This window comes from Bufo bufo, chromosome 1 (assembly GCF_905171765.1).
Source record: "Bufo bufo chromosome 1, aBufBuf1.1, whole genome shotgun sequence".
Taxonomy (NCBI): domain Eukaryota; kingdom Metazoa; phylum Chordata; class Amphibia; order Anura; family Bufonidae; genus Bufo; species Bufo bufo.
This window is the reverse complement of record NC_053389.1, coordinates 582397941-582607703: the sequence shown is the minus strand read 5'-3', so window position 1 is coordinate 582607703 and position 209763 is coordinate 582397941. Positions and strand designations below refer to the sequence as shown.

At 45.1% G+C, this 209763-nt stretch overlaps 3 protein-coding genes and 1 long non-coding RNA gene across 5 annotated transcripts; 2 read left to right on the top strand and 2 right to left on the bottom strand.

Annotated features, from left to right (window-relative positions):
- Positions 1–19070: 19070 nt before the first annotated feature.
- GDI2 (GDP dissociation inhibitor 2) lies at positions 19071–51422 on the bottom strand. The gene is made up of 11 exons (XM_040413376.1): positions 51264–51422; positions 30998–31105; positions 30757–30856; positions 30508–30642; positions 27913–28111; positions 27226–27357; positions 25804–25903; positions 23597–23768; positions 23349–23493; positions 22021–22075; positions 19071–19978 (listed from the first exon to the last, which is right to left on the bottom strand). Exons 1-11 carry the CDS (start codon positions 51306–51308, stop codon positions 19829–19831), a joined length of 1341 nt encoding a protein of 446 aa, XP_040269310.1. The 5' UTR covers positions 51309–51422; the 3' UTR covers positions 19071–19828.
- A 9565-nt stretch (positions 51423–60987) lies between these two features.
- LOC120984447 lies at positions 60988–62217 on the top strand. Its single transcript, XR_005775266.1, has 2 exons — positions 60988–61371; positions 62015–62217. It is a non-coding gene; the product is annotated as an uncharacterized LOC120984447 (long non-coding RNA).
- An 87-nt stretch (positions 62218–62304) lies between these two features.
- Positions 62305–92047, bottom strand: ANKRD16 (ankyrin repeat domain 16). Its single transcript, XM_040413363.1, has 7 exons — positions 91571–92047; positions 89394–89614; positions 82833–82875; positions 79316–79424; positions 78264–78425; positions 70445–70523; positions 62305–62821 (listed from the first exon to the last, which is right to left on the bottom strand). Exons 1-7 carry the CDS (start codon positions 91906–91908, stop codon positions 62649–62651), a joined length of 1125 nt encoding a protein of 374 aa, XP_040269297.1. The 5' UTR covers positions 91909–92047; the 3' UTR covers positions 62305–62648.
- A 180-nt stretch (positions 92048–92227) lies between these two features.
- Positions 92228–164400, top strand: FBH1 (F-box DNA helicase 1). Of its 2 annotated transcripts, XM_040413351.1 has the most exons (21): positions 92233–92436; positions 95860–96018; positions 100468–100964; positions 103918–104048; positions 104704–104836; positions 106908–107098; positions 107938–108021; positions 116226–116320; positions 122516–122684; positions 123842–124064; positions 126521–126608; positions 128640–128726; positions 131151–131287; positions 131677–131776; positions 139771–139892; positions 140011–140086; positions 143389–143583; positions 143877–143999; positions 147018–147124; positions 148260–148391; positions 163862–164400. In XM_040413351.1, coding segments are annotated over exons 1-21 (3021 nt in total). In that variant the 5' UTR covers positions 92233–92435; the 3' UTR covers positions 164033–164400. The 2 variants fall into 2 exon arrangements, with proteins under 2 accessions (XP_040269290.1, XP_040269285.1); XM_040413356.1 differs by lacking the exon at positions 95860–96018 and having other exon boundaries at positions 92228–92436.
- The last annotated feature ends 45363 nt before the right edge of the window (positions 164401–209763 follow it).

The window sequence follows — 209763 nt, the reverse complement described above, 5'->3', positions numbered from 1 at the left end:
CCTTTCATTAGTTATAATGTTTTTTTTTTTTGTCTAGGGAGCAATCATAAGGAGAACTAAAATGGCCACCGTCCTATTAGTACACACAAAACCTGTCCTAATCACACAGCAGGACAAGTTACTTCAGAACACTGAGCCAAAGAGCTGCCTCATCCTCCTCTCCTAATCCTAAATGTCAGGGATTATGATCCTGAATATTACTTATAAGATTTTCAGCTGAATCTCTGTGGGAATGGATTTCATGAGGATAAATGAAGTACAGAGAGGAGGTGGGGATGTGATTAATGAGCAGCAGCTCTTGTATGCAGTCTCCATAACCACATAACCACAGCCCCACATTACCACAGTCTGTCCTGTCCATCCTCTCTGTACTTCATGTCTCCTCATCAACTCCATTCCTACAGAGATTCAACCGAAGTTCTTAACAACTGTATTCAGGAGCATAATCCCTGACAAGTAAGAGAGGAGGCTAAGGCAGCTCTTTACCTCAGTGTTGTGAAGTAACCTGTCCTGCTGTGGGATTAGGACAAGTTTTTTATGTACTAATAGGACAGCGGCCATTTTATTTCTCCTGATTGCTCCCTAGACAAAACGAGCCATTATAACTAATGTAAGGTAATTGGGAATATATTTATAATAAAGCAATATTTAGGTATAACCCCTTCAATAAAGAAGTAAGCTCATTTAACATATGTTGAGGATAAAATTTGACATCTGAAAAAAAAAAAATAGACTGCTTGAAATAGATTAAAAAGACAGCACAAAATGTAGAAGCAGCAGGTTCCAGGCTAGGACAAAATAATGAGAAGGGAGTAATAATCGGTGTAAAGAGTAAATTACATAATGCTGCAGACTAATAGAACGCAGGACATATTACAGAGCATATTATCAAGTGTTCGACTCCTCCTGTGCAGCCAGTACAGATAAGCTGTAGCAGGTTACCATGTCTCTTTAATATGTTGTGCCCCAGGTACCTAATGCTTATCACTATGGCACTTCTTTCTGAAGTCCGCATTTACAAGCTCTTTTATCTGCAGTTAATAATGTTTATTGGTATTACATCACATAAAGTTCATGATCCAGTTATGTCATAGGATATTTAAGGTGATCACATTCAATAGATATAGTGACCGGACGTTTCGGCCCATGAAGGCCTTCTTCAGCAGTCTATTATCTGAGAAAAACAATAATACACATTCCATGAGTGACTGGATACATAAACGCAAGATATGGATGAACATCGGAAAGTATATATGATCAGTATAAAAAATAGTTGCAAGAACAAAATAAAATATATGCATTTTCAAAGAAAGGGGGGAATGTATAACACCCAATGTCCTGACTATGTCTAAATTAAGGTAACACTGTGAAATTGTTTATTATGGAACCAGGCCATAGTAAATCACCTGGTGTCTATAATGCAGGATGGTGTTAACTTTAGAATACCGGATGCCAATGGGTAATGTCCCTAGTCCTATATGGGCAGATATGCGCCCAAAGGGAGTGATTCACAGAGTGTTGAAATAAAATACACTGCTCAAAAAAATAAAGGGAACACTTAAACAACACAATGTAACTCCAAGTCAATCACACTTCTGTGAAATCAAACTGTCCACTTAGGAAGCAACACTGAGTGACAATCAATTTCACATGCTGTTGTGCAAATGGGATAGACAACAGGTGGAAATTATAGGCAATTAGCAAGGCACCCCCAATAAAGGAGTGGTTCTGCAGGTGGTGACCACAGACCTCTTCTCAGTTCCTATGCTTCCTGGCTGATGTTTTGGTCACTTTTGAATTCTGGCGGTGCTTTCACTCTAGTGGTAGCATGAGACGGAGTCTACAACCCACACAAGTGGCTCAGGTAGTGCAGCTTATCCAGGATGGCACATCAATGCGAGCTGTGGCAAGAAGGTTTGCTGTGTCTGTCAGCGTAGTGTCCAGAGCATGGAGGCGCTACCAGGAGACAGGCCAGTACATCAGGAGACGTGGAGAAGGCCGTAGGAGGGCAACAACCCAGCAGCAGGACTGCTACCTCCGCCTTTGTGCAAGGAGGAACAGGAGGAGCACTGCCAGAGCCCTGCAAAATGACCTCCAGCAGGCCACAAATGTGCATGTTTCTGCTCAAACGGTCAGAAACAAGACTCCATGAGGGTGATATGAGGGCCTGACGTCCACAGGTGGGGGTTGTGCTTACAGCCCAACACCGTGCAGGACGTTTGGCATTGGCCAGAGAACACCAAGATTGGCAAATTCGCCACTGGCGCCCTGTGCTCTTCACAGATGAAAGCAGGTTCACACTGAGCACATGTGACAGAGTCTTGAGATGCCGTGGAGAACGTTCTGCTGCCTGCAACATCCTCCAGCATGACCGGTTTGGCATTGGGTCAGTAATGGTGTGGGGTGGCATTTCTTTGGAGGGCCACACAGCCCTCCATGTGCTCGCCAGAGGTAGCCTGACTGCCATTAGGTACCGAGATGAGATCCTCAGACCCCTTGTGAGACCATATGCTGGTGCGGTTGGCCCTGGGTTCCTCCTAATGCAAGACAATGCTAGACCTCATGTGGCTGGAGTGTGTCAGCAGTTCCTGCAAGACGAAGGCATTGATGCTATGGACTGGCCCGCCCGTTCCCCAGACCTGAATCCAATTGAGCACATCTGGGACATCATGTCTCGCTCTATCCACCAACGTCACGTTGCACCACAGACTGTCCAGGAGTTGTCAGATGCTTTAGTCCAGGTCTGGGAGGAGATCCCTCAGGAGACCGTCCGCCACCTCATCAGGAGCATGCACAGGCGTTGTAGGGAGGTCATACAGGCACGTGGAGGCCACACACACTACTGAGCCTCATTTTGACTTGTTTTAAGAACATTACATCAAAGTTGGATCAGCCTGTAGTGTGTTTTTCCACTTTAATTTTGAGTGTGACTCCAAATCCAGACCTCCATGGGTTGAAAAATTTGATTTCCATTTTTTTTTTTTTGTGTGATTTTGTTGTCAGCACATTCAACTATGTAAAGAACAAAGTATTTCAGAAGAATATTTAATTAATTCAGATCTAGGATGTGTTATTTTTGTGTTCCCTTTATTTTTTTGAGCAGTGTATTTACCATGATGTGGCTGCCTGTCAGGAATGGCGCTGGATCACATACTGTGTGTCCTCTGCACGCTGCTTTATAACTGTATGGGCTCCAGGTAGCGCCGGTCATGTGCCCTGGAAGTCACGCGGTGCCACCTGCGCCGCGTGACTTCCGGATCACGTGATCGGCGTACTCCGGAGGTCATATGACCAAAAGTCTCCCCTCCCACATAACCCCAAGAGTGCCGAACACTGGGGCAGGAACTATGTGACGCGCGGGTGGAACGCACGTCTGCGCCGCCTGACTTCTGGAGCACATGACCGGTGCTTCCTGGAGCCCATACAGTTATAAAGCAGCGCGCAGAGGACACACAGTATGTGATCCAGCGCCATTCCTGACAGGCAGCCACATCATGGTATATATTTTCTTTCAACACTCTGTGAATCACTCCCTTTGGGCGCTCATATGCCCAAATAGGACTAGGGACATTACCCTTTGGCATACGGTATTCCAAAGTTGACACCATCCTGCATTATAGACACCAGGTGATTTACTATGGCCTGGTTCCATATTAAACTATTTCACAGTGTTACCTTAATTTAGACATAGTCAGGACATTGGGTGTTATACATTCCCCCCTTTCTTTGAAAATGCATATATTTTATTTTGTTCTTGCAACTATTTTTTATACTTTTATTCCGATGTTCATCCATATCTAGCATTTATGTATCCAGTCACTCATGGAATGTGTATTACTGTTTTTCTCAGATAATAGACCGCTGAAGAAGGCCGCTATATCTATTGAATGTGATCACTTTAAATATCCTATGACATAACTGGATCATGAACTTTATGTGATGTAATACCAATAAACATTATTAACTGCAGATAGTAGAGAATTGCGGCACACAGTCTCTTTTATTTGGCTACGACTTACAAGTCTTTTCTGGCACCAGCGACAACGGTGTGCAGTGCTCCACCTCTACAACATTAACACGCATTTACAAGCTGTGAACACTACGAGATGTTATTTTCATAATCGTTAGGTACTCGCCTCCAAATGTGATCCTGCAAAGATGCTACACCTTAATTTTAGGGAACAACCTGCCTAACATTTGAGCTAGTTTCCATCCCCTTTTCTTAAAGGGAACCTGTCACCATGAAAGTTCAATGTAAGCTGCAGGCAGCATGTTATAGAGCAGGAGGAGCTGAGCAGATTGATATATAGTTTTATGGGAAAAGATTCTGGGCTTTGAAGTCTAGGGGGCGGTCCGATCAGTGATTGACAGCTGTCTCTGTATACACAGAATTTAAATGAATTAAAAAAAAAAAGGAAATGCTGCTTTTCCCATGAAACTATATATCAATCTGCTCAGCTCCCCCTGCTTACATCTGTATGCAGTAAGATTACATATGGATAGAGAGCTGCCCAAAGTGACATCACATTCAAAGGAGTGTATCATTAGATGGTAACATATTTAAAAATTGCCAGAGAGCAGGAGACTGCCTTAAATAAAGAAAAAACCCTCATTCACCTTCTAAATGTTTTGCCTCTCCTGTCCCCTTGCATGCAGTCCTGCTGAGACCACCAATTAGCTGCAGTAGTCACTTGAATGATGAACTGCAAATCACTGCTGCATTCTGCTCTATGGCAACTTTTACAAATTTTTGGAAAACCCCTTTAAGGTCAAGTTCCTATCGCTGTTTAGCTTTCTGTTCTTCTGATCCATCAGAAGAAAAGAAAAAAACTAAACGGGTGTTATTTTGAGCACCAGCCTGTGTCAGTTATTTTTGACGGGAAAATGTAAGTACTACTTGAATGACTTTTTTTTTCTCCCGTCAAAATTAACTGATGCAAACACATGCTCAAAATTATAGATCCGTTCTTTTTTTCTTTTGAGGGATCAGGCGCCTAAGACCTTATTCAAACGTCTGTGATGAAATCCGTGACAAGGTGGTCAGTGATTCATCCACAAAGATTTCCGTGAAAAACTTGTGTTTGGTCTGTGTGTCCGTTTTTTTTGGTCTCCATGTGTTATCCTTGTTCGACGGACACTGCACAGCTGAAAATGAATTTTCAGTGCACCTCTTATAAATGGTCTGTGAGACAGACGGCATCTTTGTTGGGTCCGTGTTTTTCACTGACCCTTAGGCCTCGTTCACATTTCCTTGTCAGTTTCTCATCTGTGAAAAAAAGCGTCTGTGTTTCATCCGTGAAGAATGCATGTTTGGTCCGTGTGTCCGTTTTTGCCCTCCGTGTGTCATCCATAAACGCGAATTCATTTCCAAAGCATCTCCTGTCAGTCTTTAGTAAAAAAAAAACGGATGCCATCCATGTTGTGTTCGTGATTTTCACTGACCCATAGACACTTCAATGGGTGTTTGGTCTGCATCATGGGTCAAAGTAGTGCATGTCTCTGTGATTTTTAATATTTTTTTTACAGTAAAAAAAATACTCTTATGTGCACAGATACATTAAAATAAATGGGTATGTGTGCTCTCTGTGGAAAATAAGAAACAGAAATGTGAATGAGGCTTTAGACTATAATGGTTGTGATGGAGCCAAAAACTTGGACAAAAATAAGGCATGCTTCTGTGCGACAGCCTGCGCTAAAACATGGATGTGGAATGCACACATGAAAATGGGTAGGTGTGCTGTTCGTAGAGAACATAGATGGCACACGTCCGTGAATCACTGATGTATGAATTTGGCCTGTCATCAGCAATTTTTGCTGGTGTTTTATTTTTAATTAGGATGTCACTAGCGTTGAGCAATGTGAGCTTCGGCTGCTTCATGCAAAGTCGTTTCGTTCAAGACTTCGGAATAATACTGTACGGAGATTCGTCTCCGTACAGTATTAGAATGTGTGGGCGCTTGGTTTTCCACTTTAAAAATCAACTTCCAAAGTTATTCAATGAAGTCACACGCGACTTTCTGAATAACTAACCGGCTCATCAGAGCCCATACATTCTAATACTGTACGGAGACTAATCCAACAGTATTAGGGTCCATTCACATGTCCGCATCCGTTCCGCAATTTTGTGGAACGGGTGCGGACCTATTCATTTTCTATGGGGACGGAATGGATGCGGACAGCACACAGTGTGCAATCCGCATTTGCGGAGTGCGGCCCCGATCTTCGGGTCCGCAGCTCCGCAAAAGATAGAACATGTCCTATTCTTGTCCGCAGCTTGCGGACAAGAATAGGCATTTCTATAGGGGTGCCGGGCGGGTGTGTTGCGGGTCCGCAACACACCACGGACGTGTGAATGGAGCCTTACTCTGAAGTTTTGAACGAAGAGACTTCGAATGAAGCATTACATTACATGTCACTATGGATATGTGGGGAAAACATCTGAAGATTTGGCAGTGCAAGAAGTTTAATGGGGCTAAAATGAGCTTATCAAAGATTAAATGTGTTCATACAACTGACAGCAAAGGAGTATAACTACCAGTGCAGTAGATTTGTCCAAGGACTAAGTACTTAGAAGTGAAGATATGGGAGAGAGATTTATGGTAAGTCCAGCCAGCTCTGACCAGTTATTGGATTGAAATATGCAAAAGTTATACCTCGGCCCGATATCAAATGCAGTTGTAGTTAAGACTGATATAAAAATCTGTAGTGTGGGTTTCCATACCACTGCAGGTAAAACTGAACACGTTTCTTGTATTAGGATGGGGGGAAAAACGCATCATTTTCCACTTTGTAATAACTGGTAGGTGCTCTCATTCCCTGGTGTGACTTTATCTTGAATATGCAGTCCAGTTTGGTTATTAAAAAAAAAAATATGTTATGAACAAAACGTGACCTAGTGAAGGATGTATTGTGGATATAAAATATGGTACCCATATCCCACTGTAGATCTATAAGGTGTCATTAGTTTGAGAGAAAACAGCCACTCCATATGCCACAATCCAGGCTCCATGCACAAGGTCAGGTTCTGATCATTTGTATGAAAAACACAGCAAAAGACTTAATACTTCCTAATGAATAACTTTTACAAATGATGTACTAGTTAGACCAGCAGGGGCAGCCTGGGAACTTAGTGGCTCAAAGTGTTACCCCAGCAGAACCAAATACCACAGTGCAGCACAAAACTACGGCACTATTCAACTGCATCACCGTCCTGAAGACTTGAATCCATTATGCCACCTGCAAGTACCTGATGCTCTTAGCGTTCATTAAGGGTCCATTCACACGTCCGTAGTCTATTGCGGATCTGCAATACACCCGTCCGGCACCCCCTATAGAACTGCCTATTCTTGTCCGCAATTGTGGACAGGAATAGGACATGTTCTATTTTTTTTTGCGGCGCCGCAGCCTGGAAGTTCAGGGCCGCACTCCGGAAATCATATAGTGTGCTCTCCGTATCTCTTCCGGCCCCATAGAGAATGAATGGGTCCGCACCCATTCCCGATATTGTGGAACGGATGCGGACGTGTGAATGGACCCTTATGCTGATAGCATCAGATTGTTATATACCTGGCTGGCTGGTGTACGGAGGGCTTGGGCGGCCCACCAGGAAGTTTTCCTGTAGGGTCTATGGCCAATCTGCCCCTGTAAACAAGTGCCCAGTGAGTGATGCAGCAAATGTTCATGTGTCACCTATTGTCTGAGTGAAGATGAACACTTGCACTGAGAGGACTCTCTGCTTAATGGAAACAGGACGGATCCGTTTTACAGCCCATAGACTTCTATTATGACAGAATGCCTCTTAAGGCATTCCGTTACAGAATTGCGTTATGGTCTGTGGTAACGGAATCCATAACACAATTCACCTTTTACCACCAAACAAAGCGTAAACGAATTTCAAAATATGAAATTCGCTCATCTCTAGTGCTAAGCTTTTAGTTCTGTATGAGACCTTTCTACACACAGGTTGAGTCAAATTTTTCCAGCATGTATAAAGTGTTAGGCTAAGTTCACACGAACATGTGTGATCCGTGGCCGTATTGCGGGCCGCAATACACGGCCACAGTTCCGTGTGCATTCCGCATCACGGATGCGGACCCATTAACTTCAATGAGTCCGCAAATCCGGAATCATGGGACGGGACCCCTCGGAAGCACTACGGAGTGCTTCCGTGGGGTTACGTCCCGTACTTCCGTTTCGCAAAAAGATAGAACATGTCCTATCTTTTAGCGGAACGGGCGGATCGCGGACCCATTAAAGTGAATGGGCCGGCGATCGTGCATTGCGGCCCGCTATTTGCGGGGGCCGCAGCACGGGCACGGGTCACACACAAGGCCGAGTTCACACGAATGTAAGGAGTATTTTTAGACTAGGAGAAATATGTAAGGCTACTTTCACACTATCCGGAAGTATACATATTAGGTATCGCTGGGTCCGTAACAACCAGCTCTATAAATATATCACAGGACTTAACCCCTCAGGTGAACACAGTAAAAAAAAAAAAAAAGCTATGTTTTGTCACCTTACATCACAAAAATTGCAACACCAAACGATCAAAAAGGCATATGCCCCCCAAAATAGTACTAATCAAACAGTCACCTCGTCCCTCGAAAATTGAGACCCTACCTAAGACAATCGCCCAAAAAATAAAAAAAACGGACTTTTTTTTTGCTTTAAAAATGCTATTATTGTGTTAAAGTAAAAAAAGAAGAAGTTGATAGGTTAGATATCACCGTGTCAGTAACAACCTGCTCTATAAAAAGATTACATGACTAAACTCTTCAGATGAACACCGTAAAAAAAAAAAGTGCCAAAAAAAGCAATTTTTTGTCACCCAACATCATTTAAAGTGCAACACCAAGAGATCAAAATAAGTCATCTCATCCCGCAAAAAATGAGCCCCTATCTAAGACAATGTCAAAAAATAAAAAAACAACTGACTATGGAGACACTAAAACATCTTTTTTTTTTTGTTTAAAAAATGCTATAAAGTTTACATTTTGAGTATTGCCATGTCCGTAACTACCTGCTCTATAAAAATATCACGTGACCCAACCCCTCATGAACGCTGTAAAAAATAAATAAATAAAAACTGCCAAAACAACCAATTTTTTGGGTCACCTTGCCTTATAAAGTGTAATAATGAATGATCAAAAAAATCATATGTACCCAAAAATGGTACCAATAAAAAGTCAACTCTTTCTGCAAAAAATGAGCCCCTGATTAGATGATTGGCAAAAAATGTAATAAAAATGGTGTTCAGAAAATGGAGACACAAAAACATTTTTTTTTTTCAAAAATGTGTTATGTAAAACTGAAACAAAGAAAGTAGACATAATTGATATCATAGTGTCTGTAACAACCTACTCTATAAAAATAGCACATGATCTAACCTGTCATATGAACGTTGTAAAAAAACTGTGCCAAAACAGATTTTTTTTTTGTTACCTTGCCTCACAAAAAATGTGATAGTGATTAAAATCATATGTACCCCTAAATAGTACCAATAAAACTGGCACCTTATCCCCTAGTTTCCAAAATGGGGTCACTTATGGGCGTTTCTACTGTAGGGTTGCATCAGGGGGGGACATGGTGTCTAAAAACCAGTCCAGCAAAATCTGCCTTCCAAAAAGCATGCGGCCTTTCCTTCTGCGCCGTGCCGTGCGCCCTTACATCAGTTTACGACCACATGTGGGGTGTTTCTGTAAACCTCAGAATCAGGGTAATAAATGTTGAGTTTTGTTTGGCTGTTAACCCTTGATGTGTTACAGAAAAAATTTATTGAAATGGAAAATCTGCCAAAAAGTGAAATTTGGAAATTTCATCTCCATTTTCTTTTAATTCTTGTGGAACACCTAAAGGGTTAAAAAAGTTTGTAAAAACAGTTTTGAGTCACTTGATGGGTGTAGTTTCTACAATGGGGTCATTTATGGGGGGGGGGGGGGGGGGGGGGGGTTCTATTATCTAAGCCCCACAAAGTGACTTCAGACCTGAACTGGTCCTTAAAAAGTGGATTTTGGAAATTTTCTTAAACATTTTAGCCTTCTAACGTCCTAAAAAATAAAATTACATTTACAAAATGATGCAAACATAAAGTGGACATATGAGGAATGTTAAGTAATAAATATTTTGAGGTATCACTTTCTTTTTTTAAAGCAGAGAAATTTTAAAAATTGCTAATTTTTTAGTACATTTTGAATTTTTTCATAAAAGGTGAAATATAGTGACTCAAATTTATGACCGTCATGAAGTATAATGTGTCATGAGAAAACAATCTCAGAATGGCTTGGATTAATAAAAGCGTTCCAAAATTATTACAACATAAAGTGACATGTCAGATTTGCAAAAATTGGCCCGGGGTAGAAGGGGTTAACATACCAAAGACTGATCAGTTTTCGATTGTGTCAGAGAAAACAGAGCTGTCCCCATTGACTTGCATTGGGGGTCATGCCGGATCCGTCTTGCTCCACATCCCAGAACGGAACGCAAACTTCAACATGTTGCTGTTTGCGCTTTGGTATGGGAACACATTTTGGAGAGTTCCGTTTTTTTCCCCATTGACAGGTGACAAAACTGATGTGTTTTTCTCCAGTACTGAGCTCCTATGATGGAACTCAATACCGGAAAACTAAAATGCTAGTGTGAAAGTGCTCATCACTGCACATTGTCTACATTGAAGAAAAAAATGCTTCAGATTGAGGCCTGCTGCAGTGTTTAGGGTTTCTATGGAGAGATATACTGTATATTTACAGGTCATTCATTTTAACAATCTAATGACCTAAACTATGGCTTAGAAATGCAGCCAGACTTGTATTGAGCTGGGACTTGCTGCTGCCATCTCAGTTTACACCAGGAGGCTTCCTTAGCTGCCAGTGCAGGGCTGCTGAGCATCTTCTATCCACATCTAGGTGCGTAGTGCAGCTTACCAGCTTAGGCTACCTGCACATGCGTAATACAGTACCAGCAAAGGCAAATCCTATATACACTTTGCTTATTTCTTCCATGCAGATACTGACCTACTGTGTGGATTTAGGGCTGCAGCATTTACATTTTTGGTGCCAATTTCACTCTTTTCAATGGAAAGATGAGATCTGTGTCAAAACCCCATCAAATCTGCAAATGACACATCCGGAAATGCAAAGACATCTGCACGGATCTTGTACGTTTACCTGCACCCTTAGGCCTTTTGCACACAAACGATACAGATTAGGTCTGGATGCGTTCAGGAAAACTCACACTATTTCGCAAGCAAGTTCAGTTTTGTCTACGATTACGTTCATAATTTTTTTTTCCACGCGGGTGCAATGAGTCTTCATGCGTTTTTCACACGCGTGATTAAAAAAACCTGAAGGTTTAGAAACATCTCTTGGCAACCATCAGTGAAAAACGTATTGCATCCAGACTTGCTTGCAGAAGCTATGCGTTTTTCACGCAGCCCTGGCCCTATAGAAAATGCAGAATATAGAACATGCTTCGATTTTCACAGAACTCACAAGTGCTGCGTGAAAAACAACACTCATGTACACACACCCATTGAAATGAATGGGTCCGAATTCTGTGCAGGGACAATGCGTTCACAGGGATGTACAGCAACTTTGTCACTGAAAAGTCGGGCAACCTTTTTTTTTTTTTTAAATGGGAGTCACTGGTAACATGCTGAGTACAACTGTCCCGCTGCTGTGCGACCCCATTATCATTGCAACACATGTTGCTGTTTAGCCCGAGACTTAAATGGGTATTCCTGTTATGGAATGTAATCCCTGAGAACAGGCCGCCCCCCCCCATAGAGCCACCGGTCAGAAAAGTGCACCGCGGGACTATTAATTTCTCAGCTATCTCTGGCGCTCCCATAGAAATGATTGTAGAACCCCCACCGATCTGATAGTTCTCCCCAATTCTGAGGATAGGGGATAACATTCTATAACTGGAATACCCCCTTTAACCACCTCCGGACCGCTGTACGCAGATTCGCGTTCCGGAGGTGGCAGCGCTGCACACAGTCACGCATATACGCGTCATCTCGCGAGACGCGAGATTTTGCTCCAAGCCGGCCCGCGCATGCGCATGCGCATCGCGGGCCGGCAAAAGTTAAAGAACAAGTTCGTCACCAGCCTGCCAGCAATGATCATTGGCTGGCAGGCTGGCGATTTTTAAAAAATCCAATGACAAGCCATATAACAGATCATATTAGTAAATATGATCTGTTATATGGCTTCTCTGCTCCTGTGCTGGTCCTTTTCGTCGGTTGGATCCAGCAGAGAAGCAGACTGAACTGTAAGTACACCAAACACTTCACTGTAGCCCCTGATCACCCCCCTGCACCCCAATTAACCCTTTGATCACCCCTTTGATCGCCCCTGTCAATCACCAGTGAAAGGAAAAAAAGTGATCAGTGTAAACTGTCACTTTTTTTTTTTCACTAGTATTGGCTGTTAGGTTTTAGGGATAGTTTAGGCCCCTTGGTTAGGTAGTTAGCGTCAGTTAGCGCCCACCCCATCGCACCGCAGTCACTTTTATTCGCTGAATAGCGTATCGCTAATCAGCATTTGTACTTTTATAGTATCTGTAAGTGATCAAAACTGATCACGGTCAGATCTATAATAGTATTAGTGTCACTTTAGTTCGCCCTCCACCCAAAACGCAGTGTTTGCCCGATCAGGCCTGATCGGTCGCCCACACGTGCGTTCACCCACGACCGCCCCACCGCAGTGACAAAAAATATATATTTTTTGATCACTGCACATTCATTTTACACGCACTGCGGCGATAAAAAAATCAGTTTTGATATTTTTTATCAACCGCAGCGGCCTCCGGTACTTCGCTAGCCTCCCCTTTGTAAGACAGGCTTGCTTTTTTTCTTGGGTAGTCTCAGGGAATACCCCTAAATTTAGTAGTCCAAAATGTCAAACAGGGGGTATTCTTCTGAAGAGGCCTACAGGATTCTGACCCAGTCGGATGAGGAGTGGGAACCCTCATCTGATGAATCTAGCGGGTCAGAATATGAACCTGTGGAAAGCAGTGGCTCTCTGACCCAAAGTTCGGACGAGGAGGTGGAGGTCCCTGGCAGCACCAGGCGTACCCGGCCCCGTGTCGCTAGACCACAGGTTATGCAGGATCCGCTTCAAGAGCAGCAGAGTGGGGCTGTCGCTGCCGGATCACGTGGTGAGGCATACACCAGCAGCGCAGCCCTCCCTGGACCTAGTACCAGCACTGCCGTACAACATGGTGACGTGGCGAGCACCAGAAGGGCAGTTGAAGCTGGTACGGTGGCACGTGCAGTAGTTACCCCGTCGCAGCCACCGCACAGACAGGCCCGTAGAGCCCCTAGAATCCCTGAGGTGCTGGCAAACCCTGATTGGCAGTCACCAACTTCAGCCGCACCTGTAGTTCCCCCTTTCACCGCCCAGTCTGGAGTTCGGGTTGAGACGGCTCAAATCGGTTCGGCCCTGGGATTTTTTGAGCTGTTCTTGACTGCGGAGCTCTTGGACTTAGTCGTGGCAGAGACCAACCAGTATGCCACACAATTTATATCCGCCAACCCGGGAAGCTTTTATGCTCAGCCTTTCCGGTGGAAACCAGTCCAAGTTTCCGAAATTAAAATTTTTTTGGGCCTTCTCCTCAACATGGGCCTGACAAAAAAAAAAAGCATGAATTGCGGTCATATTGGTCAACGCACCCGATTCATCACATGCCCATGTTCTCTGCTGCTATGTCCAGGGCACGATTTGAGGCCATCCTCCGTTTCCTGCATTTTAGCGACAACACCACCTCCCGTCCCAGAGGCCACCCAGCTTTTGACCGGCTCCACAAAATTCGGCCCCTCATAGACCATTTCAACCAGAAATTTGCAGATTTGTATACCCCCGAGCAAAACATCTGCGTAGACGAGTCCCTAATACATTTTACCGGGCGCCTTGGCTTCAAACAGTACATCCCAAGCAAGCGTGCCCGGTATGGGGTCAAATTGTATAAGCTCTGTGAAAGGGCCACAGGCTATACCCACAAATTTCGGATCTATGAGGGAAAAGATCAGACCCTGGAGGCAGTCGGTTGCCCTGACTACCTGGGGAGCAGTGGGAAGACAGTCTGGGACTTGGTGTCACCCTTATTCAGCAAGGGGTACCATCTTTATGTGGACAATTTTTACACAAGTGTGGCCCTCTTTAGGCATTTGTTTCTAGAACGGATTTGCGCCTGTGGCACCGCGCGAACTAGTCGCGTGGGCTTCCCCCAACGGCTTGTAACCACCCGTCTTGCAAGGGGGGAGAGGGCTGCCTTGTGTAACGAAGAACTGCTCGCGGTGAAATGGAGAGATAAGCGTGACATTTACATGCTCTCCTCCATTCACGCAGACACGACAATCCAAATTGAGCAAGCAACCCGTGTCATTGAAAAGCCCCTCTGTGTCCACGACTATAATGCGCTCATGGGAGGGGTGGACTTCAATGACCAAATGTTGTCTCCGTATTTAGTTTCCCGCAGAACCAGATGCTGGTATAAGAAGGTGTCTGTATATTTAATTCAATTGGCGCTCTACAATAGTTTTGTTCTCTACAGTAAGGCTGGGAGAACACGATCTTTCCTCAAATGCCAGGAAGAGATCATCGAGAACCTCCTTTACCCAGGAGGTTCCGTGGCCCCATCCCCCAGTGTAGTTAGCCGTCTACACGAGCGACATTTCCCCAGTGTCGTTCCTGGTACCTCAACCCAACCGTCACCCCGAAAAAGATGTCGTGTCTGTAGCAGGAGTGGAATAAGGCGTGACACCCGCTATTTCTGTCCTGACTGTCCAGACCACCCTGCCCTATGCTATGGAGAGTGTTTCCAGAAGTACCACACACAGGTACACCTAGCATAGGGATTGCATCTCACAGGACAGGCACACAGGGCTATTAGGGCCCTTTTACTCTCAGCTGCTGCAAACCTCTCCTTTCACCTGGGATAAAGTGCATAACGTACTTCGCCACATCTTTGGGCGATTTGCGCTTTGCACATTGTCCCATGGGGAAGGAGAGGTTTGTTCTATAAAGGTAAAAAAACTAAACAAAAAAAAAAAAATACCGCTAAGTAAAAAAGTTTAAAAAAGTTAATATGTTCTGTTCTAAAGTTAATAAAGTTATTGCTTTGCGGCCTGGTTTTTTCTTTTTTGTTTTGTTTTTTTTACCTTCCAGGTGGACCAACCGATCGACTAGCTGCAGCACTGATGTGCATTCGGACAGAAGCATTGCGCTGCTGTCAGATTACACGCAAGTCGGTGTATGCGGCGCTGCAAGACGAGATTTCTCCTCTGCAGTAAAAGATATGTTTGCCGAGGCATATGAGCTGAGGAGGTGGCGGTGTTCATATACTTTGGCAAACACTTTGTATATATAAAAAAAAAAAATCCCGGCAATGATTTATTCATCCACATCGATTGATGTGAATGGAGAAATCGGGTTTGCCAGGGCATACGAGCTGAAGTGGGTATGGATGTTGGGCGGAGCTCCTATGTCCTGGCAGACGCCTTTCCCCTCCTTTTTCTTTTTTTGGCAGAGATTTTTTCATCCACATTGATCGATGCGAATGAAGAAATCTGTGCTGTTCATTTTTTTCTTTCAGCCCAGAGGCTGAACGGAAAAAAAAAATCTCATTACCCGTATGCTCAATATAAGGAGAATAGCAGAAACTCCTAATGCTGGGCATACATGTAATGATTGCGGAGACCCTCAAATGCCAGGGCAGTACAAACACCCCACAAATAACACCATTTTGGAAAGAAGACACCCCAAGGTATTCGCTGAGGGGCATATTGAGTCCATGAAAGATTGAAATTTTTGTCCCAAGTTAGCGGAAAGGGAGACTTTGTGAGAACAAAATCCCAAAAATCAATTTCCGCTAACTTGTGCCAAAATTTTTTTTTTTCAATGAACTCGCCATGCCCCTCATTGAATACCTTGGGGTGTCTTCTTTCCAAAATGGGGTCACATGTGGGGTATTTATACTGCCCTGGCATTTTAGGGGCCCCAAAGCGTGAGAAGAAGTCTGGTATCCAAATGTCTAAAAATGCCCTCCTAAAAGGAATTTGGGCACCTTTGCCCACCTAGGCTGCAAAAAAGTGTCACACATGTGGTATCTCCGTATTCAGCAGAAGTTGGGGAATATGTTTTGGGGTGTCATTTTACATATACCCATGCTGGGTGAGATAAATATCTTGGTCAAATGCCAACTTTGTATAAAAAAAATGGGAAAAGTTGTCTTTTGCCAAGATATTTCTCTCACCCAGCATGGGTATATGTAAAATGACACCCCAAAACACATTCCCCACCTTCTCCTGAGTACGGCGATACCACATGTGTGACACTTTTTTGCAGCCTAGGTGGGCAAAGGGGCCCACATTCCAAAGAGCACCTTTCGGATTTCACAGGTCATTTACCTACTTACCACACATTAGGGCCCCTGGAAAATGCCAGGGCAGTATAACTACCCCACAAGTGACCCCATTTTGGAAAGAAGACACCCCAAGGTATTCCGTGAGGGGCATGGCAAGTTCCTAGAATTTTTTATTTTTTTGTCACAAGTTAGTGGAAAATGATTTTTTTTTTTTTTTTTTTTCATACAAAGTCTCCTATTCCACTAACTTGTGACAAAAATTTTTTTTTTCCCATGAACTCACTATGCCCATCAGCGAATACCTTGGGGTCTCTTCTTTCCAAAATGGGGTCACTTGTGGGGTAGTTATACTGCCCTGGCATTCTAGGGGCCCAAATGTGTGGTAAGGAGTTTGAAATCAAATTCTGTAAAAAATGACCTGTGAAATCCGAAAGGTGCTCTTTGGAATATGGGCCCCTTTGCCCACCTAGGCTGCAAAAAAGTGTCACACATCTGGTATCTCCGTACTCAGGAGAAGGTGGGGAATGTGTTTTGGGGTGTCATTTTATATATACCCATGCTGGGTGAGAGAAATATCTTGGCAAAAGACAACTTTTCCCATTTTTTTATACAAAGTTGTCATTTGACCAAGATATTTATCTCACCCAGCATGGGTATATGTAAAAAGACACCCCAAAACACATTCCTCAACTTCTCCTGAGTACGGGGATACCAGATGTGTGACACTTTTTTGCAGCCTAGGTGGGCAAAGGGGCCCATATTCCAAAGAGCACCTTTCGGATTTCACAGGTCATTTTTTACAGAATTTGATTTCAAACTCCTTACCACACATTTGGGCCCCTAGAATGCCAGGGCAGTATAACTACCCCACAAGTGACCCCATTTTGGAAAGAAGAGACCCCAAGGTATTCGCTGATGGGCATAGTGAGTTCATAGAACTTTTTATTTTTTGTCACAAGTTAGTGGAATATGAGACTTTGTAAGAAAAAAAAAAAAAAAAAAAAAAAAAAAAATCATCATTTTCCGCTAACTTGTGACAAAAAATAAAAAGTTCTATGAACTCACTATGCCCATCAGTGAATACCTTAGGGTGTCTACTTTCAGAAATGGGGTGATTTGTGGGGTGTTTGTACTGTCAGGGCATTGTAGAACCTCAGGAAACATGACAGGTGCTCAGAAAGTCAGAGCTGCTTCAAAAAGCGGAAATTCACATTTTTGTACCATAGTTTGTAAACGCTATAACTTTTACCCAAACCATTTTTTTTTTACCCAAACATTTTTTTTTATCAAAGACATGTAGAACTATAAATTTAGAGCAAAATTTCTATATGGATCTCGTTTTTTTTTGCAAAATTTTACAACTGAAAGTGAAAAATGTCATTTTTTTGCAAAAAAATCGTTAAATTTCGATTAATAACAAAAAAAGTAAAAATGTCAGCAGCAATGAAATACCACCAAATGAAAGCTCTATTAGTGAGAAGAAAAGGAGGTAAAATTCATTTGGGTGGTAAGTTGCATGACCGAGCAATAAACGGTGAAAGTAGTGTAGGTCAGAAGTGTAAAAAGTGGCCTGGTCTTTCAGGGTGTTTAAGCACTGGGGGCTGAAGTGGTTAATGTGAGCATGGCCGATGTTATTTGGAGCCTTGGCCTGTACAGAAGAGGTTGTTCTGAGAACCTCTTCTTATGCACATACTGAGATGCCTGCATGACCAGTTTGAAGCTTAGACTCATTCATAGAAATATGCATGAGCCTGAAATCAATCCAAGCAGAACTTTACTTTACAGCGAAATTAATGTTGCATTTCCAGCAGGTCACCAGGTATAGCTTTACATCTATTAAGGCTCATACACAAGCCTCTGTGCCCAGTGACTGTACTGCAAACAGGTACGTAATAGCACTCCCTCAGTGCGCCTGCGCCGATGACATCTTCTCTTTCGGTGAAGTCATCGGTGCAGGCGCACTGAGGGAGTGCTGAGGAGGCGAGCATCCTTCTCTCAGAGAATGAAGACAGGAACGGGATTTGAAATGCTGACAGAGCCAGCCAGAGGAGAGCGCTCGCTGGCCCTGTCAATCAACAGGAGGGGGCGGCTACCAGCAAGTAGACGTCCTACTTGCTGGTAGTGAAGTCATTTGCATATTTTAAAAGATCGATTTTTTAATGAAACAAAGCCACAGACCAAGGTAAGAGCCCTATATAGGGAATAGTCGTTCAATAAGGATTTTAACAAGCCCAAAAATGAAAAATGTGTTTTGGGGGTGACAGAAGCCCTTTAAGTGCTGGGATATTTTCAGAACTCCCAAAGGGGGGAATGGAGAACACGCCCGTACATGTGCAGTGCACTGCCCTTCACTTTGCCAACCCCTTTAATAGCATATGCAAGGAAACCACAGAGGAAGACACCACATTACAGAAACTCATACATGCACCACAGGTACACTACAGTAGTCTATGGTCTGTAGATTACTCCAAAATCTGGAAATGTTCATGTAGTGCAGTTTATTATACAGTATGTCATTTTACAGCACCAAAGTATAATGTAACATTCATATAACACCAGTGTTGAGCACAGAGATGAAATACTGTACTTCACATTACACTAGTGTAAATGAAAACCTGATCTCAAAAGGGACACAGTCATTCTACACCTGCCGTCTTCTCAAATCGCATCACGACACACAAGCATGGATGCAATAAAACACCAAACAGGTTTCCACAATTTGGCTTTACTTTGCAGTACAGACATCAATTTAATCTCTATTCAAGAAACATTTGAGGGTAGGACTCAATCAAATCAATACTGCTTTTCCGTTTTATCACAAGAGATGAGAAATGCAAGCCTTGCCTGCATAATACTATTGACATGGTTTAATAATTTGCAGATAAAACAGGAGTCTACAGCCAAACTTTTCCGAGCTGGAGACAGGAGGTTAAAAACTTTGCAAGAACACCACACCGGGAGCTCCATGTTGTAGAACAGCCCTGAACAGAAAGCGATACAGTGATGGGATAGCAGTAAGTTAGGCGCTGCTCAAAATACTTTCAAGCTTCTTACAGCAAATCAGATTAAACGGATGATCGGTTAAGTATTTCATTTAATCCTGATATATATAAAAAAGCATTATTTAGTAAGCCAGAGCAGAATCTAAATTAAAATAAAGATAAAATGTGAGAACTGAAGGCATAGAACTTCATTGCATCAATGACTCCTACAGTCAAACTGAAAAAGGGCAGTTCTCTCCCATAGCAAGCTAGAAATGGCAGAACAGATTGGGACTGGACAGCAGCCTCGTCGGGAAATAAACCAGGGGCAGGGCACAGAGCAGTTACCAGTGCAGTATTCTTGGCTTTCAGTTTTTACAAAAAGCAGGTCTTGCAATATTGAGTTTCATACAGTGTTCCTAATTTCCAAAATGTGTGTTTTGTAGTTGATTCAGCAATTCTCTGACATGGTGCGTGTCTCTCTATTGGTTATCCCCATAGATATCTTGCTTCTTGCGCTTCATTTCCTCAAAATCAAATTCTGATCCGGTCATTCTCTTGTAGATGTCTTTGATGTCATTGCAGGTGGTTTCAAAGTGAGTTGTTGGATCGTATGTGCGTGAAATAAAGATCTGCAGAGAGATTAACATTATGGATGACCGGTAAATTACAAATCCACATTGTTTCTTCAGATCTTAAAGGGGCTCTACAGTTTGTTTTAACTGATGACAGTCGGAGCGGGCCATATGTCCTGGAGCGGCATTGATCGTGCACACAGCATCATAGATTACTATTATACTGTGCGCATCAGGCCACCCGCGGACAATAGCCCCGTGGGCGGCCCGATGCGCACAGTATAGTAACCTATGATGCGGTGCGCTCCCGTGCACACCATGTATGCCACTCTGGGACATATGGCCCACTCACGGACCGTATGTCTCGGAGGGCATACGGTCGTGTGCATGAGCCCTAAAGGACATCTCTGCTTGTAGCAGTGCAAATAATTGGGAAAAAAAAACGTCAATCATCCTGTGTGTGCAGAGTAATCAGGAGTCTGACTGTCTCTCCTAGGAGCCCACTAACAATCTACTCTGCTCCAAGATCGATAGATAATCAGAGGCCAGCTTCTATCTCTCTCATTCTGTTCCCAGTTGGGCACATTCTGACACTGGAAGCCCTGAATGGATAATGTCAATGTGTAGATACCCCCCCAATCTGGACCCATACTGCTAGCAATTCATTCTTAACTTCTAGCAGAAACAATAAACAGTCATAAGAGGACGTGTCAGAGGAGTTACAGGTCTAAACTTTTTTTGGCCATTTCTACTGATGTCTGAGATTCAATGCTCCTATACAAAGATAAGCCTTAAAGTTTCTTTAGGAAAATCTGACAAAATGAATTTTTAAAGCCCTGTTACATAAGGCAAGGATCTGGCAATTACTGGCTATGAACATTTATATGTTAAGGTGCCACTGCTGACCCGATGTACAAGCAAGCGCTCATCAGACAAGCACTTATCCGCATCAAGTGGTGCATAAAGTAATAGTTTACTGCCAGGACATCTCCCTGTATAAACAATAAATGGGGATGTGCTGTCACAGTAGAGATTGTTCATCCCCTATACAGAAGAGATGATTGCTGCATGTATTGAAACAGTTTTGTTTTCAGTCCCTGCCCATGTAAAATGGGCCTTATAGGAGAATAAATCAATGGGTTTGTGCAGTGGCTTTAAGGGTTATCTGACTACAGTAGTTGTAACTGATGACCTATCTTCTGGATACACCATTCAATTGAATGGGGCTGAGCTGCGCCTAGGCCACGTGACTGATGGTCATGAAGCACTGGCCTAGGGTAAGCAGTGAGAAGTCCGCAGCGCTCACAGGAGCACCTAGCTTTCTCAAACAGCTGATCGTGGGAGTCCCAGGTGTCAGACCCTCACCAATCAGATGCTGATGACCTATCCAGAGGATAGGTCATCGGTTAAAAATAATCAGATAACCTATCCTCAGGATAAGTCATCAATATCAGAACTGTTGTTTGAAGGGGTAACGGCACTGCTTCCTCTTCAAAATGAACTGTAGGTCCTCTCCATTGCAGAGGGGAGGGGGGCGTGGCCTAGCAGTTCATAGAGCAGGACGTGTGAGTGCGGAGCACCACCACCAAACCAGAGGCCTCGAGCCCACAGCACTGCTCCCCACATGGGCAAGAAACAGCCCAAGCAGCCCCCGCAAGGGGCCAAACCTCCTCCGGACTCCCTGCATTGCAGCACACTGCGGGGCTTAGCCCTGCACTTAAGACAGAGTGCGCCGCCATCTTCTCTGCCCGACCTGGCAGCTCCGACAGACGCTGCAACGAGAGACGGGAGCAGGCCCTTACAGGTTCCCCTCAGCCAGCCTTGATCAGTGTGGCCACAGAAGCCATTCAGCCTCCAGCCTCTCCACCACTGCCCCTGACGTGGGTCCAGCAGGAGGACCCAGCATCCAAGCTGGCGCACCAGCTACTGAGGTGCCCCCACAGGTCAGTGTCCAGAAGAATCACTCATTCCCTTTCTCTGACCAGATAGCAACTAAGAATACAGTCAGAGAATATAGTAGACTAGTTAGGCATTAGACTTTACCGTCAGTATTTTCATTCTTGTGCCATAACTACAAGTAGGCATTTCTAGAAACTTACCTGACTCTCTGTTCCCAAATCAGTTGGGCCATACTGGTCACTAACACTTACAAACCTAAATGGGGTGGAAAATAAAGCTAAATTAAAGAACAAAACAGCATAGGGACGGCATTACCAATGCGGCTTACAATAAAAGAGTATATATATATATATATATATATATATATATATATACACACACAGTAAAACACCAATTTTCTATATTTGTTCTATCAAAAAGTGAAGCGTAAGGGCTCTTTCACACGAACAGGTCCCTTGCGGGAATTCGGCTCTGTGTGAGAGGGATTGTGTGTTATGGGCTTAGGAAGCGCACAGCATTATGATTGATAAGGCTTTGTGCCTCTGTGTGACCTTTCTGTAACGGAATCATACCGACATGGAGCGCGATTGCCGCAAGGGACATGCTTGTGTGAAAGGGCCCTTAAAGGGGTTGTCTCACTTCAGCAAACAGCATTTATTATGTAGACTTTGGTCATTGATTTTTAAAGTGGAAAACCATTTTAAAACCGATCTCCGCTTCCGTTCCAACTAGTACCTCGGAACCGAAGCAGGGTGGTTTACCACTTTAAAAAGGAATTACTGAAGTTATTCAAAGCGCGACTTACTTTGTCTCATCAGAGCCCATACATTCTAATACTGTACGGGGACAAATCTCCGTATAGTATTATTTTTCCGAAGTTTTGAATGAAGCATCCGACGCTCGCTTTGCTCAACACTAACGGCCACCACTGATAGATCGCAGGGTGGTCATAACCATGGAAACTAGCAGTGTATAACATGATGGAAAAATTAATCCAGCCAGCAATGGAAGCAATCACAATACATTCGTAAGGGGCATGTATTAACTTCCTCTACATGACACTTGCCGAAGTTACACAACCTCTTTAAGGGTCTATAGATAAAAGCAAAACTTCATCATGTGGACAAGGATCCACTCCTGTTTTCAGTTTAAAATAGGCAAACAATAAAACAAATCTGCACTGTGTGAACAAAGCTTCACTTGGATCAAGCTGGACAGGAAAAGATATGGGATCTGTGGAACTGCCTTACAATCTACAATGACATGTGGAAATAGCTGCAGGTTTCACCTATTTCAGTGAGTGAAATACATGGTGAAAAATCTGTGGCATTTCTCTGCTCAAATGTGTGATCTGAATGAAAGTGCAGAGAAAAGTGCCTGTCAGAATCATGTATAACATAAGTGTGTAAAATACTGATTTGTCCACAGAAACCCAAAGCAAACCAGCGTGGTTTTTCATGATGTAAAAAATAAATAATAAATCTATAGTATATAGGAATTTTTCATTAAGAAAAGCAAATCAACTTACTTCTGCTCGATGGGTTCCAGGAGTTCAAGAGCAGGCCTGATCTCCCTCTCAGGATCATTTGTTTCTACAGTAGTGCTGGCTATGGCAATGTACTTTCCTTGTGCAGCCACATTGTGTGCAGAGGAAATCATACACACGTAGATATCTTAACGATAGGGGAAAGGGGAAAAAAACATTCATGAGGGGGAAAAAAAAAAAAAGGTGAAGAAACTATGACTATCAATATGACAGCATATTTCTAATCTTACCAGATTTCCTGTTGACTTGGTTTTGAGGAATGATGATTTGACAGGAATTGGCATCATTTGTGTTTTTAATTGGGTGACTCAAGATACAAATTACACGAATGACCTGCCCCACTTTAGTAACGCGATCAGGAACATAACTTGGGTCACAAATCAACTGCTTGCATCGGGCAATCTATAAGAAGGAACAAGATATTACTGATGAAGAAAAGCAGTAGAACATTTGTTTTTGTAAGGGTACTTTCACACTAGAGTTTTGCTTTTCCGGCACAGAGTTCCGTCAAAAGGGCTCAATGCCAGAAAAGAAATGATCAGTTTTATCCCCATGCATTCTGAATGGAGAGTAAGGGCTCTTTCACACTTGCGTTGTCCGGATCCGTCGTGCACTCCATTTGCCGGAGGTGCCCGCCGGATCCGTAACAACGCAAGTGAACTGAAAACATTTGAAGACGGATCCGTCTTCAAAATGCGTTCAGTGTTACTGAGGCAGCCAGGACGCTATTAAAGGCCTGGCTGCCATAGTAGTAGTGGGGAGCAGTATACTTACAGTCCGTGCGGCTCCTGGGCGCTCCAGAATGACGTCAGAGCGCCCCATGCGCATGGATGACGTGATCCATGTGATCACGTCACCCATGCGCGTGGGGCGCCCTGACGTCACTCTGAAGCGCCCTGGGAGCCGCACGGACGGTAATAAGTATACTGCTCCCCCGCTCCCCACTACACTTTACCATGGCAAACAGGACTTTAGTGTCCTGGGAGCCATGGTAACCATTCAGAAAAAGCTAAACGTCGGATCTGGTAATGCGCCGAAACGACGTTTAGCTTAAGACCGGATCCGGATTAATGCCTTTCAATGGGCATTAATTCCGGATCCGGCCTTGCGGCAAGTGTTCAGGATTTTTGACCGGAGCAAAAAGCGCAGCATGCTGCGGTATTTTCTCCGGCCAAAAAACGTTCCGTTCCGGAACTGAAGACATCCTGATGCATCCTGAACGGATTTCTCTCCATTCAGAATGCATTGGGATAATCCTGATCAGGATTCTTCCGGCATAGAGCCCCGACGACGGAACTCTATGCCGGAACACAACAACGCAAGTGTGAAAGAGCTCTAATCTGTTCAGGATGCATCAGAATTGTCTTCCGTTCAGACATTTTGACTGATCAGGCAAAAGATAATACCGCAGCATGCTACGGTTTTATCTCCAGCCCAAAAAACTGAAGACTTGCCTGAATGCTGGATCTGGCATTTTTTTCCATAGTGCATTCAAAATACCGGAATGCCAACTCCGTCCTTCCGGTCTGCGTGCGCAGACCGGAAAAAAAAAAGGTGAAAAAAATAAATGACGGATCCGTTTTGCTAGATGACACCAGAATGACGGATCTGGCATTTCAATGCATTTTTCTTACTGATCAGTATGAAAAATGCCTGATCAGTCTTACAAATGCCATCAGTTGGCATACGTTTCCGGCGACTGAACTGCTTGCCGGATCACTCTGCCGCAAGTGTGAAAGTACCCTAAGAAAGTGTGTAGAAGCCTGGACAGAGGTGCGGCTGTGTATGTAGCGTTTTTAGAGTCTGCAAATGCATTTCACACTCAAATGCAGTGTCTGAATGATGGGGGTCCAACTGCTGGAGTCCCCAGCAATCAAGAGAATGGGGGTTCATGTTCACCCATTTGAACGAAGCGGCAAGTCACGCATGTGGGCTGCTGCTCCATTTAGTTATATGGGGCTGCCAGAGGTAGCTGAGCGTTGGTACTCCAATATCTCCAGCAGTCCCCAGAGTTTAATGGAAGGGCAGACTTGCTCCATTGAAACAGGCCCTGTAACAGGCAGAGGCCCAGCGGTCAGACCCCACCGATCAGCTGTTTGAGAAGGCAGTGTCTCTCCTAGTGGCGCCGCAGCCATCTCCAGCTTTTCCTAGGCCAATGATGTTGTGTTCATCGGTCGCAGTTCAGTTCAGCCCCACTGAAATGAATGGAGCAAAGTTGCGATACCAAGCACAGCCACTATACAATGTATTGCGCTGTGCTTGGTGAGCAAACAGAAGGCTGCAGCGCTATTGCAAGCACCATTGTCTACTCAAACAACTGATCGACAGGGTCTGAAACTGATGACCTATCCAGAGGATGGAAAACCCCCTTAAGGAGCTGAATAATGCGTTTTCTGTGACAAGGAGACAGAGACAAGTATTTAGAAATTATGCTTACTTCTCCTTCAGATTTTACACCAACAATTCTTCCATTCTCTATCACCAACTCCTCTATTGGCTTATTCAACATATATGTTCCTCCATAAATGGCACTTAATCTATGGTGAAAAGCAAAAAAAACTCAATGGATATATTAAATATCTGGCAAAGTAGCAGGTTCAGAATTCACTTCTATTATTTTCTAAGTGGTTTGATATAAAATTGCCAAAAAATCAAAAGTTCATCAACTCTCTATAAGTAAGCCTTTCCCACCATTTTCAAAACATCCACTTGATAGCAGGGATTGGAAGATTTCTTATTTGCACCCAGAGACAAAAAAGCTGTCCTGATTATGTCTGCCAACAGGCAGTTGGAAATGATTAGGGTATGCTGTCAGCCACTGAATAGAAATGAGAATGTTTCTATTCATTGACTGCAAGCAGAGATCTTGAAAACTGAAAATGAAAAAATGTTTACCGGAAATTATTTTTTATTAAATTGCAAATAAGGCTACTTTCACACTGGTGTTTCTGGGTCTGCTTGCGAGATAAGTTTCAGGGCTCTCACAAGCAGCTCAAAACGGATCAGTTCAGCCCCAATGCATTCTGAATGGATAAGGATCTGTTCAGAATGCATCAGTTTGGCTGCGTTTGGTCTCCGTTGTGTTTTTTTAGACTGTTACTAAAACACAGCTTGCAGCATTTTGGCGACAGTCTGACTATGCGGAGCCAAACGGATCAGTCTTTACTTACAATGTAAGTCAATGGGGACGGATCCGTTTTTCACTGACAATATGGTGCAATTGAAAACGGATCCGTTCCCCTTTGACTTTCAATGTAAGTCAGGACGGATCCGTTTTGACTTAGATTTTTTTTTTTTTTTTTTATAATGCAAACTGATCCCTTATGAACGGATACAAGCGTTAGCATTATTGGTGCGGATCCGTCTGTGCAGATACAAGACGGATCTGCACCAAATGAGAGAGTGTGAAAGTAGCCTAAGCTTGTAATGTGAGAGTGAGACTGTGGATTTGTTAATCTAGTATCTGTAATCAAAAGATTAAACTACACAAGCACTGAACACAAACCCACATCAATATGCAGGTCCATCAATGTACTAATAGCGTTCATGTTTTCTTATTTTAAGCGCACAGGCGTTTCCTGGGACTGATACTGTTAGCACACCCACGATCAGCTGAGGGGGGGCCACGGGCTTTGGCAAACATCAGGTCCCTTCATTATTTATGGGGCATAGCTCAGTACATTTTGTAATGGCGGTGCATGATATTGAGGCCCTTGCTATACAGTTCCATGTAAGTGACTAGGACTGACACTAGTAAAAGTACAGATCTGTGACTGGTAGACAATGAAGGAAATCACAGAATTGTATTCCAATATAGCAGGATTACTGTGATCCTATATAGAACACGCAGGTGTCTTACCTTGCAAACCCCTGTGGCAGCTCACCAAGGCCATAGAGTGGATAAAGGTAAGGGCTTTTCCCATAACGTGCTAAAGATTCACTGTAAAGCTTAATCCTGTTTATGGTCTCCAGACAAGGCTGCTGCAGATAGCTAATGGTGAGAAAGAATATAAAGAAAAGAAAACACTTAAGACGCTGATGCACAATAACAAATGCAAGCAGAAGTCATCATACAGAAGTCTATGTAATTTGCAAAGCTGAACCAAGGACTTTCAACTTTCTATCCCATTGGATTCTCAACCACAACACCAGCGCTCTGTGCCAAAATACTACTAGATTCACTGGTCTTCTGGACCCAGTAGAACATTAAAATAAGTACTGAATGAGAACACTTGAGATCTCAGAGCAGCCAAGCAAGTGAGCATGCTGATCCCTTATCTACAAGGAACTCTCACATGACCCATAAGGGTCAAGAGGGCTCATTCACATATAATGGTCTCCTGTAGAAGAACAGCTTACAGAGAGGGTGACAAACACCCACCATTGAACATAACCAAACATCCTAACAAGCAATCCCCCTCATCACGTCCTCTTTGTTCACATATATCAAGTGTAAAATTAGAAATGCAGAGATGATTAACACAGAGCCTATACAAAAATGGCATGCTTCTCTCAAAATCCCCCCCCAAAAGGATGTAACACTCACTCATCAGTCCTGTACAGAGCCAGAGCGTGGCCTGTGAAATCAACGACGTCCTGCCCCAAATCGAATTTCTTGTAAACTTCTACCATGGTCGTCTTCTTAGGGTCAACTCCTTCCAGTGTCTTAGGATCATTTTCGTCAAAGTTTGCAACAAAGCTTAAGAACTTTTTAAACCTTCGCTTTTCAAACAAACCCATCAAACCTTTAAAGGAAAGGATAATTTAGTAGGAACATTGTGAGCAGCCAGCAAGAACAAAGGATTACCTTCAAGGGAACGATTCACTGCACATTGGTAGACAATAAAATGGCAGGGCCACCAATCACATTGCCAAAACTTATCTACATTAAAATCGCTTTGTACAATCAAAAATCAATAAAAGGTTCATGCTAATCTGAAAGCTTAGCAATATCAAAAGTGATAATTTTATCACATCATTCTGCATCTATAAGCCCGCTAAAGGACTGAGGCTACGTACACATACCTACATTAAAAATGGCCATTTTTACAACCAATTGAAGTCTATGGAGCCATTCACTTGGCTGTTTTTGTAACGACCAGGGAGCAGTGGGCGTCAAAATAGGACAGGTCTTATTTCAGTCCGTTTACATGGCCAGATATGGACACCACTGAAATCAATGGGACAGTTTATAACAACTATTTAGATAGGAGAGTACACTAGGGGAAAATGGCCTTTCAGGTGTTAAAATATTTTAAAAATAATAAAAATATTTTTATTTTTAATAATACACACCTCAACCACTTACATGCGCAAAAGGGCCATAAAAACAGATGGACAGAACATGGATACCCACTGATCCAAAACAGCCATGAAAAACTGACAGTATCCGATTTTCATGGCGTTTTTATTTCACTTTCATGTGAATGTAGCCTGAGGCCGGGTGCGAGCGCACCATCACAATACAGCTGCTGCTTGCACTGGACATCTCTTGGGGCAGCTGGTAAACAAAATCTAGATAGACAGAATATTCAGAACAGTTCAAACTATGGTAGCATCAGGTATCGAAATTTCGATACCCAATCGATACTTTTATGCCTGTATCAATTCGGTACCGGGAATTGCGTTATTGCAATAATAGGCTGAGCTGATGCACAGCCTAGTATCTCCTCTTATAAGAGAACATGGCGTGTGCCGCGCGCTATGTTCTCTCCGGCCAGACAGTGGAGAATGAGGGAGGGAGTCCCTTCCTCTTATGACGCGGCCGCCACTGAAACCAATAAAAAGAGCGGACTCTGAAGCTGCGCGCACCACTGCCACCAATGAATGTGTGGCTAATTAAAGCAGGAGGCGGGAGGGAATTAACTGCTGCGCCATCTGAGCTAGTGAGCTCGGCGAACAGCGCTAGCCTCCTCCTCCTGAGTGTCCTGTCCTCCTCAGCATCAGCCCAGGCCCCAGAGTCAGTGTGCATTGAGCAGCCAGCAGGTACCCCACCCCCACACTGTGCAAGAGTGATTAGCCTGCCTCAAATATTAGGCAGCCAGTAAGATTGGGGTTAATGTGGCTCATTAACCCTAATCTTGCCACTGCCACGTTTTAAACATGATGGGGGTCACTTATTTTTAATGTCAGGCTGGGCACGTGATTTTGGACTGGACCCCATGTGCCTCACAATAATAGTAAGTGACTCCCAAAGTCACATCACACATAATGGGCAACATGGGGTTAATTTGAGTTACAGAATACAGGCCACTTATTAATATGAGGCACATGGATTGGAAGTCAAAATTCATAAGACTCTGACAATAACTGACTGTTCATGTAGCTCATGCAGTAACCCCATGTTGCCCATTATTAAAGGATATGGATACTTAATAGGGTTATTATGAGGCACATGGGGGTTTTATCACTAGGAACGGTTAGGCCGGTGCCTCACATTAACCTCATCATGTATCACTTTGGCAGCTTCCGATTGGAGCCATGGCATCCAGGACGGTTACCATGGCAGCTTGGACGCTACTAAAGCCATTCATGGCTGTCATGGTAAGCTCCCTGCTGCTGTGTGCACAAAGCACAGGGCAGCAGGAAATCATATTCACCCTAATAGAGCTCTATTAGGGCGAATAGGACAAGGATCAAAAGATCCCAGGTTCTAGCCCCTAAGGGGGCTAATTGTTATTAAAAAGTAAAAACTTAGAACACCAAAATATTAAAAGAAATCATCCTCTTTCCCAATTTTACATATAAAATATATAAATAAAAAAATGGAACATTGCCACGCCTGAAAAAGTTCAAACTTAAAATATTAAAAAATATCTCCTATGCGGTAAAAGAAAAGAAAAATGAAAAACTGCGCAATTTTAGTCACCTTGCCCACCCAAAAAATAAGTTAGGACTGTTCTATTATGGGCCAGATGTTCCATAAAATGCGGAATGCACACTGCTTTTTTGGCGTTTTATTTTTTTCCGCGTGGTATCGAATGGTATAGAGTATTGCAATGGTATCTAAATCGAATCAAAATTTTGGTATTGTGACAACCGTAGATTCATACACTGCCATAATCAGAAGACACGACTGTCCTAAGGCATGTCTGAAGGTTTAGTTAGCTTTATTATTCAATGGTGGGGAGGAGTTACTCACTGGAAGCAAGAGCTTCTGCTTCTGTAGAGGGAACCTTGTAGATTTTTCCTCCTTTGCACACATAACTTCCTTCTATTACTTTGAAGTCCATATAACGGGTAACTTCAGTAAAAAGCAGCATTTTAACCAACTGGCCTGAAAAACAGAACAAGACGACATTAAGTAAGACCCTACAGAAAAATCTCCAGAGGTTGGAGCTCTCATGGTCTTATGGCTCATCCATTTCTCACCGAGCTGTAATAATCTTACCATTAGCCATGAGAAGCTTGGGGATTAGATCCACATTCCAGTCTCGTCCACGTCCCATGGACTCTGGGGGGCTTCCAGGGAGGTTAAACCTTTTGTATAGCTAAGTGGCAACAAAAATACAATGATAAAAAATCCAGACGTTCTGAAGACAATAAGCCTTAGAAGCAATCATTTGAAGACACACAAAATCTAAATAAGTACAGAGATAGAGGAGGCATAAGTAATAAACAGCCAATCTTACATCTTCCAAAGGGGTAATGGAAGCACTCTCTCCCCCATAGTACGAGTTGCGATCCATGTGCAACACCTTCTTTCCATTGACTGACATTATTCCTGACAGGATACATTCCTACAAATAGAAAAAAATAATCCGGTTGGTTACCAATAGAAAAGCTAGACGTTTCTCTAAAGAGGGCTAGAAAAGGGCTATACAGATTTAAGGAGTATTTAAGGGGCCCATTAATGTCCAATAAGGTGTGGGTTCAACCTCTGGGACTCACTCCTTTCTCAAGAACAGGGCCTTGGTGTGAATGGTGAGCACGCAGTGCATGCGTGCCACCCCTACATTCACCGCTATAGGACTTCTGAAAAAAGCCAAGCGCTGCCTCAGCTATTCCTATAGCAGTAAAAGGAGAGGATGCAGCGCATGTGCTGTGCGCTTGCTGTTCCCAGCGGGGGCCTGCTCTTCAGATGAGAGCAGGTCCCAGAGGCGAGACCCACATCTACTGGATACTGGACATTTATAACAAATCTCATTAATATACCATACATGTTCCAGATGGGACCAGCCCTTTAGGTTAAACCGAGTGTCAGCAGTTTTGACCATGCTAAACTGCTTGACAGTACTAGGCAGGACTGGTGAGACCAGTACAAACGTAGTATAGGTATGAGCGAATTTCATATTTTGTTCTCGTTTCATGTAGTGGTATTTACTGAATTGCGTTATCGATTCCGTTACCACGGACCATAACGCAATTCTATGACTATGCATAACGGAATACCTTTACAGGCATTCCGTCATAATAGAAGTCTATGGGCTGCAAAACGGATCCATCCGGTTTCCGTTATGCTGGAGTCCTCTCCTGCATAACGGAAACCGGACAGATTCGTTATGCAGCCCATAGACTTCTGTTCTGACGGGGAATGCCTCTAAATGTATTCCGTTATGCATTCAGCCATGGAATTGCGTCATGGTCCATGGTAACGGAATCAATAACGCAATTCAGTAAATACCACAACACAAACCGAAAACAAATTTCAAAATATGAAATTCACTCATCCCTAGAGTAATATCAGGAAAAGTGTGAATATGAACTTTTATTCTGCCAGGTTCTGCTTCTGCAAGTGCCCTGGAGCCGGAGCTTTACTGTAAAGTGCTGTCTGCACTGAGCTGCTTCACCGGCCCTTTCTCTGCTATAGCGGTCTCCTGGTTGGGTGCTACAGCCATTACTCAGAGCAGAGGGGTGAGCCTGTGAAGCAGCTCAGTGCAGAGAGCACTTTACAGTAAAGCTCTGTCTCCAGGGCACTTGCAGAAGCAGAACCTGGCAGAATAAAGGTTCATATTCACACTATTCCTGATACTACTCCATACAATGCATATTTGTACTAGTGTCCCTACCTAGTACTGTCAGCAGTTTAGCATGGTCAAAGCTGCCGACAGGCTTCCTTTAAAGGGGTTGTCTGCTTTTTTCTATTGATGACCTAACCTTAGGGGATAAACTTTATTAATCCGTGAGAGGGAAATTCTGTTGTCACGTTAGCAGCTCAGCAAACAGTGTGTGCAATACAATACGTCAATACTATTGACCTTGTGATACGCTAAGACAGGGCTCGACAAATCCCAGGCGCCAGGTCGCCAAGGCGACCAGGAATTTGGTCCTGGCGCTTGGGTATTTGTCAGCCCGTTTTCAAAGATGCGCTCTCTGCGCGCACCATGGTTTCCTGAGCCGCCACAGTGGAGAAGGAGAGGAGTCCCTCCCTCCCCACTGTGCGCAGCTGCCGCTGACCACCAATCAGAACAGAGTAAGAGGAGGAGGGGAGGGACTGTGGCCACTGCGCCACCAATGAATGCCTAAATACCAATGTGCCAGCCATATCCCTGCCCCTATGACTGCACGCTGTGATCCGCGCAATTAACCCCTCAGTTGAGGGGTTAATCGCGCGGATCACAGCGTCCTGTCAGAGGTCGGGTGCCGGGAATGTTTGTCTGCATTGATGGCAGTGGGCAGTTCCGATCGGAGTCCCAGCAGTGTAATGCTGGGGCTCCGATCGGTTACCATGGCAGCCAAGAGTCACGCTACTGAAGTCCTGGCTGCGATGGTATATTAGTCAGCAGCATCATACTCACGTGCGCCGTGGCCGCTCCTTCTGTCTGTGCGGCTCATTGCTAATGCTTATAGCATTAGCAATGCACCGCACAGACCTATGAGAAGAAGGAGCTCCCGGCGATCACCGCGCACGTGAGTATAATGCTGCTCACTAACATACCATCGCAGCCAGAACTTCAGTAGCGTCCTGGCTGCCATGGTAACCGATCGGAGCCCCAGCATTACACTGCTGGGACTCCGATCGGAACTGCCCACTGCCACCAATGATGGGGGATGGGGAGGGGGACCCTATGGCCACTGCCACCAATGATTAATACTGGGGAGGGAGGGGGGGTGGGTTTGTTACCAGAGGGGGCTGATCAGAGGCTGGCTGCCATGGTCAACTCCCTGCTGTTGTGTGCACAAAGCACAGGGCAGCAGGGAGAGTATAAAGTACTATTCACCCTAATAGAGCTCTATTAGGGTGAATATGACAAGGGTTCTAGCCCTTAAAGAGGACCTTTCACTACTGTACAAACTAAAAACGAACTATCAGTGGGCAGAGCGGCGCCCAGGGGTCCCCCTGCACTTACTAGTATGTCTGGGCGCCGCTCCGTTCGCCTGGTATAGGCTCCGGTGTCTGCGCTCCCTCTGACTGATTTTTTTGTATGAGGCGTGTCCCTTGCTGCAGCGCTGGCCAATCGCAGCGCACAGCTATAGCCTGGCTATGAGCTGTGCGCTGCGATTCGCCAGAGCTGCAGCAAGGGACACGCCTCATACAAAAAAATCTGTCAGAGGGAGCGCAGACACCGGAGCCTATACTGGGCGAACGGAGCGGCGCCCAGACATACTAGTAAGTGCAGGGGGACCCCTGGGCGCCGCTCTGCCCACTGATATAGTTAGTTTTTAGTTTGTACAGTAGTGAAAGGTCCTCTTTAAGGAGGCTAATAGTTATTAAATAAAAAGTAAAAAAAAAAAAAAACAAGTTTAAACAAGTTTAAAAAAAGTTTAATTTTTTTAGCTGGCTCCTAGATTCCAAGGAAATTTGTCAAGCCCTGCGCCAAGATGACTCGGCTCCTGGTCTATCCCGACACGGGTCCGTCTCTGACCTATACCGGCTTGTTATATAAAGTGATAGCAACTGGTATGAATGACTTCCTAAGCCTCTCTATTTCGCACTTTTGCACTAGTGAGTGTAGTGGGTGGCAAGACCTTTCCGTTTTTCTTGATCTTATTCCCATCTGCTACCCCAATACTGCAAAGAACATTACACTCTCCATAACAGAGTAATAAAACATTTCCAGTATCTGAAACATTCAAGGACCTCAGCCTTCTCAGTCTGCTTGTTCCCTTTTTGCGGACATTACCGTTCCTCTGCCAGTCTAGTTTACTGTACTGGTAAGCCCCCGGGTATTTACAGCTGCTGACATTAGTAATAGGCCGGATAGGTTCCTTCTTTTTACCACACCTATCACCTCCATGTTGAGCACTTTTCACACAGCAATCACCCAAGTTATGTACCAGTTCTCTGTGTAGTCCGTCCTCTCCATTTTTTGATACAGTCACAGATGTCTTACAATTATTAAGTGTAGAACAGTGTTTTCCAGTTATTAAATACATAGTGCATTACATATTTACTTACAGGAATTTAGAAATAAATATGTTCTAAGAAGCCGGATTACCTCCATGATGGTAAGAAAAAGCCGGATGTCACCATTTTACTACAGGACATTTGTTGTTACTAAGTGATTGGCCATTAACATAGGAGTCGGAGTCAGAACGTTTACTTACCGACTCCACAGCCCCGTCACAAACACTGGTGGAGTCCCATTATTAGGAGCTACTTCCGACGTTGGCAGCGCATAGCTCATGAAGGAAGGCCCGTGTGGTGAGCTGGCTTGGTGGGTATATAAGGTGTGAGACAGACTGTCAGCGCACACATCCCTCATTGCTCTCATGGGTAAAAGAGGCGATTTATCAAAGTTGCAAAAAGGGACGATTGTTGGCTTTCAGGCCCAGGGTGGCAGTAATTCTGAAACTGCGTTTGTGAACGGTTCTCTTGCTGCTGTGGTGAAAGTGTATTGTGAGTGGACAAATGGCACCACTGCGAAAAAGTGACGAGGAAACTACAGAGCACCACATGGCATTGATGTAAGGGGTTAATGTCGAAGGTGCACAAGGGTGAAATGACATGCTACATGAAGCCGAAATGAACCAGGGGGCTACCAGATGTGTGTCTAAACCCTGTGGTCACTGCACCTCTTAAGGCTCTTTAACACGAGCGGATGTCGTGCGTGGAATCAGCTGCGTGAAAGAGCACCAAGCCCCGCTCCGGACAGCAGAGACACGGAGCAGTAACATGACTGATAATGCTCCGTGCCTCTCTGATCTTTTTACTACAAAATCACGGCGACAACTTTATATCACTGTGATTTTGTAGCAAAAAGATCAGAGAGGCACAGAGCATTATCAATGTTAATAGGGTTGTTGCGACACAAAAATTTTGATTTGATTTCGATACCATAAAAAAGTATTGCGATACTCAATACCACGCAGAAAAAAAAAAAAAAACCCGAAAAAACAGCATGTATTCCACATTTTATGGAACGTTCGGCTCATAATCAAGAGTCTGATCCTATCTTTGGAGAGGCCAAGCGACAAAAAAAAAAAGGCGAATCGCTTTTTTTTTTTACCAGACCAAACGCCAGTGTGAAAGTAGCCTTAGGCATGAGCGAACTTGTGTTTTAAAAGGGACCTGTCATCAACATTATGCTGACCTCACTGAGGGCAGTATAAAGTAGTGACAGAAATGCTGATGTCAGCGGTGTGTCACTCATCAGCTAAAAGTAAGTGATTCCCAAGAACTAGCATCATAATCATTGCAGCCCAGGCCTTGAAGAGTCAAATCTACCTGAGAAGAGTCCTGATTATTCCTAATCTCCTGCTCTCTCCCCCATCTGCTGATGATTGGCAGTTCTCTTCTAGAGAGAAAGGGAGAAAACTAGGTAGAAGCCTGTTTTATGCGAATCGACTTAGGATGTTTCACCCGAAGGCGATTCGCTCATCCCTAGTCATAATAAAGTGTAGTGTAGTACACTGCTGTGTGCAGTATAAAACAGGGCTAATAACTCGTACCCATTGAGATCTTGGTCAGCAATTCTATAAGGCAGCTCCATAAACTTGTCTGCATGCACGGAAATCACTAAAGACATCTGTGGCTATTAACGAGTGGAATGCTAGTTAGCGATGATCTGACAGTCTGATACTGCCGCCGATCGCCCGATGAACAATCCAGATTTTTAAGCTTGCCGGCAAACTGGACAGCAAGGGGACAAGCGATGGCATTAGCGTTCACTGCTCCCCATGCTGTGGAGGAGATCGCTGCATGTACACGTAGCGGTCTCTTCTGCTAGCGAGCAGGCTGATCTGGCTGTCTAATACAGCATTTACAGTAGACAAATGAATACAAATCACGATGGCATGCGATAGCAAAAACGCACACAGAACCTGTCTGGACCCAAGACGCATTTGTAGGACAATGGATATTCTGATAAAACAGTCTGCTTCATGTACATCCCACGTTCTCCCTGATAACACTGCCCTTCCCTAACTGGACTACAAGATCCAGTCTCTCTCATGCTTAGTATTATCAGGACATGTGATGACCCGAAGTGGGAATTCATTTTCATTTAATGGAAGTAACAAAGTTCAATTACAAGTGGCAGGATTTACCATCCCCCCTTACTGCGGGATTTCTACTCTACCAATTGTGTACACAGAAACTCTGCGTGAAGACTGCCATATACATTCAATGGCTGGCGGCTGAACGATTCCCCCATACAAATACAGGTTTGGTTTGATCAAACATGTACTTCATGGGGACAGGGGAAATACGCTGCAAAACACCGCCTGTTCACTTTGCCGGATCCTTCTCTGTCCCCCGACATTATTGGGAACTCCCTTAAAGGGGTTGTCTGCAATGACCTATCCTAGGCGGGCCGACGCCTGGCATCCCCGTTGATCAGTACAAGTGCTGCCTGCTTTCATTGTTTACCTGCTCGCCATTACAACTGCTGTGGTGAGCAGGTGTAATTACAACTATGGTGTCTCGTTCACTTCAATAGGCCATACGTGTAAGTACATGTGTTCAGCGCTGCAGTTGATCAGCGGGGGTTGGCCCACCAATCTTATGCTGATGACACTCCAGAGGATAGGTCATCAATAGTAAAAAGCAGACAACCGCTTTAAGACTACATTCCCACTGCGCCTGTAGTGCTATTTGTGCATTTAGGAGAATTCCCTGCTCTAAACCCATTTCTGATGTAAGGTGGTCGGGGTCTGAGCATACACTACTTCTATCTGCGTAGGCTGGAACAGCATACAATAAAGGAGTATACCGCTTCCTGAGACTCCCTGCTCCAACAAAAAGCTCTTATTTCAGCTGAAGTTTCCAGTGAAGGCAACGTCAGCTCCAGATGAAAACACCCTGTTATACAGCCAAACACATAGCAGATGGTAAGATGCCAGCTTCCCAGTCTCCACCTTACAGGCCACAACTGGTTATTAAACTTCCAACCAGAGGTCACACTACATTTTTTCAAGAAGAGTAGAAATGCTCCTCCGACCATTTTTGAGGAGTATTTTTACCCGAGGAGGAGTATGAAAGTTGCAGTAATACAAATACATAATATATCTGAGTTGGGGGCTGCGTTTGGAGCCTCTGTTGCAGAGTCTGTCTAAAGACTGGACAAAAAGCCTTGTATGCAGCACTTTTTGGTCTGGTAAAAAGACGTTTGCCCACATGTTTTTTTTTGCTGGACTTTGCAGGATGGAAAAACATGGTACATTACCCTTTCCATCCTGCAGAGTCCTCAAAAAAAAAAAAAAAAAAAAAAGACCTTTTTTTACTATGGAACTCCATGGTGATGGATGTCACAGTACAGCATCTGTTGTGTATGTTGATCTTATGACCAAAACCCAGCCTTACGTGCCCGATCCAGCACTTCCGTTATTTTCTTTGTTCTGCTCCATTAGATGAGCAGAACAAGAGAAATTAATAGTGGGTGTGAATGGAGACTAAGAGGTCAGGAAAGTTATAATTGGGCAGTGCTGATGACACTGGAGAGGTGGTTATGTGGGATACTAATCTCCAAGCTCCGTGATTATGACTAAGCCATGTTCCTTACACCAGGGATAGAAGCCTACACGTCAGCATGTATACGTGTAGCATCCTGACTGGTAATGGGAGACTATAGGAGACAAGGACGGCAGTGCCTCCCCAGAGGGGACACTGTAGACATCCCTGCCCGGGGGCACATGTGGACACAGATGCACTGGACGTGAATCGGTGACTATCCTGCATGACTGGTACTACAGCTTGGCTCCATGGGGCAGAGCTGAAATACCGCACACAAGCTGTGGACAGGGGTTGTGCCGTTTTGAGAAGAAAGCAGGCAAATGTATCTAATCCTGGAAATTCCCTTTAATGTCCCCACAAAGCACCTGTGTAGTTACGAATACGTGAACTGTACAGGAGTAGGGAGGAGCGAACTTGTGTTTTCAAGCTCAGCAAACAAGGTTCGGGTTATATAAGAACTCCATTATGGATTCCTCTACCACAGACCACAAGTTATGATCCGTGGTAGCGGAATCCATAACTAAATTTGTAGGTAACCCGAACCTGTACGCCGGACTTAAAGGGCTTCTGTCACCCCACTAAACTCTTTTTTTGTGTACTTATAATCCCTATCCTGCCATATTGCCATACATTATGTTATTAATAATTTTCGTTCAGTAGATTTAGCAAAAAAACGTACTTTTATGATATGCTAATTACCTTTCTACCAGCAAGTAGGGCGTCTACTTGCTGGTAGCAGCCGCAGAAAACCGCCCCCTCCTTCTGTTGATTGACAGGGCCAGCCGCGATCTCCTCCTCCGACTGGCCCTGTCAGCATTTCAAAAATCGAGCGCCTGTGTTGATTCGGCGCAGGCGCTCTGAGATAAGGAGGCTCGCCTCCTCAACACTCCCTCAGTGCGCCGATGACGTCACCGAAAGAGAAGTCATCGGCGCAGGCGCACTGAGGGAGTGCTGAGGAGGCAAGCCTCCTTATCTCAGAGCGCCTGCGCCGAGTCAACACAGGCGCACGATTTTTGAAATGCTGACAGGGCTGCATTTCCAAACGCGCACCAAGTAGCCTAAACAGGAGGATATCTTAAAAAGCCAAGATGTGCAGTAGAGGGTCCACATACACAGCTGTAAATAGGGTCTGCAAAAGCTCCTGAAGACCAGCGGTGATGCCACATAGTGCAGTTCTGCCATGCATTCAGGAGGCAGTTTAGCAGCCTCGTTAACCCCTGGTGTTCTGCATTCATTTCAGCCAGCTACAATAAAAAAAACTGCATGTCAGAAGTGCACTGTGTGCCAGAACCCTGAGGAGATTGCCATGATCTAGGCTCCAAGGTAAGTGAACCCACCTACATCCCCAACAACTCTTCTATCTGGCTTTATGTTAAGAGCAGCCATTTCAGGTCAGAGTAGAACCTTCCGTGGTATCGCACACAATGTCTGAGCCAAGGCCAGGAGTGGGTAGGAAGGGAATGAGGAACATCGTCTACTTCTTCCTGCACGAACCACTCAATATATAGATATAAAAAACACACAGTGCTGGGCAACTCCAGGTTGTTACGATTTAGGAAATACTGAATATACAATAAAAAAACTAAAATAATTTATTTTCATGTGGCCATATTCTGTGAGCCGCAACTACTGGCAGAGATTCATGATGACACGTCATTTTGCTGGACGAGTGGCACAATTTTCGTGGACATTGGACTTAATGACTTCTATTTCTTAGGAAAGGAAAATGATTCAAGGCGTTATCCACAATATTATTTTTTGTTTCTTAATGTCTTCCCCTCCCCCATTCATATATTTTTTTTTTATATTCCTCCCGGGCCAGCGCTGCATTCCCGGCTGTAATGACATCGGATCACGTGCCGTACACTCAGAGGTCGCGCTACATTTTTTCTGGAAGAGTAAAAATACTCCTCTTACCATTTTTGAGGAGTATTTTTAGCCGATGAGGAGTATGAAAGTTACAGTAATTCAAAGTTAATACGAAGGCCTACGTAACATTAAGGGTTTGCTATTTATGCAGGGAACCCATTACTAGTATTCTAGAACTGTCGTCCATGCATAAATAGCTAATTTAGACAATTTAAAATTTAGCTGACATCATATACTAAACATAAGACAACTGCCACCTAAACAGTGCCACCAGTTTTTGCTGGTATAGACGCGAACAGTAGACTCCTTATTACAGTCATTCCTCCAACGTCTAAAGCTGGGGACACTGTTACATGAGAGCTTCCCCCTCTGCAGTGGTCTCAGATTGTAGTTAACTGCTTTTTGATAGAAAATTTATGTACTGCTATTGAAAACTATTAACTGCCAGAGGGCTCTTTCACACTTGCGTTGTTGTGTTCCGGCATAGAGTTCCGTCGTCGGGGCTCTATGCCGGAAGAATCCTGATCAGGATTATCCCCATGCATTCTGAATGGAGAGAAATCCGTTCAGGATGCATCAGGATGTCTTCGGTTACGGACCGGAATGTTTTTTGGCTGGAGAAAATACCGCAGCATGCTGCGCTTTTTGCTCCGGTCAAACATCCTGAACACTTGCCGCAAGGCCGGATCCAGAATTAATACCCATTGAAAGGCATTAATCCGGATCCGGCCTTAAGCTAAACGCCATTTCGGTGCATTACCGGATCCGACGTTTAGCTTTTTCTAAAGTCCTGGTTGCCATGGTAAAGTGTAGTGGGGAGCGGTATACTTACTGCCCGTGCGGCTCCCGGGGTGCTTCAGAGTGACGTCAGGGCGCCCCTACGCGCATGGATGACGTGATCGCATGGATCACGTCATCCATGCGCATGGGGCGCTCTGACGTCATTCTGGAGCGCCCCGGGAGCCGCACGGACGGTAAGTATACTGCTCCCCCGCTCCCCACTACTACTACGGCAACCAGGACTTTAATAGCATCCCCCCTGCCATAGTAACACTGAACGCATTTTGAAGACGGATCAGTCTTCAAATGCTTTCAGTTCACTTGCGGTGTTACGGATCCGGCGGGCACCTCCGGCAAATGGAGTACACGACGGATCCGGACAACGCAAGTGTGAAAGAGGCCTTAAGGTACGTTAAAAATAACTTTGTGTTCTTTTATAAAAAATAAAAAAAATCGGTTCTCCACCAAATCTGGCGATCAGGCTAGTAGTATGAACTGGTGTATAAAGGATATTTATAAATACTTCACTCTGGTGTGAGTTGAGGAGGAAGTATTTATAAATATCCTTTATACACCAGTTCACACTACTAGCCTGATGGCCAGATTTGGTGGAGAACAGATTTTTTTTTATAAAAGAACTCAGTTATTTTTAACGTACTTTATTCAGGCAGTTAATAGTGGTCTCAGATTGGATGCTAATGCTACGTAGTCTTAGGGTGGCACAGAGAGCTCTGCAGGGACAGGTTGGCAATGTATGAGGCTATGTATGCTTAGGGTAGCACAGGGCTCTGCAGTGTCAGGGTGGTAGGCTTAGGGTAGCACAGTGTGATAATGTACTGCATGTAGTGCACATAGTGTGATTGTGTACTGTTATACTATTATAGTGTATGTACATAGTGTGATAGTGTACTGTATATACTGTTATAGTGTACCTAGTGTGATAATGTACTGTATATACTGTTAGTGTACATAGTGTGATAATGTACTGTATATACTGTTATAGTGTGATAATGTACTGTATATACTGTTATAGTGTACATAGTGTGATAATGTACTGTATATACTGTTATAGTGTACATAGTGTGATAATGTACTGTATATACTGTTATAGTGTACATAGTGTGATAATGTACTGTATATACTGTTATAGTGTACATAGTGTGATAATGTACTGTATATACTGTTATAGTGTACATAGTGTGATAATGTACTGTATATACTGTTATAGTGTACATAGTGTGATAATGTACTGTATATACTGTTATAGTGTACATAGTGTGATAATGTACTGTATATACTGTTATAGTGTACATAGTGTGATAATGTACTGTATATACTGTTATAGTGTACATAGTGTGATAATGTACTGTACATACTGTTATAGTGTACATAGTGTGATAATGTACTGTACATACTGTTATAGTGTACATAGTGTGATAATGTACTGTATATACTGTTATAGTGTACATAGTGTGATAATGTACTGTATATACTGTTATAGTGTACATAGTGTGATAATGTACTGTATATACTGTTATAGTGTACATAGTGTGATAATGTACTGTATATACTGTTAGTGTGATAATGTACTGTATATACTGTTATAGTGTACATAGTGTGATAATGTACTGTATATACTGTTATAGTGTACATAGTGTGATAATGTACTGTATATACTGTTATAGTGTACATAGTGTGATAATGTACTGTATATACTGTTATAGTGTACATAGTAGAGTTGTTGCGATACCAAATTTTTGATTCGGTTTCGATACCATGAAAAAGTATTGCGATACTCGATACCATGCGAAAAAAATAAACAAAAAAAGCCACGTGCATTCCTCATTTTTAAAAATGGCGAATCGCGCAGTTTTTATTTTATTTTTTCTGTTCCGGCATTCACCACCTAGATTTTTTTTTTATATTTTAATAGTTTGGACTTTTCTGACGTGGCGATGTAATATGTTTATTTATATATTTTATATGTGAAATTGGGAAAAGGGGGGTGATTTATACTTCATATTTTAGTGTTTGTTTTTTTTCACTTTTTATTTAATAACTATTTCCCCCCTTAGGGGCGAGAACCTGGGATCTTTCATCCCTTTTCCTATTCACCCTGATAGATCTCTATCAGGGTGAATAGGACTCCACACTGTCCCTGCTGCTCTGTGCTTTGTGCACACAGCATCAGGGATGTTACCATGGCAACCAGGGCTTCTGTAGCGTCCTGGCTGCCATGGTAACCGATCGGAGCCCCAGGCTTACACAGCTGGGGCTCCGATCAGAAGCTGCCACTGCACCACCAATGAGGGGGAGTGGAGAGGTCCCTGTGGCCACTGCCACCAATGATTTTAATACTAGAGGGTTGAGAGGGGCCGGCGCACTGTGCCACCAATGATTTTAATGGGATGGGGGGATTGAGGGGGGGGGGGGGGCACACTGCACCACCAATGATTTTGGACCACCGCTGATCGCAGCTCCCTGTCAGGGGCAGGGTGCCGGCAATGCGATTCTGCTGCCGGCACCCGCCTCCTGTATGTGTTAAAGACTGACTACTGTATATGAGTCCAGACTTTCACTATTAGGCCACACAGAGCGGCGCCCAGCGATGTCTCAGCACTCACCATTTAGTCCTGGGCGCCGCTCCGTTCGCCCGCAGTGCCTAGGGTTGCCACCTTTTCTTCAAGCCAAACCCGAACAGAAGGGAGGGAGGGCCCTTTCCAGGCCCCACCCATGTCCCACCTCCAGCCACGCCCATGCCCCGCCTCCAACCACGCCCATGTCCCACCTCCACCCCTGATTGCTGTCGCACCGCAATCGTTACGCCCCTGATCCCACGCCTGCGCCGTACTGTTTAGTATTCGACGCAGACGCAGGATTTACGGGACGAAGAGGAGAACTCGGACGTCAATCAACTAAACATGGGCGTGCCACTGCCAAAGGTGAATGGACGGAGCCTCTAGGTGCTGCAGCAACGCCCTCATAGCACCTAGAGGCTCATTAGCATATCATGTCTTTATTTTAAAGGGCTTCTGTCACCCCACTAAAGTGATTTTTTTTTTTGGGGCTAGTTAAATTAGTTATATTGCGATATATGAAAATATAATGGTGTTACTTACTTTGATCCAGCAGTTTATTAAAAAAATGAAGTTTTATAATATGTAAATTCGGTCTCTACCAGCAAGTAGGGCGGCTACTTGCTGGTAGCTGCTGCAGAAATCTGCCCCCTCGTCGTGTTGATTGACAGGGCCAGCCGGCATTTCAAAAATCGCGCGCCTGTGTGGATTCGGCGCAGGCGCTCTGAGATGAGGAGGCTCGTCTCCTCAGAACTCCCTCAGTGCGCCTGCGCCGATGACGTCTTCTATTTTGGTGATGTCATCGGCGCAAGCGCACTGAGGGAGTTCTGAGGAGACGAGCCTCCTCATCTCAGAGCGCCTGCGCCGAATCAACACAGGCGCGCGATTTTTGAAATGCCGACAGGGCCAGCCGGAGGAGGAGATCCCGGCTGGCCCTGTCAATCAACACGACGAGGGGGCGGTTTTCTGCAGCAGCTACCAGCAAGTAGCCGCCCTACTTGCTGGTAGAGACCGAATTTACATATGATAAAACTTCATTTTTTGAATAAACTGCTGGATCAAAGTAAGTAACACCATTATATTTTCATATATCGCAATATAACTAATTTAACTGGCCCCAAAAAAAAACAACACTTTAGTGGGGTGACAGAAGCCCTTTAAGAGAACGGCAGCAGGCAGGGAGTTATAAAACACACTGTTATGCACTGCTGACATCAGCCCATCGCTAATGTCAATCAGCTACATAACATAAATGTTTTTTCTGATTGACAGATTCAGAAACCTGAGGCTGTTTAAACACTGTTACAAACATGCTTCAAATGTTTTATATTTATACCTTTTTAGAAGTAAAGTAAGTGATTACCTAGTGTCACAGTCAGACTCAGTCTTGGTCATGTTGAAAAACTAGCAGGGCACAGCGGGCACAGTCTGGGCTGGGCACTAGTTGGGCAGGCTGCTGGAGCCTGGAGCTGCTGGAAGAATGATTTCAAATCTCCCTCCCTGCCTCTCTCTCTGATGTCACTTCCTGTGGACTTGACTTAGTTCCTTATCAGAGAGAAGGAGGGAGGGACTGAGAGGCAGAGGAGGAGCGAGGAGACTGGAGACTACTAAACAGTGAGTGAGCTGCTGCGGCTGCGCTGCCTGCCTGGCAGCCGCATCACTGTAGTGATTGTAGACTGGAGGAGGAGGGGGACTGGGGGAGGGAGCGCTCCGCTCAGCTGATCATCAGTGACAGTGCAGTGCACTCAGACAGCAGCAGCTTAAATATGCGATCGGACGGACTCCACACTGACTGTCTGCAGTTTCAATGAATAGAATAGAATAATCCTGTGTCCGGGTCTAAGAAAGGCTTGTACCCGGGCACAGGATTGCAAACCCGGACTGTCCGGGTCAATCCCGGACGGGTGGCAACCCTAGCAGTGCCCCATTACTGTCTCCTCTCCTGCTCCACATGCTGCTGATTACTATCGGAGCGATGGGAGGAGACATCAGCTTCACTAGTGGGCGTTCCTTCTCCCTGGCTGTAGCGCTGTCCAATCGCAGCGCAGGGAAAAGGAACGCCCACTAGTGAAGCTGATGTCTCCTCCCATCGCTCCGATAGTAATCCTATCATTGGTGGCACAGTGCGCCCGCCCCTCCTCCGCCCCTCTCTTCTCATTGCCGCCCCTCCTCCACCCCCTCTCTTCTCATTGCCGCCCCTCCTCCGCCCCTCTCTTCTCATTGCCGCCCCTCCTCCGCCCCTCCTCCGCCCCTCTCTTCTCATTGGTGGCAGCGGCAGCAGCACAGGGGGAGGGAGGACAGCTTCCTTCTCCCCGTGCTGCTGAGAGAGAACATGAGCGCGCCGATAGCAGCGCGCTCATGTTCAGAGATACTAGACTGCGCAGCAGCGCAGCCCAGTATCGAAAAAACGGAAATCCCGGTATCGATACGATACCGGGACAAAAGTATCGATTGGGTATCGAAATTTCGATACCCGCAACAACCCTAGTACATAGTGTGATAATGTACTGTATATACTGTTATAGTGTACATAGTGTGATAATGTACTGTATATACTGTTATAGTGTACATAGTGTGATAATGTACTGTATATACTGTTATAGTGTACCTAGTGATAATGTACTGTATATACTGTTATAGTGTATGTACATAGTGTGATAATGTACTGTATATACTGTTAGTGTACATAGTGATAATGTACTGTATATACTGTTAGTGTACCTAGTGATAATGTACTGTATATACTGTTATAGTGTACCTAGTGATAATGTGATAATGTACTGTATATACTGTTAGTGTACCTAGTGTGATAATGTATTGTATATACTGTTATAGTGTACATAGTGTGATAATGTACTGTATATACTGTTATAGTGTACATAGTGTGATAATGTACTGTATATACTGTTAGTGTACATAGTGTGATAATGTACTGTATATACTGTTAGTGTACATAGTGTGATAATGTACTGTATATACTGTTAGTGTACATAGTGTGATAATGTACTGTATATACTGTTATAGTGTACATAGTGTGATAATGTACTGTATATACTGTTATAGTGTACATAGTGTGATAATGTACTGTATATACTGTTATAGTGTACATAGTGTGATAATGTACTGTATATACTGTTATAGTGTACATAGTGTGATAATGTACTGTATATACTGTTATAGTGTATGTACATAGTGTGATAATGTACTGTATATACTGTTAGTGTACATAGTGATAATGTACTGTATATACTGTTAGTGTACATAGTGATAATGTACTGTATATACTGTTAGTGTACATAGTGATAATGTACTGTATATACTGTTATAGTGTACCTAGTGATAATGTGATAATGTACTGTATATACTGTTAGTGTACCTAGTGATAATGTACTGCATATACTGTTAGTGTACCTAGTGTGATAATGTATTGTATATACTGTTATAGTGTACCTAGTGTGATAAGGTACTGTATATACTGTTATAGTGTACATAGTGTGATAATGTACTGTATATACTGTTAGTGTACATAGTGTGATAATGTACTGTATATACTGTTATAGTGTACATAGTGTGATAATGTACTGTATATACTGTTAGTGTACATAGTGTGATAATGTACTGTATATACTGTTATAGTGTACCTAGTGATAATGTGATAATGTACTGTATATACTGTTAGTGTACCTAGTGATAATGTACTGCATATACTGTTAGTGTACCTAGTGTGATAATGTATTGTATATACTGTTATAGTGTACATAGTGTGATAATGTACTGTATATACTGTTAGTGTACATAGTGTGATAATGTACTGTATATACTGTTATAGTGTACATAGTGTGATAATGTACTGTATATACTGTTATAGTGTACATAGTGTGATAATGTACTGTATATACTGTTATAGTGTACATAGTGTGATAATGTACTGTATATACTGTTATAGTGTACATAGTGTGATAATGTACTGTATATACTGTTATAGTGTACATAGTGTGATAATGTACTGTATATACTGTTATAGTGTACCTAGTGATAATGTACTGTATATACTGTTATAGTGTACATAGTGTGATAATGTACTGTATATACTGTTATAGTGTACCTAGTGATAATGTACTGTATATACTGTTATAGTGTACCTAGTGATAATGTACTGTATATACTGTTATAGTGTATGTACATAGTGTGATAATGTACTGTATATACTGTTAGTGTACATAGTGATAATGTACTGTATATACTGTTAGTGTACATAGTGATAATGTACTGTATATACTGTTAGTGTACATAGTGATAATGTACTGTATATACTGTTATAGTGTACCTAGTGATAATGTGATAATGTACTGTATATACTGTTAGTGTACCTAGTGATAATGTACTGCATATACTGTTAGTGTACCTAGTGTGATAAGGTACTGTATATACTGTTATAGTGTACATAGTGTGATAATGTACTGTATATACTGTTAGTGTACATAGTGTGATAATGTACTGTATATACTGTTAGTGTACATAGTGATACAGTATACGGTATAGTGTGATAAACTATAGTGCACATTGTTTAATAGTGTACGGTATATAGTGGGACAGTGATGCTTTTCCTTGGCCACTACTGTCTGTGTGTGAACCCGACCCTAACGCTCATGCAGCCTCCTGTTCCATGGTGCTTGCAGCCTCCTCTCTTCTCCCCTGTTATCTCCAGGACTTGCATTGGCAATGAGAGTAGGGGTATCTGTAGGTCAGTCATGCTGTGACATCTGTGTATCAGCCAGGGGGCTCGTGCTGGGCCCCGCACCGGGTACACAGGCACATCACAGTCTGCTGCACCTCCTTGATTTTTATGGCTATGGGACAATAGAATGACCTGCCCTGAGGGCCTCCCTCCCGTGTCCTCGCTGTCTTGCAGCTGGCAGTCAGACCCAAGTCTGAGGTTGGTGTTGCTTGCTGCTGGTCTCTTGTTGGCGTGACCAGCGCTGGGACCTCGCTAACTTCTATAAGCAGGAGTCTGAAGCGCTCAGCCCCTTTTCCTCACTGCTGAGCGCGGAAGTGAAGACGGTCCCTTAGACCTTCTATTGAGGCTGTCTTCAGTACCGCACTCAGCAGGGAGGAGAGACGGCGCTCGGCTGAGCGCTGCAGACTCATCACTATAGGGAAAAACAAGGCACTCAGATCCGGCACCCCCACTAAATTTCACTACACAGCAAGGCCACTTACCCCGCCAGCAAGGATCGTGCGCCTGCCTCCTTACTTCAGAGCGGTGTGGCATAAGCTCCGGCAGCCCGCTCAAACTGACCAATCACTAAGTTATGGCACCAAGTGAGAATGGCGGGTAGAAATATAAATATACAGTATATCATACATTTATCCGCCAGAATCCACCATATTCTCTCTGAAGAAATTATTACATGGACGGCTCGCAGATTTAAAGGGGTTCTGCAGTTTTTTTTTAACTGATGATCTATCTTCTGGATAGATCATCAGCATCTGATTAGCGGGGGTCCGACACCCGCCGGGACTCCTGCCGATCAGCTGTTTGAGAAGGCAGCGGTGCTGGCAGTAGCGCCGCGGCCTTCTCACTGTTTACCGCCGGCCCAGTGACATCACGACTAGTATCACTGGCCTTAGCGCGGCTAAGCTCCTTTGAAGTGAACAGAGCTTAGCCGCGCCCAGGCCATTGATACTAGTCGTGACGTCACTGGGCCTGCGATAAACAGTGAGAAGGCCGCGGCGCTACTGCCAGCACCGCTGCCTTCTCAAACAGCTGATCAGCGGGGGTCCTGGGTGTCGGACCCCCGCCGATCAGATGCTGCTGATCTATCCAGATGATAGATCACTTTAAAAAAACTGCTGAACCCCTTTAAGTGCTTTGGAACAAGTTAGAAAAGCATTGAGAGTTTTGCTACAAAAACAGAGCACAAGTGAATGGGGCCGAGCTGCAGTACCACATGTCACCTGCGGAGAGGCGTGGCACTGTTTTCTAACCGGTTTACATGGACCATTGACCACACTTCCTGACCAGATGCATTTTTTTTGCATGCGTCTTAAAAAGCCATAACTTTTCCCCATTTGGGTATTTAAATAATCTTTTATCACTTTTTAACACTTTGTACTCCCCCATAAGGCCATACAAGACTTACGTTGTTGATTTCTCATGTAACTGGGCTTCACATTACAAGTTACAAGGGAAATAAAGCCTCGCTGTAGAGTGACCGGGGCAGAGGTTGCAGCTATCCGGACCCCGCACGTGCTTTTTAGGAACGGAGCAGGAACTGGCGGCGTTCCCGCTGTCCGATCTATATACATAGCACTCACTGAGCACGGTGTATACATCGGGGAATAAAAATGCCCAGCCATCATTGACAGCCCGGCCACCCGCTCCTGCAGGATCTCTGTGCAGCCGCTAAACGTCCATAGACAAGGGGCGGCATAGTGTTCTCTAACCGTGTCCAACCCCTTCTAATGTTTCATTTCCCATTCAGATAAGGCTATGTTCACATCTTCGGTGCCTGTCGGCGTTCAGGGGATCCAGCACTGCCGAATTCAACAGATCACTGACGGATCCTTATTGACTATAATGGGATCTGGCAGTGATCCTCCCGCTTTCCAGTGCAAATGGCAAGTTTCGGACAGACAAAAACCGATGAATGCAGTGTTCGTTTGGCTAGCCGATAGCGGGCATTTATGCCGGAGATGTGACCCCAGCCTAAGACATGGAATTGCTTCCCATACCTTGGCATCACACATGTAGTTCTTGACACCGTTTTATCAGCTGAGGCAAAAAGTAGGTCCAAAAAAAGAATGGTAAAAAAATAACTTATGCGTCTCCCCCCCCTCTTTATCTATGGGAGAGGTCTCGTCTCAAACCCACAGCAGCCAGTAATGTCCTCTGCAGGAATCAGTCTATGTAATGCAGCGAGGGTCGTACCCGGGCAGGGGCTCATGCCACCTTATGTCCAGAGCCAACAAACCAAACTGATCCGAATACGTCTTTAGTTACAGCGCATGCAGAGTATCACATTTTAAGCATAAAGCCCCCCGATGCCAGCCATGTAGACCACCCACGTCCTCAGCAGATGCATCTCCTGTGACTGACACCCGGCAGCCTGGTCCGGTATAAATACTGGCGCACGCAGTGATATCGGTCTGCCGGATCCCATTATTGTCCTGCAGTATCAGACTATGCCTGGTAGCTTGTTCCTCTACCGGATTTCGGAAAGCACATGACTAATAAGCCTGATGGATCGAGCCCATTGTTCTTGGATCTCATGGCCCCAAAGGGAGACAACTTCTCCCCTATTGACAGGATAGAGGATAAGTGTGTGATCGGCATGTGGCCCCACCAATAAGAGAATGGGGGCCCCCGCTTGGCGTGGGAGAATGCATGAGAGACCACCACTCCAAACAGGGGAATACAGCCCCCATTCCTGTGATCTGACACTTACCTCCTATCTTGGGGATGGGCTGTTGTGATGGAAGACCCCCTAATAATCTGACGGGGAGGCAGGGTGCATGCCCCACCACTCAAACCCCTACTGGCCGTGTATGGGGAGCAGAGACCCCCCCCCCCCCCCCCCCCCCCTAGTGGTCAGCCCCTACTAATGACCCGTGTATCACCTATGCTTCCGGCTGGAGCAGCCTTTCATGTACAAGCTGCCCATCAGCGCCATAGCAATGCCAGGGGGTGAGGCCCGGGAGGTGAAGTCCGCCATACAATGCTGCTCTGTGCACCGGCCGAGCCTCGCCCTCACTCCCCAGGCCTTCTGAGGGAAGTCTCCCCGGGAAGCCGGAGGCCACCAGGCGGGGGTGTGGCACAGGAACTGAACGCATCCTCACCGTCAGGCCGGTCCCCAGCACGATAACGTCGTACTCCTCATTCATGGTGCTCGGCGGCGGGTGACTGGGCCTCTGTCAGCGGAGAAAAGTCGGGGGCGCGCTCACAGATCGCGCTTATGGCGGATGCGGAAGCGCAGGAAGTGGGGGAGGCGGGAGCGCGCACGGATGGACACGCCCTACGTCTTCTAGAACGTCACTAGTTAGCCAATCAGAGCGTAGAAAAGAGGGGAGTCCTGGGGACAGCCTCATAGCCTCGCCCTAGAGACAAGTCACTTCCGGAAACGGCGCCGAGCGGATGAGCGGATTGGTCAGGGGGTGAATTAGGGCTGCCAGTACTGGAACTGTGTCCTGTGCCCTTCCCCCTCCGGAGGCTACACAGTCTTGTGTCCGAGGACCTGAATATGAGGCTGCTGCGTCAGCACAGGGAAATAAACCATTACGTGTACTTTCTGCATCTGGGAAAGATGGGTTAGAACTCAGTGGGGTCGGGGAACATTTATCTAAATTGGTGTAAAAGCAACCAATCAGACTCCACTTTTTAAACAACCCCTTAGGGTCCATTCACACGTCCACAAGTGTTTTGCGGTCTGCAAATTGCGTATCAGCAAAACACGGACATCGGCCATTTGCATTTTGCAGACCGCACATGGCCAGCGCTATAATAGAAATGCCTATTCTTATCCGTGGCTGCAGACAAGAACAGGACACGCTCTATCTTTTTTGCGGGGACGGAAGTGCGGATGCGGACAGAACACAGAGTGCTTGAAATTAATGGTTCCAACCACAATCCGCAAAATTGTGGAACGGATGCGGATGGATATTCTGTTGTAGAAGTTTTCAAAACGTCTGCCATCATAAAGGCTTGTGTAGTGGTAACACCGGGTGACCTATCCTCAGGAAAGGTCATCAACATCAGATTGGTGGGGATCTGATTCCCAGCACCTCACTTACCAGCTGTTTGATGGGGTCGCGGCTAGGCTTAAGCGAATCGTGCTTCGGATCGTAGATCTGAAATTGATTCATTCAAAAGGGGTATTTCCATCACAGACAATGGGGGCATATCACTAGGATATGCCCCCATTGTCTGATAGATGCTGGTCCCACCTCTGGGATCCGCACCTACACTGAGAACGGAGCCCTGCCAGTGCTCGGCTATTTTCACCGGCCCCATAGAAATGAATGGAGGGCGGCTGTGCATGCGCAGTGTGCCCCCCCCCACCACCACTTTCCCCGGTCCGTTCTCGGTGTAGCGATATGCCTCCATTGTCTGTGATGGGAATACCTCTTTAATGCTGTTTCCGTACAGCATTTAAAATGTATTGGCTCAGTGTAGGCAAACTGAATCGCTTGAAGTTGCACGAGACTTCGGTATTCCTATCTACATATTTAAAAACATTTTAAAATAGGAATCCGAAGTCAGCTTTGGTAACAGCTGGCACTTCGATACCAAAACCCACTTTAGATTCCTTTTTTAAAATGTTTTTGAATACACCAATATAAATACAGTAGTAACATAGTATATAAGGCCGAAAAAAGACATCTGTCCATCCAGTTCGGCCTGTTATCCTGCAAGTTGATCCAGAGGAAGGCAAAAATAAAACTGAGGTAGAAGCCAATTTTGCCCACTTAAGGCCTCATGCACACGACCGTAGTTCTGGTCCGCATCCGAGCCGCAGTTTTTGCGGCTCGGGTGCGGACCCATTCACTTCAATGGGCCGCAAAAGATGCGGACAGCACTCCGTGTGCTGTCCGCATCCGTTGCTCTGTTCCGAGGCCCTGCAAAAAAAAATATAGCATGTCCTATTCTTGTCCGTTTTGCGGACAAGAATAGGCATGTCTACAATGGGCCGCCCGTTCCGCAAATTGCGGAAGGTACACGGGCGGCTTCCGTTTTTTTCAGATCTGCGCTATGCGGACCGCAAAAAACGGCACGGTCGTGTGCATGAGGCTTAAGGGGGGAAAAAATTCCTTCCCGACTCCAATCAGAAGAACTCCCTGGATCAACGACCCCTCTCTAGTAACTATAACCTGTAATATTATTACACCAGAAATACATCCAGGCCCCTCTTGAATTCCTTTATTGTACTCACCATCACCACCTCCTCAGGCAGAGAGTTCCATAGTCTCACTGCTCTTACCGTAAAGAACCCTTTTCTATGTTTGTGTACAAACCTTCTTTCCTCCAGACGCAGAGGATGTCCCCTCATCACAGTCACAGTCCTGGGGATAAATAGATGATGGGATAGATCTCTGTACTGACCCCTGATATACACTCACCTAAAGAATTATTAGGAACACCTGTTCTATTTCTCATTAATGCAATTATCTAGTCAACCAATCACATGGCAGTTGCTTCAATGCATTTAGGGTTGTGGTCCTGGTCAAGACAATCTCCTGAACTCCAAACTGAATGTCAGAATGGGAAAGAAAGGTGATTTAAGCAATTTTGAGCGTGGCATGGTTGTTGGTGCCAGACGGGCCGGTCTGAGTATTTCACAATCTGCTCAGTTACTGGGATTTTCACGCACAACCATTTCTAGGGTTTACAAAGAATGGTGTGAAAAGGGAAAAACATCCAGTATGCGGCAGTCCTGTGGGCAAAAATGCCTTGTGGATGATAGAGGTCAGAGGAGAATGGGCCGACTGATTCAAGCTGATAGAAGAGCAACGTTGACTGAAATAACCACTCGTTACAACCGAGGTATGCAGCAAAGCATTTGTGAAGCCACAACACGCACAACCTTGAGGCGGATGGGCTACAACAGCAGAAGACCCCACCGGGTACCACTCATCTCCACTACAAATAGGAAATAGAGGCTACAATTTGCACGAGCTCACCAAAATTGGACTGTTGAAGACTGGAAAAATGTTGCCTGGTCTGATGAGTCTCGATTTCTGTTGAGACATTCAAATGGTAGAGTCCGAATTTGGTGTAAACAGAATGAGAACATGTATCCATCCTCTGATGGCTACTTCCAGCAGGATAATGCACCATGTCACAAAACTCGAATCATTTCAAATTGGTTTCTTGAACATGACAATGAGTTCACTGTACTAAAATGGCCCCCACAGTCACCAAATCTCAACCCAATAGAGCATCTTTGGGATGTGGTGGAACGGGAGCTTCGTGCCCTGGATGTGCATCCCTCAAATCTCCATCAACTGCAAGATGCTATCCTATCAATATGGGCCAACATTTCTAAAGAATGCTATCAGCACCTTGTTGAATCAATGCCACGTAGAATTAAGGCAGTTCTGAAGGCAAAAGGGGGTCCAACACCGTATTAGTATGGTGTTCCTAATAATTCTTTAGGTGAGTGTATTTATACATAGTAATTAGATCTCCCCTCAGTCGTCTTTTTTCTAAAGTGAATAACCCTAATTTTGATAATCTTTCAAGGTACTGTAGTTGCCCCATTCCAGTTATTACTTTAGTTGCCCTCCTCTGGACCCTCTCCAGCTCTGCTATCTCTGCCTTGTTCACAGGAGCCCAGAACTGTACACAGTACTCCATGTGTGGTCTGACTAATAATTTGTAAAGTGGTAGTACTATGTTCTCATCACGGGCATCTATGCCCCTTTTGATGCAACCCATTATCTTATTGGCCTTGGCAGCAGCTGCCTGACACTGGTTTTTACAGCTTAGTTTGCTGTTTATTAAAATTCCTAGGTCCTTTTCCATGTCAGTGTTACCCAGTGTTTTACCATTTAGTATGTACGGGTGACTTGCATTATTCCTTTCCATGTGCATAACCTTACATTTGTCTCAAATGCTTTGGAGAAGTCCATATATACGACAATTCTTGGAAGTCTCGCGCAACTTCAGGCAATACGAAGTTTGCCTACATGGAGCCAATCTATGATCCGAAGCTCGATTCGCTCAAGCCTAATCACTGCATTTGTATGAGCACTGCTTCCTCACTAAAGTTTACCCCCACGTTATCTCTATTGCAGTGTAATTATAGATTCCTTCTCCTATTTAAGTGAATAGGATGCAGCAGTTGTAATTACACTGCACCGGCACTATAAGGGAGACAGCGCTTGTACTAGGGGCATTGCCTTCTCAAATAGCTGATATGATGTTGAGGACCTGTCCTGAGGGAAAGGTAATCAATGTAACTCCACTGTACAACCCCTTCAATACCCCTTAAAGGACCACTAAATCCAAACACAAAAAAAGAACAAGCAACAAAACCTAGCATAATCTCCTTATGTGTCTTTGTTATTTGCTCTTTTTTAATCAGATATCACAATTGCAGACCATGAAAAATACACTATAAAAGCAGAGCATTGTTCTCTCAGGCATCAGCCATGTCTTCTCCCCCTCACTCTGGTGCACATAAGCCAGGAAGTTTAGGAGGAGAGGACTGGCTTTAGGCTACTTTCACACTAGCGTTGTTTAAATCTGGCGTTCAATTCCAACACCGGAACTGCCCGCCGGATCCGGAAAAACGTGTGAAAACGGATTACATTTGAATCCTGATCAGGATTTTGATTACAATGAAAAAATGCATTGGAAAAAACGGATCCGCCATTTATGGACTTTAACTTTTTTTTCACATTTTTCGGGTTTAACATGCAAAAAACGGATCCGGTTTGACTGAACACACAGCGCCAATTCCGGCGTTAATGCAAGTCAATGGGAAAAAGACCGGATCCGGCGTTCAGTCAAAGTGTTCAGGCTTTTTGGCCGGAGGTAAAAATACAACATGCTACGGTTTTCTGAAAAGCCTGATCAGTCAAAAAGACTGAACTGAAGACATCCTGATGCATCCTGAATGGATTACTCTCCATTCAGAATGCATTAGGATAAAACTGATCAGTTCTTTTCCGGATTTGAGCCCCTAGGACGGAACTCCGCGCCGGAAAAGAAAAACGCTAGTGTGAAAGTACCCTTAGTCTGGATAATTTTTGTCCAGACAGTGAGCGTGGCAACTTTGTTGGAAGAAATCTCTTACTACAAAATAGGCTTGATAATGGTGCCAGCCATGGTGCCAGTAGTACCAACTGTGGTATATACATACCACCAGTTACTGTATATACAGCTGAATAGCTAATCTAAAAATACCTATAAAAAAAACTAGGGCAGTGAATCAATATAATATCCACATATAAATAACAATAACGTGCATAGTGCCAAAATTATCAAACATGTAAAAATAAAATCCATTACCCATTATGTGCTTCCTCTGGGATGGTGCCAAAGCAAGGTTCGCCGAAACGCACGTCGCGGCTGGCGCCATCCCAGAGGAAGCACATAATGGGTAATGGATTTTATTTTTACATGTTTGATAATTTTGGCACTATGCACGTTATTGTTATTTATATGTGGATATTATATTGATTCACTGCCCTTGTGTCTTCCTCCTGTGGATGTCGCCTTTCCCTGAACTTTTTCTCTATGTATGGATTGTCCCTTATATATTGTATTAATAAAATTACCTCTATCTTATGCGGTCTGGTAGTTTTTTTGATAGATATTTGTAGTGCGCTAGACCATAGGCATATGTGTAAATTTCCTTACATGGTGTTTACATATGTGAGCATTGGCTCACACTTTATGTTTTTTATTGGCTTACGATTTTTTGGTGGTATTTGAATAGCTAATCTGCCCAGCAACTTGGTGATGATTTCTCCCTTCACTGCATAATTGTGCAGATCTGCCTTTCAGCAGCTTTGGAAAGCTGGGGAGCACGTGGAGGTATGGAGATCAAACTACATATATAGTTGTTGTGATGTTATATTTATGAATATAGAGTACACAGAACGTATGGATCAAGTGTGACCTCCATTAGATCTCTACAGGGGTTGTTACCCAGCTTCCACATTACCTAGTTTCGAAGTGGTAAACCCCTTTATGTAGCTAGATCTACTTGCCATTCAGGGTCCTGAAAAAGCTGGGGGACAACATTGTAGAGCTGCATTGGTGAGAACAGATTCATAGATTCACACAATATATCAGGGCGGCATTGTGTGTATTTTATATAACCAATATGCCCCCATCATTGCCCCGCAAAGGTTTTTAGCCAGCTTTCCCAGACTGCAGAATGCCAGTTCATCAATTGGTATATCCCTAGTATTGTAGGATACTTAGCTGGATTTGCTAACCAAGAGCCTGGAAAAGCGGAGTATGAACTGTAGTTTAGTTACACAGATTTGTCATTCAGGATCCTGGAAAGCTGGGTCACCTGGGGCTCAATGTTTATGGTGTTTTTCTACAACACAGAAGGTCCTGGGTTCAAGACCCAGCATTGACAGTTGAAAAGAGAAGGAATAAAAGTTAAAGGGATTGTCCAAGTTCAGAGCTGAACCCAGACATCCCCCATTTTCATGCTCTCCCTTGCCCTGCGCTGGAGGGCAAGGGCTGTTTATATTTTTTACACTGCTAGTTGGAGGCTTTCTCCTAGCAGTGTTGCCGTTAAAGTCACTGGCTCTGATGGGAGGATTTTACAGTCTAGGGCAGCGCTAAAGCCCGTCCATTAGTGCCGGTGACGTCGCCGGGCTCACTGCTGGGTGGAAGCCTCTACCTAGCTTTACCCATGGAGAGCCTGGTACATTACGGTTCTCCTAAAGAAGCCTGAAATGCTCCGATGCTCATATCAGAGAAGGCTGTCTTGGTGAAAATGGGGGTATCTCCGGGTTCAGATCTGATCTTGGACAAACCCTTTAAATATACAGGGGGTATCCACAAGTGTTGAACCAGCTACCTGATCCTTATTTCTCCTGACATCCGGTTTGCCGGTCTTGGTTTAGGGTATGGCTACGTGGCGCAGCTGTGGTGATATACATATACAACCAAATCTTCAGGAACACCTGAGGTCTGTCTGCTAGATATAGCTTCTCTCGTGCTCCTGAACACTCGGTTGCATATTAATAGCAACCTAAGAAACGCGTCGAGCCATGAATTAGTAGAAGCAGTATTCAGTTTGTAGCCAGTATAGGGGAGCGCAATACTACTTTTAGTTAGTCTGGTAGACGTCTGTATCGAGGCAATATACTGTTGGAGGGGAATTACTAGAGAGGGTGCACAGAGTGTTTCATACCCTCTGCCCCTTCAGTCTCTGCCCTTTGTGACTCCCCTGTCATGTAGGCAGTCCTAAATCGGGATCTGAGTGATTGACAATAGACTCATACCCGGTGGAAATTCTACTGAGGATTAGCCATTTGTATGTATATTTGATTTGGAAATACCCTATTTTATGTGTTGAATAAAAGTTATATTTTAGCGACAACTTCCCACAGTGATACGTACATGTCCTCCTATACCTCACGCCTGACGCACATGAACAGGATATCGTATGGTCTCACTGTTAATGTGGCCAAGCACAGTATTCTGTGAACCAGGCTACGCACTGGTTAAGGAAATCATCCTGAGGGCAGCACAAACTGGTGACGAAGACCCTGACTGAAACCTGGGCCCTTTACCTTTTTTTTTATTTTTGAACCAGTATTTTTCTTAAAATCCCTGGTGTAAATATGGCACATCCCGAAAGTAAATCACCACAAAGTGTATACATTTCCGCTTACTGACCACCAATACGCACTTTTTACAGCAGCCACTAAGGGGCTAGGCAAGGCACCACTTCTTACGGCGGCCTAGTCTAAGCGCTGCATGGATCTCCAGTGCAGGGAAGAGCAGGAGCATAGCTGCCTTATGACAGCCAAGCCCCTATTTTAACGGCCCAGATAGGCATAATCGCCAGTCCTGGCTTAATCCCTTAGATGTGGTCAACAGCGACTGCGGCATCTAAGTGGTTTCAGAGGGAGAGGGCTTCCTTCCATCACTTCAAATGAGATCACAGGGTGCCGATGTCTGTACACCACAGCAGAGGGTCCAACGGATCAACCTAGTTCTGCCCTATCTGTATTCCTAATATCACAACCTAATGGACTGCCCGACAGGATAATACACTGCACCATTACATAGCAGGGTGCATTGTATGAGTAATCAAACCATCGCATGTATTAAAATAAAATCTCCAATCCAAAAAAACAACAGTTTTTTCTATTGAAAATCATTTCTTCAATGGAAAACAGTGTGTTTAAAAAATAAATAAAAATCCACATATATGGTATAGCTCCACCTGTAATAACTCAAACTATAGTCATGTATTTTATTCCACATAGTGAACAATGCAATGAAAAAAAAAATAAAACATTTGAATTGCTTTTTACTTATTCACCACAAAAAAAAAAATTATGGGTTATGGGTCTTGAGATGAACAAAGCAATTTTTTTAAAAAGGGTTTTTGTCATGCAAAAATAGTAAAACTGGAGGGTGTATAAGACACTCCGATCAAGCAGATGATTGTGATGAAGGAAGCATTCCCTCCCGGCAATTGCCTGCTAACTAGCGGAGGAGACCGCTGCTATTACTTGCAGTGTTGTCGTCCACAGCATGGGGAGGAGCGATCGCTATGCCATCACTCGTCCCCATACAGTGGTTTGCCAGCAGCAGGTTGTTATTAGGCAGCACGATATGCTGCCAGCAAATCCTGATCTTTCAGCATGCTTAACGATCTGGATTACCCGATAAACGAGCAATCGGCAGCAGTATAAGGCCTCTTTCACACAACCTTTTTTATTTATTTTTCTTCGTTTGCGGGCCGTATTTTTGCGTTCCGTATACGGAACCATTGATTTCAGTGGTTCCAAAAAAAAAAAACGGAATGTACTCCGTAAGCATTCCGTTCCGTCGAAAGATAGAACATGTCCTATAATTGCCCGCAAATCACGTTCCGTGGCTCCATTCAAGTCTATGGGTCTGCAAAAAAAACGGAACACATACGGAATGTACTCCGTAAATCTTCCGTATCCGTTCAGTTTTTGCGGAACCATCCATTGAAAATTTTACGCCCAGCCCAATTTTTTCTATGTAATTACTGTATATGCCATACGGAAAAAACGGAAACACAACAGAAACAAAAAACAGACCGCAAAATACTGAAAAAGCCATACGGTCGTGTGAAAGAGGCCTTACACTGCAAGATGATCACTAATGAGCGTTCATACAAATGCTCGTTAGTGATCACTGGGTAGAAAATCTGCCTGTCTAATACACCCTTTAGAAGAAACTGTATATGATTGGTATCGCTGTGATCGTACTGATCCAGAGATTAATGTTATCATATAATTTATGATGTCATTATATAGTTAACCCTTCAGTTTTTGCGTTTTCATTTTTCTTCCCTATCTTCCTGTAGCCATAACTTTTTTATTTTTCCCTTCACATATCCATACGAGGGCTTAATTTTTGCGGGAGAAGTTCTACTTTCTAATGCCTCAATTTAATATGGCATACAATGCAGTGGGAAAGAAAATTCCAAATGGGGTGGAATTGGAAAAAACACACAATTCCTGCACTGTTTTACGTGTTTTGTTACCACAGTGTTCCCTAAAATTTTTTGGGGTAAGAGAAGTGATGAAAATATGGTGAATCAGCCATTTTGACCCTTTTTTCCGTTACGCCATTCGCAGTATTGAAAAAATATTTTTATATTTTAATAGTATGGACGTTTTCAGACGTGGTGATGCCCAGGATGTTTACATTTTTTTTTAATTTTATTCTATGGAATGTGGGTGATTTAAACTTTTATACTTTTTTATATATTTAACATTTTTTTCCACACTTTTTTATGGTTTTGTAGCTTGTGTTTGAGGCTATAAAACTGTGTATTTTTTTTTTTCTTATTCTGTACCATTATGTTTATTATATATTCATATTGGTACTAGAATTGCTCATTTCTTATGTTGGCCTGCCACGTGCTGGCCAAAATAAGAATTGCAGCTTTAATACCCTGGGTCTCTTCAGAGAGACCCAGCATATTAAAACCAATTACTGGCACCCTCATTGGCTGCAGAGGGTGGTGGTAAGAAGCCCGGAAGCACGAGCTTCCAAGTTTTTCGCCCTTTAGATGCCGTGATCACACTTGATCACAGCATCTAAAAGGCTTTAATAACCGCGGTCAGCATTATTGCTGGTCGTGGTCATTAGCCGCGGGTCTCTGCTGTTAGAAACAGAGAAGACCCGCCGGCCATTGTGCCCGTTGTGAGTGTGAGCGGGCGGCATGTTTATCCATCGCTCCAGCGCCATAGCAAAGGGGTTAAAGTGATTCTGCCACCTTGTTTTCGGTTATAGAACTGCGGACATGCACGGCTAGATCGCCGCTAGCATGTCTGCAATATACCGGTCCTGTAGGGCTGTGTCCTTTTATTTTGTTTAAAAAATGATTTTAGAGATATGTAAATGAGCCTTGTAAGGTGCCCAAGGGGCTGTACTAACCTTCCTGGTGCCCAGCCACGCCCCCCTGTGAAGGAGCCCAGCACCGCCTGCATCCTCCGAATCTCCTCCTTTCTTCACAGTTAGATTGCCGTAATCTCGCGATGCGCGAGCTTGCGCATGCGCAGTGCTGGTATAGTGTTCCTTCCCTGTGCTGACATCAGGGAAGGAACTGCGAATGCGCAAGCTCGCGAATCACGAGATTACGGCAATCTAACTGTGAAGAAAGGAGGAGATTTGGAGGATGCAGGCGGTGCTGGGCTCCTTCACAGGCGGGCGTGGCTGGGCTCCAGGAAGGTTAGTGCAGCCCCTTGGGCACCTTACAAGACTCATTTACATATCTCTAAAATCTTTAATAAAAAAAAAGGACACAGCCCTGTGGGACCAGTATATTGCGGACATGCTAGCGGCGATCTAGCCGTGCATGTCCGCAGATCTATAACCGAAAACAAGGTGACAGAATCCTTTTAAGTGAATGTCGCAAAACTTAAAATGTAAAAAGACAAATTCCATTATTGCTGTTTTTTTTTCATTCCCCCTCCCAAAAAAAAAAAAGATTTAAAAGTTAATCAATGAGTCGTGTGTACCCCAAAATAGTGCATTAAAACGACAACTCGTCTCATGAAAATACAAGCCCTCTTACAGCTACATCGATGGAAAAGTAAAAAAGTTATGGGGGAAGATTTATCAGACTGGTGCAAAGGAAAACGGGCTCTGTTGCCTCTAGAAACCAATCAGATTCTATCTTCCAAAGGCGTTCTGAAAAATGAAAGGTGGAATCAGCTATGGGCAACTAAGCCAGTTTTCCTTTATACCAGCTTTGATAAATCTCCCCTATAGCTCTGGGAATGTGACTTGCTTGTTACTAAGGTGCAAAACAAGCTGTTCACTAAGGGGTTAAGTGGGCAAGGATTGCTGGGAGATTTCAGCTCTGAAGTCTGCAGAATTATGAAGTGTTTTAAATGCTATAACAAAGGATCAATAGAAAATAAGTAATGCAACGTGCTTACAGTGTTACCCAGCGTTTTATACAGGTTCATTCCATATGTAAACTACAGAGTTCATAGGTTGATGCAGTCTTTAAGTACATCTGTTTACAGTCCAGGTTAATTAGCATTTTTATCTTGTTCTTGAAAAAGTGAAAATATTTTCTTGACGTCGTCTTTTTTGGCTAGCTGTTCAGCAAATGTCCCATTGCAATCGGCAGTGTCTTTGAGTCCAGATTTCATGAGAAACTCAACACATCCTGCGTGCTGACCAGTACATGCCATGTGAAGAGCTGCAGGGAAAGAACACCGCAAAACTGTGACAATCCAAATGATACCAAAACAATGAGAATCATGCACGAAAACGAGTGCAAAAACAGACGCTAACACCACTGTTTTTACCTAGTCTTTTAAAAATACCCCAAAGTGTTTGGCCCAAAAAACAGCTCAGTTGATCCATATTTAAAGGCTATGTACACCTTTGGAGGCAATTTTTTTTTATCATTGTATTTAACTTATTTTTGGCTACAAATCATGTTTTCAATTGGCCTTTATTAAAAATATTGAGCCATTATTTCACAAAGGGTTAAGTGTTTTTCTAACTGTGTGACTGGTACTTTCACTTTCACTAATAACTCTTATTTCACTTTCACTAATAACTATTATTTCACTTTCACTAATAACTCTTATTTCTAAATTAAGGTTGCACCGGGTATCAAATTATCGATACCCAATTGATACTTTTGTATCCGGATCGTTTTGATACCGAGATTTGCCTTTTAGCGATACTAGGCTGCGTTACTGCGCAGCCTAGTATCAGAGAACATGGCGCACGCTATGTTCTCCTCAGCAGCACAGGGGATATAGAGTCTCTGCCTCCCCGCTGTGCCGCTGCGGCCACCAATGAGAAGAGAGGGGAGGAGGGGGCTGTGGCCACTGCGCCACCAATGAAGATAACTAACGTTTAATACAAATACAGGAGGCGGGTGCCGGCGGCAGAATCACATACCCGACCTCTATGACAGGGCGCTGTGATCCAAGGCAGTTAACCCCTGAGGTGCCACCTGTATTTGTATTAATAGGTTAGTTATCTTCATTGGTGGCGCAGTGCGCCCCACCAACCCCCCCAGTATTATAATAATTGGTGGCAGTAGCCACAGGGTCCTCTCCGCCCTCTTCATTGGTGGTGCAGCGGCAGTTCCGATCAGAGCCCCAGCAGTGTAATCAAAAGAAGTATAATGCAATAATAAATAAAAAAAATTGTCCCCAAAAGGTGTACATAGCCTTTAAAGAAGCACTCCCAAAACCATTTTTTATTGTAAGGCTTATGAGAAAGGTAGTGAAGGTAATATTTTTACCGGTGGCCAAAGCTGTAAGTTTTTCTCTCCCTTCTGATCCTCAGATGTGTCATGTGACCAACACACTGACTCACCAACTCACACAGTGTCTTATGTGTGGACAGGAAGTCAGTCCTATAATACTCACTGTCCAGTGGCTCAGTGGTTAGCACTGGTGCCTTGTGGTGATGTGGTTCTCAGTTTGAATCTGCCCAAGGACAACAACTGGAGTTAAAGAGGACCTTTCATGGGTCCAGACATTATGAAATAACTAGCAGGTTAGGGCATAGTCCATGGATGTAAGATCGCTTACTAGTTTGTCTGGGCGCCTCTCCGTTCGCCCGCTATGCCCTTGTTCTCTTCTCCCGCCTGATATGCTAATGAATAGCATCGGTACAGGGTGGAGGAGACTGCCCTGTTTCTCAATGGGCATCTCCTTCTCCCTGGCTGTGCCACGATACAATCACAGCGGAGAGCGTCACAGCCAGGGAGGAAAAATAAGCTTACCTTCTCCCTGTGACGCTCTCCGCTGTGATTGTATCGCGGCACAGCCAGGGAGAAGGAGACGCCCATTGAGAAACCCTGGCATCTCCTCCTCCCTGAACCGATGATCAGTATTAACATACTAGGCGGGAGAGGTGAACAGGGGCACAGCGGGCGAACGGTGCGGCGCCCAGAAAAAATAGTAAGCGATCTTACATCCATGGACTATGCCCTACATAACCTGCTACTTATTTCATAATGTCTGGACCCATGAAAGGTCCTCTTTAATTTGTTCTCCCTGTGTTTGCTCGAGTTTTGTCCCACATCCCAAAAGACATACTGATAGGGAATTTAGATTGTGAGCTCCACTGGGGACAGCAAGTGATGATGATGCCTGCAAGGTTCTGCAGAAGATGTCAGCACTATATAAGCAAGTCAAATCTCATAGGAATTAGTATAGAAAATGACTTCCTGTCCACATAAGACCCTGTGTCAGTTGGATAATCAGAGTGTCGATCACATGAAACAGGTGAGGACCAGACGGTCACAAATGTCCATAGGCAAAATGACAGTTATATGCGGTCCATGTTCTACACAGATCCACTGAATACAATGGGGATATCCAGACATACGCCATACAGTTGGTCCATGGAGGAAACGCTGGTTCGTGCCGATTCAAGTCTACTTTCTATTTGTACCATTTTATTTGTGACCAGACTTAACTTGTGCTCATAGTCTTCTCAAAATTGACCATTATACATGTAATGCACTTTATGTTGGCCAATTGTTGCACTTGCACCTTATTATATGCCCATAAACCATGCACTACCAGCCCTGTTCATTTTTAATCATGTTTTTTATGTATTGTGCTATGTCAATCATGTGAACAATACATCTGTTAATAATTAATTATTTGATTATTGATTACAATTCGTGGTTACTTTATTGTTTGACACATAGTGGATCCATATATTTCTGTTGGTTGTGTGTTTTATAACATATATGGGTTGAGTACCGCTTCATGGGAAATATTTTTTTTTGCTGCTTTGTCACAGATACTTAGTCCTGGTCGCTGCTAAAAGTTTTCTACAATAAAGTAAACTCCAGCATCTTTATAAAATAGAGTAATGAGCGAGCACTCATACACTTGGCAACCAGATTGACATATGCAGAAAATATTTATTATATCCCCATAAAATACAAGTAATAAAATTTATAAGAACAATGTAGCAATAATATACAACATTACAGTCACATATTGTGGTAGATATGATCAACACTATATTCATATGACTCAATAGTGTCGATAAATTCAATAATATATATCACACCAAGAAACTTCAAGTATATGCTGTTATTTGGGAAAGAGGGGGTATTATCTTCTAGCGCTCTATCCCAATTTGGGAAACTGAATGTCACTGAAAATGTTGTAGGTGTATTCACTGGGAGCGCAATATGTTCATAAAGTGTCCACAGGAATCCTGATAATGTGAAAAGTCTCTTATAGCATATCCTTTTAAGCTCGATATGAGCTTTGGATTGGAGAAAACTTTAAATCGATGTTTGGCTTACCGTCTAGCGTCTGCTGTCTCCCTATTGCTTCAATGGAGCTTTAAATATTTGCCGGCTTATTCAGTCGCTCCATACAGCAAGCTGGTTTAAATTTCGCGGGAGTTCCAAAGATCGCAGGAGTTGCCACTCTGTTCCGCAATTTCCTTTGGTGCAGCTTTCGACGATAAGAATAGTTAATCCTTTACTGTAGAGATTTTCTTCTGTATGGCCATACAGTAGAAAATCTCTACAGTAAAGGATTAACTATTCTTATCGTCGAAAGCTGCACCAAAGGAAATTGCGGAACAGAGTGGCAACTCCTGCGATCTTTGGAACTCCCGCGAAATTTAAACCAGCTTGCTGTATGGAGCGACTGAATAAGCCGGCAAATATTTAAAGCTCCATTGAAGCAATAGGGAGACAGCAGACGCTAGACGGTAAGCCAAACATCGATTTAAAGTTTTCTCCAATCCAAAGCTCATATCGAGCTTAAAAGGATATGCTATAAGAGACTTTTCACATTATCAGGATTCCTGTGGACACTTTATGAACATATTGCGCTCCCAGTGAATACACCTACAGTAGGTGAACCCGATTTTGTGTCAATCTCGCTGTATTTCTCGGCGAGATTGAGCACATACGAGCCCCATCGCGGGAGCCAGCGCCGAGCTGGCTTGCCGCGATGGAGACAGAGCCGTCATAGAAGCGACGGGAGATCCGACTTGGATTCCCGCCAATTCTACACGTGTGCGGCGTTTGTTATGAATCCTGAGGGGGAAGTCCCCGCCGGATTTTAAATAAAAATCCGGCCTGGGTCCCGCCCTCAGGAGCATACCGGGCCCTTAGGTCTGTTATGGGTTGTAAGGAGAGCCCCCCCTACGCCGAAAAAAACTGCGTAGGGGGTCCCCCTACAATCCATACCAGACCCGTATCCAAAGCACGCTACCCGGCCAGCCAGGAAGGAAGGGAGTGGGGACGAGCGAGCGCCCCCCCCCCCCCCCCCTCCTGAGCCGTACCAGGCTGCAGGCCCTCAACATGGGGGGTTGGGTGCTCTGGGGCCGGGGGCGCACTGCGGCCCCCCCCCCTCAGAGCACCCTGTCCCCATGGTGATGAGGACAGGGCCCCTTCCCGACAACCCTGGCCGTTGGTTGTCGGGGTATGCGGGCGGGAGGCTTATCGGAATCTGGGAGCCCCCTTTAATAAGGGGGCCCCCAGATACCGGCCCCCCACCCTAAGTGAATGAGTATGGGGTACATCGTACCCCTACCCATTCACCTGCAAGAAAAGTGGTAAAAACACAAATAAACCACACAGTGTATTAAAATATTTTATTTTTCTGCTCCGGAGGCCGCCCCCTGTCTTCTTTATTAGCTCTTTTACCAGGGAGGGGCTCTTCTTCTTCCGATATCCCGACGGGTCTTCTCCGCTATCCGGGGGGTCTTCTCAACTCTCCGGGGTTCTCCTTCTGTCTTCTCCGCTATCCGGGGGGTCTTCTCAACTCTCCGGGGTTCTCCTTCTGTCTTCTCCGCTATCCGGGGGGGTCTTCTCAACTCTCCGGGGTTCTCCTTCTGTCTTCTCCTTCTGTCTTGTTGTCTCCTTCTGTCTTCTGTCTCCGGGGTTCTCCTTCTGTCTTCTCCGCTATCCGGGGGGGTCTTCTCAACTCTCCGGGGTTCTCCTTCTGTCTTCTCCTTCTGTCTTGTTGTCTCCTTCTGTCTTCTGTCTCCGGGGTTCTCCTTCTGTTTTCGCCTCTCTCTGTTGTTGACTCGGCGCACCCCGGTTCTTCGTCTCGCGAGACTCGGCGCACCCCGATTCTTCGTCTCGCGAGACGTCTCGCGAGACGAAGAATCGGGGTGCGCCGAGTCTCGCGAGACGAAGAACCGGGGTGCGCCGAGTCAACAACAGAGAGAGGCGAAAACAGAAGGAGAACCCCGGAGACAGAAGACAGAAGGAGACAACAAGACAGAAGGAGAAGACAGAAGGAGAACCCCGGAGAGTTGAGAAGACCCCCCCGGATAGCGGAGAAGACAGAAGGAGAACCCCGGAGACAGAAGACAGAAGGAGACAACAAGACAGAAGGAGAAGACAGAAGGAGAACCCCGGAGAGTTGAGAAGACCCCCCCGGATAGCGGAGAAGACAGAAGGAGAACCCCGGAGACAGAAGACAGAAGGAGACAACAAGACAGAAGGAGAAGACAGAAGGAGAACCCCGGAGAGTTGAGAAGACCCCCCGGATAGCGGAGAAGACCCGTCGGGATATCGGAAGAAGAAGAGCCCCCCCCTGGTAAAAGAGCTAATAAAGAAGACAGGGGGCGGCCTCCGGAGCAGAAAAATAAAATATTTTAATACACTGTGTGGTTTATTTGTGTTTTTACCACTTTTCTTGCAGGTGAATGGGTAGGGGTACGATGTACCCCATACTCATTCACTTAGGGTGGGGGGCCGGTATCTGGGGGCCCCCTTATTAAAGGGGGCTCCCAGATTCCGATAAGCCTCCCGCCCGCATACCCCGACAACCAACGGCCAGGGTTGTCGGGAAGGGGCCCTGTCCTCATCAACATGGGGACAGGGTGCTCTGAGGTGGGGGGGCCGCAGTGCGCCCCCTGCCCCAGAGCACCCAACCCCCCATGTTGAGGGCATGCAGCCTGGTACGGCTCAGGAGGGGGGGGGGGGGCGCGCGCTCGTCCCCACTCCCTTCCTGGCTGGCCGGGTAGCGTGCTTTGGATACGGGTCTGGTATGGATTGTAGGGGGACCCCCTACGCCGTTTTTTTCGGCGTAGGGGGGGGCTCTCCTTACAACCCATAACAGACCTAAGGGCCCGGTATGCTCCTGAGGGCGGGACCCAGGCCGGATTTTTATTTAAAATCCGGCGGGGACTTCCCCCTCAGGATTCATAACAAACGCCGCACACGTGTAGAATTGGCGGGAATCCAAGTCGGATCTCCCGTCGCTTCTATGACGCGCTTGCTGGGATGTGCTGTCACTATCCCAGTGAGTGCGAGATCTCGGCACCATGTCGCCGAGTATCAGCGCGACGCTGTAGTGCTAAAAACACAATGTCAGAAACACCTACTGTACAACATTTTCAGTGACATTCAGTTTCCCAAATTGGGATAGAGCGCTAGAAGATAATACCCCCTCTTTCCCAAATAACAGCATATACTTGAAGTTTCTTGGTGTGATATATATTATTGAATTTATCGACACTATTGAGTTATATGAATATAGTGTTGATCATATCTACCACAATATATGTCATTGTAATGTTGTATATTATTGCTACATTGTTCTTATAAATTTTATTACTTGTATTTTATGGGGATATAATAAATATTTTCTGCATATGTCAATCTGGTTGCCAAGTGTATGAGTGCTCGTTCATTACTCTATTACTACATTTGCCTTTAAGAGAGGGTGGGGTGATTCCCTCTATATGAGCTTGCAGCACCATACCTTAACTACTTGCTAGTGAGCCACCACAACCTACCACTATCTTTATAAAATAGCTACCATTAAGTACACACCTGTGTTCGAAACGCGTCAACTGAAGCTTTGCTGGAGGATTATGTCTTTGTAAGTTATTTGATACTAATTCAAATAAAGCGCAGTCAGATTTTATAAAGGTGCTGGAATTTACTTTATTATCGTTTCTTGGATTTCGCCTGATTCCTTCTGTGCACCGAATCTAAGGTGAGCTGGAGTATTTTTGTAAAAGTTTTCTAGAATTGTATGGAGTCTACATAATGCTGGAGCTGAACTGTTTGGGCCTTGGGCCGATACCTTTTTCGTGACACTCATATGCTGCAGACAACCATTAGGACGGGAGGAAGACTTGTGCTCAGTCTGACGTAACATTGCAATATACAGTGATTAAAGGGACTTTGTAAATGGAAACTGAGCCAGCGATCAGCTGAAATCCACAGGTCTGGTTTCTGTAACCCTCCGTGATCGGACATTGCAGCCTTTCAGTTCTAGCTCTTATAGGGGACATCCTAACGCCAACAGACTCCCTTCAATAGATCTGAGAAGCAATACCAGACAACTCATGGACAGGTGTGGTGCCGTTTCTGGAAGAACGCAGCCATGGACAACCCCTTTAATGACTGCCAAAGAAGATTATTGAATACGGACGGACTGATGACTGAATTACTGTTTCAATGTGCACAACATGCTAGATTGGCACAAGAGAAAAGTCATTCAATTGTTAGTGGTAGGTTGTGGTGGCTCACTAGCAAGTAGTTAAGGTATGGTGCTGCAAGCTCATATAGAGGGAATCACCCCACCCTCTCTTAAAGGCAAATGTAGTAATAGAGTAATGAGCGAGCACTCATACACTTGGCAACCAAATTGACATGTGCAGAAAATATTTATTATATCCCCATAAAATACAAGTAATAAAATTTATAAGAACAATGTAGCAATAATATACAACATTACAGTCACATATTGTGGTAGATATGATCAACACTATATTCATATGACTCAATAGTGTCGATAAATATATGAAGTGTTGATATATATTATTGAATTTATCATTCAATTGTTACCTGATCTTCCTTTTGAGTCTTGGCTCTTTAGATCAGCACCAAGGGATAACAGGGTTGACAGAGAATGAACATGTCCTTCCTGCGATAACAGAACATGAACAATAGGTTGAGATGATTGAAAAAGATAATTGCTAAAGACATTCATTATGTCTACTGTACTAGATCAATCAGTTCCAGACTGAAGAGAAATGATATCTGCAACAATGTACATGACTGAGAACGTTAAAATACAATGGTTGGAATAACTACTTTACCAATCTGCACCACAACAGTAAAAAGATTGGAACCCGATCAGATCAAATCTTTCCATCTATAAGCAGCTTAATTCAGGGGAAAAAAAAACTATTGAACTACTGTAAAGTTCAAGGGGTTGTCCCATGTGGATATCCACAGGATATGCGATAAAAGTGAGAACACACCTATCTCTAGAACGGGGCCCTGTCTTGTGCTGTCGGAGGAGGTGGCCGTGCATCTCTATCCATTCACTTCCACTGAATATCCAAAAATAAGTGAGTAAGTGTTTTGGCTATATTCTGAAGTCCCACAGAAGTGAATGGAAAGAATGACGCACACAGAGCCATCTCTCCGACAGCAAGAGACAGGGACTTGTTCTAGAGGTAGAAGCAGGTGCCAGAAGTGGCATCCACACCTCTAGATATGACAAAAATATCCAGATGAATCAACCCTTTTTCAAAGGTTTTCTGAGATTTTTTAACTGATGACCTATCCTCTGGATAGGTCATCAGTATCTGATAGGTAGGTATCCGACACCCGGTACCCCCGCTGATCAGCTGTTTAAGAAGGCACCGGACACATTTGAAGCCATTTTTTTATTCTTTATTTGGACCTCTCCTGAACGATCTTCTAACTTGATTTACAGCCACATCAAAATGAAATGCTGATGTAATCATAATTCAGCTTAGGCTACTTTCACACCAGCGTCTTTGCTGGATCCATCATGGATCAGCAAAAAGGAGACTTTTGTATTACTTACCAGTAAAGTCTCTTTCTCGCTCTTCCTTGGGGGACACAGGAAACCATGGGTATAGCTCTGCTCCCTAGGAGGCGTGACACTAAGTGAAAGCTGTAAGCCCCTCCTCCATCAGCTATACCCTTCAGCCTGGAGAAGAGACTGCCAGTTGCGTGTCCAAGTAGTGAAAGATAACCACCAACCGGAAAAAGAACTGTCGAGCCCCAACGGGGGCAACCAAGCCGGAACCACAACTGTAACCCAAATGAAGGGCGGGTGCTGTGTCCCCCAAGGAAGAGCGAGAAAGAGACTTTACTAGGAAGTAATACAAAAGTCTCCTTTTCTCGCCCATATTCCTTGGGGGACACAGGAAACCATGGGACGTTCCAGAGCAGTCCCAGAAGGGAGGGACCAGAACAAACTAGACCAACACCAGAGGCATCAATCAACTGCCGCCTGCAACACCAGACGGCCTAAAGCAGCGTCAGCCGACGCATGAGTATGCACCCTGTAGAACTTGGTGAAGGTGTGCAAGGAGGACCAAGTGGCCGCCTTGCAAATCTGCTCCGTAGAAGCCCGATTCCTCTGAGCCCAGGAAGCCCCGACCGCTCTAGTGGAGTGAGCGGTAACACCAAGGGGCGGAACCTTGCCCTTGGCGAGATAAGCCTCAGTAACAGCCATCTTGACAAAACGGGCGATAGCAACTTTGGATGCCGCCATCCCTCTGCGCGACCCCTCCGGAACCACAAAGAGCGAGTCAGTATGCCTGAAAGAGCTGGTTACCTCCAGGTAAACCTTGAGCGCCCTGACAACGTCCAGGCGATGAAGCTTCCTCTCCCGCGGGTGGGAAGGGGAAGGACACAAAGAGGGGAGAACGATGTCCTCGTTCAGATGAAAGGCGGAGACCACCTTAGGAAGGAAGGAAGGGACCGGACGAAGAACCACCTTGTCCTGGTGGAACACTAGGAAAGGTTCCAGACAGGAGAGTGCAGCCAATTCGGACACCCTCCGAAGAGAGGTGACGGCTACAAGGAAAATAACCTTGCAGGACAGAAGTCGCAAGGAAACCGTCCGCAGAGGCTCGAAAGGAGAAGCCTGGAGCGCTGAGAGAACCAGGTTCAGGTCCCAGGGCGGTACCGGAGGGCGGTACGGGGGAACCGCGTGAGCCACGCCCTGAAGGAAGGTCTTGACAGGACCAAGGGGGGCCAGTGGGCGCTGAAACAAAATGGACAGCGCAGACACCTGACCCTTCAAAGAACTAAGGCCCAGACCTTGGGCAAGTCCGCTCTGCAGGAAGGACAAAACGGTGGGGAGAGAAAAGCGGAGCGGAGGAATCCCCAGATCGGCACAGAACCCCAAAAAGGTCCTCCAGCTCCTATAATTGATCCTAGAAGAGGACGGCTTACGGGCGCGGATCATGGTGCGGACGACGTCCGCAGAAAAACCCCTACGTGTCAGGACGGTGGTCTCAACAACCACGCCGTCAAACGTAGGGACCTTAAACGCGGGTGGAAGATCGGTCCCTGAGAGAGAAGATCTTCCCTGGCGGGCAGCGGCCAGGGCGCGTCTGCCAGGAGCAGCATGAGGTCGGCATACCAAGACCGGCGGGGCCAGTCCGGAGCGACCAGAATCACCGAGACGCCTTCCGCCGCGATCTTCCGAAGGACCTTGGGCAGGAGTGGGATGAAAGGGAATATGTATGGGCGCGCGAAGCCTCGCCAAGGAAGAACGAGGGCGTCGGCTCCGCAAGCTCCCGGATCCCTGGCCCTGGACAGATAGGCGGGGACCTTGTGATTGAATTTGGAGGCCATGAGGTCCACGTCCGGTATGCCCCAACGAAGGCAAATGGCCTCGAACACCTCCGGGTGAAGAGACCACTCGCCGGGGTCGACGGTGGTGCGACTGAGGAAGTCCGCCGCCCAATTGTCCACCCCTGGAATAAAAATTGCAGATAGGGCCGGGACGTGGGCTTCCGCCCAACGGAGAATGCTGGTGACCTCTCGCATTGCTGCAGCGCTGCGAGTGCCCCCCTGGTGGTTTATGTACGCCACGGCCGTGGCGTTGTCCGATTGCACACGAACTGGATGACCCTTCAGCAGATGAGTCCAGTGTCGTAGAGACAGAAGGGCCGCTCTCAGCTCCAGGACATTGATCGAGAGTTTGGACTCCGATGGAGACCAAATGCCCTGGACGGATCGGGGAGGAAACACGCCTCCCCAGCCCAAGAGACTGGCATCGGTTGTAACCACCAACCAGTTGAGTGGCAGAAAGGACCTGCCCAGAAGAGGGGACTGTAACCACCAGCGGAGAGATGACCGCACCGGAGGCGATAGATGGAAGGGATGATCCAGAGACTCCGGCGATTTGTCCCAGGAGGAGAGGATCGCCCGTTGGAGAGGGCGGGAGTGAAACTGCGCAAATGGGATCGCCTCGAAGCAGGCAACCATCTGCCCCAAGACCCGCATGCAGAAGCGGAAGGACGGTCGACGGTGGAGAAGGAGACCCCGAACCGCCCGACGGAGGATCAGTCGTTTTTCCGAGGGAAGACGTACCTCCGCCGCTCCCGTGTCTAAAAGCATTCCCAGGAAGACCAGTTGTCTGGAGGGGGGAAGGGAGGACTTGGGGAAGTTGATGACCCAACCGAACCTCGCCAGAGTCTCTAGAGTGAGATCCACACTGGCAACCGCTTGAGAAAGGGACGGAGCCTTGATGAGGATATCGTCCAAGTACGGTAGCAGAAAAACACCCCTGGAACGGAGTAAGGCCAGAACCGGGGCCAGGACCTTGGTGAACACCCGGGGGGCTGTTGCCAGCCCAAAGGGAAGGGCGACAAATTGGAAGTGGAGGTCCCCCACGGCGAATCGGAGGAAGCGATGGTGACACCGGGCTACCGGAACATGGAGGTAGGCATCCTGTATATCGATGGAAGACATGAAATCTCCCTGCTCCAGGGAAGCCACCGCGGAACGGAGGGACTCCATCCGAAACCGTCGAAGGAGGAGAAAACGGTTGAGCTTTTTGAGGTCCAAAATGGGCCGCACCGAACCTCCCTTCTTGGGAACTACAAAGAGGTTCGAGTAGAACCCTTGGAACCTTTCCTCTAGAGGAACGGGGGTAATCACCCCCCTGTCCAGTAAGGCTTGAACAGCCGCGGAGAACGCAGCCGCGCTTTTCGGGTCCCGCGGCGGGCGGGAGCGAAAGAACCGATCTGGAGGGAAGGACGCAAATTCGATTTTGTATCCGGAGGACACAATTTCGAGAGCCCAGGCGTCGGAGACGTGAGCCATCCAGACGTCCCTGAAAAGGAGGAGCCGGCCCCCCACCCGGGTGGGTGGGGGCGCGCCTTCAGGCAGAGGACTGCTTTGCTGCGGGTGTGCGGGCAGCCTGCGGCCTGCGCCAGGAGGGCTGCGCCCGAAAAAAACGGCTTCCTACGCTTATCCTGGGGAGGAGCCGAAGCGGCAGCTGTGGGGGGAGCCCCAGAGGTCCTGCGGGAGGACCGAAAACGAGACGCACCAGGGCGTCCGCGGGGGGCGCCCCTGGCTTGGGGTTGAGGAAGATGGGTGCTTTTACCACCCGTGGCCTCCGAAATAAGCTCGTCTAGGCGGACCCCGAAAAGGCGGGAACCCGCAAACGGTAGCCCCGCCAAGGAACGTTTGGAGGCAGCGTCCGCTTTCCAAACCTTCAGCCAGAGCTCCCTCCTGACGGAAACTGCCAGGGCGGAGGAGCGTGCAATAAGGGCTCCCGCATCAAGGGAGGCCTCACAAACAAAATTCCCGGCCCGAATAATAAGCTGGGCCAAGGAACGTAGGTCCTGGATGGGGACGTCCGAGTCCAACTCCTGTTCCAGCTGCGCACCCCAAGCAGAGATTGCTTTACCTGCCCAAGCAGAGGCAAAAACCGGTCTGAGAGCAGAACCGGAGGCAGCAAAAATGCCCTTGGAAAGGGTCTCCATGCGACGGTCCTCCGCTGACTGAAGAGAGGACCCGTCGGGAACAGGGATGGCCGTGTTCTTTGACAGACGGGCCAAAGGGGGGTCCACCTTGGGTGGGGACGACCAGGTGGCCACGACATCGGCTGGAAAAGGATAGCAAATGTCCAGCTTCTTGGGGTTGACAAAACGGGCGTCCGGGCGAGCCCAAGCCTTAGACACCACGGAGGAGAAATCAGAGTGGATTGGAAAGACTTTTGAGGCCTGCCTGGGTCTGATAAAGGAGACGCTAGCTGCGTCAGAGCTAGGGGGGTCATCTTGCACCTTAAAGGTGTCACGAATATCAGAGATGAGTTGACCCATCGCTAAGGCTAGTTTGGACGGCAGGGCCGAGTCCATTTCCAAATCTGAAACCGCCAATTCACCTTCAGAGAGCGAATCCTTTGTAGAGGAGAGGCCCGTCTGAGTGCGCACGCGTGGCGGGGAGAGGGAGGCATCTGAGGAGGAGGCTCGCTCTACTCTAAGACGCTTCTGAGAGTGCCTAGCTCGGGAGGGGTCACTAAGAGAGAGTGAACCCGCTGCAGCGGCAGAAGCAGTGGACCCGGAGGGCGCGACAGTAAGAGTGGCGTCTTGCGGGGTAGGCGGCCTGTCTATTAGGCGGCCCACGACATGAGTGAGGCTTTCCACGGCCTGGGACAGGGATCTAGCCCAATCAGGCGGGTCAGAGGAAGCAGGGAGCGACACAGCGGGCGACTGAGGCTGCGGTGGAGCTCGGCATGCAGTACAGTGCGGATCAGACTGCCCCCGGGGAAAGGGTTCCCTACAAGCAGTACAGGCATGGTACCAAGGCTTGGCGGCTGCAGAAGGGTCTGACATGGTGGAAAAAAGATGTTGCACTTAAAGTGGGAGACCCCAGAGAAAAAACGGAACGGGGATTACACCCAAGCAACAGTACTGGCACGGAGGGGGTTAACAGTCCTACCAGACCCGGATGATGCAAGCGGCAGCAGCAAGGGGAACAGACTGAAGGAGGCTGTGGAGGAGAAGCAGCAGCACGGAGATGAATGGCTTCAGAATCGGACGGCAGAGAGGATTCCACGCAGCACTATGAGATGTGGAGCCCGACGAAACCGGAAGTAGCGGAGCGCATGTAGAAAGCTCCGCCCCCCTCTGCCGCGCTGAAGGAGAAGCAGAGCCGCGCGCGCGCGGCAAAATGATTTTAGCCCCCAAGGTGGATGAAGTGCCGGCCAAGATGAAATGGCGCCGTTCGCGCCAAGTAAGCGGCCCCCGCCGCGCCTGGATGTGGCAGACGGCCTCCTTGCCTACAGCCGTCCCCTGAAGGCAGCGTCCGTGTCAAGGACTTGCCCAAGACAAAGTCCCCCCCAAATGATGTCCGGTAAAGTTACCGGTCCCGATATGCCCATGGGGGGATATGTTAGCAGTGGCCATGGGGGATGTAGCAGCGGTGGGAGGGAGGAAGGGGAGGCTGGAGCAGCCACTCTCACCATACGCTGTCTTCGCCCTCAATCCATCCAGCGGGGTCGCCCCTTCAGCTCCTGGCACCGCAGTGGCAGGAAGCCGGGGGAGGGACTTGGCGTGCGGGCGACCCTGAGCTGGCGGGACGCAGGGGAGCGAGGCTGCCCTGGTCCACCTTGTCTTCTGTGGGGGAGGCGGCAGTGCGGAATTACCGGCACTGGCGCAACTCAACCCCGGGAGAAACAGAGGGGTCTAATGCGCCTCTGTTGTCCCTGTAAGTAGAAAAAAATCGAATTAAAACAACAAATAACGCAAAAAATAAAAAATTATAGGAAAACAACCTTGCATAAGCAGGGGGTGTCTTGCCTCCTTGGACACTGAGCAAAAACTGGCAGTCTCTTCTCCAGGCTGAAGGGTATAGCTGATGGAGGAGGGGCTTACAGCTTTCACTTAGTGTCACGCCTCCTAGGGAGCAGAGCTATACCCATGGTTTCCTGTGTCCCCCAAGGAATATGGGCGAGAAAATGCTTCTGTCATTATAATACAACCAGCTGCATCCGTTTTGAACAGATCCGGTTGTATTATCTTTAACATAGTCATGACGGATCCTTCATGAACACCACTGAAAGTCAATGGGGGACGGATCCGTTTTCTATTGTGTCAGAGAAAACGGATCTGTTCCCATTGACTTACATTGTGTGTCATGGCAGATCCGTCTTGCTCCGGACCACATCGCGGACAGAAAAACGCTGATTGCAGTGTTATTCTGTCCGCGATGGGGAGAAAACCAAAAGGAATGGAATGCATTCTGGTGCATTCCGTTTCTTTCAGTTTTGTCCCCATTGACAATGAATGGGGACAAAAAGCGTTTTCCCCCCGCTATTGAGATCCTATGACAGATCTCAAAAGCGGAAAGAGAAAGCTCAGATGTGAAAGTAGCCTTAGAAAACTGTTTAGGAAAGAGGCGCCTGGAGAACAAGCTGTCTGACAGATTTCACTGTGAACCGCATTGGTTCTGTAAAACATAGACGCTGCAGAAGCCAAACAAAGTTTTATATTTAATAAAAACCTATTACAAAAACACTTTTTTCGCCCAAAATACATAAATAAATTTAAAAAAATGGCTCAAAAAGGTATCCAAAGCATGTAAATCTCTTCTCTGTATAATGGAGTTGTACTGTCTGGACAATCAATTTTTAAAAACAGCCTACCATCAGGCCAGGCTGAAGAAACCCCAGAGATCAACTCTCATCACAACGGGAAGCTGAAGGCTTCCCCACATGCGTCGTAGTAATGCATATGCTGTCCTTCTGAATTGGTAAGATGCATCACATCGTCAAGAGTCTACCAGCCGCTCTCCACTAGGGCTAATAGAGAGACGGTGGTTGACCAGATAGGACATCCCTTCTCATGCTGCAGACGGTACATTGGTTTGGACGCCTGACCTTGGCAGCATAGTGCAGTGGGCTCAGCTTCATAGAAGTTGCTGTTTCATTCACATTCAGACCAAGGTGAGATACCAGGTACTGGAGGGATTTGTCTTGTCCTGTAACTGCAGCCCGATGCAGTGCCCCGGCTCCCATTTTATCCACAGCTGTATAGCAGACCTAGTCGACGGATGGAAATGAAGACAAATGTAGTGCATATTCATCTGTATTAGGTCTGGGCTGCACGGCAAGGTTTATTCGCAATGTACCAATACTGATCGTGAAAGTGGTCGTGCTGGAACCCACCGAAGTCTAAACCTGTTGGATTCAGTATCGTAAGACAGGGTTCCCCAACTCCAGTCCTCAGGGCGCACTTGCCGGTCAGGATTTAGGAGTATCCCACAGAATGCATACCTGTGGTAAATCCTGATGGATGGACACTAATTATATCAGCTGCCCAATACTAAGGAAATCCTGGTAGGTGAGCCCTGAGGACTGGAGTTGAGGACCACTGTCGTAAGATGCAACAGCATAAAAATGGTGCCTAATCTGAGGACCAGGTTTAATAGCTCTAGACACTGAGTGTAGGGGTGTAAGTGTTGAATGATTTTAGTCTTTCCTGTGTTAGAATGCAGTTTCATTCATCTGGTGTTTTACAATGGCGAGTAGAAGTCTGACGTATAATGAGATGCATGGATTGCGCCATTTCCCTCCATCAGCTCTATGGGGAGAACTCATAGGCAGTGAGAACGTGGCGTCAGCAATGCACCTCATCAACACATCGGACTCCTGACGCTCAATTAACGAAACCGAGTTCCGACACAGTAAGGGCTAAAATTATTCCAAAGCTTGCATCCCATGTAGAAAGGGGCTCTACAGGAGGAAAAAAAAAAAAAGGCTGAAAAGCCTGCCGTTCCAGCGCCACAACTCCTATCCGTGACTGAACGAAAAGTGGTGAGGTCACATGACCGCTCCAGCCAATCACTGGCCTCAGCAATCAAAAAAGGCACCTGTGACTGCCGGGCTCAATGATCTGATATGGTATTTATTTCATGTGCTCAGCTACATACCTTTTTCTTCTCCATCAGTAGCTCAGCAATCTGGAGGTGTCCATTCTGCACTGCATCCATGAATGGAGTCACCCCACAGCTGTCCTTACAATCTGGATCATAGTTGCACCTAAGAAAAAAAATTTTTTGGGGGGGGTTTAAACTACATTATTACAGAAATGAAGTAGAATTCATGTAGCGCTCTATTGTCATTTCTTTGATACAGTGATTGTTGGCAATGACCAGACTCTCAGATCCAGCAGACTAATGCCATAGCTGTTCTTGGAGTCCACCATATGTCTAGGACAGTGGACATGTACCTATACTGAAACTTATTCTGAACAGCTGTGTAAGGGATCCATTTTTATGGGACAATCTGTAGTTTTAATTGATACCATTTTGGAGTGTTTATGATTTTTTTGATCACTTTTTATTTTTTGGGGAATTGAAATGATGAAAAAATGTCTCGCGGTTTTAGGGCTCCCAGATGCCATGGTCACATTTGACCACGGCATCTGATGGGTTAAATGTCTGCACTCTGCATTTATATAAATTTTCTGTGTTTTTGCACAAAAATCCACATATTACTTGCAAACTTTGTTGTGGATTTTTATCCTGAAAAAGATAATGATAACCTATCATCAGTATAGGTCATCATTATCACATCAGCGGGGGTCTAAGTCCTGGCACCCCCGCGGGCATCCAGCACCGTACATCATATAGTGGCATGCTTGGTATTGCAGCTCAGCCCCATTGACTTGAATGGGGCTGAGCTGCAACTAGGCCATTTGACTGATGTACAGTGATGTCATTGACCTAGGAAGAGGCTGGAACGCTCAAGGACTCTCCTAACAGCTGATCGGTGGGGGTAGAAAATTATCTAAATCTGCGCCAGCAAGGGAGCTGGGATAGATTTAAGGCTACATGCACACAACCGTATGTGTTTTGCGGTCCGCAAAAAAAAAAACGGATGACATCTGTGTGCCATCCTTTTTTTTTGCGGACCCATTGTAACAATGCCTAAAACTGACAAGAATAGGACATGTTCTATTTTTTTTTGCGGGGCTACGGAACGAACATGCAGATGCGGATAGCATATTTTTTGCGGACCCATTGAAATAGTTGGGTCCGCATTCTATCCTCAAAAAAAAACGTAACGGACACAGAAACAAAATACATTCCTGTGCTTGAGGCCTAAGGCAGTTATACGCTGTCGGGCATGTGCCTAAGTTAGGGCTCATTCACACGAACGTGTGCTGCCCGTTGCTGTATTGCGGACCGCTTTTGCGGATCCGCAATACACAGGCACCGTTCCGTGGCCATTCCGCATCCCGGATGCGGACCCATTCACTTCAAAGGGTCCGCAAATCCGGAGATGCGGAACGGAAGCACGGAACGGAACACAACGTATGCACTGCGGAGTGCTTTCTGGGGTTCCGTTCCGTATCGCAAAAAGATAGAACTTGCTCTATCTTTTTGCGGAACGGAAGGATCGCAGGGGTGCAGGGGTATTAAGACCGGCGTCTAAAACACTGTTCTTAATAAATCACCCCAATAGTTTTAATGAGAAGGTGACATGCCTATTTTCGTAAATACTTGTATTCTTCATTCAAACAATTCGGAATCTCTCTTCGGAGTTATAAACTCAGCTTTGTGCCGTTCCTTAGTTATTCCTCCTAGAAACCGATGAATAAAGTGACAACGGGCCTTTATCATCCCACTTGTCAAATGGGTGTGTCACTATACAATCTGACACTCCAATGCTCTCCGACCATGTGCATGGATCCCACTCTGACAGGGGCAGGCAAGGACAAAGCAGACTTGATCCATCACTTGGTAAAAGATATTTAACGCTTTATTTCACATACATTAACACCCAATGGAACTCTAAGGCTCCATTCACACGTCCGCAATTCCGTTCTGCATTTTGCAGAACGGAATTGCGGACCCATTCATTCCTATGGGGCAGCACGATGTGCTGCCCGGACACGGAATTGCGGATCCGCACTTCCGGGTCCGCAAAAAAATAGAACATGTCCTATTCTTGTCCGCAATTGCTGACAAGAACAGACATATTCTTTTAGTGCCGGCAATGTGCGGTCCGCAAAATGCGGAACGCACATTGCCGCTTTCCGTGTTTTGCGGATCCGCGGCTCCGTGTATCCGCAAAACACGTTGCGGACATGTGAATGGAGCCTTATGCTTACACATTTCAAATGCCCCCCAAACTTTCTTAGTCATATCCATACAGGGGGCGTTCGAAACGCATAAGCAATACACTCCCAAGACTTTTCATGCTCCAGTGGATTTCCATGCGTGTGAAATAAAGCCTTGGACATCTTCTTTATCAAGTTTGCCTTTTCCACTCTGATACGTTCAGCACTGGTTAGCCAGTGGAGGGGCACAGTCCCATTTCGAGGAATGAAAGAGGAACAACAAAGTTCTACGAAAAGACACTCCAGAGGAGATATTTCACAAGGAGTATTCACTAAAACAGACAGTTCCTTTTTAAAACTAGGTGTTCTGATAAACCGCAGCTTTTCAGAGTAAAACACAGTTGTTCATTATGAGGAAGCTCCTCAGTATTTAATGCTGCCTGTGGTCGGGGAACATGAATCTGCTGACAGGTTCCCTTTAAAGGGGCTGGCTCATCTGGGACATTGATGGCATATTGCTAGGATAGGCCATCAATGTCAGATAGGTGTGGGTCCCACCTTTGGGCCCGCTCCTATCTAGAAGGCGGGACTCCATCGCTATTGGAGTTACGGAAATAGCCTGAGAGGCCCCATAGCAATGAATGGAAAGCGCATTGCACAAGAGTGGCCACTTCTCCATTCACCGATATGAGACCTCTGAAAATGGCCAAGCAAGAGTTCGCTTATTTTCTTAAAAGGGGTTGTCCGGGTTCAGAGCTGAACCCGGACATACCTCTATTTTCACCCAGGCAGCCCCCCTGACTTGAGCATCGGAGTAGTTCATGCTCCGATGCTCTCCTTTGCCCTGCGCTAAATCGGGCTCTTTTATTTACAATCACACACTTCCGCCCGGCAGTGTGTTCGGTGACGTCACTGGCTCTGATGGGCGTACTTTAGCGCTGCCCTAGCCATTTTACTGGCTAGGGCAGCGCTAAAGCGCGCCCATCAGTGCCGGTGACGTCACCGGGCTTACTGGCAGCCCCATGAAGAGCCCGGTATGTCACCATATCTCCAAAAAATGCCTTTGACCTGCGCGATTTAGTGCAGGGCAAAGGAGAGCATCGAAGCATGAATTGCTCCAATGCTCAAGTCAGGGGGGCTGCAGGGGTGAAAATGGAGGGATGTCCGGGTTCAGCTCTGAACCCGGACAACCCCTTTGACTCCCATACCTGTGAACGGAGGGTGGAAACACATAGCGGCTGCTCTCTGTACACTTTGGTGGACCCGTTATGGATATCCTAACGATATATACCAACAATATATATCTGTGTCCCAGATAAGAATACACATTTAACAACTTGAGATCAATCTACAAAACCAGAAGTAGAAAAACCAAATGTTACCTTTCTAGAAGAATCTGCACCACATCAAAACATCCGTGCAATGCTGATAAGAAAAGAGAAAGGGTCAGAATATAACATACGCATAGATATATTTTATTATGTAATATAGTAGCCTTTGCATGCCACTAACGTCAGCAACAATCTTAAGATTCCCTGCCTTCTCCAGAAGCTTGATAGAAGATAAAGGATAATATCAAGATTGGGGCGGCCAACCTGGTCGCCAACAGTCTCTGGAAATGGGTGAGGCCGACCACTAAGCGGGGTGTGAATTGGGCCGGGTTGTGGGGCAGATGGGTAAGGAGCTTCAATGTCCCAAACTATGTTGGTGATCATACCAAGTGAGATGAAGGTGAAAGCTGTGCTGCAGATATCACTAGTGTGTCACACCCAAAGTTGACAATCTCTAAATCCTTCAAAAAACTAAAAACATGCAAAAAAAATAAAAATAAATAAAGAAGTTATTTTATATGCATGAATATAACATATAGCAACGTTCAAAAATGTTCACCCAGTGTTCAAAGTCCCATAGTGGTTTTGAAAAGTCCATACATTGAGATAATGATAATCCAGGAGGAGATGATGACCACCTCGGCTGAGCAGGCATTTCCTGTGTGTGTTGAGGGACCAGGAAGTAGAGACCTGGGGGGCCCGATAAGAGTCAGAACAGGAATGGTGGGAGATTGGTGAAGTTATAAGGAATACAGCGTCTTATTATTTTTCCCACATTAACAACCCCCTTAAATCACTAGGTGTTAGGCTAGTTTCCCACTAGCACTTGAGATCCGGCAAGCAGTTTCGGCAGGGAATAGCCTGCCGTATCTCTGTGAATTCCAGCACTGCCGGCAGTTTGTAAGTCTCCCTCCAGCCCCATTAAATATAATGGGGATCAGCGGAGAGCTGGCCGCATTCAGGTAATTGTGAAACTAGCCTTAATTCTCATGCACCACTGTGTGCCGGTTTTATGGTGGCACGCGCAGTCTCTGTGGAGCTGAGGTATGGAGTTCAAGGCACTTCAAAAGCCATAATGTGGTGCTTAGTACAGTACACACCTATGGCAGGGATTCTAACAAAAAGGCAGGACAAAATACCACTGCTGGACCCCAGTATGGTCAATGGGGTCCTAAAAGGCACCGTTAGTGTCCGGCGTATGCTGGATCCGATGATTTTTTTGTTCTGCTACTATATCAGAACAGGAAAATGGAAAAGCACCACATATGTGAACCTAGTTCAAGATGTTATTCACCCCTAGAAGCAATACTTCTAGATGAGAACAGTTCCATAATATGGCAGTGGAGGTTGCTACAGGTCTTTCGGTCATTTTTACAGAATGTGACAGGAACAAAATCTAGATATCTTCTTATAAATCAGAGAAATAGAGAGGTACAGTTGAGTCTAGATGTCCTATCAGGCGCCATACTGTTGTACAGAGAAATAATATGACCATATTCTAATGCAGCTCAACAAATTAGAATATCATCAAAACGTTCATTTCTGTAATTCAATTCAAAACTCATATTTACTATAGATTGATTACACACAGAGTGATGTTTCAAGCGTTTTTATTTCTTTTAATGTTGATGATTATGTTTAACAGCTAATGAAAACCCAAAAGTCAGTATCTCAGAAAACTAGAATATTATTTAAAAATTATTTTTAATACAGAAATGTTGACAGTATATGCACTCATACTTGGTCAGGGCTCCTTTTGCATGAATGATTGCATCAATGCGGGGTGGCATGGAGGCGATCTGCCTGTGGCACTGCTGAGGCGTTACGGAAGCCCAGGTTACTTTGATAGCGGTCTTCAGCTCATCTGCATTGTTGGGTCTGGCGTCTCATCTTCCTCTTGACAATACCTCAGATTCTCTATGGGTTTAGGTCAGGCGAGTTTTCTGCCCAATCAAGCACAGTGACACTGCAGTTATTAAACCAGGTGTTGGTACATTTCGCAGTGTGGGCAGGTGCCAAGTCCTGCTGGAAAATGAAATCAGCATCTCCATAAAGCTTGTCAGCAGAGGAAAGCATGAAGAGCTTTTAGATGACTGCGCTGACTTTGGACTTGATATAGCACAGTGGACCAACACCAGCAGATGACATTGCTCCCCGAACTACCACAGACTGTGGAAACTTCACACTGGACCTCAAGCAGCGTGGACTGTGTGCCTCTCCACTCTTCCTCCAGACTCTGGGGCCTTCATTTCCAAATGAAATGCAAAATTTACTTTCACCTGAAAACAGGAGTTTGGACCACTGAGCAACAGTCCAGACCTCTTTGCAACAGTTGTAGCCCATGCTCTGGATACTGACCCCAGCCGCAGTCCACTGGTTGTAAATCTCTCCTAAATTCTTAAATGGTGTTTTCTTGACAATCCTTTCAAGGCTGCAGTTTTCCCTTTTCCTTGTGCACCTTTTTCTACCCCTTTTTCAATCCACTCAACTTTCCATTAACCACCTCCGGACCGCTGTACGCACAGACGCGTCCTGGAGGTGGTTGATTCATTCCGAGTGGACGCGCCGGCGCGTCCTCTCGCGAGACGCGAGATTTCCTGTGAACGCGCGCACACAGGCGCGCGCGTTCACAGGATCGGAAGGTAAGCGAGTGGATCTCCAGCCTGCCAGCGGCAATCGTTCGCTGGCAGGCTGGAGATGTGATTTTTTTTAACCCCTAACAGGTATATTAGACGCTGTTTTGATAACAGCGTCTAATATACCTGCTACCTGGTCCTCTGGTGGTCCCCTTTGTTTGGATCGACCACCAGAGGACACAGGTAGCTCAGTAATATGTTGCACCAAGCACCACTACACTACACCCCCCCCCCCCCGTCACTTATTAACCCCTTATTCACCCATGATCACCCCATATAGACTCCCTAATCACCCCCCTGTCATTGATTACCCCCCTGTCATTGATCACCCCCCTGTAAAGCTCCATTTAGACGTCCACATGATTTTTACGGATCCACTGATAGATGGATTGGATCCGCAAAACGCATAAGGACGTCTGAATGGAGCCTTACAGGGGCGTGATCAATGACTGTGGTGATCACCCCATATAGACTCCCTGATCCCCCCCCTGTCATTGATCACACCCCTGTAAAGCTCCATTCAGACGTCCGCATGATTTTTACGGATCCACTGATAGATGGATCGGATCCTCAAAACGCACACGGACGTCTGAATGGAGCCTTACAGGGGCGTGATCAATGACTGTGGTGATCACCCCATATAGACTCCCTGATCACCCCCCTGTCATTGATTACCCCCCTGTCATTGATCACCCCCCTGTAAAGCTCCATTTAGACGTCCGCATGATTTTTACGGATCCACTGATAGATGGATCGGATCCGCAAAACGCACACGGACGTCTGAATGGAGCCTTACAGGGGCGTGATCAATGACTGTGGTGATCACCCCATATAGACTCTGATCACCCCCCTGTCATTGATCACCCCCCTGTAAAGCTCCATTCAGACATTTTTTTGGCCCAAGTTAGCGGAAATTATATATTTTTTTCTTACAAAGTCTCATATTCCACTAACTTGTGTCAAAAAATAAAATCTCACATGAACTCACCATACCCCTCACGGAATCCAAATGCGTAAAAATTTTTAGACATTTATATTCCAGACTTCTTCTCACGCTTTAGGGCCCCTAGAATGCCAGGGCAGTATAAATACCCCACATGTGACCCCATTTCGGAAAGAAGACACCCCAAGGTATTCCGTCAGGGGCATATTGAGTCCATGAAAGATTGAAATTTTTGTCCCAAGTTAGGGGAAAGGGAGACTTTGTGAGAAAAAAAAAAAAAAAAATCAATTTCTGCTAACTTGTGCCAAAAAAAAAAAAAATTCTATGAACTCGCCATGCCCCTCATTGAATACCTTGGGGTGTCTTCTTTCCAAAATGGGGTCACATGTGGGGTATTTATACTGCCCTGGCATTCTAGGGGCCCCAAAGCGTGAGAAGAAGTCTGGGATCCAAATGTCTAAAAATGCCCTCCTAAAATGCCCTCCTAAAAGGAATTTGGGCCCCTTTGCCCACCTAGGCTGCAAAAAAGTGTCACACATGTGGTATCTCCGTATTCAGGAGAAGTTGGGGAATGTGTTTTGGGGTGTCATTTTACATATACCCATGCTGGGTGAGATAAATATCTTGGTCAAATGCCAACTTTGTATAAAAAAATGGGAAAAGTTGTCTTTTGCCGAGATATTTCTCTCACCCAGCATGGGTATATGTAAAATGACACCCCAAAACACATTCCCCAACTTCTCCTGAATACGGCGATACCACATGTGTGACACTTTTTTGCAGCCTAGGTGGGCAAAGGGGCCCACATTCCAAAGAGCACCTTTAGGATTTCACAGGTCATTTACCTACTTACCACACATTAGGGCCCCTGGAAAATGCCAGGGCAGTATAACTACCCCACAAGTGACCCCATTTTGGAAAGAAGACACCCCAAGGTATTCCTGAGGGGCATGGCGAGTTCCTAGAATATTATATTTTTTGTCACAAGTTAGCGGAAAATGATGATTTTTTTTTTTCTTACAAAGTCTCATATTCCACTAACTTGTGACAAAAAATAAAAACTTCCATGAACTCACTATGCCCATCAGCGAATACCTTGGGGTGTCTTCTTTCCAAAATGGGGTCACTTGTGGGGTAGTTATACTGCCCTGGCATTCTAGGGGCCCAAATGTGTGGTAAGAAGTTTGAAATCAAAATGTGTAAAAAATGACCAGTGAAATCCGAAAGGTGCTCTTTGGAATATGGGCCCCTTTGCCCACCTAGGCTGCAAAAAAGTGTCACACATGTGGTATCTCCGTACTCAGGAGAAGTTGGGGAATGTGTTTTGACACCCCAAAACACATTCCCCAACTTCTCCTGAGTACGGAGATACCACATGTGTGACACTTTTTTGCAGCCTAGGTGGGCAAAGGGGCCCATATTCCAAAGAGCACCTTTCGGATTTCACTGGTCATTTTTTACATATACCCATGCTGGGTGAGAGAAATATCTTGGCAAAGACAACTTTTCCCATTTTTTTATACAAAGTTGGCATTTGACCAAGATATTTATCTCACCCAGCATGGGTATATGTAAAATGACACCCCAAAACACATTCCCCAACTTCTCCTGAATACGGAGATACCAGATGTGTGACACTTTTTTGCAGCCTAGGTGGGCAAAGGGGCCCACATTCCAAAGAGCACCTTTCGGATTTCACTGGCCATTTTTTACAGAATTTGATTTCAAACTCCTTACCACACATTTGGGCCCCTAGAATGCCAGGGCAGTATAACTACCCCACAAGTGACCCCATTTTGGAAAGAAGACACCCCAAGGTATTCGGTGATGAGCATAGTGAGTTCATGGAAGTTTTTATTTTTTGTCACAAGTTAGTGGAATATGAGACTTTGTAAGAAAAAAAAAAAAAAATCATCATTTTCCGCTAACTTGTGACAAAAAATAAAAAGTTCTATGAACTCACTATGCCCATCAGCGAATACCTTAGGGTGTCTACTTTCCGAAATGGGGTCATTTGTGGGGTGTTTGTACTGTCTGGCCATTGTAGAACCTCAGGAAACATGACAGGTGCTCAGAAAGTCAGAGCTGCTTCAAAAAGCGGAAATTCACATTTTTGTACCATAGTTTGTAAACGCTATAACTTTTACCCAAACCATTTTTTTTTTTACCCAAACATTTTTTTTTTTATCAGACATGTAGAACAATAAATTTAGAGCAAAATTTATATATGGATGTCGTTTTTTTTGCAAAATTTTACAACTGAAAGTGAAAAATGTCATTTTTTTGCAAAAAAATCGTTAAATTTCGATTAATAACAAAAAAAGTTAAAATGTCAGCAGCAATGAAATACCACCAAATGAAAGCTCTATTAGTGAGAAGAAAAGGAGGTAAAATTCATTTGGGTGGTAAGTTGCATGACCGAGCAATAAACGGTGAAAGTAGTGTAGGTCAGAAGTGTAAAAAGTGGCCTGGTCTTTCAGGGTGTTTAAGCTATGGGGGCTGAGGTGGTTAATATGCTTGGACACAGCAATCTGAAAAGCCAGCTTTTTTTTTTTTTTTTTTTTTTTTTTGCAATGACCTTTTGTGGCTTCCACTCCTTGTGGAGGGTGTCAATGACTGTCTTCTGGACAACTGTCAAGTCAGCAGTCTTCCCCATGATTGTGTAGCCTGCTGACCCCGACTGAGGGATCATTTAAAGGCTTGGGAAACCCTTGCAGGAGTTTTGTGTTGATTAGAGTGTGACACCATGAGTCTACAAGATTGAACTTTTTCACAATATTCTAGTTTTCTGAGATACTGACTTCTGGCTCTTCATTAGCTGTAAGCCATAATCATCAACATTAAAAGGGAAAAAAGCTTGAAATAGATAACTCTGTGTGTAATGAATTTATAGAATATAGGAGTTTGACTTTTTGAATTGAGTTACTGAAATAAATTAATTTTGATATTCTAATTTATTGAGATGTAATAGTAGTTACAGGTCCCGTTATGCTTTTCTGAGTTCGATAAATGACAGAATATTCTGCATGCTACCTGCTGTGTGCAGAGGTGTTCTCCTTATCTTGCTCTCGGTATTCCAGATATCAGGGAATGCACCAAGCAGGTAGGTGATGACAGCAGGGTCACCTTCTCTGGACGCAATATGAAAACTGTTCCAGCCATCCTTATTTTTTAGCGTGGGGTCGGCCTTATGCTCAATGAGATCTTTGATAACATCCAGGTTTTTTCTTGTGCAGGCCATCATCAGAGGGGTCCTAAATTGAACAGATGCTACTGGTACATAAAAAAGTGCCAAATGAATAAGCCCTGTAGCACTGGTGTATTTTCTATGTGTTATGCCAGGGATGGACAACCTGCGGCTCTCCAGCTGTTGCAAAACTACAACTCCCAGCATGCCCAGACTGTCTACAACTATCAGCCTACAGCAGGGTATGGTGGGAATTGTAGTTTTACAACAGCTGGAGAGCCGCAGGTTGACCAGCCCTGTCTTATGCCCTTGACACCACATACTTATCATCAACCATTTCCCATATCATTATTTCCTGTGTCCCAACACCCGCTCTATGGTTATGGCCACACTTAGCGTAAATGCAGAGGATTTTCTACGAGGGATTTGTGTTTGGAAAAAGCTACAACATTTAGAGTAACAGTTAAATGGATGAGATTTTCAAAAATCTCAAACACACATAACTTGACATGTGGTGGGGACTTTAAGGGGCATCGGTCAGCAGATTTGTACCTATGACACTGGCAGCTGAAGACATCTGTGTTGGTCCTATGTTCATATGTGCTCGCATTGCTGCGGAAAATTATGTTTTATTATATGCAGATGAGCCTCCAGGAGCATCAGGGGCATTGCTGTCATACCTAGAGGCTCAGCTCTCTCTGCAACTGACGCACCCTCTCCACTTTGATAGGGCCATGGGCATGCCGTTTTCAGGTAGAACTGATCCGGTTGTATTATCTCTAAAACGACTTTTGTGTCCGAAAAAAACGGATCCAACACCATTGACTTACACTGTGTTTCATGCAGGATCCGTCTTGCTCCGCATCCCATGATGCACACATAAACGCTTCTTGCAACGTTGTTCTGTCCAGCATGGGAACGCAACCAAACGGAATGGAATGCATTCCGGTGCACTCCGTTCCCTTCAGTTTTGTCCCCATTGACAATGAATGCGGACAAAACGTAAGCGTTTTTTTCCGGTATGGAGCCCCTATGACGGATCTCAATACCGGAAAGGAAGCGCTGATGTGAAAGCAGCCTAAAACCTGCTGACAGATGTCATTTACAGCTGAATGCAGCATTATGATATATAAATGGACTGCGACTGCTGAGGACTCCTATATAAGGCCATTTTCACACTAGCGGCAGCCTTCTCCAGCAGGGGAACAGCCTACCGGATCCGTGCTGACGCTAGTGCACCGTGCCGCCAGAAGTCCGCTCCGGTCCAATTCACTATGATGGGGGTGGGCCGGAGGACTCCTATATAACATGGTGATCACTCCATATAAATGATCTGGGAGACTTCCAGCACCAAGGACTCCTATATAACATGGTGATCACTCCATATAAATGATCTGGGGGACTTCCAGCACCGAGAACTCCTATATAACATGGTGATCACTCCATATAAATGATCTGGGAGACTTCCAGCACCGAAGACTACAATATAACATGGTGATCACTCCATATAAATGATCTGGGGGACTTCCAGCACCGAGGACTCCTATATAACATGGTGATCACTCCATATAAATGATCTGGGAGACTTCCAGCACCGAGGACTCCTATATAACATGGTGATCACTCCATATAAATGATCTGGGGGACTTCCAGCACCAAGGACTCCTATATAACATGGTGATCACTCCATATAAATGATCTGGGAGACTTCCAGCACCGAGGACTCCTATATAACATGGTGATCACTCCATATAAATGATCTGGGAGACTTCCAGCACCGAAGACTACAATATAACATGGTGATCACTCCATATAAATGATCTGGGAGACTTCCAGCACCGAGGACTCCTATATAACATGGTGATCACTCCATATAAATGATCTGGGAGACTTCCAGCACCGATGACTCCTATATAACATGGTGATCACTCCATATAAATGATCTGGGAGACTTCCAGCACCAAGGACTCCTATATAACATGGTGATCACTCCAGATCTGGGGGACTTCCATGCCACCCTTACCAGTCAGCCTTCTTCAGGCAGTCCACCTTGGCTCCATTACTTAGCAGGTACAGCAGGCAGTTCCTGTGACTCATGGAGGCTGCTTCATGGAGTGGTCTCTTGTAATCATTATTTCTAGCCTCCACGTCCATGCCCACCACCTCCACCAAGTAGGAGAGAACAGGGAGATGCCCCTGGCGTGCTGCATAATGCAACACAGTGTCCCCAGATCTACCGAAATGTTTACTATGGAGATCGGCCAGCAGCCTGCTGTTCCTCTCAAGCTCCTCCTGGAGGAGGTGGATTTTGCCCTCCTGAACGAATCTCAGGACCTGCTTCTCCTGCTCCTCCAGTGACATAGTGCAGGCGTTACAGTGGAGTATCTGGAGCCATGAAGGGAGGCAGTGCCCCACCACTGCAGGCGCCTAGTGACAGCATCTCCTTCATGAGAACATGTGTTCAGCCACAGCACTGCCCTCTGTAGGACAGCCATATATTGCCCTTGGTAATCTCCGCCATGGCATCCCTGCCCCATAAGCTCCACAGTGCAGACGACCGAACTGTATAAACCAACTTTCACCTCGGGTTAAACTATGTTTGGCTCCATGGCTTACAGTAAGAAGGCGTGGCCACGAGCCTCGTCCAGTCAGCGCTTGGCTTAGGCGACGTTACGTTATCTTCCCGCTTCCGTCCAATGTGCTACTTTCGTTTTCCACTGGCGTAGTGTCAAGCAGCTTGTGTGGACAATTGGAAGGAATACATTGGTGACTGCCGCCTGCGCGGCTGAAGGGCGACGCAGAAGTCATGGCGTGGAGGTTGACGAGCGCTGGAACGCAAGTCTGGGACCTCGCTGGGGAGCGTACATTTTGGTCTTCCCTCTAGTATCAGTATGTGTTCTGTCTTCTGATTGGTCCCCGGCCATTGCTCGACGCTTGTGATTGGTTAATGGTCTAAAAGTTATAGGACCTGAGCTCAAAGGGCTGATAGTGACTGGGGCTTGGTAGGAATGCCTCAAAAACCAACAGAAATCACTGGGCAAATTACAAGGGGCGTGGATTAACAGTGGGCGTGATTTGACACCAATGGCTTGAAAATATTTGAAGTGTTGTGCCTTTTTTTTTTTTAATCTAATTTTTCCAGTCGTTTTTTATGTAAAATGGTGCCCCAGCCTCATGTGTGAACAGGTGTAATGAAGGAGCTCTAACTAGAAGCAGATAACCATAAGGACTCATTCACACGACTGTGGTTTGGTTCCGCATCCGGGCCGCAGTTTTGGCGGCTCAGGTGTGGACCAATTCACTTCAATGGGGCCGCTTCAGTGCTGTCCGCATCTTTTGCGGCCCCATTGAAGTGAATGGGTCCGCACCTGAGCCGCAAAAAACGGCTGGGATGCGGACCATAACTACAGTTGTGTGCATGAGGCCTAAAGCTGTGAAAAATCCATCCCCGCCACCTATTCCAGTTCTGCCCCGTAACTGTGTGGCCCTATGCAGGAGCCCATTGTGCCAAGGTTTGTCATACTGCTTTGGTCTGTATAACTAGTAGAAGACAATAGTTTATGGTGGCCGTCACTGAGAGAAAATGGGGCGCATTTACTAAGACTGGCTTCTTACCATAATATTAGTTTCCCACTTGGGCTGCCCTAAGAGTAGTGTAAATTTTTTTTATTATTGTAACATATTTTGTGCCATTAAACACTTTGCGTTTACTAAAAAAAAAATCTACTTCTGCTTTTCTCCTCTTAAAAAAACTTCCAATACAATGTACTGGAATATAGAGGTGTAATTGGAGGTAGCAGTTCACATTATACATGGGAAGAGTGCGATTGAGGTTTTTAGTCAGAGAAAATCCTCTAATAACTGGCCTCTGTGGCTCATCACTCAGACTGTCTGCCGCCGGTAACCATTAAAAAAAGACAGAATTCAAGGCGTTTTCCGACAGTTTTATACTGAAGACCTTCCCTCAGAATAGGTCATCCGTATCTGATCAGTGGGGTTCTGACACGCGTGACCACTGCTGATCAGCTGTTTGGGGAGGCCATGGTGCTCTGGTGAGCGCTGTGTCCTTCTCACAGTTACCCTAGACCAGTGACATCACGTGACCTAGGCTTAGCCCCATCTAAGTGAGGAGGCTGCAGCACCATGGCCACCTTAACTGATCGTAGGGGATCCCATGTGTCGGACCCCTACCAGATACTGATGACCTATCCAGAGGTTAAGTCATCAGTACAAAACAGTCAGGAAACCGCTCTAAATATACAGGGATATCCCCAAGTACTGTCAGTAGGCAGAATACCCCCACTCTTAGCACTGACTCCATGACTAGAGGGCAGAGCAGGGACATTACTAGCTGGTAAACCTAAAATACTGACCCCAGCCTCCAGCCCCTGGTGGTGATTAGGTGGCAGCCCTGTCTTGGACCCTGAAGGATGAGAGTGGAATGTTGTCTCTTCACTGTAGCGCTTCTGAAATGGGAACCCAGCACCCCTTTTCTTGGGATCCCTGAAAGTCCCACTGTCAAACTGATGACTACGTATAATCAGGAGCGATCAATGGGAAGGAATTTTATCATGACGGGAATTTTTGAAGTTGTCCTTTTTTTTGAGTCTGTGTTGCTTTAATTTTAAAGGGAACCTGTCATCAACTTTATGCTGACCTCACTGAGGGCAGCATACATTAGTGACAGAAATGCTGATGTCAGCGGTGTGTCATTTATGAGCTAAAAGTAAGTGGTTGCCGAGAACCAGCATCATAATCATTGCAGCCCAGGCCTGGAAAAGAGTCACATCTACCTGAGAAGAGTCCTGGTTATACATAATCTCCTGCTCTCACCCATCTGCTGATGATTGGCAGTTCTCTCCTAACTAGGTAGAAGACTGTCCGTCATCAGCAGGTGGGCAGGAGAGCAGGAATTCATGAAGAACCAGGACTCTTCTCAGGTGGCCGGGACTCTTTTCCAGGTCCAGTCTACAATGATTGTGATGTTGGTTCTCGGCAACCACTTACCGGTACTTTTTACTTTTAAATAACAGACCGCTGAAATCAACTCACCTGTCTCTACTTTATTATGCTATTAGTATGGGCACCATGAAGTTGATGACAGGTTCCCTTTTAAATTTGGCAAATCTTTAAATAGAACACGTTTTTCGAGAAATGCGTCTCAAGTTTTTGTACGCCAAACCCCTACTGGAGTAAGATTGTGCCTTTCATGCTTTTTCAGTCATCCAGTCTGTCAACTTAAAAAGCGTAATGTAACCTAACCTCTGCACAGAGCCTGTAGGGTGCCGTACAGCCTCCATACACTGCCTTACAGGCTCCACCGGGCTCACTGTATACAGAGATTAATTCAACATGAACTTCTATGGCCGCCCTATTACAGATCTGTACAAAACCGAACCATACGGCTGTGTGTATGAGTCCTTAAAGGGGCAATCCCTAAAATGCCTCCCCAAACACCCGGGTACTTCAGAGAAGTTGTACTTAACTGGCTCCCCGGTACCCACGTCGCTTTTGATGCCCGCACAGTCACTGCTGCTCTAGCGTCACCCGCAATGATTAGGAGGCTCGTTCCCATCGCAGCCTGCTTTTGGTTTACCCCAAACCCTCCCACCCCTGGGAGTTTTCAATCGCACGACAGGGAGATGCAGCGGCAGCCGTGCGAGCATCAGAAGCTATGTGGGTGCCAGGGACCCAGGTAAGTACAACCTCTGTTAGGGGCCGGGGTGTATGCGTAGGTATTTTAGGGTTCGGATAAACTCTTTAAAGATTCTGTTGTTATCCATTTTTTTTCATTAAAGGGATTTTAAGGGAGTTTAATATTGATGGCCTATCCTCAGGATAGGTCTTCAATATCTGATCAGTGGGGTCCAACACTCAGCATCTGTGTCCGCTAGTGGGCGCTATGTCCTCCTCAGAGCTTGCCAAGCACAGTGCCGTACATTGTATAGTGGCTGTGTTTGGTATTGCAGCCCAGCCCCATTTACTTGAATTGGAGTGAGCAGCGTGACCGATGAACATGACATCTCTGAACTAGGAATGGACCGTAGCACTCACCGGAGTCCAGAGTCCCCCACCGATCAGCTACTGATGACCCATCCTTAGGAAAAGTCATCAATATTGAACTCTCGGAAACCCCTTTAATGAGTCAGCTAATAGATGAAGCTCCCCACTGTCTACCCCAAAGAGTGCTAATGTGCACCCGGCCTAATAGACCTCCCACTGATTGTGTCCTGTGGGCCAGGTCCATCTGCTTTGGTTGTGACATACAAAGCTGTGCTAGAATTTCACTCTAAACTTTTTATCGCTCAACAGTGAAAAGGCGCAAGCATCTTACAGGACCCGAGTGTCAGGAGCTGGCTCAGAGCAGAGAAGGCTTGTGCGCCCTCACTCAGCCATTCAACCAGTGGAATACCAAGCAAGATGTGCACAGAGGCCTGTACCCTCGTAGCAGGGCTGAGAGATGGTTCAGAGGTAGACACTGGCACTTTATCACCCACATAGAAAGCTTTAGACCAGGCGTGGTCTGAGGGCCGCATTGTCACATCGCTCTATTTCAAGGGGCCGCAAATTAAATAAAATAATGTTGATTGGCGCTCATTTGCATCAGGCCAATGTAAAGTGACTGGGGAGGAATGATCGCTATCACAGTCATTCCTCCATTTAGTTGTATTGATTATCGGTAGCACATCCCTGATCACACAGAGATTTGCGGCACGATTATACCGGGCAGTTATCAGGAATGAGCGTTCCTATGAAGACTTGTTCCCAGTAATTGACCTGAATATCTTGCAGTGTAATAGGGGCTTAAAGGGATTTCCCCGTAAAAATGAATTTATAACAAGTTCTTGCAGCTTGGCCCCTGAAACGGAAGAATTATGCTTACCTGCTCCCCTCTTATTCGGTCCTCCGCATTGCCCACATCTTCTGGTCCCCGCGCTGTTTTTACTTGGCAGTGCATGGCCATGGTCACATGCACCTCTCCAGCCAATCACTGGCTTCAGCAGTGATGTGGCCACAAGAAGCATGTCACTGCTGAAGCCAGTCATTGACTGGAGTGGTGTATGTGATCATGGCCATGCACTGACTGGTGTAAAAGTGCAGAAACCGGAAGATAGAGGCAGAGGGGGCCAGGGCGGCATGAAGCAGGTAAGTATGCATCTTCTGGTTCAGGGGCCATACTGTAGGAAGTTGTTGAAAGCCATTTTTACAGGAAAACGGGCGACATTTCCTTCCCGCTTCCTATTCATAAATGGGCGATTTCCTTCACTGCAGAGGCCGGCGCTTCCTGGTTATTACCACCTCCTGCCAGTTACAGGAGCCATGCAATAATCAGTAAGCACTTTCCCTTACTAGTGGGGAAAGAGCTTATTGGGTAACACTTTAATAACCAGGCCTGAACACACTTGTTTTGTGATTTAGCGCACGTAGTGGTTCAAATGGTTGTAACGGTTTTTTGGACTACCAAAATAATTTTTGCAACAATTTTTCACTTGACACATAGGGCCTTATAATTTATTTTTTAGTGTTATTTGGGGCAAACTGTACAAAACATTTTTAAAAAGTATATTTTTTTCAAACTATAGCTCCTTATTCTTTAAGTATGCAAACTGCCATCAAAATAAATTATTAGAATTAGTTCTCTATTTTGTGTCGGTCGTTTTGTTTTATAATACGTATACTTTCATGTGAATGGGGCGATAATGGCGACGGTTTTGGTTGGTGTGGGTGTTTTTTCTTTTATGTATGTTATTATTTTTTTATGTTTTTTAACTTCATTTTTAATATATTTCTGCTACAAATAATATCCCCCCAGAAGGTCATAAAAGGACCTTTGGGGGACACTCACACTTTTTGTTAATTTCTTTTCCTTTTTTATTTTTTACTTTTATTTGTATTTTATTAATATTTTATTGTATTCTTTTTTTTTATAATTGGTTTATTACTTATTATTTAAATATATTTTTGCCACATAACATGTCCACCAAGAGGTCATAAAAAGACTGTTGGGGGACAATGAACACTACTATTTTGCACTTTTTATTTCTTTTATTTGTATTTTTGTTTTTTATAATTTTCTATTTTTTCTATCATATATTTTATTTCTTTTTTCCTTTATTTGTGTTTTTATTTAATTTAATTAAATTTTATTTATTTATTTAATTGACCTTATTTTTTAATATATTTTTTCCACATAATTTGTCCCCAAGAGGTCACTGAAAGACCCTTGCGGACACAGACTTCTCTTTTGCACTATTTTCACTGTAACTGGGGCATCCAAAGGAGCCCCAGTTACAGGGGAAACCAGCCTGCTGGGGGGAGCTTTGTACAGGGCAGAGCTGATCAGGGTCTCCTGACCCTGCAGCTCTGCACTCCTGCATACCCTGCATAGCGCTCACCTATGTGAGGAGAAGGCAGAAGCGCTGATACACTGATTCTGCCTTCTCCTCGTCTGCTCTGCAGTCACTAACCTCCGGGACCCATCCAGGAGCTGTAATGCTTCATCGTGCGGCGCTGCGGGCAGAAACACAGCTGATCGCACAATCAGCTGTGTTTCTGACCAGGAGGATGGAGGCCGCATGCAGGGCGCAGGTTGTACACCCCTGCTTTAAACGAATTCCCATCACATATGGGGTTCAGTGTTCAGTGCATACGTCTACTGTATCCATAGGCCCATTTGCCTGACATATGCCTAAAATGTCTTTTTAGTTGGCTTTAAAAAAAAGAAACTATACAAAAACACCAATTTAGTGGTTCTTATTTTTTTTTGGAGCTTTTCTGGTGCTTAGAACGGGGCAGAACTTGATGAGGGGGTGGGGCGTACCACTGCCCACCGAATTTACCATGAAACTGTTTATGCCAGCTTCTAGCTCACGTAGAATCCAGTTTGTGGTGCACGGAGTGCCAGAGATGTGCCTAATATACTGAGAGGCATGTATCTCTTAATAAATCTCACTCCAACCAAAGGGATCAGGACTGGAGTTTGGGAATGTGGTATGGAATAAATGGCCACCATTGGCATTTGTGTTTTTTTTTAAACTGGGTTAAAAAACAAAACAATGCTTGCTTTATAGCACAAAAACTTTAGAAAAGGAGGTTAAAAAAATACCAGACCCAGAGCATTCTGGGATTTCAAAAATGCTGTGAAAGTGAAGAAAAATAGCACAAAAAGAGCAAGTTTTCACTCCATTAGCAATTCTCATCAACTTTCAGCCAGCATCTGGAAAAGGTGATTTGGCAAAAAAAAGTGCCAGAAAAAAATGCAAAAGACCACAAAAAACCCCAGCCTCAGGCAGACATTTGACCAGTATGTGTTGATATACTTTTGTCCCAACTGTGAACATCTAAAGACGGGTCAGCAACCATCTGCACTCCAGCTGTTGTGAAACTACAACTCCCAACATGCTCACCTTCCCAGCTTTCTGAGCTTTCTTAGTTGTGAATGGAGTATGTTGAGACTTGTAGTTTGATAACAGCTGGAGTGCCGGAGGTTGCAGACCCCTGATCTAAAGATCTGTTTAAAATCCACACTTAAACCCTAATATTCCTTTATTTTTCTGCCGATTTGTTGGAGTCTGTCCTGCACTAAAAACCTTTATTGTGATCTGTCAGGATCTGTTAATGTCCTAATAAAAATCTGTCATTGCCATCTCGGCTCTAGTAATGATGGAAGCCACGATGAGCATTTACAATACAGCAATGGCCCGTCTGTTGTAAACTAAGAAACCATTGGCTTTCTACATACAGCTCTGCAGACTGCAGTATTCTTCCTGTAGGAATACCGGAGACCCTGATGGAATGGCAAATGCCAGTGTGAACAGAGCCTAATAAATGTATTAATAGGGGCCTTTTTAAATGGGGTGACAAGCAATGCATATGCTAAGTGCACTCCAGAGGCCGGAACCAATAAAACATCTCACAGTCTAAAGTGCAAAGGCATTGCGTCTAACCTGGTGCCCACAACTGGCCACCTGTCTCCATGGCACAGCAGAGGTCATGTGCCCTGTATTCTGTAGGGCGGCAGTCCTCCTGGTCTGACGCTCATGGACTAACACAGGGATGGCCAACCTGCGGCTCTCCAGCTGTTGCAAAGCTACAACTCCCAACATGCCCAGACTTCCTACAAGGCATGGTGGGAATTGTAGTTTTACAACAGCTGGAGAGCCACAGGTTGGCCATCCCTGGACTAACATGTACATTTGGCAAAGGTCCAGGCATGGTGTATCTGTCGGGGATTTTCAGTGCAGATTCTGCACTGGAAAAAATCTGTGACTTGCAGCACAATGCAATGAATACGATTTTGTCTGATATACAACTGTTGGAAAAAATCTAAACCTATTTTTTGGGCTAGTTCTCATAGAGTTTTTTTGGGCACTGATTTTGGAGCGTTTCTGCCTCAAAATCGACTCCAAAAACAGCCTCCCATTCATTTCAATGGGAAGCAGCACTTGTTTTTTTTTTTGTTAGTTTTTTTAATATGTGGAAAAAAAAAACAGCATGCCCTATCTTGGGCCAGATTAGAGCAAAATTTCCCATTGAAATAAATAGATAGCCGAAAAAACGCTCCAAAGAAGTCCATGCATTTTCTGTGCATTTTTCACACTTTTTTGATGCAGATCTGCTTCAAAATTCAAGAAAATTCAGCTTTGTAATAAAGTGAAAACACACAAAAAAATTGTTTTTTTTGCACTGAAAAGCTTGTTTTTTTAAATCTGTTTTGCCATGTATTTTCCCCTGTATTTTATTTTTTATTTACTTTTATTTTATTTTTTTTGTACTGTGGATTTGCCCCAAATGTGTTGCAAAATCTATAGAATTTGTATCATTTCAGTAAATAATATTTTGTCTGCACATAACATTGTATAAATCAGTACTGTGATATTTGTGCACAATTTATTTAGAATTTTCCCTTTCTCTCTACAGGTAAAGGTGGAAAATCGACTTTGAGCACTTCCCACAATATTCTAAGCACTGATATATCCCCCAGCTGCAGCCATTCACAAGAGATGGCAGAGGATGTGTCTAGTCGTATGGATGAGGACGCTGTGGAGTCAGACAGTGAGAATGATGTACACCTATCAGATCTCCACTCCAGCAGAAAAAGACCCTATTCTTCCATAGAAGGCTTAAGCCAGAACTTATTGCCAGTAGTGGACACTCAATCTTCCAGCAATTTCTTGGAGGAGGATGATGATGATGATGATGATGATGATGAAATGGGTCTTATGCTGGATTCACTTTCTGAGTCTTGTTATGGACTCCTTGGTGTGACTGACCAGAGCCAACCATCATGTGGACATATAAACCAGTTCCCTGATGAACTGCTGCAGTGTATCTTCAGCTTCCTTCCAGCGGTGGACCTCTATCGGAACATCAGCCTGGTTTGTCATAAGTGGAAGTCTTTGGTCCATGACTCACTGGTTCGTACACATTTTCATTGGCTTTTTGTAGGCGTTTGGTGAAAGTGCTCTGTAGGAGCAGCACTGCAGTTACCAGCTCTGCCCACTACAGTGTACGGAGCTGTGTAGTTCTGGTGTCAACCCCCACCGATCACATATTGCTGTCCAATTCCTTTTAAGTTGTGTCCACATCTGGGTTGGTGTCTCTTTCAGACTCCATCATATTTGACAAGCTCAGTACACAACACTGATGTGCAAAGTTGCTTCATTTTCCACTTTAGATACATTCGGAATCATTATTGGTCACAAGACCACTACGGCCAGTCCATGGCCTCAGCAGGCACGTGGCAACAATGGCACTATACTGTTAGTGAGGTGCCGTTATTGCACATGTGACCACTTAGCTTCTGCAGCAGTTTCATGACTAAGAAGGTGTCCCATCACTTCTGGTCTGGCGGGGACCGATAGGAGCCATAGCGCTAAAACACAAGGCATTTTAAAAGATTTTGGCTGGGTTCACACGGGCATTGCGGGTGACGTGCGGGAAAAGATGCGGGTGTGTTGTGGGAAAATGCATGATTTTTCCCCACGAGTGCAAAGCGTTTTAATGCGTTTTGCACACGCGTGAGAAAAATCGGCATGTTTGGGACCCAGACCCGAACCCGGACTTCTTCACAGAAGTTCGGGTTTGGGATCGGTGTTGTATAGATTTTATTATTTTCCCTTATAACATGGTTATAAGGTAAAATAATAGCATTCTTAATACAGAATGCTTAGTAAAATAGGGCTGGAGGGGTTAAAAAAAAAAATGAAAAAATTTAACTCGCCTCATCCACTTATTCGCGCAGCCTTGCTTCTCTTCTGTCTTCTTCTTTGATGATCAGGAGGAAAAGGACCTGTGGTGACGTCACTGCGCTCATCACATGGTCCATCACATTATCCATCACCATGCGGATGCTTGCGATTTTCACGCAGCCACATTCACTTCTATTGGGCCTGCGTTGCGTGAAAAACGCACAATATAGAGCATGCTGCGAAGAGCATGCTGCGACTTTTCACGCAACACACAAGTGATGCGTGAAAATCACCGCTCATGTGCACAGCCCCATAGAAATTAATGAGTCCGGATTCAGTGCAGGTGCAATGCGTTCACCTCACGCACTGCACCTGCCTGGAATTCTCACCCGTGTGAAAGAGGCCTTTAGGTTTCTTTTTTTTACAAACATACTGTCTGCTGCTGGTCTTTTAATTACACCAGACTACCCCTTTAAAGAGGATGCCCAAGTTGACCTAAAATGCGCCCCATGCTCCAAAGTGTCTTAAAGGGAATCTGTCACCATGAAAATGCAATGTAGAGCGGATGGATGTATAGCAGATGATTGAAAAATGCTCCGGCACTCAAGGACGTTCTGTGCAAAAATCCCGGTCTTTATTAAATCTTCACCAAAATACAGGTACAGACAGCAACAGTGACACGAGAACCCCACTGCTCCCCACGATCTACGCGTTTCGAACGCTGTTGTTCTTACTCAAGGATGGATGTATAGTTTTGTGGGAAAAGATTCATTATAACATTATATCATTCTTGGTATTGAAGTCAGGGAGGCGGTCCTATCAGTGATTGACAGCTATCTCTGTATACACAGTCATAGAGGGAAGGCTGTCAGTCACTGATAGGACCGCCTCCTGGACTTCACAGTTCAGAATGAGGAGGAATATAAATGTATAAAGGACACGTTTTACTGAATCCTTTCCTACAAAACTATATATCAATCTCCTCAGGCTTTATAACATGATACCTTCAGCCCAAACACCATGTTCAACAACTAAAAACAAAAAAAATAATAATCCTATACTCACCTGTTTCTTCCCTGCCGTTCTGTGCACCGCAGCTCTGCTTCATCTTCCCAGTGTTTGTAAACAAGGAAGCTGTAATTACATTGCACCACCCAGATGGCGGGCAGGTAATCATTGAAGAAGATTCAGCGCTTGCACAGGCACCACGGCCTATTCCCAAAACTGAGCCAAGAGTTGGACCCCCACGATCTCTTATCAGAATCGTGAAGCTAGACAACCCCTTTTAAGGCAAATCTGAGAGTCAGCCTTGGGATTTCTGCCACAGATTTTGCTGTGGATTTTTCTGTCCTACCCTAATGTTACATTCAGTGCAAATACACTGTGCTTTACAGTGCAGGCAATATGGAGATTTTAAGAATTCTCATCCACACACTACAAAAATATACCTGTTTTGCGGATGTTAAATTTACAGCATGTCCATTTATGCTGCCGATATCCACCGATAACTTCACCCTTTAAAATGCATAGGGTGAAATCCGCAGAAATTGGTGTCCAAATCTGCAATGAAATTTCTGCCCCTGTGGCTGTACTCCAATAGTTTATCATGGGACAATTCAAAGTAAATTACATAGCATAGATACATGCCAAAACATTTCTGAGCAAAGTTCAGAACAGAGCAGGAGTCCAAGTGAGTCACGGATCCTGACACCTTCTTATTCTGCACTTAGTTGTCAAAGGCAATATCGGTTTATATTCTGTTGTGAAACGGCTTTTATCAATGAAGCTTACATTTCATTTGTAGCTAATACATTGGAAATGTGGTTGTGGGTTTCCCCTGTAAAAACCATGAGGCCATAACCCACATCAAAAACATTTACACGCAGTAAAGCAATCTAGTTTGGTTTTCCAAGGACAGCTATTTTAAGAAAACTATGGTATTTGGTACCGCTGACAGAGTAGTGGTGCGGCTACACTGGTACCGGCATGTGTGATTGTCTTCTCTCCCCTTCTGTTCAGCATATGATGCATTCTTTTTTTTTTCTTTTACTTCCGATAATTTTATACAAGCCCAGGAAGCACTGGACTAAGAACTAGCTACAGACTGTATATTCCCTTTTTATTTGTGCATTTTCCTCTCATTACATATACACCTCACTTCCTGTTTGTGATTTCGCAGTTTATTAAATGGAAGAAATTGTACCACCGATACCTTGCAAAAGATGGCCTGGCTGTAATGGAAATTGAGGATCTTCTTAAGAAGAATGGAATAACTGCAGACAATCCCCTCTGTATACTACAACTAGTAAAGTAAGAAAGCTTCATACTACGTCTTTCTACTACCTCACAAAATGAATAGCAGGGGAAGCCCATCCTTAAAGGCTATGTACACCTTTTGAGGGCAATATTTTTAAATTTATTAGTGCATTGTATGCGTTGTGAGCTAAAAAAAATTTCAATTGGTCTTTATTAAGAATATGGAGCCCTTTTCTTTGTACAGAGCTGAGATGCTCTACTAGCAGGATCTGACTTTTCTCTCTGCTCCTTTAGGCAGGGAGCTGACAAGCTCCTTATCTCTCCTCTCTCCCATTATAGACACTCATTAAAGCTCATTCCTTATCTTACTGATAAGAATGTGGCTTAAATAAGTGTTTATGACCTCTTAGTAATTTAGAGATAAGGGTTATTAGATGACCGGCACAAAGTGAAAGTGCTGGTTGTGTATGTAGTTCTTCTGCATCCAACTGCTCCATGTTCTGCTGAGGAGGTATGGGGAACTGGGGTACCTTGTTGTAGTGATCGGTGGTGTCCCAGTAAATTAATGTACAGCCTTATACCGTTTACATTTATGTATCTGATTTTTATTTTTTTACATTTATCTATTGTATTAGAAAATTATAATTTGATAGTTTTGGCTCCACAAAAATGTGAATGATTATTTCCCTACTGTGTGACTACTCTGTAGGTACTTTACTACTTTGTTTTGTCACGTCGCCGACTCCCAAGCCATTTTGGAAAGTCTGAAGAACCATCATTTATATGAAATTGCTGAAAAATGTGTTACCCAGAGACTACCAGAGTTGACGTGTAACAACGAGGTATATTTATATGTATACATGTTATTTGTGAAATTCTTGTTCGTCATCTGATCCTGTCATTTATGCAGCACAAAAATCACCATTTCTCAGCAGCACATTGCCCTGTGTAAAACAGGGATGTGCTGCCAACAGAACTATATGAAGGAAGAACAATCATCCCTATAGACCAGTGGTAATTGAGAATGAATGTGCCTATGACTTGTGATGCTGCTCTGGCTGTATCCACTAATATGCAGTATTCAAGTACTTGTTTTGGTCTCATATTCTCAGTTGCTTGTCCACATTTCGTGCTATAGGTGGCATCACTGTAATCACAGTGTAAGGTCACTAGAGGGCAGCAGAGGCAATGCACTTCAGACTCACGCGTTTCCTGTAGCAGAAGTGACTGGTTGTATGATAACTGCATTACTGTGACCAGGAAACTATGTTCAAAAATCTGTTCCAAAAGCAATAGCATTGTCCTAGATGATGTCGATATCACTAATATTCTGGTCATTCTTGAGCAAACTATAGTAGGTGTATTGGGTTGACATAATGTTGGGTATGTTAATTTTTGATTGTATGTCTATGTGTAATGTAAGATCATTCAACTAAGGGCCTTTTAGCCCCAGCCGAGTGATCATCATATCCTAGCCTGTATTGTTAGGCTTTGCCTTCGAAGATCTATACCCTGATATAATGTGATATGTTTCACCCTACATTGTATACTGGTACTAAATTGATGATCTTTGTTTGTCTAATAAAAAGAGATTTCAAACAAAAGCAATAGCATTAGACCAGCTTACTGTGAAGTCCTGTTCACATGCTCTTTAAAGGAACTTAGGATTTTTTTTTTTGGCTGGTTTGCACTAGAATGCTGCACATCTAGAATTACGGCTATGTTAACTTTGGTAAGCATTTTATATATGAGGGTAGTCAAAATAAATGACCAAATATAAAATATACTGCATTGTTGCAGTATATTCGTATATGATGCAGAGTTTTAAAGCATCCAGTATGGCCAGCTTTGAACACAGCTTTAGAGTATACATACAGAATTGATCTAAACACAAATGGGGTCAATTATTAAGACTGGCATTTTAGACACTGGTCTTAATAACCTTGCACTGGCGCTTGATGCACCTAAGTTATGTAGAGGCGCAGCCCTCTTGGGCGCATCCACTGCTGATCCTATATCTATGCCAGCTCCCTTGCTGGCGTAGATTTAGATCATTTTCTACACCTAAAACAGGTGTAGAAAATGATAAATGAGATAGGCTGACCCGCCTGCCCCCTTCCCCGCCCACACCATCTTTTTTTTAGAACGGGCGTGGATGGGGAAAAAGTTGCAGATTCGGCTGCAAATCCCCTTTGGACCGAATCTGCGATAGATATACGCAAAAATTGGCATATATGCATTCATAAATGACCCCCACATTTTTTTTACTTATCTTGTTCAGGTACTGTAGCCCAGAGCTGTATTCACAATTCTCCTGGCTTCAGACCTCAAAATCTGCCAGCATTTGGAGCAGACTCCTTATCTACACAGAACATAGTCTTTTGATTTGCTAAGGCTGAGTTCACATCAGCGTTCAGCCTTTCTGTTCTCCTGCTCCGTTATAGCAGGAGAACTGAAAGGACGGATACGGTACATGACTGAACCGAACGGAGCCTACGGGCCCCAAAGACTATAATGGGGTATGTTAGGTTTACACTTAGAGGAACATTTTTGAAGCTTGCATGACTTTTGTCCGCTTCAAAAATCTTCCTCTGAGCGGAAATCTAACAGACCCCATTATAGTCTATGGGGCTCCGTTCGGCTCAGTTATGAGCTGAATCCGTCCTTTCCGTTTTCCTGCTATAACGGAGCAGGAGAACAGAAAGGCTGAACGGTCATGTGAACGTAGCCTTGGCAATATGTATTGCCATCTTCTCAGAAGTGTAGGAGGAATAAACTTGCACTTGTATGGAACCTTATACCTAAAGTGTCTCATATGCTGTTCTGGTGCTGGGTGGTATCCGGCGGTTACGCTGCGGTTCACTTGGTAATAATTTAACCTAATGCCTTACTGCTTTTTGTGTATCATTGTAGGCTGTGAACGCTTGGGCAGTCCTGGCCGTAATCGCTCTTCTGTCAATCAAAGTGGGTGACATCCAGAGGCTGATAAGATGCTTGTGGCATTTTAGATCACCTTTAAGGCTTGTTGAAGTCATGGAAGCCTTGTACTGTTTGGCAACCTTACTCTTTGCGATGAGAGAGCAGAAGGTCCTCATCAGTAATAGGTATAAATGAAAAAGGGCAAACTGTAAAAGAAAAAAAAAATATCTAAAATAGAATCTTCTATTTGAACGGGCTACGTCTCATGTAACCGAAATGTTGTGAGCTCCTTTATCAGACATCTTTAGTTGTCCGGGCCTATGATCTCCGTTACAGCACTCTCATGTATGGTGTGGGTATATAAAAATTATCTTTCTCCTCAACACATACTTTACTCATGTAAGTAATTGGTGCAGATGTCATATATACAGTCGCAAAACACCACCCGCTCCCCACAGCTACAACTGTGCTTGTAAGAAGGGGAGAGCAAAAAGACGTTTTTCACCTGAATGCACGTGAAAAAATAATAAAAGGTAGATCTTCATTCATAAGATATTCACCACTTAATTCCCTGCCATCGCCAGTACTGCTGCTCCAGTCAGTGTTTAAATGCTGTAGTGATGTAGCCATATATCCCATGTCACCACTGCAGCCAGTCACTAGGTTCAGCAGATTTGGGACAAGACAGCTGAGGCCAGCGATTGGCAGCACCTGTTACCTGCCGTATACAACTACATCACCTCTGCAGCCTGTAATACCTGACCCGAGGGGAAGACTGGAGAGGCAGTGCTGTAAAATGCAGGTGGTAAGTTCTGAATGCAGGAGAAGGATAAACTGCAGGGACTACCAGGGATGAACATGTACATAAAAACTAACTATTTTTGCTCCATGTATATGGCAATAAATCACCTTTTAATTGCATAGTAATACTTTTAGTGGGATAACTCCTTTAAATAGAAACTACTCCCTTCAACATGCATTTGCATTATATTGATTTTCTGCCTTTACTCTTATATTTTACCAGAATTCATTACAACATTTTCTATAGTCTATATCTTTTGGAGAACAGCAGCTCGCAGAAGAAAATACCATCCTGTGAAAATGCAAGGTATGTACTACAATTGTCCACATACAGTACTGTGCAAAACTTTGCCGACATTTTTTCGAAGCAACTCGACAGGCAAGTTGTTCCGAACGTGTTGGAGAACTAACCACCGATCGTCTGTGGATGTAGGCTTGCTCTAATCCTTCTGTTTCTTCATGTAATCCAAGACAAACTTGATTATGTTGAGATCAGGGCTCTGGGGGCCATATCATCCCTTCCAGGACTACTTTTTCTTCATTACGCTGAAGATAGTTTTATACAACCTAAACTAAACTTTTATACAACCTTATTTTTTATTTTATTTTAATTTTTTTAATGCCTAAAAATGTTTTTTGTAGTATACTTTTTTTAATCACTAATACAGTTTTCCTGCTCAACCGTACTATTCTAGTACAGCACTGACAGGTCAGCTGTGTATGGATTTCACAGGGAGCCGCAGCAAATCCTGCCTGTGCACCCCTCATGCTTGGCTAAACTCTGGCACAGCACATTGGTACTCTGTACACTGTACAGATGTACTATGCCAAGATTTAGCTGAGCTGAGCTCAAGGCTCTATAGCACATTGCTACTCCTGTACAGATGTACAATGCCAAGATTTAGCTGAGCGGAGCTTAAGGCTCTATAGCACATTGCTACTCCTGTACAGATGTACTATGCCAAGATTTAGCTGAGCTGAGCTCAAGGCTCTATAGCACATTGCTACTCCTGTACATATGTACTATGCCAAGATTTAGCTGAGCGGAGTTTAAGGCTCTATAGCACATTGCTACTCCTGTACAGATGTACTATGCCAAGATTTAGCTGAGCGGAGCTCAAGGCTCTATAGCACATTGCTACTCCTGTACAGATGTACTATGCCAAGATTTAGCTGAGCTGAGCTCAAGGCTCTATAGCACATTGCTACTCCTGTACATATGTACTATGCCAAGATTTAGCTGAGCGGAGTTTAAGGCTCTATAGCACATTGCTACTCCTGTACAGATGTACTATGCCAAAATTTAGCTGAGCTGAGCTCAAGGCTCTTTAGCACATTGCTACTCCTGTAGAGATGTACAATGCCAAGATTTAGCTGAGCGGAGCTTAAGGCTCTATAGCACATTGCTACTCCTGTACAGATGTACTATGCCAAGATTTAGCTGAGCGGAGCTCAAGGCTCTATAGCACATTGCTACTCCTGTACAGATGTACTATGCCAAGATTTAGCTGAGCTGAGCTCAAGGCTCTATAGCACATTGCTACTCCTGTACATATGTACTATGCCAAGATTTAGCTGAGCGGAGTTTAAGGCTCTATAGCACATTGCTACTCCTGTACAGATGTACTATGCCAAAATTTAGCTGAGCTGAGCTCAAGGCTCTTTAGCACGTTGCTACTCCTGTACAGATGTACTATGCCAAGATTTAGCTGAGCGGAGCTCAAGGCTCTTTAGCACGTTGCTACTTCTGTACAGATGTACTATGCCAAGATTTAGCTGAGCGGAGCTCAAGGCTCTATAGCACATTGCTACTCCTATACAGATGTACTATGCCAAGATTTAGCTGAGCGGAGCTCAAGGCTCTATAGCACATTGCTACTCCTGTACAGATGTACAGTCGTGGCCAAAAGTTTTGAGAATGACACAAATATTAGTTTTCACAAAGTTTGCTGCTAAACTGCTTTTACATCTTTGTTTAAGTTGTTTCTGTGATGTAGTGAAATATAATTACACGCACTTCATACGTTTCAAAGGCTTTTATCGACAATTACATGACATTTATGCAAAGAGTCAGTATTTGCAGTGTTGGCCCTTCTTTTTCAGGACCTCTGCAATTCGACTGGGCATGCTCTCAATCAACTTCTGGGCCAATTCCTGACTGATAGCAACCCATTCTTTCATAATCACTTCTTGGAGCTTTTCAGAATTAGTGGGTTTTTGTTTGTCCACCCGCCTCTTGAGGATTGACCACAAGTTCTCAATGGGATTAAGATCTGGGGAGTTTCCAGGCCATGGACCCAAAATGTCAACGTTTTGGTCCCCGAGCCACTTAGTTATCACTTTTGCCTTATGGCACGGTGCTCCATCGTGCTGGAAAATGCATTGTTCTTCACCAAACTGTTGTTGGATTGTTGGAAGAAGTTGCTGTTGGAGGGTGTTTTGGTACCATTCTTTATTCATGGCTGTGTTTTTGGGCAAAATTGTGAGTGAGCCCACTCCCTTGGATGAGAAGCAACCCCACACATGAATGGTCTCAGGATGCTTTACTGTTGGCATGACACAGGACTGATGGTAGCGCTCACCTTTTCTTCTCCGGACAAGCCTTTTTCCAGATGCCCCAAACAATCGGAAAGAGGCTTCATCGGAGAATATGACTTTGCCCCAGTCCTCAGCAGTCCATTCACCATACTTTCTGCAGAAGATCAATCTGTCCCTGATGTTTTTTTTGGAGAAAAGTGGCTTCTTTGCTGCCCTTCTTGACACCAGGCCATCTTCCAAAAGTCTTCGCCATTTTTATGCAACGCAATGATGGCTGCACGCGTTTCTTTGCAGGTCACCATGGTTAACAATGGAAGAACAATGATTTCAAGCATCACCCTCCTTTTAACATGTCAAGTCTGCCATTTTAACCCAATCAGCCTGACATAATGATCTCCAGCCTTGTGCTCGTCAACATTCTCATTAACAAGACGATTACTGAAATGATCTCAGCAGGTCCTTTAATGACAGCAATGAAATGCAGTGGAAAGTTTTTTTTTGGGATTAAGGTAATTTTCATGGCAAAGAAGGACTATGCAATTCATCTGATCACTCTTCATAACATTCTGGAGTATATGCAAATTGCTATTATAAAAACTTAAGCAGCAACTTTTCCAATTTCCAATATTTATGTAATTCTCAAAACTTTTGGCCACGACTGTACTATGCCAAGATTTAGCTGAGCGGAGCTCAAGGCTCTATGGCACATTGCTACTACTGTACTGATGTACTATGCCAAGATTTAGCTGAGCGGAGCACAAGGCTCTATAGCACATTGCTACTCCTGCACAGATGTGCTATAGAGAGCCTTGAGCTGAGCGGAGGGAGCCTGCTCAGCTAAAGCCTGTATTAAGGCTGCCTATTTATAGGGCAGATGATTATAGGGCGTTTGACCGCTTGTTAGTGATCTTTTTATTTTATTTTAATATCAGAAATAGCACATCGTAGTACATACAAATCAATCAATGGATAACATTCAAATCAATCAATTAAAAAAATGTTAATGGGAAAAGACTCGACAATAAGAATCTATGACATAGGCTAATATTGGACACGTGGTGTACAGAGTATGCCTCCGACATCTAAGACGTCATTTGATTCATAAAAACTGAAATTAAACTAATAACAAAAATTGAAAATAAAGGACGTGTGCGTCTTCCGAAGAGTGGTGGAGGAGGAGCATATGTGGTTAATGGCTCGGTTTACATTATTCCAAAAACAGGGGAGATGCGTGGGCATTCCCACCAAATATATGCCCCTCACCATGGCATCTCCAACACTCTGCAGGTAGTGAGGGACTTATTCTATCAAGATTTCCGGGGTCCGATGCCACCTGTTCACAAGTTTGTATGAGTTCTCTTGTATTCGGATGCACCTAGAGGTGCCATGTGAATTTTGAAGGATTGTTTAATCTCTGATTCTGAGAGAGACCTAGTTCCTTCTCCCACTGTAAAAGATATGTGGGATTGGATGGGGAAGTTCCCTCTAGAATCTTCTTATAGAAGAGAGATATTACGCTAGGTTCTAGATTCTAACAGTAACTGCTACCAGGTGGGATCTCTGACCCGTTCTGTGACCTTTTAAAAATTGCAAACATAGTTTATGAAAATTACCATAATGAATGGCAGACCATTGCTTTGTGCAATAAACATCATTCAAGGTCTTCAGAGAAAGGATTGAATTGTCTGACAATAAGTCCCTTATCAGTACCCTGCGTAGTGTAGGCCAAATCCCCAAGTCATCTGTGTAATTGTACTGTAATAGGTAGAGGAGCAGTTTAGCGGGGGTAAGAGGAGAAGGAGAGTGGGCCAATTGTAGGGGCGCAGCAAGGGCCTCCCAAGTATACAATACCCCATCCCAACAAGGGATGAATTGCCCGGCTGGGGTTGTTTAGGGGGTTTTCTAAAGATTAGCAAAGTCAGAGGGTGATAGCAGCAGTGTTGCAATGTGAAGTCCTAGCCTGTTGGTGTGGGGGTTAAGTAATTCAGTATGCAAACGCAATTGAATGGCCCTGTAGTAAGTTGTAACATCTGGCAGGCCAAAACTGCCCAGATGCTTGGGCAGGATCGGGGTTTTATATGAAAGGCGTGGGCGTGAGTTTTTCCACACGAATTAGGAAAATAATTTCCGTTCCGAGGCCCGGAAACCAGGTGGCAAATATATTGGAGCGGATTGCATGAGGTACTGTATAATAGTTTTGGAGGTATAAAGGTTTTCAGTAAGTTCTTATGACCTATCCAGGTCATGTAAGGAATATCCAGAATAACTAATTGATGTTTAATCTCCTTCAGTAATGGAGGGTAGCTAAGCCGGCATAGGGCTTCTGACTTGGGCGCAATATTGATCCATAAATAGGACATGTGGGTGACGGGCCATTGAAAGGGAAATGACTGGGAAAGTGAAAGTAATATTTTGGGGCAAATTAATCCCTAGGGCTGAACACTTAGGGAATTTAATTTTAAAATTGGGATCCAAATCAGGTGAATAGTCTGAGTAGAGAGCGTGGCACTCGGGGTGTTACTCGGGTCTCTGTTCTTATCTGTGTTGTTGGTCTTCACCATTGTGGGGAGATGTCGCTAATAAATGGGCTTAATGGGAGTCTGTTGGCGGGAGAGCTCCCTTCAAGCAGCCACCATCGAGCTCGGTCAGGCTTCGCCCCCGTTAGTGATCATCTTGCAGTGTAAGGCTACTTTCACATTAGCGTTTTTCAATTCTGCTATTGAGATCCGTCATAGGATCTCAATAGCTGAAGAAAACGCTTCTGTTTTGTCCCCATTCATTGTCAATAGGGACAAAACTGAACGAAACTGAATGCACCAAAATGCATTCCGTTCCGTTTGGTTGGGTCCCCATCGCGGACAGAAAAACGCTACAAGCAGCCTTTTTCTGTCCGCAATGTGGTGCGGAGCAAGACGGATCCGTCCTGACACACAATGTAAGTCAATGGGGATGGATCCGTTTTCTTTGGCACAATAGAAAACTGATCCGTCCCCCATTGACTTTCAGTGGTGTTCATGACTGATCCGTCATGGCTATAGAAGACAATATATAATAATTGTAATATATATATATATATATATATATATATATATATATATTATTGTAATAATAATACAACCGGATCCGTTCATGACGGATGCATGCGGTTGTATTATTGTAACGAAAGCATTTTTGCAGATCCATGATGGATCCGCAAAAAAACGCTAATGTGAAATTAGCCTAATACTGTCTCCAAATCTATTCACATGTTAAAAAATTAGTTTTTTTCAGGCGGCAAACCACTATACAGTATGGGGATGAGCGATGGCATAGCGAATAGTTATTTTAAGACTTGATAGCACCCAGGACTTTGGGTGCCTTTTTGAGCAGGAAAACTGTATTAGTATTAGGGCTCATTCAGACGGCCGTATGCTGTCCGCAAAAATACTGAATGCTATCCGTTTTTTTGCGGATCCGCAAAAAAACGGATCTGCAAAAAAACGGATAGCATTCAGTATTTTTGCGGACCCATAGACTTCAATGGGGCCATGTCCTGATTTTCACGGACAAGTATAGGACATGTTTCATTTTTTTTGCGGATCCGCAAAAAAACGGATAGCATTCAGTATTTTTGCGGACAGCATACGGCCATCTGAATGAGCCCTTAAAGGAAGGTTGTAGAAAAGTTTAGTCACTCGTTAATGACACTTGCTATATGTTTAGGGCCATTGTCCGGCTGTGAAATAAATTTGGAGCCAGTCAGCATTCTTACTTTGCCGTATTTTCCCACACCTGCCTAAAGCTTTTGCACAGTACACAGTATATATACCTATATAATATTTGACTGCACAATTTTGGGTTCCTTGCGTCAGTACAGAGCAGGGTATTCGCTGCCTGGATAAATGGCTTAGAGAGTACGGTTTCTCGAGGAGTCTCAGCATGTCTGTTTGCATACTATTTTTCCCATGATGCATTGCCCGAAAAATAGGTCTCCATACACCGCTGTGTCTCTTCAATGAGAAGCATTACACCCCACACCTGAGCGGCTTCCTCTCACGCAGCCAACCAGTAACCTGTTCTGTAACAATAAGCACTGCTGTCTACAGATGACTAGTGAGTGTGACTTTGACCTGGAGGTTAAACATTCTATTGCTTTATTTGACTAAGAACATTCAAAAATACAAATTGGACTTAAATGGGTACCTTAGTATGAAGTGCTAAATTTTTTAATACACCCCAAGTCCCCACTTTGGAAAAAGGGTATGTATTTTTGGGACGACCACTGCTCCCTTGACCTGATTGTATCATAGAGACTGACTGTATCATGAGTGCATCAGAAGACTGACTGTCATAAATGTCTATGATACAATCAGTTCGGGTCAGGAGAGCTGTGGCTGACACGGACTGATCACTGACGTGTGAATTAGCCCTAACGGCACATCTTGGCTGCCTTGACTAGGTGTCTGTTCTATAACCTAATTATCTCTGCACACAGGATAGTATTTCCTCAAGACATCCTTATGCTTTCATGTAAACCCCTTGAATGATGTTGGACTGCAGAATTGGGTTAAGTGTATGTTAGAAAGTTGTAACCAGAGCACCCTATGTACCCTCTTTTGACCCCTCTGCTCTTCAGTGACCGCCGTAGCATTGTTCCCTATCAACTATCTAGTCCCATCAGCGCATAGAGGATACAATTAATTCCAAGTTAATTTGAGAGTCCCTATTCAGGACCCTCATATATCGGTAAAGGCAATCAGCAGCTACAAAGTCTCTCTTGCTCTGGAGGACCCAGCACATCCATGCATTACATTTAATTTCTCCTGTGGTGGCGCTGCAGAGAGATTGAATACTTGCTGCCAGATTCCTGCAGGTTCCACCCCTTTAAAGGGTTTCTGTCACCCCATTAAACCGTTCTTTTTTTTTTTCTTTACTAATAATCCCTATAGTGCGATCTCATGATACATAAGCAAATTAATCATTTTGGTTCAGTAGAATTTGCTAAAAATCGATTTTTAAAATATGCTAATTACCTTGCTACCAGCAAGTAGGGCGGCTACTTGCTGGTAGCAGCCGCATCCTCCGATCGTAATAACGCCCCCCTCGGCATGCCGATTGACAGGGCCAGGGAAGGGAATCGTTCTCTGCTGGCGCTGTTAGAATTTGAAATCTCGCGCCTGCGCGTACCTGTCTTCAATCGGCGCAGGCGCACTGAGAGGCGGCCGCTCGCTCGATCGCTCCATCCTCAATGCGCCTGCATCGATGACGTCATCAAGTACACCCGGAAGAGAAGACGCCAACATCGCTGGAAGGAGGCGGAGAGTCTGGTGACGTCGCTGGATGCTCGAATCAGGTAAGTATGTATGTACTAAGCATGCTGCCACAAAAACCACCAACGAAATGGGAATAAATAATTTTATAAAAATGACAGTTATTAACACTATACCACCAACGATTATTAATAATAAATCTCTTCCGGGTGTACTTGATGACGTCATCAACGCAGGCGCATTGAGGATGGAGCGGTCGAGAGAGCGGCCGCCTCTCAGTGCGCCTGCGCCGATTGAAGACAGGTACGGCGCAGGCGCGAGATTTCAAATTCTAACAGCGCCAGCAGAGAACGATTCCCTTCCCTGGCCCTGTCAATCAGCATGCCGAGGGGGCGTCATTACCATCGGAGGATGCGGCTGCTACCAGCAAGTAGCCGCCCTACTTGCTGGTAGCAAGGTAATTAGCATATTTTAAAAATCGATTTTTAGCAAATTCTACTTAACCAAAATGATTAATTTGCTTATGTATCATGAGATCGCACTATAGGGATTATTAGTAAAGAAAAAAAAAAAACGGTTTAATGGGGTGACAGAAACCCTTTAATGGTTTGATAAAAAAAAAAATACAGTTGTTTTATGGTGTATTGAGATTTAAAAAAAATATATGATCTCTATAACGTGTACGTTCTGTATTCTGACACTAATTCTTCATTTTCCAATTAAGACCTAAGCCCACCTTCAATCTTACAAATGAGCAGCAGCAAATAATAAACCACGATATTCAGGAAGGGCAAGTTATGAAAATCATGGCTTTTGCAGGTAAGAAGATGATACAATGAAACGTGTTTCAGCTAAGTATTTAAAGGGTCACCGTACTTAAAAAAAATTTTTGATACATAATAACGACATATCTGAGGTTTTGATCAGTGGGAGTCTGAGTGCTGAGACCCCCACTGATCGCTAGAACGAGGAGAGAGATGCTCACATAGCTTGCACTCTGACTCAATAGAAAGTCTATGAATGCGTCTCAATTCTGTCTCCAGCAAGAAATGACCGTGTGCTATGTGAGTGCTTCTCTCTCCTCGTTCTAGCGATCAGTGGGGATCTTGGCACTCAGGCCGCCACATATCAAAATCATTCATGTGTCTCCATGACGTATCAAAAGTTTTTAAGTTACTCTTCAAGTTTCATGTAATCTGAAATTATAAAGTATATTTACAGTGGGGTATTTTACACTTATATATTTTATGACGTGTGAGCTGTTGACCCGTTGTATATTTCCACTCCAATTTCCTTTTTGGATTTGTCATTTTTTCTCACCCATATTCCTTGGGGGACACAGGAAACCATGGGTATAGCTCTGCTCCCTAGGAGGCGTGACACTAAGTGAAAGCTGTAAGCCCCTCCTCCATCAGCTATACCCTTCAGCCTGGAGAAGAGACTGCCAGTTTTTGCTTAGTGTCCAAGGAGGCAAGACACCCCCTGCTTATGCAGGGTTGTTTTCCTATAATTTTTATTTTTGCGTTAAAATCATTTTGCCGCGCGCGCGGCTCTGCGTCTCTTTCAGCGCGGCAAGGGGTGGGCGGAGCTTCACAGCGCTCCGCTACTTCCGGTTTCGTCGGGCTCCACATCGCATAGTGCTGCGTGGAATCCTATCTGCGTCCGATCCTGAAGCTATTCATCCCCGTGCCTGCTGCCTCTCCTCCACAGCCTCCTTCAGTCTGCTCCCCTTGCTGCTGCCGCTTGCATCATCCGGGTCTGGTAGGACTGTTAACCCCCTCCGTGCCACCAGTACTGTTGTTGGGTGTAATCCCCGTTCCTTTTGCCCTGGGGTCTCCCACTTTAAGGCAACATTTTTTCCACCATGTCAGACCCTTCTGCAGCCGCCAAGCCTTGGTACCATGCCTGTACTGCTTGTAGGGAACCCTTTCCCCGGGGGCAGTCTGATCCGCACTGTCCTGCATGCCGAGTTCCACCGCAGCCTCAGTCGCCCACTGTGTCGCTCCCTGCTTCCTCTGACCCGCCTGACTGGGCTAGATCCCTGTCCCAGGCCGTGGAAAGCCTCACTCATGTCGTGGGCCGCCTAATAGACAGGCCGCCTACCCCGCAGGACGCCACTCTTACTGTCGCGCCCTCCGGGTCCACCGCTTCTGCCGCTGCAGCGGGTTCACCCCTTCTTAGTGACCCCTCCCGAGCTAGGCACTCTCAGAAGCGTCTTAGAGTAGAGCGAGCCTCCTCCTCGGATGCCTCCCTCTCCCCACCACGCGTGCGCACTCAGACGAGCCTCTCCTCTCCAAAGGATTCGCTCTCTGAAGGTGAATTGGCGGTTTCAGATTTGGAAATGGACTCGGCCCTGCCGTCCAAGCTAGCCTCAGCGATGGGTCAACTCATCTCGGATATTCGTGACACCTTTAAGGTGCAAGATGACCCCCCTAGCTCTGACGCAGCTAGCGTCTCCTTTATCAGACCCAGGCAGGCCTCAAAAGTCTTTCCAATCCACTCTGATTTCTCCTCCGTGGTGTCTAAGGCTTGGGCTCGCCCGGACGCCCGTTTTGTCAATCCCAAGAAGCTGGACATTTGCTATCCTTTTCCAGCCGATGTTGTGGCCACCTGGTCGTCCCCACCCAAGGTGGACCCCCCTGTGGCCCGTCTGTCAAAGAACACGGCCATCCCTGTTCCCGACGGGTCCTCTCTTCAGTCAGCGGAGGACCGTCGCATGGAGACCCTTTCCAAGGGCATTTTTGCTGCCTCCGGTTCTGCCCTCAGACCGGTTTTTGCCTCTGCTTGGGCAGGTAAAGCAATCTCTGCTTGGGGTGCGCAGCTGGAACAGGAGTTGGACTCGGACGTCCCCATCCAGGACCTACGTTCCTTGGCCCAGCTTATTATTCGGGCCGGGAATTTTGTTTGTGAGGCCTCCCTTGATGCGGGAGCCCTTATTCCACGCTCCTCCGCCCTGGCGGTTTCCGTCAGGAGGGAGCTCTGGCTGAAGGTTTGGAAAGCGGACGCGGCCTCCAAACGTTCCTTGGCGGGGCTACCGTTTGCGGGTTCCCGCCTTTTCGGGGTCCGCCTAGACGAGCTTATTTCGGAGGCCACGGATGGTAAAAGCACCCATCTTCCTCAACCCCAAGCCAGGGGCGCCCCCCGCGGACGCCCTGGTGCGTCTCGTTTTCGGTCCTCCCGCAGGACCTCTGGGGCTCCCCCCGCAGCTGCCACTTCGGCCCCTCCCCAGGATAAGCGTAGGAAGCCGTTTTTTCGGGCGCAGCCCTCCTGGCGCAGGCCGCAGGCTGCCCGCACACCCGCAGCAAAGCAGTCCTCTGCCTGAAGGCGCGCCCCCACCCACCCGGGTGGGGGGCCGGCTCCTCCTTTTTAGGGACATCTGGATGGCTCACGTCTCCGACGCCTGGGCTCTCGAAATTGTGTCCTCAGGATACAAAATCGAATTTGCGTCCTTCCCTCCAGATCGGTTCTTTCGCTCCCGCCCCCCGCGGGACCCGAAAAGCGCGGCTGCGTTCTCCGCGGCTGTTCAAGCCTTACTGGACAGGGGGGTGATTACCCCCGTTCCTCTAGAGGAAAGGTTCCAAGGGTTCTATTCGAACCTCTTTGTAGTTCCCAAGAAGGGAGGTTCGGTGCGGCCCATTTTGGACCTCAAAAAGCTCAACCGTTTTCTCCTCCTTCGACGGTTTCGGATGGAGTCCCTCCGTTCCGCGGTGGCTTCCCTGGAGCAGGGAGATTTCATGTCTTCCATCGATATACAGGATGCCTACCTCCATGTTCCGGTAGCCCGGTGTCACCATCGCTTCCTCCGATTCGCCCCCCGGGTGTTCACCAAGGTCCTGGCCCCGGTTTTGGCCTTACTCCGTTCCAGGGGTGTTTTTCTGCTACCGTACTTGGACGATATCCTCATCAAGGCTCCGTCCCTTTCCCAAGCGGTTGCCAGCGTGGATCTCACTCTAGAGACTCTGGCGAGATTCGGTTGGATCATCAACTTCCCCAAGTCCTCCCTTCCTCCCGCCAGACAACTGGTCTTCCTGGGAATGCTTTTAGACACGGAAGCGGCGGAGGTACGTCTTCCCTCGGAAAAACGACTGATCCTCCGTCGGGCGATTCGGGGTCTCCTTCTCCACCATCGACCGTCCTTCCGCTTCTGCATGCGGGTCTTGGGGCAGATGGTTGCCTGCTTCGAGGCGATCCCATTTGCGCAGTTTTCACTCCCGCCCTCTCCAACGGGCAATCCTCTCCTCCTGGGACAAATCGCCGGAGTCTCTGGATCATCCCTTCCATCTATCGCCTCCGGTGCGGTCATCTCTCCGCTGGTGGTTGCAGTCCCCTCTTCTGGGCAGGTCCTTTCTGCCGCTCAACTGGTTGGTGGTTACAACCGATGCCAGTCTCTTGGGCTGGGGAGGCGTGTTTCCTCCCCGATCCGTCCAGGGCATTTGGTCTCCATCGGAGTCCAAACTCTCGATCAATGTCCTGGAGCTGAGAGCGGCCCTTCTGTCTCTGCGACACTGGACTCATCTGCTGAAGGGTCATCCAGTTCGTGTGCAATCGGACAACGCCACGGCCGTGGCGTACATAAACCACCAGGGGGGCACTCGCAGCGTTGCAGCAATGCGGGAGGTCACCAGCATTCTCCGTTGGGCGGAAGCCCACGTCCCGGCCCTATCTGCAATTTTTATTCCAGGGGTGGACAATTGGGCGGCGGACTTCCTCAGTCGCACCACCGTCGACCCCGGCGAGTGGTCTCTTCACCCGGAGGTGTTCGAGGCCATTTGCCTTCTTTGGGGCATACCGGACGTGGACCTCATGGCCTCCAAATTCAATCACAAGGTCCCCGCCTATCTGTCCAGGGCCAGGGATCCGGGAGCCTGCGGAGCCGACGCCCTCGTTCTTCCTTGGCGAGGCTTCGCGCGTCCATACATATTCCCTCCCATCCCACTCCTGCCCAAGGTCCTTCGGAAGATCGCGGCGGAAGGCGTCTCGGTGATTCTGGTCGCTCCGGACTGGCCCCGCCGGTCTTGGTATGCCGACCTCATGCTGCTCCTGGCAGACGCGCCCTGGCCGCTGCCCGCCAGGGAAGATCTTCTCTCTCAGGGACCAATCTTCCACCCGCGTTTAAGGTCCCTACGTTTGACGGCGTGGTTGTTGAGACCACCGTCCTGACACGTAGGGGTTTTTCTGCGGACGTCGTCCGCACCATGATCCGCGCCCGTAAGCCGTCCTCTTCTAGGATCTATTATAGGATCTGGAGGACCTATTTGGGGTTCTGTGCCGATCTGGGGATTCCTCCGCTCCGCTTTTCTCTCTCCCCACCGTTTTGTCCTTCCTGCAGAGCGGACTTGCCCAAGGTCTGGGCCTTAGTTCTTTGAAGGGTCAGGTGTCTGCGCTGTCCATTTTGTTTCAGCGCCCACTGGCCCCCCTTGGTCCTGTCAAGACCTTCCTTCAGGGCGTGGCTCACGCGGTTCCCCCGTACCGCCCTCCGGTACCGCCCTGGGACCTGAACCTGGTTCTCTCAGCGCTCCAGGCTTCTCCTTTCGAGCCTCTGCGGACGGTTTCCTTGCGACTTCTGTCCTGCAAGGTTATTTTCCTTGTAGCCGTCACCTCTCTTCGGAGGGTGTCCGAATTGGCTGCACTCTCCTATCTGGAACCTTTCCTAGTGTTCCACCAGGACAAGGTAGTTCTTCGTCCAGTCCCTTCCTTCCTTCCTAAGGTGGTCTCCGCCTTTCATCTGAACGAGGACATCGTTCTCCCCTCTTTGTGTCCTTCCCCTTCCCACCCGCGGGAGGGGAAGCTTCATCGCCTGGACGTTGTCAGGGCGCTCAAGGTTTACCTGGAGGTAACCAGCTCTTTCAGGCGTACTGACTCGCTCTTTGTGGTTCCGGAGGGGTCGCGCAGAGGGATGGCGGCATCCAAAGTTGCTATCGCCCGTTTTGTCAAGATGGCTGTTACTGAGGCTTATCTCGCCAAGGGCAAGGTTCCGCCCCTCGGTGTTACCGCTCACTCCACTAGAGCGGTCGGGGCTTCCTGGGCTCAGAGGAATCGGGCTTCTACGGAGCAGATTTGCAAGGCGGCCACTTGGTCCTCCTTGCACACCTTCACCAAGTTCTACAGGGTGCATACTCATGCGTCGGCTGACGCTGCTTTAGGCCGTCTGGTGTTGCAGGCGGCAGTTGATTGATGCCTCTGGTGTTGGTCTAGTTTGTTCTGGTCCCTCCCTTCTGGGACTGCTCTGGAACGTCCCATGGTTTCCTGTGTCCCCCAAGGAATATGGGCGAGAAAAGGAGACTTTTGTATTACTTACCAGTAAAGTCTCTTTCTCGCTCTTCCTTGGGGGACACAGCACCCGCCCTTCATTTGGGTTACAGTTGTGGTTCCGGCTTGGTTGCCCCCGTTGGGGCTCGACAGTTCTTTTTTCCGGTTGGTGGTTATCTTTCACTACTTGGACACGCAACTGGCAGTCTCTTCTCCAGGCTGAAGGGTATAGCTGATGGAGGAGGGGCTTACAGCTTTCACTTAGTGTCACGCCTCCTAGGGAGCAGAGCTATACCCATGGTTTCCTGTGTCCCCCAAGGAAGAGCGAGAAAGAGACTTTACTGGTAAGTAATACAAAAGTCTCCTTTTTTCTGTTACTTTTGATGGTGCATATTAAATGTACAGTATAATCAAGATGTATACCCACAATAAATATTTATCCCTGTGGATAGGGGGTAAACTTCCAACTGGTGGGGGTCTGACTGATATGGCCACCACCAGTTAGGAGAATGGAGCGCTGGTCGAGTATGCTCGATGCTTCTCAGTACATTATCGATGGAACTGCTGGAGATAATGGAGCACAGCACTTGGCTATCTCCAGCGGTTAGACCCACGCTGATCAGATGTGTATCCTCATCCTGTCTTCTGCTGCTGTGGGGTCACTCTTGTTCCAACTGTTATACCAATGTTTTGTAATTTGTAGTATTTTTTTATTTTCTAGCCTCATATATTTTCCTTTATAATATTGTGGTTATTTTTTTTTAGGTACTGGGAAAACCTCTACCCTTATTAAGTACGCAGAGAGGAGACCAAATCTACGCTTTTTGTATGCAACATTCAACAAATCAATTGCACATCATGCTGGCCAGAATTTCCCCAAGAATGTCGTATGCAAAACTTTCCACTCGTTGGCTTATCATCAGACAGGAAAACTGTACGTTTCTTACATAGCTTTCTGCCTGTAAATCAGGATTCCAAAACAACTGTTATCTATTTTATCTTTACATCAGTTGGATGTCTTTCACTAAGACCTCATTTGAGTTCTCCTCCTTGTGTTATGCTACATTTTTCATTTAGTTTAATCCATGGATTCCAACATATAAAATGTATAATGTGTTTTTGTGGACCAGGTACTCAATGTGCGTTAGAAGCACAAAGGACTCTGGTGTCATTTATTAAACAGAAAGGCGCAGATTACAGCGCAAAGGTCCTTTGCGCTGCAATCTCCGACTTCTCCCTACTCACGCCATGTCTAAAAATAAAGTGGGCGGGGAAGGACAAGTCGGCAGGCCCGTCTCATTCATCATTTTTCCCGCCTGTTTTAGGCATAGAAAAAGGTATAAATGTAAGGCGGCTAGGAAGCTATCTTACATTTAGTAGCGGCGGTTGATCCGCCGAAGTTATGAACAGGCCTGTGCCTCTTCATAACTCCAGCGGATCCACCGCCAGTGCAGGGCTTTATTAAGACTGGTTTCTAAAACGCCGGTCTTAATAAATGTGCCTCTATAAGTTTCACTTTAACACTAGATGCTGCCTATTTTTTAAAACAGTTTGCAGTCCAACATACCAAGAACCACGTAGAGTAAATGCAATACTGTACTGCCCCGTAGTACTGTAATATCTGCAATACATCAAGCTTTGCTGTACTGAAGACGGGAGACAGTGTGAAGATTTCATGCATGCATTGCATACATCTTGGTCCCTAGGATTTCCAACAACAATATCTTATAACAGAAGCAGTAATGGAGAAATCGGCAGCCCAAGATAAAGACCACCTAGGGTGCAAACCTCAGTACGACTCTGGTCCACCAGTGCTTAGAGAATCCAGTAGTAGAGATATAAGGCAGCACCACAGTGATAATCCTGCAATGCTTCAGCTCTAAATAAGCCCTTCTCAAGCATTTTAATAGACAGATTCCACAAATTCACTATACAGAAGAATTCACATCTGTGTAAAGGATTGCTTATTCTACTTTTTCCTCAAAGGAGGTTACATAGTTAAGGGAAATTATTTTAAATTGATTGTTGGAGAATCCTTACATTTTTATATGGCTATTCATTATATATGGGTTTAATGCTTTTATTTTTTAGGTATCAGCAAAGAAAGAAGCTGAACCCCTCCAAGCTGACTCCATATACTGTTAACTTTGTCCTTCCTGAAGGGCAAGCTGGTTTTGTAAGAGCCAAACTTGTGGTTAAGACACTGGAGAACTTTCTTGCCTCTGCCGACGAAGCAATTGAAACAGACCATGTTCCTATATGGTATAAAAATAACCGTGGAGAAAGGGAAATGGTGAATCCACGGGATCAACAGGTACCAACAGAGATTACTGGTCTGCTGGTTAAAGTCATTGTGCATAGTAGATCACGTGGAGGCACACATCACCAACACATAGTATTCCTTCCCCTCACACAGTGAAAAATACTGGTTGGAAAAATCCGACTTATACTGGCAGCGGAAATATGGCTTTGATCACTTTTTATTGCGTTTTTCTGCAGGTGTAATGAACAAAAAATCAACAAGTTTAGGCTTTTTTTTTATTGTGATTACCATATGGCTTAAACAATGTGTTATTATTATTATTATTATTATTTTTTTTTTTTGTGGTTCATTATGGACACAACAATACCAGTTATATAGGGGGTCATTTATCAAACTGGTGTAAAGTAGAAGTAGCTTAGTTGCCCATAGCAACCAATCAGATTCCTCATTTCATTTTCCAAAGGAGCTGTCAAAAATAAATAAAATGTGGAATTAGTTCTACTTTACACCAGTTTGATAATAGTTTTTATTTTTTTTATATTGTAAGTAAAGCCACTTGTAAGAGAAAAATATGTTTTCTTCTTTTTTTTTTTTTTTTTCCTAAAGCCCCAGTAGGTAGGGGACTTGAACCTGTGACTCCCTGATCACCTGCATAAAACACTGCTATAATTCAGTAATATTGCAGTATATTATGTCACTCACACTAAATGTGCCAGAATGCCTATAGGCCAAATAGGCATCAGTACACGGCAGGTCTTGGACCATTTCTAGGCCCCTGGCTGTCATGGCAGAGGAGCCTCTTCTTTCTCTTTAACCACTTACACTGTAGAGGCTGTGATCAATTACCTTTCTTTGTACGGCCATGGACTGCCACCCCTAAGTTACACTTACCTTGCTCTGTGTAAAATTCATAAAATCAGATTCAGGGGTTCACACACTTTGATGTTCGTCCTTCAATGATTGGCCAATTAATCTGATAGGAATCCACCAGAGAGTTTCTTATGTTCTGTTATCTGACAGTCACCATGACCTAGAAAGGCTCATCTGACAGACTGAATTATGGAAAACAGAAGTGTCTTATTTTGCTCAGATAAGAAGAGATGTTTCTGATTTTTGGACAACAGTGACGTTCTTCACCTTTGAGAAGGAGCTTCCTCCCCACGGGCAGTGAGGATTGTCCTGATGGAAATGACCATATCTTCTTTGCACAAGTTTCCAAACCACCAATTGTTTGTTTAGGACCTGCCACCTCTGATGCCGTGCCTGCAATAATAATTCTGGAAAAAAGTTTTTTAATAAATCTCCATGTCCTGCAATTCTTCTGTTATTCTTACTAGAAGGCTATGATTGAGTTACAGACTGGGTGTTATCAGTTAGGGCTGCACCTTCTGGCACTGATTAGGCTGTGGAGGAAAACACCCCCAATTGGTAACACCCAGTTGGCAATTAATTCAAAGATTTCCAGTAGTGATAATAGAAGACTGGCACTACAAAGCATCATAAGAACAGATGTTCCAGAATTTTATTTACATAGTTAATGCATATATTTAATAAAAGAGACACCAAGACAGGTGACAGGTCCTATTTAAAGGCTATGTACACCTTTTGGAGGCAAATTTTTTTTTTTATTTTTTTTGTGAAACTATGAATTTTTGTGAAAATATTTTCAATTGGCCTATATTAAAAATATTGAGCCATTCTGTCATAAAGGGTTAACAGTTTTTTTCTAACTGTGTGACTGGTACTCTCACTTTCACTTTGTGCCAGTCATCTAATAACCTTTATCTGTAAACTACAGGTCATAAACCCTTATGTAAGCCACATTCTTATCAGTAAGATAAGGATTGCACTATAATGAGTGTTTATAATATCAGAGAGCAGAGATAAGGAGTCCATCAGCTCCCCAGATGACGAAAAAGACAGAAAATCCACAGGCAGCTAGTAGAGCACATCATCTCTGTACACAAAAAAGACCAATTGAAAAAATGATTTTTAGCTCAAAATAAGTACAATGCAATAATTAAAAAAAATGCCCCCAAAGGTGTACATAGCCTTTTTAAAGCGTATGTCCATACGTTTCTAAGTTCAAATTAATGAGTTTGGGAAATAATAACTCTCTATGCTGTGAACTAGCTTCATTCACTTGCTGCATACACACTCCATTAATTTCAATATAGAGCAAGGCAGAAGGAGGCCTAAAAGGGGTTTCTCACTAAGAACATGCATCACTTGTCCACTGCAGCAGTGCACATTTAGTGGATAACCCCTTTAACATTCTTTGTAACCTATTGCAGTAAGCGGACCTGCAAGTATAAATAAAGGTATATTAAACCGTCAGAAAGCAGCGCCTGTGACTTAATAATTCCTTTTTACTAGCTACATGTATGCCGTTCCCTGCACTTGTGCAGCTAGTGTCCAACCCCTTTAAAGTTTTTTCCCTTTAGGTTGTACAATAAACTACGCCACATCTGCTCTCTTTGTACTTATTTTTATAACTTTCTTCACAGTTTGCAGTGAGAGAAGCAGACAAAATCTGGCAAAGAATGCAAAGTCTTGAGGAAACTCGTGAATATGCCTACAAAATGACACATGATGGTAAGAAAATCTCGTCTTGTACCCATATATCCGTGATCCACAAGCGTGCAGGTGTAATATGGAACACCGACAGCAAAACAAGGCTTTGGGACTTTGTACTGAATTAGCCAACTTTATTAACAAAAAAAAATATTATTTAGGGGGCAAAAAAATATTTGAAGGAAGATAGTTCCAGCTCTGTGTTGTAATAGTACATCACCGCTTTAACATGGTGCAGTTTTCCATGGCAACATGCTGGATCTCTGATTAGCTGCCATCCTAGACGGTAGGCTATCACCACTCACCCCCAAGGAACCCATCGCAGTAGCCCCATCACCCCGAATGCCGCAATTGGTTTGTCAGTGACTTCTAACTAGTTTCAGAATTGATTCTTTAACTCATTCTCTGTTTCTGTAGCACTGTCAGACACCAGTAGCCACTCCATTCGTTTCAGTGATTGCCAAGCACTGTACTCGGCTATCTCCGGATGGAAATGAATGGAATGGCCGCACGCATGCACGACCGGCCGCTCCATTCAATTCAGGGGAGCATTCCAGGAGATATGGAGCCCCTGTTCTTGTGATCGGTGGGGGTCCTGTGGATAAGGTATCACTTAATCTAACTTGAATACCCCTTTAACTATAATGGGGACCGGTGGACATTTGGTTGCAACCCGGCAAATATGCCGTGAATTGGCCGGATCTGCCAGCATATTTGCCAGGTTTGCGGCCGGATCTCTGCCTGTCCCCATTATAGTTAATTGTGCCAGATGGCATTCATGTAGCATTTGGTAATGGTGGATTCAGAGAGACCCAGAAGGCTGTTCCCTGCCGGATCTCCTGAATGCTAGTATGAAACCAGCCTAAGATATAGCTCTAGAGTTTTTTGCATTTTGGGGTGCACTGTCTGACTTTGGGGTGAATTTGCTGCAACATCCACTCCTAAGGAGATTACAATTGTCCTAAATGTTTTCAATTTGTGAAAATTCTTTCTCACTGTATAATTATGGACCTCAAATTGTTTGGCCTTATAACCCCTCCCAGACTGAGGGGCAACAATCATTGCTTCTATAAGATCATTGCTGATGTCTTTCCTCCTTTGCATAGTGTTAACACAAGCTTGAATGCTCCAGACCAGCAAACTACCCAAACTTTTGCTTTTGTAGAGGTGGTCACACTTTCAGAAGATCAATTAATCAGGGGCACTTGATTTTCGCCAGATTTATCACAGCGAATGATGCTGGATATCTTTAGACTGTCTAGTGTAAAGCCTTTTATTAGACAGGCAGATTTTCATTCATAGTAACGCTCATTAGGGATCATCTGGCAGTGTAATAGTGCCGCCGATTTAAAATGCTGATTCAACAGGTTTAAAAATTATCATTTGCCGGCAGCAGATCATGGTGTGTAATCACGATCTGCTGCCAGCAAACGATGATTCAGTATGGGGAAGTGAGATGGTGGAACGCTTCCTTCCCGACAATCACCGGCAGAAGCGGGCTGTCTAATACAGCGTTTAGTTCATACCACCTTTTGGCTCCATTCACACATCCGCAGTTCCATTCATTTCTATGGGGCCGCAAATTCCGATCCCGAAAAAAAATAGAACATGTCCTATTCTATAGCAGACAAGAATAGGCATATTCTATTAGTGCCAACGATGTGCGGTCCGCAAAATGCGGAACGCACATTGCCGGTTTTCCGTGTTTTGCGGATCCGCAAAACACACATGGATGTGTGAATGGACCCTTTAGTTGGCTTAGTCTACCTCAGAATTTGGCAGCTATGTTTTGCACACATTGGAGCATCTTAAGCCATGCTCCCTTGTTGGATGATGGGAAAAAAGTATCAAATTCCACCTAAATTCTGCCACTTTTTGGTCACTATATCAGTACCCAGTAACTCTTAGCAATTTATCTTGTGTTTCTTCTATAGAAAACCAGCCAATAAAAATCACCAGGCTTGAGATTTTAAATGGTTAATAAGGCATGTAATATATTTAATAAGAGCACAGTTAGTTCTTTATGATAATTTTGTTTCTGTCTTCTTACAGGCTATCTGAAGCTGTGGCAGCTCCGCAAGCCAAATCTCTCTTCTTATGATGCTATATTTGTAGATGAAGCTCAGGACTGTACGCCTTGTGAGTGGAATGCTGTCACAAGATACGCCAAGAAATCATTTATGGTTCTACACAGCTAATATGATATTCTGACACTTATCTATTGCACCAATCAGAAGTCCATTTTCCTCCTTTAAGGGGGTTGTCTTATCACAGACAATGGGGGCATATCGCTAGGATATGCCCCCATTGTCTTACAGGTGCAGTTTCCAGAGCTTTAACCGCTCTGCACCTTAATAGTATGCTGCAGCTAGTTAACATGAGCCAACATACTTTTACACCAAACTATTTCCACGCCTTCACTTACTGCCAGGATCAGAAATTTATTTTTTTATTTATTTTACACACTTATATAGCACTACTATATTCCTTAGCGTTTTACAGACATTAGCATCACTCTGTCCCCAGTGGAGCTCACAATCTAAGTTCCCTATCAGTATGTCTTTGGAGTGCGAGAGGAAACCCACACAAACACGGGGAGAACATACGAACTCCATGCAGATGTTGTCCTTGGTCGGATTCGAACCTAGGACCCCAGCGCTCAGTTCTGACATTCTAACTACTTAGATGCCATGGCCAATGCTTACTACTGCATTTAAGTAGTCCCTCTCTCACTCCATTGCCCCCCTGTGATGTAAACACAAGTGTTTTGATGGATTTCTATGGCAGCCCTGGGCCTAACAATGGCCTTTAGGGCTGCCTGGTACAGAAGCCTATTAGGCCCTGCCTGAGAAAGGGCTTGATAGGCTTCCTATCATTTCTACATTGACAGACATAATACACTCAGTCCAAAGGTAAAGCAAGTGCTCCATAGTGTAATAGGTTCAAACAGTGATAAAGGATAAGATAAAATGGTGCTTACTGTAGGAGGTCGTGCAAATGGCAGGCATAACACTAAGGCCCCTTTCACACGGGCGAGTATTCCGCGCGGATGCGATGCGTGAGGTGAACGCATTGCACCCGCACTGAATACCGACCCATTCATTTCTATGGGGCTGTTCACATGAGCGGTGATTTTCACGCATCACTTGTGCGTTGCGTGAAAATCGTAGCATGCTCTATATTCTGCGTTTTTCACGCAACGCAGGCCCCATAGAAGTGAATGGGGTTGCGTGAAAATCGCAAGCAAGTGCGGATGCGGTGCGATTTTCACACATGGTTGCTAGGTGACAGTCTATTCACTGTATTATTTTCCCTTATAGTAGGTGATCAATTGAGGGTTAAAATAAAATAAAAAAATTAACTCGCCTTCTCCTCTTGTTCGCGTAGTTCCCGGTCTCTTCTTTAATGATGAACTACCGGCTAGGACCTGTGGTGACGTCAGATCACATGCTCCAATCACATGGTCCATCACCACGGCGATGGACCATGTGATTGGAGCATGTGATCTGACGTCACCCAAGGTCCTTTAGCCCACAGCTCATCATTAAAGAAGTAAAGAAGAGACCGGGAACTACGAGAACAAGAGGAGAAGGTGAGTTAATTTTTTTTATTTTTTTTTAACCCTCAATTGATCACCTACTAAGCATTCGGTATACAGAATGCTATTATTTACCCTTATAACCATGTTATAAGGGAAAATAATAACATCTACACAACACCTTACCCAAGCCCGAACTTCTGTGAAGAAGTTCAGGTTTGGGTACCAAACATGCGTGATTTTTCTCACGCGAGTGCAAAACGCATTACAATGTTTTGCACTCGCGCGGAAAAATCGCTGGTGTTCCCGCAACGCACCCGCACATTTTCCCGCAACGCCCGTGTGAAAGAGGCCTAAGGCTGGGTTCACACGAGCGGATGCCGTGCGTGGCATCCGCTCCGTGAAAGAGTGCCAAGACCCGATGCAGACTGCAGAGGCACGGAGCATTAACATGACTGATAATGCTCCGTGCCTCTCTGTGACCTCTTTACTACGAAATCACAGTTGTCACTGTGAACCCAGCCTAAGGCCTCTTTCACACGAGCGTGACGGATTAGGTCCGGATGCGTTCAGGGTGCGTTCAGTGAAACTCGCACTATTTTGCGAGCAAGTTCAGTCAGTTTTGTCTGCGATTGCGTTCAGTTGTTCAGTTTTTTCTGCGCGGGTGCAATGCGTTTTGATGCGTTTTTCACGCGCGTGATAAAAAACTGAAGGTTTACAAACAACATCTCTTAGCAACCATCAGTTAAAAACGCATCGCACCCGCACTTGCTTGCGGATGCAATGCGTTTTTTCACTGAAGCCCCATTCACTTCTATGGGGCCAGGGCTGCGTGAAAAACGCAGAATATAGAACATGCTACGATTTTTGCGCAACGCAGAACTGATGCGTGAAAAACAACGCTCATGTACGATACTATGTCCAAATGCTGCATACATTACTGTATGGGAGCATGCACAGAGCCTGGCAGATATTCATGACTGTCGTGTGACTCATTAAAAAATTGCTATTGCTTTTTTTTGTAGCTATTATGGAGGTTGTCCTGTCCCAGAAATGTGGGAAAATATTTGTTGGAGATCCTCACCAGCAGATCTATTCCTTCCGTGGTGCTGTAAATGCTCTTTGTGAGGTGCCCCACACTCACATCTTCTATCTTACACAGGTGAGTATGGTTGTGCACCCCATGCTTAACCTTTGTTGTCAAATAGGGTACGAGTACGTAGACCCGTGTTGCCCAATCAGTGGATTAGGGAGCCACATGTGGCTCTTTAGCTTCCTTTGTCGGGCTCCTCTGTTGAAACTATTCTGCTCCTCTGACACCAAAGATGTTACGTCATTACTAAATCATTGTTGTAAGGCCTCAACAAAGTGAAGGCATATATAGGTAACAGTGAACACTTGGATAAAAGCCATATATTTTTAGGCTTGTTCCATTTTAATATGCAGTGTATTGTATTTGAAAGTGTCTCACGATCTACAAAAGGTTGAGGAGCTCTGTTGTAGACTGCTTTACTCTTCATTTGGAGATCACAGTTCTGGCTCTGTTTTCAGAGTTTCCGATTTGGTGCTGAGATAGCTTACATTGGTGCCACCATACTTGATGCCTGTAAGAAGATACGACGTAAAACTTTAGTCGGAGGAAACCAAGAAGGTGAGAAGTCCAATATTTTATTAGTATGTCCATGATTTGCAACAACATTGCTCCAGTACTTCATGGCTGCAAGCTATGTTATTTCTTTCATCAACAGAATAAGAGCAGTTGTGTTCATGCTCAGTGGCTAAGGCTCCATTCACACCTGCGTGAATCCTCTATAATTAATAAATAGAAACCACTGGACAGATCCATCGACTGAGGTCCACTGTGTTGTCCATCACTTTGATGGGGGGAAAAATATTGCTGCAGGCGTCGCTGTTCTTCCCATCAACTAACAGAATCCCAACAGAGCCTTCAGTGCAGATGTGAACAGTCAGTGTTGTAAATGTGCATCGACATTTTAAATAAAAACCTCCCAAAACACATGGGGGAGATTTATCAAGTCAGTTCTAAAGGCAAACTGGCTTAGTGTCCCATAGCAACCAATCAAAATCCACCTTCCATTTTTCAAATCTCCTTTGGAAAATAAAAGGTGGAATCTGATTGGTTGCTATGGGACACTAAGCCAGTTTTCCTTTACACCAGTTTTGTTAAACCTCCCTCATAATGATTACACTAGTAGTTTAAAATCTGGCCTATATAGTCCCGTTGGAAATACTTAGTTGTTTTTTTAACCTAGACAAAACTGTCACAGCCACGTGATGTGCAAAAATCTGTGGTAAACTAAAAAGTCTGTGGGGGAAAGGGGGGTGTTTAAAAAAATAAAATAAAATTCAAATCATCTCCTTTCCACCAAAATATAACTAAAAGTGTGTAAACAATAAAAAAAAAATACACATCATTGGGATTGCCACATGCAAAAACGCCCGTACTGTTAAAATATAAAATTATTTATCCCATACGGCAAATGGCAAAATGGGGGAAAAAAGTCAAAATGGCCAATTCACAGATTTTTGGTCACTTCACCTCCCACAAAAAACTAAATAAAAAGTGATCAAAAAGTCACACACCCCAAAATGGTATCAATAAAAAGTACAGATCACCCGGCAAAAAAATGAGCCCCCACATGGCTCTGAACACATAACTACAAAAACGTTATAGGGGTCAGAATATGGCAATTTTTTTTTTCAGTATAGAAACGCAAGAAAGACTATACATATGTGGTATCGCTGTAATCATACTGACCTGGAGAATGAAAGTAACGAGTCAGTTTTACTTTATAGGGAACGCTGTTAAAACAACACCTATAAAACTGTTGCAGAATTGCAATTTCACCCCATTTGACATTTTTTCCCATCTCCCCACTACATCATATCCAAATTGTGGAATTAGAAAGTGCAACTTGTCTGGTAAACAAGCCCTCATACGGTTATGTGAACAGAAATATAAAGTTATGGGCTTGGAAAGCCAGGGAGTGAAAAACGAAAATGCAAATAAACCAAAAACCCAAGGGCTGAAAGGATTCGGGCTCTGTGCCTGATCCATCACATGGTGGACTTCAGCAACGCCTGATGGACCCTGTTGATTTAAAGGGAATCGGTCAGCACTTCTGACCATGCTAAACTGCTGCAGCACCAGGTGTGGGCTGACGAGGGCAGTACAAATATATCTTTCTCGCTCATATCATTGGGGGACACAGGACCGTGGGTATAGCTTGCTGCTGCCACTAGGAGGCGACACTAGGCTGAAAGCTGTTAGCTCCTCCCCTGCAGGCTATACCCCCTCCAGCCTGGAGAGAGCATATCAGTTTTTAGCTTAGTGTCGTAGGAGGCAGACCTCCCTTTGCAGGGTGGCGTTTTTATTTTTTCTTCTGATTTTATTATTTTTATCTTTAATTCACAGACTACTGGAAGGGGGCACAGGGTCGCCTGCGTCCCTGTATCCCCGGGAGGCTGGCCGGTGTATCTAAGTCACCGCCTTGCCTCCCCCAAGAAGGCAAAGTGGACCAGGGCAGCCTCGCTCCCCTGCTTCCCCCCAGCAAGAGGGCCACCCTCTCTTCAGCCCTTCTCTGCCCGGACCCCTGTCGCATGGTGCCAGCGGTCATAGGGTGGCCCTGCTGGTGTTGCATCATAGGGTGAAGAACACAGATGAAGACAGGTAAGTAATCTGCTTCATCCCCCTAGCTGCAGGAGAACTCCTCCATCTTCCACCCCCCACCCCCCCACCCCCCCACCCCTCAGCCCGATCTCTGGCCTCACTGCTCTCGCCGCACGGCCGCTCTGCGGCATATCGGGTCTATTTATTAGAGGCGGCGGCATAGCACACATTACCTTTTAGCCGCAGCGGTTCCAGTACCGCTGTGGTCAGGGCCGGACATGGGGATCATAGGCGTTCCGTTCTGACCTCACTTCAGCATAGGCTGCCGTTCCCGGGCTGGAAGGGGGCGTGGCTTGCCGTTCCCGGGCTGGAAGGGGGCGTGGCTTGCCGGGCCCGGACTGGAAGGGGCGTGGCTTGCCGGGCTTGGGCTGGAAGGGGGCGTGGCTTGCCGGTCCGGGCTGAAAGGGGGCGTGGCTTATTCTCCCACCCTGATTCAGCTTCCTGATTCTTCCTCTGCACTGCGTGGGTAGGATACAGGACCTGGGACCTCCATACTGGTAGGCAATCGATACCCCCATCCAGCAGGAGATTTGACCATGTCTGACCCCGCCACTGACCCCCACCAGGCACCCTGTAGGACCACTTACTATGCCTGCTCCTTATGTTCGGAGAAATTCCCTCGTGGTCAGTCACTATCACTGTGCTCTGCATGTCAGAAACCTGCACAGAGCCATCCCCCTAGGGCACAACAGCCCACAGAAGCCCTGGAGCGGCCTGTCCAGGGGGAACCAGACTGGGCAAGGTCCCTGTCACGGGCAGTGGAAGACCTCTCAAAAATCTCCCATTCCACCCTTTCATTGCTGGGTCGTTTGGTAGAGAAATCACCACCGGCGCAACCCGCACAGTCGCATAGCGCACAAACCAGAGGTAGACTTCCTAGTAAGCGCCCCAGAGCAGGCACCCATTCCTCCTCTGACGCCTCAGCATCCCCCCCTGCTCCTGGATCCCATTCACAGGCGTCCTCCCTTTTAGGCGACGCACTGTCAGAAGGAGAGCTTGGGGATTCGGATGCAGATATGGATCCGGAGCACTCTTCTCAGATTGCATCCATGGTGGATAGCCTGATATCGGCAATAAGGGACACCTTCCAGGTTCAGGAGGACCTTCCCTCCACTAGCCAACAAGGGGTGTCATTTCTGCGTACAAAGCAGAACTCCAAATCGTTCCCATTACACGACGATTTTTCTATCGTTGTCACGAAGGCTTGGGACCAGCCAGGTTTGCGTTTCATTATTCCGAAACGCCTAGACCTACTCTACCCTTTTCCACGCGAGTCCGTGGACAAATGGTCCTCCCCACCGAAGGTGGACCCACCGGTTGCTCACTTGGCAAAATTCACTACCATCCCGGTGGCGGATGGCTCGTCCCTCCAGGATCCAGTGGACCGCCGCATAGAGTCACTCTCTAAGTCGATCTTTACGGCGAGCGGTTCGGCATTGCGACCGATTTTCGCCTCTGCCTGGGTAGCCAAAGCAGTTTCGGAGTGGTCCCTCCATTTGAACCAAGACATAGCGTCCGACCTCCCTCCCGCTGAACTTCAATCGTCAGCGCTCCAAATTTCTCAGGCAGGGAAATATCTCTGTGAAGCGGCTTTGGATGCTGGGACTATGATCGCCCGTTCCTCAGCTCTCGCCACTTCCATCCGCCGGGAGTTGTGGCTCAAGGCCTGGAAAGCCGATTCCTCATCTAAGCGCTCCCTGTTGAGGCTTCCGTTCTCGGGGTCTCGGCTATTTGGGTCCAAATTAGATGAGATTATTTCGGAGGCTACGGGTGGAAAAAGCACCCATCTGCCCCAACCCAGGGCAAAGCGGCCTTTTCAGTCCAGAACTTCATCTTCTCGCTTTCAGTCCTTTCGCCGCTTTTCGGGCACCCGTGCAGCACCCACCTCAGCGGCGGGGCCGCCCAATCAGGATCGGCGGAAAGGACCGTCCTTTAAGCCCCAGCAGGCCTGGCGTCCGCGGCCTCAGCAGCCTCGCACAGACCCAGGTAAGCAGCCTTCAGCATGAAGGTTTGTCCCCACCCTCACAGGTGGGGGGGCGTCTTCTCCTGTTTCAGGAGATTTGGCACGCCCATATTCCGGACGCATGGGCGCTCGAGGTTGTCTCCTCGGGCTACAAAATAGAGTTCAGGTCTCTTCCCCCCAACCGCTTCTTCCTCTCCCAGCCCTCGAGGGATCCCATCCGGGCCGCGGCTCTTTTGCACGCAGTCCAGTCACTTCTCTCACGGGGGGTGATTTCCCCTGTTCCCTTGGAGGAGCGGTTTACGGGTTTTTATTCCAACCTGTTTGTGGTCCCCAAAAAGGAGGGCGATGTGAGGCCAGTGCTGGACCTAAAACTGTTGAACCGTTATCTGCGGGTTCAAAGGTTCAGGATGGAGTCCCTTCGTTCCGTGGTTGCTTCACTGGTGAAAGGGGAGCACATGGTGTCCTTAGACATCCAGGATGCATATCTCCACATCCCCATCACCACAGCCCACCAACGGTTCCTTCGATTTGCCATCCAGGCAGCTCATTACCAGTTCGTCGCTCTGCCGTTCGGTCTGGCGACGGCTCCGCGAGTATTTACAAAAGTTCTTGCCCCTCTTCTGGGGATTCTGCTGTCCAGAGGCATTACTCTTCTCCCGTATCTGGACGACATCTTAATCAAGGCACCTACAGCGGCTCAATGCGAAGAGAGTCTTCAGATTACGATGAGCACCCTCACTCGCTTCGGGTGGATTATCAACCTGAGGAAGTCATGCCTGTCTCCCACCACTCAGATCAAATTCTTGGGCATGACACTGGACTCCGAGGCTGCCGTGGTGCGTCTACCACTGGACAAGAGATCGGACATTCAGAGGACGGTGCGTCTGCTCATTCAGCGCCGCAGGGTGTCAATTCGCAGCTGCATGCGAGTACTGGGCCTGATGGTGGCCTCCTTCGAGGCGATTCCATTCGCCCAGTTCCACACCAGGGATTTTCAGAGGCTCATTTTGTCCTCCTGGGACAAGTCCCGGGATTCTCTGGACCTCAGGATCTCTCTGTCCCACCCAGTGCGCGCGGCTCTGGGCTGGTGGATGGTACCGGACCACATGTCCTCGGGGAAGTCCTTCCTTCCAGTGTCATGGACGGTGGTCACGACCGACGCCAGCCTCAGCGGCTGGGGAGGGGTCTTCGGTACCCGGACAGCCCAAGGCGTTTGGTCTCTGTCGGAGTCCAAACTACCTATCAATATACTGGAGCTCCGGGCCATCTACCTCTCCCTCTGCCATTGCAGGGCCGTCCGGTCAGGATAGAGTCGGACAACGCTACAGCGGTTGCCTATATCAACCACCAAGGGGGGACTTGCAGCGGGACGGTGATGAACGAGGCCGCAAGGATTCTGCAGTGGGCGGAAGCCCATGTTCCGGTGATCTCGGCTATATTCATCCCGGGTGTGGACAATTGGACAGCGGACTTCCTCAGCCGAACGACGGTGGACTCGGGGGAGTGGTCTCTCCATCCGGAGGTGTTCGAGGACCTTTGTCTCCGGTGGGGACGCCCAGAAGTGGATCTGATGGCGTCCAGGCTAAATCACAAACTCCCGTGCTTTCTGTCTCGCGGAAGAGATACGATGGCGTACGACGTGGACGCCCTCGTGGCTCCGTGGGACAACTTTACGTTTCTGTACGTGTTCCCTCCGTTACCGCTCCTACCTCGGATCCTACGCAGAATCAGGATGGAGGGCATTCAGACGCTTCTGATCGCCCCAGACTGGCCTCGTCGAGCTTGGTACTCAGAGCTCATTCTTCTTCTGGGAGACGTGCCGTGGCCCCTTCCACTCAGGCCCGACCTGCTCTCACAGGGCCCAGTCTTCCACCAGGGTTTAAATACGCTACGTTTAACGGCGTGGCTATTGAAACCTTCCTGTTGAAGCAAAGAGGTTTCTCCGATGCAGTTGTTCGCACGATGATTAGGGCTAGGAAGCCCTCCTCCGCCAAGATCTATTATCGGACGTGGAAATCTTTCCTCAAATTCTGTGAGGACAGGGATCTTCCTCCCAGGCAGTTTTCCCTCCCTACGGTGCTGGCTTTCCTTCAGGCGGGTTTAGAGCTGGGACTAGCTCTGAGTTCGCTGAAAGGTCAGATTTCTGCTCTTTCCATTTTTTTCCAGCGTACACTGGCGGTGTTGGGTCCGGTCAAGACTTTCATACAGGGAGTGGCTCACACCGCAGTCCCTTATCGGCCACCGTTGCATTCCTGGGACCTGGTGCTGGTAGCGCTCCAGTCCGAGCCATTTGAACCTCTGCGATCAGTCTCCCTTCGCATGCTTTCATGGAAGGTTGCGTTTCTGGTTGCAATTACCTCCATCCGGCGGGTGTCGGAACTGGCGGCTCTCTCGTCCAAAGAGCCCTTCTTGGTGTTTCATCAAGACAAGGTAGTACTCCGGACAGTGCCGTCCTTCCTGCCGAAGGTGGTGTCGGCGTTTCATGTTAATGAGGACATTGTTCTGCCCTCTTTTTGCCCTGAGCCTTCTCATCCTAGGGAGGTGGCTCTCCACCGTCTGGATGTGGTACGGGCCTTGCGGATCTACCTGGCAGTGGTGGCCCCTTTTAGACGTACGGACTCCCTGTTCGTAATCTCGGAAGGTCCTCGTAAAGGTTTGGCAGCCTCGAAGGTGACGATTGCTCGGTGGATTAGATCGGCCATTGCAGAGGCCTACCGCTCTAAGGGCAAGGTTCCTTCTCCCGGTATCACGGCTCACTCTACCAGGGCAGTCGGGGCTTCTTGGGCTCACCTTCACCACGCTTCGGCGTCTCAATTGTGTAAGGCAGCGACTTGGTCCTCTTTACACACCTTCACGAAATTTTACCGAGTGCATTCTTTCGCCTCGGCGGATGCTGCTCTTGGCCGCAGAGTTTTGCAGGCCGCAGTGTAGTGTCTTACCGGAGGGAGTTGGTTTTGTTCTGGGCCAGTGGTTGTTTCCCGCCCCGGGGACTGCTTTAGGACGTCCCACGGTCCTGTGTCCCCCAATGATATGAGCGAACTCACCTGTAAAATCTCTTTCTCGCTTTATTCATTGGGGGACACAGCACCCACCCATTTTTTCTTTTATTATGAGGCCAGTGGGTCCGAGTTGCCGTTTGGGGCTGGTGTCCGGTTTGGTTTTTTTGTTGGGCAGTGGTCCTTACTGGTTGTGTTTTTGTTTCGGTACTGTTTCTCCTACTGCTGAAGCACAAACTGATATGCTCTCTCCAGGCTGGAGGGGGTATAGCCTGCAGGGGAGGAGCTAACAGCTTTCAGCCTAGTGTCGCCTCCTAGTGGCAGCAGCAAGCTATACCCACGGTCCTGTGTCCCCCAATGAATAAAGCGAAAAAAGAGATTTTACAGGTGAGTTCACAAAAATCTCGTTTTTGTAGAACATTTATTATCAGGAGTAGTGCCGTGGAGGCAGAGCTTCACTCTGAAGATAACTCTGCTCTCTGTATTAAACTTCTTCAAGACCCCTTCTCCTGTGAGTGACAGCAGTAGTGGCCTCCCCCTTGAATGCTGCAGCTGTCGCTCAGAGCGGAGGGTAGAGGCTCGGAAGCAGCTCAGTGCAGAGAGTAGAGAGCAATTCACAGTGAAGCTCTGCCTCCTGAGCACATACAGGAGCAAAACCTTGGCAGAATAAAAGTTCATATTCACACTACTCCAGATAATAAAATTTCCTCAAATGGAATGTTTGTCCTGCTCCCCCATCGACCCTTCCTAGTGCTATCAGCAGTTTAGTATGGTCAGGACTGCTGACAGACTCCCTAAATGGGATCCTTCTGGTCTCAGTTGTGGTGTCCATATGTTGACAGGTATAATGGTGCTTCAAGCTACGCCATTCTTCCCTTTATATATAACAGAATCTGCTCTAAATACTGTATGTGGACATAATATATTCATATAATTATACAGTATTATTATATTATGTAAAAACTCTAAACAAGCTCTCATTTTTTGCATTGCAGGTACTGTTCGTGAGCACTTCCAAACTAAGGTTGCTATTCTATCTCGAACCAATGCATGTGTGTTTGACCAGGCTGTCAGTGTTACAGATAAAGAAAATCCCTCATTGATCCACATTATAGGGGTAAACAGTGATGTCTCCTTCCATATTCATTTTAAAGGGTGTTTTTTCTGGCTGTAGTGTCCAGGGCATAGCTTTAAGGAGAACAATAAGACGTTTATATTTTACTTGCCTGTTTCAGGGACCAGAAAACTTTGGACTGAGCAAAATCCATGATATTTGGGTGTTACTTCAACCAGAATCTGAGAGACAGAAAAGTAAGTCTTCTTTTGTATTTTTTTCATGCTATTAGGTGAGGATTTAAGACCTTGAAATACAGTTTGAAAGTTCGTAAACCCTTCCAATTTTTTTTATATTGATGCATAAATTAGGCCTAAAACTACATCTGATTTCCACACAAGTCCTAAAAGTAGATAAAGATAACCAAATCAAACAAACGAGTCAGAATATTAGACCTGGTCATTTTTTTATCGAGGAACATTATCCAATATCACATGTCTGTGAGTAGCAAAAGTTTGTGAACCTTTTCTCTCAGTAACTGGTGTGACCCCCCCCCCCCCCCCCCCCGGCCATTTTAGCCAGTTGGCCATTTTAGCCAGTTCCTCCTTTCAAAATAGCTTCATCTCTGTTATGTTGGTGGGTCTCCTGCCATGAACTGCTTGTTTCAGGTCTTTTCACAACATTTCTATTGGATTAAGGTCAGGACATGGCCTTTCAAAAGCTTTAACTTTATTCCTCTTTAACTGACTTGGGGTCCATTCAGACGTCCATAGTGTTTTGCGGTCTTAGAATAGGACATGCTCTATTTTTTTCCGGAGCCGCGGACCGGAAGTTCGGGGCCGCGGACAGCACACTGTGTGCTTTTTCGCATCTTTTCCGGCCCCATGGAAAATGAATGGGTCCGCACCTTTTACACATAATTGCGTAAGGCATCCGGACCCATTCAGCAGACGTCTGAATGGACCCTTATGGTCGTTGTCTTGCAGCAGATGATGTGTTCTCTTGAAATTCAGCTCACAGACAGATCTAAACCATGATACCCAAGTTCCACATCAAAAATCCAAAGGAGCCGCACATATGAAAATCTCTTCCATATTAAATATTGAACACCATAAATACAAAATTGCACAGTCCAAGGATATATAAAAAAAAACATCTCACCAAAAACAATGAATCCAGTAATTTAAGTCCAGAAATGTCTTGTATTCATCCATGGCAGCAGTAGCTTGGGCAAACGTTCAATAAAGGGGGTAAATATAGCACACACAAACTGAAACCTTTCAAGAGCCTTTGTTCGTGGCATGATACAAATCCACAAGTGTGTTGTGAAGATGATCGATCCCTGTTCATCATATAGAACTGGTTGCCCCACTCGCACCTAATTGTCATCCCATTGACTGAAAACACCAAACTCTAATTTCAGCTTCAAATGATCTGCTAACCCTGAAGCCTCATTCACACATCAGTGTTTTGGTCAGTGATTTCCATCAGTGGTTTTTGAGTAGGGACGAGCGAACTTATGTTTTCAAGTTTGGCGTACAAGGTTCGGGTTATCTAAGAATTCCATTATGGATTCCGCTACCACGGACCACAAGTTATGGGGTCAGGAAGTATTGATCTAGCCTAGCACTGAGATCAGTTCACTTATGCATTTGCTTGCTTATGACATCAAGTTCAGAAAATATATCCGACAGAGTTAGCAATGAGTTGTGAGTTACAAATTGCTGTAATATAGTCCTGAAAACCTTTGCAGGTTGTGTATGCCATATTAAACAACCAGTTGTGACACTCTCTTGCGGTTATAAAATGATGCTGTATGTTTGCCACCTTTTATGCATCTTTAACCATTTGAATCAAGTCAAAAAGGCAGACAAAAGAATAGAGGTGGCTATCACACAGCTCCATTATTTTAATCCAAGATTTATGGTATCTGGTCAGATCACGAAGAGCTCACTTTTTTGAAAGCTTCACACTTTTGACCCTTTGCGTCAGATAAAAAATTTGGAAAGACAAACAATAAGATTTTTTTTTACATATTTTGTCTACAGTTATTAAATTATTCTTGTCATGAAATAATATCACTCTGTTTACTTTGTCTTTTTGTAATACAGTATGGAGCCTTTAGGACATGGGACTTGAATGTGATAGAAACAAGAGCGCTCCTTATGCTAGTAGTCAGGTTTTTGAGCATCTTAGAGACATTTATATGAATGTTGTAAAGCACACATATTGTCACAGAAATCACACATAAATAACTATTTTTACATATTATCTAACCTCTTCCAGTGTGTTGATAAACCTATTATGATAGTTGGTGATGAGCAAAGTTTTGAAAAAATTCAATTCAGCAGCTTCCCGAGTTCATCAAGAAATTCGATTCATTATGAATTACTTTGTCACAAATTGCTTTTCATTGTATGGAGCGAGCGCAATGAAGCAGAATGGCGATCGCGCCACCCCCTGTCACTTATCCCCTCAGATGCCATGTTCAACGCTGATCGCAGCGTCTGAGACTCAGATTTAGGTGCTCAGGGAGTTAATCTGCAGTTAAAACAAAAAAACATTATACTCACCTCATCCACTTGCGGAGAAAACCCACCAAAGGACCTGCGGCAACAGTGATGACGTGATCACGCTGGCCGCGCACGGCGACATCCTCACTGATGACGTCTCCGTACACAGCACGCGTGATCACGTGGTGACGTCTTCACTTTCACCGCAGGTCCTTTGGCGGGTTTTCTTCAATCAAGATGGAGCGAGTGGCCTCTCTGCGATCAAGTGAATGAGGTGAGTATAACTTTTTTTTTTTTTTTTTTTTTTTATCGATTTGTTACCACGAAGCACAAAGAAATTTGGCTTCGCAGGGAATCGAATTGTTCCTAAACTTTAGATGAAATTCCGCTTCGTGTTCTTCGATTCGCTCAACACTAATCATAGTTCTGAAATTACATGTTGGAGTGAGATGACATGCAGCAATGATTCCATGGTTTTAGTATCTTGGCTATAAAATTATATTTTGATTTCTTATACCACTACACTTTAAATGGAGCAGTGGTTCTAGCGGTGTTCAAAAAGAGTTAGTACCAGCACCAAGGCTGCAGGGAACAGTTGGTCCCTGGGGGTGCCAGGTATCGGACCCCCACTGGGTTATCCTCAGGATATCTCATCAATATCATTAACCTGGAAAACCCCTTTTAAAGTGGCAGTAGTGAAGTTTTTTCTCTCAAATATATTCTTGGTCTCTTAGGTTCTCTATAGTGACAATATCAGCCTTGAGACCACCTATGTAGATTTCAGGAAACTGGTCTAATTATTGTTACATGCTTTGTCATTTGTTTACCTTAGAGGATTTACTCCTCATACATGTCGAAATTGTCATTTTCATGAAGCATTCTTTCGATTTATGCTATTACGTATCTTATATCTCAATAAAAAAGATATTGAACCCTAAAGTGGCAGTAGTGTAATATTTGGAAGCAGCATATATTTTTAAGGTGGTGTTTTTGCAGAATGCACATGATTTTATGCACTCATTATTTTTTCCTCATCTTGTTAATAGGAAGATTATATATTAAAGACCGATTCATTGCGACCTGGAAAAGGAAGGGGTTTACAGCATTAAAGCAATATGCAGTAAGCTCTGAAGACAAAGAGTTAGAAGGCAAAATTGCTGTTGTTGAAAAATACAATCACCGAATACCTGAGTTGGTGAATAAAATAGAAGGGTGTCATATAGATGACACATCACGTGCAGGTATGGGGCCTTTGACACTAGAATTAGTTTGCTAAAATGCAGTAAATGATATGCAATAGAATCCAGACCCTTTTTTGTACTGTGGCCTCTGATCCCTGACTGATAAGATTGTAAATCCACTTCACATTAGCGTTAGCAGGGTCCGGCGGGCTGTTCCTAGTCCATGTGTGATGCCAGGCAGCTGGACAAAAACTGTAGACGTGACCTAACAACCACTTTACGTCAAATTGATGGATTAATCAAGTGCATAGTGATGTGTTTCACATAAATACTAATCTAAAATACTTTTTCAGATTATATTTTAGGAACTGTCCATAAAGCTAAAGGAATGGAGTTTGATAATGTGCAGGTTACAGATGACTTTGCCAAAATCCCCTCTGCCAGGCACAACTTGGAAAGGCTTCAGATTCCATTTGGTGAGTAACAATCTCTCCGCTCGACCTACTGAAGGCCGAGATCCTTGTCACCCATTACCTGCTCCTCACTTTACTTGGTACCTGGAATGCGTAATCGGAATTACTAATAGTCCTTACACTCCTGAACTTTGTCTTGCATTTTCTTACAAGTAAAAGATGCTAAAATAACTGCAGAGGTTGTTTTGGCCACCTGCAGTTTTGTGGCTTTTTTTTTTTTGCAAACATTTATCAAAACTGGTGTAAAAGAAAACCTAGCAACCAATCGGATCCCACCTTTTATTTTTTAGAGCTCCTTTGGAAAATGAAAGGTGGAATCTGGTTGCTATGGGCAACTCAGCCAGTTTTCCTTTACACCAGTTTGATAAATCTCCCCCAGTGTGTCTTGCCACTAGCGTTTTCCTCACGCCATTTTTCTCTATAGCGAAGGTGATGTCAAAATGCCTGAAAAAATGCCCAGAGCTCCAGCATGCTTTGTTTTTTAAAAGAAGCCAGAAAGAAAAAAAATTCCACCTGATAAACAAAAATGCCAGGAGCAAAATAAAATACAAAAACGCTAGTGTGTCCTGAGTTTCACATTTCCCACAGACCTTCAGTCAACATCTGGAGCTGGCATTTTTCCTGCAAAAAGATGTAAAGAGACAGAAAAAGAGCTATATCAAAGATAGTCACACATCCAGAAAATATGTAAGTTAAGAAATATGAATTTACTGATGCTACAGATTAACCCATACCTGGAACAGCCAGTCAGTTCCACTCATCTTGTTACGAGTCCAGTCCTACTTGTTACGAGTCCTAAGGAGTCACAAAGTGCATACATAAAAATACATCAATGTGACAACAAGTCCACAAATGATCATTACCACATAACATTATAAGAAGTGGGTGATAGCGAGATCCCTACGCATATCCCCACTTGAGGCGGCAAAGGTAGTAACTGCTCCTGTCTAAATACATATCAACATACGGTACCCTTCAACCAATAATACAAGTACACAAATGATGGCATATATTAGATTCACCTGCCGTGGTTCATTGGGGCTCATCCTCCAGATTGTGGCGACGTTCCCAATACCCTAAAAAATATATCTAAAGTGAAAAAAGTGATGTAACAAGCGCATGCACACCCGACTGTATTAAGTTGCAGAAAGAGCCCAAAGTGAAAGTGTCTTGAGCGCAAGCGTCAGCTGAAACGCAAATATAGTTCACCCAACAATATTCAAATTCAACAATACTATACACAAAATGGCGTACACATAAGATGATAAAGCTAGCGCTTACATACTGGACACCCAACTCCTTGCAAATTTTTATTGATCAAGCACCGAATACAAACATGATATTAAACTGTCAACTGCACAAGCGACAAATAAAACACAAGCCTTGTATATCCAGCGCAAGCACAGGTACCAGTATATCAAAATAAAAGATAAATATACCCGGTGTTATCAGAGTATAATAAGTGCGTATAACAAAACCAATAATACAGTAGATTTTTTACTAACATATCAGGATGATTTGTATCTTTCAGTTTCACACTGAGCCGTCGTTTTGGTGTTCTGAGGGCTCGATGTATGCACTTATCTCTGAACTCCTTATAGCTTATAAACACTCATTTAAGCCATAGTCATCCGTTAAGATAAGAATTTAGTTATAATGAGTGTTTATATAAGGGCTATACATACAGCCGTCAGAATAGCAACATTGCAGATAGGCTGAAACGTACCCCTGTAACACTCAGTTCACACCTGAGCGTTTTACAGCGCGTTCCTACGCGCTGTAAAACGCACAACAAGGAGAAACCAATGCTTCCCTATGGGAATGGTTCTCACCTGGGCGTTTTACAGCGCGTACGATCACGCTGTAAAACGCCCGACGCTCAAACAAGTACTTGAGCGTTTTTTTGGGCGTTTGTCGCGCGTTCCCATACATAGACTTTCGGGAACGCGCGACAATGTGTGTTCGCTTGTCTCTGTATGCGCGCTTGTAAACGCCCGTACAATCGCGCATACAGAGCGCTCCTTTCAGAACGCTCAGGTGTGAACCCGGGGTTAAGACAAAAACTGTTGAACATTTTTAATAAGGAACATGAAATGCAATCCTAAAAAAATTGCCCCCGAAGGTGTTCATAGCCTTTAATTTGTAATGCCCTACTAATTACATAGTATTCTTTCATTGGAGAACCTCTTTAATGTACCGTAAGCGGATCCTTCTAACAAGAAAGGCTTTTCTAAAGAGGACGACTCCTGTAATGTTGAAGATCTTTCTGGGTTGCCTTTCTCAACTCCCTCACAGTGTACATTTATAATTGTTTGCACACAGCAGGGGAAAGACCACAAAGCAGAGCCACGCACAAAATATTCGCGCATCCAAAATGACAAAAACGTAAGCAATGAAAGATCTGTATTCAGAAAATCCATGGTTTGTTACACAATCATTAGCAATTCCTGGTTGCAAAACCCTAGCCCACTTATATTAAGAGACCCAGGGCCAACATGTAACCATGATAAATGCAGAAAATAAATGTGACATCAAATCCATGAAAGAGCAGTATGTATACCATATCCATAAAGTGAATGGTCCCGTATTCAAGGTAGTGCACCAAACCCTTCGTCATGCATATGGTAGGAACCACCAGCTTCCTCCCTTGTCTTGACATTTTGGATGTCTAGCTATTCTATATCTGGCTTTGCTTTGTGGTCTTTCCATGTCGTGTGCATTCATGATACTTTAGCTGCTAGTCTTGCACTCCTTGTCATTCAATGTGACCAACCACCATAATTTTTTTTTTTATTAGAAATTTTTATTGGATTTTCAAGACAAAAAAAGGAGAAAAGAGTACAAAGCAAATGAGTGGCCAGCCATTCTAGTGTGCAGGCTTTGTATTTATAGATGCTAACTTCTATCCTTTGGTCCCAGGCAATGATACTATACATTACTGAATAAATAGAATAGTTCATAGCTCTTGTATTTCTAAATATCATAAGTCATCGTATCCTTTCCTGTGCTCCTTTCTTCCAGCGGTGTTAGCTAAAGATGAATGGAATTTGCTTTACGTGGCAGTAACCCGTGCCAGAAAACACCTCACAATAACAAAGTCTGTAGAAAATATTATGACCCTAGCCGGTGTAAGTACGATTTTAGCGAATCCGTTTGTTTATGGTCACTAAGTTTTCACACAACTCGCTTCAAAATTAATACTTTAGGGTGAATATAAGAAATTTTGTAATATATCTTATCAGAGAAAAATGCCTGTTTCTCCCTCTAGTAGCTCACTCCTCTCCCCTGTCTTTAGCCAGCTGACAAGTTTGCATACTTCTTGGAGGAGGGAAGTGTAGTTGAAGCTGGTAAGTGTAGAGGATTTATTAGAATTTATAGGATCACTATATTGACTTGTTCTATTGATTTGTGCAAAGTTGTGTGAAAAGTTAGTAACCGTTTAAGGATCTGGAAGACAATGCAGTAGCTTTTTCTATGTACAGATTGTTTTTTAAATCTAGTTATTGATGATTTTACGTAAATAATTATTTTGGTCAATGACCACAGCATTTTCCATTGACCACTTCCAGACATCTGTTGTACAGCAGTAAAAATGTATGTCAGACCTAATTAAGATCTCTACTTAAGATAGGTGATAAATCTATGATCGCTGGGGGTTCAGACTGCTAGCTTTCCCACCACCTATGAGCAAAAGGGTCCCAGAGCCCCTGTGTGAATACTGTAGTGCAGTGGTGTCCATGATTGACCACTGCTCCGTTCACTCCTATGGGACTGACTGAGATGAAGCCAAGAACACTACTGGGCAGTCCCAGTGGACCACCACTCCATTCATGCACGGGACTCTGAGACCTTTGTTCTCCTAATTGGCGTCCTATCCCCAGCAATTTACACATTTATTAACCATTTTGTGGATAGTTGATAAATGGTTTTCATCGGATAAGCAGTTTAAGCTGATGTAATAAAGATGGATTCCTGCTATGCATTAAACACTTATTCCATTGATTTCAATGAGAAACCTGTAACGTTGCATTTAGTGTCCATTTCTGGAATAACAGGAGTCCTGGCAGGTATCAGCTCATCATAGGGGTACTACTAACATTGTAAGTTGTCCAAATCCCAACAGCCAAACCATCACATAAGCTTGTATTTCCTAGCTATGGAAACTACCGCCCACTGTACCTTCAGTGATAGATGATTTTAATTATTTTGCAGGGAATTGTTTCTATTTATTGGGTGATTATTTTATATACTTTGTCATTGTAGGAATATTCCCTAAAAGCAGAGCTGACAAGTCAGATGTTAAAAGATGGTCCGGTACAGTGTGCTTTGCCGCATTGCAATAATTCAATTCCCGATCAGACTGTCTTGACTTCGAGGAAGCTTCCAATCACATATGTAAGACAATATACCATTTTAAATTACTTGCATTACATTTTTGCTTCCTGCATTTTGCGGTCTGGAATCTTAACTTGGTGGGGCATTTTATTACCCAGTTCACCACTGGGCTGGGGAGGGTTCAAGTGGTCACCTTGTCATATGGTAGATAAATTGCACTTATGTGAGGTTTTTTTTGCCTACTTATAACGCAGTGCTCTCCCAGACCAAGGGACTGGCCTCAGGCTTATTGCTAGTTCTTAATATTCCAACACCTATGGGTGACTTTAGTTAGGCTTTTCTGCCAAAAATCAATTCAGGAGCTAATTGCATGGTCAGTTCAGTTGGTTAGCATGTTTACAGGCTATTGGTTGTAGAGGTATTATTTTTATATGTTTTCCTTTTTATAATACATTTGTCTACAAGCCATACCATTCTCTTGGGTATCAGTAATAGCTGGGGCATATGTCAACATGCTAGGGTATCTCATTTAAAAAAAAGTAGTTTTCCGGAACTTAAAGGGTCACTAACTAACTTTTCATACAACTTTAACCTCTTAAGGACATAGGGCGTACAGGTACGCCCTTGTGCCCTGGTACTTAAGGACACAGGGCGTACATGTACGCCCTGTGTATTTTCGATCACTGCCGTGCGGCTGGCAGTGATCGGAACCCGGTGCCTGCTCAAATCATTGAGCAGGCACCTAGGCTAAATGCGCGGGGGGGGGGGGTCCCGTTCTGACCAGTACTGAGCAGACGGGGAAGGTTCCCATGGCAACAGGACGCCGTCTCAGGCATCCTGCTGTCCATGGTGCTGAACAGATCTGTGCTAAAAGGCATAGATCTGTTCAGACAAAGTGTAAAATACAGTACAGTACAATATATAATGTACTGTACTGTATTATACAGACATCAGACCCACTGGATCTTCAAGAACCAAGTGGGTCTGGGTCAAAAAAAAGTGAATAAAAGTGAAAATAAAGTAAAAATCAAAAAACACATTTATCACTGATTAAAAATGAAAAAAATAAAATTCCCTACACATGTTTGATATCGCCGCGTCCGTAACGACCTGATCTATAAAACGGTCATGTTACTTTACCCGAACGGTGAACGCCATAAAAATAAAAAATAAAAAACTATGATGAAATTGAAATTTCTCGCCCAATTCCTTGGGGGACACAGGAAACCTTGGGTATAGCTCATCTCCATAGGAGGCGTGACACTAAGTGAAAGACTGTTAAGCCCCTCCTCCAGCAGCTATACCCTCAGCCTGGAGCGAGCGACTACCAGTTTTTTGCTTAGTGTCAAGGAGGCAAGACACTCTCTGCACTGCAGAGCTGTCTTTGCTAAAGATTTTATTTTATTTTATTTTTATTTTTTATTTTTTTCCAACAGGGACAACAGAGTCGCAATAGACCTCTCTGTTTTCCCGGGGTTGAGCTGCGCCAGTGCCGGTTATCCGCACTGCTGCCTCCCCCACAGAAGAAAAGGAGGACCAGGGCAGCCCAGCTCCCCTGCATCCCGCCAGCACAAGGGTCGCCCACCTGCAAGCCCCTCTCCAGCTCCCTGCCACTTCGGTGCCAGTGGCTGAAGGGGCGTCCCTACTGGATGGACAGAGGGTGAAAACGTTGAATGGTGAGGTGGCTGTGCAGCCGTTCCTACCCCCTCCCCCCTCCCCCCCCCTGTCAGGGCCTGCTCCTGCTGTCCCCTCTGCCTGACCTTCATGTCGATTACAATTTACAGCTCTTAGCTGTGAGTCTGCGGCTCCTTTGTGTGTGGGGCAAAGCGGAGCGATGCTCGAGGGGAAGAGTTACAGCGCAGTTTACCTCAGGTGCGGCGGCCGTGGGCCGCCTTTTCGTTATCAGCTGCTGGATAGCAGGCGCACTTGTACTGCGGCTGTGTTCAACTGCCGGCTGACATTCTGACAAGCGCACGCTCTTGTCCGGCCACCGGTGTGCGTTCGCCTCCGCTTATATGGAGGTGAACGGGGGACATTATTCTGTGGGTTTTTCGGCGGCATGTAATATTTTGAATTGCGCGCGCGCGCGAAAAGTTTCATCGGTGGGCGGAGCTTCGTTCCGTTTCCACTGTACATGTTAGGCTTCAGTCAAGGGGCGGACGTCTTTCTTCCCGCCCCTCACTAGCCCCGCCTTCTCTTCGTGCCTGCCTGCTCTCAGGACGGATTACCTCAGGGCTCTGAGGACCGCTGCTGTTGCCGCTGCTGTGCTGTCTGCTCCCACTGTGACCTGGTAGGACTGTTGACCTCTTCTAGCACTGCAGCCCTCTGGTCTGGACGTTTTTTGTATATTCGTATATAGGTGAACAGGGCACTCAAGGATAGCTGCGACCGTGTATTTAAGGCAAAGATGAGCTTTATTGATAATATAAATATATTTGATGCATATAACAATCAAGAATGCAGTAGAATAAATAGGTTATTAACAAAAAAATATAATGAATATTCGACAGAGCAAAGGCTATTATTCGATTAATCAGCAAATATTCAATAGTCCAATATTGTAAATCTTGGATCCAATGATTGTGAACATCCAAAGACTTGTTTGCAATAAGTCTATTCGTTTTTTACTTTCATATTGAGACAACAGTCATATGCTTTGCAGTTATTCAAATAGTCGCGGCGGCGTCCCGCCAAAGCGACGTGAATGGCAGCAACTCACTGCTGAAAAGCTTGCAAGCGAATTAAGTCCATTACCTTTGTATCGACCAAGTGTTCGTCCGAAATAATCACAAGAGCCTTCAAGTGTACTTACTCCCAGGATCTGCCTTTAGATATTTGTAGCAGTATTCAATCAGGAGATTAAAGCCGGCTCTCTGTTCGGTTATGGTCGATTTAATGGTAAGGTAGGTTTTTCAGTACAAAGATGGGGTGTAGCACCAGACGCGTTTCGGGGTCCAACCCCTTCCTCAGTGGTATGCATACCATACCACTGAGGAAGGGGTTGGACCCCGAAACGCGTCTGGTGCTACACCCCATCTTTGTACTGAAAAACCTACCTTACCATTAAATCGACCATAACCGAACAGAGAGCCGGCTTTAATCTCCTGATTGAATACTGCTACAAATATCTAAAGGCAGATCCTGGGAGTAAGTACACTTGAAGGCTCTTGTGATTATTTCGGACGAACACTTGGTCGATACAAAGGTAATGGACTTAATTCGCTTGCAAGCTTTTCAGCAGTGAGTTGCTGCCATTCACGTCGCTTTGGCGGGACGCCGCCGCGACTATTTGAATAACTGCAAAGCATATGACTGTTGTCTCAATATGAAAGTAAAAAACGAATAGACTTATTGCAAACAAGTCTTTGGATGTTCACAATCATTGGATCCAAGATTTACAATATTGGACTATTGAATATTTGCTGATTAATCGAATAATAGCCTTTGCTCTGTCGAATATTCATTATATTTATTTGTTAATAACCTATTTATTCTACTGCATTCTTGATTGTTATATGCATCAAATATATTTATATTATCAATAAAGCTCATCTTTGCCTTAAATACACGGTCGCAGCTATCCTTGAGTGCCCTGTTCACCTATATACGTATATGCTTTTCTAAATTGAGTGAGTGGCCTCAATTTACAGGAGCACCTGGTGTCGTTTGAGTGTTCTTAGTGCGACATCTTACTCAATTTTACGTTTTTTGTATATTCCTTCCAGCCAACATGTCTGACCCCTCAGTGCCTGCTGGTCCTTGGTATCATACCTGCACCGCATGTAAGGCACCCCTTCCTCAAGGGCAGCCTGACCCGCATTGCTCGGCTTGCAAAGCCCCATTACAGGGTCCGCCATCTGCTGTGTCACCCCCTGGCCTCTTGGATCCCCCTGACTGGGCTAGATCCCTTTCCCAGGCTGTGGTCAGTCTCACTAATGTTGTGGGCCGCCTTGCAGATGCATTGCCCTTACCGCAGCCGGATAATTCCCCTGCTGGGCCCTCCGGGTCCGCTACCTTAGCTGACCCGTCTGAGTCTCTCTCTCCAGGCGACACCTCCAGAGCCCGTCAACCCAAGGCAGAAGCGGTCCAGGGCGGAGCACCTATCATCCTCGGATGCTTCGGTATCACCCCCAAGGGTGCGCCCTCAGTCGGGTCCTTCCTCATTACAGGATATGCCCTCTGAAGGGGAACTAGCCGATTCTGATTGGGATATGGACTCGGCCTTGCCTTCAAAGCTGGCTTCTGCCGTGGGCCATCTTATTAACAATATCCGTGATACCTTTAAGATTCACGATGACCCTCCTAATTCTGAAAAGACCAGTGTTTCCTTTTTTCGCAAAAGCACGGCTATTCCCGTTGCAGATGGTTCTTCCTTACAATCCACTGAAGATCGCCGGATAGAGGCCATTACAAAGGGTATCTTTGCAGCCTCCGGTTCCGCCCTCAGGCCGGTCTTTGCCTCCGCTTGGGCTGGAAAAGCGGTTGCAGAATGGGCGTCTCAGCTGGATCAGGAGCTTGAATCCGACGTCCCTATTCAGGACCTCCGGGCTCTGGCCCAACTTATCGTTCAAGCCGGAAAATTTGTCTGTGAGGCATCCCTGGATGCGGGGGCTCTCATAGCCCGTTCATCTGCCCTGGCCGTTTCGCCTAGAAGGGAGCTTTGGTTAAAGGTTTGGACGGCGGACGCCACGTCAAAGCGGTCTCTTACTGGCCTTCCCTTCACTGGTTCTCGATTGTTCGGGACCCGCTTGGATGAAATCATCTCTGAAGCCACGGGAGGGAAGAGTACACATCTTCCCCAATCCAGGACTAGGAGCACCACTCGAGGCCGTCCCACCTTTTCTCGCTTCAGGTCTTCCCGCAGGGCTCCCACACCTCGCACCACTTCAGGTCCATCCTCTAACCCTGTCCAAGACAGACGTAAGAAACCTTTTTTTCGGACCCAGCCCTCCTGGCGCAAGTCACAGCCTGCTCGCCCTCCCGCGACCAAGCAGAACCCTACCTGAAGGTGCGCCCCCACCCACCCGAGTGGGGGGACGTCTCCTCCTGTTCAGGGACTTCTGGCAGGCGCACGTCTCCGACGCCTGGGCTCTCGAGGTGGTGTCTTCCGGGTACAAACTCGAGTTTGCGTCCCTCCCCCCAGTTCGGTTCTTTCGCTCCTGGGTTCCTCGGGATCCCCAAGGGGCGGCCGATTTCTTTACTGCCACTCGTACCCTTCTGGACAAAGGGGTCATCGCTCCGGTTCCTATGGAGGAAAGATTCAAAGGGTTCTATTCGAACCTTTTTGTGGTCCCCAAAAAAGAAGGCTCGGTTCGTCCCATTCTGGATTGGGACAGATGGTGTCTAAAACGGTTAAACCGTTTCCTTAGTCTTCAGCGGTTCCGGATGGAGTCTCTCAGGTCGGTGGTGGCCTCTCTGGAAAAAGGGGAGTTCCTGGCTTCTATCGACATCCAGGACGCCTACCTTCATATTCCAATCGCTCGGTGTCATCAGTGCTTTCTGCGCTTTGCAGTGGGGTCCGACCACTACCAGTTCGTTGCCCTCCCCTTCGGGCTGGCGACGGCCCCTCGCGTTTTCACAAAGGTCCTAGCCCCTGTCCTCGCCTTACTTCGTTCCAGGGGAGTTTTTCTTCTTCCATATTTGGACGATCTCCTTATCAAGGCACCCTCTCTGTCACTGACATCTGCCAGTGTGGACCTCTCGCTACAAACCTTACGCCGGTTCGGTTGGATTATCAATCTTCCCAAATCCGCTCTTGTTCCATCCAGGCAACTGATCTTTCTGGGGATGCTGCTGGATACAGATGCAGCGGAGGTTCGGCTTCCGTCAGAAAAGCGCCAGCTCCTTCATCAGTCGGTTCGGAGCCTTCTGAACCACCGCCGTCCTTCCTTCCGGTTCAGCATGCGGGTCTTGGGACAGATGGTGTCCTGTTTCGAAGCAATCCCCTACGCGCCAGTATCACTCCCGCACCTTTCAGACTGCCATTCTGTCTGCATGGGACAAGTCCCAGGAAAGTCTGGATCAGCACTTTCCCCTTCCCCCCCCAGGTTCGCTCCTCTCTACTCTGGTGGTTACGGACCCCTTTCCAAGGGAAGTCCTTCCTACCGATAACTTGGTTGGTGATTACCACCGATGCCAGTCTGCGGGGTTGGGGGGGGGGGTGTTTCCTCCTCGGTCCGTACAAGGCACTTGGTCTCCATCGGAGTCCAAACTGCCAATCAATGTTCTGGAGCTGAGGGCGGTTCTCCTCTCACTCCGGCATTGGACTTCGCTGCTTCAGGGTCACCCTGTTCGTGTCCAATCGGACAATGCCACGGCTGTGGCATACATAAATCATCAAGGGGGCACTCGCAGCGCGGCGGCAATGAGGGAGGTGTCTCTAATCCTTCGCTGGGCGGAAGTTCATGTTCCAGCCATTTCGGCCGTTTACATCCCCGGGGTGGACAATTGGGCGGCGGATTTCCTCAGCCGGACGACGATCGACCCAGGCGAGTGGTCTCTGCACCCCGACGTCTTCGAGTCTCTTTGCCTCCGTTGGGGTCGTCCGGACGTGGATCTCATGGCCTCCAGATTCAACCACAAGCTCCCCACCTTCATGGCCAGAACCAAGGATCCGGACGCTTACGGCGCGGACGCGCTTGTCCTTCCCTGGACGGAGTTCTCTCTCCTCTACGTTTTTCCGCCCCTGCCTCTGCTTCCACGAGTCCTTCGGAAGATCGCAGCGGAGGGCACGCCTGCGATCCTAATAGCCCCGGATTGGCCTCGTCGTCCTTGGTACGCCGACCTTATGTTGCTCCTGGCAGACGCCCCCTTGCCTCTGCCTCTAAGAGAAGACCTCCTCTCTCAAGGACCGATCTTCCACCAGCATTTAGGGTCGCTACGTTTAGCGGCGTGGCTATTGAAACCGCGGTCCTAACGCGGCGGGGGTTTTCTGCTGACGTGGTCCGTACCATGATTCGTGCGCGTAAACCGGCATCGTCCAGGATTTATTACCGAACCTGGCGGGCCTATTTGAATTTCTGCGAGACCTTAGATGTTCATCCCCTTCGGTTTTCTCTCCCCACGATTTTATCCTTCTTGCAGTCTGGTCTGGACTTGGGTTTGGGTCTCAGTACCCTAAAGGGTCAGATCTCAGCGCTTTCGATCCTTTTTCAGCGACCTCTGGCTCCGCTCGGTCCAGTTAAGACTTTTCTTCAGGGGGTTGCTCACTATGCTCCCCCGTATCGCGCTCCCGTTCCATCTTGGGATCTTAATGTTGTGCTGACGGCTCTCCAATCTTCTCCTTTCGAGCCTCTGCGCAGGGTTTCCCTTCGCTTGTTGTCTAGCAAAGTTTTTTTCCTCGTTGCCATCACGTCTCTTCGGCGTGTGTCTGAATTGGCGGCACTTTCTTGCGTAGAACCCCTCTTGGTTTTTCACCAGGACAAGGTGGTTCTCCGCCCGGTTCCGGATTTCCTTCCGAAGGTGGTGTCCGCTTTTCACCTGAATGAAGATATTGTCCTTCCTTCTCTGTGCCCGTCCCCGTCTCATCCTCGGGAACGGGATCTTCACCGTCTGGATGTTGTTAGGGCTCTGAGGATCTACTTGGATGTAACTAGACCCTTTCGGCGCTCGGATTCTCTATTTGTGGTTCCGGAGGGTCCGCGCAGGGGGCTGGCGGCATCTAAAGTGGTTATTGCCCGCTTCATCAAGATGGCTATTGCTGAGGCTTACCGTGCTAAGGGCAGGGAACCGCCCTTTGGTGTTACCGCTCATTCTACCAGAGCGGTCGGGGCTTCCTGGGCTCAGCGAAATCGAGCTTCGGCTGAACAATTGTGTAAGGCGGCCACCTGGTCTTCTTTGCACACTTTCACCAAGTTCTACAAGGTGAACACTTATGCATCGGCGGATGCTGCTTTGGGCCGCCTGGTCTTGCAGGCGGTGGTGCCTTAATGCCTATGGTGCTTTAATTCTTCTTGGGTTGTGGTCCCTCCCTATTTGTGGACTGCTTTTGAACGTCCCAAGGTTTCCTGTGTCCCCCAAGGAATTGGGCGAGAAAACGAGATTTTTGTATAACTTACCAGTAAAATCTCTTTCTCGCTCTTCCTTGGGGGACACAGCACCCACCCATTGTTTTGGTTGCCCTGACGGGAGTTTTGACTTGTTGGTGTTAATTTGGTTGATCCTTGCCTTTGTTTTAACTACTTGGGCACATAACTGGTAGTCGCTCGCTCCAGGCTGAGGGTATAGCTGCTGGAGGAGGGGCTTAACAGTCTTTCACTTAGTGTCACGCCTCCTATGGAGATGAGCTATACCCAAGGTTTCCTGTGTCCCCCAAGGAAGAGCGAGAAAGAGATTTTACTGGTAAGTTATACAAAAATCTCGTTTTTGCCCACCTTACTTCCCAAAAAAGGTAATAAAAGTGATCAAAAAAGTCGCATGTACGCCAAAATTGTAACAATCAAACCGTCATCTCATCCCGCAAAAATCATACCCTACCCAAGATAATCGCCCAAAAACTGAAAAAACTATGGCTCTTAGACTATGGAAACACTAAAACATGATTTTTTTTGTTTCAAAAATGAAATCATTGTGTAAAACTTACATAAATAAAAAAAAAAGTATACATATTAGGTATCGCCGCGTCCGTATCGACCGGCTCTATAAAAATATCACATGATCTAACCCCTCAGATGACCAACGTAAAAAAATAAAAATAAAAACGGTGTAAAAAAAGCAATTTTACGTCACAAAAAGTGTAATAGCAAGCAATCAAAAAGTCATATGCACCCCAAAATAGATGCCAATCAAACCGACATCTCATCCCGCAAAAAATTAGACCCTACTTAAGATAATCGCCCAAAAACTAAAAAAACTATGGCTCTTAGACTATGGAGACACTAAAACATTTTTTTTGTTTTAAAAATGAAATCATTGTGTAAAACTTACATAAATAAAAAAAATTGTATACATATTAGGTATCGCCGCGTCCGTGACAACCTGCTCTATAATATTACCACATGATCTAACCTGTCAGATGAATGTTGTAAATAACAAAAAAAAAAACGGTGCCAAAAAAGCTATTTCTTGTTACCTTGCCGCACAAAAAGTGTAATATAGAGCAACCAAAAATCATATGTACCCTAAATTAGTACCAACAAAACTGCCAACCTATCCCGTAGTTTCTAAAATGGGGTCACTTTTTTGGAGTTTCTACTCTAGGGGTGCATCAGGGGGGCTTCAAATGGGACATGGTGTAAAAAAAAACAGTCCAGCAAAACCTGCCTTCCAAAAACCGTATGGCATTCCTTTCCTTCTGTACCCTGCCGTGTGCCCGTACAGCAGTTTACGACCACATATGGGGTGTTTATGTAAACTACAGAATCAGGGCCATAAATAATGAGTTTTGTTTGGCTGTTAATCCTTGCTTTGTAACTGGAAAAAAAATATTAAAATGGAAAATCTGCCAAAAAAGTGAAATTTTGAAATTGTATCTCAATTTTCCATTAAATCTTGTGCAACACCTAAAGGGTTAACAAAGTTTGTAAAATTAGTTTTGAATACCTTGAGGGGTGTAGTTTCTTAGATGGGGTCACTTTTATGGAGTTTATAATCTAGGGGTGCATCAGGGGGGCTTCAAATGGGACATGGTGTCAAAAAAACAGTCCAGCAAAATCAGCCCTCCAAAAACCAAACGGCGCACCTTTCACTCTACACCCCACTGTGTGGCCGTACAGTAGTTTACGGCCACCTATGGGGTGTTTCTGTAAACTACAGAATCAGGGCCATAAATAATGAGTTTTGTTTGGCTGTTAACCCTTGCTTTGTAACTGGAAAAAAAATATTAAAATGGAAAATCTGCCAAAAAAGTGAAATTTTGAAATTGTATCTCTATTTTCCATTAAATCTTGTGCAACACCTAAAGGGTTAGCAAAGTTTGTAAAATTAGTTTTGAATACCTTGAGGGGTGTAGTTTCTTAGATGGGGTCACTTTTATGGAGTTTCAACTCTAGGGGTGCATCAGGGGGGCTTCAAATGGGACATGGTGTCAAAAAAACCAGTCCAGCAAAATCTGCCTTCCAAAAACCGTATGGCATTCCTTTCCTTCTGCGCCCTGCCGTGTGCCCGTACAGCAGTTTACGACCACATATGGGGTGTTTCTGTAAACTACAGAATCAGGGCCATAAATAATGAGTTTTGTTTGGCTGTTAACCCTTGCTTTGTAACTGGAAAAAAAATATTAAAATGGAAAATCTGCCAAAAAAATGAAATTTTGAAATTGTATCTCTATTTTCCATTAAATCTTGTGCAACACCTAAAGGGTTAACGACGTATGTAAAATCAGTTTTGAATACCTTGAGGGGTGTAGTTTCTTAGATGGGATCACTTTTAGGGAGTTTCTCCTCTAGGGGTGCATCAGGGGGCTTCAAATGGGACATGGTAAAGAAACCAGTCCATAAAAATCAGCCTTCCAAAAACCAAATGGCGCACCTTTCACTCTACGCCCCGCTGTGTGGCCGTACAGTAGTTTACGGCCACATATTGGGTGTTTCTGTAAACGGCAGAGTCAGGGCAATAAAGATACAGTCTTGTTTGGCTGTTAACCCTTGCTTTGTTAGTGGAAAAAATGGGTTAAAATGAAAAATTAGACAAAAAAATTGAATTCTCAAATTTCCTCCCCATTTGCCAATAACTCTTGTGCAACACCTAAAGGGTTAACAACGTATGCAAAATCAGTTTTGAATACCTTGAGGGGTGTAGTTTCTTAGATGGGGTCATTTTTGGGTGGTTTCTATTATGTAAACCTCGCAAAGTGACTTGAGACCTGAACTGGTCCCTAAAAATTGAGTTTTTGTAAATTTCTAAAAAAATTCAAGATTTGCTTCTAAACTTTTAAGCCTTATAACATCCCCAAAAAATAAAATATCATTCCCAAAATAATTCAAACATGAAGTAGACATATGGGAAATTTAAAGTCATCACAATTTTTGGGGGTATTACTATGTATTACAGAAGTAGAGAAACTGAAACTTTGAAATTTTTGACTTCATTTTACCAGTGTCATGGGAGCAGGGGGCAGGCAGCAGGGGGCAGTCATGTACACAGTTCTCAGTATATTCTAACTTGAAGCGTCCCCATCACCATGGGAACGCCTCTGTGTTAGAATATACTGTCGGATTTGAGTTTCACGATGTAACTCAAATCCGATGGTATATTCTAACATAGAGGCGTTCCCATGGTGATGGGGACGCTTCAAGTTAAAATATACCATCGGATTGGAGAAAACTCCGATCTGATGGTATAATCCTGACTTTACATTGAAAGTCAATGGGGGACGGATCCGTTTGAAATTGCACCATATTGTGTCAATGTCAAACGGATCCGTCCCCATTGACTTGCATTGTAAGTCTGGACGGATCCGTTTGGCTCCGCACGGCCAGGCGGACACGAAAACGCTGCAAGCTGCGTTCGGGTGTCCGGCCGGCTGAGCGGAGCGGAGGCCAAACGGTGCCAAACTGATGCATTCTGAGCGGATCCGCATCCACTCAGAATGCATTGGGGCAGTACGGATCCGTTCGGGGCCGCTTGTGAGAGCCTTCAAACGGAACTCACAAGCGGAGCCCCGAACGCTAGTGTGAAAGTAGCCTTAGTCTGATTATAAGAAACTTTGTAATCTATCTTATCAGAAAAAAATGGCTATATCATTATTTATATAATCACGGCCTATAGAAAATAATAAATAATATTTTATTTGGAAAATCTAGTAAAAGCACATAGGGGACATAGCCCAACAGCAATAGGCTAAAAAACCCACAACAGGGATCTGGAATGACATAAGGTGATCCAGATACACTCTGAAAAAAGATAAATATACCACCCGTGTAAGGGCTCATGCACACGACTGTTTGTATTTTGCGGTCCGCAGAAAACACATCCGCAAAAAAATATGAATGACATCTGTGTGCATTCCATATTTTGCAAAACTGAACAGCTGACCACTAATAGAACAGTACTGTCCTTGTCTGTAATGCGGACAATAATAGGACATTTTTTTGCGGAATGGAAATATGGACATACAGAATGCACACGGAGTAACTTCAGTTTTTTTTTGGTGACTCATTGAAATGAATGATTCCGCATACGGTCTGCAAAGAAAACTGAATGGACACGGAAAGAAAATACGTTTGTGTGCATGAGCCCTTACATGGAATGTATAAGGATGATAATGAATATCGCCCTGGCTTTGTCTCCCCGGTCAGGGTACTCAGGGCAAACAGACCAAACATCTTGTCTGCACTAGACCCCTTGGATAGCTAGTCCTTACATCTACATTAACCCGGGACCCCCCATATGGTAGAGGCCCTCAGTCGTACTGATCCTGCGCTCCCTGATGTGTTATAAACAGGCAGCTATGTCTAATATATGTAAGGAATCAGAATGGCTCAAAATCCTCTGTGTGGAACCATCGGGAATATCTATCTAGAAAACAATGGGCTATAAGCCAACTACATCCCCTTATTGGATATACACAACTCAAGTTACATAAAACATAACCTTTATTTGTAAAAATTAAAATAAATGTGCCCCACTTATAGATATAAAGCTATCAGATCCCCACCATGTATGAGTGATGCTGTGCGAGTGATGATATGGAAAAACAGGTCTAAATAAATGAGGCCAGGGGCGTAGCTGTAGTGGAAGCAGGGGAAGCGGCTGCTACGGAGCCCAAACTCAATAGCAGCCCGTCCGGGAGGAGGACTAAAAGATTTTACTGTCAGGGCCCCAGTATTACACAATGATATTATATACAGTGACATGACAAACAGTAAAGTGTAGGAATCGGATGGAGCGACTGCCTGGTGTGGTCTGAAAGAGTGATCTTAACTAGCTGCAGAAGTGGGGGTTGCACAGGACGAAAGGGTTGCGAAGAAGTTGCTGGTTGGGGGGCCCATTCAAAAATTAGCTGGGGGGCCCAGTCAGTTCTAGTGCTGGCTATAGTGCTTTTGACTGCCAGTGATCTTAGAGTGCTGGTATACCGATCCCCAATGCGTGGAGTCATTATATTTATGAGGGGCCTCTTGGTGCAGTATTGAATAAAGCACTGGTCAGCCCTGAATCATTTAGTAGTGAAATCGTAGTGTCAATTTACTGAAATGAGTGCAGTGTTATCTCACTGTTATAATCTCCATGTAACCTTATGCAGAGAGACCTCTTCCACCCAAGGTCTAAGGTGTCCCTATCAGAGCAATACACTGCATGGGGGTGAGGAGTGAGCGTCCCCAATTGATCGCACACACTCACGCAGTATCCCTAGCGATAGTAGACCTGCTTTGCCTGTATTTCACTCGACATTAATTCCGCAATTATTTCCTATCTATCTGCAGCTAGCTTCACTGTATAAATGATTGGCAGCATAGCCCTCCCAACATGTTTTGGCGACAAGCGGCTTGATCAAGGGATAACGGGTCCACGCTGGTATAACCGCTTGTATTTTATGGGAAATGATTTAGCAGACCTTGTCATTTATTCATTTAAATCTCTGCTCATTAAAATGAGTCATGTGGGTGGTCCTTATCAGGGACTTATAACTGTATGCACTGTAATACAGGCAAGACAATCTCTGAATAGCACTGCCCACATGACTGATGAGCTCCTCCTGCTCTATAACATGCTGCCTGCAGATTGCACTGCATTTTCATAGTAACAGGTTCCCTTTAGCCCTGGGCGATTTTTCAATTTTTGCGTTTGTTTTTCACTCCCTGCCTTCCCAGAGGCATATTTTTTTACCATTTACATAGCCGTATGAGGAATAGTTTTTTTGCTGCATAAGTTGTTCACTTTTAATGTTACCACTTAATATTGCATACGATGTAGTGGGAAGCTGGAAAAAATTCTAAATCGGGTGGAATTGAGAAAGAAAATGCAATTCCGTAGCTTTATGAGTTTTGTATTTACGGTGTTCCCTAGGTGATAAAACTGACCTGTGCCCTTCATTCTCTGGGTCAGTACAATTACAACGAGACCACATTTGTATAGCTTTTTCTTTTGAAAATAATGTATTTTTTTTCTTTTCATCACCATATTCTTATATATTTAGGTCTACAGAGTTTTGTGTGGGACGATCAGTAGTTTTTGGGGTGATGAGACTTTCTGATTGCTTTTTATAAAAAAATTTGTGAAGTGACAAAAAAACTGTACGTTGAATTTTTTTTTTTTCCTTACGGCGTTCACCATATGGATAAATAGGTTTATAATTCAGTAGTTTGGATGTTTTGGGACATGGTGATGTCAGTGATTTTAATTTTTTTTATTAGCCCCTAGTGGACCTGAACATGAAATCTTTAAGATTGCTTCTCCCATACACTACTGTGTTAAATCACAGTTGTGTATGGGAAATTCAGTATATTCTTATGGAGCACTTCCACTTGCAGGCATCCATAAGAATATACCTGTGATAGGCTGGAGGCTACCAGGTCTTTCACCACCAACGAACTGCTTCCCAGATATTATCGTGAGGGAAAGATGCTGTGGTCACAATTTACCACGGCATCTGAGCGGTTAGATATTAGCGAGCGGCTTTATGGCAAATATTAGCCCTGGGAGGCTGCCCTGTAAGAAAAGAGAAAAAAAAGAACCCCGGTGGCTATGACACCCGTCCCGCTCTGGGACAAGCACCATTCTTAAAGTTTCGACATTGTGAAGGGGTTATCGGAGGCTTGTCCCTGCCTGCCATCGGCTGCTTCTACCCCCCCTCCTTCCCCGACACCGGACACCGGATGTTTTCATCCTTGTACAGGGAGAAGCAGCAGCGGCGGGGTGGGGACCAGGAACGGCGCAGGGAGCAGGGTATGTATATTACCTGTCAGGGGCCCGGCACATGGGGGGCTGTTTGAGAAATTGGATAACCCCTTTAAAGATATTTACTATTTGTATGTGCCAGTTTTGTGGCTTTTTTGTGTGATGTGCATAGAACTGATTAAAGGGTCACTCCTGCCAGAAAGAGGAATTTTTATAAACTCTGTATTCATAGAAAACATTTTTTCACTATTTTTATTTTGGCAGTGATATGCCTTTTAAAAATTTACACTAAAAATATTGTCCTTTTGTAGCAGAATCTCAGATAGATATAAGTTCTCAATAGAAGAGCAAAGTAATCTCCGTTTATGACTCTTCTACCCAAAGTTTATCTGTAAGGTAATCCTCATTAGAATAGAAGACTAGAATGACTGACAGAATGACAGCTCTGTTGCTCTCTTGATAACTCTGGATATACATGCCCACAGAGGATCAGTGCATTGATAAGTGTAATGTGAGAAGCCCTGACTAGTCACACTATTGGGATATGGGAGCTGTGGTTCTCTAATACACAGCATTAAGTGCGACAAAATTTCTCTCTGTCTGGACTTTTAGCACAGCAGACACTCATTCACAAATTTTTATAAAAGAAAATGACATACAGTATTCACATATAGTGTTCATTTAACACCCGTTTGTCTGTAAATTGTATAATGTTTGATTTCACACAAACTTTTGGGTTCATTTTTTGTGTGCAGAGTGACAAAAGTGAAGATAAAGGAGGATACATCTGCCATGCTTGTGCACATCAGCGGGTTGGTCCGATAACACAACTGATGATCTCTCAGGAGGTTTTACAGACTATGGATGTTAAACTAGAGAACATTGTTCTTCCCCGACACTATGAAGCACTACTGCAAGTTATTTAATGATTTACTGGTACCAGCTACCATATGCTTCTCTATAATCTAATCTTGTCATGGCAACAATCCGCCTGTTGATCAATGGTTTTTAATACAGCTCTTGATATTATTGGTACTGTATATATTGTGTTATTTCAGTCATGTGCCATCATGCACAATTTTTGGGTTTTCTGAGATTTGAATACTGATTACCTTTCCTTTGGGATCCCCACCGATCAGCTGCTTGAGAAGGCTTCAGCGCAGTGGCCTTCTCTGTGCTCATCAAGCACAGCGCTGTACATAGTGTAGCAACTGTGCTTGGTATCCCAGCTCAGCCCCATTTACTTCTATGGGGCTGAGCTGCTCCTAGGTCATGTGACCAATGAACCAAGTCACTTGGTCTGGGGAAAGCAGTGAGAAGGCCGCAGAGCTACTGTTCCTTCTCAAACAGCTGATCGGCAGGGGTCCTGGGTGTTAGACCCACACCCATCAGTTACTGATGACCTATCCAGAGGATAGGTGATCAGTATTTAAACGATAACTGTCATCAAAAAATCAATTTTAGCATATGTTACTGCTGCAGCAGCATTATGCATAAAGCAATCTTTAGTTTCTTCACTTACCACTGTTTTCCTTAAGTTTTCCCCTTAGTTACGGCTGCTTTGAATCCTACATTATGAGGATCTTCTCAAGATGGCTCCTCTGCCAGTTCTCTGAGGCCAAAACTGCTTTCCCTCAGGTCACATACAAACTTGCTGTAGCCAGCAGCTTCCTGCCAGCCAATCAGATTGGATTACTGAGAGACACGCCTCCTCACTCTGAAGCCTAATGCAGGCATGCAGTATGAAGGACCGCCCTTCTGTCTTCCTAGCCGGAGACAGATGAGCCATAGCAACAGTCTTTTAAGGGAGCAGTGGAAAGGGACAGAGGACATTAATGAAAGCTGTTATTATAAGGTAATTACAGCTCTTTTTATAAGGTAATTACAGATCTTTTGGCAATCATTGACAGACAAACTCGGGTATACATGCCTAGCTCTAACAAACTAGCAAATGAAAAAAATATATGACAGTTATCCTTTAAGTCTCAGAAAACCCCTTTCTTCTATTACATAAAATAATGTGGATGGCTAAAAGTATTACATTAAATTAAGTCCTGATTTTTTTTTTAAAAAGCATAATAAATAAAAAGAGACCACATAACTGGATTTGTCGTTATGTTATGCCCAACTTGTTTCTTTTTAGCTTGTATCTAGTTTCATCACAAACCTGGATTCATGTGAGTTTTAGTTAAACGTTTGTGATTTTTTTATTTATTTATTTTTGATTTACAGCAGGCAGATGTTTGATCTTATTATAAAGTTCTCTTCAAATAATGGGAGGATACATCATTAACTGTACACTTGTTTGTTTGTTTTTTAGCTTAGGCCGGGTTCACATCAACATTTCATTCTTAATTCATCCGTCAGAAAAATAGGAAAAAACGAAAAATGGATCCAATATTTTAAGCATCCGTTATGCACATTTCACATCTGTTTTAGCCATGTCTGTCTGAGATACGTTATTTTAGATGGGAAAAGTCCTGCATGTAGGAAAACGGATTATATACAAGATCCTTTTTTTTTTTGTTTAGTTTTCTGTTCTTCTAATGGATCAGAAGAACAGAAAATGAAACAGTGATGTGAACCCAGCCTTAGGCCTCTTTCACACTTGCGTTGTCCGGATCCGTCGTGTACTCCATTTGCCGGAGGTGCCCGCCGGATCCGTAACAACGCAAGTGAACTGAAAGCATTTGAATACGGATCCGTCTTCAAAATGTGTTCAGTGTTACTATGGCAGCCAGGACGCTATTAAGGTCCTAGTTGCCGTAGTAGTAGTGGGGAGCGGGGGAGCGGTATACTTACAGTCAGTGCGGCTCCCGGGGCGCTCCAGAATGGCGTCAGAGCGCCCCATGCGCATGGATGACGTGATCCATGCGATCACGTCATCCATGCGCGTGGGGCGCCCTGACGTCACTCTGAAGCGCCCCGGGAGCCGCACGGACGGTAAGTATACTGCTCCCCACTACACTTTACCATGGCAAACAGGACTTTAGCGTCTCGGCAGCCATGGTAACCATTCAGAAAAAGCTAAACGTCGGATCCGGTAATGCGCCGAAACGATGTTTAGCTTAAGGCCGGATCCGGATTAATGCCTTTCAATGGGCATTAATTCCGGATCCGGCCTTGCGGCAAGTGTTCAGGATTTTTGGCCGGAGCAAAAAGCGCAACATGCTGCGGTATTTTCTCCGGCCAAAAAACGTTCCGGTCCGGAACTGAAGACATCCTGATGCATCCTGAATGGATTTCTCTCCATTCAGAATGCATGGGGATAATCCTGATCAGAATTCTTCCGGCATAGAGCCCCGACGACGGAACTCTATGCCGGAACAAAACGACGCAAGTGTGAAAGAGCCCTTAGTCACAAACTCTACAGTTTTGCTGAAATTTTTTTTTGTTCCCGGCCCCCCTCCCATTTCCAAGCCATACTTGCCACTTTTACAAAAAGTGGATGTGGTGTGGATGCGCAGGGTTGAACTGGTTATGCGACCTGACTCATTTACCAATATGTGGGCCAGAAAACTGGTGCACATTACACCTGAAATCTACTCCACCTCCCTGTTAGCATAGATTTAATTTTCCTTCGCACAGACTGCCGAAATGAGCCAGAATTATTATCTCTTAATAACAAACCCTGCCTAAGAACCCCCAGTATTAATACCTTCCCCCTAAATTTCTTTCCATCCATAGACCGTTTTAACTAACTCCAACTATCCATTGCCCTGTTTTTTGGGGTAATTCATAAAAATGTGGCCTATTGTTTGAATCCAGTTTTTATGATTGATACAGTATATATTACATTGTTTGTTTTGTCTAATGTCCGTTTCACACTAACCAGTGAGCCTCACAGTAGTCTGAACCTTTCTGATCTGCAGAGGTCTCAGCGCTAATCTTGTTATCGCAGGCAGGATTAGAATAAAAGATAACACCTCAATAATAATGCTGGAAGATCACACTCTGGACATAAGGTAATGATCACAGCTCTGCTTCCCTGCACAGGTCGGGGTATGCACACCAAATTCTACCATTATGTACAGCCAGCAGTCTCCAACCTGTAGCAGACAGCCAGCATTCACATAGCAGCGGTTGGCGGCTGTCTGGTAGACCCAAACATTTGCGCTAGATGTAGCAGACTTGCGATACATTTTTGTATTTTGTAAAGGTCCATGATTCGAGAACTATAACTGCTTTCTTCCAAAAAGAGCGCCACGCCTGTCTGCAGGTTGTGTGTGATATTAAAAAAGTATTTGGGGCAAAATATTTCAACCCGGAACCGTGCCCCTCAATTATCACACCAAAAGAAGGCAAATCCGAATAGAAAACAATAAAATCAGTCTTTATTAATGCATGATAAAACAAGAAATCACAGTATTATAATGGCTGGTGGTACAAGCATAAACAAGGCTAACAATGCCCTAGCAAGAGGTACAGGCTAATGGTGAAATACAGGCATATGGTTGGACAATTAATAAGCCAGGGTATATAACACACTACATGATATAATGTTGAGACCCCAATAACAGTGCATAAACTCAAATCACATGTACATACTAAGGCAGCCCAAGCAATATATACAAATGTGTAGCCATACCAAGAAGCCGTCTCCTCCTGCGTCCCGATGCGCGTTTTGTTAATGCTTAATCAGGGGGTAAATGCTCTTGCTAGGGCATTGTTAGCCTTGTTTATGCTCGTACCACCAACCATTTTAATACTGTGATTTCTTGTTTTATCATGCATTAATAAAGACTGATTTTATTGTTTTATTTTGTTGTGTGTGATATTGTAGCAGTTCCATTTACTTCAGTGGCACAGAGATGCAATACTGAAAATACAAGTGGGTTGCTATTTCTGAAAGAAAGGAGTCATGTCTTTGTAATCCTGGACAGCCCCTTAACCCCTATTTTGAGCCTTATAGGAGTTGTCCAGGATTTTACTTTTGAGGAAAGACCTAGCCTCAGGGTAGGCCATCAATATCTGATTGGTAAGATGTTGGACCTCTGCCAATCAATTGATTTGGGGTAGCTTCTGTGCTGGAACTACCCAGCTTTGTCCAACAAGATAATGGGTTGCATCAGAAGGGGCATAGATTCCCGTGATATGAACATAGTCCTACCACTTTACAAATCGCTAGTCAGACCACACATGGAGTACTGTGTACAGTTCTGGGCTCCTGTAAACAAGGCAGACATAGCAGAGCTGGAGAGGGTTCAGAGGAGGGCAACTAAAGTAATAACTGGAATGGGGCAACTACAGTACCCTCAAAGATTATCAAAATTAGGGTTATTCACTTTAGAAAAAAGACGACTGAGGGGAGATCTAATTAATATGTATAAATATATCAGGGGTCAGTACAGAGATCTATCCCATCAGCTATTTATTCCCAGGACTGTGACTGTGACGAGGGGACATCCTCTGCGTCTGGAGGAAAGAAGGTTTGTATACAAACATAGAAGAGGATTCTTTACGGTAAGAGCAGTGAGACTATGGAACTCTCTGCCTGAGGAGGTGGTGATGGTGAGTACAATAAAGGAATTCAAGAGGGGCCTGGACGTATTTCTGGAGTGTAATAATATTACAGGCTATAGCTACTAGAGAGGGGTCGTTGATCCAGGGAGTTATTCTGATTGCCTGATTGGAGTCGGGAAGGAATTTTTTATTCCCCTAAAGTGGAGAAAATTGGCTTCTACCTCACAGGGTTTTTTGCCTTTCTCTGGATCAACTTGCAGGATAACAGGCCGAACTGGATGGACAAATGTCTTTTTTCGGCCTTATGTACTATGTTACTATGTTAGTGGACGGAGCTAGTTTCTGCAGTGCTGCTCCCATTTGCTTCAGTGCAGTAACCAGCTCCAACAACTACGCAGTGGACGGTGCCAGATCTACCCTGAATCAGCTGATCGGCGGTTGTGCTGGGTGTCAAACCACCACTGATCAGGCATCGGACATCCTGGACAATCCCTACTCAATAACATGGGCAGATTATCGGGCCAACTATCAAGAACAAGCGTTTGTACAACCGCTCATTCCCAATAATTACCCCATGTAAATGTGCCGGTGATCAACCAACATACAGTCAAATCGATTTTGTTGTCAAGTGATCCATTTATGTGGCACATCAAATCATCACATGTCAGCAGTTTCTGTGTAGATGGATATACTCCGGACAAAGAGTAAGGGGTCTTTCACACGAGCGGATGCCGTGCGTGTCATCCGCTGCGTGAAAGACAGTCAAGCCCTGCACTGGACAGCAGATACACGGAGCAGAAACATGATTGATAATGCTCCGTACCTCTCTGTGATCTTTTTACTACAAAATCACGCTGACAACTTTATCTCACTGTAATTTTGTAGTAAAAAGATCACAGAGAGGCACGGAGCATTATCAATCATGTTACTGCTCCGTGTCTCTGCTGTCCGTAGCGGGGCTTGGCTGTCTTTCACGCAGCGGATGACACGCACGGCATCCGCTCGTGTGAAACAGACATAAATCTGTATGTGGATGACCTGCAGTATGTACAGTAAATACAGCTGAATGATCAAGCACAAATGGTTCATACCTGATCATTGCTGCATGTATTATCCTATGTAAATGGATTGTTAAAGATCCAGCGATTTATTTATTTTTTATTAGCTTTTATTCATATTTTTCTTTGGTGGGGGGGCTATTTACATTTTTACAGTGTTCACTGTGTTGTATAAATGACATGTCAACTTTATTCTGCAGGACAGCAGGATTACAGTAATGTCAAATATATGCAGTTTTTTTGTTTTTGTAGAATAAAAACATTTTAACAAAACAAATCTGTTTTTGTGTCACTATATTCTGAGAGGCATAACTTTAATATTTTTTCATTAAGTTTTTTTTTTTTTTTTTTGTAGGGGGAATAGATGTTTTCATTTGTGTACCATTTTATTAATTTTTTTCCATTTTTTTGGATTCAATTTACCCACAAAGATTATTTTTTTTAATTCTTTATTTTTTTATGGTGTTCTGGTTGTTACAGACCCGATAATGCCTATGGAGAATGTGGACACCTTTTTAAGGTTGTCATATCCACTATGGATTTGGAGGACACTAAGGAACCTAATTCTGTATAGGACAGAATTTTTAAGGGTTTGAGGCCCAGGATGAAAATAAATGTATGTCCACAAGAATGGAGAACGTTTTTCATCCCTAGGTCTATAGGAGGATGTTTCTGCTGTTTGGGATATGTCCCCAAAATAGAGCCTGTAGCAAAGGTCTCCAAAAGGGCTTCTTTGCCTATGGATAAATGTGCTTGTATGCTTGGGTAAATGTGTAAAAATTGTAAAACGACTTGTTTCTAGTATGTGTCTTGTCTTCTCTGGATCCACATGATGCATTTTACTATATCCTGATTCATCGATCCCATCAGAGGTTTCTGAGAGTGATGGTATATCTAAACGACTCTGGATCATTTGTAGTTTCAAAAATTGTATAGAGTTTCAAGTCTATGGGAATGAATATTGCAATAAACATATACAATGCAGTTCAATAATATAGAACAACATAAGTGTACACATATGAGCGTTACTCATATTGCAAGTTAACCCTTCCAAATGTACTAAAGTAGTGAGTTTATGGCTTTATGGGCAAATATCAGCAAATGCCCAAAGTACCCTTGTTCCGCGGCACTACAATGATATCCAGCAGCTTTGCAATCACATGATCACTGATCCAATACAGAAAGTGGCATTGCAACTTTCCCTACTCGCTGCATAACACTCACTGAGTGCCATGTATGCTGGTAGAAACAGTAAGGCCTCTTTCAATCGAGCGTGATGGATTAGGTCAGGGTGCGTTCAGTGAAACTCGCACCATTTTGCAAGCAAGTTCAGTCAGTTTTGTCTGCGATTGTGTTCAGTTGTTCAGTTTTTTTTCCGTGTGGGTGCAATGCGTTTTGATGCGTTTTTCACGCGCGTGATAAAAAAACCGAAAGGTTTACAAACAACATCTCTTAGCGACCATTAGTGAAAAACACATTGCATCCGCACTTGCTTCCGGATGCAATGCGTTTTTCACTGAAGCCCCATTCACTTCTATGGGGCCAGGGCTGCGTGAATATAGAACATGCTGCGTTTTTCACGCAACGCAGAACTGATGTGTGAAAAATAACGCTCATGAAATGAATGGATCAGGATTCAGTGCGGGTGCTATGCATTCACGTCACGCATTGCACCTGCATGGAAAACTCACTCGTGTGAAAGTGGCCTAAGGCCCCGAGCACACCAGCACCCTAGACGATCAGCTGTTTTCAGCACCCACTGGCTCCAGAAACAAAATAGTGAATGGAGCTGTAAGCAGAAGTCTCTGTCCACTGTGTTTTGTCTTGTGCCATTTTACAGGAGTGGAGCTGCAGTATGCTGCCAGCTAGAGCTTTATATTTTAATGGTCTTATAACACAAATATGATAAGCCTTTCAGTATACAAGGCTGTACAGCTGGCACAACCCCACATTTGGTTCAGGGTTAATTGCCCATAGCATAGATTAACTGAAAGGTCCATATGAAAACAATACACGATACTCGTGAAGCGAACGTTGACATGATTTATAGATAGTTTTTTGGGGGAGGGGGGCTGGGTGTACACTTCCCAAGATTGGAATGTGGGTGTGCACATTAATTTATGCTGGATGGCCTTCAGCACTTACACCTTATATTTAGTTTTGGGATATGGCTTTTACATTTTTATTTTTATTTTATTTATTTTTTACTCTTTCCACATTTCGTTATCTGTTTAGGAATATGCAGCCTTCTATTACATGCTTTTAAAGTACCAGTTAGAACATGCAGTCAGGATAGTTTTCCAAACCATGAATTTGTAAATAAATGCAAGAATAAATATAAACCTGGACTCTTTATTAAAACGGGGCAACTTGTGGAATTAGGAACTTTTATCCAGAGCTAGATTTGGTTATAAACACCAGAACTGAGGTAATTTTCATATACAGTATCTCACAAAAGTCCGTACACCCCTAAATGAAACTGGCCAAATTGTGCCCAATTAGCTATTTTTCCTCCCCATTGTCATGAGACTTGTTAGTGTTACAAGGTCGCAGGTGTGTTAAATTCGGTGTTATCGCTCTCATACTGGTCACTAGATGTCCAACATGGCGCCTCATGGGAAAGAACTCTCTGAGGATCTGAAAAAAAATTGTTGGTCTACATAAAGATGGCCTGGGCTATAAGAAGATTGCCAAGACCCTGAAACTGAGCTGCAGCACGGTGGCCAAGACCATGCAGCGGTTTAACAAGACAGGTTCCACTCAGAACAGGCCTCACCATGGTTGACCAAAAGCGTTGAGTGCATGTGATCAGCGTCATATCCAGAGGCTGTCTTTACAAAATAGACGTATGAGTGCTGCCAGCATTGCTGCAGAGGTTAAAAGGGTGCGCAGTCAGTCTATACACTGCAGACTGCATCAAATTGGTCTGCATGGCTGTCGTGCCAGGAGGAAGCTTCTTCTAAATATGTGTCATGCCCTGCTCTGACTATGTGCGGAGGTCGGACAGAATGGCAGCACGTGTTTAGTTTTAAGAATCTGGTTATGCCTTTTGGTTTGACGAACACGCCAGCGGTATTTCAGCGATTCGTCAATGACATTTTCCATCATTTGGTGGGGAGGTTCGTGGTGGTTTACTTGGATGACATTTTAATTTACTCTCCTGATCTGAAGACCCATGAGGATCATGTGAGACAGGTTTTGACGATCCTTTGGGAGAATAAATTATATGCCAATTTGGAGAAGATGGGTGAGAGGTATAAGCGAATGGCTGACAAGAGACGTGTGACTGGTCCGGACCTGTGTGTGGGTGATCTGTTGTGGTTGTCCACTAAAAATATTAAACTGAGAGTGCCATCTTGGAAACTGGGTCCAAGATTTATTGGTCCGTACAAAATATCTGCGGTGATCAATCCAGTAGCGTTTCGGCTGGATCTTCCGCAGACTTGGAGGATCCATGATGTGTTCCACAGGTCTTTACTGAAAAAATACGTGAAACCGGTGGAACCATCGCCATTGCCTCCTCCTCCTGTTCTGGTCGATGGAAATTTGGAGTTCGAGATCTCTAGGATTCTCGACTCTAGAGTTCTTCGGGGTTCCCTTCAGTACCTGGTACACTGGAGGGGATACGGCCCTGAGGAGAGGATGTGGGTTCCTGGGCTGGATGTCAGTGCCAGCCGACTGGTGAGGGCTTTTCACAGATCCCATCCGGATAAGGTTGGTTCGGGGTGTCCGGAGGTCACCCGTAGAAGGGGATGTACTGTCATGCCCTGCTCTGACTATGTGCGGAGGTCGGCCAGAATGGCAGCACGTGTTTAGTGTTTTGTTTTGGAGTCGTGCTAGATCTGCCTCCCTTCAGGTGCACTGGGTGGGGTCATTGGTTTAAATTTCACTCATTCCCAGTGTTCTGTGCGGGTTATAGAAATCAGTCTGGCCTTGGAAGCAAGGAAGGAAGGATTGTCTGTTCCAGCTCAGATAAGATAAGTTTGGTTTCTGTTTTTGTTGTTTGCTGTCTAGGCTGTTTGTGTGTCGTCTGTTCCCTCCAGGTTCTGAGGGAGCAGGCTGCCCCTATTCCCCTTTCACCATCTCAGGGATTCTAGGGTATTTTCAGCCCAGGCACGAGGACACATTATTCCTACCTTCAAGGTCTGAATGTGGGCTTAGCAGTGTAGGGAGAGAAGTCAGGGATTTGCTAGGAGGTGACCTTTCCCCAGCTTCTCGCCTTGAAATTTGTTTGTTGGTTTATCTGTGTATCTGAGATCCCGTCCGCCGTGACAATATGATGCACAAGAAAGCCTGCAAGCAGTTTGCTAAAGACAAGCAGACTAAGGCCCCTTTCACACGGGCGAGCTTTCCGCGCGGGTGCAATGTGTGAGTTGAATGCATTGCACCCGCACTGAATCCGGACCCATTCATTTCTATGGGGCTGTTCACATGAGCGGTGATTTTCACGCATCACTTGTGCGTTGCGTGAAAATCGCAGCAAGCTCTATTTTGTGCGTTTTTCACGCAACGCAGGCCCCATAGAAGTGATGGATCATGTGATGGACCATGTGATGAACGCAAAGGTCCTATTCCTCACAGATGAAGACAGAAGAGATGCCGGTTGCGCAAGTGGATTAAGGTAAGTTAAATTATTATTATTTTTTTAACCCCTCCAGCCCTATTTTACTTAGCATTCTGTATTCAGAATGTTATTATTTTCCCTTATAACCATGTTATAAGGGGAAATAATACAATCTACACAACCTTGAACCCAAACCTGAACTTCTGTGAAGAGGTTCGGGTCTGGGTACCACATTCAGTTTTTTATCACGCGCATGTAAAACGCATTGCACCCGCGCGATAAAAACGAAACAACGGAACGCAATCGCAGTCAAAACTGACTGCAATTGCGTACCTACTCGCGCGGGTTTGCCGCAACGCATCCGGACCTTATCCGTACACGCTCGTGTGAAAGAGGTCTAAGGGCTGTTTCACACGAGCAGATGTCGTGCGTGTCACCCGCTGCGTGAAAGACAGCCAAGCCCTGCACTGGACAGCAGAGACACGGAGCATTAACATGATTGAGAATGGCTCTCTGTGATCTTTTTACTACAAAATTACAGTGAGATAAAGTTGGCACTGTGATTTTGTAGTAAAAAGATCACAGAGAGGCATGGAGCATTATCAATCATGTTAATGCTCTGTGTCTTTGCTGCCCAGTGCAGGTCTTGGCTGATTTTCAGGTCGTGTGAAACAGCCCTAAGGACATGGATTACTGGAACCATGTCCTGTGGTCTAATGAGACCAAGATAAACTTATTTGGTTCTGATGGTATCAAGATGTGTGGCGTCAACCAGGTGAGCAGTACATAGACAAGTGTGTCTTGCCTACAATCAAGCATGGTGGTGGTAGTGTCATGGTTTGGTGCTGCATGAGTGCTGCCGGCTGTGGGGAATTACAGTTCATTGAGGAAACCATAAATGCCAACATGTACTGTGACATACTGAAGCAGAGCATGATCCCCCTCCCTTCAGAAACTGGGCCACAGGGCAGTATTCTAACATGATGACCCCAAACACAACTCCAAAACGACCACTGCCTTGCTAAAGAAACTGAGGGTAAAGGTGCTGGGCTGGCCAAGCATGTCTCCAGACTTAAACCATATTGAGCATCTGTGGGGCATATAATTGGGCCCCAAAGCAAATTTTTGAATGGGCCCCATTCCCCAAGCAACTTTTTTGCAACCTTCACTCCTGTAGCTAGTCAGACAGGGCCCAGCAGCCACTCTGTCCGTTTCCTACAGTGTCACTGTATATAATATAATTGTATAATACTGTTGAGGGGACCCTGACAATAAAATCTTTTAGTCCTCCTCCTGTATGGGCCCCTTCTGAGTTGGGGCTCCAAAGCAGTCGCTTCCACTGCTTCCTCAATATTTCCACCCCTGTTCCTCGCCTTTTGTCTCAATCTGAGCCACTAATCAGGTGTCAGACCACGCACCTGTTTCTTCCGGTCTCCTCTGCTGGTTGCAAACAGTGTCACAGCCAAAGATAGGAAGTGACAGAAAGTGATAGAAAGAGCTCATCGGGCCCCAGGTGGCAAACCAATCCCTGGGAGACAACCCCGGACATTCCTTGTTAAGTTCCTGGCTACAAGGGACAGAGATATGTTACTGAGAAGGGCGAGGGAATGCTCACCGGTCGTATACAACGGAAATAGATTGGCCTTAATTCCCGATTTTTCAAAAGACATACAAGAAAAGAGACGCTCATTTATGATGGTAAAAAAGAAGCTAAGAGAAAGGGATATTAAATACTCCCTTATGTTCCCAGCAAAACTTCGGATTATTTTTAACGACACAACCTTATTTTTTGATACTCCGGACAAAGCCGCGGACTGGCTTGAACGAAATGATATGTGACCTAACTGTTTTAGGATTTGTTGGGAACAACAATTGCTAGAGGGTGTTTATACCCTTAATCTTTTTTCTGTTACTTAGTTGGGACGTGCCGAGTAGGGGGGAGTGTGGGAGGGATGGTCATAGGAGAGAGATCTGCTACAACATGTGGTGGATTACCTGTATGGGGGGTGGGGTCTGGGCTGTGATGCGTCTTTTTTTTTTTTTTGCTACACTTAACCGCTTCTTATAATGTCTATTAGAATTCTTGCCTGGAACGTACGGGGTCTGGGGGATAGAAGAAAGAGACAAGCGGTTTTTGATCTGACACGGATTCATCTCCCAGCAATAGTATGTTTGTTGGAAACGCATCTTACTGGGGAGACCTCCAGGGTGGTCGGCAGGGGATGGGCTGCGCACACGTATCATTCTACTTTTTCTAGTTGTTCTAGGGGTGTTACTGTTTTTATACATAGAATGATTGATTTCGTGTGCGAGGCATCCTCAGTCGACCAGCAAGGGAGATTTGTCTTCCTATACTGCAGGTTGATGGGGAAGATATGCATTTGGCCTTTGTCTATATTCCACCGCCATTCTCTTTCTCAGTCCTCAACTCTCTGCTATCATTCATGGATAAATGGCCAGAGTGTCCAACATTGATTATTGGTGATTTTAATTGTGTTATTAATCCTGTATTGGATAGGGTGCCTACGAGTGTCAAGGGAGATAATCCTGTTCAGGGGTCTCCCTTGGCACGGTTTGTTCTGAGGCTGGGTTTGAGGATGTCTGGGGATATCTAGGTCAGGGGAAAAGGGCCTTTTCATGCATCAGTAAAGCAGGTAAATCTATGTCTAGAATAGACCTTGCCTTGATGAATAGAAAATATGTAAGACTTGTAAACCGAATGAAATATGAAACAAGGTCATTCTTGGACCATCTGCCGTTACTCCTTGAACTTTGCTTGACTCGGGAGAGATGCATACAGAGACCCCCATTCAGATTAAACCCCTATTGGTTATCAGTAATAAAGAGACACGAAACAGTTCAAAATGAAATTAATCGATTCTGGGAAAATAATTATGGCTCAGCAAAAATCCAGGTGTTATGGGACACTTTTAAGGCCTATATGAGGGGAATAATGGTCAGTAATATTGCGAACCTCAGAAAGGAGTACGGGAAAAAACAGAAAAACCTAGAAGAACTAGCATCCTCAGCTACACAATCCTTCTATACAAATAAGACGGAGGAGAATAGGGAAAATATGCAAAAGACCACACAAGCATATTCTAATTTTTTGCTGGACAAGGCCCAACAAAGCTTGTTTTTTAAAGGGCAAAAATATTTTACAGAGTCAGGGCGACCTGGAAAACTTCTATCTAGAGTGATCTCGAGTCAAGAATCCAAAAAATATATATACTGTTAAAAAAAATAAAGGGAACACTTAAACAACACAATGTAACTCCAAGTCAATCACACTTCTGTGAAATCAAACTGTCCACTTAGGAAGCAACACTGAGTGACAATCAATTTCACATGCTGTTGTGCAAATGGGATAGACAAGAGGTGGAAATTATAGGCAATTAGCAAGACACCCCCAATAAAGGAGTGGTTCTGCAGGTGGTGATCACAGACCACTTCTCAGTTCCTATGCTTCCTGGCTGATGTTTTGGTCACTTTTGAATGCTGGGGGTGCTTTCACTCTAGTGGTAGCATGAGACGGAGTCTACAACCCACACAAGTGGCTCAGGTAGTGCAGCTTATCCAGGATGGCACATCAATGCGAGCTGTGGCAAGAAGGTTTGCTGTGTCTGTCAGCGTAGTGTCCAGAGCATGGAGGCGCTACCAGGAGACAGGCCAGTACATCGGGAGACGTGGAGGAGGCCGTAGGAGGGCAACAACTCAGCAGCAGGACCGCTACCTCCGCCTTTGTGCAAGGAGGAACAGGAGGAGCACTGCCAGAGCCCTGCAAAATGACCTCCAGCAGGCCACAAATCTGCATGTGTCTGCTCAAACGGTCAGAAACAGACTCCATGAGGGTGATATGAGGGCCCGACGTCCACAGGTGGGGGTTGTGCTTACAGCCCAACACCGTGCAGGACGTTTGGCATTTGCCAGAAAACACCAAGATTGGCAAATTCGCCACTGGCGCCCTGTGCTCTTCACAGATGAAATCAGGTTCACACTGAGCACATGTGACAGACGTGACAGAGTCTGGAGACGCCGTGGAGAACGTTCTGCTGCCTGCAACATCCTCCAGCATGACCGGTTTGGCATTGGGTCAGTAATGGTGTGGGGTGGCATTTCTTTGGAGGGCCGCACAGCCCTCCATGTGCTCGCCAGAGGTAGCCTGACTGCCATTAGGTACCGAGATGAGATCCTCAGACCCCTTGTGAGACCATATGCTGGTGCAGTTGGCCCTGGGTTCCTCCTAATGCAAGACAATGCTAGACCTCATGTGGCTGGAGTGTGTCAGCAGTTCCTGCAAGACGAAGGCATTGATGCTATGGACTGGCCCGTCCGTTCCCCAGACCTGAATCCAATTGAGCACATCTGGGACATCATGTGTCGCTCTATCCACCAACGTCACGTTGCACCACAGACTGTCCAGGAGTTGGCAGATGCTTTAGTCCAGGTCTGGGAGGAGATCCCTCAGGAGACCGTCCGCCACCTCATCAGGAGCATGCACAGGCGTTGTAGGGAGGTCATACAGGCTCGTGGAGGCCACACACACTACTGAGCCTCATTTTGACTTGTTTTAAGGACATTACATCAAAGTTGGATCAGCCTGTAGTGTGTTTTTCCACTTTAATTTTGAGGGTGACTCCAAATCCAGACCTCTATGGGTTGAAAAATTTGATTTCCATTTCTTTATTTTTGTGTGATTTTGTTGTCAGCACATTCAACTATGTAAAGAACAAAGTATTTCAGAAGAATATTTAATAAATTCAGATCTAGGATGTGTTATTTTTGTGTTCCCTTTATTTTTTTGAGCAGTGTAGATAATGTCCGACTGGCCAATGGTAGGACGGTTAGTGGACAAGGTCCTGTAGAGAAAGCTTTTTTTGGACTATTTTCTAGATCTTTATAAAGCTGAACCTAAGATTACAGATGAAATGATTGATTCTTATCTCGATGGCATTGTTTTCCCAACTATTACTCAAAAGAAAGCACTTGAGGTAGAGTTTTCGATTCAGGAACTTGAGGGGGCAATCAAATTATGCTCGGCCAATTCTACCCCCGGTTCAGATGGACTCCCATATGAATTCTATAGTAAATACAAGGAGTCTATTCTCCCTAGACTGTTGGGGGTCTTTACTGAATCGGTGGAGGATGGGAAATTGCCAGACCTAATGATGGAAGCCGTAATAACATTAATTCCAAAAAAAGGTAAGGACCCCTCAGAGCTGGAATCGTACAGGCCGATTTCACTTTTTAATGCAGATGTAAAGCTCCTCGCAAGGATTTTGGCCACAAGACTCTCTAGGGCTATTTCCTCCATTGTCCACCCAGATCAGAATGGCTTTATTCAAAATAAGGGCACGCACCATAATCTGCATCGGCTCTTTTTCCAATATACAAGCCCCTGGGGGGACTACCCGCTCCATCCTGTCACTGGATGCCTCTAAGGCCTTTGACAGGGTGGAGTGGCGCTTCCTCTGGAGGGTTCTGACAAGGATGGGCTTTGGGGAAAGATTTATAAACATCCTTAAATTACTGTATAGATCTCCCACGGCGAAACTGAGTCTTAATGGGATCTTGACCACTAGCTTTGATTTAAATAGAGGTACGCGGCAGGGTTGCCCACTATCCCCATTGCTATTTGATATTTACATTGAGCCCCTAGCTCTGGCCATTAGACAGGATGATCAGGTTAAAGGATTTGGAACATTAGGAGCGCAAGACCGTATCTCTTTATATGCGGATGATGTTCTTTTTTTTATAGACCATACGGAAACAACTCTCCCCAGAACTATTCAAATGGTTGAATCATTTGATGAGGTGTCCGGTCTTCTTATAAACTGGTCTAAGACCAGTTTGATGTTAATAGACCCGTTACCTCAGAAGAAGGCTCTTGTGACTCAGTTGGACATCGTTGACACCTTTCAATACCTGGGCTTGATTATATCGCCCAGGGTTGAAAATTTTGCCCAACTTAATCTGATCCCCCTAATAATAAAAACTAGAGCAAAAATAGGGATCTGGTTAAGACTTCCCCTATCCAGAGCGGACCGAGTTTCATTGGTTAAAATGGTGATACTGTCATGGTCTTACCTTCTTGCTGTTCTCCTTCGTTTGACATGTGCTGGCGGCCATCTTGGTTTCTGGGTTTCTTGTAGCCTCCCACCCTGCGGCTCCTCCTTCCCACTGGGAGGAGCTGGATGCCTAGCTCATATATATAGGAGGTCTGTGGCTTCAGTTCCTCGCTTGGTCCTCCTGTGTTCACATGCTTCTAGACTGCTGCTGCTTCTGGTTCCTGATCCTGGTTTCGTCCGACTACCCTGCTGGTTCCTGATCCTGGTTTCGTCCGACTACCCTGCTGGTTCCTGATCCTGGCTTCGTCTGACTACCCTGCTGGTTCCTGATCCTGGCTTCGTCTGACTACCCTTATGGTTCCTGACCTCTGGCTTCGCAAAGACTCTGCTTCGGTTTCGCCATCCGTTTGGACTTTTGCTTTACAGCTTTATTTTCAATAAAGCCTTCTTATTTATCCCTTGTTGTACGTCTGGTTCATGGTTCCGTGACATTAGGACCAAGCCATGAATTCTGACGGTACAGGGCCATCCTCGCTACCCACGCTGGTTGCCAGACTTGATCAGCAGGATCACCTGTTGGGTCGGTTCGCTGTGGCGTTGCAAACCCTGCTTGAACGCACGGCTCATTTCGCTCCCGTTGCCGATGGGTCGGTTGTCGCTCCTGGGCCCGCTCCTACTGCCGCTCCGGTTGTTGCGCCAGAGTCTACCCCGACACCTGTTGTTGCACCTGCGGTGTTTCGGGGTATGACCGGTTCTGCCCCTCTTCCACAGCGCTTTGGGGGAGAGCCAACTCAGTGCCGAGGTTTCCTTAACCAGGTGGGCATTTATTTCGAGTTGCTGCCACATGCCTTTCCTACTGAGAGATCAAAGGTGGGCTTCTTGATCTCGCTGCTCTCGGACAAGGCCTTGGCCTGGGCCAGCCCTTTATGGGAGAACAACAATCCAGTGGTTGCCGAGTTTTCCGGTTTTGTTGCTTCTCTTCGGAAGGTATTCGATGTGCCGGCTCGTGCTGCCTCTGCTGCGAAGCTCCTTATGTCCATCAGACAGGGTTCACGATCCGTAGCTGAATACGCCATTGAGTTTCGTACCCTGGCAGCAGAGGTGGGCTGGAATAATGAGGCTCTGGTCGCTGCTTTCTCTCATGGTCTCTCGGATGCCTTGAAGGATGAGGTTGCAGCTAAGGACCTACCAGTGGAGCTCGAGTCTCTTATTTCTTTCCTGATTTTGATTGACACCAGACTCAGGGAGAGACCTTCCTTTAAGGAGAGCCTGCGGAGGTTTTCTAACAGATTGGCGCCTACGTTTGCTGTCCCACCCGTGCCTCCCTCTCCTCCCACGCCTCCTGGGGATGACTTGTCTGGGGGTGAACCCATGCAGCTGGGGTTTGCTCGCCTGTCCGAGGGGGAGAGGGTACTCCGGAGACGCGAGGGCCGATGCATGTACTGTGGTCTCGGTGGGCATTTTCGGTTGGCATGTCCGAACCGTCCGGGAAACGCTCGCACCTGAGATCCTGTCGGGGGCAGATCTTGGGTGGAGTCTCCTCGTCCCCGGTTTCCCGTGTTGACAAACCACTGATCACTGTTGTCCTCTCCTGGGTCGGGGGCTCGGTGACGACCCAGGCGTTGGTGGACTCTGGTGCTGGTGGTTTGTTCATTGATAATGTGTTCGCTGCCGCCAATTCCATTCCTCTGCAGGCTCGAGGTTCCCCACTGGCTCTTGAGGCGATAGACGGCAGACCCCTTCTGCCGCCACACGTGACTCATGAGACCCTTCCAGTGGGGATAGCCATTGGTGCCGTTCACAGAGAGTCGGTCTGCCTCCAGGTTATTTTGTCTCCACACTACTCGGTGGTCTTGGGGTACCCCTGGCTCCGGAAGCATAATCCGACTTTCGATTGGAGATCGGCCGAGATCCTCTCGTGGTCACCGCAGTGTGGGGCTAGTTGCATCCATGGGTCTGTCAAGTTGCTGTGTACTTCCTCGGACTCTCTGTTGCCTCCTGAATACGAGGAGTACCGGGATGTATTCGATAAGGTGCGCGCGGTTGCCCTACCTCCGCACCGCCCATACGATTGTGCCATAGAGTTACAATCTGGTGCCGTTCCTCCTCGTGGCAAAGTCTATCCACTGTCGGTAGCGGAGAATGAGGCCATGGAGGAGTACGTGAGGGAGGCGCTTTCACGCGGACACATTCGCAAATCCTCGTCCCCGGCAGGGGCTGGATTTTTCTTTGTGAAAAAGAAGGGCGGTGAGTTGAGGCCTTGCATCGATTACAGGGGTCTCAATCGCATCACGATCAAGAACGCTTACCCGATACCCTTGATTTCCGAGCTGTTCGATCGCCTTAAAGGGGCCACGGTCTTTACCAAACTCGACCTGAGGGCGGCATATAACCTGGTAAGGATCAAGGCGGGCGATGAGTGGAAGACCGCGTTTAACACCAGGACCGGTCATTATGAATCCTTGGTTATGCCCTTTGGGTTGTGCAATGCGCCCGCAGTCTTTCAGGAATTCATCAACGATGTTTTCCGTGACCTGTTGAAGCAGTGTGTGGTGGTCTATTTGGATGACATCTTGGTATATTCTGAATCCATGGAGGCCCACATTCTGGATGTCAGACGAGTGTTGCAACGGTTACGAGAGAACAAGCTGTTCGGTAAGCTTGAGAAATGCGAATTTCACCGATCCCAGGTAACCTTCTTAGGTTACATCATTTCCGCTGAGGGGTTCTCCATGGATCCTGAGAAGGTTTCGGCTGTCTTACAGTGGCCCCAGCCCAGTGGTCTTCGTTCCCTGCAGCGCTTTTTGGGCTTCGCCAATTATTATCGGAAGTTCATCAGGGACTTTTCCATGCTAGCCAAGCCTCTCACGGATCTGACCAGGATGGGCAGTAATTCCCAGGTCTGGCCGCTCGAGGCCATCCGAGCTTTTGAGGCTCTAAAGTCCGCCTTTGTGTCGGCTCCGATTCTGTCGCATCCCAACCCTGGGTTGCCCTTTGTCCTCGAGGTGGACGCGTCTGAGACGGGAGTAGGCGCCCTTCTGTCTCAGCGTAGAACACCAGAGGGTCCTCTGCTTCCTTGTGGGTTTTACTCCCGGAAACTGTCTTCCGCGGAGTGCAACTATCAGATTGGTGACAGGGAGTTATTGGCCATCGTGCAGGCCCTTAAAGAATGGAGGCACTTGCTCGAGGGTTCGGTGGTTCCGGTCCTCATCCTGACGGACCACAAGAATCTGACCTACCTTTCTGAGGCCAAGAGATTGACACCACGTGAGGCCAGATGGGCTCTGTTCTTGTCACGTTTTAATTACGTGGTCTCCTACCTACCCGGTTCCAAGAACATCAGGGCGGATGCCTTATCACGGCAGTACTCCGAGCTGTCCAGGGAGGAGTCGATTCCGACTTCGGTCATACCTCCGAATCAGATCTTGGCCGCCATTCGCACCAGCCTGACCTCTCCCCTGGGTGAGCAGATTTTGGCGGCTCAATCTGGTGCTCCCTCTGGGAGACCCAACGGCAGATGTTTTGTGCCTGAGGAGTTGCGCACTCGGTTGTTGCGAACCTACCATAACTCCAAGACCGCGGGGCATCCTGGAAAGAATCAGCTGTCCTGGGCTGTTTCACGTCTGTTCTGGTGGCCTTCCCTACGTTCCGACATCGCCGCATATGTAGCGGCATGCTCCGTTTGTGCCCAGAGTAAGTCCCCTCGGCACCTTCCGTTGGGCCTTCTGCAACCCATAGCCACCGGGGAGCGCCCATGGTCACACCTGGGGATGGATTTCATTGTGGACCTCCCTGCATCCCGAGGCCATACGGTCATTCTCATGATTGTGGATCGGTTTTCTAAAATGTGCCACTGTGTTCCTCTCAAGAAGTTACCCTCTGCACAAGAGTTGGCCACGATTTTTGCCAGGGAGGTCTTCCGGTTGCACGGTTTGCCCAAGGAGATTGTGTCGGATCGGGGGAGTCAGTTTGTGTCCAGGTTCTGGCGCGCCTTTTGCTCCCAGTTGGGGATTCATCTCTCCTTCTCCTCGGCCTACCACCCTCAGTCCAATGGGGCCGCAGAACGATCCAATCAGACCTTGGAGCAATTCCTTCGTTGCTATGTCTCCGATCACCAAGACAATTGGGTTGACCTCCTGCCTTGGGCTGAGTTTGCCAGGAACACGGCGGTGAACTCTTCCTCTGGGACGTCTCCCTTCATGGCCAATTATGGGTTCCAACCTGCCGTGTTACCGGAGGTATTCTCTCCCCAGGATATTCCGGCTGTGGAGGATCACCTTTCCGTCCTACGTGCTTCTTGGGTACTGATCCAGAAGTCCCTTGAGGTCTCTGCGCAGCGCCAGAGACTCCAGGCTGATCGCAGACGAGCGCCTGCTCCTTCCTACCAGGTCGGAGACCGTGTATGGTTGTCCACCCGCAACCTCAACCTTCGAGTGCCCACTCCCAAGCTGGCGCCTCGCTTTGTTGGTCCCTTCCGAGTGCTTCGCAGGGTAAACCCGGTAGCCTATGCCCTTGCGCTTCCTCCTGGCATGCGGATCTCCAACGTGTTTCATGTCTCCCTGTTGAAGCCACTGGTGTGTAATCGTTTCACTTCCTCGGTTCCTCGGCCTCGTCCGGTCCAAGTGGGTAATCGTGAGGAGTATGAGGTGAGCAATATCCTGGACTCACGCCTGGTCCGCGGTCGGGTGCAGTTTTTGGTCCATTGGCGTGGTTATGGTCCAGAGGAGCGTTCCTGGGTTCCCTCCGCAGATGTCCATGCTCCTGCCTTGCTCCGAGCCTTCCACGCACGCTTCCCTCAGAAACCGTTCTTTACTCCGCGGAGGAGGGGCCCTTGAGGGGGAGGTACTGTCATGGTCTTACCTTCTTGCTGTTCTCCTTCGTTTGACATGTGCTGGCGGCCATCTTGGTTTCTGGGTTTCTTGTAGCCTCCCACCCTGCGGCTCCTCCTTCCCACTGGGAGGAGCTGGATGCCTAGCTCATATATATAGGAGGTCTGTGGCTTCAGTTCCTCGCTTGGTCCTCCTGTGTTCACATGCTTCTAGACTGCTGCTGCTTCTGGTTCCTGATCCTGGTTTCGTCCGACTACCCTGCTGGTTCCTGATCCTGGTTTCGTCCGACTACCCTGCTGGTTCCTGATCCTGGCTTCGTCTGACTACCCTGCTGGTTCCTGATCCTGGCTTCGTCTGACTACCCTTATGGTTCCTGACCTCTGGCTTCGCAAAGACTCTGCTTCGGTTTCGCCATCCGTTTGGACTTTTGCTTTACAGCTTTATTTTCAATAAAGCCTTCTTATTTATCCCTTGTTGTACGTCTGGTTCATGGTTCCGTGACAGATACTACCACAATTTCTGTATGTGCTTAGGAATACACCTACCTGGATAGAAGATAAATATTTTAAACTCATGGAAAGAATAATTAATGATTTAGTGTGGGGAAGAAAACGAGTTCGGTTAAAACTGGAACATCTATATAAACCACTGGAACATGGGGGTCTAAATCTCCCCTATCTCAAAGGGTATTTTATTGCTTCCCAGCTACTGATGTGTTATGAATCAAAAAATAGTGCACTTCTAGGGAGCTTAGTAGGGAGTTATGCCCATAATAACATATTTACCCTTCTGGAATCTGGGCTACTGAGTAGCCAAGAGCGGGGTTATAGAGAGACTAAAAAACTACTTTTGAAAGTGTGGGCTATTACTAGAACATGGCTGAAGATAAAGGGTTCACTTACATTCACGCCTCTTTGGCATAATGTACACTTGCAGATGTTAGATGGTATTACAGTGGACACATTTTGGCAAAAGAATAGGATTTTTTATATTTCACAAGTAGTTAAAGGGGTTATCCCATCATAATGATCACTGTTAAATCTGTTAATGATTTGACAGTGATCATTTTTGTAAATATACTTTATTAACAAATTCCCACCGATTAGGAGAAACTTCATCCCCACTTACCTTATTGTTGTGACTCGGTCTCCCCTGGTTACGACCACCGCTCTTCCGCAAAATCCCGATGGTCGCGCTTGCCCAGAAGACTTCTTCTTTTCTCCCGGCCGGGCCACTCGCTGTCCTGAACGCGCACGCTGCCGCGCACGCTGCCGCGCATGCGCGACGGTGACTTCTTCCCGGCCAGAATAGTACAGAGCTGCGAACGCGCACGCCGGCTCTGTACTATACTGGCCAGAAAAAAGTCACATTGCGCATGCGCGGCAGCGTGCGCGTTCAGTCCAGCGCGCGGCCCGGCCGGGAGAAGACTTCGATCAAGATGAAGCCCGCCCCCAGCCAGAATCCAGGAAGTGAACGGCACGGTGGCAGCAGGTAAGTATGAAACTGCTAAGTGGGATAACCCCTTTAAGGATAGAGAGATTAAGTCATTCACAGAGTTATCACATAATGTAGAAAACCTTTCATGGTTTAGGTACTTTCAGCTGCGTTCAGCATTTTTTAGTCTGGACGATAAATCAGTGCTGGATATAGATAGTTCATCTTTTTTAAATGATTGGATAGGGAGGACACCTTTAAGAACGAAGATTTCAAATATACAAACCGGATTCCAAAAAAGTTGGGACACTAAACAAATTGTGAATAAAAACTGAATGCAATGATGTGAAGATGGCAAATGTCAATATTTTATTTGTAATAGAACGTAGATGACAGATCAAACGTTTAATCCGAGTACCGTATTTTCCGGCGTATAAGACGACTGGGCGTATAAGACGACCCCCAACTTTTTCATTTAAAATATAGGGTTTGGGCTATACTCTCTGTATAAGACTACCCCTGAATGCCCAGCCCTCCCTGTCTTCAAGACAATCTTCTCCAGTCCAGGGAACTGACTGGGATCTGTGGATGGCACTGTTATGGGGAGGGGGATCAGTGGATGACACTGCTATGGGGAGGGGGATCAGTGGTTGACACTGCTATGGGGAGGGGGATCAGTGGATGACACTGCTATGGGGGGGATCTATGGATGACACTATATAGCATCTTATGCTATATGTGTCATCCACAGATCCACCCCATGACAGTGCCATCCACAGATCCCCCCCCTAAACAGTGCCATCCACAGATACCCCTCCCCATAACAGTACCATCCACAGATCCCCCTCCAAACAGTGCCATCCACAGATCCCCTCCATAACAGTGCCATCCACAGATCTCCCTCCCTATAACAGTGCCATCCACAGATCTCCCTCCCTATAACAGTGCCATCCACAGATCTCCCTCCCTATAACAGTGCCATCCACAGATCTCCCTCCCTATAACAGTGCCATCCACAGATCCCCTCCATAATAGTGCCATCCACAGATCCCCCTCCATAACAGTGCCATCCACAGATCCCCCTAAACAGTGCCATCCACAAATCTCCCTCCCATAACAGTATCATCCACAGATCCCCCCATGACAGTGCCATCCACAGATCCCCTCCCCATAACAGTGCCATCCACAGATCCCCCCCCATGATAGTGCCATCCACCGATCTCCCTCCCCATAACAGTGCCATCCACAGACCCCCCCCCCTGCCATGACAGTGCCATCCACAGATCCCTCTCCCCGACGCTCAGAGGAGTATACATTTATTAACTGTAATCTGTAACTTTAACTTTAAATGAGCGCTCATGTCTTTACTAGGGTACCTTACTCTCAGCTCTGGTAATACGCAGTGCAGGCGGTGCTCACTCACTGACGTCACGCGCCTGCGCCGCCTAGTGGGAGGAGCAGGCACGTGATGTCAGTGAGTGAGCGCCGCCCGCACTGCCTGTTAGCGGAGCTGAGAGTAAGGTACCCTAGTAAAGACATGAGCGCTCATTTAAAGTTACAGATTACAGTTAATAAATGTACTCCTGTGAGCGGCGGGGCCCTGTGTATTCTAACCCCCAGGCAAGCGTCCCCGTCACCATGGGAACGCCTGGGGGTTAGAATATACCATCGGATCTGAGTATACCCGGCGTATAAGACGACCCCCGACTTTTGAAAAAAAAATTTAGTGTTAGAAAGTCGTCTTATACGCCGGAAAATACGGTAAATGTATCATTTTAAAGGAAAAATACGTTGATTCAAAATTTCACGGTGTCAACAAATCCCCAAAAAGTTGGGACAAGTAGCAATAAGAGGCTGAAAAAAGTAAATTTGAGCATAACGAAGAGCTGGAAGACCAATTAACACTAATTAGGTCAATTGGCAACATGATTGGGTATAAAAAGAGCTTCTCAGAGTGGCAGTGTCTCTCAGAAGCCCAGATGGGTAGAGGATCACCAATTCCCACAATGTTGCGCAGAAAGATAGTCAAGCAATGTCAGAAAGGTGTTACCCAGCGAAAAATTGCAAAGACTTTGCATCTATCATCATCAACTGTGCATAACATCATCCGAAGATTCAGAGAATCTGGAACAATCTCTGTGCGTAAGGGTCAAGGCCGTAAAACCATACTGGATGCCCGTGATCTCCGGGCCCTTAAACGACACTGCACCACAAACAGGAATGCTACTGTAAAGGAATCACAGAATGGGCTCAGGAATACTTCCAGAAACCATTGTCAGTGAACACAATCCACCGTGCCATCCGCCGTTGCCAGCTGAAACTCTACAGTGCAAAGAAGAAGCTATTTCTAAGCAAGATCCACAAGCTCAGGCGTTTTCACTGGGCCAGGGATCATTTAAAATGGAGTGTGGCAAAATGGAAGACTGTTCTGTGGTCAGACGAGTCACGATTCGAAGTTCTTTTTGGAAATCTGGGATGCCATGTCATCCGGACCAAAGAGGACAAGGACAACCCAAGTTGTTATCAACGCTCAGTTCAGAAGCCTGCATCTCTGATGGTATGGGGTTGCATGAGTGCGTGTGGCATGGGCAGCTTGCATGTCTGGAAAGGCACCATCAATGCAGAAAAATATATTCAGGTTCTAGTACAACATATGCTCCCATCCAGACGTCATCTCTTTCAGGGAAGACCCTGCATTTTTTCAACAAGATAATGCCAGACCACATTCTGCATCAATCACAACATCATGGCTGCGTAGGAGAAGGATCCGGGTACTGAAATGGCCAGTCTGCAGTCCAGATCTTTCACCTATAGAGAACATTTGGCGCATCATAAAGAGGAAGGTGCAACAAAGAAGGCCCAAGACGATTGAACAGTTTGAGGCCTGTATTAGACAAGAATAGGAGAGCATTCCTATTTCTAAACTTGAGAAACTGGTCTCCTCGGTCCCCAGACGTCTGTTGAGTGTTGTAAGAAGAAGGGGAGATTCCACACAGTGGTGAAAATGGCCTTGTCCCAACTTTTTGGGGATTTGTTGACACCATGAAATTCTGATTCAACATATTTTTCCCTTAAAATGGTACATTTTCTCAGTTTAAACTTTTGTTCCGTGATTTATGTTCTATTCTGAATAAAATTTTAGAAGTTGGCACCTCCACATCATTGCATTCTGTTTTTATTCACGATTTGTATAGTGTCCCAACTTTTTTGGAATCCGGTTTGTATATAAACTATTACTTAAGGCACGGTTTTGTGATACACAGTCACCAGGACAAAGAGCCTGGGAGTTGGATTGTCCGAATATACAATTAAAAGGATGGGGGAATATTTTTGCTAATTTAGGCTCACTTTCCCAGAACTTTAACCATGTTCTAGTACATTTTAATATTTGCCATAGATTATATGTCACCCCTACATGAATGTGGGCTAAGAGATTCATCCAAGTGCCCTAGATGTGACACCTCAGGTGCGGACTACCTCCACATGATCTGGACCTGCTCAGAGCTCATAAAATACTGGAATAGTATTAATAACTTTCTTATTTATAAACTTAAAATATGAATACCTTTTGAACCACAAGTGTTCCTGCTTAATGAGTTTTCCACAATAAGCAGCCATAAGTATCAAAAGATCCTCTTAGGCAGGATACTGCTGCTAGCTAGAATTTTGGTTAGTCGGACCTGATTTGCTTGGCACAGTCCAGAATTAAATACATGGATAAACTTAGTTAACAAGGTAAAAAACTACAAGCAAATTCTGTATAGGCAGAGAGATGTGGATGAGAAGTGGAGTAAGATATGGGGCGGTTGGAAGATCTGACTGATTGTAATAATTTATAATATTTTTTAATTTTTTTCTCTCTCCCCTCCCCCCTGTCTCTGCCCCGTTTTCTTTTGGGGGGGGGGGGGGGAGTGCTTACTTAATTTTCTTGTTTGTTGTAATATGTTTTAATATATTAATAAAGATAATTAAATTTTTAAAAAAAGATAGGAAGTGACAGCTCTCAGAGAAAGATCCTCCATCTTCAGCTATAAGACACCTACCAGTGCCAGGTACATAACAGCAGCTAAGAGACTGCCATCTCTCCCTATTCTCACCCACTGGCTTTGAAGATCAATATGGCAGTATTATATTATTGACTCTGCTAAAGGACTACCACTACCCAACACTCCATACCACCAAGTAAACAAAAACCACAATGCTCAACCGTATTCTGCATACATCAACAGCAACACATACATCAATATTCAATAACTGCAAAGTGTTCTTCTGACTGATAAACCTTTTACAAGTCTGTCTTATTACATTTTTGCATGCTCTGGGTGCTGTATTTTTTCAGGCTATTCCCCACAGACTTCTACAGGGGGAGGAACACCTGAAAACCTCAGAAAAATTATCTTACAAAAAATATTCTACATTTTCAAACCAGCACCTGGATCTGAATACATTTGTAATTGCATGTAATAAAAAATTTAGCATTGCCACTGAGTTATTCAATAAAATGTATCTGTATAGCGCCTCCTGCTGTTTATTATTTTTCTTATTTCTTTGACCTGCTCACTGAGATGGCCGCACATGCTCAGTTTCATCCTTCAGCTACCTCCTGAGCTGTGATAGGGAGAGATGAGACACGCCCCTTTAGCTGCAGCAGAAAATACACTCCCCTTAAGCTGTCAGCTTGATATAAATCTACCAGAGCAATATATGTGGAGATCTCTGGATCCATGTGAGGTACAGGGCTGGTTCTAGCTTTGTTAGAAAGAGATTGATTGATTGTCATGTACTATGTTGATATCTGATTTTGATGTTATACATTAATCATGAGATAACTCCTTTAAAAAATGATACCCCTAAAATCTGCTTGTTAAAAAATGCCAGAATTTCCTGGCATTTTTTCCCCACGCCTCCACAACGGCACCACCCAGAGGGTACCCCGCCTCCCCAGGGACAGGAAAGAACTAGGAGACCAGTGCTTAAAAGCCTCCTCCTTCTTACCTTCTCCAATTGTTTTCTGTCCCTTGGGATGCATGTGTGGATCAGCGCATGGAGATCGCAGAAGCCTTTAGGTTTGTTCACCCCAGTAGGTTCGGGAGGGCTTCTGTAGGAGGAGGATCGCTGGGCAGTATGGTGGCTCTTTTGTGGTCCGCAAAAAACAGATCCGCAAAAAAAAGGGATGACGTCCATGTGCATTCTGTATTTTGCGGAACGGAACAGCTGGCCCCTAATAAAACAGTCCTATTCTTGTCTGTATGTGGACAATAATAGGACATGTTCTATTTTTTTGTAGAACGGAAATATGAACATACGGAAAAGGAATGCACACGGAGTACCTTCCTTTTTTTTGCAGACCCATTTAAATGAATGGTTCCATATACGGTCCACAAAACAAACGGAGCGGACACAGAAAGAAAATGCGTTTGTGTGCATAAGCCTTAAGGCATGGTTCTCACCTGAGTGTTTTACAGCGTGTACGAACGCGCTGTAAAACGCCCTACGCCCCAAGAAGTACAGGAGCTTCTTTGGGGCATATTGTTGCGCGTAACACCTCTGTTTTTCATTGTACACCTCTGTGGTCAATAGCAAGAACGCGCGTACGAAGCGCGTTTCCAAAATACAAAAACGCCCCAAAATACGACTCAAAAACGCCCGATAAAAACACCTGTAAACAGCGCTTATCGAATACGCTCAGGTGTGAACCCAGCCTAAGTCCGGCGGATGCCAGCATCTCTGGGCTTCTAACGCTTGCTGGGATTGGAAGTGTGGGCCAGTGGATTAGTGAAGTTCCCAAGTGTGCAGTGCCGACTGACATCATGTCCCTGCAGCCAGAGAGTGATTCCAGTAAATCTATTGACCCCTCTCGGCCTTCCAGCTCGGTAAGCCTCCTCTCTCTGGAGCCCTTCTTTGTATTTATGGCTTTCTGACACAGGGTGTTCTGGTGGGGGTCCCTTTTTCTTGGTGACTGCCTTCTATTTGTTTGGGGGGTTTTCTTGGATTAAATTTGGCTCATTTACTCTAACCTAAGGGAAAGAGAGCTTAAAGGATAACTGTCATATTTTTTATTTTATTTGCTAGTTTATTAGAGCTAGGCATGTGTACCTGAGTTAGTCTGTCAATGATTGTCAAAATATCTGTAATTACCTTATAATAACAGCTTTCATTAATGTCTCCTGTCCCTTTCCACTGCTCCCTTAAAAGACCGTTGCTAGGGCTCATCTGTCTCCGGCTAGGAAGACAGAGGGGCGGTCCTTCACACTGCATGCCTGTATTAGGCTTCAGAGTGAGGAGGCATGTCTCTCAGTAATCCAATCTGATTGGCTGGCAGGAAGCTGCTGGCTACAGCAAGTGTGTATGTGAAGTGAGGGAAAGCAGTTTTGGTCTCAGAGAACTGGCAGAGGAGCCATCTTGAGAAGATCCTCATAATGTAGGATTCAAAACAGCCGTAACTAAAACTCAAGGAAAACAGTGGCAAGTGAAGAAACTAAAGATTGCTTTATGCATGATGCTGCTGCAGCAGTAACATATGGTAAAATAGATTTTTTGATGAAAATATGACAGTTATCCTTTAAGGCCTCTTTCACACAAGCGAGTTTTCCGCGTGGGTGAAAAGCGTGACGGGATAGCATAGCACCCGCACTGAATTCTGACCCATTCATTTCAATGGGTCTATGTACATTAGTGTTTTTTTTCACGCATCAGTTCTGCGTTGCGTGAGAAACACAGAATGTTCTATATTCTGCGTTTTTCATGCAGCCCTTTTTTAAAAGATCCAATGGACAAAAAATGTGAGTCTCTGCTAAAAAAACATTGTCGAAGCCTGGGAAAACATTCATGCATCTCCTTTGATAATATCGGTGATAGAATCAGGTCTCCAACTAGAGTTTGTAAAAGTTCCTCCCAGAAGATATTGGATAAACAGAAAACTAGAAGGAGAAGACTAGAAAGTACCGTAATGGATCTCCAGATCACTCTACTCATTCAGAAAGGAGCTATAGTCCCAGTCCCGATTCAGGAAAGAACAAAGGGATTCTATTCTTCAATATTTCTGGTGAAAAAACGAATGGAACTTTCAGGGCAATTATCAATCTAAAGACCCTCAACGAGTATACAGGTGAAACTCAGAAAAATTTGAATATTGTGCAAAGTTTATTTATTTCAGTAATGCAACTTAAAAGGTGAAACTAACATATAAGATAGACTCATTACATGCAAAGCGAGATATTTCAAGCCTTTATTTGTTATAATTTGGATGATTATGGCTTATAGCTTATGAAACCCCAAAGTCACAATTTTGAGGTACCCTTTGCTCAGGGGGTATGGATTAATTAGCTGACTAGAATGAGCCTAGAATATTGAACCTTTTCATAAAATTAAAATTTTAAGCTGCATTAATGCAATTCCTTTTAATTTGCATTACTGAAATAAATGGACTTTTGCACGATATTCTAATTTTTCGAGTTTCACCTGTATAGTATACAAAAGGTTCAAGATGGAAACAGTGAGGTCCAAAACCTACTTGGAATTGTTTTATGGCGACAATAGATTTAACCGACGCATACTATCTATCCCAATCCACAAGAATTACCAGAAATATTTAAGAATGGCAGTATGGTTTCAAGATTCCCTTCAGCACTTTCAATTCCAGGTACTACCCTTTGGCCTGAGTTCAGCTCCAAGAGTCTTCACAAAAGTAATGGTGGAGATTTCAGGGTTTCTTCACCAATCATAAATACTGATAATCCCATACCTGGACGACCACCTGATAGCAGCCCCAACAGAAGAAGCTCTATATGTACAACTGCAGGTTATAGTAGACTCATTATCAAAGCTGAGTTAGATACTCAATGTTCAAAAATAGAACCTAATTCCTGCCCAGGAAAGAGTGTTTTTGCGAGTTCTCCTAAACTCCTGCCTTATGTCGTCCTTCCTTCCAGTGGAGAAGCAAGTCTCCCTGATGCAGAATGTAGAGGAATTTTGTGGGGCAGTAAGGGTATCTTTTAGACACATTATGACCATCCTAGGCCTTATGACCACCTCGATTCCAGCAGTCAAGCGGGCCCAGGCTCATACCAGAACTCTACAAGCGTTTCTATTGAGAACGTGGGACAGAAGACAGAAGAGTCCCGTCTGCAGTAAAACGATCATTGAAGTGGTGGTGCAATCAGAGTAATCTCGCTCAAGGTGTGGAATGGCATCAGAGGCGGCAGATAATAATTACATCAGATGCCATCAGACAGGAATGGGGAGCTCATCTAGAAGATTCGGTAGCCCAAGGAATTTGAAAGAAAGATCTGTCGGATACATCTTCAAACATGTGGGAGCTCTGTGCAGTATGGCAGGCCCTAAAGGCTTTTTCCCAGAAAATTCAAAAAAGACATGTAAAAATCCTGTAGGACAACACCCCGACGGTCTCATATATCAACAAACGCCGGGGGGGGGGGGGGGGGGGAGGGGGGCTAGGAGAAGTCGTTCTCTGGCGTTATTGTGGGCCGAACAAAACATGAAATTCCCTAATTCATCTAAAGGGAAAAGAGAAACTACTGGCAGATTTTCTGAGCAGAGAGAGATTAAAAGAAGGAGAGTGGAGCCTGAATCAGTCAGTCTTCAACACCATCTGTGCAAAATAGGGAGTCCCATTGGTGGACTATTTTGCCTCCAGGAAGAACAGGAAGGTAATGATTTCTTATCTCTCTCTCGTTACAAGATCATCCACGTCAGCTAGAGACTCTAGCAAGACCACGGCCCCGAGGCCTATTGTATGCCATTCCCCCTCTCGCTCTAATTCCCAGAGTGCTCATAAAGACCATAGAGGAAAAGGCCAGGATCATCTTGATAGCACCCTTTTGGCAAAAAAGGGCTTGGTTTTCCATCCTCAGGAGAGCAGGAGACAATTTCTGGACCTTACCCTCCTGACCTTCTGTCCCAAGGTCCAGTCTTACACCCGAACGTGCCTCATCTTCGCTTAACATCCTGAATGCTGAACGGGCCATCTTGAAGGGAAAAGGTCTGTCTGACTCTGTAATCACTACCCTGATGCAAAGCAGAAACCCGATGACTTCTAAAATCTACCTAAGATCCTGAAAAAGCCTTTCTTCTCGCAGTGAAAGACACCTGGGACCCTTCTATGCCTCCTGATGTCAACCCGGGTCTCAAAGTGGGTACCATGAAAGTACAGGTAGCAGCTCTTAGTGCCTTTATGGGGATAAGATTAGCAGAGTTGGACTTGATTAAAAGGTTCCTGAAGGGTGCTAGTAGAATACGTCCCTCTTTCAGATCTTCGGTGCCTCCTTGGAACTTAAATCTGATTCTTTCTGTCTTGATGGAACCGCCATTCTAGCCTATTTCTGAAATCTCTATAAAAATGTTAACTATAAAAACAGCTTTTTTGTTAGCGATTACAACAGCTAGGAGAGTAGGAGAGATTCAAGCTTTTTCCATATCACCGCCTTATTTAACTATTCTAGAGGATAGAATTATTTTAAGGCACTCTCCTAAGTTCCTCCCAAAGATAGTGTCAAGGTTCCATTGCCAACAGGAAATTTCTCTACCTTCCTTTTGTCCACAGGCAGTATCAGAGAAAGAAAAACTGTTCCATAATTTAGATGTGAGAAGAAGTGCCTTACAGTACCTGGAAACCAAAAAGTCCTTCAGGAAATCTGAACAGTTATTGATTCAGTATTTAGGAGGAAACCAAGGGAGGTCCGCTAGCAAAGCTTCCATTGCCCGCTGGATCAAATCTTGCATTATCATGAGCTATAAAATAAAGGATATCTCTCCTCTAGTGGGGTTAATGGTTCATTCCACTAGGGCGGTGGCCACCTCCTGGGTGGAGAAGGCTTTGGCTTCACTAGAGGAGATTTGTCCTGCAGCTACCTGGTCGAGTCCCTTGACCTTTTTCAGACTTTATGTATTTTCGAACAGAGATCTGACCTTTGGCAGGAAGGTGTTATCTGCTCTACCCTCTAATTGGCTTCTCTGTTAATCCTCCGGGTAGTGCCGTTGTGCCTCCACAACAGCACGTTTTTTTTATCCCCACCCTTAAATTTCTTTTGAGAATTATATTTTGACTATATACAGTGAGGAACAGAAGTATTTGAACACCCTGCTATTTTGCAAGTTCTCCCACTTAGAAATCATGGAGGGATCTGAAATTCACATAGTAGGTGCATTTGAACACCTGAGAAAATCAGTGTTAATATTTGGTACAGAAGCCTTTGTTTGCAATTACAGAGGTCAAATGTTTCCTGTAGTTCTTGACCAGGTTTGCACACACTGCAACAGGGATTTTGGCCCACTCCTCCACACAGATCTCCTCTAGATCTGTCATGTTTCGGGGCTGTCGCTGAGCAACACAGAGTTTCAGCTCTTTCCAAAGATGTTCTATTGGATTTAGGTCTGGAGACTGGCTAGGCCACTCCAGAACCTTGATATGTTTCTTACGGAGCCACTTCTTGGTTGTTCTGGCTGTGTGCTTCGGGTGGTTGTCATGTTGGAAGACCCAGCCATGACCCATCTTCAATGCTCTGACTGAGGGAAGGAGGTTGTTGATCAAAATCTCACAATAAATGGCCCCATTCATCCTCTCCTTAATACAGTGCAGTCGTCATGTCCCTTTTGCAGAAAAGCACCCCGAAAGCATGATGTTACCACCCCCATGCTTCACAGAAGGGATGGTGTTCTTGGGATGCAACTCATCCTTCTTTTTCCTCCAAACACGACGAGTGAAGTTTAGACCAAAAAGTTCTACTTTGGTCTCATCTGACCACATGACTTTCTCCCATGCCTCCTCTGGATCATCCAGATGGTCATTGGCAAACTTTAGACGGGCCTGGTCATGTGATGACTTGAGCAGGGGAACCTTCCGTGTAATGCATGATTTGAAACCATGACGCCCTCTTCAGAACAGTGCTAGAAAAGATTTACCTTAATCCTAAAGCAAGGATATACAATGCAGGCTATATATCCAGTCCATTCAGTCTTCAAAGGGGGGCCCGACAGGACTGCCCACTGTCCCCCCTGCTATTTGATCTGGCTATTGAGCCATTGGCAAGATATTTGGATACGCAAGGAGTGTTTGAGGTGTTGGAAGTGGGTAAGAAAAAGCTGCGAGTAGCACTTTTCGCAGATGATATAGTGGCAGACCCTATTGGGGAACTACATACAGTAACGCAAATTTACTATTACTATTTTACTATTAAAACACCAGGATGTGCAGAAACTTAATAAAGCCTTTACTACATTCCTGTGGCACGGTAAACGGCCCAGAATCTCATTATGTAAAGTGATGGCTGCTAAAGAAAGATGTGGCATTGCCTTCCCGGACATCAGGGGGTACAACCTCGCTTGTATGGCGAGGCACATAGCTGACTGGATCAATGGGACGAGTCATTACTCGGCGCTATCCTTGGAAAGGGAGTTTTGTGCCCCCTGGTCGCTGGTGGCGTTGTTGCATTCAATACTATCTACCATTCCCTCTTGGATAAAACAATCCATCATAATAAAAGATACCATAGCGGCCTGGAGGATTTTGCGTAAGCGATATTGGCTCTCTTTTAGGGTGTCAAAACACTTACCGTTATGGAATAACCCGGAGTTTAAATTGGGACAGACAAATAGCCTTTTCTTAGAATGGAGAACGAAGGGTATACTCTTGGTGAAGCATCTTTTACATGATCAAGAGCCTAGATGGCTTAAGGAGGAGGAGCTGATAGCCAAATTTTCCTTGAGACCCTTTCAGACTATACAATATGCCCAAGTTAGGAAGGCCATTATGTCGAATTTGGTGGTTGTCCACAAAGAAATTAGCCGAAACACTTTAGATAAAATATTGGATCTGGGGGGCAGGGGACTCTCTGTCTCGCAATTGTACTCCAGACTAAAAGAGGCAGATTCCCAAACAGACAGGGTAGCTGGGTACAAAAAATGGGAAGAACAACTGGGAATTGAAAATGGATCTCAAATGATGTGCCAAGGCTGGATGGGAGTCAGGAAGCATATTATAAATGAGGTTTGGAGGGACACGCAACGAAGAATAATACATAGGGCTATATTTGGATTCAACATACCCCCTCACCCGATAAGCCCAACAGACTGACAAATTGTCCAAAGTGTGGACAGGGATATACTGACTTATTCCATGGATTATGGGAGTGCTTGCATAGCAAAAACCTCTGGAGGGCGGTGGGAGAACTGGTCAAAGATATCTGGGGCCTGACAGTGTCGGTCACGCCACAACTATTTTTGTTCCATTATGAGACTGAAGGGCCTCTTCCCATCTTATTTCACTCAATTTGTTTAGTTGTGAAACGATGTATTCTGCAGAGGTGGTTACAACCAGGGGTACCCACGCTACGGAATATTTTAGAGGAATTAAAGAAACTTTTTCACTTGGAACGTATAGACACATTAAGAATAAAAGTCAGAAAAACAAAGACTCTATTTCAAAAATGGAGGAAGTTTATTATCGCATACATGTCAGAAAATGAAATATAGACAGTTATGGGTCCATTCTCACTAACGGACTGGTATATAACTGAACAACTGAAGGGTAAACTGGGTAAACTATTGCTGCGTCCACCGAATGTGTAAGGGTACCGCCTCGACACCCACTGCAGTATATGTTGAAGATAATGTTATACCCTATATTAACGTGGCATTCTTAGCAAATGACCTGAATCAAATTGCAATGTATTGTGAGATACCCTGGAAAAAATAAGAGTTGTTGTTATTCTCTGTATGTTTGTGTTCTTGTATTGTTGGGGTCTGCGCACCCCCCTGTATGTGAAAAAAGAACATGGAAAAAAGATGTTGAAATAAAGATTATATAAAAAAAAAAGCGAGCCCTCACACAGTTACATTGGTGAAAAAATAAAAAATTTATGGATGTTAGTATATAGCAAAGAAAAATATAACTTATTTTTAATAAAAAACAGAATGCACACGGACGTCATCCGTATTTTTTGCGGATCAGTTTTTGGGGACCTCAAAATACTGAAAAAGCTATACGGTCGTGTGCATGAGGCCTTACACTGATGAAAAAATAAAAATGTTATGGATGTTAGTATATGGCAATGTTAAATATAACTTTTTAATAAAAAGGTGATTTTATGCTGCAAGTAGTGAAACATAAAAAACTTCATACATTTGGTATCGCCATAACCGTATCGACCCACAGAAGAAAGTTATCATATCATATTTACCGCATGGAGAACCCCAAAAAAAATAAAAATAAAAAAAACCCTGACAGAATTGCAATTTTTGCACAACTCACCTCCCAAAAAATGTCATAAAAAGCAATCAAAAAGTTGTATGTGCCCCAAAATGGTATCAATAAAAACTACATCTTGTCCCGACCACATATGGGGTGTTTCTGTAAACTGCAGAATCAGGTAACTCAATATTGAGGTTTGTTTTGCTGCTAACCCTTTCTGTGCTACAGGAAAAAAAATGGATTCTAATGGAAAATCTGCACAAAAAACACAGACATTTTTAAACTTCCCCTCCATTTCCCTTTAATTCCTGTGGAACACCTAAAGGATTAACAAAGTTTCATAAATCAGTTTTGAATAATTTGAGGGGTGTCGTTTCTAAAATGGGGTAATTTAAGGGTGTTTTCTATTATGTAAGCCCCACAAAGTGACTTCATAACTGAATTGATCCTGAAAAAAGTAGTTTTTGAAAATTTTCTTAAAATTCTTAAAAATTGCTTTTAAACTTTCTAACATCCAAATTTTCTGTAAATTTGGGATTTTTTTAAAATAAATAAATGTAAAACATATCAACTCAAATTTACCACATAACATGACACATGCCAGATTTGAAAGATAGGGCTTGGTCATTAAGGGCAAAACTGTCTACAGAGGCAAAGGGTTAATATATGAAAATGAGCCTCTAGGAGCAACGGGGGCGTTGGCATTACTCCTAGAGACTCAGCTCTCTCTCTGGAACTTCTGCCTCATCTAACCTTTTGATTGACAGAGCCAGGCTGTGGTAAGAGGGCCTGGCCCTGTCAATCAAAGTGGAGAGGGTGTAGCAGTTGTACATTAACCATACCAAATAACAATACACAGCATATAATAAATCAAGCAAATGTTTTATTTAATACATATTAAAAACATACCGTACATAGATTAAAAGTAGCAGCGGCATATATACACAGGAAAGAAAAAGAACCACATAATAAGTCATATATCAAATATCCAGACTCCTTAATCAGGGATAATTATGTCAATATCTATTACACTTGTATGAAGTTCGTGTAAGATCACACTCTATATCCAATAAGGAAAACTCCAAGTGGAGGTCAAGTGATTAATAGATGGAAATTAATATCACATGAACATTATAAACCAGCCTAAAGTGCCAAGTGCCATAAATAACATATAAACAACAAGAAGGAGTACAGATTGTAACAAGTAATGCAGAATGCTTGAAAATGCTGACGCATTTCGCGTGTAGGGGATGAATATACACTGTGCTCCCTAGCTTTATATACCCTTGTAATCATCAGTGCTAATTAAAAACATATGCAGGAGTTCCACGCTGGGACGCATGACGTCACATCCTGTCATCTAGTAAGATGAGAACCAGTTATTTATCATATTTGGGGGATTAAATTGAAAGAATATGGTCAATAGAGATCAATAGAGGGGGAGGAAAATAAGTAGACCTATAAAGACGTACAGGTGAAACTTGAAAAGATTTGAATATTGTGCAAAGTTAATTTATTTCAGTAATGCAACTTAAAAAGTGAAACTAACATATGAGAGAGACTCATTACATGCAAAGCGAGATATTTCAAACCTTTATTTGTTATAATTTGGATGATTATGGCTTATAGCTTATGAAACCCCAAAGTCACAATCTCAGGTACCCTTTGCTCGGGGGTATGGATTAATTAGCTGAATAGAGTGTGACACTTTGAGCCTGGAATATTGAACCTTTTCACAAAATTCTAAGGCTAAATGGATTTTTGAACTTAATACAGTCACCTCCCACGGACTAAATGAAGGTTTGAGCTTTTCCCCATTTTTGTAATTATGAATATTTTGCCCCCCTTGTCTCGTGTGTTCTATGCTCTATGTTTTTATTTTATTTTATTTGGCGCTTGGGAGTATGTATTTGGGGGCGTGTATAATTTTGTACACCTCCACACATGCACGTTCTAGACTGATCTATATTGTGATTTTAATACGGTATGTACTTTATTTTCATTATATTTTTTAGGCTGCAGAGTGCTTCTTTCTATTGTTGGTGACAACATTGTGGCCCTTGTCCTTAGGTTCATCTTGGACCGTTGGCATCAAAAAATGGCGATTGAATGGGGGGGTGGAGTGATTTGTTACTCATGTCACTTTTATTTATTATTATTATTATTATATATTTCTTTCAACTTGTCTCACAGTTTCATAATTAATATGGATTTATATGGTTTAAGTGCTATACATCAGATGATTCTTTGTAAATTATCACTGTCTTGTGATAAAGTCCCAGCGAGGAACGCACGCCGTGAACATCCTTTACAAGTGTGGCCACACATTAACAGGTACTCCTGCATACGTTTTTAATTAGCACTGATGATTACAAGGGTATATAAAGCTAGGGAGCACAGTGTATATTTATCCCCTGAGGAAGCTACACGCGAAACGCACGTCGGGGTTTTGAACCATTCTGGTCGGTATTACTTGTTACAATCTGTACTTCTTCTTGTTGTTTATATGTTATTTATGGCACTTGGCACTTTAGGGCTCTTTCACACCTGCGTTATTGTCTTCCGGCATAGAGTTCCGTCGTCGGGGCTCTATGCCGGAAGAATCCTGATCAGGATTATCCTAATGCATTCTGAATGGAGAGAAATCCGTTCAGGATGCATCAGGATGTCTTCAGTTCCGGTACGGAACGTTTGTTGGCCGGAGAAAATACCGCAGCATGCTGCGCTTTTTGCTCCGGCCAAAAATCCGGAACACTTGCCGCAAGGCCGGATCCGGAATTAATGCCCATTGGAAGGCATTGATCCGGATCCGGCCTTAAGCTAAACGTCGTTTCGGCGCATTGCCGGAGCCGACATTTAGCTTTTTCAGAGTGGTTACCATGGCTGCCAGGACGCTAAAGTCCTGGCAGCCATGGTAAAGTGTAGCGGGGAGCGGGGGAGCAGTGTACTTACCGTCCGTGCGGCTCCCCGGGCGCTCCAGAGTGACGTCAGGGCGCCCCAAGCGCATGGATCACGTAATCGCATGGATCACGTCATCCATGCGCATGGGGCGCTCTGACGTCATTCTGGAGCGCCCCGGGAGCCGCACGGGCTGTAAGTATACTGCTCCCCCGCTCCCCGCTCCTACTATGGCAACCAGGACTTTAATAGCGTCCTGGGTGCCATAGTAACACTGAAAGCATTTGGAAGGCGGTTCCGTCTTCAAATGCTTTCAGTACACTTGCGTTTTTCCGGATCCGGAGTGTAATTCCGGCAAGTGGAGTACACGCCGGATCCGGACAACGCAAGTGTGAAAGAGGCCTAAGACTGGTTTATAATGTTCATGTGATAATCATTTCCATCTATTAATCACTTGACCTCCGCTTGGAGTTTTCCTTATTGGATATAGAGTGTGATCTCACACGATCTTCATACAAGTGTAATAGATATTGACATAATTATCCCTGATTAAGGAGTCTGGATATTTGATATATGACTTATTATGTGGTTCTTTTTCTTTACTGTGTATATATGCCGCTGCTACTTTTCATCTATGTATGTTTTTAATATGTATTAAATAAAACATTTGCTTGATTTATTATATGCTGTGTATTGTTATTTGGTGTGGTGGATCGCAGCTGGTCGGGCACGGCATTTATGTTCATTTGAGCTATTTCCTGATGGGTGCAGTTGTAGATTAAGGCTACTTTCACACTTGCGTTGTTCTTTTCCGGCATAGAGTTCCGTCACAGGGGCTCTATACCGGAAAATAACTGATCAGGTATGTCCCCATGCATTCTGAATGGAGAGTAATCCGTTCAGTTTGCATCAGGATGTCTTCAGTTCAGTCGTTTTGACTGATCAGGCAAAAGAGAAAACCGTAGCATGCTACGGTTTTATCTCCGGCTAAAAAAACTGAAGACTTGCCTGAATGCCTGATCAGGCATTTTTTCCCATAGGAATGTATTAGTGCCGGATCCGGCATTCAGAATACCGGAATGCCGGATCCGTCCTTCCGGTATGCGCATGCGCAGACTGAAAAAAAGGTGAAAAAATAAATGCCGGATCCGTTTTTGCCGGATGCCACCGGAAAGACGGATCCGGCATTTCAATGCATTTTTTCGACTGATCAGGCATTTTTAAGACTGATCAGGATCCTGATCAGTCTTACTAATGCCATCAGTTAGCATACATTTTGCCTGATCCGGCAGGCAGTTCCGGCGACGGAACTGCTTGCCGGATCTCTCTGCCGCAAGTGTGAAAGTAGCCTTAGCGGAGCTTCTAGATGTAACGGCTGGCGCCCCCATTGCTCCTAGAGGCTCATTTGCATATAATAAAACATCATTTATTCTCAGCAATGTGGGCACATAAGTGCACATGTAACAGGCCATCCAGTTTCATAGGTACAAATCAGCAGATGCGCTTTAAATACACCCTATGGCCGCTTTCACACGAACGTATTTGCAATCCGTATATGGGCCAGATTTTATGTACCAGAATCCGCTGCTAATGTTAATGAATAGGGCTATTCACATGAGCGTATTATTTCCATCAGTATTTGAAATCCGCAGCATGTCCGACTTTTGTGCATATTCGCAACTAAATACGCACATCATAGTCTATGGGAGTGCATTAAAAATGCAGGAAGGAATATGTATAAAAATCCAGATGAAATACTGAAGCAATACTGATGGTATGTCATCAGGAATCTGTGCGTATTCCAGAGCCAGAATACAGATGGATTTCAAAATGCTCGTATAACAGTGGCCTATGGCTGCTTTCACACAGTCAGTGTTTGGCCTCTTTCACACTACCGTATGGCTATTTCAGTGTTTTGAGGTACGTTTTTCACGGATCCGTTGTTCCGTTTTTTGTTTCCGTTGTGTTTCCGTTTCGGTTCCGTTTTTCCGTATGCCATTTACAGTATACAGTAATTACATAGAACAAATTGGGCTGGGCATAACATTTTCAATAGATGGTTCCGCAAAAAACGGAACTGATACGGAAGACATATGGATGCATTTCCGTATGCATTCAGTTGTTTTTGCGGATCCATTGACTTTAATGGAGCCACGGAACATGATTTGCGGCCAAATATAGGACATGTTCTATCTTTGCACGGAACGGAGATACGGAAACACGGAAACTAAATGCATATGGAGTACATTCCGTTTTTTTTGCGGACCCATTGAAATGAATGGTTCCGTATACGGACCGTATACAGAACGCTAAAAACGGCCCGCAAAACGAAAAAAAAAACGATAGTGTGAAAGAGGCCTTTGTCTGTGATTTCTACCAGTGTGGGGCTAAAACACAGATCAGGTCGAAATCTTTCCATTAAGGGCTCATGCCCCGCCTTGGCCGTATTGGGGCCCGCACTACGACGGGTCCGCAATACATGGGGTACCGGCCGTGTGCACCCTGCATCACGGATGCGGAACCATTCACTTGAATGGGTCCACAAATCCGGAGATGCGGTGCGGAAGCACGGATCGGAACCCCACGGAAGTGCTTCCATGGTGTTTCTGGCCGTGCCTCCTCACCACAGAAAAAAGTAGTGCATGCACTACTTTTTTGCAGTGCGGATAGCGGACCCCATTCAAGTGAATGGGTCCGCGATCCGCATCCAGCTGCCCCATGGTCGGTGCCAGTGCATTGTGGACCGCAGTTTGCGGTCCACAGAACGGGCCAGGCCAGCACACGGTCGTGTGCATGAGCCCTAAGCCTCATTCACACATCAGTGTTTTTGATCAGTGATTTCAATCAGTGATTTTGAGCCAAAAGCAGGTGCGGCTCTAAACACAGAACAGGTGCAGATCTCTCCCTTATACCTTATGTCTGTCTAGGTGTCACGGTCTCTAACGTGACACGTGTCTGACAGCCTCTCTGGTTTCACTTGTTTTATATTTTGTTGTTTCCCCTCTGTCTTTTGTTACTAGGCCTCAGGGAGACGCTTGTCTGTTCATATAGGAAGGAACAGGTCGTCTCAAGCCCTGACACTATTCCAGGGCAATTCAGGGTTTCCAGGGTCATAGGTTCCAGTGTATGAACATTCCTACCCTCAAGGTCCGTTCATACAGATAGGAGTCAGGGGTAGGATTAGGGTTTCCATAGGTGGAGACTGTTTCCCTTTCCCTAGCTTTGAGGCCTAGTTCTTTTTCCCTTCGCTCCTGTTGTCAGTGTAGTGTTCCCTCCCACATCACTTATGTGACACTAAGTTCCCCTCCTGGTTTTGGCTCACAATCACTGATGGAAATCACTGACAAACACTGACTAGGTCACTTAAAGAGGACCTTTAACCCCTCCTGACATGTCTGTTTTAATAGCTTCATGCATTCCCCACGTACTAACAATTCTGGAGCATCTATTTTTCTGAAAAACGTAAGGCGTACAGCGGCTCACCCCTGTAGCGTATGCGATGTTCCAGCAGTGGCCACTGAGGAAGGGGTGCATGACCCTGAAACGCGTCTGGCAAAGACAGAGTGAGCGTGGATTCTGGAAAAGAACAAGAAAGCTCTTCACTTGAAAGATACTGACATACGAGATTCGTCTCCGGCATTGTACCGGAGCTCAAGTCGCATACCAGTGACGTCATCTCAGCGTCCAGCCGGCACCCTAGACTACCAGGTCACGTGGGACGCCACGTCTTGGCCGTGTACACTACGCGGGACGCTGTGAGTGTACGGCCGCCTGGAAAATCAGCGCTGCGGAGAGTCAGCCAGAAGGGTAAGACCGGAACATCGCAAGCGACAAGAGATTGTGAGTACTGAACTTGTCCTACACCTCTGTATGTCCAGAATATCGGATAAAGGGACATTAACTCTATCATCGCTCCACTAGGACTGTGCCACAGGGCCGGCAGTGATTGTATCATTATTGTTTTACGTCATTGGCTTTAGTGCTATTCTTACACCTGTGTGGAACAGAACGTTTTGGGACACTCATTTTTGCCATCATATTGTTACATATTGTTGGCATTCTCATATTCACATCCAGAGTTGGTGGTAGGAGCATCACCAGTGACGTTTTGCACATTTGATTTTTAAGGGTTTGTTCTTAATATTATAATAAATATCAGATTATATCAAGTGATCCCTTTTGAGAGTGCCCCCTCATTTCCATATCTTTTCATCTATTTTTCTGTCTATATGTTTTCCCATTCTTCTATTATTTCTACTAGAAGTTATGAATAATTGCTAGCTGTCTGCAGTAAGGGAGCAGAGGGGAGGTACCAGTTGGGGGTGTACCTGCACAGTCTGAAAATGGCAGCACTGATTGGATAGAGTGAGTCTGTGCAGGTACACCCCCGTAACTGGTTACCACCCCTCTGTACCCTTACTGAAGGCTAATAGCAATTCATTCATAACTGTCACGGCCTATGGTGTGTTTTGTGACACTTTCCTTCACTTGCTGTTGCCCATGGCAACGTGTGGTGTTGTGTGCATGTGGTGGCAGTGTCTCAGCCTTCTGGCTGTTTCCCAGGACATGGTTGCCTCGCATGCCGTTGCCGGCGGTAACAGGTGGAGTGTGATGTTTGTGTGTACACTTCCCCTTTAAGTGGCTTTCTTCCCTTGCCTGGTGTTGGAAGGGTTAATTCCCTTCCTAGTGAGTGAACACTGGGTGTGTCTGTTTGTGCGTGTGGCTACTTGGGCTTTTTAGCTCCTGCTGGATGCCAGTAGCTGAGGGGTACTCCAGCCATGGTGTTTGCTGGAGTCATCCTCCTGGTCTCATATACCATCTCTCCAGTGAGGGCCACCCTTGTGGTCATAAGTAATGTTTAGACATAGATGTTCTTATCTTATTATATGTCTAGTGGTGTCTCTATGTTTATTGCAGCTTATGGTTTCTGGGTTCCTGTGTGCTTTGTGTGTACTGTGTCCTTTTGTGTTTGGTGTGGACATTAGCACATGTGCACGGGTTCCAGTCTGTGTGTCTGTGGCAGGTAGGTGTTGTACTAGTTTCACTACCTGCCATTGCCATTTGCTGTATATGTTCCCCATTCCTTGCAGCCTTGCCAGTGAGACTCCTGTTCATCCGTGCCTAGGAGGAACAGGTCGTCTTACCCTGCTCCTAGTTCCAGGGCTATCCTGAGGGCTAGTAGGGACCCTAGGTTCCGGAGTATGAGCCCTCCTACCATCAGGGTTGGCTCATACAGCTAGGAGTCAGGGTCAGATTTAGGGATGCATTAGGAGGTGACCTGCTCCCTGTTTCCTGTCCTGGCCCAGCAGCTACCCTTTATTATTGACACCGCACGGCTGAGGGTTTCTCCCACCCTCAGCCGTGACAATAACTTCTAGTAGAAATAATAAAGGAATGGCACAAAATACAGACATAAGAATAGATGCCCTAGAATAGTTTTTACATGGAGAATGCATGTAGCTATTAAAACAGACATGTCAGGAGCAGTGAAAGGTTCTTTTTAAGTGTGAACTAGGCATCTGTTCATAAGGGCTCATGCACACAAATGTATTTTTTGTCCGTGTCTGTTCATTTTATTTTTTTTGTGGCCTGTCTGTAGAACCATTCATAAGGGCCGCAAAAAAAACGGAAATAACTCCATGTGCATTCAGTGTCCGTATGTCCGCATGGCCGTTCTGCAAAAAAATAAAACGTCCTATTATTGTCCACATTACAGACAAGGATAGAACTGTGCTATTAGGGGCCGGCCCTTCCTTTCCGCAAAATGCGGAATGCACACAGCCAGTATCCGTGTTTTGCAGATCCGCAATTTGCAGACCGCAAAACAGTCAACGGTCATGTGCATGAGCCCTCGGAAAATCTGCACAGGAAAATCATTTGACATCTATGGAACATGTGTACATTAAACTATAAACTACACATTTTCAATTTCTGTCAAACACCGGGCATTTAATTGGCATTTGAATACGTTTTCTTTCCTTTATAAATCAGACATTTTTTTTTACAAATTATATTCGTTCTTTTTGTTCAATAATTTTCTTCATTCTTTTTACTATATCCTACTTTCAAAATGACTGATATTAAATAATAATAATAATAATAATAATAGCAATTGCCATTTGATCAATGAAATGATAGAAATTGTGGTCATTTATCAAACTGGTGTAAAGTAGAACTGGCTTAGTTGCCCATAGCAACCAATCAGACTCCACCTTTCATTTTCCAAAGGAGCTGTCCAAAATAAAAGATAGAAACTGACTGGCTGCTATGGGCAAGCCAGTTCTACTTTACACCAGTTTGATAAATGACCCCCTTAGAGATCTTCAGTTAAGGTTGCATGTTACCATGTTGGGTGCATTTTATATCATGTACCAGAAGGCTGCATGTGTATTTCACGTCACTGGTAATTTAAAATCAGACTAGCAATTGGAGAAAATGTTTATTTTTTTTTCCAGATAAAGTTTTTACAAACATAAATAGGTATATAACATGTAAAACTGTTCTCTGAATAAACATAATTAGAATTCAAATGCAATAGCAATAAAGTGCAGCTTTTCATGTGTCCATTCTGGATATCACACCAAAATTCACATGGTTAAAAGAAAGACAAAATATATGAGTTGAGAAAAAACACTAGCGTTGATAAAGTGCATGCTTTTGACAATATCGCTTAGGCTAGGTTTACACTATGCCCAAGCATTATTTTCAGCAAAAATATTTAAAAGTGCTACCAAATGTGTATGTCCCAGAAATGTAGAGATGCACATACAGCATGTGCCATTGACATAAATGTATGCTTACTCTTTATTTGTCTGCTATACCTTCCAGTGCGATTACTGATCTATACCAGTCAAACCTATGCCAAAAGGACACACAGATGTAGCAGAGTTAGGGCTCATGCACACGACCTTATGTATTTTGTGGTCCGCAAAAAATGGATCCACAAAAAATACGGATGACGTCTGTGTGCATTCTGTATTTTGCGGAATGGAACCGCTGGTCCCTTATAGAACAGTACTATCCTTGTCTGTAATGCGGACAATAATAGGACATGTTCAATTTTTTTGCAGAACGGAAATACGGACATACAGAAACGGAATGCACACGGAGTACCTTCCGTTTTTTTTTTTTAGGAC

Bases quoted from the DNA above. Each gene is read 5' to 3' on its own strand.
- GDI2 (XM_040413376.1), bottom strand. From the start codon at position 51,308: ATGAATGAGGAGTACGACGTTATCGTGCTGGGGACCGGCCTGACG. The intron at 25,904-27,225 runs GTAAGACACCTG...TTTTCACCATAG, and splicing joins CTGCCACAGGGGTTTGCAAG to ATTAAGTGCCATTTATGGAG. The intron at 22,076-23,348 runs GTAAGTTGATTT...CACCCCATTTAG, and splicing joins CTGGAACCCATCGAGCAGAA to GTTTGTAAGTGTTAGTGACC.
- ANKRD16 (XM_040413363.1), bottom strand. From the start codon at position 91,908: ATGTCACTGGAGGAGCAGGAGAAGCAGGTCCTGAGATTCGTTCAGGAG. The intron at 89,615-91,570 runs GTAAGGGTGGCA...TGTTCAATTTAG, and splicing joins TGCCTGAAGAAGGCTGACTG to GACCCCTCTGATGATGGCCT. The intron at 78,426-79,315 runs GTATGTAGCTGA...TCCGTCGACTAG, and splicing joins TACTGATGGAGAAGAAAAAG to GTCTGCTATACAGCTGTGGA.
- FBH1 (XM_040413351.1), top strand. The intron at 96,019-100,467 runs GTAGACACTGGC...TTCTCTCTACAG, and splicing joins GGCTGAGAGATGGTTCAGAG to GTAAAGGTGGAAAATCGACT. The intron at 139,893-140,010 runs GTAAACAGTGAT...TGCCTGTTTCAG, and splicing joins CATTGATCCACATTATAGGG to GGACCAGAAAACTTTGGACT.